Source organism: Podarcis filfolensis, assembly GCF_964270895.1.
Source record: "Podarcis filfolensis genome assembly, chromosome: 7".
In the NCBI taxonomy this organism is placed as follows: Eukaryota; Metazoa; Chordata; class Lepidosauria; order Squamata; family Lacertidae; genus Podarcis; species Podarcis filfolensis.
The window spans coordinates 63,469,238-63,710,045 of NC_139603.1; the positions used below are offsets into that span (position 1 = coordinate 63,469,238).

The 240,808-nt window shown below is 41.8% G+C and overlaps 5 protein-coding genes and 1 long non-coding RNA gene across 13 annotated transcripts; 3 read left to right on the forward strand and 3 right to left on the reverse strand.

The window, feature by feature from the left end:
• The first annotated feature begins 14,523 nt into the window (after nucleotides 1-14,523).
• On the forward strand, nucleotides 14,524-32,556 carry ATP6V0D2 (ATPase H+ transporting V0 subunit d2). Its single transcript, XM_083623397.1, has 8 exons — nucleotides 14,524-16,517; nucleotides 22,794-22,965; nucleotides 24,713-24,891; nucleotides 25,950-26,029; nucleotides 27,487-27,564; nucleotides 28,885-29,061; nucleotides 30,711-30,791; nucleotides 31,474-32,556. Exons 1-8 carry the CDS (start codon nucleotides 16,388-16,390, stop codon nucleotides 31,633-31,635), a joined length of 1,059 nt encoding a protein of 352 aa, XP_083479523.1. The 5' UTR covers nucleotides 14,524-16,387; the 3' UTR covers nucleotides 31,636-32,556.
• Nucleotides 32,557-45,257: 12,701 nt separating this feature from the next.
• On the reverse strand, nucleotides 45,258-51,274 carry LOC310766850. Of its 2 annotated transcripts, XR_014550457.1 has the most exons (3): nucleotides 51,138-51,274; nucleotides 47,588-47,615; nucleotides 45,258-45,914 (listed from the first exon to the last, which is right to left on the reverse strand). It is a non-coding gene; the product is annotated as an uncharacterized lncRNA (long non-coding RNA). The 2 variants fall into 2 exon arrangements; XR_014550458.1 differs by lacking the exon at nucleotides 45,258-45,914 and having other exon boundaries at nucleotides 46,941-47,615.
• WWP1 (WW domain containing E3 ubiquitin protein ligase 1) lies at nucleotides 51,204-96,676 on the forward strand. Of its 4 annotated transcripts, none has more exons than XM_083623244.1 (24): nucleotides 51,204-51,720; nucleotides 63,751-63,841; nucleotides 68,002-68,143; nucleotides 69,902-70,026; nucleotides 71,513-71,650; nucleotides 71,737-71,803; nucleotides 74,479-74,642; nucleotides 77,953-78,292; nucleotides 79,530-79,625; nucleotides 81,361-81,535; nucleotides 83,061-83,115; nucleotides 83,195-83,279; nucleotides 83,375-83,503; nucleotides 83,847-83,919; nucleotides 84,014-84,085; nucleotides 85,075-85,163; nucleotides 87,808-87,967; nucleotides 90,578-90,711; nucleotides 90,804-90,944; nucleotides 91,695-91,815; nucleotides 92,959-93,063; nucleotides 93,839-93,935; nucleotides 94,103-94,175; nucleotides 95,050-96,676. In XM_083623244.1, the coding sequence occupies exons 2-24, from the start codon at nucleotides 63,772-63,774 to the stop codon at nucleotides 95,147-95,149; spliced, it is 2,751 nt and encodes a 916-aa protein (XP_083479370.1). In that variant the 5' UTR covers nucleotides 51,204-51,720; nucleotides 63,751-63,771; the 3' UTR covers nucleotides 95,150-96,676. The 4 variants fall into 4 exon arrangements, with proteins under 4 accessions (XP_083479370.1, XP_083479372.1, XP_083479371.1 ...); XM_083623246.1 differs by having other exon boundaries at nucleotides 51,224-51,720; nucleotides 71,740-71,803; XM_083623245.1 differs by lacking the exon at nucleotides 51,204-51,720 and adding an exon at nucleotides 52,458-52,636.
• A 3,501-nt stretch (nucleotides 96,677-100,177) lies between these two features.
• RMDN1 (regulator of microtubule dynamics 1) lies at nucleotides 100,178-118,636 on the reverse strand (the record flags this gene model as incomplete). The annotated part of the gene is made up of 10 exons (XM_083623413.1): nucleotides 100,178-101,356; nucleotides 102,966-103,099; nucleotides 104,493-104,523; nucleotides 105,062-105,149; nucleotides 107,695-107,750; nucleotides 108,441-108,530; nucleotides 109,541-109,700; nucleotides 112,430-112,517; nucleotides 114,480-114,597; nucleotides 118,505-118,636. The coding sequence occupies 10 exons, from the start codon at nucleotides 118,634-118,636 to the stop codon at nucleotides 101,318-101,320; spliced, it is 936 nt and encodes a 311-aa protein (XP_083479539.1). The 3' UTR covers nucleotides 100,178-101,317.
• Nucleotides 118,637-118,717: 81 nt separating this feature from the next.
• CPNE3 (copine 3) lies at nucleotides 118,718-144,524 on the forward strand (the record flags this gene model as incomplete). 4 transcript variants are annotated; one of them, XM_083623342.1, is made up of 17 exons in its annotated part: nucleotides 118,723-118,883; nucleotides 119,173-119,266; nucleotides 122,883-123,022; nucleotides 123,201-123,380; nucleotides 125,063-125,137; nucleotides 126,190-126,261; nucleotides 128,072-128,155; nucleotides 128,452-128,541; nucleotides 131,291-131,389; nucleotides 133,046-133,132; nucleotides 135,539-135,598; nucleotides 136,551-136,684; nucleotides 137,747-137,801; nucleotides 137,902-137,953; nucleotides 138,900-139,033; nucleotides 139,718-139,954; nucleotides 141,838-144,524. In XM_083623342.1, the coding sequence occupies 15 exons, from the start codon at nucleotides 122,891-122,893 to the stop codon at nucleotides 141,958-141,960; spliced, it is 1,614 nt and encodes a 537-aa protein (XP_083479468.1). In that variant the 3' UTR covers nucleotides 141,961-144,524. The 4 variants fall into 4 exon arrangements, with proteins under 4 accessions (XP_083479466.1, XP_083479468.1, XP_083479467.1 ...); XM_083623341.1 differs by lacking the exon at nucleotides 118,723-118,883 and adding an exon at nucleotides 118,892-119,046; XM_083623340.1 differs by lacking the exon at nucleotides 119,173-119,266 and having other exon boundaries at nucleotides 118,718-118,883.
• A 532-nt stretch (nucleotides 144,525-145,056) lies between these two features.
• On the reverse strand, nucleotides 145,057-201,260 carry CNGB3 (cyclic nucleotide gated channel subunit beta 3; the record flags this gene model as incomplete). Its single annotated transcript, XM_083624256.1, has 18 exons — nucleotides 145,057-147,234; nucleotides 147,287-147,331; nucleotides 149,607-149,778; nucleotides 151,725-151,871; nucleotides 154,752-154,870; nucleotides 157,324-157,407; nucleotides 158,816-158,913; nucleotides 159,303-159,462; nucleotides 162,918-163,059; nucleotides 166,529-166,651; nucleotides 167,303-167,367; nucleotides 169,252-169,338; nucleotides 172,580-172,630; nucleotides 176,571-176,779; nucleotides 177,503-177,709; nucleotides 180,503-180,654; nucleotides 196,982-197,093; nucleotides 201,170-201,260. 18 exons carry the CDS (start codon nucleotides 201,258-201,260, stop codon nucleotides 146,785-146,787), a joined length of 2,514 nt encoding a protein of 837 aa, XP_083480382.1. The 3' UTR covers nucleotides 145,057-146,784.
• Nucleotides 201,261-240,808: the final 39,548 nt, after the last annotated feature.

A 240,808-nucleotide genomic window follows, 5' to 3' on the forward strand; every position in this document is an offset into this window, starting at 1 on the left:
AACCTCGGTGTGAAATTAATTGATAACCTCTCTCCCTCTTTAAAGATGTTTCTTAGGGCACATCCAAACCCTCCTGCAAAAAAATGGATTTACTGTGATTTAGAAATGTTGAGGAAATGTACTGGCAAGTGTAGGATTGGGTGTAATGACATGTACTCTTCCTGCCAACAAATCAGAAAGAATGTTCAACAAATACCCAACGTGGTCCAATCTTCCCTGCCAACAAATCTTGCAGAATGCTCAATAAACAGGTAATCTGGCAGTACTCTCATAGTTTAGCAGGAAAGGAAAATAAACCAAAGACTTGTGTGATCTACACAGAGCTAGGAAGTATTCATGGAAAATGGGAAGTGAGGGCATTGCCCACATACTCAGCTGTTTGCACATGCCTAAATCATCTTCAGTGAGTGAAGGTCGCTCATAGATCATAGATTGCATAAATAAAGAGCTGTGGGGTCAGTCTTGACATGTATTGAACCTTCAGATTATAGCCCCTGGAGGTCTGTAAAACGACCTCAAGCTCCTGCACCCTCATTTATTCTGCTCTGTTATGTGGTAATGCAATTGCACCTTGAAAGAATTCAATTTCGGGAGATGGAATGTGCACTTTTTAAGTGGCTTCTGACCTCCTTAATGGAGTCTACCTATGCTGAACAGGAGATGCTCTCAGAACGACTGCCAGCAGTGGGAGCTAAGGCTGATTGACATTCTGTTGCTTAATACCACCTGCCTCGCGCTCTTTTTAGTTCTGCATCAATGGTAGGCAATGCCTGCATTTGAAATGCCATATATTTAAATAAGTTATCATTCGCAAATAAATGCTGAGCAGGTAATTATGATCATTTTCATCTTTGAGAAAGATAGTAACCTTTGCAGCAGCAGCAGACATATTTAAGATTGAATCATAGAATCATAGAGTTGGAAGAGACCACAAGGGCCATCGAGTCCAACCCCCTGCCAAGCAGGAAACACCATCAGAGCACTCCTGACATATGGTTGTCAAGCCTCTGCTTAAAGACCTCCAAAGAAGGAGACTCCACCACACTCCTTGGCAGCAAATTCCACTGTCGAACAGCTCTTACTGTCAGGAAGTTCTTCCTAATGTTTAGGTGGAATCTTCTTTCTTGTAGTTTGGATCCATTGCTCCGTGTCCGCTTCTCTGGAGCAGCAGAAAACAACCTTTCTCCCTCCTCTATGTGACATCCTTTTATATATTTGAACATGGCTATCATATCACCCCTTAACCTCCTCTTCTCCAGGCTAAACATGCCCAGCTCCCTTAGCCGTTCCTCATAGGGCATCGTTTCCAGGCCTTTGACCATTTTGGTTGCCCTCCTCTGGACACGTTCCAGTTTGTCAGTGTCCTTCTTGAACTGTGGTGCCCAGAACTGGACACAGTATTCCAGGTGAGGTCTGACCAGAGCAGAATACAGTGGCACTATTACTTCCCTTGATCTAGATGCTATACTCCTATTGATGCAGCCCAGAATTGCATTGGCTTTTTTAGCTGCCGCGTCACACTGTTGGCTCATGTCAAGTTTGTGGTCAACCAAGACTCCTGGATCCTTTTCACATGTACTGCTCTCAAGCCAGGTGTCACCCATCTTGTATTTGTGCCTCTCATTTTTTTTGCCCAAGTGCAATACTTTACATTTCTCCCTGTTAAAATTCATCTTGTTTGTTTTGGCCTAGTTCTCTAATCTGTCAAGGTCATTTTGAAGTGTGATCCTGTCCTCTGGGGTGTTAGCCACCCCTCCCAGTTTGGTGTCATCTGCAAATTTGATCAGGATGCCCTTGAGTCCATCATCCAAGTCGTTGATAAAGATGTTGAATAAGACCGGGCCCAAGACAGAACCCTGTGGCACCCCACTAGTCACTCTTCTCCAGGATGAAGAGGAACCATTGATGAGCACCCTTTGGGTTCGGTCAGTCAGCCAGTTACAAATCCACTGAGTGGTAGCATAGTCAAGACCGCATTTTACCAGCTTCTTTACAAGAATATCATGGGGCACCTTGTCAAATGCCTTGCTGAGATCAAGGTAGGCTACATCCACTGCGTTCCCTTCATCTACCAGGCTTGTAATTCTGTCAAAAAACGAGATCAGGTTAGTCTGACATGACTTATTTTTCAGAAATCCATGCTGACTATTGGTGATCACAGCATTCCTTTCTAGGTGCTCACAGACTGTTTGCTTAATGATCTGCTCCAGAATCTTCCCTGGTATTGATGTCAGACTGACTGGGCGGTAATTATTTGGGTCCTCTCTTTTCCCCTTTTTGAAAATAGAGACAACATTTGCCCTCCTCCAGTCTGCCGGGACTTCACCTGTTCTTCAGGAATTCTCAAAGATGACTGCCAGTGGTTCTGAGATCACATCTGCCAGTTCTTTTAATACTCTTGGATGCAGTTCATCTGGCCCTGGAGACTTGAATACATCTAAACTAGCCAAGTATTCTTGTACTATCTCCTTAGTTATTCTGGGCTGTGTTTCCTCTGCTGAATCATTTGCTCCAAATTCTTCAGGTCCGGCATTGTTTTCTTTATCGGAGAAGACTGAGGCAAAGAAGGCATTGAGGAGTTCAGCCCTTTCTGTGTCCCCTGTTTGCATTTCACCATCTTCTCCTCTGAGTGACCCCACTGTTTCTTTGCTCTTCGTTTTGCTACGAACATACCCATAAAAGCCTTTTTTGTTGCTTTTAACCTCTCTAGCAAGCCTGAGTTCATTCTGTGCTTTAGCTTTTCTGACTTTGTGTCTACACGTGCTGGCTATTTGTTTGAATTCCTCTTTGGTGGTTTCCCCCCTTTTCCATTTTTTGTACACATCCTTTTTTAATCTTAGTTAAAAGTTCTTTAGATAGCCACCCTGGCTTCTTTAGGCACCTTCCATGTTTCCGTCTCATTGGTATTGCCTGAAGTTGTGCTTTTACTATCTCCCTCTTAACAAACTCCCAGCCATCATGAACTCCCTTTCCTTTTAGTATTACTGTCCATGGGATCTCACCCAGCACTTCCCTAAGTTTTATGAAGTCGGCTTTCTTAAAGTCAAGAAATTGAGTCCTAGTATGCTTGGCTGCTCCTTTCCGCTGTATAGTAAACTTCAGAAGAGCACGATCACTCGCGCCTAATGATCCTTCCACTTCTACCCCACTAACCAGGTCATCAACATTGGTTAGGACCAGATCTAAAATGGCTGTTCCTCTTGTTGCTTCTCCCACTTTCTGGACAATGAAGTTGTCTGCAAGGTCAGTGAGGAATCTGTTTGACCTTATGCTCTTGGCTGAGTTTGACATCCAACAAATATCCGGGTAATTGAAGTCCCCCATTACTACTATCTCCCTTCCTTTTGCATGCTTGGCCATCTGTTCCAGGAAGGCATCATCTATGTCCTCCGTTTGGCTTGGGGATCTATAGTAAACTCCCACAATGAGGTCACTGTTATTCTTCTCTCCCAAATGCTCTCACTTTGGCTTTGAGGTTCTAAATCTTGGATCTCTTCACAGGTATACACATCCCTGACATATAATGCCACTCCTCCTCCTTTCTTGTCTGGTCTGTTTCTCTGAAATAGATTGTATCCCTCCATTATTACATTCCAATCGTGGGATTGTGATGCCTATTATGTCATATTTCAGTGATGCCTATTATGTTTCAGTGATGCCTATTATGTCATATTTAGTTTGCTGTACCAAGAGCTCAAGCTCATCTTGTTTATTTCCCATGCTTTGCGCATTAGTGTACAGACATTGAAGTCCATTAATCATTCCCCCGTGTCTCTTATTTAAGGATTTTTTCCTCCCAACACTAGGTCTGCGTGCTGTTTGCTCCATTTGGTCTATGACATTTGGATGATCATCTTCATCAATTGATTGCTCCTTTGTTATTTTATGCTTCTTTATATATGCACTCCAGTTCAGAGGCTTTGGAGCTTGTAGAAAGGCTCTGCAATTCTACAATATATTATTGACACAATAATAGTGCATTGATTTTTCTTAATTAGTTTCCCATGATGCTTCGCTAGTGCTACTACATTGTTGCTTCCTGGAGGGGCTATAGCACAACAAAAATAGCACAAAACAACAACAACACCCAGCACCCTGGCCCTGACTGGTGGATGCTGTACTCAGACTTCCATCTTGGTTTTTGCCAAAGTCTTTAATGTGAAGGTCAGTATGATACATAAATCCGGCTTCAAAGCATTCAGATTCCAGGGGTCACAATGGTCTAAGTTCATGGCTAGGCATAAGCTAAGAACACATTGTCCCAACACTAGACTTGCCTCCAAAGCTCTCCTTTTGAATAGCGGGGGGGGGGGGGGGAGGGGAGAGGGACACAGCCATTTATAGAATCCTAGAACTGTAGAGTTAGAAGAGAACCCTGGGGTCATGTATCCCAACTCCCAGCAATGCAGGAATTTGCATGGTTGACGTCCCGAGCCACGGGATGGGGCAAGCAAGTGGGCATTCCTCCAGGTAGGCTGGGTCTGTTTGTGCCAACAGTTTTATAAACATCCATGGTGCTGTAAGCAAAGTCAGTGGGGCCAGCTCACTATCTGATCCAGGCCCATGCAGAGCTTGTCTGAAGTCCAGGACAGGAATCATGTTACAATAAAGTTATAAACTCAAACAAAAAAGCAGCCGGTCCCTAGAGGGGACCCCCCACCCCAGCTACCTTAGCCCTCCAAGGCCTGGGGAAAGTGAACCCATCTGCCCCCTCCCTTCTGCATGGGCCTGGTCTGATCTGTCCCCAGGCATTTCCCAGAGTTGGGCAGCTCTTTGCTAGTGGGAGGTGGTGCTGGAGACACATGCAGCTGCTATGGTGATGTATAATTTGGGGTATTATACAGTACTGAAAGCAGAAAAAATGAGCACAAAGCATCCTTAATACACAATAACGATGTCTGTAGGGGCCCTAAATTAGCAAAAGTAGCAAGAAGAACCATCAATCAATATTCTTCCTTTGGGATTAATCTGTCATCGAGTTTAATCACCCTCTAGCTATTAATTGAATATAATGTGATTGTGACCTTTCATTAACGAAATTCTGCAAAATGCTTTGTAAACTAATTTGCACATGAATCTGATTAAAGCAGAAGCGCTCTACGCATTTATCTAGGAACTTACTTCTGAGTAGACAATTGCAGTTAACCAATGCAATTGTAGCAATGCTATTAAAGCAAAGTGACATGGGCTGGGGAAAATCTTTATGTCTACATGCAGCATTTGATGTATATAATCATAATGTCTGTGTATACATTTGCATAGACTCTTAATTTGCATAGTTCCTTGGTATTCATTCCAAAGTGAACTGAAGCCAAAGCATTTGGTCATATTTATCCTGTATTCCACTTTCCTCCCTCTCACTCACCTTCTGTTGTCTTTCCCCCACCTCAAACTAAATTTAGACTGTAGATTCCTTGCGGTACAGACAGGAGGCCAGAGATGAAAGCATGGATTGCAGGAAAAGACCTGGTTGGGTTAGAGGGTTAGCCCTTTAAGACTGACTCCAGCTTCAAAGGCTCTCCAGCTACTGGCTCCAGCTACAAAGACTAACTCCATCTACGAAAGCTGTTTCCACTGCTCATGATGCCTAGAGACTCTCAGGGTGCGATATTGATTAGGAGTTGTTGCCGGTAGTCAAGAATTTATTTTGGAGCTGCATTATTTTTTGCCATTATCAGGATTATGTTCTTGTATTTTAAATGTTAGACTTTATCTTGAATTATCAGTGGATTGTTTTATAATATACAATATACTTTTGTTAGTTTATTGTTTATGGCTATTTAAATTTTGTTGTATCTTGCAACTGTTGGTGAATGATGTAAACTTTTCCTGTTGTGGGGCCACCTTGAGCATGATTTCCTATGCAAAGGCAGCATACAAATCAATAGTGATAACAATTCTCTGGCTCCATCCCATGTTTACAACAAACCTCTGCAGTAGAGAGCTTTGTACATCCATGGAGGTTCATTTTGCAAGTGGGAGTCCTGGGCGATCAGGGTTTCTACTTTCATAGCAGCCTCAACAAACACAGTGCACTTCCAGACTGATGCTATTTTTGAATGGGATTCAATCACACACCGACAATTTCAGATTGGGCAACTATAGTTGATTGGTAGGTCTTGTGAAACAAATCCACACTCCCCCCCAAAAAAAAATAATAATTGGGGCATCTTGTGATAGGGAAAGTAGCAGAAAAATGGGCTGCAAAGAGTGTGATAATACTTGCTTTGACATGACTTCATCTAACTTCCCTGCAAACAAACCGGGATGAATGTCAGTGTGGTGTAGTAGTTAGACTGCTAGGCTAGCACCTGGGAGACCAGGGTTCAAATCTCTACTCAGCTTTGGGCCAACTACTCACTCTCAGCTTTACCTACCTCACAGGGTTGTTGTGAGGATAAAATGAGGAGCTGGAGAGCTATGTGCACCATCTTGAGCTCCTTGTGGGAAAGGTGGAACATAAATGTAATAAATAAAATAAAATAGTCAATGATGTCTGATCTCCCTGCAAACAAACCAGAACAAATGTGCAGGTCATCTGGAAGTGTCCACTGCAGAAGAAGAAGAAGAAGAAGAAGAAGAAGAAGAAGAAGAAGAGTAGTAGTAGTAGTAGTTTGGATTTGATATCCCGCTTTACCACTACCCTAAGGAGTCTCAAAGCGGCTAACATTCTCCTTTCCCTTCCTCCCCCACAACAAACACTCTGTGAGGTGAGTGGGGCTGAGAGACTTCAGAGAAGATTGACTAGCCCAAGGTCACCCAGCAGCTGCATGTGGAGGAGCAGGGAATCGAACCTGGTTCACCAGATTATGAGTCCACCGCTCTTAACCACTACACCAAACTGCAGAAGTTTGCTGCAAACATGTGAAGGCTAAATGAGAATCCTCACTGTTGTGCTATCTATATTTCCTCTTCAGGCAATAGTGCCTTAAGTGGGCTAGAGTATTCTGTTATTTAAATTCACAGTTCATCTGCAACAGCAACACATACGAACCCATTTGCCACAAGCCCTGGCAAATAGCACTGGGAGCTGAGATCATTTGCCAACATACAGGAAAGCGCTCCAAAATGTGACCCAGTTTTACTTCAGCGGCAAGTCATTACAATTGGGGTTTTTAGAATGACAGCCACTGTTCTACTCGTGGGTGATTATTAATCACAAAGAAAGCCCGGTCCTTTCAATCAGTGGAAAATTAAAAGGCTGCTGACCTCCATGCTGTTCCCAAATCCTGCAAACGCAGCCTTTGCATTACTACCTGTTTAAAGGCACGTAGAATCTCAATTAGAGCTTGCATAGGATTGCGTTATGGATTGAATAATGAGAGAGCTGGATCAAACTTCTTCAATCAATGCCAAGCGAAGGAAAAGTGTTTTGTTTGTATTTTTTTTAAACTGCCAGATCATTAAAAAAAATGTTTTCCCTTATTAATAACACCACGCGTTGCCAACATACTTAACACTGTGAGTCTTGTTTCCAAAGCTGAATAGAATAAGATGCTTGAAACAGCAGTTCAGTAACATTCAGAATGGCAATGGAAAAACAAATTCTGGTGGCAAGATGGTTTTGTGTGTCTTTTGGGGTGAATTCTGCTGAACCTTCTTTTGATTGAGAGCCAGCTGGAGACGGTTGGTTTCCAGTTTGCGTTCAGAATATGCTTGCAGGGAACTGCTAGTGGGTGCCATTTATCACTAACAGTGACTGTAATATTGGATGCCATATGGCTCAACCTACTTTAGTAAGGCTTTTTGACAGTAGGGAAAATCACAGCCTATCAGGGTGGAGGTAGTTATCTGCTCTAGCAAATGGTGCACCACAAAGAGATTGTTTCTTGTTTCCTGAAGCTGGGCAGAAATCGCAATGAGTTTGTACTCAATTGTGTTAATAGTTTGACAAATTGGTTTGTTCTTTGCCTTACTAATATGCAATTGTGTTTCTGGTATTATTGTAATGTTTGTGAATGTTTAATGCTATTGTTCTTATGGTAAACTGCTTTGAACTCAGCATTGTTGCTGGAAAAGCGGAATACAAATATTAAATCAAAAGTAGGACCATAGACAGCTCACCGTGGAGCTGCACAAAGTCAGGCTGGGTATTGGGCACCCACATTTACTTCATCAATAAATTGGAACTAGCTTAGTGCATTCCACACAGCAGTGTATTGTGAAATCTGTGTTGCTTCTGCAAGCAAGATTTGTTCAATGTCCACTTGATGTCCTCATCAAGATACTGTCAAACTACCACCACCTACTTCATAAGAATATAAGAACAGTCTGAAGATGTATTTTTGGAGATCTTCGCAATACTGTTGTACCTTGGATCTCAAATGTCTTGGATCCTGAAGAAATCGGCTGCCGAATGATCGAAACCTGGAAGTGAGTGTTCCAGTTTTCGAACGATTTTTGGAAGCCGAACATCCAGCACAGCTTCTGTGGCTTCCGATTAGCTGCAGGACACTCTGATTGGAAGCCGTGCCTTGGTTTTCAAATGGTTCCGGAAGTCAAACGGACTCCTCGAACGCATTCTGTTCAAGAACCAAGGTACGACTGTATCTTTTTGCTTTAATAACCCGGAACCATTTCAGGTATCATCAGCAAACTTGGTGTGCCGCTAATCGCAGGCCTTAGTTGATGTAGGCAATAATCCAGTTAGGGCAATTTGAGAGAGACTGTTGGGGCTATAAACCTGGATTTAAGTATTCTAAATAAATAAGCAATCACTGACCTGAATGCTTCATCTAGCCAGTTCTCAATAGAACCCATACAATTAATCACCTCAACACTGAATTACTGATCAGTGTTTAAAGACCACCAGCTGAGTATTAAAACAGCAACAGCAAAAAAGAAGCAAACTCTCAGCATCTTCCCCCTGCTATTCAATTTGGATGAGATCTCTCCCTTCCTCCAAGAATTTAAGGTTTAGAGCCATAATCAGCCTAGACCCCCATTAGTAAGGCCCCAGCAAAATTCCCTTTTAAGCCTCCAACCAACCAGGGAGGCCAAGTCTTGTTGGTCTCCTCACCACTGCCACCCAACATGAATTTCTTCTTCATTGATGTCTGGTCTTTGTCCAGCCATGGCACCAGCAGAGTGAATGAGGAAGAATGACTCATGCCAAATTCATCTAGTTTTATTACTGTCAAACTTTTCAAAACCTCCAGTGAACCTAAAACACCATATTGTCTCTTAGCAGACAAGCAGAAAGCCGGCACATAAGAAATGTACTTCCCTGCAGCTTATTCTCCTAGCAATATCCTCTTCCTCTTAGCTTTCTCACCAAACACTGTGATTCTTGTCCAGTTTCTGGAACACAAAAGCCATATAATGTTTACATGGCATAGATCTGAGCAGAAAGGAATGATAGGTTTAATTTCACAGGTTGCGGAGCACTCGCAACATTCAGATGCAGAAAGCTGAAAACTGCTCATCTTGCTGGAGAGGCTGAGCAAATAAAACATACCAGTAAACCTAGCTGCTGTAGCCTGAAATTTTTTGTGTGTGTGTTTCATTTTTAAGATTCTCCTTAACCGCAAGATGTGTTTCCTGGACATTAACAGCAAAATTCAATTTTTGAACCATTCTTTTTCACCCTGCAGACAGACAAAAAATACCTTATCTCATGTGTATCAAATTGCTCTATAAATTGGATCTTCTGTAGTTTGCACGTTGCACAAGGTACAGAGAGACCTGACTGGCCCTATCATTAGGCAGAGTGAAGTAGCCCCTTCAGGCGGCAAATGCTGAAGAGCGGTAGACAGCAGGGAGGTGCTGAAGGACAGCACTCTGTGTACCATGCGGCCTACTCTGTCCCTGCTAAACTCACCTTAAGGTAGCCTGCTGCCCTCAGTTACAGTGGACCATGCCATCCCATCACCACTATTTGTTGGAAGCTTAGGTGCAACTCAGCTTGCTGAGAGGGGTTTGCATGGAGATTAGACAGATACGGTATGTGACCTCCAGATTCCCAGACTATCACTGTACCTTTATCACTGTGCCAACTTCTCTCTATCTCTTTGATGTTTTGACAGATACATCTTAGATTGCATCCTGCTTACAACTTTTTCCTCACACGTTCCCTGGACTTCAAGGCAAGAGGTTATCTTGGATCTATATCCTGAGAACAGAGGGAACATGGCTTCTTTGTTTCTCCAACTAGATACTTAGCAGGGACTGTCGAATTCTCTAGGTACTTCCTTTACTAAACATTAACTTTCTTATTTTAAACCAAGTCTCAGTCTGAATGCCTTTCAACTAAAGGTGTGCTCCAAGCAAGGATTCATTAACTAAAGTTAACTTCTCTGCTAACACTGCTGATGCCAAAAGCTGGTCTAGTTGGCTTCTGTACATAGAATGGGGAGGGAACGCTGTATATTATTATATTATTTACAAAAACTACAGATAGACAACCATTTTAAAAGAGGAATTCTCCCTTTTCTCTCATACATCTCACTAAGATAACGCCTAGTGCTGTAAATGTGCATGTCATTGAAAAATAAAATATGCTGATTGCTTCAGAAGTATTTGTTTTACCCATGTGCCAACGTAATCAACTGATCGATCACCTAAAGCTCCTGCAATTAATCAAGTAAGATTCTTTAAACAGGTGACAGTCCTATCTTTGATCATCACTATCTCATGCATTCAAGTCTACAAACTGGGGACCCACACACATGGATGAACTTGCCCTCCAGTTTCCCAAGGGCAAAGTAGAGACATTAACACTTCCTCGTTTTGCTGGAGTGTTGTGCAAATTAATTAGCTAACACCTTCCACAACACACACACATGCTCAGCATTTGAAGCAGGTAAAATGCCAGCTGAGTCTTACTGCATGTAGAGCCCTCAAGTTTCCAGACAGTAAGGAGGTGAAAGCTAACAGCACTATTTACAGGCATGCTGGTTTGTGCTGCCTCCACATCTGTCATCTTACCTTACGGTTCACAGCAAGAAATAATTCATTTTTTTCTGCTTGAGTTAACACATTACCATGTGCCAAGGTTACCTCAAAGGAGAGCTGGGAAGGCAAGTCGCAGCAAGTGGCAGTTATCTAGAGGTTCAGGACAAGAGAGAGATGCCTCCTTCAAAATGCTTTTGCATGAAGGTAATGTTTCACTGCCTTGAACATCTGCGTCTCGCTGTGACTCTATTTCTTACTGCTAGAGCACATACCCAAGAGCATGTCTTTTTTAAAAGGCATTTTTATTAAATTTTCCAAAGTACAGAAATGAGGGGGGGGGGGTGAGACAAAAATGAGATAGCCAAAGGTTAACCTGCAAAGCAAAACCACCCCTTATTTCTAAATTTGTCTGATCTGCCCACATGGTCATTTACAGTGGTACCTCAGGTTACATACGCTTCAGGTTACAGACTCTGCTAACCCAGAAATAGTGCTTCAGGTTAAGAACTTTGCTTCAGGATGAGAACAGAAATCGTGCTCCGGTGGCGGAGCAGCAGCAGCAATAGCAGTAGCAGCAGGCCCCATTAGCTAAAGTGGTGCTTCAGGTTAAGAACAGTTTCAGGTTAAGCACAGACCTCCGGAACGAATTAAGTACTTAACCCGAGGTACCACTGTATACTGTTAGCAAGGGGAGAGAAATTTAACTCAGTTTGCATTAGAGGTGAGCCTATCTAACCTACACATTGAGAAAAAATGTGCAAAATTAAACACAGCCACCCTTGGGAATTTGTGTCTCAGAGCAGTTGTCCAGCCCAGTAACGTTTGCAAAGATGCATTCACTAGGGTAAAATGTGCAATAATGCAGGGCCAGTCCTAAACATTTTGCTGCTTGAGGCAAAACAAATAATGGTACCCCCTGCCTCCTCCTCCTCCATCACCACCTGAAGTGACTGGAGGCAGCCTGGGGAAGGAAAAGGGGAACCTGGGGGGGGGGGAGCAGGTGGCAGCAGCAGTGGCCCTGCTCTTCTTAGGCAATGGCCACATGCAACTAGTGCAGGAGGCAATGAGCAGCATGCTCCTTGGGGGCCTAGATCTGCTGTCCCTCCCGGCTGTCCCCAGCCCGCCGCCTGAGACGACTGCCTCACCAAGGCTCATGGGCAGGTGGGCCCTGATAAAACGCAACATGGCAGGGAGAAATAACATGCAAAAATGCATGTTAGGGGAAGTTGTTTTTGCAAAAAAAACCTGTGTACGTTGGGTCAAACTGCATACAAAGGTATGTCCTTCCCTAGTTGGAAAACCAGTGGTTTTTATGTGGTATGGCTTTTCTTTAGCTCTGCCCTGTGCAGAAACAGCATCGGGATTCCTACATAGCAAACTGAATTTGAATAAAACAAAATGTATTGGGGGTTATTGGGTTTTACCGCTGAAGAGGATGAGATTTTGTCGTACGCTGCAGCATCTAGGCTCCGTGTCATGGCCTCCCAGCAGACTTGTGCTCCAAGGCCATTTTGGAAAGAGTCCCATCTGGGATGTCTGAGAGCCAAACTTGAGGTGACACCCATTCAAACTTTTCCACCCCAGTGAAAATGGCCAGTGTGAGCTCTGATCCAGACTGGAACTACAGCAGGAGGCAAAGGGTTAAAATTTCCTATCCATCATGATATGGATCTGGTTTAGGCTTCCCTGTGCTGGTTATTGGTTAACAAGCTGTGCAATGCCAGACATATCATCTAATTTAGCCCTAAGTAGAGTCTCCTTAATGGCTTGCAAACTTCTATATGTGCACAATTTCCTCCTGCAATATAAAGCTGCTAGACAGGTGAAAAAATTCAGCCCTAAACAATACAACAAATATAACATGAGATTTTGGGGACTGCAATCCTACTTACCTGGGAATTAGTCTCATTAAGTCAGGTGGGCTTGCTTCTGACTAAGCATATATAGTATTACACTGTCAGTATGCATTAGCAGTCCTTCTTAGAGTTTAAGATAAATTCTTCTTTCCGTTTCTACAATTGGATTTTAGATCCTGATAACATGAATCAAGATGGTATCATTGCAATACTGATTGGATTTTTTTTAAAATCAAAGAAGAAAGCACATTATTTCTTTAAGGACATTGCTTCCTTCCATTTCCTGTCAAGTAATTTAATATTTTCTCAGAAGATAAGCTTTGCCTATGGATACAAAGTCCCTTGTTAGATACCTCCACAATGCTATGGATGTAAGATTAAATCGCAGTAGTATTAATCAAGAATATTTTCTTGCATAGAATAGCATAATTGCTAGAGCTCCGGATTTCACAGCTGACAAAATATCTGATTAGAACTGCTTCACTGGCAATCCTCAGGTACAGCTTAACTAACCTATTTTAAAGTCTCTAAAAATACACTCAATTATCTTCTTCTGGAAGTGTTTGTTAAAATGACCTTCCTCGTGGGATATAAGCAAATTATTTGCTTGAGCTACTGCAATGCCTTTTGTGTCTCTCATCTTCAAAACATTTTATTTCAGAATTGTCCCACTTCTTTCAGAGGTACTTCCCACAATACTTTTCTCAGCAATACAAGACAGAAATAATATTGACTATAGTTTGTTAAGGGGTTGCTGGGAATTGTGACTCTGTGAAGGGTAAACTACACTACCCAGAATTCTTTGAGGTGGGAAATGTTCTTTCAGGACCTCCTCAGCCCTTGCAGCCCAGCTCAATGACAGAGATAATCCAAAGGAGCAATGTCCCCCATGTTTCAAAAGCCCAACTGGCTTCAGCAAGAAGTCAGACATTTAGTGTCTCCTGTCCCAAGCTGTGGAATGCTCTTCCATTTGAGTGACCTTCAGGTGTCTCTTGAAGACCTTTTTATATATACTGACAGGCCTACTCAGTTGTTGAATTTCCTTTCCTTTCCTTTTTGGATAAGCCGGTCATTTTTGTGATTATTTTGTAATTTTATGTTGTGCAGTGTCTTGATATGTTATTTGAATAGGTGGTATATAAATACTTTTATAAATAAGTCGCTTCACACTTTGCATCACAGGACCAATCCAGAACCAGTGTTGTGTAGCTTGGGCTTGCCGATCAGGTCGGTGGATCAAATCCGTGTGATGGGGTGAGCTCCCGTTGCTCTGTCCTAGCTCCTGCCAACCTAGCAGTTCGAAAGCACACCAGTGCAAGTAGATAAATAGGTACCACTGTGGCGGGAAGGTAAATGGCGTTTCTGTGTGCTCTGGTTTCTGTCACAGTGTTCTGTTGTGCCAGGAGCAGTTTAGTCATGCTGGCCACATGACCCAGAAAGCTGTCTGTGGACAAATGCCGGCTCCCTCAGCCTGAAAGTGAGATGAGTGCAGCAACCCCATAGTCACCTTTGACTAGACTTAACAGCCCAGGAGTCCTTTACCTTTTTACCTAGTGGTTAGAGTGCTGGACTAGGGCCTGGGACACCAGAGTTCAAAGCCCCACTCAGCCAGGAAGCTTGCTAGGTGGTCTTGGGCCAGTCACTCACTCTCTGTCCAACCTACCTCACAGGGTTGTTATGAGGATAAAATGGGAGCAAGAGGAACCCCGTCCACCATCTTGAGCTCCTTGTAGGAGAGGTGGGATATGTCTGTCATCCATAGAAATAAGTCACCCCTGCGTATTACCCACCATTACTTAAGGAATGGATGCGGTTTCAGTCATTATACGTAGAAAGACATACTTTCAAAACAGTACGACAGAAAGAACCCACTGTATTTTGGCGGACCTGGTTTGCACATCACAATACACCATAACTATGGCACAGAGGAAATATGTGGGTTCACAGAGAGGAGATTGCAGCTGCTTCACTCCGACGCAGTCATTTTGCTGTTGCGTCATGGTTAGCCAAGCCATGGTTTGGCTTAATGTCCTGGTTTTGTTTCTCTCCAGACTAATCAGGAGACCTAACCAGAATCTGGGATATGATTTACAGTTTATAGTTTGTCTGGGAGAGCTAAACCATGAGCCCTGGTTCAGTCGACGTGAGAAGCTATTGCTTAGCTCAGCATGTTGGAGCAGCAAAATGACTAGGGCTGAGCAAACTGGCTACATCCGGGGCTGCAGGCACAGTTGTGCTAAGCCATGGTTTGGCTTAGCATGGCATGTGAACCAGGTGCTAATGGAAGCTTAAATGCAGTAAGAACTTTAACGCAATTGTATGTAAAACCATAAAATGATGTCCCTGTTTTCATCGGAGAGATGTTGGAGGATATGGATTAGTGCCACAAAATGGAATTACTATTATTTGGCAAAATATACAATTCTAAATAAATATCCATAAGATGTATGGTTTCGGTGTTAAATGGCAAAAGATTTTTTCCACTTTCCTCCTATGATTCAAAGTCACATATATATTGAGAGGAGGGAAGTACTAGAGACTCAGAAACTCCTGGTTGCTGATTCTTTTGTCAGCTGCTCTGTAGCAATCTCAGCTTCCCCGGGCAAAAATCGCTATAATGAAATAAATGTCGCTTACCGGCTAGGAACAACGCAGCTTTAAAAATTATATTTTTGTTTCCTGTTGGTATAATATACTTGTAACTGGTGAAGCGCACAGGGAGGAACATATTTAGTCACAGGGTTAGGGAGACTCCTAGTGGCTAAATGTAACCATTTTCAGCCATGCAGAAAATAAAATGCCCCACTTGCCAGGTTGGTTAATGGTACAGCGGGGTTGGGATATGGCAGACGAAAATTAGATGTCAGATATGATTGGATCTTTTCTGTAAAAGTCAGTTAGTGGAAGAAGTGGTGCTTATGGGGCAGAGGGAATGTGGTTAACTGTTTCACTTGTGCAGTTTTTAAAACGATGTATTCCAAAGCTGCAATCTTTGAAAAATATTTGCCCACCAGAAGGGGAAAAGGCATGTCGGGGGGTGGGGGGTGGGGGTTCATCAGGAAAACAGAGCAGGGAGGAAAGTGTTAATCACCTCTTTTTTCTTCCCCACCCCCAAATTGTGGCCCTCCCAAAACTGCTTTATAGTTTATAGAAACTGGAGATCCAATCACTCTCCTTCAAACCAAAATAATACCTCTGATTTCAAATTCAGGCACAGTTGCTCTGAAATTGGCTGTTGCACTTTCAGAGCATACATCTCTTTGAAAGCGGTTTAAAAGGCGATGATTTAATGTTTTCGAGGAGCATGCATGCATTCTTCAATATTTTAAGAATATGTTGTCCAGTCCGGTCCAACTCACATTCTATTCTCCTCCTGCCCTTGCTCTTATGTTGTCCTTTACACCTAGAGTAGCTTTGTTACTAATAGGAAAGAGTTAGTTTGTGTCTGCCTGCTGAGCTTATGTTGTGTAAGCACTATGCAGAGTGCAGTGATGTTGTACTGGAAACAATGAAACAGGAAGGAGAAGCGAATTAAAGTCCAGCCAAGGCTAGTGACCACTTGCTATCTACTTCTGGACGCAGACACAAGACTCTGTACTTTTTTAAGCATAGAGAGGCATCAGACCCTCTTTTCCACTATGCCGGGCTATTCAGAGTTTTTCTTCAATGTGGATCATGGGTACCTCGAGGGCCTGGTCCGAGGCTTCAAATGTGGCATCTTGACGGCTTCTGACTATGTCAACTTAGCACAGTGCGAAACGCTGGAAGGTGAGTAGGAGTCAAACGAAATCTCAGTCTCGTGATATTTGAAAGTATCACAGTGGCCTCTGTAGCTCTGCTGGGAGGGGAATGGTATTTGATCAACTAACATTTGTTGAAATGTGTTTTTCTTTTTAAATGTTACTGAAACAAAACAAAAAATGGGATTGTCCTTCCAAAGGTCAACTGGAATTCATATTGGGATGAAGGCAGAAATCTTATATATACTGTACCTTAGGTCAACTGAAACGGCATTGAGTTTGTTGGGAATGTGTAACGCTAGCATATCAGTAAAGTATTAAAATACAGCTGCTGTTACCAATTGGACTATACAAATAAACCAATAATAATTTATACTTGTAGCCTAATTCATAGCCACGTTAAATCAGAACTGAAATAAACAAGACTACTAATAATTTATCTTAATGGCATTTTTGATGGATAGGTAGACGATTTTGTGCTGGAATCGTTCAGTGCCATCCTAGAAAACACTGAAGTCCCACACTAAACATATCTGCTGAGAAGTAAATCCCACTGTGTATCATGGACATCCCTGTCTGGTAAACACGTGTTTTGCATGCTTCCATAATTGGGCATTGCGTTCCATCGTGTCTTAACATTGCTACTTTTCAGTATTTTGCCTTCAGGAACAGAGAGAAACACATGTAGTGAGGAGTACCACTCATATTAAAAAGGGGATTCTAATGCATCAATTCTATAAAATGCTCTCCTCCCTTGGGCTGATCTTTGTCAGAAATTGCTCCTCAGCCCTGCCCAGATTTGGAGGATAAGCCCACCTGAGGCCACTTGAGTTTCCTTTGGCTCAGACCTCAAAGCAGCCCATATACAAGGAATTGGGAAAAGGGTGCTGGCAGGCTGCACAGTTCTGCCTTTAACTTTATTTCTTCTGGGCTCTTTTTTATATAAAGTTTCTTCTGCCTTGCTTTTCTGAGACTCTCCCTAAATTCTTCCCAATCTGTTTGCCTGCTCCTCACTTTGTTTCCCCTTAGCTTCCTTCCTGCTTTAGCTATGCCACCCATGTCCTGGGTGGCAGGACTACTTGCTCCCAGCCTCTTGCTATGCAACAGCTTCTCATTGAGAAATGTTTGAAACACGGGGTGGGTGTTGTTGACGCTCGTTGGTTTTTGTGGCTCTATGATCACTTCCCCCAGCCTGATGCACTGCAGATGTTCTCCTATCAGTCCCAACCAGTTTAGCAAGTGGCTGGGAATGGTGGGAATTGGTGTCTAACTGGAGCTCACTAGGTTGGGGGAGACTGTTATGTGCTGGGTTTGTATCATTTGGTCTCTCATCACATCGTAACATGATCATGAGTGTTACACCTAACACTTCCCAAAGCTATATTACGGTGCAGTTTAATATGTGACCTGGTCCTGGTAATGGCAGAGCAATCCAGTGGTGATTCAGACGAGCAAACCAGCTTTACAAATGTGGCCACCACTGCAGGAATTGCTAGTGAGCCAATGCAATCTGTGGAGGGCCATTTCTTCTTGTTACTAGTACCAGCCTCTGATGATGACGCAGGTATGGGGCAAGACAACCTTTCTCTACTGCAAATCCAGCAGTGAAGAGGGGGATAAGCTCTGACAAGAAGCTCATGAAGGCTAAGAGATAAATTAGGATGAAAGATACCAGCAACTAGGGATGGAGGGGAACGTCAATTCCGTTTGCATTTAAAAGCAAACCTACCTAATTTGCACTTTCTGGAACAATATGCCAGTGGTGTCCAAACTTTTTTCAAAGAGGGCCAGACTTGATGAAGTGAAGGGCCACGAGGACCAACTAAAGGGCCAACGACGGTTATTAACCTTTTTTTTTTAGGAAAAAAGAGTTGTTGAGCTTTTTTTAAGGGTTGAGTTTTTTTTTAGGATTTTACCCCAGGAAATAAACTGCCACAGGGGCTGGATTAAACCGACCAGCAGGCCGAATTAGGCCCCCCAAACGGCCTTTGGACATGCCTGCAATATGCTAACTAAAGCACAGCCAACCTTTGAAAATTGCACTTCTCTGAATTTTGCAATATCTTTTGCATATATTACCATAAAGCATTGCTTTCCAAACTGTGTGTCATGAAACGTTAGTGTGTTGGCTGCAGCATGTAGGTGTGTCACATGACTGCTCCCCACGCTCCTCCCGAGGCTGAAAAGGGGTTAATTTAACCTCTGGTTTGCTAGTAAAACTGAGTTACTGTGTTGCGAAATGATGCTTGTCTAAAAAGTTTGTCACCAACATGAACAGTGGGAAAGGTCTGTGGTAAAGTATGCATAGATTAGTGAAAATAACATACAGAAATGCATGATATAAGGTAACAGTTCCCCAACTTCTTTTCACCCACTATTCGCTATGAAAATTTCTGAGGGTCTTGGTGGACCATTTAACAATTTTCCTGTTGCCTGTTGTAGCAATTGTGATGCGCTCTGCTAAACGCCGTATGAATTTTAATTGAACTTTTATTGGTTCTTTTATTTCTTATATTGTGATTTATTGTATTACTGTTTGAATTCCATAGAATTCAAATTGTAAGTGTTCTTCACAGACCACCTGAATGAAACTCATGGACCATTGTTGGTCTGTGGACCTTAGTTTTGGAAACCCTGTATTAGGGGAAATTGCTCTGTAAAATGCATATATTAGGCAAAATTTCACACAAATACACTGGTGAATTTTCATGAGGACTTTAAAAAAATTGCAAATGAATGTTGAAATGTCTAGAACTAAACTTAACAGTGGAACAATGAAAAACGTAGAGAAACGAAAAACGACATATTTGGCTATCTTGACGCAAGGTCACTGACCTTGAGAGCCAAGCAGGCATTTTAACCTGAATCTCTCAGCAGTCCAAGTTTCTTTGCAAACTACAAATTACATTCCGTTTCTGGTGCAAACAAGCTCACACATACTGAAGTAAAATGAACATGTGTGGAGATCATTACAGATATTCGGTGTGCATTGATTTCTCTGCATTTGTGAGGACAAGTTATGGTGTGTGAATCACCTCCGAGTCATCTGTCCTCTGTGGCTACAGTTTCATCCATGCCCTTTTTCTGCATGGAAAAGAGTAATGAGACAGCAGAATGCTGGGTGCCTTGGGTTATTTGACTCCATCCCTTTGTTGCTTGCAAGGGTTTCATCCGCACAATGTTTTACCAACAGAGCCTTGTTTTTAAATTCTGCAGCACTTTGTTTAACATGCAACCCTTCATTAGCTTTTACTGGCAGGCTTCAGTCTAAGGCAGAAAAAACAGAAGCTGCACAGGTACATGCTGATGTGAACTTGTATAATTAGTTAAACCAAGTGCACAGAAGCTCCAAAAGCATTTAAATGATCCAAAGCTCAGAGTCTGTCCTTGTGTGCAACTTCTAAAGGGAGTTTGTTATGGAGAGATGCTTTGGTATCAGATACTCTGATCTATCTTTTCCTGTTTGCCAAATTTCCATTCCCAGATTTTGTACAGGGAAATCATTGTACATTCTGCAGTAGGGACTAGCAGACGATGACCCAGTTCACACAGTCAGTTGAAGTGGTTTTTTTCTTTTAAAAAAATAATAATCAAGTGACTAGTAAAATCACACACAATGAGTCACATTGCATCATCCTTCAGAATTCCTGATGGCAAAAAGGACTCAGTTTCATTGGTGGGTGGTGACTATTGACATTCTGCAACAGTGAAGCTCTTTGCTTTGCTTCCCCCCATAGAGGGGAGAACATAAATGGATCCGGATAGGGACACACCTGGTCTGGGGCTAAATTTGTTCTTTACTGAAACAGATAAAATACAAAGCTTACATGAGATTATAATAGTTGCTTCCATTGATGTGCATTGCATTTATGTCATGAGAGACCTTTATGTGTATTCACTTCTCCTGGTGAGTGCCAATAAAACCCAATATAATATACTTAAGACATATAATATACTTATTACATATATACTGTGGCATGTCACCCTAATCTCCAAGCAGTGTGAAATTCCAGGGGTTCCAGGTGCTTACCTAGGATTCCTGTTTCCTTTTGGAAATGAGGCACAGTGGAGACTGTAGTGTCTTTATGATATATGGCTTATTTACACATATATACAACCTAAGCATACAATGGAGCGGTTCACAGTATTAACACACCAAAAGGGTTTTGTTTCTCCAAAGGCCACCACCTTGGATTCAAGCCAGAATCAGCCATGGCCTTTTATCTGCCTTTCCAGCCTGCAGCTTCCTCCTCTATGTCACATCACAGCAAACTCTGTCCTCAAACTCCAGATGCGTCCTACTAGCTACCTGAGAGCTGGAGCAGGGATCCCACCCATTTGTCATCTGACACAGGGCACCCTTTCATTGGTTCTCTTAATATCTCATTACCTTTCCTTTCCTTTCCTTATTATTTTTATTTATTACATTTGTATACTGCCCTTCATCTGCAGATCTCAGGGTGGTTCACAACATAAAAACACAATAGAAAAGCACAAAATACATGATTAAGAACTGGAACAAAAAATAAACAAAGCAATAATCCCCATCCTAACAGCTAATCACCCCAGGTGATTACCACACCAGAAAGCTAGTGTGGCTTATATTTTATTAATTTCTGGGTCTGGGGTTTAAAAGGTCTGGCACCCACAAACTGATAATAATATTAAAACAAATTTTGGAATGGTTTTCTATTTTCAGCTTTTAATAATAGTAGTAGTAGTAGTAGTAGTAGTAGTAATAATAATAATAATAATAATAATAAATTTATTGTTTATACCCCGCCCATCTGGCTGGGTTTCCCCAGCCACTCTGGGCGGCTCCCAACAGAATATTAAAAACACGATAAAACATCAGTCATTAAAAATCTTCCCTAAACAGGGCTGCCTTCAGATGTTTTAAACGTGAGATAGTTGTTTATTTATTTGACATCTGATGGGAGGGCATTCCACAGGGCGGGCGCCACTACCGAGAAGGCCCTCTGCCTGGTTCCTTGTAACTTCACTTCTCTCAGTGAGGGAACCGCCAGAAGGCCCTCAGTGCTGGCCCTCAGTGTCCGGGTTGAACGATGGGGGTGGAGACGCTCCTTCAGGTATACTGGACCGAGGCTGTTTAGGGATTTAAAGGTCAGCACCAACACTTTGAATTGTGCTCAGAAACGTACTGGGAGCCAGTATGTTTTAGGTTTTCCCTTGCTATGCTTCATTATGGTTCTTTGTTTTTAAATTGTATTTCTATGTTGTGTAAGTTAATTTTGTTCACATTTATGTACCCAAACTGGGAACATTTTGATGAAGGGTGATAGTGGCGCAGCAATAAAACTGCTAGCACAGTTGCAAAGCTAAGCAGGTTCTGGTATGGTTTCAAACTGGATGAGGGACTGTGTGCTGAGATTCCTGCATTGCAAGCAGCTGGACTAGGTGACCCTTGCGGTCCCTTCCAGCTCTATGATTCTACATTTTAAATAGAGACATGATCAAGTTTTATCATTATTATAGAGGCTTTAGGGCAGTTTGCTCTCTGGTTTTTGTGTCTGGAAGCTGGACTAATATGCTGCATCAGAACTAGGTCTTCCTATGTGACTGTAATACCTGCTCGACCTGTACAATTGCAAACAAAAACAAGGACCCAGATGCACTTGGCCTCTGATGCTTTCACCTTGAAACAACCCTGTAAAAGTTGTTATGAGATTCCTACCGCTCAGAGAATGGAGAGTGAAAGAGTAGCCCAAAAAAAAAGAGAAAAGGAAGAGATTCCCATCACACAGCAATCTTGGACATCTATGTGCAATGTCTGAATCTGTACATAATAGGAAGAAGAAGAAGAGTTTGGATTTGATATTCCACTTTATCACTACCCGAAGGAGTCTCAAAGTGGCTAACAATTTCCTTTCCCTTCCTCCCCCACAACAAACACTCTGTGAGGTGAGTGGGGCTGAGAGACTTCAGAGAAGTGTGACTAGCTGCATGTGGAGGAGTGGGGAAGCAAACCCGGTTCACCAGATTACGAGTCCACTGCTCTTAACCACTACACCACACTGGAAGTCACACTCAGTGCAAACTGTGGTTTACAGGTCAGCTTCCAACCCTGATTTCAGATCCTGGCTTGTCAGCTCCACAGTGAGTATGGTTTGGGGTGGGTTCAGACCTTAAAGCAAACCATGGGATTGTGCTACATCTGAACCCAGCCACCGGGTGTAGAAAAGGAAACGAAAGAGAAGTATGAATTAAAAATGAAAAGCGATACTGTCTCTTTAACCTCCTTGGTTTCTTCGTAGAAAACAAATCTTTTCCAATTCTATTCCAGACCTGAAGTTACAATTGCAAACCACAGACTACGGAAACTTCTTAGCCAATGAAACAGGCTCTCTCACGGTTTCTATCATCGACGACAAACTAAAGGCCAAACTATTGGCAGAATTTCACTATTTCAGAAATCATGCCTTCGAGCCACTTTCCACATTCCTAAACTATATTACGTAAGTAAAATTAGTAATTTCATGATGTGAGCAACTAATAAACAATGACTAAAAGCCCATAAAGTCAGAGTATTGAAAGCCAGTGTGGTCTAGTGGTTAGAGTGTCAGACCAGGACCTGGGAGACCAGGATTTGAATTCGCACTCAGCCAGGAAGCTCACTGGGTGACTTTGGGCCAGTCACTGCCTCCCAGCCTGCCATACCTCACAGGGTTGTTAAGGGGATTAAATGAGGAGAGTTAGAACCATGTACACCACCTTGAATTTCTTGGAGAAATAGGTGGGATATAAATGTGGTAATAAATAAATTCTAGTCTCATGTATCTGTTTTTTAGCCCATTTTAATGGAATAGTTATGTACAAACTTACTGCCATATTTTCTGGATTTTATGGGTACCATGATGTATTGCAACCTGAATTAGTTTCCATTGGGAATAAACTTTGCAAGGTCACTTCGTTCAAGCCCCATTGAAATAAATGAGTGTTACACAGAAGCAATGTTTGGTGGATTGTTTTCTGAAGTGTGCATCTTATGCTAAGCAGAATGGCCTAGACTCTGCTCAGTAATGGCAGCTTAATCAGAAAACTTACAGTACAATCTGATTACTCAAGAGTAAGCTCCGTGCATCCCCAGTAATGCATTTAGGATGGACTTCAATAAGTAGATCCAAGGCCTACTTATGTAGTCATTGTATTCATTAGCAATGCTTCTTCTGGCCTGCAGTAAATTCTTATGGCAGATGCCCAGACGTTTATCTTTTAATTCATTTTGGCAGCATTGTAATATTAAATTTCCCAACTCCCTTTGAAGCAAGGTTTATTTTTTTACTTGGCAACCTAATTAACATTGATTTCTTAACATCAGGCTGTTTGGGTGGATTTTGTGATTGAATTCATTAAGTCTTCCTAGTTGTTTAAAAGTCTATGCAAGGAATGGTAGCCTGCGGCCATGGTGCGTGAGCTGTGATGCTGCCAGTGGACCACCCTCCCGGTCCTGTGATTTTCATGCAATAAAAGTCAAGAATCCCTCTAAATTTCCTCTGTCAAGTTTGGGCTGTGGTTGTGACTTTCTGATAGAAGTCAGTGCCATGTTTTCTTACATGTCCATCTCACCAGAGGCTTCCTGCCTGACATTATAGCAGCCTTCCATAACCCAGTGCCCTTCATATGTCCAAGACTACAACCCCCATCATTCCTGACCATTGTCCACGCTGGCTGGGATTTATGGGAGTTGTAGTCTGGAATGTGCCAGGTTCAGGAAGCCTGGGTTAAAGGAATGCATCGGGAGGCAGGATCAGGTGTGACTGATCTTCATGTGCTCATTCATAATAAGCTTTGATGAGACCCCACGTGTACAAATGTATGTGCATGGTTTATTTCCACACTATCAAACAGGACTCTACTTAAATTGGCAATCAGCCACAACACATTTGGAAAATAAACCCATTTCCTGATAAAAAGTGGCTCTGGGCATTAAATTCTAAGTTATTGATTTTTGCATTGGATTGCAGTGCAAGCCTGTGCAAGCCTGGTTAGATTAGGGACTGTCTAATGTAGCGTTCTGTTTACAAGAATTCCTTGTTGCCACATTGCCACAGCTGATAAAGAGTGATCGCACCTTTTCTGCAGAGCCCTGGCTATTTTAACCTTTATATTTGCAAAATGTGGCTTGGTGTTTGGCTTTTTTAGAGCACTTTTCTCCCCGAAGAAGAACATAGTATTTTGATGAATGTTGTTTTCTCTCACTAGGTACAGCTATATGATTGACAACGTGATCCTGCTCATTACTGGCACACTGCGTCAGCGGCCCTTGGAAGAGCTGGTTCCCAAGTGCCATCCGTTGGGCAATTTTGAGCAAATGGAAGCTGTCAGCATTGCTCCAAACCCTGCAGAGTTATTCAATGCTATTTTGGTGGACACACCCTTAGGTATGACTGTTCACAATTTTGTGTGTGTGTGTGTGTGGACCTTCAGATGAGATTGTTTTCTATCATGGCAGCACTTCCTCTCTGCATCTAATCTGCAGTACTTGTGGCCCATTAAAATGAGGACAGCCAGTTGTCTTAGGGAAAGACCACAGAAATGGCCAAATTTTTGCCCTGCATGAAGAAGGTCCCAAATTCAATTCCTGGCATCTCTAGGTAGGGCTGGAAATATCCCCAATCTGAAACCCTCCTCTGATCCTCTGAAGAGCTCAGAGGGGTTCTCAGGCTGCTTTGCACTTAGGCACTACTGACAGCTACTCTTAGCTTCGGAAGCTGAAGCTTTGCTGCTGGTCCTTCTCTGTCCCTAGAGGCTTGGGAGACCAGCAGCAAAGCTGGGCAGCAGAACGGGGGTGACGATCCTGGGGGGGGGGTGATGCCTGAGGCAGCTACCTCACCTTGCCTCTTGGGTGGGTTGGCTCTGCCCTGTAGGAAAGCTTTAGAGAGCTGTCAAAATAAGTAAAAATTCATTGCATGAATGCGACCAGGCACTCTCGGTGATTTTTCTCTCCAATATTCTTAAAAGAAATAAATCAGCATTTAGAATCAAAATTATAACAAAAAAAAACAAATAAATGTATCAGAGTGGGTGATATAATATATATATACCGAGTGTAGAATAGCCTTCCCATAGAGCATCTATTTATTTTTATTAGTTATTAAATTTGTTAGTCGCTTTATCTAGGCAACCCAAAGCAACACTGACTGCTAGGTCAGAGAGTAGACCAAAATTTATGCTAGCATTTCCTACCAGACACCTGGTGGAGATTTCGATTAGCAACCACATTATCTTCAAAGCAGAATCCTACTGCAAAGCTGTATTATATATACACCACATCAGGAATGTTGAAAACATTTACTTCCTCTCCTTCCTTCTATATTATTTTTTGTAGCACAGTAGAAAGTCAGTCACTGAGCATAAAAAAAATTGTTAAAACCGATAAGTGGGCTTCTTATGCTTCTCTACAGCTTGCCTTTATAATTTAAACCTGTCTGCTTTTCAGCTGATTTCTTTCAAGACTGCGTATCTGAAAACGATCTGGATGAAATGAACATTGAAATCATGCGCAACAAACTGTATAAGGTAAATGCTTTCAGCGCCAGCTGTGAAAAAGTAAAGCAAGGGGATAGGTACAATGTATAGCCATGAAAATAAACAGTCTTGAGAACTTTGGAGAATAGGTGGGATTTAAATAGTGTACTCTCAATAAATGGGGGGAAATTAACCCTGATATTGATGTAATGCTCACTGCACCCTCTGTCGTTCCCTGAAATGAATTTGCATGCTACAGGAAACGGCAAAAGCAAATTTGCAAGTGACAAGAGAGCCAACATCCAGTTCTTGGCACTTCCTATAAAATGCCAAGCCACCCTAATTTGAGAGCAGGATGTAACATATAGAATGTGTGGAATTTAGACAAGTTCAACTCTAAGGGTAATTCGGAGGGAGCAGGAAGAGCAAGTGTTTTCTGATTCCTGGAATGTGTGTTTCTCTGTCACGAATGAAACTTTCACATTTCCCCTTGTAATCAGATTTCCAAGCAGCCACTGTTTCTGGAGGGGTACCCATATTAGTCTCTTGCAGAAAAAACAAAACAAAACAAAACAAAGAGTCTTGTGGAACCTTAAAGACTTTTCACACTATTACGGCATAAGCTTCCATAAACTATTTTCCACTTCAACAGCTGCACGAAATGTTCTCTTGACTTACAGGTGTATATAAACAGACGGGTGCCTCGGGGGAATGGTAAACGTTGAGGTAGTGTATATTAGGCAGGATGGAGTTCAATGAAACCTGCTTTCTAGTAAATGTGCATGGGAATTCGCCTTTGTGCCATTACATGAACACTAACAACCTACTGTAGTAGTGTATGTGCAAATCAGCTAACTGCACTTATTTAGTAAAGGCTAAGGTCCTCTAAGGCTAAGGTTAAACCACAGAGCCTAGGACTTGCCGATCAGAAGGTCGGTGGTTCGAATCCCTGCGACGGGGTGAGTTCCCGTTGCTTGGTCCCTGCTCCTGCCAACCTAGCAGTTCGAAAACACGTCAAAGTGCAAGTAGGTAAATAGGTACCGCACCGGCGGGAAGGTTGGCCACATGACCTGGAAGCTGTATGCCAGCTCCCTCGGCCAATAAAGCGAGATGAGCGCCGCAACCCCAGAGTCAGCCACGGCTGGACCTAATGGTCAGGGGTCCCTTTACCTTTACCTTTAAGGTCCTCTAGGCTTTCCTACTGCAATGAACAGATATGACAATGTTCATATTTACTTGTGCATTCTAAATAAATAAAAACATTGCTTCTGCTAAACGTTATTGTTCCTCTCCTACCAAAGGGGGTTACTATTGCAGCAACACATCATCAGTAGGAGAAAACTAACCTGTCTCACACCCTTTAGTTTTTACATGTTTTGTACTTTCCATAATGGCTGGTTGAACATAATAAGTAAGGAAAATGGCTGACTGACTGCTCCAGTCATGACTGTCAGTAATTCAGAGAAGGTTTGAATATAATGTTACTTTTTTCCTGTCCCATTCTTTAGTCTTACCTCGAAGCGTTCTATACATTCTGCAAAAACCAAGGTGGCACTACGGCAGATATAATGTGCCCACTCTTAGAGGTAAGGAAAACATTATGGCTAGGAATGAATCAGTCATTCTTTAGCCCATGCTCCTTGTGCATGCATACATTTTTCAGTCAATTTGTCCTGTTGAGCCACATTGAGCTACATTTGTTTTCTTTCCAAAATTCACCTGCGAATGCTTCTATACCTTGTCATGTTACAAGGTGATTCAAGAGCTGCCTTTAAAGTTTTCCAGTCTGCCCCCTGCCGACAGGGAATAGCTGCTCTAAAAAACTACAAAGCCTGCCTGCCACCATAACCAATACACACATTTCTGATATTACAATATCAAAAAAACACACAAGCTATTAGTCTACAATATCTCGATAGTTAAAAATAAATGAATAGGGCAAAAGAAAAATATCAAAATACTAGATGATCCATTACGCATTTCACCAAAACGTACATGACCATGATTTTTCCATTTATGAATCACTTCCTATAAAACATCTGAAAGCAATTTAAAAGCATCATCAATGAAGACACATATAAGAACAATTATATCAATTTCATACTATTCATAACAATATTTCATTGTTCCTAGTTGATAACAACATTTCAAAACAGCTTGAAAGCAGAAAACGAAAAGCTCATATATTTCAGCAGTTCAAGAAATACTCAATGCAGATCATGGGAGAATCAGTCAGCAGGCTGTATGAATCCCACTGTTCACGTGGGCAGGTCCACGCCATACATTTAAAGTGCATTCAACGCACATTTAAACCAAAGCATCATGGGAACTGTAGTTTATTAAGGTGGTTGGAAACTACTTCTGTGATGGGAAAACTATAGTTCCCAGGATTCCTTAGGAGAGTCTAGTGCTTTAAGTGTGCATTGAATGTGCTTTAGACTTCAAACAGACCTACATGCATATATGGTATACTGTATACATCTGTTGACGACTGGGGCCTTTGTATACTATTATGATAATTTGGGGAGCAAATCTAACAAATAAAACCAGAAAGTAATATCGCAGCTTTGATGCTTTTGATCCTGCTTCAAACATCCTCCCAGCCATATTAAAAAATGGCTTCCCTTTCAATTAATTTGCTGCACATTAATTCTGGGCCAAAATACTGTAGTTTGTTCTCACTATATCTGCACCCTCATGGTTGTTTTATCCCCTTTTACATCAAATCATCCCTTGTGATTCCACAGTGTCCCACAAATTCCACAGACTTACGAGGAGAGCAATTTGGGGTAAGGAGGATGAGAGAAGGCTCCCATCACCAGCAAACCCCTCCTGCGCTCCATAGTAGATGACTACAAAATATTTTTTAAAGGCTGAAAGCTGTCGTTTGTTTTTGTCTTATGCAGTTTGAAGCAGACAGGCGTGCCTTCATCATCACCATTAATTCATTTGGCACTGAATTAAGTAAAGAAGACAGACAGAAGCTGTATCCAACGTGTGGGAAACTGTATCCAGAAGGCTTAGATATGCTTGCCAAAACAGAAGACTATGAGCAAGTGAAGGGCGTGGCAGACTACTATGCTGTATGTAAATACTAAATAGCTCCTAACAAAAGCTTACTGTGTCTGCAACATTCCATGGCATGTACCACCAAAGAAAGGGCATTAAGTACTTGTTCAGCCAGATTCTAAACAAAGTGAAGAGTGCTGATTCTCAGCGCCCCTCACAAAGGGAAATACATGGGGCAATTGCCGAGGGAGGAGACCATCGTCTCTGTCATAGACGCCAACTCCTAAGGGCCCAGGTCCCTTCGGGGGTCCCCCATGAAATACTTTAGGGGGCCAGACCCCCCAAAGTTGATGGGCATTGCTGCCTTTCATTATTTTCCATGTTTGGATGTCATTTCTCAACAAGCCCTGTAAACAAACTTGTAAAAGGGTTCCTGGATGGCAAGGAAGCTAGGATTGGGTGAAAAACTAGGTGCCTAGAAACTTAAGCTTGGGGAGAGATGGGTTCAAGCCCCTTTTTAGCTTTAAGGATTCAGAGTAGCCCTGGACCAGTCAACCCTGTAGATCTGTTTTGGGGATAAAAAGTGGGGCGAGGGGGGAATAAACCTTCACCAGCACTTGGTACCTTCATTACTAGGTTCTGGGGCAGGGCTTATCTGCCCCTCCCAATATTTTATTCAAGTTGGCATCCCTGGCGTCCATCTTGTCCAGTTCTGAATGGGTCTGAATGGGTCTTGATTGGTTGCGATGAAGTCTCATTGCCCCAGCAGATGGACTGTCCACTATTCACAGCATCGCTGGTGGCAGAGGTGAGTGGGGTCCAACCAGTTGCCAGGATTAGGGTGGCCTGGTGCGGGGGGAGGCTCCTGTACCTTAAATTGTGTAGGAAGTCAGTGCAGCTAATCATTAAAGGTGCAATAGTTCCCAGACCATGCTAGCCAGAGCCCATCTCTTAGATGAGGGTGTGTACCGCCAAAGAAACCTGGTGAAACCTTTATAGTTGGGTCCAATTGATTTATGAAGGTTAATTGCACAGTGTTTGAGAAGCTTTAGTGTAGTGTCAGTCACTCAAGAAAAATGAATCTGTGTGCTTTGGAAAACTCACTTTAATCAGGAGATTGGATTTTCTGTAATTTACTGCCTACACATTCTTTAAACTCATAGCCTAACATGATGCAATAAGGATGCAATGGCAGGCAATCCCATGCCAGGTTTCAACAAATACATTAAGTAGGGATGGTTTCTGTTTCACTGTGTGTGGGTGAATGGGAGGTGTGAACAGCCCTTGAAAAATTACAAGGCTGTGTCGCCTTGTGGTTATGATACCTAGGAAAAGTCTTCAGAACACAAATATCTCTATGTATATGAATCTGCCCTTTGGTAAGTCCATGAGGTTTAGCTGCACCACTCTGGCAGCAGCTGTCTAGGTTTTGAGGCAGGAATATTTTCCAGCCCCACCTGGAGCTGTCATGGCCTGAACCTGGGACCTTCTGCATGCAAAGGATGTGCTCTGTCACTGAACATTGACCCCTATAAAGTCACTTCCAGGCAGTGTATGAGTGAGGGGAGTAAGAAATACCCTTGGAACTCACTGGCCATACATTCTAGAGTTGTGCACCTAAGGAACCTATTTACAAAAAAAGGATTAATTTTAAATACACAGAAACATCACATGTAAGCGAAATAAAACCAGTGGTGGTTTTTGGTTTTTTTTGTACTTTCAGCAATACAGGGCTTGCTTTGAATGCGTAGGAAGTGGTACAGGAGGAGAAAAAACGTTAGAAGATGCTTTTTTTGAACATGAGGTAAGATGCTTTTTCTCTGGTTCAAACCTTTATCTTTGCTACATTTGTTTTTCTTCGACTTGCTCAGAGTCAACTGTGACAGAAAGTGGCGATGGACTTGCAGGAGGTGACATTGCTCACTCTGAATGAACAGCCAGTATCTTCCTAAAGCAGGAAGAGGGAATATGTAGCCCTCCAGATGCTGTTGGACACTCATCATCCCTGACCATTGACCATACTAGCTGGGGCTAATGGAAGTTGGAGTCCACTAAAATCTAGAGGGCCACAGGTTCCCCATCCCTGTCCTTCAGTATTATGAAGCCGCATAGTGCTAAAAATGACTACCACCTTTTGGAGAAGCGAATTCAAAAGAAAAAAATGCCCACAGAGCCATTCGTAAGTAATAGAGACATATGGTCAAATTCCATTCAAAGCAGCTCTGAATCTTCCAGCGCTGCAGCCATTAGAGAAACATTAATTTCCATGTCCTAACCTATTCCTTTAATGTTCCTGCGGCCTGTTAAATTGTCACAAAAACCCAAAGATAGCTGCACTTTGACCCAGCTCCTACTGAGAAGAGTACTTGTAAAAGAAAAGGTTTGTAAAACTCTTTAGAATGCTTGAGAATGAAAGATGTAACGTACAAATAACTGATTATTTCCCTCGCTAATAAAATATTTCTTTCTTGCACTCTTTTCTCCAGGTCAAAATGAATGTGCTGGCATTCAACAACCAGTTCCATTTTGGGGTCTTCTATGCCTATGTAAAGCTGAAGGAACAAGAAAGCAGAAACATTGTATGGATTGCTGAATGCATTTCCCAGAGACACAGAACAAAAATTAACAACTACATCCCTATTCTCTAAACTAGACTTTAGTGGTGTGTTTTAATGGTACATCTATTTCATCCACTGGGTTCTTTACTAAATTACTCATCATATTCCAAAAACGGGGGTTAAATTGCACATTATAGCTACCAATAACATTTTATAATTATGATTAGCCAACCAGGAATTTTATGTTTGGGGCACTTCCATTTCCTCCTGCCCTCCCCGATCTTTTCCAGAGGTTCTGTCAGTAGATCATCAGTAGACCCATGACTGCAGAGTTTTCTGCAGGAATAGTGGAAGGCTGTGCAGCAAATACACCTTTCTGACCCTTCTAGCCAGTGGATCTCAGGGTTACGATTGCTCTGGAAAATGTTAGATCTCCTTCCCTATCTGATCCCTTTAATTATCACTGCCCCCAGCTGGTGCTTTTTCTTTTTCTTTAAAAGCATGCACCTTAAATGCAAAGTTGCATTTCACTTCACTTCTGGTTGGGCCCCAAGAAATGTAAAATATAGAGAAAGAAAGGCATTACTTTAAAGCATTAGCATTTCATTAAAGAATACTTCTCGTGTATCACATGCATGGTTAGATTTAAATGGCAAGACTCCTATAATACCACTTAAGAATCATAAAGGCCAACAAGAAAATAAAGGAACAGAAGCAGCTCTACTACCTAGTAATTGCTTGTGATTAAAAACATGTTGCAAAGGCAGAAGAGGGAACTCTCTTGGGCTGTTTTGGTGGGACATAGGCCCGTTGTTGTTGGTTTTAAAAATGCAATAAATGGGTTAAATAAATTGTTTTCCAGAAATTTACTGCGAATATATAGCCGCCATTCAGCTTAGAGTCATCAAATAAAGTTTGCCATGAAATGTGATGATATATGATGAGATGTAAGAATGTTACAGAATTGCTTATCTTGCTGTCTTGCTGAAATAAAATCTATTTCCTGGTCTATGCATGTATACAATTTCTAGTTTGCTTTTGCTTTACCGGAAGGACAGAAGGAAGGGGAGCAAGGTGTCTGCTTTTAACACCTTCCATGCTATTTTGCTAAGCAAACGTGAAGGATTTTCTTTAATAACATTCTTCTCATAAGGAGTAAATGAATGAACTTGAGAAAAGCAACAAACAAAATTACCTGTATGAAAAACTCAAATCCATATTATCTGAATAAACCAGTGTTGCGCCTGCAAACATTTTGTAGTGCAGGGAACCTTAGGACCTCTAAAATTTGTAGATATTATTGGACTCCAACTTCTGTATGCCCTAGGAAGCATTACCTATGGTCAGGGATGAAGAGTGGTGTAGTCCAATGACACAAAGAAGGCCACATGTTATGGCGTCAAGGTAGTGCCATCAGTGTACATATATCAAAATTATGAGCCAGGATAGAACTCTTAGAAAGCAAATGAGATTTTGGAATGTTTGCAGGAGACTAAATCTGTTAGAATAACCTTGCCAGAACTGACCAATGTCTGTCTGGCTCATCATTCTATTTTGCTCACAGCAGCCAATCAAATGCTTCTGCAAGCTCACAAGCCATTCGTGAAGATGATGAGCCTCTCTTGTGTTTGCCCTCAGAATCTGGCATTCAAAGGTATATTGTCTTTGTATCTGGCAACAGCTTTTCCCATCCCAATGGACATGGTAATTAATTATCTGTAGCAGTTTACTGGTGAGCTGAAAAAGAACTTCACGGAGATCTTCAAGCACACACATGCACATACACGGTAACTGCCTCCTTGCGGCATTGTCTCACGCAGCTGTGATCTATGAATATTACAGTCATATGAGTGGAGATTATGACTTGGGCTGTTCTTTCACCCAGTTGACACGCTGCCAGGAAGAAACAAAGAAGGAAGTAATGTTGCTCACCACAAAAACAAGAGAGAAAACAGATTTTCTCAAATTTTGTTGGTACATGACATGTTTTGGACCGAAGATTTCCCCTCTCCCCTTAAGTTCTCAAGCAGACTTTTATTTTAGGCAAATCCCCTATCCACATTTGAATGACAAACATGTATTCCACTCATTACGAATGAGAATAAAATGGCTGTTATACCTTTGTTACTGGACCTACTTAGTGAAAACTCTTTGAGCTCTACAACACAAGGTGAATTTACCGTAATGAAAACTTTAAAAGGTAAAAACAAAACACTCCCAAATCTTGTTAATACTAGTCCTCAGTAGACTTCTTCACTCACGGTCGAAATGGAAACATGTTCCCAAGCCATCCTTGCAAACAGAAGAAAGCCAATTAAGAGGGAAAGACCCACGAAATCAAGCCTGAAATATTTTCGCACACACATCACAGCCACATGGAATTGTTCCACATAGGGCTGGTCCAAATGTTTCATGGTCTTAGGTCAGTGGTGTTCAAACTTTTTTCCAAAGAGGGCCAGACTTGATGAAGTGAAGGGCCGACCAAAGTTGTTGAGGTTTTTTTAAGGATTTTACCCCAGGAAATAAACTACCACAGAGGCCGGGTTGAACTGACCGGCGGGCCAGATCAGGGCCCTGAGATGGACTTTGGACATTCCTGTCTTAGGTGAAGGACAATGTGGTGCTTCCTCCCATTCCCTGTACAAAGCTGACCAAACTAGCAGCTGAAACCTACTGCAATGCTGACAGTGGGACAGCATCTTCCATTATGCCTGGAACCAGGAAGATAGCTTGAGGGAGGAGGAACAGACCCCATGGCACACACACAGCTCTGTCCTCTAACACCTTGACGCTCCCCCCTGCCCTCAACAACTGCTACCTGAGGCAGCTGCCTCCCTCCACACACCCTAATATTAGGGCTGGCTCTGATACCACACAGAAGTAACTGCCATGTGCTTTAGTATGCATAAAGGGAGCCAAAGCCTTAAGCAGGAAGAGGCTGCATTCCTCTACAATGTGTATTCTGATTTTTCACATTATGTAGATATGTGTGATTTTTCAGCCCAGTGAGACAATGATGTGCTCGTCTTAATCACCGCAGCAGTGGAGCTGCTGTATTAGAATCACAGAATTGTAGAGTTGGAAGGAACTTGAAGAGTCATTCCTGCAATGCAGGAATCTTAGCACAGAATCATAGAATTGTAAGTTGGGAAGGGCTGTAGCTCATTGGTGAAGCATCTGCCTTGCATGCAGAAACTCTTAACTTCGATCCCCAGCATCTGCAGGCAGGGCTGGGAGAGATTCCCTGCCTAAACCTTGGAGGGCTGTTGCCAGTCTGTGCAAGCAATATTGAGCTGGCTGTGTTCCACCTATATTCTGCTATTACCTACTCAATTTATAAACAGCCCACATCTGTGGATTGGGGTCAATTTTATCCATGTGGATATCTTGTATTTGATCTAGTCAAACATGTGCAAAAAAGAGAAAATACCGGATGACATGTATTAGGTATGTGTAAACCCCCCCCCCTTTAAGCTTGCACCTTTAAAATGACCTGTAAAAGACCCTAATGTAGCATACACCCATGAAAATAATTTGCTGTGCTTCCTTCTTGATTAATGTACATTAGTTGCTGACTAATCTTAAAACAAGGGACAAAAGAAAACATGAATCCAATAGATTTTTTAAAAATGTAGACAAGTTATGGCATTCTGCTATTCATGATTGCAGACACTCCATTCCGTTTCGCCTCCCTGTTATTTCTCCCCCACCCCACCCCTGGACAACAGATACTTCTGTGATTCCCCAAGGGCAGTTAGTCCCCATCTGGGGGTTCTCCTCTCTTTCCCAAAGTTTTTTGTACTTCTCCAAACTTGGGATTGCTCCCAGTGGCGAAGCTGCATGCTCTGGCACCGGGGGTGGAGAGCAGGCAGGGGCGTGGCTGGCGTGTGTCCCGGGGGCTGGGCACGTCACTCATGGGGGCGTGGCACCTGGCATGGTGCATGGGGGGGGGGTGCTGTCGGGAGTTCAGCCTACATTCGAGTAGGACCCTGGCAGAGATACATGCCCGACTGGCATGTTCTCTCCCTCCTGGTCTGTCGTTCGGGAGCTTCAAAAGCTTTTTTCAGCCCAAACATCACAGCGACCGATGCCAACAGACATCGGCACACTCAGGGATCCACAGAGTTTGCGCAGTTGTGTAACAGACCTCAGCAACTCAGCATTTTGGCTAATCTACTTTATTTACATATAAACACACACTGCAACATGGCCCCCTCTCTCTCGAGCATCAGACAGCAAAGAGAAAAAGGACAAAGGACAATAGTCCCACTTCACGGAACAAGTAACACAAAAACACAAACATCCTGCCTTCATCACTTCCCACTCTGTGGAATCAAAACATATACTGTCATGTGATAGGCAACAATCCTATGACTGCAATCACGGAGCAGGAATTCTAATGGTGCCGGTGATTGCCAGTGAATCCGCCAGTGATTGCCCCATGCCTGCTAATACCTCCCCCCCCCTGTGGTTGGATGGGGCCGATTTGGGTTTTGACTACATGAGCAATGGCACTCACAGCCCAAACATCAGAAATAGAAGGGAATGATGTCACCATATGCCACTGACAGAGGGGGGTGTTTTCCTAAACTCAGCTCAGCGCATGACTCATGATATGGGCAGGTGTGCCAGGCAGATCACTCTGTCTAGCATACCAGTATGTCATGAAGCTTTGAGCAGCTGGCCATGGAGCATAGTGTTTTTTTAGAATATCGGAGGCTGGTGCTATCAAGTTCTTCTCATGCAGCCTTCAAGTGCACTTATGGTGAGAAGAATCTGTAGCTAGGAAAACTGCTGCTGTTACGCAAGACTGTAAGTCAGGAGGTTGAACTTTATTGAGGAAAGCTGCTTGACAATCCCTGACAATCACCACAAAATACTTTTGCTATTTTTCTGGTCCTCTCCACTCCAAGTGAGCTCTCAATGTGATCACTTCAGTTAAGTAAATGCAATTTCAAAGAATCCCCTGCTGCAAAGAGAAGGAATCCAAACAATGTTAAGGCTCTGTACTTTGTGGATTTCTCTTACCACATAAATACAGAGAAATGACTAAACCAAGTTAGAGACAACTTTCCTTCCAGGCCTTTTTCTAAAACTGTAACACACTCCAGTTGCTGCAAATGGATAATACCCATATTTCTGTCTAGTAAAGTAGGTTAACCTTTGCACCTACTTGTTGGAGAACTCTGAAGTGCTCTTGATTATTTGTACAGTAGCTGAAAGATTATATGGCCCCTCTCAGATAATTTGTTTAAGCACAGCAACAGTGGCCCAATTGCTCCGTTGTGCCAAAGACAGGATCAAGATGTCTTCCGTCCCCCAGGGTACAGTTCTGTTGCAGGAATATTTTGTGCAACCTTTGCAATTGTGATTGAAGCATGGAATGTGGTTCCATGAGTGCCAAAAAAACACCTATGGATTATTGTAGAAGAAGGGGCTCTTTGACCTTCCTAATGATGTTGGACTCCAACCCCCATGCGCCCCAGTCAGTATGACCAAAAGTAAGGGATGATGCGACTTGTAGTCCAACGTCAATCACAAGTGATGGAGCTCACTTCACTCAGTGAAGGCTGATCCAACCGCAGTCCATCTGCCTTCTTGCTTACAACCAGTCCTGGCTGCCTGCTTCATTCTCCTTAATCTCAGTATCGCCACTGTAGAGCTCAACAGGGAGGAAGAGGATGGGAGACAATACCAGGACTGATTGGCTCTGCCTGTCAGAGGCTCTGGCTACTGCTGACATTCTGGCTTTCTGTCCTACCTGACCCAGTGGGCACCAGCCACCACTATCTCCACCCCATCATATGCTCATAGTTTCCCCCCTTTTATTATTATTCTATATTCTCTAGATACTTAATGCCTCAATGCAGTACCACCTTACAGCCTCTAGTCAGGGTCTCTTCTCAAACTTGTCACGTGCTGATTCTTCACACACACACTCCCAGTTGGAGGGAGGCATCTTTCCCCCAGCGCTGATGGTTATCTCATTCAAAAGCAGAACAACCATTTGCAACAGGTTCCTAATCATTACCTCCCATCAGCCAACTGTCTTTGGGCTGTTAACCAGCAATCTGCCTAACAAATGAACGGTCAGCCAGAAGCTGTTTTAACCAGCAACTTGCATGGCTTTAAAAGAGAGTTTAGACACATTGACTTCATTTGCTGTGTCAAATTACTTGGCTTGGGGGTGGTGACAGCACGAAACGAGGGATTTGAGGGGTTTGTGGCACAAAACAGCACTAAACTAGCACTAAACGTTAGCATCAGTTTGGGGAGGGATCCAGAATTTTGGGGTCACACGTTAATGAAGCTGAGTGAAAAGGGTTATCAGTGGTTACTAAGCGTGATGGTCCTCTACCTTCCCTATTTGGGACAGTGTGCCACCTCTGAGGTGGAGAGAGAACCCTGGCATTCAGTTCCTGCTTGTTGCTGACCACTCTGAAAACAAGAGGCTGGACTACATGGGCCTTTGGCCTGATCCAGCAGGGCTCTTCTTATGCTCTTACTTTCTTATAAGCCATAACAATATGATATGATTGTTTTACAAAACCACCTTCCAAGGTCCAAAGTGTTGGAACAATTATGCTATAACATTTGGCACTGACAAGGCATTTAGTACAGCTAACGCCCCTGACTTTAATAGCTTAATGTTTATAATTTTAAGACCGCACACTTTGACCATTATTTGCAAAGCTTATCTATTGATTTGCAGCATGTAACACAGCAATGAGCAATTAGTTCCCCATCACCGTGTATTCCTTTTAGTGCAAAACGCTAACTCCCCCACCCCTGCTTTATAGCCATGCTTGATAAACACACACATGTATGTTTTGACCCCAAGAGGAGGCATGGCAGAAAATTCATATTTGCTAGAGTCAGCCAGGCAAGAGGCTATTTTCAAGCCAGTGATGCAGTAAATACAGGCTATTTTCTGCATCAGTAGAAACTGCTGTACCCCCCAGTGAAGTGTATCGTTTCCAGAGAGAGCTCAGTCTCAAACACACCTGGAAGCCAGTGCTGCCCCCTAATCCTAAGCAAGGATGGGTTTTGTTTACTTAATAGTGAGAAAGACACTGGATGGTATTAGACTAGATCTGAAATCAATGGACTCAAGTTAATTGTGCGTATGGCTTTGGCAAATACAACCTACTCTGACATGTTCAGAGGCCCTTAAATATGTAGAGACAGCCACTCTAGATATTTCAGGAATCTGCTGAAAATAGATTATTGGTCTAAACCTGGCTCAAATTAAGCTCTTCCCAAGCAAGAATTAAAAGTCTGCATGTCTACATACAAAAGGTCTGAAAGTCAAAAGTGAGAGTGCCTGCTGGATGAGTGTTCCACAGAATAGGACTGGTGACACTACATGCCCTATTTCTAGAGGACACCAGTCAATTCTTTGTAACCCTGGGGACAACTAGTAATATTCCTCCCAGTGACCTCATGCTGGACCTCATCATTGTCCTTCCAGATAGCAATCTTACAGTTCCAATTCTTCTTAGTTTCATGATTCGCACTTGGAAAGAAATCTAAGGCCCCACAGTTGCCTAAACTGTACCAGCTCAGAGTTTCACTACTTCTTTTTCAAAGCTCATCACATCCAATTGATGCAATGGTCAAGTGAGGGTCAAGTAGTTGGCTAATACCTACAGCCTTCTATGGAACCAGAGATGGCTTGGACAGCCCAAAATATAAAGGAAACTGTTTGAATGTGGAATGCTGGTGGTTTAACCTTTAACCTTTGAATCTGTGGCTTTCACCAATATAGAGGGACAAATAACTAGCTAGCAGTTTGCACACTGGGTTAATAAATCACACTGTGCACAAGTTGTATGCTAGAGTATGCAGCCTGATCTATCCTGCTTCCCTTCTCCCCCATATAGCTTAGCTTTATGCCATAGCACAGCCCAATGTCATAACACATTGGCACTCCAGCAACAAACATGGTTTCAGGCTGGGTAGTGATTGTGGCCTGTGAGGGCAGAACATACCATGAACCTCAGTGTGGATGTAAAACCAATGCGATTTGTTGTTGTTATAGCTGCTGCCGCACTAGTGGTACATAGTTATCTCCCACTTGGACTACTGCAATGCGCTCTACACAGGGCTACCTTTGGGAGGAGACTTAGAAACAACTACAATTAATCCAGAAAGTGGCTGCTAGACTGGTGACTGGGAGCCACTGCCAGAACCACATAACACCAGTTCTAAAAGACCTACATTGGCTACCAGTACGTTTCCAAGCACAATTCAAAGTGTCAACTTTGCCATTTAAAGCCCTTAATGGCTTCAGCCCTGTATACCTGAAGGAGCATCTCCACCCCCGTTGTTCAGCCCAGACATTGAGATCTAGCTCTGAGGGCCTTCTGGCAGTTCCCCCATTGCGAGAAGTGAAGTTACAGGCAGAGGGCCTTCTCAGTAGTCACACCCACCCCGTGGAACCCCCTCCTGTCAGATGTCAAAGAGGTAAATAATTATACTACCTTCTGTAGACATCCGAAGGCAGGCTTAAATCTGGACGCTTTTAATGTGTGATGTTCTGTTGTGTTATTGTTGTTGTGTTTCCGTATATTATTTTGGGAAGCTGCCCAGAGTGGCTGGGCAACCCAGTCAGATGGGCGGGGTAAAAAAATAAAAGAATTATAAATTATTAGCCCAAAGCATCCAAAATGTACCATTGGTGAAGGCTAACACACACTGCACCTCATACTCTTTTAAATTTGGGAGTTGCTTTTAGGTTAATCTGTTTAGGACCCTGCTATAGGGCAGATGGGACGCGGCGCTGTGGGTTAAACCACAGAGCCTAGGACTTGCCGATCAGAAGGTGGGCGGTTCGAATCCCCGTGACGGGGTGAGCTCCCGTTGCTCGGTCCCGGCTCCTGCCAACCTAGCAGCTCAAAAGCATGTCAAAATGCAAGTAGATAAATAGGTACCGCTCCGGCGGGAAGGTTAACGGTGTTTCCGTGCGCTGCTCTGGTTTGCCAGAAGTGGCTTAGTCATGCTGGCCACATGACCCGGAAGCTGTACGCTGGCTCCCTCAGCCAATGAAGCGCCGCAACCCCAGAGTCGGCCACGACTGGACCTAATGGTCAGAGGTCCCTTTATCCTTATAGTCCAGATGCACTACAGGAAGAATTGACTTAATGCAACATTGTGATACTGCATGGGCAGAAATTGACCCCCCCCCCTGCAAAAAAGAAAGAATTGTACACAGTTTTGTATACACAGCTGCACACAGTACACTTTGTACACAGCATTGTTGAAGCAGCTGACCTCTTTCCCTTTTGGCACTGAAAGCCAAATCAATCAGTCCAGCCAGGTGCAGTCAGGGAGGAAAAAACCTGCTCATCATCAATAGATGCTGGCAACTGTTTTCAAGTTCCCCAAGCCTTGGGGGCAAAGTTTTGTTTTGGTATCATGAAATTAGATCTCTAAGTGATACCCACATTTAGCACATTCTTCAGGTGAGGCTGTCACTTCATCTCCATTTCAGAAAAGCAGGTCTGCTTTTTACCAACTACCAGCTATTTTTAGGCAAAGGAACCCACTTAAAATGTGCATGAATTTAAATGAATTTAGATGGGTAAATGAAAAAGTGGTGTTTGCTTATTAAATTTGTTCCCAGTTAGGCAGCTTAAATGACTTGGCATATCAGTGGATGTGAAATTTTTGAAATAAGGTGCACCATGCAGAAAAGAGTAAAAGCACAGCATAAAGTAGGCTAAAAAGAAAATAATTTGCATGTAACTGAAATCTGGTGGGTCATGAAGGTGCACTAGGCAAGTGAACCCCTGGGTTGAGTCATGAAGGGTACTGATTCTAGTATACTTAATAGTGAATTGTATGTCAAATCCCAATTAAATAGCATATTTCCAAAAATACTAGGCATGATCCTGACAAAAGAACAAAAGTATGTGCTTAGCTCTCCCATATTAAAATCAAGATGGCTTAAAAGGTACTTCTATGTTTTATGGATGTTTAAATTTTAATGTATTAATGGGATTGTTTTATTGTGTTTATTTTGGAGGTTTATCATTTGTGATGAAACTTTTTAGTGTTTTGTAAGCTGCTTATAAGCATAATTTTGCATTAATTAATAATAATAATAATAATTTGGAATACCGTATATAAAATTTATTGTTGTTGCTATGGTTGTGCTGTTGTTGGTTATCGCTTACCTTTATCTTGATCATGCCCCAAATGCTTTATTAGCAGAGCGCCATCAGCTGAAACTCTCTCTGTCCCCCTTTCTCTCCATTTCCTCCTCCTCCTCCTCCTCACCCCTAAAGTTTGTAGTAATATTCCAAAGACAAATACTGAAACATCTTTGGGAAAACTCTAAAACTGTATTTGGTGAAAAGGATTCATAGTTGTGAGCACATGCCTGGTTGAATGAAAGTGAGTTCAAGACACTGAGCCATTTTGTAACTTTTTGACCTTCCAGGTTTCTACCTTCCAAGCACGTATCTGTAGATAAGACTATAATGTTTCCTATATGAAAATTCTGGGGGTTGCATAAAGCAGGAAATGACTAGTCATTTTAGTATTCCACACTTCAGCATTTTCCTTCTCCTGTTTTTTGTTGATCTGCAGGCTCGGCACACTTCCTCTTTGGGTGTACTGTACTTTTTCGGTGTAATAAAACAAATGTAATCATCAGTGAAGACACCCTTCTTCGAAAAACATAACATGAAACCTAGCTTGTGGCAGTCCTCTTGTTCCCTAATTGTCTCCCATTTCAAATAACTACTGAAGTGAGTGGATTTTGCCAAAAATCAAAAGGAAAAAAAGATGCTGATGAAAGGCATTGCTCTTGCGAGACATAATTTGAATCAATGTATTTTTGATGCCATAGAAGAGGTAAAACCAGATCTTGACAATCTGTACAGTTACTGACAGCACAAGCCTATGCATGTCTACTTAGAAATGATCCCCACTGAGGTCAACAAGACCTATTCCCAGGTAAGTGTGTATAGGACTGCAGTCGACAAAGCAAAAACTTAAGCATCCTAACATTTTCTCAACTACATTTATGTAAGCTTTATTCTTTCAAATAAAGCAGATGTCAAGGAATGCTTGGGGATGTTAAAGCACATATCAGAATTTCACTAAGGTCCTGCCTGCAGGCTTCCCACAGGCATGTGGTAGGTCACTATGAGAAAAGGATGCTGGAATTGATGTGCCTTTGATCCAAGGAGCCTCTTTTTATGTCCTTAACATAAATTTCAATGGGGTTTGGGGTTTTCTTAGGTACGAGAAATTTATACCACTGTAACAATATTCCAGATATCTGTGAGTCTGTGTTTTCATTTCTTCTCCTTCTGCTGGCAGCACTTATCATTAGAAAGCTGAGAGGGAGAGGGTACTAGACTCTGCTTGAGCAACCTGTGACTTCTTTACCTGGAAGAAAATCCTAAGACCATGACATCCTACTTTCCAGAAGCAGTAAGGAAAAGCCTCTCTCAGTGCGCCTTTAAAGGCTACTGTGACATCAGCAGGCAACAAATCTCCTTTAGTTTATTCTGTTCTCTGTTTTGTATGCTTGAAAATTAGAAGTTCTCAGAGGCAAGCTGCGCCATGCAGCAGATTTGAAAACATTTGATTAGCACAGCTACTGCCTTGGACAAATTTGGTACAATCTATATGTTGTGGATGCAAGTTTACACTTCTCCCCTCCTGTGCATATTAAGAAAAGTCCTTTCTACCCCAATTCAACTTTAAATGTACATTCTACCACTTAATTGGCATCTTGCTAGCACTTAAAAAGACTACAGAGAAACAAGTACTGAATGAAAACAAGGGTTTTTGAGCAGGAACTCCTGGGCTACATCCACACTAAACATTTAAAGCACCTGGCTTCTCCCAAGGAATCCTGGGAACTGTAGTTTGTTAAGGGTGCTGGAAATTATTGCTCTGTGAGGGTTCCCAGGATTCTTTGGGGGAGGGAAGCTGTGAGCTTTAAATGTATGGTGCAGATGTGACTGTGTTGGTTCCTTTATTCCTTCTCCATATAGGTATTTCATCATAACAGCAGCAAAAGAGAGGGCACACAGAAGGGACATTTTATCATCTGGACCAAAGGAAAATTTGACCTGGGGCATCAGATTAATGTGTGGTTAGAAATTGCCAGCTGCAATTTGGCTGCTGCTAGTTGAAACTGTAGGTTAGACAGCGTAAAGTTCCTGACCCAAGCCTCCCAATCTTCATACAAACAGACATACAGTGACACAGATTCAAGCAGAGACAAGGAGTCCTGCTGCAGAAGAGCTTATTAGAGAACTGACACTCTTAGAACGAGCAACTGAAAGGTGCAGTTATAATGACAGCCTCAACAAATTGAGATGTACAGTTTCAAACTGTCCCTATTTATACACTTACAGAGAGCTGCTGCTCTATACAGCAGAACTCAGGGATGTCTTCAGAAGGATAGATAATGATATCTCCACCCTGCCAAGGGGACCATGTTAGAAAACTAGAACTGCATGTGCAAACCATGATAATCTCAAGGGGGGGGTTGTGTGTGTGGCCATGTGAGCCAGCATCTGCTGGAAAGATTCATCTTTTAAAGCCAACACACACAGTTGTGCTCCCCAACCCACCCATTGGCCAGCACATTTACTGAATCGTCTCTGGCCAGGGGTGGGGAACCTCTGTGATGCTGGTAGTGGAGTTCATTGAGGCTGGCCCTCTAAGGGTCACATGCCAGCTAGCCCTAGAAGCACCATTGATTCTGTGACACTGCCTGCCACAAGTAATTTAATCTATGGGTGATGACCCATAGATGAGACCCATAGATGACCCACTAGCTGAGACCTAGTAAAAGAATCCCAATAAGAGGGGTGGAGAAAAGAAAGGAGAAACACAGAGCAGGAGTAGAGACAAGATTCATCTACTACATAGCAGAGTTGTCACAATACTATAGAACAGATGTTATGAAGTCAGTAGCTTCCTATATGGAAACACTCATGGATAGAAATGTCTTGTAATAATAATAGCTTGATCAGGCCAACGTATGTCTTGAAGTTGGATAATGGCAAGTTAAAATCTGCAGCAGAGATGAAATTTTACAGAAAGTGAAAACTGAAAAGACAATGTTGAAAAGTAGCCGCAGAGGCCTACCAAAGTTTGGGGAACAATTATTTTGGGATCAAAACATGTCTATGGCACTGCTTCAAACATTTTCTTTTGCTATTAATTTACTATGTATATTTTACATGTTTGTATTAAAATTAAAACTATGAAACTTCTTAAGCATTCTATATGACAGCTAGATCACTCAAGTCTGTGAATGATACTGCTGATCATAATGTTCTATAAAAGAACATTACCACTGTAGCTACATTTGTCTATGATTTATTGCTTATTGTAGGCAGGGGTAATATGGCTGAATGCCCAGGGAGGCACTTGGCCATAAATCTAACCTTTTAAAAATCTTAAGACTGGGCTGAAAACTGAACATCCTCAGTAACATGATAGACCATTGAGAAATCAGTGCTTAGCTCATGGTGTAGCCAAAATTGAGCACTTTTGCATTTCACTGATTTCCACTGGGATAGTTAAGGATATGCATAACTGTTTTCCATTGAAATCAATGGACCTAAAAGTACTTAACTTTGTCATGTTGTACGTGCATAATACTTCAGTTGCACAAGACATTTTGCAATCTTCTGAACGGCACTTTCTCCATAATAGGTATTTCTAACATACAGTAAAGAGGAACTGATTTTGAGTTTTACTAGGCTCTGATCAGATGTAGGGAGTAGAGCAAGCTGACTGGACTTCCACTGCTTCTCTAAAGAGCTGCCAATTGCATTCATTTTGTTTCAACCACAAGTCGGACTAGACTTTAAAAACCACCATTGATCTATTTAGTATGGATTCTCCTTTCCCAGTTCCCAGTTTGTAATGTTAGAGCAAGGATGAATCTTTGTTTGATGCAATAAAAAATTGTAAATCATAGAATTGTAGAGTTGGAAGGGACTCTGTGGACCATCTAGTCCAATGTGACGAAAGTTACATATTCCAAATAATCAAGCAGCAGCTCTACGACCACGAAAGACAGCGCTTGTTACCTCATACTCCGAGATCCTATTCTCTGGAGGCCTTAGGTATTGCAAAACCCTACGGAACCTGTGCCAAATATCTAAAGGATCTACTACTCCCTTCCCATTGAAGAGCCTTTATGCTCACAATATTAAATGCCTTCCCCTCTGCAGTGACCAAAGGTAGATTCTCTCATACCCCATATCAAGCCCGTCTGTGTGCCTGCAACCAAGTAGTACCTGATTCAATGGACCACATTCTCTTAGACTGCTTTCTACACAGTAGACCTTGCCAACTGGTGCTGAGCAAAATGTTGGACCTCCGGCCTGTAACACCAAGAAGTCAAATGAGGTTTCTCCTGGCAGATCGGGGAAAAAATATCACTGTTTTAGTAGCTTCCTTTCTAGCCACAATTTTGCCCGAAAGGGTTTCCAACGAACCATCCTTTTGGGGGACAGGGCAAAGCAGAATATCTAAGTGCACACGATCACAGTGTGACCTGATGATCCTCGACAGCTTCACCCTTGTCCTTTTAATTATCCCAGTGACCTGAAATGTTTTATACTGTGATGCCAATTTGATTTGATTTTTATTTTAGTCCAACCCCCTGCAATGCAGCTGTTCCATATGGGATCAAACCTGCAACCTCAGCATTATCAGCACGATGCTCTAATCAACTGAGCTATCCAGGCTTTTTGTGATGCTGCCAGTTGCCCCATGCTGGCATTTGTGCCATTAGAGTACATTATCAAATCAGAATTACTTGAGGGCTTGCAAATGTTGGGATACTAGATAATAGGCTCGGAGGACTGACATTTACAGGAGCATATTCAGAGGCACATAGTCTCCTTTTTGTAAGGGGCAGGTTGCTGAAAGCATATTGCACCAGTGTTCCATTATTTGCCCTGACTCTGAATTAATCCCAGGTTCAAGTCTTCTATGTACATCTGAGAGACAGTGAATAGCTCAAAGTCACTTGGTATGCTTCATGGCTAAATAGTTGAATACTGTACTCTTACCAAAACCCCACAATGCCATAACACACAATTGTGCCAGGATCGGAGTTATATGATCTTCCGGTTATGTACCCTCTGAACAGCATTATTAATCATTATTGTTTGCATTGATGCCTCACCTTATGGGCAAAGCAGTTCACAAGGCAAAATTCTGTATACAAAACAACGTCGTGCTGGAGCTGTGTGGAAAGGGAGAGGCTAAATATTTGATTCAGGATAACTGAGCTCTCATTCTGTTCTGCTGTTCTGTTGTAGGATAAGCAAACAATGGCCAATTCAGGGTAGAGCGATGAGATAATTTTACTATGGCCAATAGAATCAAAAACATCTCTAAGAGGCATTTATTAAGGCATTTATTTTCTAGAAAATACTTTAGGACAAAACAGGATCTTATTTCTATGTAAATCTGATGCCGGGCAGAGAAAGACTGACAAGGTAAAGAGAACTGACAACAGTAATTCTGTAGCAGGAGAGGACTGGAAATACCAGGGCTGATCTACCTCTCTGTCATGTGAGAATCTTAAGTTTTTTATCCACTGATCTTTCTTCTTGTTCACCTTACAAAACTAGTTGAAGGTAACTATGCTGGTTTATGGGGGCAGGACTGGGGATCCAAAGGCAACACTAGCATAGCATGAGGACTAATTGGAAAACACCATGAAGAAGCAGGGGGACTGTACAGAGGACTGGCCTCTACGAAGGACTGCTTGGTCTAAGCCTGATTTAAAAATTAAGAACCAAGGGCAAGCAGGGGCTTTGAAGTTGCCCCTTAGCAGTCAGCAACAGGACAGCAGACTGAGCAGTTCTGGGCATCACTGGGTCAGTTTTTCCCATGATGGTGAGATGCATTTAAATTATAGAGATTCTTTCAAATTTTATATCTCTACATTGGCACAGGCACATTTTGTGCAAATTTGCTTCCTCTTTTTTGGTGTTGTGTAGGTGCCTATGATATAATGTAGTGAGAAAGCTGTTGAGCTCACCAGAATTCTCTTCTCCAGGCTGGGTCTTCTGCCAAAAGAAAAAAAAAAAAACTGGTGGTGGTTGGTTGTGGAAAGAATATTTGTGGGCATGTTGGAAAAGGCAAATCTGCAAATTGCAACAGTGTCAAGCCATAGCTATGGGTAGACATGTTGATCTAAGTTGCTTACAAAGCAGGTAAGTATTTATTGCTGTTTCCTAAACAAGAGACAGTAACCAGAAACTAGATCAGCATGGAAGAGCTGACTTGCTAAATGAAACCACAGCTCTTTGCATGTTAATTAAGGTAAACTTGGGAATATGGCAGTAATTTACTCTTATTTAGTCCTACCCCAGCATAGTAGGGCTGTATGTGCAGCTGATACAGATGTGCATCAGAATGGTCATCTAGTTCTATTGAACTAGACTGATGTGCCTGAGTATGCTCATCCCATAGGAGCATAATCACACATGCATCAAAATATTATTAGATATAGATCAGGACGACAATGTGCAAGGAAAACAGAACATTAATTTGAATACTGTTTAGCCTTTGGGACAGTGTATATGATCAATTTAAAATCATAAATGCATGCCGCTTATTGTGCTGCTATTGTGCTTGTTTTCTTTCTCCTTTTTAAAAATACCTGCTTGCTTTAATTATTTGCATTTTATCTTGTTGCTGTTTTAAAATTTGTTTGTATGCTGTTTGAAGATTAATTGGTCAAAAGGCTGAGTATGTGTATGACATGGCAAGGTGCTTTTCCATCATTTCTCTTTTCTCATTAATTGGAAAAATGTAGTCTAAACAGATGCATTTGTTAACATGCCTGACATAGTTTTGGTTGGTTTGCTTTAAGCATGGATCAGGTGATCCACGATTCTAAGAAAGGGAAAGGACCTTCATCTGCCTTATCAGATGACATGAACTGCAGTTATGCCATAATAAATGTGTTATATCTTTTAAGTGCCACAAGTCTCTTTGTTGTTTTTGCTGCAACAAAATAGCAGGCTGCCTCTCTGGAAATCTAGTTCAAGAAATATTTTAATCAGAGGCACCTTTTTAATTGATTCATCTAACTGATATAGCTTGCAGCCCTACTGGGGTGTAAACAGTGGGGTCAAAAGATCATGAAATGAAAAGAGTAAAAGATAAAGGTAAAGGACCCCTGACAGTTAAGTCCAGTCGCGAAAGACTGTAGTAGTGGCTTATCTGAAACTTGTAGGGTATTACTACTGCTATTCTTTTCTTTTGGGTATATGCATACATGCACATATGCCCCTGGCAGCTGAAGAGGCCACCATGCCTGTGATGAAGTGAAATCTAGTCCACAAAAATTATACTGCAAGACAATTGTTACCTTGTCTTACTTATTTGCTATATTTATATCCCGCCTTACTTACAAGGCAATGGCATATGCCATTCTCCCCTTCTCCATTTTATCTGCACAACTGTCCTGGAGTTAGGCTGACTGGCCCAAGCTCACCCATCCCTGGCCCAAATTCACCCCTGTGGGCTTCATGGCTGAGTGAGAATTTGAATTGGGCTCTTGGTTGTTTATACCTCAAACAGTTGCTTAATAACTACCTATTGCAAAAGCATTTCATGTTAATCCTTGTAAATGCTTAATCTGTTAAAAGAAAAGTGGTGCGGCAAAACCTTCCAAGCTTTTGAAGAGAGTACAGAATGTTATTCTCTCACACACTAAAGGATAGCTTGTCTTTAAAAAGTTCAAAATAGCCTTCCCTAAAAGTGATGTATTGAATGGACACTATTCTACTTTCAATATCTTGCTCGCTCATGTTCTTTTCAGTATTCGAATCCACTTGGATGAAAAACCTTTGCGGAGATATTAAATATGTTTTGATTTATGGCTTGGCATATAACCTTTCTAGAACCTTGAGGTCAATTTAAAAAGTAAGAATCCTGCATGAAGCATATTACATTTCCTTCCAGCATAATGAAAAGGTATACCCTGCTGAGATGATGGGTCCAATAGTATATGGAGTTTTAATTTGATCCTGCTAACTTGAAGTATTGCAAGCTAGGATATGCAATTGCTGCATGTCACACCGTCACTGGAATATGATTCTTGTGTGTGCCTTATGTAATTTCTTTTAACTTAAAAAAGTTGGGCTAAGGTTAACATATAAATTTCTGCCCTCTGAAAAATGTTAGTGAGGACAGGAAGTTTTTCCATGCAATTTTCTTATGCTTCATATATATATATATTTGTTGAAAACTACTTTTCAGAGAACTTAATATGCTATATTTTTCCTGTGTGTTGTTCAGAGTTCTGGAAATACACACAGGCCATGCTATCCAAATGCTTGTTATGCAAAAAATCACTTATCCAAACACAATGAATTAGTACCCCAACCTTGCTATACACACTCATATATCCAAACAGCCAGAGGTGCATGTAGTTCTGTAAACAAATAAGTGCTGGTGGTGCCATACTGGAGAGCTGTATGAGTCTAGGGTTGCCATACATTCGGAATTTTCTGGACATAGCCAGGAAATGTATCTGAATTTTAACCTTTTGAAATATGACAATCCTCTATGAGTCATACACCATGCCTGCTAAGCCAGACTGCTGCTCTCAGGTGTGATGGAAGTCACTGTCCCTTTGCCAGTGCTGAAGTAAGATCCAGCTGCCCTTCCAGCCAACTCCTGCTTCGGGCAGCAAATTGTCTTGGGGCAGGCCTTGTGCATGCCCCCAAGTTGGATGATGCCTTAGTATGTTTAACATTGCAGACTTGATATGCTATACAATTAAAATTGCTTTTGCCTTCCCTCAGCATCAAACAAGGAAACTAACCCTAGCCAAGTGGTCAGATAGGGGGAAACTCGGGTCAGATTGGTTTACAACTGGCTAGGTAACAATTCATGCTCCTTCTTTAGTTGCTTTACAGGGTAATGCTATGCATGTTTTCTTCAGAAGTGGGTCCCACTGTGTTCATTGGGGCTCACTCCCAGGTAAGTGAACATAGGCATGAACAAGGCCGGCCCACCCATGAGGGAAGGTGTGGCAACTGCCTCAGGTGGCAGACCCACAATCCTGCTGTATATATTTACAAGCCCCTTCTTCCTGATGCAGATCTTCACTTCTACCCCTTTTTCCTTAGTAGGGAGGAGGTGGCACCATTTTGTGGCTCGCCTCAGGTGCCGAAATGTCTTGGGCTGGCCTTGGGGTTGAAACCTTCGACCTTCCATCAGTTTTGCCTCATCGGCTGACAAGCCACAAACCTGCTCAGGTTACTCCATTCATGGCACAGAGAGGCTTGTTGAACAGGCTCACCTCTTCCTATCGAGCCCTAGAAGCTTATATATATATATATATATACACAAAAATGCATAAATATAGTAATATTTTGTTTTTATTTTTAAATAAAAACTCAGTCGTGTCCTCTTGAGCAACTCTAAAAACGCCCCCACTCGGCCAGCTTTTCCAGTTAATTCGGTATAATACTCCCCCTGCCACCCGTCTCGTTTTCTCTCCCACTTGGTTCAGCCCGGGCCAAACGGCGCGCCTCTTTGAAGACATTCTTCCTCAGTTCCCACCCCCTTACTTTTCTCAGCCAGTGGTTCAGCCCGGGACCTCCGCTCGCCGGCGGAGAGCGGTACTACTGTAAATCAAACTGCTGCTCTTTGCTCCAACAAGTTCCATCTCCTCAGCTCCTTTTGCGTAGTAGGGCTTGAAGCGCCATGTGTGCGCGTGCGCAGGGCGGCCAGGGCGGCCCCGCCCCGCCCCCCTTCTCCTTTCGCCGCTTCAGTCGCGTTTGGGTTGCCTCGCGCCGGATCCTCCTCCTCCTCCCCCTCCCTCCCTCCTTCCCTCTCCACCTCGACGGTTGGGGCGCGCGCCGCCAGTGGCAGGCGGGAGACGGGGCGCGCGCGCGCCATCTCTGCCTCTCTCTCTCTCTGTGTGTCTCTTTTTTTCTGTGAGCCAGGAGGAGGGGAGCCTCCAATGCCGCTGCTGTGAGATGGCATCATTTTGTTGCGCTGTGGCGGCAGGGGCGTTAGTGGCAGCGGCGTTTGGGAGCGGTGCCGAGGGCTGAGGCGGCGGCGGCGGCTGGCGTGGAGGGGGAAGGACAACCCTCCGCCACAGCGAGGCGGCGGCGGCGGCACCACAGCGCAGCTGGGCTCAGAGCCACGGTAAGGCAGGCACCGAAAAGCAGCCAGCTTGACTGGACTGACTGACAAATAAACAGGCTGCGCAGCCAACGCCAGCTCTTCTCGGTCGGTTCCTGGCGGTGGTGGCCTGACGGAGACTCCTGAGGGAGAGAAGCGTCGTGGGGGCCCTGCATTTCTCGCCCCCTTTGGGGGAGGGGGGTGCCTCGCTTTAGTGGGTGGGAGGAAAGGGTGCGAAACTGCGAGTCCCCCCCCGCACCCACTCACCCACCCCTTCTCTCTCTTTACGGGCCCTCCTGCTGGTTCGGGGGGTGGAGGGCGAAGGGTGCCCCGTGTCTTCTTGCTTTGCCTGCCTCCCCCTTCCAACCCCTTTGCCACTCTTGCCCTGGTGTCACCTTGTTTATTCATTTCGTGGATCTTTAACTGGCGGCAGGGGCGGGGTAAGGCAGGCCGTGGGAGATGGGCCAGCTTGAGCCTTGAACCCTGTTAGCAGCGCTGAGTGGATTGGCAGAGCCGTCAGCGCCCTGGGAAGCAGTCCCGCCCGGGCGGCCCCCTGCCTCTCGATCCAAAGGGGGAGGAGAATATTAGTTACATTTTGATTGCTGTTTACCTTCGTTCTTGGAAAGGGGGTAGAGGAAGAAGGAAGAGGCACTCTCACTTTGGGATGACCTACTGTGACTCTGCAGCCTGTCATTCTCTCTCTCCCCCGCCCCCCAGCTTCGTCCTATCACCCTCCCTCTTTTTGCCCAAAATACTGCACAACATTGCTTTTCTCTATTGCTGCAAAGGGAATGGAAGGCCTGCGACGGTTGATCATACCTTCCTACCAGAATACCGCGTATTCCACCACGTATCTGAAATAATATTGTTTGCAGCTGGATTCTGTTGTATGCTTGGTTGAAAGTTAAGTCGCACTGAATCTGATGTGACTTGCTTCCAAGTAAGTGGGCTTTTGATGTAGCCTTAACGAATGCTAATAATAAAAAAGATAGTGTTATGCAATAGGACGGTAATGGGACTCTTCAGAAACTCGATCAGAACAAGGAAGGTCCTGCATAATAGAGGCTTACAATACTTCAGTGTTGAGGTGATGTGACAGTGTCTGCTCTAAGTCTTATGCAGCTGAACTCTCCCAAAATGTTAACAACTCTACAAGTTATTACAATTAGTGCTCAAGTACTGTGTGTTTGTAAATCTACATGGCTGAATGTGCACTGTTGAGTATTTTATTATTAAGTTTCTAGTATGAATCAAATATATCATATTCTGTTTTTCTGTTGCGAAGCCAAGGGTTTCCAGGGTATTCATGAGATGCCAGCTATACTCAGACATGTTTTTAGTGCAGTTGCTACACTATGTGCCTTAGACCATGGCTTGAGACCGAAATACTGTACATGTTCAGATGTTGCTTTTTTGACATGCAGGTGTTCTACAGCAGTAGTTTTCATCAGATTCAGTACCCATCTTTAACCCCAACCTGCAATATGGAATCATTTTATTTGGACTTTCTAGGACATATTTAGACATCACACTAAACAAAGGTTTTCCTCAACACAAGAGCCACAGTGAACCTCAGGCTTGAGTGCGCCCCTATTTTCACCCACATGGCCAGGAGAATTTTGGAAGCTTTTATTTTAATTTCTTTTAACTATAACTTTACATTTTGTCTAAATGGTAGATCACAGTTTAACACCAACAGTGCTAAACAGTCAGTTTAAATAAGAATAATTATTTCCAGTTCAGGCAAAATAAGAAGTCATGTTTATAGGAAACAGGAAATAAGTTTCCATAGTCTTTCTATTCCATCTGTGTAGGAGGAGAAAATGGAAGAAGGGGAGTGGGAGCCCAAGGTTTGCTTCTTTTTGTGCATGTCTTTCTAAACCATGATTTAACACAGGATGAGAAACCTTTCTATTTCCTGCAACATTCCTTTGGAAATGCTAGAGACAAAAGCGTTCCAGATTGAGTGATCCAAAATAAAGACTGCCCTGCTTCAATTTTCACTAATGTTAAAATTTGCAGGCCTGTTCTGCCCAGATGTAAGCCTCATTGGATTTGATTGGTTGATCTCAAGTATATAGAGGTTTTTAAAACATACAACAAACTAATACAGCACTGATCTGAATACCTATTTCTCTCCAACTGTAGTATGCCCCCCACCCATGCATAAGTTTGGCAGAAGCTTACTATTTTTTCCTTAAGCAGCTGGGGGGAAAACTTAATCTCTCCAAACCATATAATCAGAAAGAAGAGGTGAGGGAGAACATCAATCATTTTTTTCTCAAGTAAAATACTCCCCTTCCACTTGCTCAGGAGCTACATGGAAAGATCAGGAAAATGCTTCTTTAAAAACCCAGGAAAATTAAGGAGTAAATAAAAAGGAAGCAACTCTGTTGGGATGGAAGAATAGAGTATTTGGGTCAGGGATTACATGTCTGGGTTCAGGACAGAAAATGCATGTGTGAATGACTTGTGCTAGAGAATGGGCATGGGGGGAGCACAATCTCCTTGGTTCTGGACCTCTCAGTGGTTTTTTATATCATTGACCATGGCTGTCTGTCTCAGATGTCACTTGAGGACACTGTTCCTGCATGGGGGTTACAGTTCAGAAGATGGTGCTGGAGGACTTATGTTCTACCTATTGTCCTTTGGCATTCTTCACGGTCCTTTTTTATTTCCCATACTTTTTAACATACATGAAACTACTAGTGAGGTCATGCAGCTCCATCTCTCTTTTCCACATTCTTATCCTAAGGAAACCCTGAACAGATACCTGGGGGCAGTGTTTGGGTAGATGAGGTTAAACAACAAGACAAAAGTGCTGTGAGTTGGGGAAAACTGCACATCCAGTTGGCATTGTATTCCCCCTAAGGGGCCAAGTGAACATTTTGGGAGTGCTCCTGGACTTGGTGCTATCTGTGGAGGCACATGTAACATTGGTGGCCCATGTGTTTTAACTAGTTTGAGCTGTTTTGTCTTATCCAGAGGAGGCAGATCTTGCCTCAGTGTCATTTGTGTTGGTTACATTCAGGTTGGATTACTTGAATGCACTCTGCATGGAGCTTCTCTTAAAGATGATACAGTAGTTTCAATTACTGCACCACGTATGTGGTAGCAAGAACACTTCTAGGAGTCAAGCGTTCTTATCTTATTACAGCGCCAGTTACACTACCTGCCTGTTCACCTCTGGGCCCAATTTAAGGTGATGGTGTTTAAAATAGTAAAGACTTTGGGTCTAGACTGTCAGAAGGACTGCCTACATTAATAAGTACCTGCTAGAAACCTGAGATTGACATCCGAGGCCCTTCTCTGTGGTCCACTGATAAAAATGGTCAGGTTGTTGAGTACAAACCCATATTTCTGAAATGCCGTCTCTGAGGGAATTCATATGGCTCCATTTCTGCTGATCTTCAGGGAAACCCAGGTTTTTTTTTTGTTGTAATTTGGTCAGCTTTTGGATGATTTTAGGATTTTATCTATTGCTGTTATTTTCGTGTTAATTGGTTTTACTGCTACTTTAAATTTTGGATTTTTAATGTATAGCATTGATTTGTTGGGAAAGTATACACACTAAAAGATAAAGTAGAAACATGCTGTAGCTGTCACAATGCCTTCTTCCACATAATGGAGTTCCTTTACATTTGGTCTCTTAATATCTGCTTTTTCTGTTAAAGCTAAGCCCTAAAAATAAATGGTGGTGGCATGATTACTTTTGGATTACAACACTTTTGGGTTACAACACAAGGAACTGAAGACCAATGTTCTGCAATAGGAAACTGGATCTGAATCCTTATGTCTTCTAACCCTGCTCCCCAGGCCTAATTCAATGGGTGGATGGGGCTGTCCTCTGCCAATCACCTGACTTCACAATGACATTGGGTGACATGACACTTTGAAAAGGCAGGTATGCTTCAGATGCCAGGTGTGCAGATGATTGATGGGGCTTTAAAACTCATTTTGGCCCATTACCTTTTTATCAGCTCACACCTGACATATAGGACATCACGTGACTGGCAGGTAAGCATGGCTTAGCCAAAATAGAGGTTTCTCTAGCCATGTTCTACAATGTGTGTAACTTATGTAATATTCCTTTTAGGCATGGTCTAGCCAAAGCTAAGCACCTAAGATTGCAGTATTATGCATACTTTGGAGTATTAAGCATAATTTGATTTACTTCCATAGCATGCATAGGAGCAGATTGTAAGTCACATTGATTTAAATAAAATAGATTTAAGTATGCTCAGACCAGTGGGATTTGTAGCCCCTTTCTTCACTTGAGTATCAGCATAAACTTGGTGCTTAAGATGATCCTCTAAATAAAGTGGTTAAAGTGTTAATCTTTGAGTTTCTGTTTAAAAAATGAAAATCAGCTGAGTGTGTACACAGGTTGGGGACAGTTAGAACAGGGCTAGGCAACCTCAGGCTCAGGCCAAACATTGCCTTCCAGACTTTTTGCAGGCCACAACCCCTCTCCCCACATCACACCTTTCACTGGTATTGCTTTACCATATTGCTTTATATTTGAGTGTTTCTGCCTTGCTGAAATGTGTCCTTTGCCTCTGATAATGACTCTTCCTTGCCTGGATAGAGAATAGAGAGGGGTATGTAAATGTGCATGGAAATAATCCTATCATACAAAGGTGAAATGTTCACTGCTCTTCTCACTTTTGCATGTGGCCCCCAGAAGGTTGCCCAGAAGGGAGTGAGGCCCTCTGCCTGGAAAAGGTACCATCCATCCCTGAGTTAGTGGTTGAGTTCTCATGTTATTGCTGTTTAGGTGTAATGGGGCAGTGGAAACTGTGAGTAAGATAATGTGGTGTGTCCTGTGAGTTCATCTTATAGCATGGTGGATAAAAATCAATGTTTGATATACTTGGGTTTAAAAAGTCATTTATTAAGAATTTATGTTAAAATAAATTTGTTAAAATGAAACCTTGCAAGTTAAACTCCACTATTCTTAACTAGTAGCCGCTGGTGGAGTGGGACAGTTTAGCTTACCTGGCTTTTCAGTGTGGAGGTTGCTTCTGAGAACCAACAGGAGGGATGAGGCAGTGGGCAACGTGAAGGTGAGGCAAATTAACTCTGCTGCTGCACCCACATCATACCCACCTTCCTGCTCCTTACTTTGTGTTAGGTAGTCAGGTAAGCAATGCCACTCCATTCCACCGCTTCTGCTCCTTAAATTTGAATTGGTTAGCTGCCTGATTCACATGTAATAATGGCTCTGTGGATGAGCCTCCAAAAGATCACGTGAAGTATAGGGCTCACATGCTCCACCTTCCTTCTCCTGTGGTACGGCTAGGAGGAAGACTTCTGCTCTGTTCAGTTGTGCTTTCAATGGCTTAGTGTTGCATATAAAACAGGGTTCATGGCTTAAAACACACAAGGATAGTTAAACAAGTCAATTTCATAACTCATAATTAGCTTGAATTTAACTCATGAATTTATTTGGTTATGTTTGGTTATTCAAAAATTCTGGAGAGTAATCTTGGTTTAAAAAAAATCACAGGATAACAGATCATTGTGATCCAAAGAAAATATTACTAGCCTATCTAAAGTAATATGTTGAGAAAGATGATTTAGATATACTGCTGACTGTGTTAGTAGCAAATGCCTTGGAATGGCTCAAAAAACAATTGTGATATTGCTTGGATGTAGTTCTGTACACACGTAGAGGGAAGGACCATTGAATTAAATTGGTGTTACTTTGTGTAAACATGCATAGGATTTAGCTGAGGAGAGTCCTATTTGGAACTGATCCTCCATCCTGGGATGAAGCTGAGAAAGCTGATGAAAATTTAAGTGGACAAGACATAGCACCAGTGCGACATGGTTATCTCTGGCTGAATATAAACTGTATAAAAAGGACAGGGAATGACATACTGGAGGTGGTGTCACTCTGGACATCAAAGAGGACATTAAGACTAGCAAGCTAGAAATCCCTGAAGGGGCAGGTCCTTCCACAGGACTCTTGTGGTTGGTGATACTGGGCCACTTAGTAATTTAGTACAAAACATATTATCACTCCCCTGATCAAAATTCTTCAGGATATCTTGAGATGAAGAATAAAATCAAGGAAGCATCCTAAGGATTCAGATGTTGTAGTGATGAGTGACATCAATTACCCATACATAGACTGGCTCTATATGTGTTCCAGTCATGACCAAGAGGTAAAATTTTTATATAGAGGCAGCCCACTGTTTGTGCAAATTCTAAATGTTCATGACTGCATATTGCACCGAATCCAGAAATATCATAAATACATTACTGAAACATCACTAAAATGGTGGGGTGTTTGCAGGCTTTTTCAGTGGGTTTCAGTTATACGTGATTTCACTGTTGCTCATGGTGCCTTGGAATGTAACCCCACATAAACAAGGGGCTGCCTGTACACTAAATCACTGTGCCCTAGAACAGTTGGTCATGCAATTGATCAGAGTGGTGGTGATCCTGGAATTAACCTTGAGTGGTGCCCAGGATCTAGTGTGAGATGTAAGTGTTGTTGAACCAATTGAGAGTGGTGACCATAGTGCTGTTTAATTGAATATACATGTACATGGCCAATTGCCAAGAAAAATCTAACACAGTCACATTTTACTTCAAAACAGGAAACTTCCCTAAAATGAAGGGATTGATAAAAAGGAAATTGAAAGCCAAATATACTAAAATGCTTGGGAGTTGTTAAAAAACACAACATTAGAAGTTCAACTGCAGTGTATACTGTAGCTCAGGAAACATACAAGAGGATAGTAGCGTGGTTAACGAGCAGAGTCAAAAGCCGTATTAGAGGCCAGAAGGCTTCCTTCAAAAATTTGAAGTCTTGTCCAAATGAAGAGAACAAAATGGAACACAATCTTTGGCAAAACAAATGCAATCAAGACAGTAAGGGATGCTAAAAAAGAATTTGAGCAGCACATTGCTAAAAACCTGAAGACCAACAACAAGAAGCTGTATACAGTAAATACTTTAGTAACTGAAGCATAGGGGAACTGTTGGGCCCTTGGATGAATAGGGAGTCAAAGGTGTACTAAAGAAGGATAAGGAGATTCTCGAGACGCTGAATTACTTCTTTGCAGCTGTCAGTGGAAGATAAAGGGTAGATCCTAGTGCAGGGGTCTTCAAACTAAGGTCTGCAGGCCAGATCCAGTCCACCAGCCTCCTAAACCCGGCCAGCCCGAGATGCATGAGTACTAGCAAGGAGAATGTCCAAAATATTACTGAAGGCACAGCCATGTTGATACTAAGCTTAGGCAGCGGTTGTGCATGCGGAAAGCGAGGAAAAGCTGTGAGGCAAAACAAGCACAGCGGGCAAAAGTGGAGCTGAGCCTTTGCGGTGGGAGGAGGCGGATAATATGGTGGCCTGGTTGGTCCTTTCGGCGCGTGCGCACTGCGGTGTTTGTGTATTCTAGCTGCGTGGTGTCGGCAGCATCAGCAGCTCTGAGGGAGGAGGGGAAGATGGCATCGTCCTCGCTGGAGCAGAAACTGTCCTGCTTGGAGGCCAAGCTGAAGCAGAAGAACAGGGAAGCCCAGATGTGCATCAACCTCAACTTGGAGATCTGTCTGACCTGGACTTGGCCTAGTAAGGGAGGCTTTGAGGGCAGAAACGGTGGTGGCGGTGGCGGCAGCAGAGGAGGCTCCCTGGAAGGCCCCCCCCCGCTTGGGTGACGGACATGGGCCTGCCTGGCACGAGATGCACCTGCCGGGTTCCCCCGCCCGGAGGGAGGATCGTGCGTGCTTGGAGAGACGGAAGCGAAGGCAGGGCTCCAGCTCCGCCCTGCCAGGCTGCTCCTGCTTTTCCTGGAGGCCGCCACCACCGCGTCTTCCCCTCCGAAGCACCTAAAGTTTCTTCTCCCCAGTAGAGCCGTGGGGACTTGGCTATGGTGGGGAGCCTTACTGCACGTGGCAAGGTGCCCTTGCCGTCCTCTGCTGGGCCATGTGGCCAGCGGTGCCCTCTCTTCTCCAGAGCCCACACGCCTTTGTCCAGCATGGTGGTCTGCCCACGTCTCCAGTCCTCGGCCACCGCCACCTAGGGCTGGCCACTCCTCTGGCTGCTTCTAGCTGCAGCTGCCGCTGCTGCCTTGTTGTAGCTGTGGGGCACTGCCTTTGGGTCACTTTCTGCGGGGTGGGGGAAATAAAGGTAAAGGTACCCCTGACCATCAGGTCCAGCCGTGACAGACTCTGGGGTTGCGCGCTCATCTCGCTCTATAGGCCGGGAGCCGGCGCATGTCCGCAGACAGCTTCCGGGTCACGTGGCCAGCGTGACTAAGCCGCTTCTGGCGAACCAGAGCAGCACACGGAAACGGCATTTACCTTCCCACTGAAGAGCGGTCCCTATTTATCTACTTGCACTTTGAGGTGCTTTCGAACTGCTAGGTTGACAGGAGCTGGGACCGAACAATGGGAGCTCACCCCGTCGCGGGGATTCAAACTGCTGACCTTTCCGATCGGCAAGTCCTAGGCTGCGTGGTTTAACCCACAGTGCCACCCGTGTCCCATGGTGGGGGAAATAGAAGCCTGCTTTGTCATCAGTTCTGGAGAGCTCGGGGTTTAATTTTATTATATTTCACGGCTCTTTCTCACTCTACCAACTTTTCCAGGGGAGTTGTCGCTTTTCTCTCTCTTCTCTCCGAGGTTTTGCTAAGAGCTTTCAGCCAGCAACTGGTGTCCTTGGACATCCCCGGGGCTTTACCCGCCGTCTCCTCTCTCCCCGACCTCAAACTTGCATGCCAGCCTCCTGGAGTTCAGGAGGCGCGTGTGTCACCACAGAAAGAATTGGGGAATGGGGATTTGTGTACAGGAGAAAGATTTGTCCCCTGTTCTCTCTCATTCTTTCTCAAGTTGTTGCTTGTGTGAGGCTGGGGGCGTGTGGTGACGGCCATGGGGGGAGAGCTGGGGGGAACTCTCCAGTGAACAAATCGCAAAAAGCTGTAGCCTTTTATTACAACCCCCAACACACACACTTTAATTGTAGTTGATTTGCAGGGAATCTGGGTTCCTGAGTTTTCCAAACACACTTTTCAAAAGAGTCCTGGATTCCAGACATCTCATTCTGTCTTTAAACAACTTCAGTTTCAGCGCAGTTGAAAAGTTTATGTTGTTTAAAATCATTCTTCATTTTAAACATTCTATTGTTTTTCCTGCTTTTTGTGCACTGCAAATAAAATCTGTGCAGTGTGCGTAGGAATTCGTTCATATTTTTTTCAAACTATAGTCCAGCCCCCAACAGTGTCTGAGGGACAGGGGACCTCTGTCCTAGTGCCTGAACTAACTCTTACAGGGAGGGAATATGACGAACTGAGGCTGATAGTGGTGACGAGAGATGACATTCTAGACAAAATAAAAAGTCGCATAAATCATTTTAAGATGCATTTAAATGTAAATCATTTAAAGCAAGCAGGAATCTTTTACCCAACATGGAGCTCGAACCCACAACCCTGAGATTAAGAGGCTCATGCTCTACTGACTGAGCTATTCCAGGGGTTCATCTGACAACCAAGAACATAAGAACTTGCTGGCTCATCTATTACAGCAACCTGTCCTCTTTCAGAAACATTACTGCTTCCAGCTGTGGAGTCAGAGTATCGCCATCATGGCTGGTAACCACTGATAGTCCTCTCCTCCATGAACTTGTCTTTTAAAACCATCACTGCCTCCTGTGGGAGTGAGTTCCATAGTTTAACTGTGCTCTATGTGAATAAGTAATTCCCTTTATGTGTTCTGTATCTTCCAACATTGAGCTTCATTGGATGTTCACAAATTCTAGTGACAATTCACACATTATGAGTGAGGGAGAAAAAACTAATTTCTTTTCAATTTCTCCATGCCATGCATAACTTAATGAACTTCTATCATGTCACCTCTTACTCACCTTTTCCAAAAACAAGAAGTCCCAAATGTTGCAACCTTTCTTCATAGGGGAGTTGTTCCACTCCCTTGATCATTTTGGTTGGTACTTTCCCCATCTCTACAATATTCTTTTTAGGTGTGGAAGCCAAAACTGTATACAGTATTACAGATGCAGCTGCACCATAGATTTGTATAACTGCATTATGATATCAGCAGTTTTATTTTCAATTCCTTTCCTAATGATCCCTAGCATGGAAATTGACCTTTTCACTGCTTCTGCACACTGTGTCTACCTCTTCATCAAACTGTCTACTGTGACCATAAGGTCTTGGTTCTGATCCGCCATGACCTGTCAGACCCCATGAGTATGTATGTGAGTATTATGATTTTTTGCTCCAAAATGCATGTGTTACATAAAGTGTTAAACTTGCAGTTCAGTCAGTTTGGAGATGTATTTTTGGAGCTCTTCGCAATCTCTTCTTTGCTTTAACAACCCTGAACAATTTAGAATCATTAGAAAACTTGTCCACCTTACTACTCAGTCCTAACTCTATATCATCATCATCATTACTTTTGATACCTTTTTCATGATCAAACTGAACATCTTCCCCATTTGCATTTATGAGTGCCAACTGTTTATCTTTCCTTGATTCACTGTGTTGCTCTATTATTTAGGTACCCATACATTTTAGATAGTCTTTAAATCATTAACTTACCATACTATTTACCTTAGTTTCTGTGTTTTGTAATTACATTTAGTTCTGTATTTATTTAAAGCATTCCTTGCCCACTCTTCATTGCCCAAAGCCTTTTTCTATAATTCTAGTAACTAGGCATAAGTGCCCCAAACATTGCTATTTGTCTGCTTTTAATTTCATTTAGGGACAGATGCATGTGGTTATAGAAAGATGGTAAATCCTCACTATTTTTAATTGGGATAGATTGTCAAGCATAGATTTAGCATAGTCTTTTTATAGAATATGGCCCAGCAACTGGAGAAGGTCAAGGGCAGAGAGCAGGCTAGTGAACAGTCTTGGGAAGCCACCAGGTGAATTTTGGAAAATATTGGGAGGGTGAAGTTGAAATAGGTCTGTTAAGCAACTGTGGTTAATTGCTCAGATATTCTAGTTAAAAACAAACAAACAAACCCTAAGGCTAATTTGGATGGAGGGGTGGGGTGATTTGTGAAGTGGTTGGTTATAGTTAGATAAACCAACTGCAATTGCAAGTGGTTGGGATGGGGTAACTGCAGTTTCTTGTCTGGCCTGGCCCCACAGGTTTGGTTTTGTTTTAAAATATCTTTGGTGGTAGACAGTGTAGAACTTTATAGGGCTCTCTAAAACTCATCATTCTTGATACTCAGTTATTAGAAAGATTTGTTCTCATGGTTATCACCAAAAATTAGATGTTTGGGAAAGCTAGTTTCACAAAATCCTGTTTGTGTCTGTGGTGATATATTTATAAATGATCTGCATGAAATTTTCTTTCAGAAATGGGGAAGACTTTGTGCAGAATGTATACATGTTACAATGTACCGATGTAGATATTTATACTTGGCCATATTTTGGAGCATCTCTTCTGATAAGCATGTGAACTGGTCATTTGTTTAATCATACCAGTTATATCACTGCGGTGTTTATACAGCATTGTTCTGTGGCATTTAGCACATACAGTTGTTCCTTATTCTTCTCATATCCTGTTATGTGTGTTTTCTGCAGTCCTCAACATACCAAATTTACCTGAATCGAACATAGTATCTGGAATCAAAAGTACTATGTGTAGAACCTAAGGGGCACTACAGGCCTGCTGAAAACTGTTCCTGAAAGTTTTATGTAGTGTGGGGTTGTGCAAGTGTTTGGCTCTTGTGTCTGTTTTCAATATTAGACTGTCAGATGCTCCTGGAAAATTTGGAAGCATGGCATGGGGGATATAGGAGGAACTCTTGAAAATGTGGTGAGATTTACTGTAAAACAAGGGTATATATTTGTATTAATAATTTGTGACATGGATATATGTGGGCAGGTGAGTTGATACACTTTTTGACAATTTGTTAATTTTTGGACAGATTTGAAAGACTGACTAAATTTAAAGTAAAATGTTTCTTTTTATTTAAAAAGAGTCTAGTATATATTAAAGTGGTCAGTGCCATTGAAACTGGTGGCTGGTGCATGTAGTCAAAGATTTCTTTCTTTCTTTCTTTTTTAATAGGCTGAAGTTGTAGCCTCTGACATGGCTGCAGCCTCTCCAAGATCTGGAAGCAGTAATAACTATCATGGAAGACTGCAAATGCAAGTAACTAGTAAGTAAAAATTTGCAAATCATAAACCTGATCCTTTAAATGCCGTCTTGTTAGCACAGACTTGTAATTTGCCATTATTCACCTTTGGTGAGCAGAAATTGCTTCAAGGTGACCAGTCAATGCTGATCCAGTCCTTCTAGTTTTCTCTGTCTCTTTAAATGGAAGGTATAATTTGTGTATGCACAGTGAAGTGTATTGCCATAGTTTTTCGTTGTGACTCTGTTCCTCTCCCACTGAGAGGGGTGGGTCAAGAAAATTGTATAGCTCCCTTTAGTGGTTCTGTTGTGTATACATACAGATTTTCAGTTTTGTAATCCTAAACAAGGATGTTGGTATTTTCCATTAATGGTCTTCTGGGTTCTAAGAACAGACTTCCTTGTTACACTTATGGATATTAGTACAGTAGTAATTAACAGTACAGTGGAGTGCTCCCATTCAGATTTCTTGCCATTCCATTTCTCTATCCTTTCTAGTTTTCTGTCTCATCCAAACCCCCAAATGATCAACCAGCATTACACGTCCACTGAGCCTGCTCAGTCCTGTTTTTGTGGGCCACTCCCTGTATTTTTTGCACTTCTGCAAGCCTTCAGGTTCTTCCAAGTCTGCTGATGCCTCCCTCTTGTTTGTGGATGGTGTCATTTTGACTACGTAGGAAGTGGCATACATTGAATAGGGTTAACCATTAGTATACATTTGATTGTTTAGCCACTGATTACAACGAACATATAGAACTATAAATCACAAACTTATTATACATTTGGAAAACCTAACAGAAACATGCAAAGTCATTTTATATTAATTACCTGCGTGGTCTAAAATAATTAAAAATTATCTTCCTTAGAAAGGACAGAATTGATTCCGTAAAAGCTTGATGAGTGTGCATTGCAGAAATGGCAGATGGAGCAATCTTTGTTTTTTTGTCAATCCATTTATGTTGTGGCTTACGGACACTGCTATTTTCCACTGAGCATGCTAGTTTTGAATTTTCAGTAAAATGGATCCCAACTGTTTCCCTCTTGCAAGAGAGCTTGTCTGTAAATTGTGGGGTGGATTGCCACTGCCATAAACACAAACATCTTGTGTATAGGAGTGAAGCAATTTTTCATCCAGCACTGTTGTCTGTTTATATTGAAATCATAAAATTACAGCAATAGTCCAATGTTTAATAGCTGGCTATTAGCTATACCTGTTACTGCTGAAGAAACTGCAGATATCTCATGAGTCTTACAATCTTCCTGGGAAACCAGGAAAGTATAGCTTGTTTGGATGGTTCAGTGGTCATCCTTTAAACCTGAGGTTACTGGAAGATAGATCTCTTAATTAATATAAGTGTAATAAGTGAACTCTGTATTACTTTTGTATATTACTTTGAGAGCTTATTTAGCTGAAAAATGGCAAATATTTGTATAGCATTTTAGAATAACTTCACATATACTATCTCAATAGACACAAATGCTTTAAGTTATCTTTTCGAGCCTCAAATCCAATAAGTAATTCTTGCAAAGCCTCAATAGTACTTTAAAACTCTGAAACAGTAACAGTCTGAGATGTCATTTTACCTGGCAATGTCAGCCTACATTTATTTAGCTCTTTGGTCTCCTGAGAAGCCAAGAACACAGCAACTTATGAAAGGCCCAGTTGGCTTGGGGCCAAATACCTTTCACTCCTTTGAGCCTTTGACTGGTAACTAACTCCATGTCATTGAAGTTCACAAATGATGTAACAAGGTATGCATGGATGGGCAGGAAATCTAGTTACATTTTTTTTCTAGTTTTAGAGATGTCCAACAATCCTTCTTCCTCCCTGCCAATTTCTGCTGAATGACCCTGCATTTGAAATCTTCCATTTTAAAAAGCAATCTAATTTGATACAGAACAGTGGCTGAGATTATAGTTGCTTTCAGGGTTCACCAGTAGTGTAATTCTGCTGTATTTAACTCCAATAGACTAGAACTACTGCTGTCCAGTAAACTGTTGTTATTTAGGAAATGTATATACTACTCTTCGTCAAAACGCTACAGTGCAGTTTGCAACATAATAAACAAGATAATGTAAATCCATAATATCCACACAATACAAAAATTAAAAATTATATAAATACAATTCATAATAATAAGAAATATATAATACATACTAAAATATAATAGATAATGAACAATACATATAAGTAGCAGTGTCAAGTTATACATTTGTGAAAAAGGGAAAATGAGAGGTGTGTTCCTAATAGTTTGTAATACCGTACTTTTCTAGTTTGTTTTCTTTAAAAATTATGCAAAAAAGTGGGGACCATCTTATACATGGATAGTGCATAGGGTGGACGTTTGATTGGTTGCTGCCATGGCTGTCAGTGACTGTTAGGCGTGTTATTGGTTGCTGCGACAATGGCTGGTGTTGATTGGCTGACACTGTGGCAGTTGGGTGGGCGATTGGCAGTTTGTTCCGGCGATGGGACAGATGTGAGGCAGATTTTGGGACGCGTGTGGATTTTCGGCAACCCCCCCTTCAACAAAGCTCAACAACCCTACGTAATCCCCCCCCCCAAAAAAAAGCACAACAACTCTGGGCAATCCTCCACAAAAAAGCTCAACAACCGTGCCATCTCCCACATACAATTCAACATGGTTTGGCACTATGAGAACAAGCCTAGAAGGAGCCTTGGATGTGTGTATTCCTTCCTTCCCTTATGTGCTCAAAATACTTAGTCACTTCCTGTTTTTTGGCAAACCAAAGTTTGTTTATATCAAAACTGGCAAACTGTAATTTGTGCTTGCTCTGCAAACCAGGATCACAGTCTGTGTTTTAATCCTGGTTTACATGGCAAGTACAAATAATAGTTTGTCAGTCACTCCCTAGTAACAAACTCTTCAGATAGAGAGTGGTGACAGAAAAGAAGCAATACAGGGCCACTGAGAAACAAGAGGGAGGTGAACTTTATTTCCTTAAGAACATGAGCATCTCATGTATAACTTAATTAGATCTTAGCTGGAGTTTACTTTGAAACGGAACAGCATAATCTATTGTTTAGTCTAGAAGTGTATTTAAGTTTATGATCAGTTTTGCCACAGTGATGCCCAGTTGATGGTGTCATGCTCAAAAATAGGTCTGGGGGAATCAAATACTACATGTTAATCACTGTTATGTTAGTACTGAAATGGCCCATGTGGGTATTGGATTCATAATAGTTTACTGACCCATAATTTTTAAAATGTCGAGTTATACAGTGCCTCTGAAGGATACAGTGGCCCTTTCCTGTTTGTTTGTATACATATCATCAGTGCCCCCCCCCGCCGGGATACACAGGGGTATGCATACCCCTAAACATTTTGTGAATCTTTGTACTTTTGTCCATTTACTGTATTTATTTCCCATGATTTGAACTATAAAATGGTGATTTTCTTGAGTCAAAATGAGAGTACGCCTAAACATTTTTTAAAGAAAAAAGCACTGCATATCATAGGTATATATATTGACATTCTAAATGAGTTATGCTGAATATTAAACCAAAGCTCCTGAGAGCCAGAAGTAGTATTCCCCTATAGCCATACACTTAAAACATCTGCACTTTTTGCTATTCCACACCATCCCCTCTTGCCCCTGGCAGTGTTTTTGCCCTAAGATGAAAGATGAAATGTGTTCTGCTTGATTTTTTTTTTAAACTGCCAGAAATAGGGTACTTGAACATTAGGTTGAAGGTCCTTCTCTCTGTGTGTCCCCTCTGAGGGAGGTGCAGAAGACGGTAGGCCTTCCTTTCCTGTTTATGGAATGCTGTCCCAGGAAGGCACACTTAGTACCATCCCTATCTGGATTTTTTTCCCTGGTGCCTAAAAAGTTCTGCTATCCTTCTGCCTTTTCTCTGAGACCAGAGGATGTTTGATTTGTTTAAGAACAATGGAAGAGTAGTGTGATACAGATACTTTTAGTGATATTCTTTCATATTTTTTTAGAGGTGGTATTTGTACTGTTGCAGTGACCTATTGGGGGTTGAGCTGTATGGCTATGCCTCTTCACTTGTCATTGAGTACACATTGAGTTGAACTGCTCCATTTTTCAACAGAAGCTGAGAAAGCAAACATTGTTTTTTCAATTGATTATTTAATAGATATGTTTGTCATTGTACAATATGAAATGTTTTCCAGTGGTTATAAGCAATGTTTTTGTTAGTTTCTAGTGCCAAACTGAAAAGAAAAAAGAACTGGTTTGGTGGAACTGCCATCTATACAGAACTAGTAGCTGATAGTGAAGTTAAGAAAACGTCTAAATCTAACAGTTCCTCAAATCCAAAATGGGATGAACAGTTGACTGTGTAAGTAGATCTTTCTTCATAACGTTTATTATTGTGAGCAACTTCCTTGCTGTGGGATAATGATTCGCTGAGATGCATTTATTATTTTACAAGATTTTTATGGAGGAAACTTGCATCTTACGCTTGGCACACTTGGCCAGGAAATAATTAATTAAATAGAAAGTGGGTGGGACAGGCCAAAAGAAGGGCCGGTGGGCAGCAACAACCCCTCTGTGCCTCCATTCTCTTCCTTTCCATGGGGCAGCTAGAAAAAGATTGAGGAAGGTGGATGGGATGTGAAGCTGCAGGGAGAGTGCATGAGTACAAGCTCCCATATCATGGGTTTTCCTCAATTTTGCTTTTGCACGCAATGGCCAGAAACATAATCTCCACGTAAGATGTAAGTTACCTGTACCTCTTAATAAAAATAAATCTAAGTGCTTTACTTTAGGTGCTATAATATGAAATACTGTTAAATAATATAAAATACTATATTATTCAGCACCAGCAGGTGTAGTGTTTGGGACTGCTCCAAGTCTCTTGCTCTTCTTGAAAGATCTGTGTACACACAAAAATATAAGATCCTTCATGCTGATAAGTATGTTTGTATCAGAACTGAAACATTAACAGGGGAAAGAACTGATGGATAAGGAGGGCTTCCATTTTTTGACACCCCTGCCCACCCAGTATGGAATAACTAGTTATGCAATGAATGATGTGGTCAGAGAACATTGGATATATTCCTCCAGTATATTCCTCCAGTTCACAGTGGCTACATAGAGATCCAAGAATAATCTATAGGTAACAAAATGTGTGGTTCCAGGAAAGATTAGGTGTAGCCCAAATCAGTACGAAATTGATGCTTTATGACATCAATGCCTAAGTATAAAAATCTACAGCTTGTTAAAGAACAACTTTATCTCCCTTCCCATTATGTTTCTAATTTCTTTTCTGTTTGTTTTATTGTATTCATTTTTATTTGAGTTTCAAATGTTTTTTGTAATTACTTTTATGTAAATGTATTTTAATACACTTAACAACAACAACAACTTTATTATTTAAACAACAACAAATTTATTATTTATACTACTACTACAGTGTTACTATTTATACCCTGCCTATCTGTCTGGTTTACCCAGGCACAATCAAAGCAGGCTCATTCAGGTTTTTTTCTGTCCTTTCCTTTCCGTAAATACAGGACTCAGTAGGCTTCTATCCATTTACTTGTAAAAAAGTAGGCTTGCTTTCAGGATTCTGGTCTGGGAAATAAGTGGTTTGACTGTTTCACAAGCACTTGGCCCTTCTAAATATTCTCTTCAAACTGGCAATTTTATTCACATGATTCCCTCTAGGTGCAAACTAAGCATAACTAGAAGCTGGGATGCTGCATGTCTCTGCCATCTGTGTTTTCTACTGTGGGATTCCAACCTGATGCAAGCTGTGCCAAAACAAAATGTGTAGCTGCTGTACTGTGTAATATCCTGACTCTTGCATATATCTGGAACTTAATTAGACTTGGGTGCCTAGGCTGGGGAGAGGTCTTCAGAGCAGTGTACTTGCATTTTTCAGTGGGCGACAGTGGGGAGGGGGGCGGGGGGAAGAGATTCAACATTGACAAATTTGACTGTTAAGAAACACAGCTGTTTAACTTAATAATGCAGATTTATGTCTAAGCTCTATTTAGGTCTAGCTGTTGTTTTGTATGTTGAATATGATGAAACTGATAGACTGCAGTGTGCCATGATGAAAAAGGAAACGAAACTTGTTTGTTGTTTATAGGAATGTGACTCCGCAGACCACTTTGGAATTTAAAGTTTGGAGCCATCATACTTTAAAAGCTGATGCTTTGTTAGGAAAAGCCACTGTAGATCTTAGACAAGCTTTGGAAATGCATGATAGAAGATGTAAGTTTCCAATTTATTTAAATTTCATTAGTTAACAAAATCTTTATACGAAAATCTGTCTTGGTTTTTGTAATATATATGTTTAACTGCAGATGATGTTCCAATTGTTACATATATTGTAGCTATATATACATAAACTGACCTTGCTGGTGACTGTAGGAATTTTATGATTGATAAAACATAACCCATAAAGCAAATTGGAATGTGTATGAGCAAATCTGTGAAGGTTCATTTTATTAGGCTGATGCGTCTTGCATGAGCAGGAGCCCCATGTTAACAAGGTGTCTCCAACTACATTTTCAGAGATTTCCCATTTATAGTACAACCAGTGCTTTTTTCTGGGGGGATGGAGGGGAACCCATACCCCTAAACATTTTGTGAATCTAAGTTTGGCCTCATTAAGGGGCAGTATTTCAATATGAGTAGGAAAATCAGACTGCCCCTAAACATTTTTTAAGAAAAAAAGCACTGAGTACAACCCCACATGAAGCATCCAATACTTTACAGAAAGGTTCTGCAACTCCAAGGAGAGACTTTGTGGGGGATCACAGAACTGCAGAAGTGGAGGAAGGGTTGGAAAACCCAATTACCCAAGTTGCCTTCTGTTTGTAGAACTTTTGAATCCAGCCTTTAACTGATTAGGCAGGTGTATATGTTTGTTTGTTGTAAGTGTACACACACACACACAAAAAAAAAAAAAACCTCAGGGTGGGTGGGTGCTTATAGCTACATATTGATTAGGTGTAGGCACAAATAGATCCACAACTGTTAAGGAATTGTGTGGCATAGTTTGTGATGAACTATTCAAGCCACAGTTGTATAGTCCCTGGAAATATGTCCCAGGTGATGTAGAATGGAAAGTCTGACTTCGTACGTTCTTCATGCCTATGGAAACCTCAACAGTGAACTCCTGCCATTTCTCCTTGGCTGGTGCACCATGAGCAAGGGAGAAATAAGGGCATGCTGGGCTGGATTGAGGGGGATATTTGATCTATAGTGTCCAAGGATGCCCCCCATACCTCTAGCACATCCCCACAACAGGAAGAAAACTATGTTAGCCTTGGAGTTGATGAAATGAGTTTCTCTCCTATAGGAACTAATGAGAGAGAAATTGAAAAAGGTAAAAAAAAAACCAAAACAAAAGCCAAGAACTTTAGAATTATTTAGATAAATTGCTCCTGCCACTGTCCAACTCCTGCTGTGGCTGGCAAGGCTTAGATATGACAGTACCCGGCCATGGATTCTCCCTTATGCTCTACAGTAGCATTCTCTGATAAGCATCTATATAATGTGGAAAACCATGCTGTAGCAGTGTAATCTTAATATTTGAATCAATCATTCCAAAGAATTAAAATGAAAAGTTAAGTATTAATGCAAGCCTACTTATATATATATATATATATATATATATATATATATATATATATATATATAACAATTATTTCTTCTAGTGACTGGTTCATTGAAATATTTTTTTTTCTTATAGTAGAAAGAGTCAAAGAACAGTTGAAACTCTCACTGGAAAACAAGAGTGGCTTGGTGCAAACAGGAGAACTAATAATTGTGCTTGATGGTTTGGTGCTTGAACAAGAATCTCTCACAAACCACAGTTCACTAGTAACCAGTAAGTTAAACTGGGGAAAATAAGATTAACCTTAATATCCCATGGTATAAGAAAGAAAATATCTAATTTTGTTTCTTATTGTTTAGTAGAAGTCCAGCAAAATGGTGATGCTTTACATGAAAACAGAGAAACATCTGCAAGAACCACTTCCAGGTCAGAGTTTTCTTTAAAGAAAACTATTTATGGTAACAGTATAATCACCTTACTAAAATGTCATAAAACTGAATTTGTATTGCAGAATATCAGGTTGCATTTCAGAGTTCAGCTGGGATGTTTTGCAGTAACAGTAAGAGAGGGAGTGCATTATTGAAAAATAAATCTGCTTTAGAATATGCATTTACTTCGGGGATGGGCATTTACTTTGACTCATTCTACTATGAGAAAGAGATTTTATTTACTTATTCATCTGCTTATTTTGAATGCATCCGATAATATGCTCTGTAGAGAAGGGAACTCCAACCTTTTTGGACCCATGGGCACATTTGGAGTTGGTTCCACTGTTGAACAGCTCTTACGGTCAGAAGGTTCTTCCTGATGTTTAGTCGGAATCTCTTTTCTTGTAACTTGAATCCATTCATTTGGGTCCTAGCCTCAGGAGCAGGAGAAAACAAGCTTGCTTCATCTTCCACACTACAGCCCTTTAGATATTTAAAGATGGCTATCATATATCTTCTTTCAGTCTCTCCTTATCTAGGCTAAACATACCAAACTCCCTCAACCATTTCCTACAAGGCTTGGTTTCTTACCCCTGATCATTTTGTTGTCCTCCTCTGCCCGCTTTCCAGCTTGTCAATATCCTTCTTAAATTGTGGTGCCCAGAGCTGAACACAATATTTCAGGTGTGGTCTAACCATAACAGAATAGTGGTACTATTACTTCCCTTGGTCGGGACACTAGACTTCTGTTGATGCAGCCTAGAATAGCATAAGCTTTTTTTGCTGCAGCATACACTGTTGACTCTACTAAGACCCCTAGATCCTTTTCACATGTACTGCTAGTAAGCCAGGTGTCCCCTATCTTATATTTGTGTCTTCCTGTATAAGTGTATTTGCCCTTGGCTAGTATTAAATCAGAACACAATGATTAAAGTGTCCATCTGTAAAGCATATCTCATCATTATTTCAACTTCCCTTATTTCTGTCCATAATTTTTTAATTTGGGGCGTGCCCAAAAGACATGCTGTATCCCAGTACTGGTTGCCTTGCATCTCCAGCATGAATTAATACATTGTGCTATAAATACAATTAGACAAAGTGGCCTATAAAAGTTTTCGGTAAGATTCTTGCTAATTGTCTGGGGAACATTTTACCATACCCCTTTTCACCAATTTAAGAGGATTTCCTATCCCAATCTCTCTGATAAGAATAGGTTGTGAAATCCATATTTCAGGATTCATATAACTAACTTAGTTTTGTGGTGTTCCTTCTTAGCCACAATATTTCAACTTCCATCAACTCCGAGATGTCCAGGTTTTTTAAACTAAAGTCTAAGTAGTGTTTCTAAACTGTAAATATTGAAAAAACTACAGTCAGTTTTGTTGCATTTCATTAATTGTCTCAAACCACTCATCTTGGCATTAAGTGGTGTGTATATATAAAAAATAAAAATGTAATATCACAGAAGGCAAACATTTCTCTCTGCTAGCCAACCCACTCCTGCTTTCTCTGCATGATTTACTGTGGGATGTATGTTTATGCACACCCAGCAGGAAAGTAATCAAGTATCAGATTCTTGCAGCCACCTGTTCTGGCTGCAGATCAGTTGGTGATTCTGCTGTGCTGTGAGCTACTTGTACATAAACACTTTTGCTGGCTAGAAATACTCTGTCCCTTTTCTGTGTTGGAGCTGTGGGAAGGAACATCACCCCCTGTGCATCCAGCTCAGAAATGCAGTGGGCTGATAAGGAGGAATAGACAGATTGGTTTCTGTGCTGACAAGGAAGTAAGAGGTTTGTCTTTCCTCTGCCAAACTATTCACTCACCAAGATGGAATTCCATGCAATTATTTGTATGGAATCCCCAGTCTCCAATGGCAACCAGGTGAGTAAATACAAGACTGAATTTGCCACTAAAATGACAGATACTGGAGCTTTCTCCATTAAGTCTAATCAGCTACTATCCAGCATTGTTATTGATAGTTAGCCGTTAAATTGAAGTTAATTACAGACAAGGCTACTTTGAATTCCCAGTTGATTAAAAACTTTATTTTCAAATAGCATTTGATAGTTTTATCAGTCAGTGATCTACATTAGGAAAACTAACTAAATTATAATGTCACTATGAGTGGGTGGAGAAGAGATGGAATCCATTTAATGACTGTCCAAATATCACTTGCAATCAATGCAACAGAATTGGCTGGCATCATATTGCACAATACTTTTATTTATATAGTGTATCTATGAACATGGTGTTTTGCAAACAATAGATATGAGAGGCTCTTATGTAAAGAGCTTGCGATCTGAAATAGAGATAGTGAAACAACCCTTTTAAGGGTTGAAGACAGGGTACATATGGAATAATATGTGATTATGTCCATTACTTTTGCTTTGGCTTAGTTAAAAAAAGAAATTGGGAGTGGGATAGTTTTCAGATGCTTCCTGGAAAAGGTGAGTTTTGTGGAGGAACTTGAAGGGAGGTGGTCAAATGAAGACCACCCGAGAGGCATGTGTGATGTTGTCTAGAATTATAAAATGAATACTGTTCTCATCCTAACTAAATTGATGCAAGTTTTATTCAGGTCCATTAATAATTTTTGTAGGTTTAGCACAAATATGTGTAACAAATATAAAAATACTTATTTTGACAATATTTCTGTGCTGTTTCCAACAGAATAGACAATCAAACGCCATCAAGCTCTGTAGTACAGAACTCATTCCCTATACATGCAGTTAATGGAGACAGTGGAGACAGCACACCATCTCCTCCTCATATTGCAAGCAGACCCAAAAATACACCAGCACCAAAACCACTTACAAGCCAGTCTGATGACGTTGGTAAGAATACAGCCTATTCGACAACTTGATTATTATCTTTTTTCAGGGAACTCCGTATTAATTATAGGAAGTAGTGTGCTAGCTAGTCTGGACTATGGCAGCATTTTCATGTATGAAGTCAGATGTTGTGCAGGTAAAAACTTCACTAAAAATAATAATTAGTCTTATAGCGTTCTCCCAACTGTTCTTTGGCATGCCAGGACTTGCATTCGGCACCTTTCAGATTTTGCATCAAATGTTTGCACTTGTGATTGGTTCCACTCATGAGCTCCCAGCCAGAGTAAATCTGTGCTGAAAGTGGGGTTTGTAGTCTCTGCAGATCAGTGGATTTGCACTGACTACGAGCGTCTTTCAGCAGGGAACTTCATTTTCAGTTTTCAGCAAAAAAATAAATTAAAAAAATCAGCACACTTTAGAGTGCACTCCTGAGTCTTTCCTTTGAGTTTGGGTCGCCTACCATCATGACATCAGTGGACTATGGTGGTTAAGGTAGCTAAGGATCTGTGCTGCTACCTCTAACTTACATGTATGTGGTGTTCCATTTCCCCCCTTCGTGCTGCTTCAAATACTGTTCTGAAGAATCTCCTGGCCATTTGAAGCAGCTTTTGGGAAGGAAGAGCTGTTGTGGAATGTGTGCTGAAAGTGAAAGAAGGATGTTTGATTTATTTCTTTACCTACTTTAAATTATTAATCATAAGCAATCTGTTTCTAAGAGAGAGTAAATTATAAAACAAGGCTGTTTGTGATCTCCAGCATTGCCTATCAGTTGACAGAAGGAAATTGGTCAGTGGAATGTGCAGGGAGGCAATTTTGATTGTCCCCCTGCATCACCCCCCAAAAAAACCCCTAAACTGCTTTGGAGGGTCCCTCAAGCTTATGAAACAGATGTAGAGGATGCACAGTATGTACAGGGAGGAAAAAGATTTACAGTTGAAAGCTTCCCTTCTGTCAGTGAACAGACACTCCTGAATACTACCCTGTTTATTTAAATTAAGACTTAAATAACCAAGAAAGGCCAACTTAAACTGCTTGCTTGGTACAAACATTCAGATCAAAACAATAATATTTGAAACATCATACATATGTTATCTTTTTTAATGAATAGAAAAACAGTTTTGCCTTTCTAAATTCAGAGAAAGCATTCAACAGTGTAGAATTGTCATACTGCTTTGAATTCTTTTGAAGGATTGAACCAAGAAAAAGCCCACAGAAGGGGGCTGGCCGAAACTGGATTGCCACCCGTCATTTTCCTGGCAGTGCCCTGAGCTGTTGCTTGGGTGGCTAAAAAAGAAAGTGGGTTGTGATCTCCAAGAAAACATGATTCATTATTAGAAATAGTCATCTTTTGCAATGGATAATTAAACATCTTCTTTGGCAAAGCGATAGCAGTGAAAAGGATATTAATGCCAATGCTAAATTTATTGGTTAAACCTTTACCTAGCAAGTGGTTTCTAAAAAAAGGCTCAATAACTTTGAGGGCAGGGGTCAGGAATTTTACTTTTTGAAATATGGGAACCCTAGTACAAGCTGAAAATAAAAAGGTCTTTCCATCTCAATTTTTAAAAATGTATGACCATGTTAATTGTACTATAAACTGGAGTTACCAGTGATTTCATCTAAAGAAGTGCCTATTGGCTATTATTATTAGTATTAGTATTACTTCAGTACTATGGGACACAGGTGGTGCTGTGGTTTAAACCGCTGGCAGATCATAAGGTCAGCAGTTCAAATCCTCGTGATGGGGTGAGCTCCCGTTGCTTTGTCGCAGCTCCTGCCAACCTAGCAGTTCAAAAGTGTAGCAGTGTGAGTAGATAGATAGGTACTGCTGCTGTGGGAAGGTAAACAGCATTTCCGTGCGCCAGAGTGGTTTAGTCATGCTGGCCACATGACCCGGAAAGCTGTTCACAGACAAACGCCAGCTCCCTCAGCCTGAAAATGGAGATGAGTGCCACAGCCCATAGTCAAATTTGACTGGACTTAACCATCCAAGGGCCCTTTACCTTTACCTTTACCTACTACTGGAACTGCAATCTTGTGTATACTTAGGTGCAATTCCCTTGCCCCTCCCATTCTCATAATACTAGAACTTGGAACTATAAATGGAGTAGAATGTTGGAAGAATCAGGACAAAGGAAAGTACTTATTCACACAGCACATAGTTAAACTGTAGAATTTGCTCTCATGAGAGGTAGTGAAGGCCAGCAGTTTGGATAGCTTTAAAAGAGGATTAAACAAATTCATGGTGGTTATGTTCTGCCTCTACTATTGAAGGCAATATGCCTCTGACTATAAGTTGCTGGGAACTGCAGGTGGGAAGCATACGGTTGTGCTCAGGTTCTGCTTGCAGACTTCCCATGGGTATCTGGTTGGCTACTTGAGATCAGGATGCAGCAGGCTCTTCTTATTTTCGTATGTAAAGAATAGCAGTGGCTATTTGCCAATTTGCCAATTTGCTACCACACTACGTGCATATTGAAACTGATGCATAAAGCATGGAACAAGAATACTCCCATCTCATCCCTTATACCACATTGACCACTATGCTTTGCAGGAGAGGGCATCCTGCATATACTATCTTGTCAGGCAGTCCATTTGGAACCTCCCATTATATATCAGACAGGTGCTGTCTATAGTGGGGGTTTTGTCACATGTTAAAGTCTTTTCTCTTTTAACAAGCCATTTAAGTGGAAACTTTTATCCCAGTTGAGGATATTGGAAATAGTTTTAGCATATGCAATTATTATTATTATTTTATTATTGTATTGTAGAAATGCTTTGAGATACAGTTGTACCTTGGTTCTCAAACAGAATCTGTTCTGGAAGTCCGTTCAACTTTCGAAAACCAAGGTGCGGCTTCTGATGGGCTGTAGGAGCTTCCTGCACTCAATTGGAAGCCGCGGAAGTCGCATCAAACGTTTGGCTTCCCAGAAAAGTTTGCAAACCACTCACTTCTGGGGTTGCGGCGTTTGGGAGCCAAAACGTTTGAGTCACAAGGCGTTCGAAAACCAAGGTACAACTGTAGTTAACAGGAAGCAATTCGTAAACGAACGAACTACGGTAAATAGTAAACTTCTACTACTTGGTTTCGAGTGAAGTAAAAACACTGTTTGTGGAGCCTGTGGAGGAAAGAAGAATCAGACTAATACATTTATGGGTCTCATCTTTTTTACACCAGGCATCTAAATGTTGCCTTTTTATTTTTATAATATTTTTATTGTTTTATTATGACATCAATTTTCCTTTATCTTTTAAAATTCAGGATGTAACTTTATGTTGTCAATACAATATGTTCTTTTTTTCTGCATCCCAGTTAATTGTGAGTCAACTATGATGGAGACTGATAATCATTCTGCCTCTGAAACTCTTATGGATTCTGGTGAGGCATCTTCTACATCTGTAGACTGTACTCCAGCTACTGTAGAACCTTCTTTAGCAACAGAAGTTACTAGCAACTCTGAAAGCAACACATCTACAACTGCTCCTAGTGCATCTGCTGGGCTTGATGCTGTTGCTCCCACAGATACTGCATCTTCTAGTACAAGAAGTAATGTAACTACGGAAGCAGCGAAACCAAGAGACTCTTCAACTGTGTCTGGGGAAACTGTAAGGCAACAGCCTGGTAGCAACAGCATAGAACCTTTGCCCCCAGGGTATGTGGGTTTTCTTTTCATTAATAATATAATGATGCTTAGACCAGAAAAGTTATCCTTAGATATAGAAATGTTATTAATTCCCTTAGTTGTCTATTGGACAGGTTCAGGTAATAAAGAGTCTGGTGAACCCTTAAAGACTAACCAATTTATTATGGCATAAACTTTAACGGATTGATGTCCATTTCATCATATTACATCATGAACACTGAAGTCAGAGGAAAATGAAATTTAGAAAGTACAGATAGCGTATTAGATATGTAACCAAGAGCAGTAATTCACAAAACAATTGTTGATAATACAGACATCCTGGTATTCATAAGCCACTTGAAACATGTAGTATTATTAAAATCCATCATCCCAGTTCAGTCCACAAGTGACTGCACTGATCCTCTTGATGTATTGTAAGTCAGTGGTTTTATGTTTTAAGTTCCTTTGTTCAAACCACTTTAAGGTTATTTACCAGGATGGTTAAAGAGTTGTCTCACTAGTTTTTAACTAGTTTTTAAGATTTATGCCCATTTATTGCTTTGCATAGGGTCTAGCATGTTTTTCCTTTGTAGAATGCAGAAGAGCATTGCTGACAAATAATGACACATATCAGGTTGGAAGATGAACAGGAGAACGAATGTTCTAGATAACCTTATTCAGTCTTGAAATAATGTTGCAGAGCAGACATATGGACAGAGTTGGCATCTGAGTCTGATACATAGTGGTCCTCGTTTTCCTGTTTCTTATTGAATTGGATGTAGATTAAGTTAGTTTATCTTAATTCCCATTAAAATCAATGTGTCTTAAGTCATGTCTAACTTGACCTAAGTTCAGCCAATTTTTATCTGGATCTAACCTATTGTATATAAAAAGCATGACCAAAAGATGGTCAGTGCTTGCAGATGAGTAGAGCAGTGATTGGGAACTGATTTTCGCCAGTGGGTTGCATCCTTAAAACCCCTGCCACTTGTGGGCATGGTTACAGCAAGCCCATTTGAAAGCCACTTGAACAAAGTAATTTGGATCCAGTCCTCCAAATTGACTTCAAAAGGCCTTGATGCAGATGAAAAATGCTCTTTTTGGAGAAAATGGTTTGAATTGAAGCTGCTTCCTGAAAATGAAGAAAGTGAGCCCCCTTAACTGCATTGGAGCGTTCCTGAAAGGAAAGATTCATTAAGTGAATCTTTCAGAAAGTGACAACACTATTTTCTGTTAATGGTGTTTTACCTCTTTTGTATTTTTATAGATGGGAACAGAGAAAGGATCCTCATGGTAGAACCTATTACGTTGATCACAACACAAGAACAACAACCTGGGAAAGACCGCAGCCTTTGCCACCAGGGTAATAGATAAGTTGTATGTTGACTTTGCTGTGCGTCATTTTACTTACTAAATACACAAATTGAAATATTTTATAGAGGATTGTGTTAGTTATGGAATTTTCTGTGCAATTCCTTAATAAAATAAATGCTTGTACAGTGGTACCTCTGGTTGTGAATGGGATCCGTTCCGGAGTCCCATTCGCAACATGAGCAGAACGCAACCCGCATCTGCGCATTCGCGGGTCGTGATTTGCCGCGTCTGCACATGCGTGTGACGTCATTTTGTGCGTCTGAGCATGCGCGAGCGGCGAAACCCAGAAGTAACCCTTTCCGGTACTTCCGGGTCACCGCGGGACGCAACCTGAAAAAAAGTATCTTGAAGCAAACGCAACACGAGGTATGACTGTATTTAATAATTTTCCTTAGAAGCAGAGATGCAAAAAAATTGCTCACGCATGTATCTTTATTTTTTAAAGACCCATAAATGTGGCTCCTAAGGTACATTAACTCAAAGACATTCACAGAAGACAAGTTCCCCTTTCTTGTTCTTTCTCCCTCGGTCATCTGTGCCCTCTGAAGGGTGAGGGACCCTCCTAAACAATTGGATGTGATGTAGGGCCTGCTGATACAGGGGTGGGGAAGTCACCCAAAATTACATGGAGGTCTACAGAAGGAAGAGGTGACGGGAGTTGTTTGAACATTATTAATTTAATACTTTAGGATCCAAACTATAGTAAATGAATTTTTCTGTAGTTTTCTTTGCATGTTGGTACTGTAATACTACTGTCCTCTAAAACTTTTGTATGCAAGTAACTGAATTTTGTCATCTGCTGGTAGTGATATCAGGAAGCTGGAGGAAAAGCTGAAATGGCAGGGCATACCTTGCTTTTTATCTATATGTTCTGTTCATTCTTTTATAGAAAAGTTCAGATTGCTCTGAATTACGCCATATTGCCAGATCTCTGTATTCAAATTAGTTAGGTTTTTTTGGGATGACTTTCAGTGAGTCTCACCAGCAGCTTGCTCCTAAGTGGAGGGATGAGTAGCCTCTGTATCCAAAGCTTCAAATGGCTCTCATTTAGAACCCATGTAACTATTGATATTATAGCTCTATCAGCGTGTTTCGTGCTTTACAAAAGGAGCATACAATCTACAATTTGCTAAGGAGGTTGGGATAAATAAGAAGAATATGCATTTCAATTACATGTTTTTACGCTTACAAATGGGGTGTCTGGCCTTAGTTTTCAAATGCTTTGATTACAAGATTGAGAACTGACTTTGCAGCAGATTTCTCACTTTAGAATTCTGTCATAGACCTTTATTTTGGGGTTTTTTTCTTTGCTTGTAACGCAAATTTAGTTTGTGCTTATTTTGGATTCTAATTCCTTCCTTTCTTGAGAGAAGAAAATTGCATATTTTTCCTGCGTGCCTGTTTCAGAACTTGCACTGATACCAGAAGAAGCAAAATTCAGTTGTGTTGCTACTGCAGGAGACAGTACAACTAAGATTTAGCATACACTATTCTGTCACTTAAACTGTTTCAAAAAATGACTTTGTGCCACCTAACACTGGCAGAAACTCTGAGGCAGGTATTTAAGTCTGTGTTTGCTTTCTGATCCCACACTTTATTTTATAATATTGTAATTAGAAAGAACATTTGAAAGGCTTAGATTTATAAGGCAAAATAACGAAGAAAATGTAGTAAATTATTTTTGCATTTTGACTGGAAAGAAAATAGCTTCCAATGTTTCTTAGGTGGGAAAGAAGGGTGGATGATCGTGGCAGAGTTTATTATGTGGACCATAATACAAGAACAACAACATGGCAACGACCTACGATGGAATCTGTCAGAAACTTTGAACAGTGGCAGTCCCAGCGAAATCAGCTGCAGGGAGCTATGCAACAGTTTAACCAACGATACCTCTATTCGGTAAATTTACAAGTTATGAAACACTTTGAGTTCTTGTTTTTCTCTTTGTCTTCCATGTTTGATACATGTTATATGTAGCTACATACTGAGACCATGTTATATATCATGGCTGGGTTCAGATGTATTACAAAGCTATGGTTTCTTGATTGGCTTGTTTGGACATTTGTCCATAGCTTCGTAAACCATCGAGTTCTGACTTACTATCTCCATTGTTTATAATTGTTATTCCAGATTCCCCTGGTTTAGGTATAATGAACAACTCTGGCTTAATGCTGGGGAACTCTGCACCAAAGCTGGTGTTCAAGGGGAAGGGTAAGATGAAGAAGCAGTGCACATTCATGATTCTTATAATAAACCATGCAGCTGTTGTCTTTCACTGAGTGGCCATGGACCAAAGTTTGTTTGGGGCTTGGCAAACCTGGATCTGAAACCACAGTTTGAAACCGATTTTGTAGCTGAAGTTTTCGGTAACGCTGGTTTGCTGTTATGTCTGAATTCAAAGGAGGAATTCCTAGGTGTAGGGTTTCCTAAAGACTTACAGTGCCTCCTTGTTAAGGCTTAGCTTTCAAGCTAGAGCTTTGTAACTTGTGTTGTTGTTTTTTCATTTGTGTCTTCAGAGGTAGCAAACTGGCTGGATCTAGTCATAAGTTAGTTTCACATACATTGTACTGAAATTAATGTGAAAAGTCAGCTTCATTTATTTGAACATGAACGAAGTGCAACTAAACTTAGTCTTGTCCCATTCCTTTTGCAAGTTGATTATGTTATGAATCTATCTGAAGAAGATGAATAACCAATAATAGAACTGTAGCCAGTGTGCCAACTTTTCACTGACGTTCACAGTGCAGAATCTCTGTGGTGATCACTGTGCTTTATGGACAATTCTGAACTGTTTTTATTTAAATCTGAATTTCACTAGACAACTCTGTTGCTTAGATTGTATTGATATTCCAAATTATTTAAACTAGGTGTCTGAGATGCATTTCTTCCCTATGTGCAGATAACCATGTGGGTTTAGAAGAGTATATATATTGTTCTATGGTGGGTACCCACAACAGTTTACAAAAAGTGGAAAAGCCAAGTGATCACCTTCTTGTACAAATGCAGTCCAGATTTAGTCTACTTGTGTTGACCTCGAACATGGGGAGTGTTCTACCTAGTTAGAAGCAAAGTTATCAACAGGCCAGCTGGAATAAAAAAGAGATGAATGACAGTAGACAAGGAGATGACACCTTCTTTCTATATCACCTTCTCTGTGAAGAAAGCTTGCAAAGTGAATAGTGCTACCTATCACACAGCACATGTTCAGCCTGTCTGTTGTGGAGAAAGAAAGAAAGAAAGCCACCTGGAAATCTGAAGCTGGAAATGGTAGGATAGAAAGGATGTACAAAAAATTAAAATAAATCATTTAAGTTTAGTTGTGAAGAGAAGCTTGTTAAATATAGAAATAGTGTTTTTATAGACATTTTTAAATTATTTTTTTAAAAAATATATTATTGTATGTTTTGTCTTATGTCTTCACTAGGCTTCAATGCTGACTGCGGAAAATGATCCACTTGGTCCTTTACCACCAGGCTGGGGTAAGAAATGTAAATAGCTTTGTGAAATAGACACCTATTTATAGTTAACTTTGCTTTAAATGGTACATTTCTATTACAGAAAGGAGAGTTGATTCAAATGATAGAGTGTATTTTGTAAATCACAACACAAAGACAACACAGTGGGAAGATCCACGGACTCAAGGGTATGTTCATGTGTGTTTTCTATTCATAGATCGAGGCTAAAGTAGGTGTAAAGTGATTGGGGTTTTAAAGAAATATATTATGTTTATATTTCCAGCTTACAAAATGAAGACCCCCTCCCTGAGGGCTGGGAAATCAGATACACCAGAGAAGGTGTAAGATACTTTGTTGATCATAATACACGAACAACTACCTTCAGTGATCCTCGTACTGGTAAATCCTCTGTGTAAGTGAGATGTTGATGGAGATTTAAAAGTATTTGCATTCATAGTACATAGGAGTAATAGTTTTACTGCTTAGGTAGTAGGCAGTGGATATCGTATGAATTTTGGTGGCGGCTAATTGATTCAATATGTACATGGGTTGTTTGAGGTGTACATGAGTTACACCTTATGAGGTGTGACTTTTTAAGCATTAGATGATATTTTAAAACTGACCTTGAAGCATGAAGCATGTATGCCGCAACCTTTTCACTATATCTGAAGGTAATCTACAAAACTGCTGAGGAGTTGAAAGTGTTGTAAAATCTTAATTTTCTGCTTAGTAAATTTAGCTATATTTCCTTACAGAAATAAAGGACCACAAATTGCTTATGAACGCAGCTTTAGGTGGAAGCTAGCTCATTTCCGCTACTTGTGTCAGGTAATGCTGATCAAATGATAGTTTAAACTTCAATTTGCATTTTGTATTTTTTAAATTTGCATATTTTATTTCATGATTTACTGTCTGTTTGTAGTCAAATGCTCTTCCAAGCCACGTGAAGATCAATGTATCCAGACAAACATTGTTTGAAGATTCCTTCCAACAGGTAAGACAATGTTTACATTATCAAACCTGGTAACTAAAGTAAAAATAGCTAGATTCTTTCCTAACAAATCTTCACTTACCTAGTGTCTAGTAGGAAATAATTTGTGTAATTAGTCTGTATAGGACTGAGTCAACATGTGGGAGGGCTTTTCATTTCAAGGAAAGGATGTTCTGGGGCTACATAAACTGAGGGAAAATATTTGCCTGTCTGTCATGTGGAGGTGGGAGGAAGGAATGATTTCCACATTGTCTAGGCAGTGTTATATTTTGAGAAAATGTGGAGCATTACTCAGTTACCTGAAAGGGATAAAAACAAACCCATCTTCATAACCAAGTGTGTGGAGCATTACCCGGTTACCTTGGTAATAAAGATGTTTCCTCCCACTTCACGAATGCAGTGCTGCCCCATTTTCCTTCAGAGATGATCCTATATAGCCATCATTGACTAATTCACCATTTCATGGACTGCATGATCCATAACTGGCTGGGACCATGTACAGTGGTACCTCGAGTTACAAACGCCTCAGGTTATAAACACTTCAAGTTACAAACTCCGCTAACCTGAAAGAGTTACCTTGAGTTGAGAACTTTGCCCCAGGATGAGGATGGAAATTGTGTGCCGGCGGTGCAGCGGCAGCAAGAGGCCCCATTAGCAAAAGCACACCTCTAGTTAAGAACAGTTTCAGGTTAAGAACGGACCTCCGGAATGAATTAAGTTCGTAACTAGAGGTACCACTGTAGAGAAGAAAGTGACATCTGAAAAACTGTAGAGAGGGAATGAAGTATCTGCATATTAAAAGAGGCAGAAAAAAGATACTTGGGAGAGTTAAACACCGCTTAAATTTTTAATGGATAAATTAGTTTAATTCTATATAAAACCACACCAAATTGTATCAAAATTCATGTGTAATATATTCTATGAAGTTGTTTACTATTTTGCCTTGTATTGTTCAACATTACTTTCATTTGCATTCACCAATTTGTATGCAGATCATGGCTTTAAAACCCTATGACTTGCGAAGACGATTGTACGTTATATTCAGAGGAGAAGAAGGATTGGATTATGGTGGCTTAGCTAGGTAAATTATTAAGAATTTCTCTTGAATTTTTTCTTGTATGTATTTATTGACTAGAAACCTACCTTGCTCCATAACTTTATGGGGTATCTGGAGGTGGGTTAATGAAGTTGCCTGCATGATACAAAACTAAACTAGAGACTGTGCTGGTAAGTAAAGGTAAAGGAACCCCTGACCATTAGGTCCAGTCGTGACCAACTTTGGGTTGCGGCGCTCATCTCGCTTTATTGGCCAAGGGAGCCGGCGTACAGCTTCCGGGTCATGTGGCCAGCAGGACTAAGCCACTTCTGGCGAACCAGAGCAGCGCACGGAAACACCGTTTACCTTCCCGCCGGAGTGGTACCTATTTATCTACTTGCACTTTGACGTGCTTTCGAACTGCTAGGTTGGCAGGAGCAGGGACCGAGCAACGGGAGCTCACCCAGTCACGGGGATTCGAACCGTCGACCTTCTGATCAGCAAGTCCTAGGCTCTGTGGTTTAACCCACAGCGCCACCCGCGCCCCTCTCTTCTATCTCATACATTCAATTAAAATCAATTTCCCCACTTCAAGAGTGTACTGCATGCTCACAGCAGAGATTCCCCTTTGCACACAAAAAATGCACAGACCTCATTTGGACACAACAATAAAACATGGCTTATTGTCATGGGAATGGGCCCAAAGGAGCCTTGGACTCTCACACTCTTCCTGTCAGCACAGCTGGGAGAAGCATGGAAGTGACTGATGCTGCTTCAGACTAATGGCAGTCACAGTTAACTAAAACAATTCAATTTCAAGCCATAATTTATGAATCTTATTTACCAAAGTTAAGATTAATCACAATTTAGGGTATAGTGCACAGATACAATCTACCGTATTTTTCGTCCCATAGGACGCTCCGTCCCATAGGACGCACCTAGTTTTTTGGGGGGGAAATAAAGGAAAAAATTTTCCCCTTATTTCCCCCCCAAAACCAGGTCGGGGAACAGCGGGATGGCGGCACTGCGCCTCCCCGCTGTCCCCCGAGCTTGTGGGGCTGGCCGATGTCTGCCCGAAGCGCGGGGTGCGCTGCTTCAGCGCGCCCCGCGCTCTGTGCAGCAGGCTGCTATCCGCAGTGCGGGGAGCCCTGCGGGAACTCCCGCAGGGCTCCCCAGGCTGCAGATGTCTGCCCAGCGCGAGGGGCGCTCTGCTTCAGGGCGCCCCTCGCGCCGGGTGGCAGGGTGCTATCCGCAGCGTGGGGAGCCCTGAGGAAACTCCCGCAGGGCTCCCCACGTTGCAGATGTCTGCCCAGTGCGCGGGGCGCTCTGCTTCAGGGCGCCCCGCGCGCCGGGCTGCAGGCTGCTATCCGCAGCGTGGGGAGCCCTGCGGGAACTCCCGCGGGCTCCCCAGGCTTGCTGATAGCTTCCTGAAGCCTGGAGAGCAAGAGGGGTCGGTGCGCACCGACCCCTCTCGCTCTCCAAGCTTCAGCGAAAGCCTGTATTCGCCCCATAGGACGCACACAGATTTCCCCTTCATTTTTGGAGGGGAAAAGGTGCGTCCTATAGGGCGAAAAATACGGTACTTGCAAGCTCCAACATATATATATATATAGAGACAGAGAGAGAGAGAGATGCTGAAAGTCTCGGAAGCTGCCCAATTGCCCAGTTAAGAGTCTTTTCCCATGGTATATGCCTCCTACCTTTGCAGAGGAAAAGCCCCTTGCTATTCCATAAAACTGCTCTGAATAAACCTAGTATGCATGCAGTTTTACTTCACTGCTGAGGACTGAGCTTCAAGAAAATATTTGCCACTGAGAAGATTTCAAAAAGGAGACTTGAACTCATTGTATTTCCTCTCATCCTAAACCTAGAAAGCCCTTTGCTGCCAAAGATTATGAGAGGAGAGACTTGTTTGGGGAAAGCTCAAAGTTGTTTTGGTCACAGAAAAAGGAATGCTGAACCATCTCAATTTCCCCAATCGTTTGCTCCCAGCATGTTCATTACATTTTAAATGTCAAGCCTCTCCACTTTCCCCTATGATTTTTTTCCAGACCACACTTAAAACCTCGATAAGCAAGCATATTCTCATAAGAAAACTGTTAAAGCGGGTGGCGCTGTGGGTTAAACCACAGAGGTCAGGGGTCCCTTTACCTTTACCTATGAGACAAAAAGTTGTTGAACTCAGAAATATATAAAGAATCAGAATTCGGAAATTCTGACAACAGCCAATGGATGATAACTCCAGATTATAAAGACTTCCTAGAAAAAAGGATAAAAACTGTTATTGGGTGATTTGCCATTTTCTATATGGGGGGGATCAGATTAAGGTTGCAAATATTGAAACGTTGGGCCACATTTCAGGGCTTTTCGCTTGTGTGTATTATATAATACTGCCAAATCAAATATTCATGTAATACTAGACAGTTGAATGCCAGGTTGGGAAAGAAATGTAAGAAGTACTTTGAAAGCTCTTCCTGCAGGCCTTCACCCAGCAATGGGAAACCACTTTTTTCAGTTTAAAGCCATATTGTCTGTTCAGCTGGGTGATTGCCTGCAGTAAATTGTTTCAAAGCATTCTTCATTACCTTTGACATAAGGCTGTATCTTATATATTTAATGTCAATTTTTATGAATGCTTGGAGACACCAGTGTTAGATTTTTGTGTTTTATTTATTGTAAATTTTTGTAGAGAATGGTTCTTCTTGCTTTCCCATGAAGTGCTGAACCCTATGTACTGTCTATTTGAATATGCTGGAAAAAGCAACTACTGCCTACAGATAAATCCAGCATCAACAATAAATCCAGATCATCTTTCATATTTCTGTTTCATTGGACGGTTTATTGCCATGGTGAGTTTGATCATTTTTTGTTTCAAGCTGTATGTTTTTCTTTCTGGAGTGTTTCGTATTTGAGTACACATGGCTGTCTGTCATACTTGGATTTCATTCACCAGCAATTCAATCAAGTATTTCTCTGAATGGTTATAACAAGCATGTGAAGAAGAGATTGGTACATTTTCTATCATTGTCCTAGACTCTAGGACCCAGAGGTTGAGTTCGTTTGTTTTTTAAAATATGTTTTGCTTATTTCAAAAAAGGTATATACCTCTTGATTGTAAAAAAAATCTCAGTGGTTTACAAAAATAAAAAAATTAAAATACTACCACTAAAAATGATTAACAACAGTTTAAAACGTTCAGAAAATTAAAATCCGCAATAAACTAAAAGCATAATTAAAACACCCATGAACATTCTAGGTATCAGGATCGACTTTTCTAAACAAAAATGTTTTTAGCGCCGAAAAAAAGCACAGTGAAGGTGCCTGCCTGATATCAACAGGCAGGGAGCTACAAAGTGTTGGTGCTGCCACACTAAAATATTGATTTCTTACAAATGTGGAATGGGTATTACGTGGCATGTGTAACAGTAGTTCCGCAGGTTGAAGCAGTCAAGTAAGCGTTTATGGCGTAAGGTGATCTCACAGCAAACTGGTTCCAGACCTTTGGAACAAAGGCTTTTTAGAGAAGTTAAAGAACCACATACATTGCTCTGGGCATGATTCATTATAATTTAATATTGATAAAGACCCAGCATTATACTAGATGCAGTGGTGCATTTGAATTTAAGAGGTACTCGCCAAAGTGAGTGAAGGGATAATGGAAAGACAAAGGAGATTCAATGAAAGTGAAAAGCAGTGCATATTGTATTTTTTTTGGCAGAAGAGACCAAATATTTTTACTGAGGCTTCTAAATTAAATTCTAAATTAATTGTAATTACCTAGCAATGAAATATTGGGGTCAGAACTGAAAATTTGCTGAAAATATCAGCCCAGTATGCCACATCAGCAAAACAGGAATTCATAGTGCATTCCTATTCCTGTCTCCTCAGATAAGTATATGTAGGATTGCAGCTTCAGTATAAGGAGGTTCAGTCATACCTTGGTTGACTAACGCCTTGTGATTCAAATGTTTTGGCTCCCGAACACCGCAAACCTGGAAGTGGGTGTTCCAGTTTGCGAACGTTCTTTGGAACCCAAACGCCCGGTGCGGCTTCCGATTGGCTGCAGGAGCTTCCTGCAGCCAATTGGAAGCTGCGCCTTGGTTTCTGAACGTTTTGGAAGTCGAGGTACCACTGTATAAGGGAAAGGCTGAAAATTAAAGAGTAAGTATGTTGCAGTTATGCAGCTCTGTAGTGCCCCCATATTAATAAAACCACTCTGAGTGCCTGATGTCAGAGTCACTCACAATTAACATGTGTTTAACTTAAGCAATCTCAAATTTATGCATTTGGAAGACTGGCCAGTTGAAATCACACAAATTAAATGCATGGAAGGCGGCGAGCTTAAAAGCTCTTTTTGTGCAGGGTTTTCCTGGCATGGAAATAACTTTTAAACTCTCCGCCTTGCTTACCAGGCTCTGGGAGGCTCTCATGAGATCTCAGATGGGTCCAGCAGAGCCTAGTAAGCAAGTCTGAAAGCTTAAAAGCTCTCTGTCGCCTTGTTGCAAGAAGTTGTTTTGACTATTTCAGCTTTACTTGCTATCCCCAGAACGTAACTCCCACATAAGATGCAAGTGATCTGTACAGAAAATGGAAATAAAGGAACCAGAGGGATTGAACAAGTTCCTTAAATGCTTAAGGAATTGGACATTTAGCTTAGGAACATGGGGCAAATCCCATAGAGTAGGGGCGAATAACCTGTGTTTAGCATCTATTGTCTTTGGCCATGTGAGGGCTTATGGGAATTATGAGTCCAACAATATCAAGAAGGCCAGAGTTTCCCTACTCCTACTACATTTTTACATACTTAGGAGTAATATGCAAATTTAAAAAAGCAAATTCATAATTGCACTATGGAAATGAGAAATCACACAATACTGTATAGAAAATGTGTTTTGTAGCATTCCTTTGTTCTAATCTACTTGAAAGATTTGACTAGGAAACAATGTTTGATAATTTCTCTGAAGCTTCTTGGGACAATCTGAAAGCCCCCTGGTGGCAACATGTTGAATCTGCATTATGTAATCTTTCTCTGCATTTGGCAGCTAATCACATTTATGTTCCTATGCACATTCTTATAACAGAACTCTTTCATTTTAAAAGTTATCACCGTATTTATTTTTCATCTCATTCATTCTCTTCAGGTTAGACACCTCAATGTACTGTATATCCTTAATTGGCCAAACTTTATACTATACTGAGCAGTAGACTCATCTAAATAATTCATGTAATGAGCATCTGGCTGCAAGACTTTGATGTGCTCTGCTAGTTTAGTCTGCATTTGAAGGGATATTACTCTGATAATGAGAATCATGTTATCTTCTGGTTTATTGATTTAGAGTGTTTATTTCATTGGTATTAGTTTCCCCTAAGATTACTATTTTCTATAAACAGTCACCACTTTTCAGAGTGATGCACCTGAAGCTGAAATACTGAATTGTTGTTACTTAAATCCTTAACAGGCATTGTTTCATGGCAAATTCATTGATACTGGGTTTTCCCTGCCATTCTACAAGCGCATGTTAAATAAGAAACTCACAATAAAGGATTTGGAATCTATTGATACTGAATTTTATAATTCCTTAATTTGGATAAGGTTTGTAAATCTTTTCAGAAGTTCACTATTTTTTCTGTCATATTAGTAAAGTGATTATATTTCATTTATCTTTGGTTAATTTTCCTCTTTAGGGACAACAACATTGAAGAGTGCAACTTAGAAATGTACTTCTGTGTTGACATGGAGCTTCTAGGAAAAGTTACCTCGCATGAGCTGAAATTAGGAGGCTCAAACTTACTTGTAACCGAAGAGAACAAAGAAGAATACATTGGGTATGGTGCGCATATATATATATATATATATCTTGTAACTTTTTCATCACTATCAATGCAGAAATTCACATTCTGTTAGCAGGGGGAAGCTCTTCCCTCCACAACCTTCTGGGCACGGGGGTGGGAGGGACGTCTGCAGGGTTGGAATACTCTGTCAAGCAGAATGGGATGAGGTGTGGGGCCCAGGAGAAATTGCCCAAAGTTTGACAGCAATATATCTGAGCAGAGCAAGTAAACAAATACATGCTACTATAAACAAATACATGCTACTATAAAAGTACACTAAAGATTTCGGCAGAGTTTTTCATAACTTTGTGCCAAGAATATACATACATATGTGTGTGCATAAACACATACCTGCATGTATACATAAATAAATGTGTTTCATTTGTGTGTGTGTGTATGTGTAGAGAGAGAGAGAGAGAGAGAGAGAGAGAGGAGGGGAGATCTTGTATTAGATAAGCTTGCTTTTGAGATGGCTTAATGTGCATTTTCTCACAGAGCTTTCATAGTGAGAGTCTAGCCCATAAACTTCCAATAATACATACAAAAATTTTGGATAGACATCCATCTAGGAGTAAAGTATTGGTAAGAGGATATATGAGACTGTTCTAGTTACAATGCTAAAATAAATAAATCTGGAGTTTCTGGAGCTTATACAAATGTGGAATTAGTGTAGCAGAGTATAATGTTTGCAGCTTGTTTTTAAATAAAGGATTCCACTTTTAGAACTCTAAACTTCTGTTTCAGCCTAATGGCAGAGTGGCGGTTTTCACGAGGAGTACAAGAACAAACCAAAGCTTTCCTTGATGGGTTTAATGAAGTTGTTCCCCTTCAGTGGCTGCAGTATTTTGACGAAAAAGAGTTGGAGGTAATTTTGATTCAAATTTATTTATTTATTAACAAGAAATTTGTGGTGCAGTGGTTTAACTGGGCAAGAATCTTTGATACTAACATAATAAGAGGAAAAATAGTACGAGCAAATTGTTATGTCAGTGTTTGACTAAGGCACAAATAAATAGGCAGGCCTCAAAGTGCTGTGAACATTAGAAAACGTTTAGCTTTCATATTCAGTATGTTCACATAATTAAAGAAGAAACATAATTAAAACAAAATAATAAAAAATAATTCAGATGAGGAAAACATAGAGAAATATATAGATTTAATTACAGGTATGTCAGGTATTAGGGACGCAGGTGACGCTGTGTTCTAAACCACAGAGCCTAGGGCTTCTGATCAAAAGGTCGGTGGTTTGAATCCCCTCGATGGGGTGAGCTCCCGTTGCTCGGGTCCCTGCTCCTGCCCACCTAGCAGTTCGAAAGCACGTCAAAGTACAAGTAGATAAATAGGTACCGCTCCGGCGGGAAGGTAAACGGCGTTTCCGTGTGCTGCTCTGGTTCGCCAGAAGTGGCTTAGTCATGCTGGCGGCTAGTAAAGCGAAATGAGTGCCGCAACCCCAGAGTCGTCCACAACTGGACCCAATGGTCAGGGGTACCTTTACCTTTACATCAGGTATTGCTCTTTGAAATGTACATATGGTTGTACATTCTCTTACATTTTGTGACACCAGTACATCTCAGAGTTGCTCCATTTTTCAGTAAGCAGGTTATACAGTTTCTGCCTTCCTTCACTCATATAATGTCCCTTATTGACCATATGGACTGTCTCCCTGATTCTTGCTATGGAATCTTCTAATGTGGGAGTAGCAAACACACACACATACACACACACACACACAGAGAGAGAGAGAGAGAGAGAGAGAGAGAGCGCATATTGCTGTGCAGCTAGCTCTTAACCAGTTCCTTAACAACTAATAAGACCAATTATTTTAATATATCCTTAAAAATATGATGCCTGTATTTGTTAGCGAATCATATTTTGTTGAAAGCTTCATCTCACTTTTCCAGAATCTTTATTTGGGGCAAGACAAGAAAATATCAAGCATGTCAGTATCTGCTGTTGTGCTTCAGGGTCTTAAGCTGCTACAGTGCTAAATCATGTGGTCTTTTTACAGGTCATGCTTTGTGGCATGCAAGAAGTTGATTTGGCAGACTGGCAAAGGAACACTGTTTATCGTCATTATACAAGAAACAGCAAGCAAATAATGTGGTTCTGGCAGGTATAATATATTCTTGTTGAAAAAGTCAGCAGATGTGAAATTATTACACGTTGGTACGGTTTTTATTTTAGAAATAAAGCCAAAGTTTCTTCCTGGGCTTCTGTGTAACTCCCTCCTGGAAATTAGTACAGTGGTACCTTGGTTTGCAACTGCTTTGGATTGCAACCATTTTGGATTAAAACCACGTGAAACCCGGAAGTGTGTGTCCCTTTTTTTGGATTACAACCCATTTTTGGGGGGAGGCCCCATTGGTGAAAGCGCGCCTTGGGTTACAACCTGTTTTGGTTTACAACTGGACCTCCGGAACGGATTATGGTTGTAAACCAAGGTACCACTATATATGGCCTTAGCATTACAACCTGGCTTAATTAGCTTTTAGCATTTTCTGGATCTAGGCAGTAGAAGTGTCTGGTACGCAGTTTTAACTCCCCAAGCCTTGATTATATTCTAACACTTATTGGATCCATGAATTTAGAGAGGTCTAGCACCCCTGAGCTCATAACACTAATTATATAAACACATATTTAATGTATTTATTCTTATTTGTTTTGGGGTGTTTCATGGGAAGCAGTTCAGAAATGAAATGAAATTAGGAAACCAGTTTTAAAATGTAATGCAAAGCTCTAAAACTATAGGAGTTTGCTTGGTTTAGGAAAGTTGGGATCAAAGGGAAATGTAATTTTTAATAGGAATTACTTCTGATAGACAAGCACAAAGCTAGCTCTTAACCAACTGACATTTCAAAGTAATAAAATAAACTTTAAATTTCTGTTAGTTTATAAAAGAAGCTGACAATGAAGTTCGCATGCGACTGATGCAGTTTGTCACTGGTACTTGCCGATTACCACTGGGCGGATTTGCTGAGCTCATGGGTAAGAAAACGTAATATACTGCAAAGTGTGTGTAATACACAGTAACATTCCCTGGTCCTTTTAACCTACATTTCCTCCCAATTATTGAAATATGGTATCATTAATATCTACCCTGCTGTTAACAAAAATATCATTTTAACCTTTAATTTTATTTTTTTATTACTCAGGAAGTAACGGTCCTCAGAAATTCTGCATTGAAAAAGTTGGCAAGGAAACCTGGCTACCAAGAAGTCACACATGGTGAGTTGTTGTAAAAGAGAGTTCCTTGTTATCTTACATTTTGTTCTATAATATGGTTCTTTAACATCAGCCATTCTTCGCAGGGGTTTCTTACCTTTTGGGGCTCAGGGACACATTGGGAATTTTCAAAGTGCTGTGGGCACCATCTTTTGCTTCTTTCCCCTATTCTACAGATCACACTCCCTACCCCAACAGATAGCAGTAAGCGAGTGTGCACACACACATTCTCTACTTTTCCATAGGGTCTCAGTGAAAATTGGACCCAGTAGAGTTAAAAAGAGTTGTCTTTCATTTGCATAATTTTCACATGCAAAAAACCTACCATCAGATTGAAATTTACATTGAGTAGATTGCATAATAAAAATCACAGATTATTATTATTATTAATTAGATTTTTATACAGCCCTTTATCAAAAGTTCTCAGGGCAGTTCACAAGATAAAAGCACAAATAAATAAATAGATCCAATGGTTATAAGCACCAACGCACAGATAACAAAGATAATAATAAAACCGCCAACATATGACAACAAATATGTAAATATTTGAGGATATTTGTATCCTCTCTTATGTTTCCCTTTTTGGCCAAGGACAGTCAACCAGATGTTTCCATCTTTTGTTCATTTCTTACACTGCAAAACTCAAGGGCAATATCAGCCTATGGACAATCAATCTGAATCTGTAAACTTGACTATGTATTTTAATCTAAGGAGACATATCAAAAATGGTCTGCAAACTGGCTATTTATTTTCAGCTTAACATGGGTATTTATGAAAAAATTACTTGCTTATAATCAAACAGCTGTGATTGATATGGTCCTGTGAAAGATGTTTTAAATGGGATGTAGCGTCTGATTCCCACCCTCTTCTCTCCTAGTTTTAATCGTTTGGATTTACCGCCTTATAAAAGCTATGAACAGCTAAAAGAGAAGCTGCTTTTTGCAATTGAAGAGACAGAAGGATTTGGACAAGAATAAAAAACAAGTTCAAGGCAAAGTGAAGTTTTGTTTTAGCAGGCTGGAGCAACAAAATTGCACAGTTAGTGGTATATAAGCTGTTTCTTCTGTACAGTGATTTTTCTGGAACTCTAAAAAATGTTCTCCGTTCTTCCACAAAGATATGCAAAACAGTTTTACCTTCTCTACTTTATTTATTTTCCCCTCAAAGACTGGCCAGAATAAAATTGAACATGAAAGACTTTATTTAAAAAAATGTGTATATAAATACACACTAATGAGCTCTAGTTTTATAGAGCTGTAAACTTATTAAACATCACAGCCATTCAGAAGAGTCAGGAGTATCTTTCTTGGTTTTGTTCAGAAAATGTGCAGACTGCTCTGTATTCTTCTCACTTATGCAACATCTCTAAGGGTTATTTCTATTGCATGGCTGTTTTAAAGGTGTTAAAAGGCTTAGGCCAAACACATCCTCACTATGTAGAAAAATGCTGCTGGCTTTTTGAAATGATAGAATGTGATATTCTGTCAGCTGAATTAAAAAATAATAATTGTAATAGCTGATAACCCAACTTCTGTGTAGCCGAGGTCATAAAGCCTTTATTACTTGCACAAGAGTAATGTACAATAAGATGAATGTGATTGTTAAGACATTGGTGCCACTGTTCTGACTTTTACTGTAGGAGCTGAACAGACTATTATAACTCATTGAGCAGCATTGAAAATTGTTTACATATTACCTTGGGTTATTTCCAAGAGAACAGTAGGTAATCTTCAAGGAAAAAATAAAAAGATTCCTACACATTCTGTCCCAGTCTGGTATCTTACAGGCTTTTAAAAAAAGATATTAGTGATATGTTTCAATTTCATTTGATAAACTAATTAATTTAGGAGGATATGAAAAAGTAATGTGAATTGTTCTCATTTTTTTAAATCTGGATCTAGAAAATCCAAATGGAAGTAATTACATATGCTTTGCACAACTGAACTAATTTTCTATTAGTCTTCAATACTCTCATCCCTTCAAGAAAAAAAATTCCAGATGTTCCTAATTAAGCAACTCTAAATTTTGTTTTTATATAGGCCAAGGCTTATTTGTCATAAGTGCACAATGTATATAAAAAAATTAAATTGTGTTTGCAGTATTGAGGGGCATTTGCTAAACTGCAAATATGTGTAATAAATTCTACAACTTACTGATGTGAATTATTAAATGCTACTTTTAGCAAATTGTGCTTCCTTATTAGAGTAACATTTTAAATTGCCATTTGTATCATGCTTTCAATATTCACTGTAAATTCCATTAAATTTAACTTATACAGTTTTGTACACACATGAAACAGATTTCCTAGAATTAACATTTCTGTAACATATCAAACTGCAAAAAAAAACTGTAAATGCAGTACGACTCTGCTATATTTGCTCTCATTTTCTCAATATAGCAGTTTAATTCTGCCAAAATCTTATTTTTCTACATATTGTTACACTTTATTATTCATGGATATTAACCTGTGAATGCTTGATAAAAGCACTGCATTGATTAACAGACCTCCTGTCTATCTTGTGTTAGTTACCCTACACACATATATGTATGATTACACCAAAATATCATCTTGATTTTTCTGCTCTGATTGGAACCTTAGTCTCTTAGGTTGCCCTACCACCATTCATATGAGCAACTTAAAAAAAAAAGTTGCTAAGATAATGCAGAAAACTAATGAAGTTTGACTTCTCCAAAGGGCAACCTCCCCCCCCCCCGCCAGTGAGAACTGCTCCTATTGCTAGAGGGAGGGGGAGGCTTTGCCTAAGGCTACTTAGTACAGTGGTACCTCGGGTTAAGTACTTAATTCATTTCGGAGGTCCGTTCTTAACCTGAAACTGTTCTTAACCTGAAATACCACTTTAGCTAATGGGGCCTCCTGCTGCTGCCGTGCCGCCGGAGCACGATTTCTGTTCTCATCCTGAAGCAAAGTTCTTAACCTGAAGCACTATTTCTGGGTTAGCGGAGTCTGTAACCTGAAGCGTATGTAACCCGAGGTACCACTGTAGAGATAAAATCCTCTCTCCCTGCTGCTTAATCTTAGGATTCAGCGCTTACACTTTTTAAACTGCTGGTCCGTTTTGATTTGGCTTATTTGAAGAAACACATTCACAAAGGCCCAGCTACAGCCCATATAAGGATGGGTCATAGCATTAGACGTTTGCCTGTTTCAGAAAAATGTAGTGAGGTCTAAGTCCTGTTCAAAGCAGTGGAATTTCTCCTGCTTTAGATAGGACTCGCATAGCATTGATTAGTCGTATTTCACTAAAACAGGGCAGGTATGCTTATTCTCAAGCTTTAAGGAAAATCTTTCAACAGCAATCAGTGTGAGGATTCACCCCCCAGCATAGGGAAGTAGTAATTTTCTTCTCGAGTCTCAGATGACAAGCAGATAACAATCTAGATTTGCCAGTTTTAAGATGACTGAACTTCATTTTCCTGTACCCATGGTGGGTCATGTATGTATGAACAGACTTCACTAATGTGTTGCAATGAGAGAATCAAAGTTGGTGGGGGTCTGTACATAATTTTGCCTAACCTGCTATTTGACAACAAACCTAGAGATAGACCATGTTCCTTTGAAAATGTTCAAAGGTTGGACACGAGCTCCCTCCAGTGTTTAAAGGTGGGATTGCAGCTGATTTGATCACATCCAACCAGGCCCTACTCCTGCCTTCATGCTGCTCAGCTTTGTGTTACTGTGTTATTCATTTGTCTTGGTTCTTGATATGTTCTTTATCAGCATATGGGGGGGATTTTTGCTAGTTTGCATGATTTTTGTGTATGCTGGGCAACTTGCTTTGTTTTCTAGTTAGATTCTCTCCAGTACTCTTTTTTCTAGACTGTTTCACCCTTTCACTTTTGTTTTTTAAGATCCTAGAGCCCATTTTTCCTTTAGATTTTTTTGGCATTCCCAATTGTCCAACCTCTGCTTTGAAGACCTCCAATGAGTGACAGCCCACCACCTGTAGAGATCCTTTGTTCCATTGTCCAACTGCTTGTACCTCCCAAGCGGTTTCTCCTAATCTAGTCCACAATAACTTATATGATTAGCTCTACACTTGTGGTTAGGTAGTAAAGCACAAGCTTTTGCCATCTTCCATGTGAGATGGCTTCAGGTATTTCAAGAGTACTATTATGTGCTATACCACCCTCTCCAGGCTAAACACACATTCCCTTCAGCTTCAAAGGACTTTTCCTCCATACTTTTTGTCCTTGCTGAAACCTGTTCCTATTTGTCTATAGCCTTCTTAAAATGTGGTGCCCAGAACTGAACATGCAAGACAAGGTCGGACTATTTTACTTCCTTGTTCAAATACATCCGGGAAGGGGAAACTGTGGCCTCTAGATGGTTTGATTCCAAATTTTGTCAGCCTCGGCGAGTATAGCCACAAGTAAGGGAGATGTTGTAGCTACTTACTTCAGGCACAGGACTACTTAGGAAGATTTAGGGGGGTGGGGTGGGGAAATTGTGATCAGGCCAGGCTTCCTTGTTACACATACAGCACTGATTTCTATGGCAGCAATCCTTGCCGTTTCCCTGCAACAATTAAAATAGGTAGAGCTGGCTTGACAGGTTTACAGAAAGGGTGAGCAGTTTACACTATCTCATGTGTCTTTTTGTAGATGAACGTGTTTCGATAATCTTAACACTGCAGGCAATGGAAGATCATACACTTGTAGAAAGGAAATTTGGCTAAAGTAAATACAGTGGTACCTCGGGTTAAGTACTTAATTCGTTCCGGAGGGCCGTACTTAACCTGAAACTGTTCTTAACCTGAAGCACCACTTTAGCTAATGGGGCCTCCTGCTCTCCCCGTGCCACTGGAGCACGATTTCTGTTCTCATCCTGAAGCAAAGTTCTTAACCTGAAGCACTATTTCTGGGTTAGCGGAGTGTGTAACCTAAAGCATATGTAACCAAGGTACCACTGTATACAAAGAGCTCTGGAGTCAGGGCAACCCTCAGCTATCCTCATGGTGGTTTACAATAGATGCACTGAAACCCAGAGACCTTAGTCCTTTGGCTCAGTGTTCCCAACCTATGAGTCAAAAGCATGGCCAGCAGCAGGGGGTGACCCATGACCTGACAAGGGACCACATTGCCCTGGGATGGATAATGTGCTGGCACCAGGCCACCACCACTAACTGGTCACCCTCCTCCCCACACAGACATGAGCAGCAAGATGACAAAGGGAGAAGTGATGGAGCAACAGGGTGGGGCAAGAGAAGAGAGACAGGCCCATACCTGCAGGTCTTGTCAGCCAGCTGCCCGCTGCTGGCAGTGACTTGCTTCGCCCTGCAAAGGGCCTTTCCTGCTTGTCAGTGAAGGAAGTTACAGTACTCCAAACTTTATAGAGTTGTTTCCCACCAGACACATGGGTTTCTCCCAATTGTTTGGCAAGTGGAATGGGGAGTTTAGTAATCAGCTGCTATTGCTACAAACGTTGATCACATCCTCCTTTACCTGCTCCTCCCCTTTTGCTTGCAACTGTTGGGTTAGCCAGTTACAGGCTTTTCAAGGTCCAAAAGTTACAGTAAGGAGGGAGCTATGTTAGTTTCAATGGACCCTGTTTGCAGCCAGCACCTTGCTTTGGGCAGCTCGAATTTCATGCTTTCAAGTCTGCAAGGGGAATCAGTATATCCCAGGCAGATTTCAGCATTTAATCTGGATGTTTTAACTGTCAGCAGCCACCAGACAATTTTGTAAATAGGGATCAATTGTACAACAGGCTGGCTTGCTTTAGTTGTGGTATTTCTACACCACCCCACTACCAGAGTTCTCTAGATGGCTAACTTGCCCATGGTGATTTCTGTCTTCAAGGGAGAGAAACAGACCCCCCAAAAAAAACTGAAAAGAGAAGGGACAATAAGGTGCCCCATACTGTGTTTAATGGCAAATGTTCCTTAAGCATTTGCTGCATCTTTAGAGCCTGTTGAAAGGCTCTGAAAGAGGTAAGGCAAGAGGTCTTTCTTATATAGGAAGCCACACCAGGAATACACAGATCACACTTTTAGGGAACCAGTTTATTTACTGCATTGATACAATGCCTTCCTGCCAAGGCACCTATGGTGTTTTACAATTTAATACTAAAATAACTGATAAAAAGTGAAGTTGGTGAAGGGGAAGGGAGAAATCCAACTGGAGCGGGATCTGGTGTTATCTCTGCCTGCTTCCCTCATTCTCTTGATTAAGGTACCTCCTCTTCTGACAACAAGGAAGCAGTAAGCTCATTCTGCCAAACACCAAAAGGTTCAACAAGTGTCCTGGAGTCTATCAAAATGAACCCCAAAGAGGTTCCCTACTTACTCCCCAAGGGTAAACAAATACCCTTAGAAATTGCCATGGGCATGTATTCCACATACATCACTCCAGGAGTTCCTAGTGTTGGACCCATGGGTGCAGTTTCACCCTTGAGGTCTTCCCCAGCACTCATGAAGCCTCTGTCCATCTTGCACCCTTGGTGATGAGGGTGGTTTCCTTTTTCCCCCTTCGAGAAGTAGAAAGAGCAGCAGGAAGAAGGTAGAAGCATGACATTCTTCTGCACTTCCTCCTTCAGTTCTGTGTGCTATTAAAGGCTCAAGTTAATTTTACTGGCTCTGATACCCATATCCATTGGAAAACATGTCTCTTTCCAGGGTAGTGAGGGATAGAAGTGATTGGGGGGCATCCATGGTACTCACTCAAAAGCCACAATATGTCCATGGGTCTTAAAAGACGGACAGGCCCAACATTATTCCTTCTATTAGGATTTTTTTAAGCTGGTGTTGGGGCTCTGAAAAACATAATGATAATTAGGCTGTTCTTTTCCCAAGATACTAGCTAGTGAGAGTTCAGCTCCAGCAAGTGAAGAACGGATTTAGAAGCAAAAGATAAACAATGCCTGTAAGAAAATTTTATAACTGCTTTGGATTGGAACAGCATATTTTATACATATCCCCTCCATCTCTCGCAATATATATTTCACACAATAGTCAAGACATTATAGAATTTCCTCTAGTTAAAGATGTGGCCATTTCCATAGCACTAGGCCTGTTTTATGTGTTTGATTAGTAAATAATAATAATAATTTGTACCCCACCCATCTGACAGGGTTGCCCCAGCCCAGTAAGTAGATCATAGCAACACACAAAATTTCAATGATCTTGTCACAGAGAATTTAGCAATTCCACAGCTTCTTTATGTACCTGAAATGAAAAAAGATGAAAAGTTCAATAGTGTCTTCCCACCAAGATGCAGCCATACCCACAATACTCTCTTGGTTAGGGATGGATTTCATCTGCCCTCTGGGAAGCAGCAAAGCAGGAAAAGGGAGTTGTGGGGCAAGTGTGTGATTAAATCACCTTTCTCAGTGAGGACATCAAAAGAGGGGGAAATGTCTCAGCAGAGGTATACTGAAAAGATTGCCAATGCATTTTCCAACTGCACTCATGCAATTCATGGGGTGCTGTTGCATTTTGAAGCTGGAGGCTTTGAAGGGGCACTTTGTCATTCAGTTGTGCACAGGCATTATTGGATTCTGCTGAAACAGGGATCTTTCTACCTTTTGTAAAGATAAAAAATTTCCCCCCACCATGCTGCAGACATCTTTTTTCACAAAGTCTCTGGAGAAAATGGAAGATAACATCTAAGAGGAGTTACTAAGAATTAAATATATGCAACCCTCTCTATGACAAATATTTTTTACATGGCCTTGATTGTGAAATCTGCCTGTCCAGCTTTCCACTGGTGTAATGCAGGCCTCAGCTCGAAAAAGGGACTCCATCCCTTCCTTTAGAGCCTAACGTTTTACATTAGTTGGAATTCTGCAGTTCTTGGCTCTGACTTTTATTTTTATAATTGAGCAAATGAATGCCAAATACATCTTGCTGAAGCCCTACAAGTGAAGACCTGCATTTTGTGTGTAAGTGGAAATTGAGTGCAAAAAATACTAACAGCTACATTAGTGATTAGTGAGAGCTCCAGATGACACAGTTGCCTTCACTTAGCCTGTGAATCTGTCCCCTCTGCAATGCTATTGTTCTTTTCTTTTTTGGGGAGCTACCCATTTTGGCTTAGTAAGCTTATGCAAAATACATTAGATCTGCCCACTTTCCTCCAATCACTATTACTCATCAAGGGCACTGGATTGAAGAGCCAGAGTAGTTGAGCAACTGTCATCTTTATTTCTCTGAACAGAAGGTCCTGCCTTAATTTGTAAGGGAACCACTGAGGTAAAGTAGACTGCACTGGCTGAGGAAAACCTGGGTTTAAATCTCCACTTCTCTATGAAACAGAGCAACCTAGGTCAGTAAACATTTCTTAGTGTAACCTCACAGAATTGGAAGAAATGGAAGAAATCTTAATCTGTTCTCTTCTGAGCTCCAGGGAGGAATGACTATATACCACTGTGATAAGAATCATAACTAGACTGTAAGATTTATGGCTTTCTAATCAATTCAAGCTCCCTCCCATGAAAAATGAAATTTCATCCTCATAGTTTTAAATTCAGCTTCTTGGCAGGAACACTTGGAAATTTACTTAAAACTATATGAACATTAGGTCGGTTTAAAAACACTGCTAATACTCCCCATATATACTCTGATGGATTGTTAGCACACTAAAAGGCAAACAATTTGATGACATGTTTATATAGCTTTTTCATTTTGAACACTTATTTCCAAGCACATTCTGAATATACTGCCCTTTGGGTATATATAATAGGAGGAGGTTCAGAGTATGCTGTAACTCACTCTGCAAAAATAGTTAATACAAGGAGTTTCTTTAGCCAATAGTGACAATGGCCACAATGCTTACCTGCTTATCCTCCTCTGTGTGTGACAGCCGTTCTTTTGCCTTTGATAACCACAAAAGGGCCATTTTTCTGTTGTTCAACTTCATGTATGTCTTTCCCAAGAAGAGCAAGTTCTTACTATAGAAATTTGGCTCAACTGCACAAAAGTGACAACAGAAAGATTTTTACTATATAATATCATAGTCAATAACATATTTGAGAACTCCACAGTGATTTCTGCGTATGCACTTCAGGCAACACTAACATGACCAGTAAGGTTTTTGCTTTGCTGCCTATTGCATATAAGCTGCACCTGTTAACCAAAATGTACTAAGAAATTTTGCACATGGTTGGACCAGATGATCCCCGGGGTCAACTTCCAACTCCAAAATTCTATGATTCTATTATTCTGGGAAAGGAAACACTTTCTTCCTGCTTTACGCCAGAAATAGTCAATTTCTACTTTCTCTCAAAACCAAAAGTAATAATTACTGACTTGTATTCAATGCAGTACTACGCAACAGCCCTGTGGGCACAAGGTTTTTCACTTGATCAATGGAACTTCCCCCAAATATGTTCTGGAGGGTTGGGGAACACCCAGAACAGATTTAGGGTGTATGGGAGGGGGTCAAAGTTGAGAAAGGGACAGGGCCTCCTATCTGTCCATCACCTGACATCATAGTGACATCAGGCAATGCAGCCCTTTGTAAACATCCATTCATGGGGCTTTCGGACACCCCTCCCACATTTCCATACTCCCACTTACCCCAATGTGGTGGGGGAGGGGAGTCATTTGGAAGACTTGAGTAAGGTATGATCCCACAACCCAACAGCTGATGGGCAAATGGAAGTGTGCCTCACTCAATCAAAGAAACAACCAGGAGCTTAAAGCTCCCAGTAGTTCTTTTGACACCAGGTGTTCGGCAGATTGGAGTGGCTTTCTGAAACTGGCTTATTAGGCCAAACAGGCAGGTCTGGAGGGTCCACAGATCCCTACCTCCTTCCATAAGGAATTAAAGATTAAAGAAAGTTATGTTTGTGTTTCCTCCCTGTACAAGCGGTGTATCTACTTACAGAAAAAGATGTATGGCACTTTACAGAGATGTTTTAACACAGAGTTAAAGGAGAGGCCATAATATTTTTAGCAGGCTTTTGCAAATGAGTCTTGGATATGGGGCTGATCCAAGTAATTCGTGTAGGATGTTTGCATGTTTATTGCTGTGAAATAGTACATGTTATCTTGTTTCCTGCACCATTTGGCAATGGCTAGGAAAACCTACCCCAAGTTTTCCATTTGAGAACTGATGGGATCCTATGATGTGGGAAAAGTGAAGAGAACACATATAACCTAGATCCTTGTTTCAGCTTCTAGAGAAGGTAAAATGAAGACCTCTATACAGGTTTAATGTCTCAAATATTTCTGAGGTTAATTATGAATAGTAGATCCTTTCACACTTCTTCCTGACAAGGTTCTACTTGTGCTTTGGTTTTCAATTTTAACAGTCCATGCACAAAGGACACCACGTATTCCACAGTGCTACGTAACGTACCATCTTCAGCCTTCTGGAAGTAATGTAAAGCCTGCAAAATATTGGTATTAAAGTTAGAGGATGTCCGAAAAATAACCTGAAATAATCAAAATCCCTCCAGCAGTGGGCTAAAATATTCCAGGGAATCGTCCACTGTGCAAGGTAATTGCTATGTTTACGAATCCATGGGTGTGCGCTTCAAGTGTCCCCCGCATTATACATTTTTAGAAGAATATATTTATTTACGAAGTACAGTTTTAACCAAATGTGAGGAACCTGTGGCCTCCGCGTGATGCTGGACTCTCGTTCCGACTGGCCCCAGCCAGCATAGCCAGCTGTCAGGGGTGAAGAGAACTGTAGTTCAACAACACATGGAGGACAGCAGATGCCCTGCCCCACCCTCCCAATTTGTTTTGTTAAACAGCTGTCATGAATATAGCTACATTTATTTTTCAAAATCTCAGGTTCTGTCAGTTTGCTCATGTTTACAGTTTAGATGAGTGCAACCTTCCACGCCCTTTTCATTCTATGCTTTAATTATAATACAGTAACCAAGAAAAATCCATGCATAGCCTGTTGGGGTACCATACCTCTTCATAGGTGGAGCTGGGTGGCGTTGAGAATAAAGCTGCAGCTATTTTGCTCTGATACCATGGCATGTCAGCAAACGTATAACACCTACAAGAAATGCAAAAGGACGTTGTATAGTTTACACCTTGACATTTTGTATGCATGTTTGGAGAATGTTTTCATTCACTTTTAGGTCAACGGAACTATATAACCAACAAAGAACATCACAACACATTGGTTGTCTCAATATCCTACAATAATAAAAGTTATAAATTATCTCAAATGTCTGTATTGGTTCACTTCAGTAAATCATTCCATAAGCTCAAATGACCAATAGTTCAAAATTTGACTACAACTCTGCCATAAAATAAGACCTTTGAATAAGACATTATTAGTCATGCAGGACAAAGGTGTAAGATACCATCTATGAAGAAGCTTTAATGAGGTTCCCCTCATTTTAGACAACACCAATTTTAAAGGTAGTTTTCCATAGAGCAATCCGTTGCTCATTAGCACACACATGATGTTCAGTTTCTATCAGATTTATACATTACCGAAACTATACTTTTATATGACAGTAGAACACAGAGACATCACCTTGCCAACAAAGGTTCGTATAGTTAAAGCTATGGTTTTCCCAGTAGTGATATATGGAAGTGAGAGCTGGACCATAAAGAAGGCTGATCGCCGAAGAATTGATGCTTTTGAATTATGGTGCTGGAGGAGACTCTTGAGAGTCCCATGGACTGCAAGAAGATCAAACGTATCCATTCTTAAGGAAATCAGCCCTGAGTGCTCACTGGAAGGACAGATCGTGAAGCTGAGGCTCCAATACTTTGGCCACCTCATGAGAAGAGAAGACTCCCTGGAGAAGACCCTGATGTTGGGAAAGATGGAGGGCACAAGGAGAAGGGGGCGACAGAGGACGAGATGGTTGGATAGTGTTTTCGAGGTTGCCGGCATGGGTTTGGCCAGGCTGCGGGAGGCAGTGGAGGACAGGGGTGCCTGGCGTGCTCTGGTCCATGGGGTCACGAAGAGTCGGACACGACTAAACGACTAAACAACAACAACAACAAAAGAACACAAACGATAGTATTTTCAAAAGCAATGAGAGTTCTCCATGTCTGAGCAATCACCTCTGGCTTCAACGCAAAGCCCATATTATGGTCTACCTGAAATCACATGAGGCCAAACACTACTAGGCTAACCCTCCAAGGTTGCATCCCAAACAGATTAATTCAGTGTAGCACACCAAGTGCCGCAAAAACAGAAAGAACATAGCAGTCAGCTGCAACCAACTCAGACAAATGAATGCTACCTCACCTATTCTACAAGTGAAATTTTAAAGTCCAGTGTCAGTAATCAGCCTGACTTAAGCGGAAATTCTTTCTCAAACCCCCAAAATAAAAAGAAGGACACAGGCATCTCTCCTCATAGGGCTAACAACTGCTTCAGGGGGATATTTAGAGCAGGAAAACAGTTCAGTAAAACACCTCCAGATTAAACAACTCATGTGCCTATTTTTCAATTAAAGGCAAAGAAGTCCAGGAGAGTCAGGCAGGTATCTCCATCATGTGCTGCAGGCATCCTTTCCAGGCCACAAGGAGGGTCTCCTCACAAGCTGAAGGCACAGAGGGGCTTTGTTGAGGCTCTTCAGGTCTCTCCCATTTCTGGGTTTCTGGCGCCACACGCATGTGCGGTCGCAAGTGATCTGAATGCACCTAACTGGGGGGGGGGGGGATGCCTGTAATTCTTGGTCTTCAAAATGTTTCTGGACACTCATGCCTTCTCAGCAAGCATCAGAAGAAAAAAGAATAGAGACAAAAGCTCCCAGTCTTGCCCCCCTTTCAAGGATTTGATCAAAATGGCCACATGGCCATATTAATGTCTTTCAGGGCAGCAATAGGCAGGGTTTGTTGAGGGCCTAACAGGGAAGTGTACGCTAATGAGTTTTCAATTTCTTATGCTAATGAACAGAAATATTGAGCCACTTCTAACCATTAAGCAGAGCAGGAAGGAGGTAATTCTCCTAAGAGGATGACCAGGAACTTGGGAAATCGCCAAAAGCAATTTAGGTCTCTCAATAGGATTAGGAAGTGCGGCAAAAAAAAAATGTGAGTGGGGAAAAACAGTTTTGTATGCAGTCTGACCAAAAAAATCAAAGCAATCAATGTAAGAAGCAGAACACAGCACGTTTCCTGAGACTCCAAAATGGGAATGTTGCTCTTTTGAAAGTGGAAACTGAGCTGTGTTTGAAATGGTGCCCAAAACATCTTGGAAAATGTTTCGGTTGCTGTTAATTTTCCCATAGCATTTATCTGTGTATTATTTTGAATACATTATTAAGCATTCTATTTTCATTCTAAACTATCTAGCTACAGAATTCCACAGGGGCGTAAATGGTAATGATGGGTGGAAATAGACTTCTGTTTCCATCTAGAATACTAATAATGCTTTGCAATGCCTTATTGCAAACTTGTCTATATCGGCACGGTTGCCAATACAAACTTGGTTCCTTGTAATAGGGCGTCTTATAATGCTGCTTATAAGCCAGTGCCAAGAGAATCAGGTGGAATTTGCAAAGTTTCTGTCCAAACAATTTGTATTTCATTAACGGCGGTGGCACAAGTATGATTTTGCTTAAAAATCTTACCAAATGCCCATAAGATGAAGTGATGTAGCGTCCTTTGGATTCAGTTCTATCGCTTTCTGTCAAGGAAAGGCAACAAATGAAAGCCTGTCAGGTATTTTTTTAACACTACCCCATAGCCTCTATTGCTCCCACAATCACCCTTCCAACCTGCAGCAATGCCTAGATGATATTCCTGAACCTTTTGCCTGTCTGAAGAAAACACTGCATTCTGTTGAAAGGAAATATCTTATTTGTTCAATAATATTTAGCCTATTACACCTTTGCGGTAGATCAATTATTAAATACATATATTATTAAGACTGCTTTGAGTTAGGCCTATTATTATTCCTCTACCAAACACTGCTCTTTAAAGGGGCACTATTCACATTTAAAGCTTAAATTTAAGTCCATTTGCTGTAGTAATCCTGAGGAATATATGGCCTCAAACACATTCACATCCTTCTCAAAAGAGCATTCCAGATGCTCAATCTCTTTCTCACACATTTATTTAAGCTTTAAAGGTCTCTGTTTATACTGAGACCACATGAAAGTTTAAGATGGCTTGTATGCCTGGTCCTTAAATTCACTTTTGTAAAATGTGTCGAACTAGTTCCCTGTGTTAGAGCAAATAACAATCTCTCCTTTGTGCTGTGTTTAAGCCTGGAAACATTTCTGATAAATAGTTGGAAGCTTGTGCTACTATCTGTCTATCTATATGCCAAACACTGAGCAAACAGACACAAGACAGGAAACTTAATTTTATATACCTGGAAGTGTTCTTTGATAACAAAAGCATTGGTAATTTTTTTCTTTATTCCTTCATAATCTCCCACATCACTGAGGCAGATTGCATACCACTAAATATAAAGAAGAGGTACATAATTGAACTGAGGAGTACTGAGATTTTAGTGATTTTTAACAGAAAATACGCAGTTGCTATTATTCTGCAAGTTAGGAAATACAAATTCTCTATCAGTTTTTTAAATAATATTTGAAAAGATTTAGTTCAATAATTCTGCCATGATTTAAATCACCAGTCACAGTTATTTTCAAGAGGATGAGTTTTCCCACTGTTACTGCTGTTGGGTTTCTAGACATTTAATCCTAACAAAGGTCAAATTAACCGAAATAGGCCCATTTCCATCACTTATAATTTTATTTATTTTGAAAAATCTACAGAAATTGTAACCATTCCCCTTACTATTACTATATGGCTGGGAGCAAATGCTTATTAAATTGTTCTGTCTTTTTACTATCAAGGAACAAGTGAGAGGGATCTCATCTGGGGAGGACTGGGACCTTGGAGAAAACCTCAATATACCTGAAGAGCCGTTAAGCAGCCAATTCACCCCACCACATAACTCTAGATCCAGACTTACACACACACAGAGACACACACACACACACACACACAGAGAGAGAGAGAGAGAGAGAGAGAGAGAGAGACCCCCTATGGGAGACACTGAACTGGCAAAGGAGCACTCGTCTAGCTGAAAACAAACCGAAGAACCAGAGGTCCATTCAGAAAGAGGGGTCTACTAAAGAGGAAGAGCCACCAGATGTCTCCTGTAGCCCAGATGATGACCAAGAACAATCAAATTGTCTGTTTCAGCAAAAACAACAAGAAAACACACACAAGCCTCTCAGTCTCTGCCTGGCCTTTGTGAGAAAAACAACTGCCTCTCCAGAGCTGCCCTATTTCCAGTTCTTATCTATGTTTTCTTGGAGTCTATCTGTCTACAGTAATAGCTATTGCATTTGATCCTGAGTGGATCCACTTCCGGTCAGGGGTTGCCTTTGCAGGATCTACACTGCCACACCCTCGCTTTAGTCTTGGAGCCCAGTAAATGGAGCGAGCCACACTTACCTTGTGCACGCTGAAACACGATTTCTCTTTCTCAAGTGCTTTTGTGGCGTAATCAAGGGCCTCATAGATCAGCTGTTTCTTTTTCTCTGCCGAAGTTTGACTAAGCTGAGCCACGTCCCGTGATGCTCGTGCCAGGCGCCACAACAGCTGTGCATTCTCACTAGTTATAAGGAAACACAACAGGATGCACTGATCATTACCAGGCCAGAGTTAATAACCAACGAGGAAACATAACTATAGTTAGATCAGGGATGCTGTGGGCTCATAAGCTATTTCCCCTCATGTGCAAATTACCCAGCCCTGAACCACCACTTTTACTTTCAGAGCTGGCCAAGGTGCAATTAATAATTTTCTCCACCAATAATGACACTAAGCACATTTAGTTCCGTATGCAACCACAGTTAGACTCGGTTTGTAAACTGCCATTTGAGTGACCCATGGTTACCAAAAGCAGCAATATGTAGATAGTCTGCATGGCACAATAAGCCTAGTGTTGGCTTAGAAAGGCTGAAAATCTACAAGTTCCTAGAAAGGAGCACCCAGCTGCTTTGCTCTTCCCTGGTCCTTTTTGCCATGCTGCTATAGTTTAGCTCTCACTAGGAGCAAGCTGCAGCCAAAAACAAACCTGGACTGCAGCTCATGGTTAGTGAGGAAAGGGCTGAACTATGAGCCTCAGTTTGGATGACTTGCAAGGCCAAATCCTGGCTTAGCAAAAAGGATCAAGGACAAACGAAGTGGCTGCTAGCTTCTCTCCAGGAGCCCACATGTGTGCATGGTCTTGTTAAGACAAGATTTGGCTTAGTGTGTCATGTGTACCAGGCCACTGATGTACTGCTGTACATCAATCAAACTGCTCATATAGTTTTGGACCATGAATAGCAGCAGAAGACAACCTATATGGGCAGTATTCTACTAACATGTCCCAACAGCATCAACATTTTTGCGTGTGCAACGTGGAGGGGAGGAGAGGGGAAGAATGCTCTGTTGCACTAGCAGAAATTCTTGCGCTGATGGAACAATTCCTTACCACTACATTGGATTCCACTCTATGATCCGAAATAAGGTTTTGATAACACTGCTTGAAGTAGAGTCTTTCAATTAAAACTATTAGAAAAGGGTTTGACGTCTTAAGAGACCAAGAGTTACTTTATTATGTAATTTCTGTTCTCCAATTAAAAAAAACAAAGCACAATGAGGAGGAGAATAACTTTTTCCTGGGATTTCTATCGCTATGCATAGCAGTGTCTCTCAAATCCTTTTCAAAGGAGCACAAAGTTCTTTGTATTTAGTGTACTCAATGATTTTGCAAAGCGAGATGAGCGCCGCAACCCCAGAGTCGGTCACAACTGGACCTAATGGTCAGGGGTCCCCTTTACCTTTACGTAATTGTAAATTAAAGTTGTATAGCAACACCTTCTTTTTCCTCTCTTTATTTTCTGAAACAAAGTCTGGAGGCCAAGGACAAGAATGAACTTTACACAAGTAATTTAACACACAACTTGGTGAGCATTTCTAAAAGCTATTAAAACAAGCAGCTTCATAATAGCAAATTTCTCCCTGAAAAGAACTGCAATACTTTCTCAAATGCTTTCATCTGCTGCGAAAGAGGCTTCCATATCTCTCCTTTTTTCTCACAGCACTTTAGAGTTTTGGTGGGGATTTTTTACCTTATTGTTACGAGGTTGCGCTTGGTGGGTTTTTCCTCTCTCATGAAACATTTCTCAGTTGATCTTCAACCTCTACAACTGCCTACACTTCCTGATATGAAAAAGCCCTGAGCTAAAATCAAAAGCATGGGAAATTAGGGAGGCTGGCTACCAAGCACATAAAAACACTGTGAATTGCTGATTTTGTCTTTAAGTGAAGTTCTACCTTAAATAAATAAAAAATAAACACCCCATACAGATTCTTTTAACAGTAAGAAAAGTCTTCAAAGTAAGCACAAAAAGCAACAATAAGCACCCCCTCTAGGTTTACAGGAAAGTTCAAATGAAGATGTGTGGTTTTCCCCCCAGGAAATGTGGACACCCAGGAAGACTGCAGAGAGCAACAACTGAAAGATGATTTGAGAAATGAAAGAAAGGACCACCTTGGCCACCTTGAAAGTAAGATAAATGCAACAAAAACCTTGCATCCCACAATATTATTTTTCTGAAATTTTCTCTCTCTTTTCGCGATTTTAATGCACTATATTTTCTCATTAATTGATAAAAGAATGGCTTGATACAGCACTACTTTTCTCAGCCCAGCCCTAAATACCACCTGCCATGGGGATGTTCTTGCCCTCTATTACAGAGTTGTTGGAAGAATAACTAAGAATTCGTGCAGCATTTCGAATACTTTTGACATGCTGACTGTTAAGTCTTATCACAATAGCACTAGCTTGGTATTCTTGTCTTCATATAGGAGATGAGACTGCATGTGTTGGGGAGTGGAGATTTCATGTTACGGAGGGGAAGTGGGAGAATTGAATTTCCTCCCGCCAGATGCAGTGATGGTCATCAATTTGGATGGCTTAATGAGATTATTAAGACAAGTTCACAGAAGACAAGGCTATCAATGGCTACTAGCCATGATTGCTGTGTTCTACCTCCACTGTCAGAGGCAATATGCCTCTGAATACCAGTTGTTAGGAATTACAAATGGAGAAAGTGCTGCTTGTAGATATCCATACACATCTGACTGGCTATTGCGAGAACAGGATGTTGGAGTATGAGTAGATTCTTAAACAAAATGATATCCATGGCTGCCCTAAATTTGACCAGTCAAGTATATCCTTTAAGAATTATCTCCCCTGTCCCATTATGTTCTGCCCCACAGAAATGGCTGTCCTCATAAAAAGTGGCAGGTGCGACCAGAGTACAGAGGGAGTCTGCTACAATCACTTACCTGTTTTTGTATTGTTCCAGCAACTGATATAGCTTTTCGGTTTCCCCACTCCCATATAGGTAGTCTGCTTGATCTAGGACTTCATTAACTTAAGGTTGGTTAAAACAGAAAAAAGTGTGACTATGCTATTCCATCTTGCATGTATAAATAGCTCTAAGAGAAGAACAATTCAGCTAAAGTTAAATAGCACTATGTCTATTTCCTGCACAGTGAATAATTATTACTAAGTGCCACACTAACTATGTTATGCAAATAATATTGGTTTCTTTCCAGTAACAAACTGACAGGAACAAGATTTGAATATCAACAGGGAGTTGCCTGTTTTATTTACTTGGTTTTTTTGGAGGGGAGAGGGAATTTGCCTATCTCTTTTTTGAATGGGTGTTCTTTTGGAATGCTACCTAGTTTTTTGTACTGCTTGTTTTGTATTATTTGTGTGGGTTTTATCTCTGTGTGTGTGTGTGTGTGTGTGTGTGTGTGTGTCTGCGTGCAAAGCGTGCCTACTTGTGTTACTAGTGTTTTGTTTGTTTTGGGTGTGTCTGTGGGTGTTTTGTCTGTTTGGGGCTTATTTCTAAGCAACACTAGTTTTTCTTCTTTGAAATTGTCATTTTAGGGTGCTCACAAGAGTATAGGACTTCTGCATCCTGCTAATCATTATTTGCTGGCACAAAAGCCAGGGGAGTTGGCAAGGACAAAAGCAACTGAGATATTGTTATTATTTAGTCCATTTGTTTGTCCCTTTTTATGGAAAAAATTCAACAAACAAATACAAATACAGTTCATGACAAATACGTTCATGAAACCAAAAAGATCCAGTAAAAGTACTGATTCAAAATAATCATCATAGAGTGTATGAAAGATCAAGAGGGAGTGAAGTGTACCAGAGAGGAAGCATGACAGATGTCTAAATATCATGGTGTTTAATGAAATAAACGGTATTCATAAATGTACAATAATATGGAGCAAATTGTATGTAAAGACAAATACAATATACACTGAGTTAGATCCAGAGAACATGAAGAAGGGGGCAGGTAAAAGTTGACTTTCCTACCCCTTCCCTGCTCATGGAAAGTGCCTCTGCCCTTCCCCCTCAATGCCCTGCAACATAGCCCAACCCATTGAGAAGAGGTCCCTAAGCTTTTTCAGGGGCTGCCAGGAGGAGGAGGGGTGTGAAAGTCAATTGCTGCCAGCAGCCTTCTGCAGGTCTGTCTCTGGATGATATTCATAGATTTTTCATTTTTAAAAAATAAAGCATTGCAAGTTATATCACTGTTATTACAGAACATCCTGTTATCTAAATATACAAAAAAGCAAGGACTACAGCAGTGGAGATAATTCTGCTAAACAAGACCTTCTGGCTGAGCTTACAGATCATCATCACCATCTTGCTAACTAAGGCTCCTTTTGCTGACTTCATTTAAGTCTGTAATTACCCGACTTCTTTGGACTGTTAAGTTTCTGAGAGCTTTCAAAGGGTCAAAAAGCACACTGCAACCATAGTGGCATAAATATCTGATAGCTTAATTTCCATTTTGCTAAATCAACTGATCATAGTTTTCATTATGTTTCACTTACAGCTTTGGAAAACACAATTACAAGACAGGAGTTTAGAAAAAGGATCCTCTGGTAACTAGTTTTACAACTGTCCATCACAATGCACAAGCAATGCTAAGCCAAACTATGGCTAAACATGAGCATGTAGGCATGTGTATACCCACAGTAAAAATTGGTACTTCACTACACTGCACACCAGGCTGCTGCTGCACTACCCAGAGCTAACCCATGGTCTGGTATAGCATCATGTTCGAAGCCATGTGATTTGTCTTGTTCCATGAGCTGTAGGCATGTTTTTTTCTTGGCTTATCACTTGCGGTTTGGTGGGGGAGGGGACGCAAGTCAGAAGCTCATGCTCAGACATAACATTAAGCCAAACAGGTCTTAGCTCTGGGTAGCATAGCAAACGCAGGACTCGGAAAGAAACACCTTCATATTTAGCAATGACTTGCTTTAGTGTTTTGTAAAAACCAGGCCTCTGAATTCCTCAGCTTACCTTTGACATCAGCATGAACCACACTAGAGTGAGAGATTAGTATGTACGCTTCGTAACCCAAGTAGGACAGTGCTGAGAATGCAACTCCTCTTCTGAAAAATGTGCACTGTTCCAGCACCTAACAAAAGAGAGACAAAGGCTACAATCCTAACCATATTTAACTGCAACTTGAAAAGAAACATCGCATCTACTCGAGTAAACACAAGTTAGACTGGGCTGTATGCATACAAACGAAGTCCTGCAAGTTCGGAAGGCACTCTCATTTTACAAAGCTTTCAATTATGCTTATTATCCAGTACAGTACTAAAAGATGGCTGTGAAGCTACTTCTGTGAGCCCAAGGATATATGTGCAGTGCAATCTTAGGCATGCTCACTCAGAAGTAAGTACCACTGTGGCTCATTCCCAGGGAAGTGTGAACAGAATTTCATGTTTAGGTTTTGTCTTGATGTAACAAAAAACTCCCCTTCGTGGATCACTGCCTTGCCGTGGCGAAGGGGCTTGAATAACTCAGAGAAGCTATGAGCTATGCCGTGCAGGGCCACCCAAGACGGACAGGTCATAGTGGAGAGTTTTGACCAAACGTGATCCATCTGGAGCAAGAACCGGCAAGCCACTCCAGTATCCCTGCCAAGAAAACTCCATGGACAAAGACAACAGGCATATAAAAGTTATGATGCTAGAAGATGAGCCCCTCAGGTCGGAAGGCGTCCAACATGCTACTGAGGAAGAGCGGAGGACAAGTACAAGTAGATTCAGAGCTGATGAAGCGGCTGGGCCAAAGCCGAAAGGACGCTCAGTTGCGGATATGCCTGGAAGCGAAAGGAAAGTCCAGTGCTGTAAAGAAAAATATTGCATAGGAACCTGGAATGTAAGAACCATGAACCTTGGTAAGTTGGATGTGGTCAAAAATGAGATGGCAAGAATAAATATTGACATCCTGGGCATCAGTGAACTAAAATGGACGGGAATGGGCGAATTCAGTTCGGATGACCATCACATCTACTACTGTGGGCAAGAATCCTGTAAAAGAAATGGAGTGGCCCTCATAGTCAACAAAAGAGTGGCAAAAGCTGTACTGGGATGCAATCTCAAAAATGATAGAATGATCTCGATACGAATACAAGGCAGACCTTTTAACATCACAGTAATCCAAGTTTATGCACCAACCACTGGTGCTGAAGAAACTGAAACTGACCAATTCTATGAAGACTTACAACACCTTATAGAAATGACACCAAAGAAGGATGTTCTTCTCATTATAGGGGATTGGAATGCTAAAGTAGGGAGTCAAGAGATAAAAGGAACAACCGGCAAGTTTGGCTTTGGAGTTCAAAACGAAGCAGGGCAAAGGCTAATAGAGTTCTGCCAAGACAACAAGCTGGTCATCACAAACACTCTTTTCCAACAACACAAGAGACGACTCTATACATGGTCATCACCAGATGGGCAGCATCGAAATCAGATTGATTATATTCTCTGCAGCCAAAGATGGAGAAGCTCTATACAGTCAGCAAAAACAAGACCTGGAACTGACTGTGGCTCAGATCATCAGCTTCTTATAGCAAAATTCAAGCTTAAACTGAAGAAAGTAGGAAAAACCACTGGGCCGGTAAGATACAATCTAAACCAAATCCCTTATGAATACACAGTGGAAGTGAGGAACAGGTTTAAGGATTTAGATTTGGTGGACAGAGTGCCTGAAGAACTATGGATGGAGGCTCATAACATTATACAAGAGGCAGCAACTAAAACCATCCCAATGAAAAGGAAATGCAAGAAAGCAAAGTGGCTGTCCAAAGAGGCCTTACAAATAGCAGGTGAGAGAAGGCAAGCAAAATGCGAGGGAGATAGTGAAAGATACAGGAAACTGAATGCAGATTTCCAAAGAATAGCAAGGAGAGACAAGAAGGCCTTCTTAAACGAGCAATGCAAAGAAATAGAGGAAAAGAATAGAATGGGAAAAACCAGAGATCTGTTCAAGAAAATTGGAGATATGAAAGGAACATTTTGTACAAAGATTTCCATAATAAAAGACAAAAGTGGAAAGGACCTAACAGAAGCAGAAGACATCAAGAAGAGGTGGCAAGAATACACAGAGGAACTATACCAGAAAGAAATGGATGTCTCGTACACCCCAGGTAGTGTGGTTGCTGACCTTGAGCCAGACATCCTGGAGAGTGAAGTCAAATGGGCCTTAGAAAGCATTGCTAATAACAAGGCCAGTGGAAGTGATGATATTCCAGCTGAACTATTTAAAATTTTAAAAGATGATGCTGTTAAGGTGCTACACTCAATATGCCAGCAAATTTGGAAAACTCAGCAGTGGCCAGAGGATTGGAGAAGATCAGTCTACATCCCAATCCCAAAGAAGGTAAGTGCCAAAGAATGCTCCAACTACCGCACAATTGCACTCATTTCACACGCTAGCAAGGTTATGCTTAAAATTCTACAAGGCAGGCTTAAGCAGTATGTGGACCGAGAACTCCCAGAAGTGAAAGCTGGATTTAGAAGAGGCAGAGGAACCAGGGACCAAATTGCAAACATGCACTGGATTATGGAGAAAGCTAGAGAGTTCCAGAAAGACATCTACTTCTGCTTCATACAGTGATGTATGGAAGTGAGAGCTGGACCATAAAGAAGGCTGATAGCCGAAGAATTGATGCTTTTGAGTTATGGTGCTGGAGGAGACTCTTGAGAGTCCCATGGACTGCAAGAAGATCAAACGTATCCATTCTTAAGGAAATCAGCCCTGAGTGCTCACTGGAAGGACAGATCGTGAAGCTGAGGCTCCAATACTTTGGCCACCTCATGAGAAGAGAAGACTCCCTGGAAAAGACCCGGATGTTGGGAAAGATGGAGGGCACAAGGAGAAGGGGACGACAGAGGACGAGATGGTTGGACAGTGTTGTCGAAGCTACAAACATGAGTCTGACCAAACTGTGGGAGGCAGTGGAAGACAGGAGTGCCTGGCGTGCTCTGGTCCATGGGGTCACGAAGAGTCGGACACGACTAAACGACAACAACAACAAACAAAAAACTATGATTCTTGGTACGTCTCAATCCAACCAGGCATTAATCATAATCAGAAACACGATCTGAAGTTGGGTTTTGTATCTTGGATTGTGCTGCTACTTGGTGTCCTTGTTTACTCCTAGCTTGTTGCGTCCCCACTATCACAGCCTACCTGGGTTACAGAGACATGAGGGATGATGCCCCCAAAATTAAACCACTTGGGTGTCTAAGAGACTCTTGTTGGCCCTTTCTCAGAACTCTCCCAGTTTTCTGTCTACCTGGCAACAGGCTCCTTTTCCTGCCCACCTGTTGGCTAACAAGCCCTCCCTCTCTAGTTCAGCCAGCTACCTCCACAACAGTATTGCAAGGAGGGAAAATTAAAAGCAGCATGAATAAGTTAACTCAAAATATAAATGAGTACTGTATGTTTAAAGCAAACCTGTGATTTTAGCAGCTAGGTGCAATAGGTTTAACAGATTTAACTGGGCAATCTGTCATACTGTGACCTGCCTGTATCCTTTTCATATTCAAAAGAACTGTTTTAATGTGAACACCTGTTCTTCAGCTTCTTCACCATTAAAGTGAACATTACGAACTCCATACGTCTCTAGTGCTCTTACCCGGAAGAAACCAAACTCAGCTTGCGCTGCTGCTGGAATCGGAGAATTGTAGAGTTGGAAGGGACCCAGAGGGTCAAGCTAATCCAACCCCGCGCAATGCAGGAATCTCAACTAAAGCACCCAGAGACTTCCCTAGCCGAGGAGAGCGCAACTATAGTTGTCACAGCCCACCCTCAAAGATATAGGGGGGGGAAGTTGAAAGGGAGGAAATAAGGCGCGGGGGAGGGGGTGTTAGAGAGTAAACCTTCACTCTAAAGCCGAGATTTCCACCGACCAGTTTGGGTTTTTTTTGCAAGGCCGCCGTCCCAGGACACACTTTAAAGGAGACATTGGGGGGAGGGGAGAAAGGGGAGAAAGCTAAGGATGAGCGCACGTCGGAGCGCAACCGCACCTCGCTTCCTCCTCCTCTTCGCCCCGAAGCGACTTGGCGCCGCCAGCCGAGTCTCGCCTTCGGAGCCCCCCAGAGGAGCCGCGTCCTCACCGCGCAGCCTCCTCGGCTCAAAAGCCGCGCTGCAGACGCCATAGCGGAAGCCTCTCCCTGTACTCCCCCCTACACCCACCCGCGCCTCCGCGCCGGAAGCGCTCTCTTTCCCAGGCCTTCGACATGCCGGAAGTTGCGCGTGGCCGCCTCCTAGAGCAGCCGGGTTTGCTCCAAAAACTGAGGTTTTCTTGGTTCCCCGCCCCCCTCGTGGCGGACCTTCAGCGAGTCGTCTACGGTTTTGGATTTCCCGCGCGCGAGGGGCGTCCTACGTCCGCGCCGACGTCACGAGGTAGCGTCGGCCTCTTCTCACGTGACTCTCGTGGTGCTGGGGGAGGGGCGGGGGTTAGAAGGATTGGTTTTATTTACTATTTCCCCCCTGGGTCCTCTGAGGTGCCCGACGCATGCGCACGGCCCGCTTCGCCCGCAGCTCCTTGGGTTACACAAGTTCTGAGGTGAGGCTGGCCGTTGGAGCAACCACCCCAGATTCAATTATCTGGGAAGGGCTTCGTCGGTCCTATTATTATTATTATTATTATTATTATTATTATTATTATTATTATTATTACGGTCCTTCCCAGGCGCTGCAGAGAAGAGGAGCCGCTGCTCAGGGAGGGGCTGCTGCGCCCTTTCGGACGTTTGTGGGAAGCGGCTGCGGAAGGAAGCCTCTCTGAGGTGTGTGTAAAGGAGCGAGCGAGGGAGCAGCCTGTGCTTGTGGGAATTGCGCCTCGGAGAGGAATGGTGGAAATGGGAACCCAGGTGGGGGAGGGGGGACTTGGGTCATGCCATTCATTTAAGATGTTTTCTAGCATTTGGATCCTGCCCGTTTGCTCCCCATCCCACCCCCACCCCCAGAAAAAAGGTCCTTTTTCTCGGGCTCAAAAGGTAGGAGAGAGGGAGGGAGGCGGGCGAAGTTTAATTGAAGCACAAGTTCTTAAACCGAACAGGTAACAGTGAAGCCTGGAAAGTTTCCAGAATATATAATGAAAGTCGGATCTCATCTAACTTATGTTTGCATTGCTCAGGGATACTACACACACACACACACACACACACACACGTGTTACTGTAGCTGAGACGATTTTCCAACTTAAATTAGCAGCGATCCCTAGGCTGATGTTTGTTTCGACCTGTGTTTATTTTCTTGGGGGTTACTGAAGGGTATGCAGTACCGGCACCTTTACACCCCCCCCCCAAGATGTTAAATGTGTGGCACTCACAGTAACAACTTAATGGTGAGTGCCTGCACCTTTTTTTATATATAAAAAGCACTGGCTTTGTCTCTTCTTAAGAAGCCAGAGGAATATCCTTGACTTGCTTTTTTAAAAATATATATAGATGTGTAATATATATAGATTGGTTAAAGTGTGAGGGTTTGTTTGAAGGTGGTATACCTGCCTTGAGTTCCATATCTAGAATGAAACTCCAAATTGAGGTCTGAAAGGTGTACCCTGTGGGGTAAACTTTGGCGGATGAACATTGGTTCTGCACTGGGTGTGGCTCCTATGGTAAGGATGGCAGTGGAGAACTGAAGGCTATGAGGTCTGTTTCATGTTTTCTTTGCAGAGATCACCATGTCTCTTTAGGTATTGTTGCTGGTGCTGCACTAGTCTTTCCTGCTGTATCGTGTATATTTAAAATAATAATATGAGTTATTCCCCATCCTGCACTCTTAGGTCCTAGAGTGGGTAACATTTAAAATACAGCATAAATTTTTTTTAAAAAAAAATTACAATCAAATATGCAAATTGTGAAGGACAGTTAAGTGTCAGACACGTTAGTTGTTGTTTAGTCATTTAGTCGTGTCCGACTCTTCGTGACCCCATGGACCAGAGCACACCAGGCACTCCTGTCTTCCACTGCTTCCCGCAGTTTGGTCAAACTCATGCTGGTAGCTTCAAGAACACTGTCCAACCATCTTGTCCTCTGTCGTCCCCTTCTCCTTGTGCCTTCAATCTTTCCCAACATCAGGGTCTTTTCCAGGTCAGATATGTTAAGCTGTGGCCAAATATCCTGTATTTTTATCTTGTGAACGACCCTGAGAGCTTCAGATGAAGGATGGTATTTACATTTAATTAATAATAATAATAAATAGAACTCCCCAAGTCTTTGGTAATATGTGCCTTCCCTTAATATGCTTTACATTTCTGCTATGAGAAACACATCAGTGTAGCTGTGGCAAACAATTGCCACACAAAGTGATAATTGTATATGATTATCATGTGTAATTCCCTACACATTTGGGGAGCATATGCCCAGGGAAGCCTGAGGATCAGTATAGCAAATCATTCACACCTTGAGCATATGACTGAGTTGAAATGGATGGGCGTGTAGTTATCGTGTGACAACTAGAGCATTGTGGGTGTGACAGTTGTCTATGAATTCAGACATAACAGCAAACCATAGCACAGGCTCTGTTTTCAGTGCCTAGTTTGTTGGCCCTCAAACAGTGGTTTGTAAGCTCTTTTCTCTTGTAGTTCCATTTTCTAGACAAAAGTGTGTGTGTTTACTGCATTTGTTTATTTAGGAAACAATTGCTTGTGCAGAAGTAATAATAGTGTTGTTTGGAGTACACTGTACCTTAGCATACACCAGGTCCTGTTTTCTGAGCATTCTTGAGACATCTAGTTGGCTTCAAAGGAATTCTGGTCAACTCAGCATGGTTGTGTTTATGCTCATATTGTAAATAAGGGTGCCATTAGCATCTGGAATGGACTGGAGTCCCAAGTTCTGATTCAGTTGTTCAGGCCTACTAGACTTCTTCTTGACTTTAGAAAATAAATTGTGTGGGTTTGCAGATAATTTAACACATAAGTCTTCCAAGATTTCCTAAAGTTCCATAAACTAGGATGTTGTTTTTTCTCACCAGATTGCAGATTTACTAAAATGAAATATTACAGAGCCTTTAGCAGGAGCAGTACATGTGTTCTTTCTTGTTTCATTATACAGGGAGAAAGAAAAGATCTGAGATAACAAGGTCCCTACTTTAAAACTTTTTAAAAAGCTCAACAAAAATTAAATTTTGAATGAAAGGCCATCTTTGATATGAAATGCAATTTTCTAAGATGTCAACCCCTCCTCTCTTTTACATTTAGCATAAGCTGTACTATTTATTTCCTATTTTGCTGAAAGCACATGCTCAACTTTAAATCCGCAGTAAAGGTAAGGGGCACGTTGACATTTGCTAGCAAGTCAGTGGAAACATCAAAGAATCTTGAGCACCTTAAGGACAAATGACTTTATTGTGGTATAAACTTTCATGGGCTGGAGCCTCCACCTTTGTGGTTGTTACTGGCACCAAGTCAATGCATATCTGTTTACCCAGGCATTTTAAATTGCTCTGACTACCTCCCTTGCTTTTATAGTTATTGTTGCCTCTCAGTTTTATGGTTAGTAACAAAGTGTGATGTTTTATAACATTGTTTTGGTTGTTGTTGTGGATTGCCTTGAAATCCATCAAGCTGAAGGGCTGTTTAAATTTTGTAAAAAAAAATAAAATCATTATCCTGGCAGTCAAAAAATGTTTGTCTCAACTTTAGTTCAGTCCTACCATGTCTAAAAGAGCTTGAATGCATGGTTTAGTGTGGCCCATTATAAAGTCTGAGAATCCTTGGAATGACAAACTGTTTAAAAAAGAGGCTTTTGGCCTACACCCATAAGTGTGATTCATCACATCACTCTTCTACAGTGTTGCTGTAAAGTACCAGAGTTCAGGTAACTTTATGTGTCTACAGTATAAGATAAGTGTCTTAAATATATTGATGCAATTGTATATACACTTACCTGGAAATGTCACATTGAAGTCAGTGGGACATACTTCTGAGTAGTACCTGCAGAGTGCACTGCTGTGGCATCAACTTTTGTAAACTAGAGCTCATTTCACTGAATGCATGATATTTTCTCCTTGGTTGGTAGGTGTATATGCAGATGTACAGCTGATTGGTAAACCTATTGAGCAAGTTATTATTTCTGCTGTGTGAGAGTGACTGCAATGCATCTTGCACATGAATGTTTTTTATCTTCATGGTAGTTTATCTGTGAATGATTAAGCTGCTGGTTAGGGATTTATGCTGCTTAGTTCTGCTATTGACTTGCCAGCAGAGAAACCTTTTTGTTTTCTGCTCTGGAAGGTGCATGTCTACCCAAGATACCCATAGTCATGATTTATTGAATGACTGTTGGGCCACAATCCTGCTTCAGTGGGCTGTGCTTAAATCTTTGTTGGATTTGGACTGTGAGCTGTTAAAATGACCCCAATGTTAAGTATACTTGTTGCTTGCTTCCCATCCAGTGAGGCAGATGGCAGCGCAATGTGTAACAAAGGTGGAGCTAACCATCTCTTGCAGCAACCTCCTGGATAAAGATGTCGGCTCCAAGTCAGACCCTTTGTGTGTGCTGCTTCAGCACACAAGTGGACAACAGTGGTATGAGGTATAGTATGTTGATACTTAATTAAATATTTCTAATAAAGTTTCTTTTCTGGCTATTAGCTCTTTGTTTTAATTTGGTCTTTAGAAACATCAAATTCTGGGATGTAAAAGTGAGTTTTATTTCTTTGAAACATCATGTGATGAACTCTCCCCATCACCACCCAATGTCTTATACGCAGGTTGATCGCACAGAAAGAATCAAGAACTGTTTGGACCCCAGGTTTTCCAAGAGATTCCTAATTGATTACTATTTTGAGCTGGTGCAGAAACTCAAATTTGGGATTTTTGACATTGACAATACAACTGTTGATCTGAGTGATGATGACTTCTTAGGAGAATTTGAATGCACACTGGGGCAGGTAGGTGTAAATAACTCATGGAATTCTCTCACTTTCTCTCACTTTCAGAGAGTTTTATTGGTTGCTTTATTTACAGTTCATTTGATTCTGTCCTGAGAAATGTCATTTGACCTGAAACATCATTCATGCTGGTATTGTTCCTTCACCCAGCAAAACCAAGAAAAGGTCAATAATAATAATAATAATAATAATAATAATAATAATAATAATTTATTATTTATACCCCGCCCATCTGGCTGGGCCTCCCCAGCCACTCTGGGCGGCTTCCATAAAAACCAAAAATACAGTAAAATATCACACGTTAAAAACTTCCCTGATGTTTTCTGAATGTCAGGTAGTCGTTTATCGCTTTGACGTCTGCTGGAAGGGCGTTCCACAGGGCGGGCGCCACTATCGAGAAGGCCCTCTGCCTGGTTCCCTGTAGCTTTGCTTCTCGCAATGAGGGAACCGCCAGAAGGCCCTCAGCGCTGGACCTCAGCGTCCGGGCAGAACGATGGGGGTGGAGACGCTCCTTCAGGTATACTGGACCGAGGCCATTTAGGGCTTTAAAGGTCAGCACCAACACTTTGAATTGTGCTCGGAAACGTACTGGGAGCCAATGTAGGTCTTTCAAGATCGGTGTTATATGGTCTCGGCGGCCGCCCCCAGTCACCAGTCTAGCTGCCGCATTCTGGATTAGTTGTAGTTTCCGAGTCACCTTCAAAGGTAGCCCCACGTAGAGTGCATTGCAGTAGTCAAAGCGGGAACAATAGCATGTTGCAGGTTCTCATTTTGTAAGTTCTGCTTTTCAATAAGAATTGACGTAGTAAATTGCCTTCCTTTTATAGGCAGTTTATCTAATGTTATGTTGAATGCTATTGTCACAAGAACTAATCTCTGTGGTTTATCATTCCTTGTTGCCTTATTCCTATGGATAAACTGATTCCCTGAACATTAAATCAGATTTGTGTAAACCAGTTTCCTATTGCAGGTAAATTGGGAAACCAGTCAGATTCTGGCTACTTAACCAAGATTAATCCTCCGTTTTCTAGTTACTATGTAACTGGTAAAACTGGTTTAAACAAACCATGATAGAAGTAACAAGAAGTAACAAAGGGGTGACTGTGTGAGCAATTTGGGCTGGAAGTATCTTAAGAGTCCATATGTATAAAATTATTACATACGCAAAAGCAGGAAACAATGTTTTGTTAAAAATAAACCCTGTTTCCTTATGCTCTGCCTTGATTGCTGAGATCTGTTGATGGGGCACCTTTGGTAGTTCCCTTCCATTCAGCTGGCCTTTACCAGGGGCTAAACCTTTAGCTTGACATGCCCTGCCCTGTGAATTCCTTCTTAACCCTTTTTAACCCTGAGACTCTTCACCAACCAGATCTTAATAATGTGTTTTGTGATTTTATTGAAATACTGTACTTTTAGTTTATACTATGTCTTTTGATATTTTATATGAACTTGTGGTTTATAAAAATTTGTAAAAATAAAAATTAATGCATGGGTTGATGCCAATTCTCAGTTAAATAAACCATAGCATATTACTCAAATAATTGCATCTGAACTGGCCTGTTGTGTTACTGTTTTTTCTAGTCATCTGCTAACAGCTTTGACTAAGTCACCATTTATAGAATTCTGTAGACAAGGTAAATTCTTAATCTGTTGAGTTTCTGGATATTTCTGTATTTTTACAGATTGTTTCTAGCAAAACGCTCACCCGGCCACTACTCTTGAAAAATGGCAGACCTGCAGGAAAAGGAAAAATAACGGTATGAAAACACAAATGGTTTTTTCCCCTTCTGGTATTTCTTTGTGGACAAAGATTTTGATGACCCAGGGAAACATAAATTTAGTCAAAACTAAATTTAAGCGCCTTAGGGACATGGGTGGCACTGTAGGTAAAACCTCAGTGTCTAGGACCTGCCGATCGCATGGTCGGCGGTTCGAATCCCCGCGGTGGGGTGAGCTCCCGTCGTTCGGTCCCGGCTCCTGCCCACCTAGCAGTTCGAAAGCACCCCCAAGTGCAAGTAGATAAATAGGTACCGCTTTATAGCGGGAAGGTAAACGGTGTTTCCGTGTGCTGCGCTGGTGCTGGCTCGCCAGAGCAGCTTCGTCACGCTGGCCACGTGACCCGGAAGTGTCTCCGGACAGCGCTGGCCCCCGGCCTCTTAAGTGAGATGGGCGCACAACCCTAGAGTCGGACATGACTGGCCCGTACGGGCAGGGGTACCTTTACCTTTACCTTTACCTTTAAATTTAAGCGTGCTGAAATTCTGTGGAAATTAATGAGATGCAGGTTGGGATCCTATGTACTTTCTAGGAAATAAGTGAATTAATTAAGACCTGTTTTAATTGTTTTAGGGTTTTTTTCTACATTTTTCATTTTAAATTTCATTACCAGAAGGCAGGGGCTAGTTTTAATTTAAAAACCAATTGCATGCCTAGTTCTGCATCTTTCAGATTTTGTATCTCAAATAGCAGCCTCACATGCCAGCTGGAGAAATTGAAAACTGACTGAAATTTTTAAAAGCAGGGTGTTCATGCATTATGAGTCTGTTGTGGCCAACCCTTTAATGTTCTAAAATGGAAGGAAGGAGCATCTTCTTATTACTATAAAACTGTATTCTTTTTTATAGCTGTGAACATGTTGTTACTGCTTTTGAAAATAATAAAAAAATAATAGAAATATAAATGTTACTTCAAATTTTACTACACTCCATTTGTCATACGTTTCATTCTACTGCCCATAGAAGAATTCTATTACATACTTTAGAATGCAGTATCTTATCATGGTGAATGTTGTCCTTGTGTGCTTACTTAGATTACTGCTGAAGAAGTAAAGGATAATCGGGTAGTCATGTTTGAAGTTGAAGCAAGGAAACTGGACAACAAGGTACTTCAAGGTTGCAATTCTATACACGTTTATCTGGGGTTAAATCATATTGAGCAATGGGCAAAATCCAACTTTGTCCTCCTACCAAATGGAATTGACTTGTTTGTGCAACAAGATTTGCTGTTTCTCTCCTTTTTCCTGCAACCCCTGAGCATCCCCCAAAACCTGCTCTGGATGGTTTCATGACCCTGGAGAGTAGATCGAGGGGCGGGGGCTGCAAGAGAAAGGAAAGGGATGTTGGATGTTGCCCGGTGGGATTAACTTGTAAACAGACAAACATAGGATTGTGCTCAAAGTGTGTGTTTCTTTAATTCACAGCTAAGGAAGAACTTTTTAGTTTTATGCTGGAACACATGAGAAATGTATGAAAATATTAAAAGATGACCTTTGGATTTCTGTTGAGTTGGATACATATGAACAGGGCAATTTTGTAGTGACACGGAATAACTTAAAAAGTTTAATCTGTTGAACAAATGAACCCAGTGTTTCCCTTATGTGCTCTGTTTTGTGAAAACCACTGCAGCTTAAACTGGCAAGCTATGTGGATGCAACTAGCTTTGTAGGCTTGGTTTTAGTTGGCTTGTGGAAACTGTAACCTGCTGGTTCACAAGTCAGGGCAAACTGTGGTTTCCATGCAAACAGAATTAAAATAGAGTGAGGAAGGGAAGAAGGAGCACACATACATGCTACATCATGATTCAGCTCTGCATGTGAACCAACCCAAAGAGGGGATTTCAGTTTGTGCTGTTGTGCTGTGGTATCTGGCTTGAACTTCATAAAAACTGAAATATACTTTAAGATTTGGGGATGAAGCATTTGCATTTTATGTGGTTCCCTTTGATATTTAAATAAACAACTTTGCATTTAGTCTGCTTTGTCATAAATTGCTGAGTTTTCTGATCTTTGGTAGTATGCTAGCAAGATGAAGCCACAAATTTCTAATCTGTGTGTTTCGTAGTTTTTTTACATCGAACAAATAGTTTGCAGCACTCGACACCTGAAAAAATGTAACCAAAGTATTTGTGCAGTTAATGTAGTTGATACACCATACACACTGCTTTGCTATATGTGGCTTCATTTTGCTCTTCCATGCTTATATTTTCTGACTTGTATTACTTAATGCTTTTACTTCTCTCCTTGTTGCCATTTCTGGTGATTATGGCTATTGTTGTTAGAGAAAGAGAGGGGTAGAGAGAGAGAGAACTTCTACAGAAATACTTAACCACTACCATTGTTCTGACTGGAGTTGCAGAGGCTTGCATTCACTGAATTTCCCAAGGAAGGATTAATAATCTGAATGCAACCATGCATGTATGTGCAGTGCTGGTGGAAAAGAGGAAGTGAACTGCATGTTTGTACTTGGCATATAGGTGGTGTCTGTTTTGAACAGGAAGTAATGTAGTGTAAAGTTTATTTAAAGGACTTTCACCCCATTATTTAGCTGAAAAAACTCCAAAGCAGCTTATGAATATCAGTAATAAAATAGTCCAGGCTCTCAGTTTTACAATCTAAAAGTCATGACACATGAGGAAAAAGGGAGAAAGAAAAAAGAAGTTGAGGCATGAGTTCTTAAAGTTACTGTTCTTATAATGACCAGCCAGGATGGCAGCAATTCAGTTAGCATAATGGAATGGTTTCTGTTAGGTGGCAGTTGAAGGCAGGGCCAGGGGCAGGTGCACTATCTATAAAACCAATGGAATTAGCCCTGCTTTTCTTCTTTCTGCTCTGCAGCCTGACGTTTGCAAAAAAACAACAACAACCCCATCCTCTAAAGACAATTTTGAAGCAATAGCCTATGTTTTAATTGCAGGATTTCTTTGGAAAATCTGACCCTTATTTGGAGTTCCACAAGCAGACTTCGGAAGGAAACTGGGTGATGGTGCACAGAACAGAAGTAAGGTGGTTCTTGTTCTTTTATGAAGTGGGCTGATTTGACTCATTGCCTATTTTAATACTCTTAGTTCTGTTTTTGTGAGGTACTACTGGTTTCTATAACTATAGCACTTTCAGAAAGAAATTTGAAAGCTACTGTATCAGGCAGCATCCTATCCTACTGTGATATGTATGGGAAGCTCCAAGGATAGGATTAGCGATAGTTGTTGGAACAGCGAAAGTTATAAAAAGATGGTTAATGCAAAAACCCCACAACCTCAATAATGTTTTAACCATTATTATTTTGTATTTATTTAGGTTATTAAAAATAACTTGAATCCCGTATGGAGGCCATTTAAAATCTCTCTCAACTCTTTGTGTTATGGAGATATGGATAAAACGATCAAGGTAATGTATAAAGGATGAGGAAGTAGAATGAGAATTTAAAACTAAATGTGAGCCTGGTTCACATGCCATATTAAGCCCAAACATTGTTTATTCTTGGCTACAGTCCATGGTTAGTGAGGAGACTGCTTAAACTTAAGTCCTGGTTCAGATAACATGCCAAGTCTAAGCTTGCCTTAGCTCAGTCGCAGCAAAAAAGTTTGGAGAGGAGCAGAGCAGCTATGAGTATTCTTGCTAAGTCAACATTTGGCTTAGCATGTCATGTGAACAGACTCAAAAACTAATTTTTAAAAATCTGTTCAGGGCCGGATTCATCTACCCAGTCCCTCTAGTGGAAGATAGCCCAAGGACTTCTGATAGAACAACAGGGCCTTCCCCACCCTCTCTTCTCTCCCTGTTCCTCTGGGCCTCTCCCAAATCTGCTCTGGAGGGTCAGGAAAAACCCCCAGAACAGGATGCAGGGAGAGGAGAGGGAAAACCATTCTGTCAGGCAAGCAGAAATACTTGCGCTGATAGAATGATTCCCTAAGTGCCATGTTGAATTTCACCCTCAATATTTACAATTACATTTTTGTGGGTTATATGGGCTACAAGTGAGCTGTCGGTATGATCCTTTTCTGAAAATGTAGAGGTTTGTTGGCAGTAGCAGAAATAGCAGCTACTGGGTGTTTGAATACCGTGATGTGGAGAGAATATACCTGAGCTGTTAAATGGGACTTCCTTCTTTTTTGTTTAAACACATTGCATACACTTAACATGCTTCTCTAAAGATCAAATATCTTACTGGACTACAGAATTCTATAGAATGGGTGTGGTGCCTGTAAAGTAAATTGTTTAACTAAGCTTTAAGAAGCATTCTTAAAGCTGTGTTTTACCCAGCATTCATAGCTTCATTAAATCTAGTGTTAGCGCTGTGCTTGTAACCCAAGAGTCGCCTAATAATACTTTAAGCTGTAGTTTGTCCTTGTTTGTTCCCTTTTGCCTTTATTATGATAATCTTTTCCTTTCTTTAACTTGCATTGATGAAGGGTGTTTTCTTCAGCTCATTAATGCTCATTTCATCATGACTTAGTAGCTGGCCCCACAGCAATCCTGTAGAGTCCCCAGATCTCAAGCCCTGCTGGTCTTGTAAAAGGTGTGCATGTCTGGAGTGTAGCTGATGCACTTAGCCCCCTGCCCCACCCCCACCCCACCCTCCACTTGCCATCCTGGGTGCATATCAAGGACATAGGAAGACTTTGGATCCCAAGCCACCTACAGAACTCCCTTTTAATTCACCTTATCTGCTGCCGTCAATCTTCTCCACGTCAGCTTGCAAACATAGGCTTTTGGTCTCTATGCCCATAGAGAGGGTGATCTGCAAAAGAAACTGGCCTCTTGGAGCTCACCCCCACCCCAGCCAAAGGATTGCCCCTTCATTGATATGTTCACCATCTATTCTCATAATGATAAAAACACTGCTAGTTTGTTTCTGTATGTTTCTGTATGTAATGATTATGTTTTGTATTCTAATTCTGTAGCAAAGTAAATTTCAACCCCTGCTGGTTCATTTGAGCTAAAATGCAGTTTTCTAATAAACTGTTTTAACTTTTTTGGTGCAAACGGAATACAGAAAAACCTCATATGCATGCAGGTCTGTGCCATTGTAATCAAAATCTGGCCTGCCATGTTACATCTTCCTGAGGAAATCGTAAAAGGTGAAATAGAGTCTTGCAACCTTATGGAAAACAGTTTAAAATGAAACTACTTTGCTGTAATGAATAAGGGAAAACATTTTATACTATAATGACTGATCAAACAATGCTTTAATACTTTATGCACACAGTGTCTTATGTAACTGGCTATTTCATTATAGTAAGTAAAATCATTTTTCAAGCTCTACCCATCACAAGTGCCTTTCTCTGTGTTATAATGGCTGTTTGTGTATTCAGTTATAATACACAAACAACTTGCTTTGATACCTCATTACATTTCCCCCTGAAGTGTGTGTGTTGGAGTGAGTTATTGAAGGCTTCTCTTACTAGGAGCAGGCATGTAGCCATTCATTAGTTCTGTTGTGGGTGGGAAATGTGAATATCTCACAAAAACAAGAGCAAGCTTGAGAAGGCTGTATCAACTGTTAGTATATTGGATTAAACATCAGCTTGTTAATAAGATGAAGTATAGCCATAGTAATGCAAAATTTGGCAATATTCTTAAGAGCTCATACTAAAAGATAAGTTTTTGGTCTTATTCCTTACCCTTGAATTCAGCTTTACTCTAATTCTGTGTGCTGTCATTACATGAAAATCTGTTTCCACAAATTCTCCTTGGTCATAGCAGTGTTTGCATGCTGTTTGCACTGATGGAGAGTGCATGTGCATGTGTGTTAACCTAATATGGTGATGCTCTTGCCATACTTGAGTAGGAGTGGCAATGGGCCCAAGGAGCATCAGTGTGAGGTATAATTAAAAGTAACTAGAATTGTTTAAAATAAATGGGAAATACACATTGTACACATAAGTGGCATTTGAAGTTGGAGCCATAAAACAATTATTACGCATGCTTCATATTTTCAGTGAAACTACAGTTTTGGCTCAGTAGGTCACTGTTGCTGGATTTTAGTCTTGCCTGCCTAATTACCTTGGGACTGATACTCAGAAGTGGCAAAAGCCTGAAGCACACGATTTCTTCTCTTTTGCTCTGTTAAACTACATGGTGTCAGTGCTGTAACCACAACATACTGGGTTAACAAAGACTGCTTCTTTTTTAGGTTGAGTGCTATGATTATGACAGTGATGGGTCCCATGATCTCATAGGGACCTTTCAGACCACACTATCAAAACTGAAGGAAGCGTCGCGACATTCACCAGTAAGTTCTTTTACTTCTCTCCCTACCTCACTGGTAGCCTTAGGCAATCCACTTTCTTTTCTATACAGGCCCTTCCTTATGCATGGCCTTCCTTCAGATCAGAGTATTCGATGGATTACAGCACAACATACAGCTTTAATAATAATACTATAAAATAGAACACAGATTCATACAACTTGTAAAAACAACAACACTAGATCTCAACTCCAATCTGTACCATCAGGTTTCACGGTCCCACCTGCTGCACGAGGTGGTGAGACCATGAACAAGGACTCTCTTCAGCTGATCTTAAGGTTTAGGGTGGCAGGTGTTAGGAAAGGTGTTCCATAAAGTTTCTGTGCTCCAGGTTTAGTGTTTCATTGTAGTTCCTTCAGAATCAGAGTGACATGATCCTATATGGTTGTATCTGATAACAGGCTGCAGTAGTTGCAGCTTCTGAACAACTTTTAAGGGAAACTGCAAATCCACATTGCAGGAGTCTATATGGGAGACTAATAGTGTACATAACCTGAGGTCAGGCTATCTTCTGCATTATTAATTACTGAGAGCACATGAAGTGCTTTGAGGATTTGGCAGATAGCCCTGTCCTGTACAAAATGAAGAATTATCTAAGGTTTCTACTACTAATACATATGCTCTGTGCTTATGTTTTTTTAAAAAACAAATGTGATGCTAAACTGCAGTTACCATTGTTTCTTATGATGAGCAAACTCTCCCAGGGTGTGTTGTCTTCTGACTAACTTTTTCTTGTGTTTCTGAAGAATTATAAGCCCGTAGATTTCTCTACGCTAACTTGTCTTGCTGACATACTGATTGGGTTTGGTATTTAGTAATATATGCACAGCTCCCTTCCCCTCTCTTTTAGCACAGCTTTAGGGAAGGAAACACAAGTTTTGGTTTGTTTTGAACTAACCACATAGTTGTTATTAATGTCTGAACCTGAACAGACTATAGATCAGCTATGTTTTGAAGTTGACTTGTTTTCCTAAAGCATAAAAAAGGTAAAGGTAAAGGACCCCTGACAGTTAAGTCCAGTCACAGACGACTCTGGGGCTGCAGCGCTCATTTCGCTTTACAGGCCGAGGGAGCCGGCATTTGTCCTCAAACAGTTTTTCCAGGTCCTATGGCCAGCATGACTAAGCTGCTTCTGGCTAAACCAGAGCAGCACACAGCAATGGCGTTCATCTTCCTGCCAGAGCAGTACCTATTTATCTACTTGCACTAGCATGCTTTCGAACTGCTAGGTTGGCAGGAGCTGGGACTGAGCAACGGGAGCTCACCCCATCGTGGGGGTACGAACCGTAGACCTTCTGATCGGCAAGCCCAAGAGGCTCTGTGGTTTACACCACAGTGCCACCTGCACCCCACTCCTAAAGCATACTTAAGAATAAACATGCACAGCATCAAACTGACTGGTAGACAAAAAGCTTCTGCTTACTTCCTTGCAGTTGTGCTAGAGAGAGTGTGGGGAGCTCACAAGCTATTTTTTCATAACACTAAGCCATTCCTTGCTGCAAATAGACCAAATCTAGAAGTGGCAGAATGTAATATTGCTAAAGGGTCCCAGACTACTTCGAGTTCTGTAAACTTTGAACTAATTATGCTTAGGATATCAGTCTTAATATGTGCAATTTTTGCCCTGCTGCTGTTTTGTAGGCTGAATTTGAATGCATCAATGAGAAGAAGAGGCAAAAGAAGAAAAGCTACAGAAATTCAGGCATCGTGAGCGTTAAACATTGTGAGGTCAGCATCAAATGTTTTCTCATTCAATTATTAAGTTTACAGCAGTAATAATCACATTTAACATTGTATCATCTCAGCAGAAAGGCATAGGCTGCAGTCTTGAGAAAATGAGGCATCTGTAGATATCCACTGGGATTTAGACAGCTAACTGTACTTAAAATATGTCTCTGGACTGTTCCATGAGTCAGGGCAAGGGTGTTAAACTTCTAAATACTAAATATAATAAACTAGTACTGCTTGCCAATGCTCTTTTTATTTTTAACAAATCTACAATCATAGAAGTACTTTAAATAGCCAAAAGTTGATGCATAGTACAGTGGACCCTCGGGTTACATTACCTTCGGGTAACGTAATCTTCGGGTTGCGAACGTGGCAACCCCGGAAGTGGGTTTGTCGCTCGCACATGAGCCGAAGCAGTCCTCCGGTTATTAAATCTTCAGGATACAGCCAGGCCTCCGGAACGGATCCTGTTAGTAACAGGAGGTACACTGTAGTACAAATAATAGGTCTTATTGATCCCTGCACAACATAGGAACAGATACTTTTATTGCATTGTGTTTTGTATTGTGAACAACTGTGGTATCATTTAGAGGAAGAGCTGTGTATATATTTTTTTTAATGAAACCACTTGAGATTTGTTTCTCAGCATGCTCATGCAAAAGCACACAGCCACTTCCTTTAGTGTGCTCAGCCCTGGGCCAGTATCATATGCCCACCTATTCCCTCCCTCTTCACTCTGTCAAGAAATACAAGCTCTGAGTTCACTGTATGTGTGAGTATACACACTCTGTAATGCTAAAACAAGATTCTTTAAAAGCAAAACTAAGCTCTGCACAACTGGTCTTGGCCATGCAGTAGGAGAAGATGAGAGTGGGGAGTTTGTTTTCTCAGTGCTTAATTCAGACGCATTGAAGTTCATCTGCACAGCACTGAATCATGATCTAGAAGTATATGGAAACACAACCTGACTGGGCAGGTGGACAGACCATTATAGTGGTGCCTCGCAAGACGAAATTAATTCGTTCCGCAAGTTTTTTCTTCTTGCGAGTTTTTCGTCTTGCGAAGCACGGTTTCCCATAGGAATGCATTGAAAATCAATTAATGCGTTCCTATGGAGACCGCTTGCCAGGCTGGCGGTGCGGAGAAGGGCTTTTCTCCCCACCGCAAGCCTTCAGGACAGGTACGGGAACAGAGGGTAAGGCGCGCAGCGCTTCTCCTCTGTTCCCGGGGCTTGCGGTGGGAGGAGGGTTTTTCCTCCCCACCGCCAACATTCAGAACAGCATTCTGAATGTTGGCGGTGTGGAGGAAAGCCCTCCTCCCACCGCAAGCCTTCAGGACAGGTCCGGGAACAGAGGGGAAGGCGCGCAGCGCTTCTCCTCTGTTCCCAGGGCTTGCGGTGGGAGGAGGGTTTTTCCTCCCCACCGCCAACATTCAGAACAGCATTCTGAATGTTGGCGGTGGGAAGGAAAACCCTCCTCCCACCGCAAGTCTTCAGGACAGCCATCCGAAGGCTGGTGCGGGGAGAAGGTCTCTCCGCCCCACTGCCAGCCTTCGGAGGAGCCTTCCGAAGGCTGGCGGCGGGAGGAGGTCTCTCCGCCCCACCGGCAGCCTTTGGAGGAGGTCCGAGGACAGTGGGGAAGACGCGCTGCGCTTCCCCGCTGTCCTGGAGATTTCCCTATGGGCTTTCGTCTTGCGAAGGAAGCCCATAGGGAAATTCGTCTTGCGAAGCGCATCGAAAAACGGAAAACCCTTTCGTCTAGCGGGTTTTTCGTCTTGCGAGGCGTTCGTCTTGCGGGGCACCACTGTATGTCCTGTGTTGTCAGGATTTTTTCATGCATGGTGCTGCATCTGCAGCGGACTTCTATTGAACTGTGGTTGTCTGCCTCAATCATCTAGCTTGTATATTAAGTCCATCTCTTCATTAACATTATTGCCACTTCTGCCATCATTGCAAAACTTTTTTTCTCTCTCTCTCCTCTGCCCCCCTACGCCAAGTTGAAAACCCATGCTGATGGCTAAAGGGCTCAGCATTGACTGTAGAGGTGGCACTGTGTTCTGAAACCAAACCAATTACTGTATTTTTTGCTCTATAAGACTCACTTTTTCCCTCCTAAAAAGTAAGGGAAAATATGTGTGCGTCTTATGGAGCAAATGCAGGCTGCGCAGCTATCCCAGAAGCCAGAACAGCAAGAGGGATTGCTACTTTCACTGCGCAGCGATCCCTCTTGCTGTTCTGGCTTCTGAGATTCAGAATATTTTTTTTCTTGTTTTCCTCCTCCAAAAACTAGGTGCGTCTTGTGGTCTGGTGTGTCTTATAGAGTGAAAAATACAGTAATTGCCTTATCCTAATAGGTCTATGTTCCTGAGTGTATCACTGAGTGCTTTGATGATTGATTTTTTTTGCAGATTATAATGGAGTGTACTTTCCTTGACTACATCATGGGAGGGTGCCAGCTGAATTTTACTGTAAGTAAGCTGTAGCTCAGCTCTTTTAAGAGAAGAAAGGGGACCAAATCTACTTGAGAATAATCGTATGGGGTTGTCACACCAGAACCAAAGACTGGACTATAATAAAGATCCTAACCAGAACTAGCTGCGATTTGAACCATTGGCCTGAAAGCTACTAAGCACTGTGGGTGAGGAAGCATATAGAACGTGCATGGTGTGGAATATGTTCGTGCTTCCCTCCTAATGGGGGAGGGAAGTTGAGGTATAGGAGGCTTGCAGTCAAGGAGGATCTGTACTTTAGAAAAGTAAAAAAAGAATACCTGATTTGTGTGAAAACTGTTGGTTAGGATCAGGAGTTGCTGTAAATTCCCACAGGAGCTAGAGCAGGAGTGGGCAACTCTAGATCCTTATTTAATATGGCTTTTTAAATTCTGCCATCCTTTAAAAAGCTCAGGACACAGCATACACAGCTCTCATCCCCCCATTCCTATTTTATCATTGGAACAACTTCGTGAGAAAGGTTAGCCTGATTTTCTAGGAAGGTGCTCCCAGTAGTTTTTAGGTTTAGAAGAGTGGCTGGAGGGAAGACTTATTCAGTCAAATGAGTATTTGAGATTTGTGCCACAATAATCATGTTTCACTCAGCTTGGTCCATTCTATGCTTGTTTTGTTTGTTCAACAGCAAAACTAAAACTAAGTAAATTGCATGCTTCCTCAGCCTTGATGTCTCTTAGGTTCTTGCTGCCCAACCCAGTTTTTAAAGTCGTTGTTGTTAAGATTATGAATATTATTCTGACCTTCACCCTGAGGTCCCAGGGCAGGTTACAACAGTTTAAAATACAGCATTAAATGCAATTTAAAACAACTTAGGATCAGGAAAAATAGGGCGGGTCCTAAAAATACAGCAGTGCTAGTACAATTCTGAGCAGAAAGTAATATTCACATCAGTGATGTCTGTACCTTTCGACAGGTTGGCATTGACTTTACTGGCTCGAATGGAGATCCTCGCTCTCCAGATTCCCTTCATTACATCAGCCCTAATGGCGTGAATGAATACCTGACTGCCATTTGGTCTGTTGGGATGGTCATTCAGGACTACGATACGTAAGTTTCTCTGCTAGTCTTGTTCTCAATATGCTTTTGTATATTAAAATTAAAGCACACACATTTAGAATTGTGACATAACTCAGAACTTGTGAGATATTATATATGTGTGTGTGTGTGTGTGTGTGTGTGTGTGTATATATATGTATATATATGTGTGTGTGTATATATATATGTGTGTGTGTGTGTGTGTGTATATCAGCCCCCCCCCAAAAAAAATCTGCTCATTTTTCTCCCCAACTTGTCTAATCCAGAAAGCTGGAGTTCTGGTTTCTTTTTGTCCTGACCTTGTTGAGCAATGTAGATGTGTTAGAACAGAATGTGCCTCATAGGTATATTCTCTTGGTGAAGGGAAGTGCAAATTTTGTCTAGGCTTAGCAGTTCAGTTCTAGCGTCTAATGAATTAGTATAACAGTAGAGTAATTATGTGGACAATATATGAAGATTGTACAGTGGTACAATATATGAAGATTGTACAGTGGTACCTCGGGTTACATACACTTCAGGTTACATACGCTTCAGGTTACAGACTCCGTTAACCCAGAAATAGTACCTCAGGTTAAGAACTTTGCTTCAGGATGAGAACAGAAATTGTGCTCCAGCGGCGCGGTGGCAGCGGGAGGCCCCATTAGCTAAAGTGGTGCTTCAGGTTAAGAACAGTTTCAGGTTAAGAACAGACCTCCAGAACGAATTGAGTACTTAACCCGAGGTACCACTGTACTACAGATCCTGCTCTGAATGGATTGTGTTTTATTTTGCAGATAGTTGATGGTACTGTTTCGTTGCGTTTTACAAATCACCAGTGTAGCTGGCTGATTTAATTGGTTTTGTCTTTCAGCTCACCTAGAAAGCCTTTCCAGAGGGTCAGGGGATCCCTCCTGGAAAAAGGGGGTCTGCTGGGGAGAGATGGGGATGGGAAATTTTCCCTGAGGGAACTTTGTGTTCATGAAAGTGGCTTTAGCATTTAATAGCTGTGCAAGCAAGAGATTTATGCTTTTATTTTGTGAAAGAATGTAGAACAGTGACTTGTTTATAATGGTTTGCTCTAAATTGCTTTTATAGAGATAAGATGTTCCCAGCTTTTGGGTTTGGAGCTCAGATTCCTCCCTCTTACCAGGTAAGGTGAAACAATTTTGTAAAAAAACAACAACCAAATAAACCTGCCCAATTAGAAATGGACCTATAAAATAATTGGAACATCCTCCATATATTTACAGGTGTCACATGAGTTTCCATTAAACTTTAACCCATCAAACCCATTCTGCAGTGGTAAGTTTGAAAAATTTTAAGTTACGGATGTTAAAGAAAGTCCTGGCATTTCTAGGTTTATTGTAGGTCATAGCAAGGTGACAATAGCTCAGTTTGTAGCTTTTTGAACTAGCACCATTATTTTTTAAATTTGCTATATTTATAAACGGCTGTCAGGGGGCACACAATCATTAAATGCTAAAATACAATATTCTAAAATGACAATATCACAAGTAACAACTTGTGGCCTAAAAATTCCAAGCAGAGAGAATAAAATCAGGTAACTAAAAAGTTACACAGCACATAAGCAGTGGTTCATTAACATTGTATAATTGAAAGAAATGTCAGCTGGAAGAAATAAATCTGATCAAAGCTGTCAGGTCTTAACCCAAAATGAAGATAGGGGAAGGTATTATTTATTAAAATTGTCACATAAATGAGAGGCCTGGGTAGGTTACAATTTCTTCCCAAGTTTTCCTTCTGTCTAATTAGTACTTGTGGAAGAAAGAATTGAAATGAGAGTGTGTTTACTACCCACTGCAAGAACTTGAAGTTAATAGTACAGTAATTCTGTTCTCTCTGTGCCGCTATGTTTGAGGCCATACTTACTAATCTGAAAGGAACCTCCTCTAAGAGAGGTACTGGCAGTTTAGCCTCAAAGACCCCCAAGTCTTAATTACTGTCCTGTAAACCTGAGCATCCCACCCCCCACCCCCCACCCCATCACCACACTATTGGAATCTTAAGTTTTATACGCTATTCTGCTAGCTAGGCCAATTACCCTTATATGCCTGAGATAAGCAGCAGTATGGGGCTGTGAATCTGACAAATCCTTCCATAAGGACACCCTTTTATTTATGTATCTGTATATGCTTACTGAAGCTTCAGTACGCTAGAGTGTCATTAAAGCTGTGGAAGAGATGCTAATATTGAAATGTAGTGAAGAATGTTTACTTAACTTCCCCAGGAATCCAAGGCATTGTGGATGCATACCGGGCCTGTCTTCCTCAAGTAAGATTGTATGGGCCCACCAACTTTTCTCCAATAATAAATCATGTGGCTAGGTTTGCTGCTGCAGCTACACAGCAAAAAACAGCTTCTGTAAGTCCTTTGTAATTTTTAAATGAGCATGCTCTTACTCATCATTTATTGGAGGGCAATCCAACCCCGCTCCCTGGACATTGATGGTGGGAGAGATACCATGTAGGTGTCTATCTGCTCAGAGAGAGGAGCACTACTAATGTGGAGGTGGGGAGGGCAGCAAGCAGCAAGCCCAGAAAAGGGGTGTTTGGGAGTGGTGCACCAGTGGCTTTGGAGCTAGTGGGTTCAAGTCCTGAGGATTCCCTGAGGGGCCGGACCCTCCATGCAGGGAGGGGAGGCTATATTGCTGAGCCTGATGCCAGGTGTGGTGTTGGCAGGAAGAATCTACTTTTGCACTCCTGGGTGAGAAGTAGGGTTGGTGAAAAGCACAAAACTTGGCTATTTAACATGTGTGGACCCCTATGGAGGAAACTTAATTAAATGTTTTGTTGTGGAATAGAAGCTTCAACTTTAAGAGAGCTTCAGTTGTAGGCACTGGTGGAGTCAGATAATTATCTCCTGAGAGTTGATACACCCATAGAATTGGCCTTCCCCTGATGAAGATTTTGAGCCTTGAATGAATCTCATTCTGCACCAACCTTTTCCTTTGACAAAAGGCTGCCTCTATATCAGTGCCACCTGCGACTGTATTTCAGGAGTTTATTTCTGTTCTCAGTTTTAACAAGGTATCCAATTGTTCAACAGCAATATTTCGTGCTCCTGATCATCACTGATGGGGTGATAACAGACCTTGATGAGACCAGATCTGCCATTGTTAACGCAGCCAAGCTTCCCATGTCCATTATAATTGTTGGTGTCGGAGGAGCTGATTTCAGTGCCATGGAATTCCTTGACAGTGACAGTGGGGCTCTGAGGTCTCTTTCAGGAGAAGCTGCTATTAGAGACATCGTTCAATTTGTGCCATTTCGACAGTTCCAGAATGTAAGTACTGTTTCTAATGACACCCTTAATGCTTGTTAGATTATAGCAGAAGATTCAGCCAAAATCTTGAAGTTCTGATGTGAGATGCAATAGCTTTGGCATTTTTGGCTTACAAAGTTAACAAAAGATCTGTGTGACAGCAGTTCAAGAAGAGCTATGGAAATCTCCCAGAAAGCCAGTTGCTGCTGGTCTAAATACATGTGAATTATCTTATATACACACACAAACAAGTAGGGTCTGAAGCTTTTTGCATGATGAGATATGAGGAACGGGAAAGTAGAGGTTTTTTTAATGACAGTGCTCCAGTGAAAATTGTCTACCACTTATAAACCAGTACAGAGTTCTCTGCTTGAGCATCTTGGACTGTGAGTTGGTTGAGAGGAAAAGAAGACGCTTCATGAACCAGTGTGATGGCAGCTTTAGATGTTCCTTCTTAGGTGGGACTGTACTGAGAAATTTATCAATGACCATTTCCTCTGGCAGTGTGAAAGTGAAGAAACCTGAGGCCAGAGGGCCTCCTGGGATGTGCTGTGACCTGCAGCTGATGATTTGATTGAGATGTTTAGGAGACACCCAACTGCTGTATGTAGCCTGCATATGAACCAGATTGTTGCAGGACCGGCTGTGCAGCCTAACAAGCTTTGCATAAAGACTTGGGACTTTATGTATCCGTTGCCCCTCCTGTGAGCAAAATAATTGAAAAACAGAAACAGGATGAAAGATTGTAATTCTGGTCTCAGTGAATAATTGTTTGATCTAAACATGATACTCTTAGTAACTGTGGCTGAGAATCTACCCTATTACAGAAGAATTGAGTCATTTGGCTAGTGCATTTCATGGATAAAAGAATATTGTGTCCCAAAAGGAAGGATATTTTCCTTTTTTAAAATGTAAGAAAGGCTCCTATTACAGTCAAATGATATGGAAGGCAAAGCTCATCAGTTACCCCAGAGTGAAATAAAAGGCAGACATTTCCTCTTCCTATTCAGACACACAGTCTATTGTGTAAATATCATTTCACTTATAGCCATTTTATTTGTAGAATAAAATTGGAAAGCAAAAATGCCTTTGCTTTCCAGAGAGCCTTTTTCTGAAGACCTGTTTGTGTGTGAAATCTCATAATAGGTTTTCTGCACATTTTATGCTCCATTTCCACTCCCTGCTGAAAAGCTGAAATTAGGGCATCAGTGTTCCTTACTTTTCATTATTTGTTTAGGCAAACTGCCGTAGGGCAAGGGGGGGGGAATCCCTTACATTCTAATGCGCTGCCACTGTAGGTTGTACTTTAACTTGGTAGTTAATAGTTTGCCTTTATCACTCTGCATGTAACAGGATTCACTTACTATAAACAGGCTCTGTTTTTCGTAGTATCTCATGCTTGGAACTTGAAATGCCCTTGAAGGAGAAGTTCAGGTTAAGTACTGCTTCAGGGAAAGGTTAGGGCTATATAGACTGGAAGAAATTACAGTCATTAACCAACCTCAGCAGCTTAATTTTTATGGCATGTTAACTGCCCTGGCTAGTGGCAGTTTTTATGGGCATTACATAACGGTTATTCTCTCTGGATATTCTTATCTTAAGTTGATCTGGTAACTATCTTGTGGATTATCTAAATTACATTAAGCCACCCAGCTTTTATAGGTACGAGCCAGTCAAATGGCTTAGGGGTTTCATAGTAAATGTTAATGAAATAATAAAATCCAGTGTGTCGCCCCATACAGATTAATGGTGGGACCAAATGGGCAAGTAAACTTTCGGCTGACATTGTGTGGTGTGTGTTCAAGGAAATGCCTTTAAGTTGATCTTCCCAAATCAGCAGGGACTACAATGTGTGCTTTTTTTGCTTGACTTCCGATGTTCACTCTGTTTCTCCTTTGACTAAGGCTCCCAAAGAAGCGCTTGCTCAGAGTGTCCTGGCAGAGGTGCCTCAGCAAGTGGTGAACTACTTCAGCACTTTCAAGCTCCAGCCTCCAAACAACCCTGCAGCAAAGCAAGATGGGAGCTGAGCAGCTGACCCTGAGTATCCAGTTCCTTATGTGGGGAATGTCTTCACCACCTTCCTCTGCAGTGTCAACAGGCCAGGGTGGATGACAGGACCTTTTGATACAGCACATAAAATGCATAAACTGTTTCAGATACTCCTTTCTTTCTTTTTTTGTTCTGGGTCGCCAAAGATGCCATTTTGCTTTAACAGTCAATTGCAAGTGAAACTGAAAACTTTATTTAGACTTAACAAAACTCTCAAACTATGTACATCTTCAGGAAGAACATGCCAGTTTGCTTTTTTGCCATGCCATCACCCCTTTGGCTGCTTATAGTGCCCAGGACAAAACACAGTGTGCCTCCAGCTGCCGTTAGGTACAGGGCTTTAGTGTGCCTTTGAAAGCAGTGCGCTGTACCCATCTTGACTTCCTCCTTTAAGAGAGCCTTGGCTGCTTAAAGCTTGCATAAGCTTAATATAAAATGTTCAACCATTTGCAGAGAAGCATCAAGACCAGGGCAGAGTGTAAAGGTCTGTCTTCATTCTCCCCCCCCCCCACCCCAAATGACTAGTATGTTATCTTTCTTGGTCATTTATGAACATTTGTATCATTATGAAACAGTGAAAAGTGAGTATAGAGTGGTACCTTGAAATGAGCTATAGTAAGACTTTCAGATGTAAATCATGTTAGTTGTTTTTCAAATCAAGCATCTCATGTTTATGCAGTGTTGCCAGCAGTTGCAACGCAGAAGATATAAATTTAACAAAGATTTATTTGACTGTATATCATATAGTCATACCTTGGGTTACAGACGCTTCAGGTTGCGGGGATTTTTTTTGGATTATGGACCGCCGAAACCCGGAAGTTCCAGAATGGGTTACTTCCGGGTTTTGGCGGCCATGCATGTGCAGAAGCGCTGAATTGCAACCCGTGCTCTCGCAGACGTGCCAATGCGGGTTGCAAATGTGCATCCCGCACGGATCACGTTCGCAACCCGAGCGTCCACTGTATTATGAAGCTAGTTGACTTTTAGAGAATCTGACTAGAAAGTAATAGCATGTGACTTGTTGTGGACTAGGAAGCCCAGTATGTGCCAATGAGGAAGGACTCTTCCTTGATAGAGTATTTTTCTCAATTTTATAGCTGTCTATAGAGAGAGGTGTATATGCTACTGAACCTGTATTCTTTTTTCACTTTAATTTTTTACACTGTCTTGGTTTAGCTAGTTCTAGGATGCCCCTCATTTGTACTAGAGCACAGTTGGCCCAGAATGATTGAATTTGTGTTGTTGTTTTTCCCTTTTGCACAAGAACTAATTAGATTATTCTGTTCATTGTTCACTGTTGCTTTTGGGGAATCACTTACTTTTTTTATTAACTGCTACAGTAACATGGATTAGACTGAGGTGTCTGAAAATGATTGTTAATTGTGTAGTAAGAAAAAGTGTGGGTCAGATCCACATCCTATAAATGATTGTTCAGGGTCTAGATGCACATTATTCCTCTGAGGCTGGAACCATATGCCTTCAGTCTTCATGCTTTGCCTTGTGGTCATGTTAAAACTCAAGGGTGTCAGATTGATGTTTATTATGCTCAATCAAATGTATCTACTCTGTGGATAATCAAAAGTAGTGATGTATTTGGAATTATCAGCTGTTGCTCTGATTGAATGTTTTATTCCTATAGTGGATAGACTACATTGAACTGTCTCTTGTTCTCCGACCATTGATAACTTTTATTTTTTGTTATGTCGCCTTTTGCAAGTTTTTATATACATCATGGTTTCTCATTTACTGGATAGCAAAGCAAAACTGGATTCAGGGTTGTTTTGAAATTACTATTTAGTGGATTATAGCCAACCTTGTATTTGCCGTTTTTAAAGTCCAGAAGTTTTGAGGATCACAGAATTGAAATACAGTTATTTTTCTTTCTCTGTGTGAATCAAATGCCCATATAACTGCAGCAGTATTCTGTAGCAAAGTCTGAAAAAACCCCATCCCTGTCTACTTTCGTTAATGGTTCACACATCGCATTTCAAAGTGAATGAGAAAACAGCATCTTATATGGATGCCATTTCCCACATGCATTCCAGGCTATTCAGTGTCTGTTCTGTACTGTGTATTTCTCATCTCATAACAGGCCTTTAATAGGTACAGTGTGGCTTGAATCTGCCAAGTTTATACTGTAATGGACTTCTGGACCTAAATAGGGGTGGACCAGAACTCAGTATATATATTTAAAAAAATATTCCAAAAGCAGCATCCCCAGAAATATTAGCAGTATTTCCTTAATGTCAAAGCTTATTTTTATCTCCTCCATTTGTCTCTTCAGCATGAGTTATGCATTAGCACCACCTTGTGGTGGATGTTGATCATTAGCTGCTTTTGTAACAAAAGGAATCTACTTTTCCTTTATATTTTCAAAGCAAAATATAGCTTTATGAAGAAAGTATCTTACGGTGTACGGTATTTCTATGCACAACACTATTCCTTGTGTAATACAGTTTCTTGTATTTGAAGTTAGCTTCAGGTGTAACATTATCTTAATGCCATATAACACAGTATATTAAACTCCACTTATGCCCCTCAGTAGTTCTAATGTCTTTTGTCATCTTTTAAAGCTCTGAATGTGCATTTGCTGATTATTGTGGCTTTCACAGAAAATAGAAATAATGTCCTTGCTTTGTACTTGTATTCTAACTTTCCTTCTGAAACAGAACAAGAGCCTTCCCTCATTTCCCTTTCTCTCTGAAGCCTCCTGCCATCCCTTGAAAATCTGCTCCTGGGTGTTGGGGGACCCTTGCAATGGGGTAGAATATGACGCAAGAGGCTGTTGGGGCAGGATTGGGGAACTACTGTATTTTTTGCTCTATAAGACTCACTTTTTCCCTCCTAAAAAGTAAGGGGAAATGTGTGTGCGTCTTATGGAGCGAATGCAGGCTGCGTAGCTATCACAGAAGCCAGAACAGCAAGTGGGATTGCTGCTTTCACTGTGCAGCGATCCCTTTTGCTGTTCTGGCTTCTGAGATTCAGAATATTTTTTTTCTTGTTTTCCTCCTCCAAAAACTAGGTGCGTCTTGTGGTCTGGTGCGTCTTATAGAGCAAAAAATACGGTAGTTAGAAATCTACCATTCTTGAAGGAGGAGCAGCTTGGAATCCAAGCCTTTCAGGGATTTTTAAATACGTAAATTACAAATGTTTGTCTGTGAGATAACAAAGTACAAATCAGTGGTAGAGAAAACTGGAATGAAGAGAGGGAAACAAGCAGACAACTATGAAGTTTAGCAACAACATTTCATAATGAACAGTCCTGTGTTCCTGTAGATCAGCGATTTTCAAACTTGTGGTCTGGCACTAAACTGACAACAACTTTTTTTCTCCGAAAAAGATTTTGGGGTCTTTATGCTAACTTTGGTTTCTTCAGAATGAAAGAAGTGGGGTTGACATAGAAGCCCAATAGGGGGTGGGGCTGTCAGCGGCGGAGCAAGCTGATCAGGCGCCTGGGGTGGCGCATGTGCCCTGCACCCAGGGGTGGGGCCAGCTGGGGCAGGACACTCCGTGGGGCCTCCAAGGAGTCTGCCTGCATCCTCCCCTCAGTCGCCCTACAGCTGAGGGGGAGTCAGCAGGCAGACTGGGGCAGCGCGGAGCCTGCAGGTGCCCAAGCCACCACATCACTCCAAGTCACAACTTTCTTGTGCTAAGAGCAGGGTAAATATGCCTTAAACAAATAAATCTGCAGGGGAAAAAACTTTGGTCCTGGAGAGCCAGGTTCAGTCAGAACAGATAGAAGACATCTACTTTAATTTAAATCAGGATGAACATATGGAGTGGGTACCCAGATTTCTTTGTCTGGTTAATAGTCCAGTGTGGGAAGCCCACTCTATGGCTGTTCCTCAACCATGTTTTACTTTCTTTATGCAAAAATTTCATTAGGAGTAGCTGCAAGTTCAGTCGTCTTAAAAATGTTCTTCTTAGCCTAGTTCCAGAAATAATTACCCCCAAAAGGCATGGGTTACTTCTCTCTGGAGAACAGAACCACAGGGTCCTAATGATAAGAGGAGAGAAATCAAAATTTGCTAGTATGCTAATATCTCTGCAGCAACCTTTTCTGAATTTTTGCTCTGCCACAGATATTTTAATACTTTGGAGTAAATGTGAAGCACAAGGGTTAACTGATGTCCTCTTGCTGGGCTCCTTTCCCTAATCTGATGACATTAGAACAGAAAAAGGCTCATAAAGCAGCAGATTGGGTTTAAAACAGCTCAGTTAGGTAGGAGCTGACCTTTCTGCCAACAGTGGTTTATTAGCCGAGGAGAGGAAGAAATGGGGCTGTTACTCTGGAGGCTTGCTGCTCTAAATGAAATAGTGAAACAGGATGGAGGGCCATAAGGAAAGAACTCTACTGGGGAGAACCTATTATGAGCTCTCATACCCATCTTGTTGCTCTCCAAGGGCTGTGTAATACTCCACAAAAGCAGAGCTGCTTCTTAGGATGTAGGAGACCATTTCAATAGCAGCGAACCAGCCAGAGAGCTTTTTCCTCTACTGTCAAGCAAACCTGTTCCCCATCAAACGTATCTCAGCGGGGGTGGTGTGTAATTTGGCCTAAGATGGCAGTCCCAATGAAGAAAGGCCTTCCAAAAGGCCATTTTCTCCAGCTGAGGCGCAGAAGGGAGAGGCCCTATATTTTTTATACTAAGATAGGTGTGAGGAACCTGTATAGATGCAAACTTAGAGGGGGAGTACTAATTTCAGTAGAAACATTTATCTAAAAATAAGCAGATTTGGTCCTGTAAAATTGAATTGGGCACCCAGAACTGGGTACAATGCACAGCAAGAGGAACCACCAGTTATACTTGATCCCTCACTTTGACTTCAACAGTAAGAATATCTCCTTCTCCTGGGGTGCTGGAAGGAGTCATGCTAATGATAAGGGACTGGTTAGTGGTTCCTCTGAGCAAACTTGGTTTAGGAGGAGCCGGTGGTGTTGGCTGGCTGCTGGGAGCTGGTTCTTCCTTATGGGCAGATGGTTCCACTTGCATCTGTGGCTCTTTGGCCTCTGGAGACTGTGTTGGGTTTATTTCTGTAGGTTTGGCTTCAAGCTTGGCTTTTTCTTTTTTGTCTCTTTCTGCCTTTTGTTCCTTTTCTTTCTTTGCTTGTTCTTCCTTTTCTTTCTTTGCTTGTTCTTCCTTTTCTTTCTTTGCTTTTCCCTCCTTTCCTTTCCTTTCTTGTTCCTCCTTTTCTTTCCTTGCTTGTTCCTCCTTTTCTTTCCTTGCTTGTTCTTCCCTTTCTTTTTCCTCCTGAAACAAAAACAGTTAAATATTAACTTCTCTTTTCCTTTTCCGCCTTTTCTCGTTCTTCTTTTTCTTTCTTTGCTTGTTCTTCCTTTTCTTTTTCCTCCTGTAACAAAAACAATTAAATGTTGTTAAAGAAGGATGCTTGGCAGGAAATTGAGATCATACCTAAGACCTCTCTGCATAGTAGGTGAGTACAGTCCATCAAGCACAGCTAAAGGGATACCCACATTGATTTCAGAGTTGCTTGACATTGTCTTTGAAGCTCTATAAATGTTCTACTGAGATTAGTGGATTCTGCATCAGTCACATGATGCAGCGATGCAAGACAGGGCCTTCTTTGTGATGGCACCTCAACTGTTGAGATCTGTCCCTTCTGAAATGCAACATGTGCCTACCCTTTTTTCGTTTAGACACCAGCTTAGAACCTTGCACTTTTCACCTAGGCATTAGGAAGTGGTTAATGTTCAGCTGGAATTTGTAGTTTGCTTTTTCAGTGGACTTTTATTTTTTAAACTTTTATTTTTTTTACTGTTACTGCCTTGAGAGATCTTTTGATACTATATTGATATCTGAAATAAACTGAAATATTTTAAATAAACAAGAATGCTCAGAACTCTCCAGAGGTAAATTTCCTCCAAAAAATGCCTCCCATGTGAAAAAAGCAGGCATGATCATATACTGAAAAATATTTTCGAGTGCAATTGGAGGAGAAAGGTCACCAAATGGTAACTTGCCCAGCAAAAAATAGCCACGTGCCTTGGCTCCTGTGAGAATGCAGAGGTGTGGTCCTGGACCTTTTTTTGTGTGTGAGTGATATTATGCTTACATGTCTATATTTTAACTGATGTTATTTTTATTGGTTACTTCTTTACTTGTTGTCGTGCATTTTATTATTGTTTAGTTACAAGCTGTCTTAGGAAAAACTATCTTAAAGTTGGGTTATAAGTGATTAAACTAAACAAACTCTGGTTGAAGTCCTGTTGGACAGGCTCAGCTCAGACAATAAATCCACATTTCATGGTTTATGAAGCTAGAAATGAAAGCCAGCACCAAGCGCCTCTCCTTTGCTCCTCACCCCTTTATTTTCCTGTTTATGTCAGTGTCTGACATAACAGGTAACTCTGGCTTAGCCTTTGTGATGGGAGAGAAGGTTGTTGCCTCCACCAGCCCCTCCTCGATAAGGGTATCTTGCTAAAAGGATCTGGGGTTGTGGATCCTGTCCAAAGGCTGGTCGTGGGCTAGGGCCATGCCATGACCCATCGGGGACACTGCCCCCCCCCCCATTTGATGTATGTTGTAGAGCTCCCACTACTGGTGATTTACTCTTAGTGTGACTCCCTGCAGACAGGCAGGAGTCGGGATATACCGTAATTTTTGCTCTGTAAGACTCACTTTTTCCCTCCTAAAAAGTAAGGGGAAATGTGTGTGCGTCTTATGGAGCGAATGCAGGCTGCACAGCTATCCCAGAAGCCAGAACAGCAAGAGGGATTGCTGCTTTCACTGCACAGCGATCCCTCTTGCTGTTCTGGCTTCTGAGATTCAGAATATTTTTTTTCTTGTTTCCCTCCTCCAAAAACTAGGTACGTCTTGTGGTCTGGTGCGTCTTATAGAGTGAAAAATACGGTACTCTGGTTTCACCCAGTACCTAAACCCAACCCCTCACATCTGTAATCACAAGTTGTGACCTATTTTAGCCCATTAACCTAAAATATCCGTGTCCGTGTGTGTTTCTTATATAAGGGAACTACAGGGGTTTATTACGCAATTAATGTATAAAGTACAGCTTTCTTCTGTCTGCCCCAAATCTGCTGGCGATAAACTTCATTGTGTTGTTCCAAATGCCAGTAATTATGAGGAAGAAACAAGTTTGTCTCTAATCCACTTTCTTCATACTGCGAACAATCTTATGAAATTATTTATTTGTTTAAATTCAGCTAATCGGGAAGATCCTTGAGAATATGGCGGAAGGAAGGGGGATCTCTCCATCTGTGCTGATCACTGCTATCTGCTTCAGAAAGAAAATTGCTACATTAATGGGGGTGAACTGAAACACACCGTCATTGTTGTCTTCGTCAGGATGGGTTTATAAAACTTGCATCCCCTTTTGAAGACTCTGCTCAGCACATTTCCCACTGCTTATAAATCTGGTGGGAGGGTATGTGGGAGGGTATGTGCCTTCTCAGACATTTCCGAGTGCGATGGCATAGTAATGCCTGCCATCTCCTTATGCTTGGATGTTTAACGAGGATTAGATTCCTTGCTCCTGGTAGTTCCTCTAACTAACCTGACCTCCACCCCACCCTGAGTTGGTATTCTCCCTGTTTATCTCTTCCACATTCCAGGCTCCCCATTGAACTTGCAGCATTTGTGAGTACCTGTTCCTCCATCTGTCTCTTCAGCTGGATAACAGCCGCCATGCCGCCTCCTTTTCCACCCAGCAGCGCTTGGAACATCTTGGGCGGTTCTACTTTCTGTGTTAACAGGGTCAAGCCTTTGGCAGGTGCTGCTGGTCCTCCCACAGGTTTGCCTGCCTTCTTTATGAGTACTCTAGATCATAGGAAAAGGTAGAGGGGGCGGAGAGAGAGAGAGCATGTGACATAGTATTTGAACAGCCACCTCTCTATTTAGTAGTTTTGTAGTCCCTGTAATATTCCTGATCCTGGATTCCCAGCCAGGCAGCAAAAGACACACAGTTCGTCCATCAGCTTTTATTGGAGAGGGAAGCCTTGTGCGACGCCTGACCTCCAACTTCCAGTTCCATTATTTGTATTTCATTTGTTTCCTTCAAAGCGCTCCAGGCTTTGAATACAGTTCTCTCCTCCCACCCACCTCCTCCCATGTTCCATTCGGAATTCAATAATTCTGCCTTGTTTGTGTACCGATTTGCCTTCCCACCCAAGGCAATCGAGTTGCAACATATAAAAGCACAGACCCATGCACCAGGGGGACTTTCTTTTAAGTTTCAGTTCTAAGCAATAGCCATCTCACGCCAATCTGCATACGGGTGGCTGCTTAAAAATTCAAGGAAATCCAGCGATTCCTTGCAGAAACTGATTAGTCCACTCTGGAAATAATATGGAAAAGCTGAACTGATTTATTTTATATCGGCAAGATACATGAACAAAATTAATGCAGACTCCTAATTAGGTCTGATCTGTAATTGCCGCCTGGGCAAGGGCAAAAAATAGGTAAGAGTGATTGTCCTAGCCACCAGTAGGCATGTGAACATTAAAAGCCCTGCTGGATCAGGGTTTTTAGGGTTAGACTCTATTTAATCTAGCATCCCATTTCTCATAATAGCGAACCAAATGTTTCTAGGTAGCCAACAAGCAAGTGCATGAAGGCAACAGTTGTCTCTTCTTGTTGCTCCTCATGAGCTGGTACTCAAAGCATACAACTTTTAAACTTGGTGGTTGTATACAACCATTACGATGAATAGTCACTGGCTGGCTACCCATGATCTCCAATGAAACTGCATGGGCAAATATTCTTTTGAGAATATGTATGCATTTCTTACTGAAGGCTAGAACTCAAAAGAGTTATGTTAACTTTTGAAAGATAAACACTTAAGGTATTCTCAAGACGTCAATAGCAGAAAAATCTTACAACAGTAGTGTAATCTCTCCTGATTGTAAAGCTGCGTTTTAAAAGAACACATTCCTTTATACATCAGAAACATGGTCATCTAAGTAATGGAATTACATGGAATTAAAGAAAAAATCACAATAGACTATTGGCACACAATAACAACTCTATTGGCTTTTGCTTTTTTGGGTCTGTAGCTTCTGCAGATGCATTGTTAAAAAATGACCCAGTTAAAAAATGACTCCTGCCATTCACTCCTTCTATTATTTTTAAAATATTTGGTTTTTTCTTGCTGCACATGGTGCAGAGTACATTATTAGTGATACCTAAACCACAGAGACTAGGGCTTGCCGATCAGAAAGTCAGCGGTTCGAATCCCACGGCAGGGTGAGCTCCCATTGCTTGGTCCCTGCTCCTGCCATCCTAGCAGTTCAAAAGCACGTCAAAGTGCAAGTAGATAAATAAGTAAATGGTGTTTCCGTGCGCTGCTCTGGTTCGCCAGAAGCGGCTTAGTCATGCTGGCCACATGGCTCGGAAGCTGTACGCCGGCTGCCTCGGCCAATAAAGCGAGATGAGCGCCGTAACCCCAGAGTCATTCAAGATTGGACATAGTGGCCAGGGGTCCCTTTACCTTTAAACACCTGCCGCCTTTAGTTTGTCCATAAGCGCTACATATGTTTGTGGAAATTTGTGTTGTGGGCCTGTCCGCTGGGTCTTTTAAATAACTTGCAATGTCCCTGATCTTCTGGCATTATTAGCCCCAAGTTATCCTTCCTCCAACATTTGCAGCCATGTCCAGCAAGAACCATATGTCTAAGAAGCAAATGCTCTTCTACACAAACAGAGGGAAAGAGATGCCAGTTCTGCATTTTAAGGCAAATGGTCTATAGATTTGTGGAAAGACTCACTTTCCCTTCTTCCTCAGGAGCTTTTCAGAGTCAGGGTAGTGCACCAAGATTTCATTGAGGGTCTTCTTGTCAAGAATGAAGAGGTTGGCAAATCCATGCGCCACCACATTTGCAGTCCGCCGATTTCCCCCGCTTGCAGCTAAGAGGCTGAAAGGACAGAGAGAACATTTATAAAAATATTTACCACCATATCATTAATAACATAAAAGCAGCTTACCGTTTTATATATATATCATCAGAGACCATCAGCTAACTGTTATGGAAAGTATTTTCTTCATTGCCTGCATAATGCTAATGGCATAGAAAAGTTTTCAGCAGGCATTTAAATGTTGAAACAGAAGGTACCTGCTGAGTATTGACAGAACATTCCACCAGACTGTGCTGCTCACACAAAAGACTGTTTTGTGCTTCTGTCAAATGAGCCTTGCCTCGCTAACTCCTGGAGATGGTCTTGGTGATTGAGCTAGGATAGGAAGGATTTTAGTGGCCTCTAAGGTACCCTTGGGACGCGGGTGGCGCTGTGGGTTAAACCACAGAGCCTAGGACTTGCCAATCAGAAGGTTCGAATCCCTGCAGTTCGAAAGCACATCAAAGTGCAAGTAGATAAATAGGTACCGCTCCAGCGGGAAGGTAAATGGCTGCTCTGGTTCGCCAGAAGTGGCTTAGTCATGCTGGCCACATAACCCAGAAGCTGTATGCCAGCTCCCTCAGCCAATAAAGCGAGATGAGCGCCACAACCCCAGAGTCGGTCACAACTGGTCCCAATGGTCAGGGGTCCCTTTACCTTTACCTTTAAGGTACCCTTGGACCTACATTGTTCAGGGCTTTGCAGATGCATACAAGAACCTTGAACTGGGGAACCAGTGCAGATGTTTCAACAATGCCATCACATGCTCTCAGCCCGATGCCCCCACCAGCAGTCTGGCCATTGCAGTCCGAAACTACCTGGAGCTTCCAAGCCAAGCCCAAGGGCAGCCCCAAATAGAGCACATTGCAGTAGCCTAGCTTTGAGTTTACTGATGCATAGACTACAGTGGGCAGGCTATCCCTGTCCTGGAATGGCTATAGCTAGTGTAGCAGACAAACATAGAAGCAGAACACCTGTATAGGGCTTATCTCCGTACGTAAGTACGATGTTTTCAGGTGTTTTCAGGTGGCTGAAATCAATGCCACTGCATGCGATAAATGTGGAGTCTAGTTCTGTTTCAGCTGCCATCCTGCTATTGTTAATCTTCTGCAGACAGCTCTAAACTGATTTTGGAAAACAGCAGCGGGCCAGGTTTAAATTTATCCACTGCTTACAGCACCCCTCGTGGCAGTGAAAATGTGTCAATTGCAATTTAACAAAACGCAAACGGCTCCTGCTAAATCTGCAAATAGGCAGCTCACAGGCACCTGATCTAAACTTTTCCAGAGACAGAGGGTTCAATCTCTCAGCCAACCTTTTTGGACTAGTGGGCATATTTTGAATTTTGAGAGAGTGGTGGCGGTATCCGTCGCAAAATGACCACCATGGATGTGGTATGACATAATCCCAAATTAGAGAGACAACCACTCCTGGCAACCTTCTTGCTTACCATGGGAAGTCAGCTATGACCTGCTGGTCCTGATAATGGAGACACTTTCTCAAATGCACATTGGTGTTGCTTCTGTCTAATAACAGTTTGTGATAACACATGGGTATCTCATTATTTTATTTACTTGTTGCATTCACACCCCACCTTTCCTCCAAGTTGCTCACGGTGACACACATGGTTTCTCTTCCTCCCCATTTTATCCTCACTACAACCCTGTGAGGTAGGTTGGGCTGAGAGCAAGTGACTGGCTTGAGGTCACCCAGTGAGGTTCAGGACTGAGTGGGGATTTGAATCCTGGTCTCGGAGGTCTTGGTCCAACACTGACTACTAGACCACACTGGCTCTCCAGAGTAGTTTGCGGATAGAAGAGACATTATTAGGATAATTTATTATGGTGATATACATTTGGTCAACCCTATGGAACAGCATATGGAGCTCCCGTTGCTCTGTCCCTGCTCCTGCCAACCTAGCAGTTTGAAACCACGTCAAAGTGCAAGTAGATAAATAGGTACCACTCCGGCGGGAAGGTAAACGGTGTTTCCGTGTGCTGCTCTGGTTCGCCAGAAGCGGCTTAGTCATGCTGGCCACATGACCAGCTGTATGCCGGCTCCCTCGGCCAATAAAGTGAGATGAGCGCCGCAGCCCCAGAGTCAGCCACGACTGGACCTAATGGTCAGGGGTCCCTTTACCTTTACCTTTACGGAACAGCAAAAATGTTCCTCTTCAACCAGGCCTTTCAGATATGCTTGGAGGAGGGGAGTTTATTCGTTTGTGGTGTTTTCTTTTTTGTACTTGTTTTTATTATTATTTTGTTTTTATCTTTTTTTACCGTATTTTTCACCCTATAGGACGCACTTTTTCCCCTCCAAAAATGAAGGGGAAATGTGTGTGCGCTGTATGGGGCGAATGCAGGCTTTCGCTGAAGCCTGGAGAGCGAGAGGGGTCGGTGCGTAGCGACCCCTCTCGCTCTCCAGGCTTCAGGAAGCTATCTGCAAGCCTGGGGAGCCCCGCGGGCTCTCCAGGCTTGCAGATAGCAGCCTGCATCCCAATTGGTGCAGATATCGGGCAGCCCCACAAGTTCGGGGGACAGCAGGGAGGCGAAGCGCCGCCATCCCGCTATTCCCCGACCTGGTTTGGAGGCTGGCGGTGGGGAGAAGCAAGCTTGCTTCTCCCCATCGCCAGCCCAACAAGCTCCGGGGACAGCAGGGCAAGCCGCTGCCCCACGGAGGCTAGAGAGGCTGTCCCTGAAGGCATGGGGATGGCTTGCTTGAGGATGGCTGCGCAAACCTGGGGGGGGAATAAAATTTTTTTCCTTGATTTCCCCCCCAAAAAACTAGGTGCGTCCTATGGGCCGGTGCGTCCCATAGGGCGAAAATTACGGTATATGTGGTGAACCGCCCTGAGATCTATAGATGAAGGGTGATATACAAATTTAATAAACAAACATTACCTGATCTCTCCAAATACAGCTCCTGCTCTCAAGGTGACCAGGACCTTGGTGCCATCAGGACCTCCCAGCACTTGAACCTCTCCTTGTTTGATGATGTACATTTCTCTACCAATTTCTCCCTAGGTATAAAACACGCAGAAGAAAATATTCTCAGTCCATGGTAGCTCAGTGGTGATAATGACACACAACTGCAGAAGGAATATTCTTTAAAGAGTCATGACTTATTTCTGCAGCTGGTGAATTTGCCACAAACTGAATCTCCGCTTTGTAACACTGGCATGATGAAGCAGCTTCTTCAACTGTGCAGTAAAATCACTATGCCCTGTTTTGAAAGGTTTTCCCATTGTAGATACAGTAATGATGAATAATTAGACATCTCCTCCTCCCTCCAAGGAGGTCAGGGTGGCCAAGATGGGAGTTGCTCCATTTTATCCTCCCAGTGACTTTGCCAGGATGAGTTAGGCTGAGAGAGAGAGATACTATTCTAGGTAGGCTTGCACTCCTCATGATGGAACAAGTTCACTGTTTGGGCTCCTACGTGTCACCAGAATCTCATGTAGCTTTGGTGGCTAGGCGTGCTTATGCCCAGCTTAGGCTGATTCGCCAGCTATAGGTATTTCTGGACCAGGGTAGCCTGGCCTCGGTTGCATATGCTCTGGTGGCCTCCTACAATGGAGTGAAATGACCTAGAAGACGGCTTGGAGGTTACAGCTAGTGTAGAAGGCAGCTGCTAGGCTGATAAGACTGGGAGTCCCGAAAGCACTGCATTGGCTGCCAATTAAGGTTAGTACTATCATACAAAGCCCTAAGTGCCTAAAAGAATGAATTCCCCAGTATCAGCCACTTCAGACCCTGTGATTGGCCGGTGGCGGCACAGTGCTGCCACAGGGGGCTGCCTGGTTGACTCTGACCTGTGACAGGGCCTTCTCAGTGGTGTTCCCTCTTTGTGGAAGGCCCTCCCTAGTGACGTGTTTCTGTTTTCCCTCGTGACTGACATATCATCTGGACATGGAACTGAGAGGGGGAAATTCCTCCTCGTCCTTTGACTCAGGTAGCAAAATGCCTTGGGCCGGTCCATGGATATGGAATGATTTTAACCTTCACAGAGTTGAAAAAACTATCCATAGATGTGACTCTAGTTAAAAGTATCTCTCTCTATCTCACCTTGCCTCTCCCATTCTCCAAGACAAGCATAGCAACAGCAGCCCAAACAAATGAAACACTGCACATTCCAAAGCAAATCAGCATTTTAATTATTTTTCCTAATGATCATTTGCATAATTTCAAAGAGGAAATCAAGAATAATCAACCAACCAAAGCATCTGCTGTTTCTTGCATATTTACCAGCTCATTTGTGAGCTGATTAGCATCCAAATGAAGCCAATTATACCTGGACAAACAGGACTGAAATGTCTGCGCTTATGATATATGTACTCCAATCAATGTAATCTAGTATACTATAAAAGAAAAGGTAGCATAAAAGTGGGGTGTATCCATCATTTATATAGTCAGTGCGGTCCAGGGTTTCGAGCATTTTTTTTGTAAATAATAGATCTGGATTTGAACAAAACCTCAGCCATACATAGGTAAAGATTTAAATCGCTTGTCAACTTCAGGGCCAAAGTAGATGTGACATTAAATGCATGTAAGAATTTAACGTGCTTGATTTATGTCTCTTCCAACTCTATGATTCTATGATTCTATGATTTCCTTTAAATAGTAGCTACGGTATGTGTGTGAGAGAGAGATCAGGGAGGCAATCAAGACTGAGAATGCAGTATGGGGGGGGGCTTTAACCCTTTCCCACCATGCTGTGATCTTGAAAAAAAGTTATTCTCGCAAAAGTTACTATTTGCTCCAGGATGGAAGCTCCTGTAGGTACCAATGGATGCTTCATTTAAATGCCAGACAACATCTTCCAGATGCGGCAGGGGAGTGGAATTTTCATCAGCACCTTCGTGCAGGAGGAAAAGGCTAAGCTGAAGTCTTAGGCTTATGCTGAAGTCCTAATCCTGATTTCTGGGTTCTCCCCAAAAGACACAGCATTAGTTTGGCCCACACTTAGAAAACTGCTATACTTTATCGTCTAGTCATTACAGCAAGCATTGCTTTATCGAGACTGATCATTATTGGCAAAGTGCAAAACATTTAAATGTATGTGTCTCAGATTCTTTTTTCAGATGGCAAATCACAGAATTGTACAGTTCTGTCTCAGGCATCTCTCTTTACACTTATATCTAGTTTTGTTTCTGCAACATTTCAGTTAAATAATGAAGTCTAATAATGTATGCCAATAGATAACTCATATTTAAATTCCAGTTGCTCTTATTCTATTTAAAAAAGAAAGAAACCCACACACATATATATAAGTAATAAAATCCATATTGTCTGGGCCAAGTTTGAAATTTGAGAGTACATTATTATTATTTCAAATTGCACTCTAATTAGTTTTCATGCAATGTAATTTGCCCAAGATTAATTTTGTTCAAATTTTATTCTTGACCCATAGCTGAACTCCTTTTTCTAATGCTCTCATTATTCTTGCATTTGTAATATAAATTGTCAAGATCACCTTTTTGCAGACAAAGTCACCAGGTAAATACACAATGGATTTCAGTCTCAGCAGCATGTCACAGATCATTTGGTTATCACATCCCTGTTAAAAAATGGGGGGGGGGGGCACGAGAATAACCAGAATCAGAATTATATTGTATGTGAAATGCATATAGGTAATGTTACACAGAACTGGCAGAAGCTCAAAATACAAAAGAAGAAAAAGAAGATTAAATCTAATCTTTACTTGTGGATCATAGAAGTTCATTCTAAGATTAGCTAGGTTGCAGGGAGCATGCATATGCTCACCCATTTAATGGTTTAGTTGCAACAAAGAATTCTTGTGCAATTAAAAGTTTGGGGATTGTGGCCCCAAGGTTTGTTAACACCAACCATTCATGACTCCATGTGATAAATGTTTTTTTAATTATTGTTCTTTTCCTACATTTTTAGTGATTCTTGTTTTTATCTGTAAGCTGCCTTGAATCCCATCAGGGGGAAAGACAGGGTATAAATAAAAATATAATAATGCAATGCAATACAGTACAATACAATACAATGACACTCGCTCCAGCCATTTAGAATCTGGTTTAGAATCTGAAGCCACCCTTGTGAATCTGTAAGTGACTGTAAGTGCAACCCCATTAATCACACAGCAACAACAGTCTGCTGTGCCACTGTTGGGATGGCTAGGATGCAGCAATGACCCAGAATTCTTGCTGTCAATTGGAAGCATTGGGTAATTGTCTCCTTTAAGCCAGCAACTTGTATAAGCATCCTTCATGGCTTTGTCAAAGCTTATGAACCTGTGTGGCTCCTGGTGGCTGGTTCAGTCCCACTGTGAGCCACTAGTAACTACATTTCTTTCCCGTGTGCTTCTGCCTTCACAGGGCCACCATGTTGAAGATTCATTCCCTGTGCTTGCAGTCATGGGATTGTTGTCTATCACATGACGGTGTATGTTTTCATTCCACAGAGTGGGAAGTGACGGAGACAGGATGTCTGTGTTACTGTGTTCCATGAAGTCCTTTGTTCTTTCTCTTTGCTGTCTGATGAGAAAGAGTCAGAATGCTCCGAGTGTTTTATATGTAAATAAACATAGATTAGCCAAATGCTGAGCTACTGAGCTCTGTTACGCAAACTGCACAGACTCTGCGGATCCCTGAGTGTGCCAATGTCTGTTGGCATCGGTCTCTGTGATGTTCGGGCAGAAGAAAGCTTTTGAAGCTCCCGAATGAACGACCAGGCGGGAGAGAACATGCCAGTCGGGTATGTGTCTCTGCCAGGGTCCTACTCGAGAGTAGAACGGCTCCTGACACACCGTACTTGGTCCTAGTTGGGGATCATCGGCATTAAAGCAAGTGTGTAGCTTTGATTTTATCTGTTGTACTTAAATTCAAAATTGCTTACTGGAACAGTTTTGCTTGTTTGTTTGGCAATCAGGATTACTGCAAGCAAGCAAACATCTTTCCAATCCTGGATGTTAGATTACATGAAAAGAAGCCACTTACTTTGAACAAGTCAACTTTACTGACAATGGCAAAGTTCACATCGATTGCAATGGCTAGCTGCATCTTCCCTGGCATCTGCTCCAGTAATTCAGATTCATCTGCAAGGCAGGATTACAGAACAGGTGAGGGGGAGAAACTTTTTTAAAAAACAAACAAAAATTGTGCTACATTGGATCTCTACCGACCAAAAACAACTACAAAACTAAAATGATTAGAAGGGAAGGGCTGTCAGGAATACTTGATAAAAGCTTGCAAAAGTATTATCCAAATTTAGGCAGCCTTTCTGATCAGTTGCAATTTAGGATATGGATTTATTAAAAGAATATGTTTTTATAAAGCACAAAATTATTTGATGAAATCAAGTACAGTAGTTAATAACCACTGCTGATTCCCAGTTCATTGTCAAAGGAACTAAATTATATTGATATTCCCAAGGAAAGTGGGGAGGATGGGCTGTAAGTGTCTTTTGAATTATTCTGAATTTTACCCAGCATTCCTTGTGAATCCCACGTATACTCATACCAAGTTCGAACACGATTCTGAACAATTCTTGGGATTGTGTTGACGTTCATGTAAGATACAGTGTTATCCATACAGGCACGGTAGTAGTTCTGCCCTGCTGTCGCTGCGCCAATGACATCTCGCATCTGCAAATATCAACCAGTATCGTTAGAAGGCTATGATAACAGTCTGTTGACATTTTAGTCACTTTTAGATGACATCTCCTGCATCTATATTGTTTTGTTTTTATTTGTTGGCTGAGGTTGGCTGTTAATGTTATTGACCTTTCATGAGCTGCTTTGTCGATGTGATAGTGGTAAGGAAGGATGCACAGTTTTATATACTTATGCTATACTATGCAGCTGTTCATCGATTTTCTTACCCCAAAAGCCCAGTTTTGTAAAGAAGTGTTTGATTTGTTGCCCAAGGAGCGTCTCCACCCCCATCGTTCAGCCCGGACACTGAGATCCAGCGCCGAGGGCCTTCTGGCGGTTCCCTCATTGTGAGAAGTGAGGTTACAGGGAACCAGGCAGAGGGCCTTCTCGGTAGTGGCGCCCGCCCTGTGGAACGCCCTCCCATCAGATGTCAAAGAAATAAGCAGCTATTTTATTTTTAAAAGACATCTGAAGGCAGCCCTGTTTAGGGAAGTTTTTAATATTTAATGCTGTATTGTTTTTAACACTCGATTGGGAGCTGTCCAGATTGGCAGGGGAAACTCAGCCAGATGGGTGGGGTATAAATAAATTATTATTATTATTATTTAGTCATTATTAAAAAACATTGCAGTCTTCCTCTGTGGTGGATTACGAGTGTGCACTCTGTTGTGAAAAGGGCATATGCCAACATCTAAACTAAATATTTTTATGAGAAAAAGTATAACAGAGTAGAAGCACCGTGATGTCAAGGACTGGCTGGATGACGAAGAGTGGTGGGCGCCGCCAGCCCAAGAACCCCTCAGGGACAACACAGAGGAAGAGGAGTTTGGATTTGATATCCCGCTTTATCACTACCCGAAGGAGTCTCAAAGCGGCTAACAATATCCTTTTCCCTTCCTCCCCCACAACAAACACTCTGTGAGGTGAGTGAGGCTGAGAGACTTCAGAGAAGCGTGACTGGCCCAAGGTCACCTGGCAGCTGCATGTGGAGGAGCGGAGACACAAACCCGGTTCACCAGATTACGAGTCTACCGCTCTTAACCACTACACCACACTTGGACCCAGAACAGTGGTGGTGGGACACAGGGGTGCAGTTTGCAGAAGGGACGAACTGGGAGGTGATAGGTTTGAGTGAACATGGGGGGCAGAAGAAGGAAGCCATTCCAGGACAGGACTGGGTGCTGAGAATCTCAGTGTGAGCGCAGACTCTGACAGAGAAGAGGCAGAAGCTGCTTCTACTACTCAGCAACTGGATAGTCCTGTTCCTACTGGCTCGCCTCCTCCACTGACACCCAGAACATGAAGAGTCCTGCACACTGCTGAGCAACAGGCCAGACAGGCCCAGAGAGGAAACTCTCCCTGTTGCTGCAGTCTACAGATGTTTGGGAGGAGTCAAGACTAAGGGGACTAGAGAGGGAAGGATGGGCCAGACGCCACTTTCCAGCAATGTCTTCAACTAGGGGATACTAGCCCAGATGTGTTTTCACTTTTGTGAATAAATGCTAACTGCATTTCGTGTCTTATGTCCTTTTCCTGACCTGTGGATGACCTGCATTCTCCTGTCAGCCCCTGGACACCTAAGATTCATTGACTTTATTCTGGAATGATACTACTATAAAGAAGCACAGGAGGATTGGGCTGAAATTGTATTTGCCTGATTACACAAGACCAGTTAGTAAGCTCTCCAAATAAACAAGAGCCTCCAGAATCATACCTGTGTGTTTGCAGTCCGCCGTGAAACATAAGACTAGCTGCCAAGCACAGAGTGAAATTGGCAGTGATATTAACAGAGTCTAAAACTGTAAGCCCATTTCCACTTACCTGAATTCTATGGGATTTACTTCAGAGTAGACATATATAGGATTACATTGCAAATGGAGTTCGTGCACCGTTCAAAATGCTCACAAGCTGTTTCCTGACTCCCAATAGCAATCACCTCAGCAACTAAGCTAATTTGTAGAAAGATCCATTTGATAAACAACAAATTAGCCTTTGTAGAGGACAAACCAGGCCTCACTGTTGTTGTTTTTTTATTACTCCAGGATAATATTTACTCCCCTTTTTCCCAATAAAGAGACTGGGAGCTGGGTGGGAGTGATTTTCTAAAATGTTGATTTTAAAATAACATGATTCAAAAAGGCCAAGACAATTTTGGCCCCCAACAAGATAATAAGCAGTAAAGGTGAGGACAATGAGGAAATCAAGAGTTTCATAAATTTGTTATGGGTCATCTAAGTCAATAACAGCATCAAAACCATCTTCAACAATACAATTTCATTTCTTTTGGCACCATGAAACTCATATCAGATATTACTATGAGAAGAATGGTGTCAACCCTTTCTAAATGGTTTGGTCACATTACAGAGCATCAGTGTTTTCTGGAAGTTAAACAGGATTTTCTCCCTGGTATAACTATATGGAAGACCACCATAGAATGTGTGTTGGATGGTGAATGAATGAATCTTTATTTGTGTCAGCCATCGGTCTTAGCAAGAAAACAACAATATGATATACAAAAAATAAAAAAGTGAATTGTATAAAATACATTTTAGGTTTTGAATCAATAGTCAAATAGTGGATCTTATTCTAATTGCCCCAGCTAAAAGCCTTGCAACCTTTGCTGTCTCCTGGTCATCTTGATCTGCCAAGAGAAAGGACACTGTGGCAGGGGCTGGGCGACCCGGAATGGACAATAAAAGAGGGATGATAACCTCATTCCTCAAGTCTTTATAAAGAGTGCAAGCCAAAAGGGCATGTTGGATGGTGTGTTCCGAGATGATCTTGGAGCTTCCGGTGCACATACTTTCCACCTTTGCTTCAGCAATGTCAGAAGTTCCAGGTTATACAGAGGAGCCAGTGATGCAATAGCTTCCCATGCCAGGGAGTGTGTACATGGTTCTCTTCCTCCACATTTCATCCTCACAACAACAGTGAGGTAGGTTTGACTAACAGACCATGACTAGCCCAAGGCCAGTCAGTGAGTTTCATGGCTCAGCCAGGTCCTAGCCCAACACACATTCCAGTGCGCCATACCTGCTTGAGACCATGGAGAACAATTTCTAGTGGGCATCAGTCCTGGGCTAGATGGATCAATGGTCCCATTTGACTCTATATATGGGAACCTCATAACAATTCCCAAGGAGTGATTCCCTCAGAAAAACAAGGGCATATAAATACTGCTTCCATGAGTATCTTATTTTATTATATTTGAACATCAACATTCAGAGCAGACCATAGAATTTTGCCATTTATGGTTCTAGAAGTTTATCTATTCAACAGACATCACTGAGGGGGAGATCTATACAGGTGAATATCTAGACAGCTTTGTACCTGTCTCTCTCTAGTAAAAACTCATATTTTGATGTGAAGACTAAATGTTAATTACACAGATCGCTGGAAACATCTTAAACTTAAGGGTCAGTTTAACCATTAATGCCTTTGCTTACCTGACCAATCAAGCTGGAAAATACGAAGACCCCTGAGAAGAAATTCAGAAGTTGAAAGATGATTTCAAACATGGTTACTGGTTCTGGAAGCCCACCGATAGTGATTAAAGTGCGAACTGCCCAGTAGTAACATCTTAGATACCTGTAGATAGAATACAATTTTTGATATCATTATTCTTCTACATAGGTTTCCAATGCAGAAATACTATTCTGTATTATTCTGAATTTCAGAATCAGGAAAAATGTCCTCCCTCCACCTCCTCACTGCAACTAGTCCTGATAATTAATGAACTAATAAAAAGTATTACTTTATGGTTTTATTTAGAACAAGGATGGGAATCCTGTGGTCTTCCAGATGGCCTTGGTCCAGTATGCCTGAAGGAATGTCTCCATGCACATCGTTCAGCCCGGACACTGAGGTCCAGAGGCAAGGGCCTTCTGGTGGTTCCCTCATTGCAAGAAGCGAAGTTACAGGGAACCAGGCAGAGTGCCTTCTCAGTAGTGGCACCCACTCTGTGGAACGCCCTCCCATCAGATGTCAAGGAAATCTGACTTTTAGAAGACAGCTGAAGGCAGCCCTGTTTAGGGAAGCTTTTAATGTTTGACGGACTATTGTATTTTAATATTTTGTTGGAAGCTGCCCAGAGTGGCTGGGGAAACCCAGCCGGATGGGCGGGGTATAAATAATAAATTATTTATCATCATCATCATCATCATCATCATTAGGTTGCTGAATCCCAACTCCTATTCATTGCAGCTAGCATGGACAATGATAAGGAATGATGGGAGTTGTAGTTCAACAACTTCTAGAGGGCCACAGGTTCCCCACAAGGGTGTGTGTGTGTGTGTGTGTGTGTGTGTGCCACTAAACATGTCATTATTAAGTACAGGTGGTGTCTGTAGAGACACAGTCTTCATAGTTGTGTTGGCTTCATTTAAGTCAGGGGTCAGCAAACTTTTCCAACGGGGGGGGGGGGCAACAGGCCCTCAGACCTTGTGGAGGGCTGGACTATATTTTGGAGGGAAAAAATGAATGAATTCCTATGCCCCACAAATAACCCAGAGATGCATTTTATATAAAATTTAGATTTAGAAGGCGATTGGGCTGGATCCGGCCCCCAGGGGCAAACAGTGAGTCATGTAAAATCAGTGCTTGCTTTACCCCCACCCAATTGTAGTGTCTTTTGAAATCAGGCCATGCAGCACACCTGCAAGGTTATTTCTGTACAAGCCGAGTGAGCGCATTGCCTGTCATTTCATGACTCTATAATAATGGAAAGTATGTTGGACCCTCTGGCGGTCATATCTTCAGATTTCCTCACTTGAAATGTGTCAGACATATAAAGCTGTTCCTGAACACATCAGGGGAGATTATTGATCACTCTATTGAATTCCAAAGGAAATAATTCTCATTCTAAAAAGTTCATTCTTGAGACAGCAGCAGATTGGCTACGTGGTTCTCATTTTAACAGTCAGAAAATGTGTGGTGTTTGGTCTGTCTGCTCAGTAACACTTCAATCTGGCAACACCAGGTGTTTCAATGCATTGTTGCTAGGGTGACAACCACAAGGCTGTTGTCTACTAGTAGGGATGGGATAAAATTTTTATTCAGTTCACATTTAAATGCAAACCTACCTACTTCACACATTCCAAAACAATACAATAACCAAAGCACAGCCATCCATCAAAAGCTACACTTCTACGATTTTTTTCAGTACAGTTACTCCAAAAAGGTAACGTATACAAAAATGCATAGGATAAAATGTACATACAAATGCATATATTAGTGAAAATAACATTCAAAAATGCATTTTGTTACGGGAAATTGCTTTGCAAAAATGTCAATAGTAGGAAAATTACACGTAAAAATGTCTGTATGAGGAGAAATTGGTGCTAAAATGCTGATGAATTTTCATGCATACCTTGCTTTCGCTTTGTTTTTAAATCACAAATTGATGTGGAAATGTGGACAACTGATATGCAGAGAACTGCAACAATGAGAAACTGATATAAACCAAAATTGACGGAGTCACCCATCCCTATACTAGGCTCCTGGACAGGCTGCTTCAGGTCAAGCAAACCCTCTAGTATAATCAATTAATCTTTGTTATTATAACCCTACTAAGTTACAGTCAGACAAATACGATTTGCAATTTACAGGGCAATAGAAGACTACTGACAGCACACCAAAGGGCTAGGATATATGTGTGAGTTCTTGCACATTTACAATCATACTTAGAATGGACTGCTGAGTGCTAGTATGGTTGGTAAGGATATTTAATCAGCCAGTCCCTAGCAATAACACACTGATGTAATTTTCCAGTATAAACAACAAAGCATTTCAGCCCTTGGTGGAAGACTTGGCAAGTTGTAACCCAGGGACTGGCAGTATACCTTTAAAGCTCAGTTGTGTGGAATATTCAAGAGCCATGGATTCTCCTGTTTGTCTCCCTGGTCCCTTTGGCCACCACTCCTTGCTTGCTGTGTGAGACACTTGAACAACGTATCAGGTGATCTACCCTTTATAGCAAGTGGCAGGCAAGAGGATCAATGAGGAACCCAATAGCTGCAAATAGTGAGCTTCCTGTTTGATTGGGAAATTTAAATGAGTGATACAGCCTCTCTATGGTTGGCATCCCGTGCTAACAGGAGTGATGACTTTCAGTTAATCTAACACAAAGCATAATATAGAACCAGATATGTCTGAGGGACAACGGTGTTCTGTATCAGATTATTTTAATGCTCAGGTACTTTGAACACAATAGAGTCCTGTGTCCTGCTCCATCCTCCTCCTGCCCTGGCTCCTGCCTTGTAGGTGGCACCAAACCCCATAAATCACTGACCCCCTCTCCTGGGTCACTCTCCTCGCCCCTGCCTCCACCACAAACTCTAAAGAGCCCTGCCAGTCCCTAACATGCCAGAGACTGAGTTTAGCCCCAGGTTTTAAATCTAGGTACTCAGCCGATTCTTTTGCCATTTAGCCCCCCCCCCCCGGATTACCTGGATTCATATTTTCCTCCTACATTAACTGCATGCATTGCATGTCTTATAATATATACTGCCTGCTGTTGCCTCCCCATATTTTTCCTTTGTTGAATTAATAGTTATTGACTTGGCACCTCTTCCCCAGCTGCACTGCGCAGTGTCAGCTCCCACTGGAGAGTTTCTCTCTTTGCAACATGTTTACATGTATCCTTTGCCATATGAAAGGAAATGACAGAACATGACCCTGTGAAGACTCTTAAGGGAGCAAAATGTTCTGTTGCATAGTAATTGTACTCCATTGAACTTTCCACGTAGCTGTTTTTTACGTATGTAATGCTTCTTCTTCTCACACCTAATCGGTAAGTTTAATTTACGACCCTTGTGCTTTCTAAATGTTTAATTAAGTTAGTGATTAGAGCTGACTCATAAACCCGTAAAAACCCCAAACGGTAAACTAATCACTCACTACACCTGCCTTCCATATAATTAGCATTGTTCATTACTTCCAATCGGCAGCAATGCTGCTAAAAAGTTAGCAGGGCAAGCAAGTTCTGAAGGTTTTGCTTGCAAGCAAGATGGGAAGGTGGGCAGGCTGGGGAAACGTCACGCATTGCAAAGGAACTTACATGTTTCCTTTGCCGTCGTATACCCATTTAGTGCTGCCGAGTCCTTCGTAGGCTGAACCCCAGTAATACACACATGCATTAAGATGCAAGATAAACAACAGGTACCCAGTAGTTCGAACGACCCTGTAAAAAACATAAACAACAGTTGATGTCATTCCTGTGGGACATACATTCCTGTGCCTGTTTTCCCTTTGGAGACCTGGGTTTTGATCAATAGCAATACTAACACCTGCCGTGACTTACAAATATGGCCAGTATTGACAGAGTGGAAAAATCAGCTGGTGCTCAACTCTCTTCCCCTTCTGCAATTGCCAAATGAATCACTGCCATTAATAACAGGTACAGGGGCTCTGGTAAAGTATTCTTCCCATAGGACCCTGCGGCTTGCTAATTCAATCAGCTAGAAATATTTATAGAAAAGTACAACCGTGTTCATGAAAGAGTGTTTGCTAGTTGTTGCTCACAAATGCAGGCACCATTGCATCACACCAGGAACCTGTGCCTTGGACATTAACATTTTCTGTTCATTTAGATCCTAGCCTTTCTCTAAGGCTCCAAGCAGTTAACAACACAGGCTTGCCTCCAGCACCCTCACAGGACCCTGGTGAGTTATATGCCTGTGGAATATCCCCATTTTATGTCCCCATTTTACAGATGGTATCTGAGGCTGTACCAAAAAGTTGTGCCATCCAATGGCAGAGACTGAAAATGCTAAAATATGTCAACGCTCTACAAATATGCCAACACTGATACTGGAGCATATCTAGCACATACCTGTAAATGTATGCTTTTTCCATGATCGCCTCCAGTCGGTCATTGAATTCAAAGAACGTGAGATGCTGAATGCAAATTGAGAGGAAACGCAACTGTATATAATCTCACATGAATATAATCTCACATGGATTTTGCCACATACAACTGCCTGTTTCTGGCAATCTTAAAATTTTGGTTTAAAAATGATCATACTGCTAAACTACCAAGAACCAGAAACAACTTGACATTTTAAATATCACTTTTTCCAGGAGCTTGGCTATGGAGGATACTTTTCCATTTAGCGGATCAGTGGTCTTGATGAATTATGATGACAGTGATATTTTACCTAGTCAACCGAAGTTTCTTGCTCATAGATAGAGTACATTCTTTTGGTGCTCTCCATTTATTATTTCCTTTCTTCTATATGGCTGGCTTTTTGAAAGAGAGGTGGCAGTCTGGATAATTACCTTTCTAGATTTTACAAATGAAGCGGGTTTGTTTAGATCATTAATTTGAAATTAATTTAGATAAACTGACACGGGAGCCAGAAAAAAAGAGAGAAGGATGTGTTTCTAGAAATGGTACCCATTGGAAGGAAACAGTAATTGTCCTTCATCCAAGTTTTTCACATGCTCAAAGGTTGGGCTTTTTAAAGACAGCATTTTGTAACAATTTAGTGACTCTACATTTTACAGATGTGCAGGGCAATCTTATGCATGCTTGCTCAGAAGTTAGTCCTACTCTTTCCAGTGTGACTTACTCCTACACAAGGATTGCAAATTCAATGTGTGAACTACTAACTCCATCCAGTTATGCTCAGACTAGGGCAGAGGAAACTCAGGTTCAAAGCCCATTAGCTGTGAAACTCAGTGGGTGACCTTGAGTTGCTCACTATCTCCCAGCCTAATCAATGGTGCTGGGTTGCAGCAAGGAGAAAATATCTGGTGGTGGTGGTGGTGAGATGGGACATATATGCTCCTGCCTTAAGCTCCTTGGAAGAAAGGCAGGACAAAATGTGATTAATTTATGGAGTAGATGGAGAAGTCCAAAAATACACCTGGAATTGTATGAAGAACTATGCGTGCAAACAGATGCTGCAAGCCCACAGTTCCTGTAACTCTGCCTTCCCCAACCTGATACCTTCCAGATATTTGGGACTACAACTCCCATCATTCCTGACCATTAGTCACCTTGGGTCAGAGCTGATGGGAGTTGTAGTCCAAAATATCAGAGGGACACAAGGTTGGGGAGGGCTGCTTTAGCTAAAAAACTGAAACCAGGTGCGACTGTGTGTATGTCGCCTTCATCAGATAACGATAGTGATGGCTTTCTCTGTTGCTCTTCGATATAAATATTCTCAGGGTGACTCATACTATAAAAGCTGTAGAAAATAGTAAAATAACAGTACACAGACTAACAATCAACATTCTAAACAATATCAGGGAGAGTTGTATTCCCCTTCTTTATTTCCCAAGCAAGAGACTGGCACCATCACCAACAATCTGAAGGAGGGATGGATCCACCATTAGCCTCATATAAACCAACAGTACAAGGATCCATTTTGCAGTGTTTATAGATGGATTGAGTAGGTAAGCATCCACATCAGTCCCTCACACGAATCTTTCTTGCTATGTTAAATGAAAATGTCTTAAATTACTCATCTGGTGGTAAATTAATACGGAAAGGCAAGTTCTGTTATCAGTGTTTGTTCATATAATGCCTTCTGGGAACCTGGCTGACATCTGGAACCACATGTTTTTCAGCTCAAAAACCACTTATTTAGAATTGGAATGACCCAATAAACTTCAAAACAACCAATTTGTGTTGTGCAGCTGGAAGAAGTTTGATACCATCCTGTGCCGTGTATATTCGGAAATCTCCCCTGACCACTGTGGATGAGCAACAGTATGCATTTACAAGTAGGATTTCTGTCCCTGGACTGAGGGTAACAGTAGATAATCTCATCTTACCTTCACCACCTTGTTTGCTCTAAATATTGCATTAAATCCAAACACAACGTACAAGACATCAAACGGTATTACGGAGAACACATCAAGCTGTTGAAGAAAAAAGTTCAGTTACAATGTTAAATTAATTCTCATGTAGTTAAAAACTGTAATGGAGTGCTCAGGTCCTATCTTTCTAGTACATGGAACACATTTTCTATATGCAGAAAATTGTTGTTACCTTCTTCTTTTCTCTGAACCACTTTGAGCACTCCAGAAAATGCATGCAGTATATAAATAAACTGAGCCCAGATGATGGTATTGTAAAGCGGGATTAGCCAATGGATCCCTAGTTTCTTTTTTTAAAAAAATAATAATATTTATTAAAGATTTTTTAAAATTATAAAAAAGAAGAAGAAAAAAGAAAAAAAAGACAAAACAGAAAAATAGAAAGAAAAAATACATCCATCATTCTCAAGTTTTTAACTTTCATTACCTTCTTTCTTTGACCTCCTCCTCCTCCCCTTTCTTGTATCCTGGTTAATAATTATCACAGCAAATCCTATCCATAGTTCATAATATTTTGTCCTTACATTATCTTAATCTATTTTCATCTTGTCTTATAGCAAACCTTGAAACTTAAAACTTAAATCTTATTTTTACCGACTTCTCATAACCATACCATTAACCTAATTCTTTAAACATTTTTACTAGAACCAAGTAGTTCCATTTCAACATTTTTCTAGCATTCATCAATTATTTTAAAGCAGTCCTAATGATAAAAGAAAAACAAGTAAAACAATCCAATCTTCATCCAGCGTCCCTTCGTCCTGGTTCCGGATTTTGTCAGTCCTTTTTGTCCCATTTATCTAGCACATTAACCTGGTGTCCTTATATCCGAGGCCCTCAAGTCTCTTCCATGTCCCTTCCACGGCTCTTCTTCATATTTTCCTTCCACTCGTAGGAACTCCAGCTTAGTAATATTTTTGACCCTTTTCAACAGATCAGCCCCATTTCCACAGTCCAGACTAAACTCCATGTGATATTTAAACACCTGTTTCAGATTCCCTCCAAAATTAAAAGCCCCCACAGCTCCAAACATCTGACGGCCCATTACCAGACTCAGAAAGTCCAAACATCCCGGCATGGGAGGGTCATTCCAACCCCCCATTTCCAAACCAAACCTAACTTTATCTTTCCAAATCTGGTTTTTTCCAAATTCATTTATCAAATCCAGAGGCTCATGATCCTGTAGGGCCGCAGCTCCCTCCATTTCTGACACCCAGGATTCAGCAGTATCCTCTTCTCTCATCTGTGCTGTCATAGCACACTCCTGTTTTAGTTCCTGGGTAGGCTCCATGTAGTTTCCTACTGCCTGTTCAAAATTTCTGGTCGCATTAGTCATCAAGTCCGTCTTCTGGCTTAGCTGATCCAGTAGGGCATTTATTTTACAGAAAGCACCCAACAGAGCTTCTGAAGACATTGTCCTGCAAGGTCACAAGTCCTTTCCCACGATTGTAATCTGTAACAGCTGCAAGCTCCTGAAGTTGGTTACAATTTCACAGTCTCCCTCTAGGGGGACAACTTGTTTATTCTTTCTTTTAAGAACAATAGCAACAAAGTTTCTTTTTTAAAATATTCAGTCAATATTTGTTCCTTTGAAATGCGAAAGGAAACAATGGAGTCACTATGTTACTTTTCTTTTAACTATCTGTCAGAAACATTTGTCTCTGGTCAATGAGCTTCAAACGTCAGTCCTGATACTCCGCTCCAGGATCAGGACGGTGGAAAGTTACTTTACTTTAAACTCACTTCTGCAGGTTTAAACAATCCAAAAAGAGGTCCCCCTTCTTCTCCTGCTACCAAAGGGGGGTTCCACGATTTTAAATGATGAAAGCCAATCCTTTAAAGGTGAATTTCTATGCTCTAGTTACGTTGTCTTTGCTTTATTCTGACTACAAAGAAATGGAAGGCTGACTTCCTGTTTAGACCTTCCTGTTTTAGTACCAAATTGAAGTAAATTTTAAGTCCAATTCCTCTCTACTGGCCAATCCTTATTTAAAGTCCAATTGTTCGAGTTTTAAGTACTCACGGGTGATTCTTTAGATGCCAAATTGTCCCAGGAAAAAGGCAGCACTCTCCGGCAACGGCTATGCGGCTTTGCTCCACGGAAAAAGCAGTAGACTCACAGCACCGCGCCACTTCCCCCTCTTCACTTTGGAGCCCGTTTATGGGTTCCTTTGCGGGTTGGGGGGCGCTAAAGGTGCCCGCCGAGTCCCATGGTCACAGGCTGCATCCGCCTGTGATTTTTTAAAGGGTCCCCGCTTCGCCGTAGCGGAAAAGACCCGTTTCACGCGGAGCTGGTCCCTCCGGTTCAGAGGGAGTCCGCCATTGCCAATGGCGCCACCCCGGAAGTCCAATGGATCCCTAGTTTCTGACTGGATTCATCATCTAAGTTATTGGTAAGAGATTGAACAAGGTGCTAAAATGAAATGTCCATCTTTGGGAGATTTCAAGAAAAGCTCAGAACTGCATATGTAGTCAAAAGCCAAATAAGTGGTATTAAAATATTGACAAAGATCAAGCAAAATGTTTTCTGTGAAGTCAGTATATCCCATTTCAGGGCAAGAGTAGCAGACCACATTGTGTTCTTGCCCACCTCACATTTCTTTGGTCCTTAGCAGACAAATTTTGCCTTGAAATATTGTGAGTTTCAAATATCTAATCCAGATTTCAAGATGAGCATGGCTCATCTGAGCTAAGAAAGGATTCCTTCTCAACACCAAATCTCTTGAGGCTTCTTTCCACATTATAGTTTTCATTCACAAGAGCAGTCCCTTGTAATGAATGCAGTAACGTAGGAAGGACTTCAAGTGCTGCTCAAATACGATACATCGCCAACAGGCCCATCAGAAAGTAGGCAAACAATTAAGCAAATATGCCTTTCCAAGGGTGGCTGCAACAGGAGAATCAGGAGCTGAATCTCTGATGCTCCATCAAAGGCAAACCTCTTATTTCTTTCATGCAAGGGTGAGGGGCCTCGGACTACAGTTCCCCCCAGTCTTGGCTATTGGTCATGATCATTGGGGCTGGTGGATGTTTCAGTTCAGCAATGTCTGAAGGGCCAAAGGTTCACCACCCTTTGGGACGGGAATGTAAGTTTTTGATCAGGTATCATTTTCATTTTCAGTTTCAACATCTGAAATGTACATCACTACTGATTTTCTGCTTGATTTCCACCTTGAAGACTACCTTGGTAGGGAGAGGGAAGCTGTAGGATAGCCATATCCAAGTGGATATATAGTTTGAATAACTGCTTTGTTCCCTTAGCAAGCGTGCCTTATTTACTTACCCGAAATTTTAACGTGCTCCGGTAGTATTTCTTCATTTCTACTTTATCTGACTATAATTAGAAGCAGGAAAAACATGCAGTTAGGTAAAGCTCAGTACAAAAACAAAGAACCATTTCAGGATAGCATCTGACTAAATTAGACATGATTAGCTGAAGTCCATTAGCACTTGTGGACTGAGGTTTCAAAGCACAAACCTTTGTTTTAGGCAAGTTTTCATGCATACATCCAAATCCTTATCCTTGGCTACCCAGCTAATGTGAGTTGTCACTAAGCTTTATTGAAAGCAATGAGACTTCAGTTAGGCAAAGCCAACTCATTCAATTGATTTTGGATTTAGTTACAGCTAACTTTTAAAATTTAATGTATAGCCTCTGGAACTCAAGGCAGCATATATCAGAGTCTCAAACAATCTTTCACACAATCTTGTTTTGCTGAGCTTGAGCAAGGGGTCATACACACTGACACCAAACCCTGGGATATTAAGTTGGATCGGGATTTGTATGTTTGTAGGGAGATAACCTCTTTCCAAGACACAGTTTCTTTTTTAGTAACTTTGTTTGGGAATGGTTTAGAAAATCTGGAAATCTAAGCAAATATGTAGATTAACACTTGGTTATTTCTTTCAAATAAACAATATGCATTAGGAAACAAGACTGAGAAGAAGCCTATGCAGGTAGGTGGACATTTAGGGGTGATTAAAGCTTCATGATTCTGCATGGGGAAAATATCCAGTCTCTCTTTAAATATCATTTTTGAAAATATTTAAAGGTATAGAGGGAGGATAGAGGGATATAATGTTAGAATAAAAATCTCAGAGCAGTTGGATTAGGGGTATGGGTTCATAGGCTGTATGAACACACAAAGTGGGATGAATGTGCTCTCATTAGCATTAGAACTGTCAACATTAAGAATGATTAGATGTTTATTTTTAAATTACTGTCTGTGTGTAGGTGGGGCTTGATTGCACTTAGGAAATTGCCCTACATTGTGTCACACTATTGGCCTATCTAACCCACTATGGTCTACATTGATTGGCAGCAGCACTCCTGGGTTTCAGACAGGCTTTCTTCCCAACCCTACCTTGAGATTATTATTTATTATTTATTGACTTTATATACTGTTATGCCTATCGGTGTGGTTGCTCGAGAGCGATCAGGCAAGGTCCCTCACTGGTCTTTTCAAAGGCTTTATTATTGGTGCAAAACATTTACAATGCAGAATGCCTCTATTCCATGTCTTGCTCACTCACTAGCAGAATCTGAGAGTGGGCGGTCCTTAAACTTTCCCCAGCAGAGTAGTCTCTTGACCCCCAGCTGATGCCTCCCCTCTCTGTGCGAAAGCCTACTGCGCAGGGAAGGCTTGGGTAAAGGGGGACCTCCCTCCTCCCCGCTTTGCTCAGGCACGGTGTCTTGGCTCTTTCTTGCATCCTCTGAGCCCTACAGCTCTTCCCCACTAGAGGCGGGGCTTCCGGGGGGCACTAGGGGGAGCATTGGAAGATGGCTGACAATACCATCTCTCCGACCCACACGGGGTAATTAAGAGGCTGTTATGGGAGTAGGCAGCCTCCCTTGTTGCCCCAAGGAAATGGGGAACACTGCCCTTGCCTGCTGTGCCCATAAATCACCCCCTAATTTGAAAGAAGGGGGTGAGGGCCCTAGGCAGAATGCCCCCGTGTGGACCTCGGCTCTCCTGGACGCTGTCTCTGATCGCGCACTAGCTGCAGCAATTTGGAATAATTAATTACAAAAGAAGCAAATGCACATATTTCAAGTGAAGAAGGGGAGTGAAGTCTGCTAATTTAAGTGACCTCTGCGAAAGAAGACGACGGGTTGGAGAAACAGGAATATTTTACGATGAAGATACACCAAAGGCTGTGTATGTTGACAACGGGACTGAATGGGGGGGAACCTTTTTTACTTTCCTTCTATGTGATTTACAAGAACCCCTCCTCATTAGAATCGTCGGTTGAACTGACCCAAGCAGGATGATTAAGGTCTGTGTGGAGATAAACTTTAACCAAAAGTATGCTTTATGGAGATCGAGAAGCAATAAGAGCTTTTGGAATGGTGCAGCAATTAATTCGGAGTCGCCATCTTGCCAAAGGATTTATAGCCGGGAGGAAGAACGGACTTGTTTTCAGACTGCATTCCTGGTGAATCTCCTCAGAGGTTTTGAGAAAGGAGACAGATTGGTGAAGATTAATGACGCTAAGACTGTTTTGATGTATGGAAGTGATGTTATATGGAAAACGTCTGGATATGACTACTGGATAAAAAAAATAATATCCACGCAGGATTACAAAATGTTCTAACCAGCTTGTGGAGACTATCAGAGGTCACAAAGAGAAAGGAAAAATATATGAAAATAACAACAAGAGATGTGGAAAAACAATAAGAAAGGACTGGATAGTACTGTGAACATCATAAGGTTAGATTTGTGGACATTAAAACAGCAGTAAGAAGCAAGAAGTTGATTGGATCCCCTTCGGAACTTGAAATATGGGTACCCCCAACAAAAATTTAAAATTCGGCTGTGTAATTTGGAATTTATGTAATTTGGTTTGATTTGATGTGATTGGTCGGTTAATAAAAAAATATTCTTAAAAATAAAATAGAGGCGGGGCTTCCTTCCTCCGCTGAGGAAGTGCTGCTTCCCACGATTTTTGGAGGCTCTCTGTAATCCAGCTGCCCTTCCCCCTCTCGCCTCTGAGCTGATGGCAGTTCCCTGACATATACCACCCTGGGTCTCAGTGGGTTCACATAAAAAGATCACAGTATATAAAATTAAAATAAAAGCAATTACCCAATAATACCCCCCCCAAAGAGCCACATTTTAAAAGGGTATGGGATGTTGATCAGGGATTGAACCTGGGACCTTCTGCAGGCAAAGCAGGAGCTCTACCTCTAAGCTACAGCCTTTCCCATTGTGTTTAACCAGAACTGTGCACCTGAGCATTCTTCTGTACTTCATGTGAAGGAGGTTTCTTTATCCTTATTAGTGATGACAAAGACTTTGTGCTGGTCACCAGGCACCTGCCTTGCTCCACCTTCCATTCCTAGAAGCCACAGGCATTATGTTTATGTGCTGTTTAATGAACTGAATAGGGTGGAAGGTTATGAGTCATGGGGGTGGAGTGTGTGTGTGTGTGTGTGTGTGTGTGTGTGTATGAATTCTTCAGTGCTTAGTTTGTTTTTTAAATATTGGTTTATAGGTTATGAATGCTGTAGTACTTTGTGAAACCTCTAATGTGTCTTTTGTTGAAATTGTGCTGTTTAGCTTATTTTTTCTAGTTGCTTTGTTAATAGTGTTTTATTGATTGTATTTTGTTAATTATTCATTACAATTTATGTTGTATTTGTGATGTTCTATTATGTTATTTATTGTTTACAAGCCGCTTGGTGATTCATTTGAATGAAAAGCGGCATAGAAATGTAATAAATCAAATCAAAGGAAAGGAAAAATTTCTTCGGCATACAAAATGGATAAAAGTTAATCCCTCTATTTTCCTTAATTCTTATCATACATACCTTTATGGTAACTAGATATCTCCCTATTCAGCTAGCTGAACTACTTTTCCATAGTAAAAAGTGGAAAAGAAAGATGCATCAAGAAAGCAGGAAAGTTGCATTTTTAAAAGTAGTTCTCAAACTCTGTATCATATAGATTTGAAAATCATCTGCTGCAACATATATATCTTTTTTATTTTAAAAAATGCACACTATTAAAGACTCATGTGTTCTACTGAACAGATGGGGAACTCATGGGCCTCCAGACATTGTTGCTAACTCACCTGTCATATCTAGTATTACATATGGCCAGTTATTATAGGAATAGTCACATTAATTTAGACTAGAGAGGCCCATGCTCATGGCTGAGTGGGGAGTGGAACATAGGTCCCTCTGGTCAAAATCCAACATTACCTGCTACATTACGGGGTCTACTTATTGTGTGATTCTTCTGTGTCTTACCTCCCTGCCCACCTTTACTTACTATTATATCTCCACCTCTCACAAATTGTACTCGGGGTTGAAATATCAGCAGATCACAGACGTAGCAGATATCGCATAAGATGTCTACCACAATCCAGTATATCATGTTGCTTGGTGTCTGAAACGGGAATACTAATCGCAGTGGGATGAACCAGCAGTTCCAGTTATAAGCAACGGTAACCAAAAACAGCCATCCTATATAGCGACGATCTAGAAAAAACAAAAAACACACCCTTAAAATTACTCTTCCTGTTTTTGGCATGAGAATACATCGCCTTCAATATATAAATAAAACACCCAAGGATATATCAAGTTTAATTACAACTCAAAAACCCAACGACATCTTACGTGTTGGCTAAGCTGTGTACCAAGCATTGACTGAGCAGGCCACTTTCTTGTAGCTGGTCCTCAAATTAGTAGTGGGTCACAAGTTTCAGGTTAGCTAAAAGTGAGTCCAAGGCTGAAAAAATTGAGATGAACTGGGCTGGGCTTTTGAACTGAATTGGCAAGGCACATTCTTAATTTCACCAGTGAATACAATAAGTGACTAGTGCCAACCCACCTACTTGTCTGTGTAACAGAACAGTAGGACTTATGCAGGGTTGCCATACATCTGGAATTTCCCAGACATGCACAGGATTGAAGTGGAGAAATTTCCGGGCTGGGGTGAATATTGAAAAACTGGGAAAATGTCCAGGTTTTTGCCAACAGAACCAGGAAGTGTGTGTTTCAGTGTCACTCTTTGCCCATGCTTTTGGTCGATTTCCCCTCAAAAAAGCTCAACAACTTTCGTGTCAGGATTTTTTACTTCTGGAAATATGGCAACCCTAACTTATGTCAACAGAGGCCTTTATAATTAGTATGAACTACCAGTAATTATGTTGTATTTACAGCTGCCATCAGCTCTTTCCTGTAAGAAGGCATTCAGCTTACCTGTGTATGCATCTATACTTTCTGGTAGCTTCATTTTCCTCAAGTATTCTTTCATGGGCGGCCTCTTGAATTTGCAGCACAACATATCACAGTAATGCTCCTCTGGTTTTGCTTCTTCTGGTTTCTTCTCCTCTTCTTTTTTCTCCTCTTTTTTCTCCTCCTTTTTCTCTTCTTTTGGCGGAGGGGGTGGCGCCGTCTTTTTGGGTGCTAGAGAAGTTTCCAAAGATGCAGCATTGCACACAAGTTTCTCAAATGCACAAAGATATCTGAAGCTACAGAGAGTTATACGCTAGAATACCCTCCAACATTTCTCCGATGAAAATAGGGATGTCCCATTCCATGATGATAATTTTACTGTTTTATACACCACACATCTTACTAGGTTTCCCCAGTCACTCTGGGCAGCTTCCAACATATATAAAAACATAATAAAACATTAAACATTTAAAAAACCCTTTCCTATGCAGTCATACCTTGTGTTGCGTCTGCTTCATGTTGCATCTTTTCACGTTACGTCCTGCGGCAACCCAGAAGTACCGGAATGGGTTACTTCCGGGTTTCACCACTTGCGCATGCACAGAAACACTAAATCATGCTTTGCACATGCGCAGAAGCGCCAAATCATGCCGCGCGCCTGCGCAGACACAGCACTTCGAGTTGTGGGCATTTCACATTTCACATTACTGATGGGCGTCCGGAACAGATCCTATCTGTAACACGAGGTACCACTGTACAGAACTTCCCTTCAGATGGCTTGGGGGGTGAGGGAGTTGGATAACTCCACACCCTCCAATATTGCACCAATGGAAATAGGAACATCCTAAGGAAAAGTGGGACATTTTGGGATCAAATCAGAAACTGGAACAGCTTCTTTAAATCAGGGACATCCCTGGAAAATAGGGACACTTGGCGGGTCTGCACTCTGTGAACAACTGTCAACAAAATCCACTCTGCCTCAGGAACATGTTTGGCAAGGTGAGGATTAAAACTAATATTGTTATTAGTGTTAATATTTCCCTACACCATGATGATACGAGTCCTAGGTATGAAAGTTGAAATGCATTTAAATGTATTTTTTTAATCATTTCCTTTCAGCAAGATGCATGATGACCATACATTAAGTCAGGGCTTCTTTTCAGCCAGAACTCACCAGAACTCAGTTCCGGCACCTCTCAGATGGGCGCCATTGCCATTGTAAGAGAACAAGGGAAGCGTTCATGGTGAGTTCTGGCACCTCTTTTCCTAGAAAAAAAATAGCACTGCATTCTGTACAGGGTTGCCAGTTTGAATAAGACATGAGGCTAGAAAGTAGGATTCCTTCTGGAATTCATTCAAATCAACGGCTTTGTGTTCGTTTATGGTAAGACCAGCTCTGGATATAAAAAGTTACAAAACTTTCGGCATCTGATTGTTAATCGGGATGTGAAGAGTATGCCAGACCTAATCACATGATTGGCCATTGTGTGCTGATTCAAAACATGTTGATGAAAATAAGCCAGCTCCCCCCGCCCCCGAACTGCCTCCCTGCCCAGGAAAAGCATCAAATGAATTGGGCATTAAACTCATCATGTGAATTGCAGGTCTCTAGACCTTAAGACCTTTGCCAAATGTGCAGAGGTCAAAAGGATGGAGTTGCTGGTGATGTTCATATTGGGGGTGGGGCCAGGCCAGCAAGGTAGACTCCCTCCTGCTCTATTAACTTAATAAACACAAGGTATCTTAATTTCTGCTGTAGGTGTGCCTGAATGCAAGAGAGACAGAAATCCAGTGAGGCAGCATGATGCATGGCTGCTGCTTACTAGGAGGTAGGGGGGAGGGGAAAGACAACGGGGAGATTCACACAGTGCAAGCGCACCAGTAGTACCATCTAGTACACCTGCTGGCGCATTTGCACTGCGCTAACCTTGCTGTTGCCCCACCACACGGTCTGCTACTGGCAAAATCTAGGAAAGAAAAGTGTGTGTAAGGGTTCTGTTGCAGGACCAAAAAGCTGAAATATTGATATTTCATTTCTCTGATTTCTACTTTTCTTGGCAAGCATAAGGAAATAGATAAGCTGCTGTTATCTCAATCACCCCAGTGCATTTGTCCAGTTTATTGCATTCAGCTTAAGAGCAGACAGCAGTCTCAATGAACTGCAGAATGTGCCAACTATACACTTCCTTCTGTCTATTGTGCATTGTAAGAAATACAGATTTCTTCTGACAGTTGTTAAATACAGTGGTTAATTGATTTCAGGTGAGATGCATATCCTGCTGTGGCTTAGTGTATTACAGTCAATGTCAGTATCTCTTAAAAATAAAATTGCAAGATAATGTTTATGCCCCAAATGTTGTGTAATTTACTCACTCAGCAATCTCCAGTTTTTGATTTCTTCCTGGAGTTGCAAAAACAGAGCAAGTGCCAAGCACTGGGTAGTCTTCAAAACATGGGTTTCTGGACTTAATGTTTGGTTTCCTGGTTCACACACTGTCTAGGGCTGACCCATACAGCTTAGGAAGCACAAACCAGTGTAATGATTTGAATGACAGTGCCAGTTTATTACATTCAAGAATAATTCAAGCACATGTAGGTGTGGTACAGGGCTTATCCACCTTTCCTTTTGCCCCATTGCTTTCCCATAGGGAAACACAATCTTTAACACTGAATTGGAACAAATGGCAACTGAATTTTCAGCGGATTGCTGTTTGTTCCACTTTAGCACTAAAGAGCAGGTTTTCCAGGGGAAAGTGACAGGCAAAGGAAAAACCACTCAGACCTGTGCCTAAAAAGTGTGGGTCAAGTGGAAAACCACTCAGACCTGTGCCTTCTAGGCAAAGGACAAGTGGAAGTGTTGGCGAGGCTGCAATTTGTTTCCATGAACTTAGAGAGATAAAATCTTTATTTGAATCAGCCACAAGCCATAGCAAAGGAACCAAACACAACTAAATACAGATATAGGTAGATGGTTGACTATACAAAATACGTTCTGAGAGTTTACAACTATACAAATGAACTTACTTGCTGTTGGACTGGGCTCAGGAGAGGAGATGACTGGGTCACTCAGTTTTTCTTTATACGTAGCGGTCCTTTCTCGCATCTGCTTGATGATTTCTTGAAGCTGAGTTTGAGCATATTCATTTATGGGGGTTCCTGGTCGCTTATTCTCTGTCCTGTTTATGTGGGAAGAGAGAGAAGGAGAACAGCGCTTTGAAAAGTAAAAACAGTTGAAGGCAAGTAATAATAAGACGGATGAACCTCACCCCTACTCAGTCTTGAGTAGTGGAACCATTGTCTTGACCCACCAGTGGTCTGGTGGGTCAGGCATGCACAACATCCACATATTGTGGCCTACCAGATGCTGGAAAATTCCAATCTTTGCAAGTTTGGGGCTAACATTAAATGTGATTGTCAGGGAACTGTCATCGGAAGAACCGGAGGTGCAAGGGCTCCCAGAGGTTGGGAGAGACTTATCAGCTGAGGAGGGAACCAGCAGGGGGAGAGAAAGAGCTCCAAGGGAAAGTGAGTCGGAGGGATGGCTCAGAGGCAATTCCAGCGAGAACAGTGGGGAGGTTTCAGGACCTCCTATAGGGACACCCACTCCTCGCCGGAAACTGTCACGCAGAGAGTCCAGAAGGCGTGTTTCCGTTAAGGAGCTTTTATGCTGGAAGAAATTCCGTAAACGCCCACTGTCGGATTCTGCCAGCGACTGACGGAGCCATGCTGATGGAGCTCCGTTACAGACAGGGGTTTGTGGACTTAGCAAAACCCTGAGGGACTAGAAATTTTACGCACAAGCAGCTCATCATCCCATCACAGTGATGGTGGGGGATATCATTCGCATGTTCATCCTGTTCACATGTAAGGCACAAATTGTGTGTTTAACATTCGTTTGGAAGCCACCCAGAGTGGCGGGGGGGGGGGGCTCAGCCAGATGGGTGGGGTATAAATAATAAATTATTATTATATTATTATTATTTCTCTGTGTGCCTTGCTTTTACAGTGGTACCTTGGGTTACGAACTTAATTCATTCCAGAGGTCTGTTCTTAACCACTTAACCACTTTAGCTAATGGGGCCTCCTGCTGCCGCCGCACCACCGGTGCGCAATTTCTGTTCTCATCCTGGGGCAAAGTTCGCAACCCGAGGTACTACTTCTGGGTTAGCGGAGTTTGTAACCTGAAGTGTTTATAACCCGAAGTGTTTGTAACCTGATGTGCCACTGTAATAATAAAAGGAGCCCCTTCTAACTATGATCAGACAGCCCCTCTCCTAAACTTTCACTGCCTTTCTCCTCCCTCACTCTGTAACTAAACATTCAAGAAGTGTACAAGTGTCAACATTGCTATTCTGGAAAAGCTCGCCTACCACTTGAAATTATTAAGTGGAAACACAGAACACTGAGGATTTTGCAGCTGTTTGGTGGACTCTTTATGACATATATGAACAATTGTTCCCATTTGAGCATTGTCTCTGCCAAATATGACTTTATATGGAACTATTCATGACATCTACATATGCTTTTAATGTACACATAACTTGCAAAGGCCAGTCTGGCTTTGGGTCTTCAAGCCAATCATATGGTGACCTCTTTCCACCCCTCTCCAGCTGCCCCATTTTCTCCCCCCTGCTTATTTATTCTTCTCACCCCTTCTTCACGTGTCAGTGGAAGAGCTGGTAGTGTGCCTTCAATGTTTTCATGTTGAGTGTTAAATGTTCATTTTGATTAATTTTTTTAAGCCAAACAAACAAGCACACCATCTTGTGTACCTGTGCGCACAATAAATGAACTGTATAAAACTACATGTGTAATCTATTTCACACAACTATTTCTACCTGTGTAGAGACAGTTTGTACATGTGCACAGTGCAATGTGTGAACGAGCGTTAAGTGAGATGGAAATGGAGGCAAGTACCTGGAGCAACTGAGAGGAGGCAAGGTAAAGGGATGAATTTGAATCCATGAATGTGCAGCACAGAATTAAGATTGGCGTAATGCACAACTTTAATCTGCAAAGATAGTCAACAACTTGTACAACAGTCTTAGGACTCAGGAAACAATACTATGGAATGGAGAGTTGATGTTTAGAGAGGGCCTCCCAGGGCATAGTTAGAAGAACCCTGGTGGTCTTTGCAGATAGAGAATCAGGACCTCTACTGTATTTATTTCAGATTTATAGCATATGACGAAAAATCTTGCCTCCCAACCTACCCCACAATTCACATTGACCTTTCTGTGTCCCCCACAACTGGCCTGATGCATAAAAGAGACAGGTTGGAGAGGAGGAAATGTGTATGCTTGCACACACCCCTCTTTCACAAATAAACACATATGCTTAGCTTTTCCCACAGCTGAGAGGTGCTGGTTTGATAGTTAAGTTCTGACACTGTCATGATTGTTAGGGGTGTGTCTTGGATGAGGAGAAACACAACCCTTCTGTAAAAAAACAACAACCCAATCCTTTCTCTGTGAAACTGACTTCATAGTCATATGGAATATTCAAATTGACTGGATATATTAGATTGTGCTCAGCCTGCACTGAAGCTGCACCTCTTCCTAACCCCCATTCTCTAATGATGTGAAAGGAATTCCACTGGGGCAACTGCAAAACAGGGCTGGGACTCAGCTGGGAAAGGCAGCCTGTGTTTAATTTAAATATTTGTAAAGCATGTTAATGTATTTTTAAGAGAAGACAGAAAATACACTTAATATGAAAATGGGTGGATCATAAACATATGATAGATTGGCTTTAGTCTGGATGAGTAACCAAATATTTAGAATAGAAAATCTCTAGGGTCCACAGAACTAAACTCAAAAGCAGGGGAAGAGTTTGAGTGATCAGCTGGGGGGGGAGTTATTTTGCCGTTTGAAATTCTTAGGAAAATATATACTTCCCTACCATAAATGTTGAAATAAAGATGACTATGTTCATTATTACATGAAAGCTATGGAAGGGCACTAAGCTTAGTCTTCTCTACCAGATTGTCCTTCCCAGAGCTTATGCAGATAATTGTTTACCTGGCTATTTCTCTATTTGCTTTTGTGGGTCTTGTCTGAAGGGGAAAGATGCCCATAATCAGTGTTTTTTTTCTGGGGGTATGCAGGGGGTAAGCATTCCCCTAAACATTTTGTGAATCCTTGTACTTTTGTCCATTTACTGTATTTATTTTCCCCGATTTGAACTATAAAATGGTGATTTTCTTGAGTCAAAATGAGAGTACCCCTAAACATTTTTTAAGAAAAAAAGCACTGCCCATAACGCCTACAGAATGCACATCTTCCCACACACAAATTTCCAGAAGGGGAAAACATCCAACCTTCCTCTCTCTCTCCTACATCTTCAGAAGATGCAGAATAGATCTTGAGCTCCTGCCACACTAACCACATAATCCAAACCCAAGATCTGCCTTGATGAGAGAGTTTGGAATTGGTGGATCTTGGGCTTCCATGTCTGGTTACACTTGCCCTCCCCCAGCTAAGTGGGTGCTCAGTCCAAAAAAGGGGCATTCTGGGGAGTAGCTGGGTAAGATGGGGTATTACAAACCCTTTTTAGCTTGTTCACGTGACCCAGCAGAACCCAGATGCCAAAAAGGGTGGTATATAAGTCAAATTCCTGCCGAACAGAGTTTGGAACAGGAGTAACTTCTGCTGGCTGTCCTGTTAGGTTTTTCAGTAGTCAGTGGGAAGCAGAATCAAAAAAGCGCAATATTGCACTGTAGCAATGCCCTTCCCTGTGCCAGGTTTCTTCTGTAATGTTTACTCACAAGCAAGTTCTTCCCATCAAAGGTCCTTGCAACATTACTTAAAAGCATCCTTATAGCTTTTGTCTCTTTTACTGGTTCCTGTACTGTGTGATTGGGGGATTATTGATGAGTCTCCCCTTAATTTCCCCTTAACTAATCAGCTTGGAAGAAAAGGGTTTAATTACTGTTTTCTTTTCTCATTATTTTCCTTGTCTTTCTTTTATATTGAAATAGCAGAACAACAAGCTGGCTTCTCTGCCCTTTGTGACTTGGATGAGTCTGTGTGTACTTCCTAGCACGGTCTTACCGATGGCCGAGTCATGCGATTTGTCTGAAGCTCCTGCTCCTAAAAGATGCACTTATTAATTATATGGTTTAATTAAACAATTATATAAGACTAATGACTTAATTAACAAAGTTTAAATGGGAAACATTAACCTTTTGTACACATTTCTAGCCTGATCCAAAGGCACTGAAGTTGGCAGCCTGAACATTGCCATTTTTAGTTGGATATGAACCCTATTAACATCTAATAGGACTTCCTTTAGCACTGCCAGCTGGGATGGTCCTGTTTGTTTGCTTTCAGGCCTGCTGCTGAGAAAACAAGGAGAAAAGCCATCCCTGCCTCTAAACGGGATCCTCATAACAGAGAGTCCTGGTTGTGCGCGGGACCCAAGAGCTCACTTGATAGGGTTAAAATGGGGGGGGGTAGGAGCAAGAAGTCCTGGCCATTCCCCTGGGATCACACTAGGCAATTTTAGCCAATAGCCAGTGGGTGGCGTGATCCCAGGGGCTTTAAAAACAGCAGTGTGATGCAAGGAGGGGCACTTGCTTCGCACTGTTGAACACCCGCCCACCCTCCCTAGTTTAGTTAGAGTTGCTTGGCCTTGCTTTGGTTTGGGTTGCCTGTTTTGGAACAGGGGCTGGGTAGGAATTTTTCCATTTGGCAGATTGGCTTTAGCCATTTGGTTTTCGCCTACCCCTTGGCAAATCGTCACAACTTGTAAGGTGGCGGTTAGGCATTGGCTCAGTTGGATTGTGGGGAGGGGAGGTGCGGCCATCACCTGCCCCTCCAGGAACTGGGTATTCCGTTAAAGGAATCTGGGGGTCCTGGATCTCGTCCGAAGTCTGCTTGAGGGGCTAGGGCCATGCCAGGACCACAGGAACCCTGGGGTGAGCTTAGTTTGGTCCTCATCGACCTAGCTCCCTCGTTTGGTTTACCCCATTTGACAATCACCCTGAGAGGTAGAGCCAGTTATAGTGGGGAGACTGTGCCTAAGCCAATACCGCTCATGTGATTGTATTTCAATAAAGTTGTGGCCAAAAATTTTGCCTAAAAACTTAAACTAATATAAGTGTCCGTGTGTATTTATTTGGGGGGTGGCTCTTGGGGCCTCGAGGCACAAACTATTTCTTCCCTTCAGCATTTCCCAAGTATTCTGTACATTATAGAAGTAACACCTAAAATGGTAAGCTCTCCCTTTTGAATCCACTCATTCCTAGACTTGCTCTGGAGACCAAATACCTGACCTCAGCCATGTACCAGAATTCTTTATTTCAAGAGCTGGCAATGCTGATTTTACTTCCAAATAAATGTGTGCCTTGCAATATGACATTCGGCAAATTTAAGTTTTGTTTTGAATTCGCACGTTTCTAAGCACCTTCATTTATTTGAATAATTTCTCTCTTGGTCCCTCGAATCACACTAATGGGCTCTGAAAACACAGCTGGGAACCCGCAGGCTTAGTGAGAGCAGCCCCTCCTGACTCACATTTTGAGAACTGCGAGTCTAAAATGGTGGGTCCACTTCCCCCTGCCTTTTCTCAAAGTGAAGGAATCGTATTCTTGTTTAGGCAGTATATCATGATGGATTTTCTGGCTGTTGTTCAAGTGTAAACAAACATAATATTTTCTGTTGTGATTGCTGATTTGTAATAAATTGAGGCTATCCAATATTGGATGCCAAAGGGCCTTCTTAATGAGTCATAGATCAGGATGAGTGTATCCCAATAACATACATTTGTGTAATATTTTTTCTCTAATCCATAATCCTTCCAAAAGAAATGTGAGATTTCTGGGCTCAACCAGTTTTAGCTTGGATGTGCAGTTCATAACATAAACTCTGTCACTATTTGGCAGAAAAGGTTTCTCAGTCTCGGCCAGGCCGGGGAAGGATGAGGATAATGTTATTCTATACATGTGTACAGTTACATCATCCCATGCTTATTGGGTTACTGACCTCTATTCTCGCACTTCTGTGTCTTTCCGTTGCCCATCCCTCCCTTCTTTTGTCATCTCCTAATCAGATGCATGTGTTAGCATCTTCTGGCACTAAGCAAAATGATGTGCACCTTGCGTGGGGAGCAGCTCATGAACAAAACTTGGAAATGCATGTTTACACTGCTGGGCCAGTTTCCAATGTTCTTGTATTAATTTACAAGGCTTTTGATGACTTAGGTCCAGGAACAGCTTAAGCACAGCCTGATCCCTTATATCTCTGCTTGATTACGGAGGTCTTTGGGGAAGTCCCTGTTAGTGATTATAAAGGAGGCTAAGCATTGTGCATCTTTCCTACACATGTTGTACTATATCCACTGAAGTAGACAATCCAAAAGCAGAAGTATTAGAAGTTTCTTTTAATTATGTAGTGGTGAATCCAGGTTTCTGCTACAAGACTTCAACTTTGAACAGTCTTAGTCTGCAGGCTGAACCAGAGTGTGAACAAACTTTTCAAAGTGGGAAGAGGGGAGTACTTTGGAGAACAAATTAATGGGTGCTAAATGGAGACACAGGATATAGAAACTGTATCAAATATGGCTGTGGGCAGTGTCTGCATGTAATACTATCTGGGGACACTGTGAATGCCACTTTGAGCTACATCATAGAACCAATGTGAGTACTCTCTGCATGCTTGTGGAATAAGACCAGAAATATTTGCACTAGGATGGATCCAGATGGTAGTGAGACAAAAGGTGTGTTCAGGAATTTGGCTGAATGCTCAAAGTGTGGGTGATGAACAGGGCACACATGCAAGCCCCAGCCCCAAGTTCTTCTTGTGTAGAGTCTCTGATCTTCCCTACATTACAAGGGAAAGCTATTCAGGGGGCTTCTACTTATGTTCACTGAAACATGGGTAGACTTCTCTGCACAACCAGGGACCCCACTTTATCAGATTCGTTGGTTGCACAGAGGGATGTGGCGTGCCGCCTGTGGGGGCATGGTGCCCAGCACAGGTGGGGGGAACCCACGATGGCACCCCACTGAGATCGTGCTGCCGGGGGTGGTGCACTCCCCCCGCACTCCTCTTCCTCCGCCACTGCCCCCACCCACACTTAGAGCATGTGTGTGACCATGCCTATAGTTTGTTTGAATACAGGCCCAGAAAGTGGTGGTAGCATGTTCATTTTTCCTTTCTCTCTCTCTCTTTTTGAAGCATCACAAAATTAATACGGTATCTTGAAACTTGTTTCATGCTCCAGCAGGTAGGCTGAATTTAGATGGATGTGACTTTCATTTTACCAGGCAATTCCTCTGAGCTATAATTAATGTAAGCACAGTGATTAATAGCATAATTAATTGCTGGTTTAGTAGCTCCGATTATGAGCCTAAACAACATCATAGATACTCTTGAGCGTAAGTAGATTGCAGGCATGCTAAAGCAGACTATACATCACCATTTAGGTCTTCACATTATTTCCAAGCCATTGTCTAAATCAATAGGAGTCTCCTAATAGAGGTCCGTACAACTCGTGACCGCCAAGATGAATGCAGCGCATCAGCCACGTATTATGGTTGTCTTGCTCCCCTCTTTTTGGCAAACAGGTTGGTGGGAAACCCAGAAGGTTTATGAAGTTGCTGGTGGGCTACATCCTTCAAGCTCTGATCACAGATCGTCCATTAACTCAAAGAGGTTAGAGACTGGGCTGGTGGTTGGATGAGTAAAGGTGCCAGACCAAGTCAGCAGTTTCACAGAATCAGGTGGAAGCCTATCAGCCCCTTGTGTCAGCTGATCCCTGCTATGCTAACAGTAGCATTACCACCTCTCATTCCTCTGTGGTGGTGATGCCACAGAGCAGCAGAGATGAGGTTAGACGGTCCCTCCACTAGCAAGCTGAACAACTAGAACAAGATGACTGGGTTCCACAGCTAGAGTTCCAGGTCTGAGCACCTGGTGCCTTGTGAAGAGAAGTACAGGCAGGATACGAGCATTATCCAAATATAGTATCAGGGAGTCATACATTCCTGAGACTTGGTCAGTTGCCCCAAACAGCGGTGCTTTAAATCTGAACAAACTGATTGTGGTATAAGGCAGCATCACAGCCCCTTTCATCAGATGCATATACCATTAATATCTACAGAGAAGCAAACCCTTTCTTCCACACTGTTTTCTTGATCAAAACTGTCATTAAGCCAATACTGCTATTTACTACATAGCACATAAGAAGTAATAGAACTGGACACGGGTGGCCATGAAACCAAGACACAGCTGATCAGGCATGGGAGCTTAATGTGACACCCCCCCCGGAAGCCTCTCTAGCAGGCCTTCAGGACTTTTCCAAAGCCACACCCTGCACTAGCTCTGCCTCATCCATACATGTTTTTGCATACCTGCCAAGTGCCCTGGGAAAACAGGACATCCCGTTTTTTCATGCGAGATTACGGAGGCCATTTTGGGTGCTGCGATCTTGCATGCTCTCACACTGCACTCTCCCCCCCTGAAAAAGTGCTCTTTGGGGAGCGAGAGTGAGGTGTGGGTCGTATGACTTCCTCGGGAGCATGTCCCAGAAGACACACGTCCCGTTTTGGGGTATGAAAAAGTCAGACGGTATGGTTTTTGCCAGACTAGGATGTGTTCTTCAACTCTGAGGCCTTTTGCGTGCCTGAGTGGAGTAAAGTGAAGGATGTATATGATTTGATTTAATCTTGTAGTAATTGCACAGAAATGCAGCACATCTGCTACCAGTTCCATTGTTTAGCTCTTTGACCTGCTTTTTGGAGGGCAGGGGGAAGAACCCATCTGTCTGCTTGCCTTTTGCAATTTATACCTACCTACTATCCACCCCCATTGTTCTGCTGAGGTCCAGCTCCGAGGGCCTTTTGGCAGTTCCCTCATTGTGAGAAGTGAGGTTACAGGGAACCAGGTAGAGGGCCTTCTCGGTGGTGGTGCCCACCTTGTGGAACACCCTCCCACCAGATGTCAAGGAAATAAACAACTATCTGACTTTTAGAAGACATCTGAAAGCAGCCTTGTTTAGGGAAGTTTTTAATGTTTGAACTTTTATCGTGTTTTTAATATTCTGTTGGGAGCTGCCCAGAGTGGCTTGGGAAATGCAGCCAGATGGACAAAATAAATTAAGTGTGATAGTCTTTAAGGTGCTACAAGACTATTGAATGGACTCTGTCAGCTTGTAGCCATAGTTCAAGTCCACTGAATACATGTATTCAGCCAGATATTTTGTTCTGCTACAGCTAAAGGTTTGTCATGGAAATTTCCTTCCTAGTTGTCTTAGTTAGGCTGTCACAACAGGTTGAGAATCCTTTAGTCTTCATTTTAGAGCTAAGGAATGAAAACAACCCCATGGCTACGCAATGCATACAGTTCTCCAACTCAGGTATCCAATTAAACTCTGAATAATATTTTATTTTAATTACTAGTTTTGTGACATGAACAAGGTATGAGAAAGTGTGAAGAACATATACCCAATCAATTAAACTTTTATTTAACAGAAATTCAGAGGAGCTATGTCACATGGTTTTTCTATTAATGGATGATTAACCTTGTTCAGTCTGAAACACCTTTAATGAGCCTTTCAGGAATAATTAGTAGAGCCAGCTTATTGCTTCACATGCTTGGAAGGTCCTAATAATTCAAAGAGAGATAACGGCAGCTTCCAGACAGAAAATCTTAAACCAAATTGTAGGGTTCTGGGCTGAAAAGAGTTGGTTGTTATTATAATTTCATCTGTGCCCTATGTATTTGAAAAATGTGATGACCTGATTTTTTTTTAAAAAGGGAAATAAAAAAAGCACCCAACAACCCTGGTTCCTGTAATATGAAAAACTGTGCAATACTGAAGGTTTAAAATTTTCAAGGCTGCCCCCAAATTCTCTCACCTCTTCACTTGGAAATTTGGCTTGCGTGGGTGGTATTAATTTTGGCTCAGATATACAGAAAATCTGTGTGGGGTTCAGAATCTGAAATCCTCTATCTTGTTAAGGGCGTAACTCCGTAAAGACAATTATTATTTTTTTCCATGAAGAAATGAACATTACCAAAAAATAAAAATGTCCACCGATTGTGGAATTTAAAAGCTCTTGGGCCAAAGGCTGTGTTAATAAGAGACAGTACACAGCTGAAAAAGAGAAGTAATGAGGCATGTAAAGTTTTTATGCCTGTTCCATTTATGCTATATAATTCCTCTGTGATTGAATAAGTCAGGACATATGGTCAGCCTGTGTAGGCTGTTCAACCCCTTCCTTGCTGAGGTAATAGCTGGCTATGCCATCGCTCTAGCTAATCCCGCAGGTGGATTTTTAAATTACCTCACTGATGTGGTGACTTTCTCCCTCTCCCATGCTTTGTATACTTTGAAACAGATTCAAAAGCTATCCCCTCCTTCTACTCTGATTTCAGCATGTTTCAATAGTGGACAGCAAAGGAGTAATAGCTCCCATCCCAAAATAACTGCCATTGTTCCTTATCTATGATGTATTTGCCTTCAGCATTGTTCGCTAAAGTAGTTAGACCACCAACTGGGCATGGTCTCCAATGACACTAGGGATGTCTATATCATCATCATCATCATCGTATTATTTATGCCCCACCCATCTGACTGGGAAGCACCTTCAGATGTCTTCTAAAGGTTGTATAGTTACTTATCTCCTTGGCTCAGGGTGGCATAACTCCATACTCTCCAATGAAAACAGGGACATCCTACCATACCCTCCAACATATCTCTAATAATAATAATAATAATAATAATAATAATAATAATAATAATAATTTATTTATACCCCGCCCATCTGGCTGGGCTTCCCCAGCCACTCTGGGCGGCTTCCAACAAAATATTAAAATACTGTAATACATCAAACATTAAAAGCTTTCCTAGACAATGGAAATAGGGATGTCCTTAGGAAAAGCAGGGCATTCTGGGATCAAATCAGAAACCGGGACAGCTTCTGTAAATCCGGAACTGTCCCTGGAAAAGGGGGACCCTTGGAGGGTGTGAGCTGGGTGCTGCTCGCCAACAGGCCATGTATTATGGTCTGAAGTTTGCCTGTGAGCTCCACACCTCTCACACATATATACACACAGGCAGGTCCTGGGGCTATGTATCATTGCTTCTCTGCTGTAAACTGCAAATGGAGTTGCCCACAAAGGGTGCTCCCAGATAGGGGTTAAGCAAGTCATTTAGATAGTGTAAATAGGTTGCTGCCAAGACGTTTTAGTTGCTCTGACTTAAAGGGATTTTTCCTGAAGTAGGTAAATCTGGATTCAGTGTGTTTGTGTGCGAGGGGCAGGGGGAGGCTGGCATTTTACATTTGCTGAAAAAAGTGTGCTGAACAGCCCATGAAATCCTGACATTTTAGAAAGATGGAAGAGCAGCAGCATGGCTGTCAACACAGGCAGAGATTGTAGCAACCCTCTGTTCTTCTAAAAAGAGAGAGGGAAAAGGTCAGACTTTCTGCAGCCTGAGAAAAGACAGAAGAAACACAGGGGAAATACAGGAGGACAATGGTTAGATGGCAGCGATGTATGGATGCCTCACAGAAAGGGAATGAAGGAAGCACAGTAATTCCACACAAAATGCCTGATGTGGGAGCGCCACTAGACAAGAAACAAAGGCCAGACTGAGCCTCACAGGTCTCTGTCTGACTTTTTTTTCTATATTCACTGTGCAAAATCTACATGTGTAGCAAAGACAAGGAACTTATTTTAATAGGCTATTTATGTGCTTCATTGCTGGGGTGGAGAGGGTTTTTCGCTCAGTAATGAGGACTCTGCTTTGCATGCAAACGGTCCCAAGTTCAACACCTTACATCTCCAGGTAGGGATAGGAATAGCCCCTGTCTGAAACCTTGAGAGCTGCTGCCAGTCAGTGTAGACAGCAGTGGGCTAAATGGGCCAATAGTCCGTCTCGATACAATGCAGCTTCCCGTGTTTCCATGTTCCTACCATCCACTTACACAGCTGATCCATTCTGAGTTTCCTGTATGCATCTATACATTTTGTGGGTGACCTCAAGACCCAGCCTCTCTCAGCCTCACAGGGTTATTGGGAGGGTAAAATGGGTTCTGGAGGACTCTGTGGGCCACCCTGAACTTCTCTGAGGAAGAACAGGATATAAATACAATAACAATAATAAGGTATAAAGATACTATAAAGGGGACATTCCAAATAAATATAGATGTCTGCAAACATCTTCTTCTGTTTTCCCAACAAGGGGATTTGGGTTTACAATATTATTTATTTACAATAAAGAACCAACCGCATTTCTGCTCCACAACACTTCTGTGGTCTACTTTCTGCTTGCATTAAAGAGAAAACAATACTTGTAAATCTGAGTTCTCTTGCCGTTTCCTTTCAGATATTTACAACATACAGATAAAGTAGCAGAAGACCCATTGCACAGATGGCCACAATCAATAAGTCTACACCAATTGTCGTTAAATGAGAATGTCAGCTCTGAGTTTTGTAGCTTAACATTGGAATCTATTGATGTTTGCTTGCTTGTATTGTATTTTTCTATTCCTTATGTGCTAGTATGAATTAATCTCAGGAAAAGTGAATGAATCATCAAATTAAATTATTAATAAGTGAAGGGTTTTTTCCCCTGAAGCCATGAAAACAAGCAAAATGACAGGGGTTTCCTTGCCCACCAATGATGGAATTCTACACCATGTTTACGTGCATTTCACTTATTTATTTATTTTCCAAAAGCTTATACATTTGTCAGTGAACATGCCCAATATAGGATTGTAATTCAGTCTACAGTTCAAGTTTATTTGTGTAACCTCAGAGTAATCTTGAAAACCGTTACAATAGAGATGGTTATATTTTTCTTGATCCCGTTATTAAGGATTCACATTCCTGTATATATAGATATGCTGATCTTACTTTTCCTACTCTGAAGAGATTCCATATATGACACCCTCATCTCATCACACACAGGATGCCAAGGACAAAATTATTACTGTCCTGCAAAGCTATTAATCGGAATAGCCACTGCACTGTTATTAAAGGAAGAAGCAGAGATGAGGAACAACATACTAATAGACAGGCGAGTCTCAAAGTGAATCCTGATTCAAATCATTAGGAAGCTGGCATTAAAGGATTTCTGCTGCTCAATCATCATTCAGTTATTCAGCATCATCAGCCATTCATATATGCCCACTGCTTTTAGACATGACAGTTAGATGTGGCCAGACAAACGGGGGCTATGCCTGTCTACCATTGCTAATATCAATCACAATGTATTTTGTATATTTAAACATGAGAAAGTACTGAGATGGAAAGCCCCCCAAAATGGGTAATTTCTCTTGCTAATGGACTGTGAGGAATATTCTGGGGTGAGCACCCTGTCTGTCAGAAGCTAAGTGAGTCACTTGACAGGATAACAAATTGGCTTCTCCATCCAGAGGTGATACACTAGAAAACGAAAAAAGAGCAAATCTCTCCATAATGGACCTTCTGGAAAGTGATGCATTATGAATGGCAAGCAGGGAACCAAAACACATTTGGGTAGCTGTTGGATTTGTGGCAGCAGGAGCAGCAGCAACAGCATCTGAGGCCTGGAGAGTGGACTTTTCAAATCACCCACCCATCCGCTCTCAAACTTCCATTCATTTGCCAGTGACTTAAAAAAAAACATTGTGTATTCTTGCTTACTGACAGTCACCTTGGAGGCCTGCTATCATGTCAGGCAAAGAGGTGGGATATAAACGAAGCAACTCCCTGGTCCAAACCCATCCTTTATAACTAAGCCTAGGTACATATAACTGGCATAGAGTACAACCAGGGCTCCCCCCCCAGCCAGAACTCATAGAACCATAGAGTTGGAAGGGACCCAAGGGTCATCTAGTCCAACCCCCTGCAATGCAGGAATCTCAGCTGAAGCAGACATGACAGATGACCATCCAACCTCTGCTTAAAAACCTCCAAGGAAGGAGAGTCCACCACCTCTCGTGGGAGTCTGTTCCACGGCCGAACAGCTCTTACTGTCAGAAAGTTTTTTTTTCCAAATTTTTAGTCGGAATCTCCTTTCTCATAACTTGAAGCCACTGGTTTGAGTCCTACCCTCCAGAGCAGGAGAAAACAAGCATGCTCCTTATTCCATGTGACAGCCTATGCTGGGCCAGGGGGTAACCCTTGAAACGCAGTCCAGGACCTGTCCAGAATCTGGAGTTCCTCTAGAAGTCAGTCCGACAGGGCTAAGGCAGGATATGAGGCAGGAAACCAGGCAAGGACAGGTACAGGATCTGGATCTGGCATACAGCAACGTTGCTCATGCAACCTGGGGCAGAGTCCGACAGCCTTTTATCTTTGTTGGGGTAATGGCCGGTCCTGATCCCCCGGCGACTCACCTCCCTGTTTCGCCCAAAGGCGAGCACTCCTCCTGCGAGTACTCAGGTCTCTCCTTCTCTCAGACCTTAGTGTCTGCAGCTCGGGAGACGTCGGTGGGTTATTAGACCCAGGGGCCACCTCAGTCTCCCCTGACCCAACCGGTAGTGGAGCAGCTGTAAGTGATGGCCCAGCTGAAGGCAACGACGTAATCCCTGCATCTGGAGCCAGGGCAGGCTCAGGCCCCTGACTCAGCCCAACTGGTGTTTGTTGCAGGGGAACCTGTGCAGACTGGGACCAAGCCCTAGACTTGGTTCAAATGATGCCTGAGGCAAAGGATCCAGTACAGACTGAGACTCCTCTGGTTCCGAGTCTGAGCTCGAGTCCCAAGCCATCAGACAGACTTTAAGATATTTGAAGGTGGCTATCATGTCTCCTCTTTTCCAGGCTAAACATACCCAGCTCCTTCAAGCACTCCTTGTAAGGCTTAGTTTCCAGACCCTTGATCATCTTGGTCACCCTTCTCTGCACACATTCCAGCTGCTCAACATCCTTCTTAAATTGTGGTTCCCATAATTTTAACACAGTATTCCAGAACTCAGTTCCGGCTCCTCTCAGGTGGACACCATTATAAGAGAATAACGGAGAACCCTGCTAGATCAGACTAAACATTCATCTATTCCATCATTCTGTTTTCACAGTGGCCACTCAGATGCCTATGGGAAACCCACAAGAAGGACCTGAGGAGAATAGCATTCTCCCTCCCCTTCCTCTCTTGGTTTCCCTTTTGTCTGTCTTAAGATTGCAAGTCACCTTGGGTTAGAAACCTGCCCCCTACATTCTTTGTAAAAACTGGATACAACCCCATAAATATTACAGAAAGGCACTTTTACTGGACAAATAAATCTGTTGTAGGTCAGGGATGGGGAACCTGTGGCTCACTGGATGTTGTTGGACTTTAACTCCCATCATTCTCACCATGACCAATGGGCAGGGATGATGGGAATAGTTGTCCCAAAACATCTGGAGGGCCACAGGTTCCCCATCCCTGCTGTAGATGGAAATGACTGTGCTTACTGCTTATGACATCTTCATTGCACTGCCCAAGATGAACCAATGAATCTGGTGAAAAACTAGTAGTGGGTTGTGTATTTTGTCTCTGTCTCTGTTTCTGTGACTGTACAGATATATTATAAAGTTCTCAACATAGAATGCCCACCGTGTGGTACAGGTTGATCACATGGCAAGACAAAGACCTAAGGGTAGTGCTGACCTTGCAAAGGTCCCCTAGTTTTTGCAAAGCAGAACGGGTCTCACTGCAGTCTGGCTCCAGCAATGCATTCACTGGGAAACAAGAGGAGCAAAAGCAGCAAGACCCTCATTTCTGCAAGAATTACCGTATTTTTCGCTCTATAACACGCACCTGACCATAACACGCACATAGTTTTTAGAGGAGGAAAACAAGGAAAAAAATATTCTAAACGAAACAGTGGATGTATGATTTTTGTGGTTCATGCTGTGGCCACAGACATGTGATCTGACGGTGAGTTTGGGGTAGCCCAATGCAAAAATCCTGAGGATCCATGTGGATCCGTGCTTTGTAACCACGTTTTAAATGGGGAGGGAAGGAAAAGCACTCAACGGACAAGGAACACGCATGGGGTGGGTGGAGAAGGATGCTGTTAATAATGCAGAAGAGGGGTATAAGAGGAGAAGGCTCCTCTCCTCTCCCGCTTTGCTCCTTTGCAAGCAGGCTCTCTGTCCCTCTCTCCTCCCCACTCATCAGCTCTTTCCCCGCTTTGCTGTTTCAAAGCAAGCCACGGAGGAGGGAAGGAAGGGGAACCATGGATCCTCTGCTCACGACTCCAGCAGATCCCCCTGCCATCCGTAGGCATTCGCTCCATAACATGCACAGATATTCTCCCTTACTTTCTAGGAGGAAAAAAGTGACTAAACCAACAGTGATCTTGTGACACTTCCTTTTTTAATGGCATTCTCCCACAAAAATAAGTATAGGGTTAAAATATATCCATTATCTCCAGAATGTTTAGCACCTGTTGTCATTTCTTCTGGAAATCAGTTCCAGTGAATCCTTGTTTGTGGAGCTGCATGACCTGATCCTCACATCTTTGCATATTGTTAGTGCCAGTGATTTATTATGAATGACAACTACCAGTTTCTTAGGACTGTTACTCACGTGGCTGTCTCTTCTTTCTCCTTGACCAGCTGTGCCTCTTCCTGTTGTGTTGCCTCAGCAGGCTTGTCAGCTGGAGGGGGATCAGGTTCTTTTTCTGGAGGCCCTGCTGCATCTAAAACCAGATGGTTGATGATAACCGTTAAGGCATTTATTACAGAAAGCTGATGTCAGAAAAGCTTATGGTGGTTGTTGGCACACAGGTTGAAGCAAGGCCAGAAATTGAGTACCAGGTAGGTGAAACAAAGTAGGCACTCCAAGAAGGGAGTGATAGGAAATATCATAGCTGGGACTGTACAGGTACTGAGAAATCAAAAGAGGTATATCAGAGAGGAGCTGGATGCTAGCAGACCTGTTCCAGGTCAGGCCCTTGGAACAAGACCGTCAGATTGGAAAGTGGCAGAGATCCAGTACAAAAAGGGGGAAGTAGCATTCCATTACCGATTGTGGTACACCTGATGGTATATTCTATCTCTGTTCCAGAAAGACAATTTATAGATGTAGTGAAGTACCTGCAATTTGCTCTTTGTGAAAGCACAATGAGTGTAGAGGTTTAGAGCTTATATCCTAGCATTTATTAGGCTAGGATTGAATTCTAATACAGTGGTACCTCTGGTTGCGGACGGGATCCGTTCCAGAGGTCCGGTCGAATCCCAAGGTTTCTGCAACCTGAGGACCACTTCTGTGCATGCACACGCGGTGAAACCCAGTAAAATACTTCCAGGTTTGCCGTGCACGCATCCCGAAGTTTATGTAACCAGAGGTTTACGTAAATGGAGGTTCGACTGTAGAGGGCAGTGCTTTGTTGGAAGGAACCCTCTATTTGAAAGACAATCAAATCCCAAGCCAGGTTTAAAGATAATGAGTGACCAGAAGGTGGAGAGCAAGCAAGATAGTGAGCAGGGGCCTAAAAGTTGGCTTCAGATTGAGCAGGCCACCTGATCACAATCTGTTAAGGGTGCTGGGAATGGCAGCTATGGGGGGAAACTTCAGTTCCTAGGATTCTTCAGAAGAAGTCATGTACTTCAAATGTGTGGTGCATAAGCAGCTATGGTCACTCAGTGAAGCTGATGACTGACTAGGAATTTGAACTTGGCTATATTTGGTCCTAATTAAACATTCTAGCTACTTCAATTACAGGCATAACTGGAAAACCAATAGGATGTGGCCTTTCAACTGCATCAACTCTTATTTTTATTAAAAACTTGGACTCATTCTGATGTATTTATTATTCACTTTATTTTTTTCCTAAGAAAATGAAATGGCATTTCTCCAGGAAACCTGGTGCTGGGCTAGTTCTGGAACTTTTGAATTTTCAAATAGTTTTAGTTTAAAAGATTGGAGAGATAAGATTGGAAATCGTGGGCTCAAAGAGCCTGGAGAAGTCGTCCCCCCCCCCCCCGCTTTTCAAATGAATGTTCATAGGAGATGGTGAAATTGAGAATATCACCCACAGGTATATCATGACTTAGTCATACTGACAGAGTGACGTTTATGAGATATGATTATTGTCACACTAATAATTGCTGTTGCATTTCATTGCTTTTCTTGGATTTGTGTTTCCACAAAAAGCATGTAGAGCAGCCTTAAACAAAACAGTTGTTAATATAGGTATGAAATGCAAATTTGAGGGTGTGTGTAAATGAGTCACAGAGAAAGTGTCCTTTAAGATGACATTTAGCTATCTTGAGATGATTAATTTCTATAATTAATTTTCATTTGTATTTTAACTTCAATCTTAAAAATATATATGGTATGAAACCATCGTCATTGTGATATCATTGTGATACTTTGCCTAAAGCAGACATAGTCTTAATAAGTGCCATGAGTTCGTCACTGTTAGTCAAAAAGCCTTGATGACCATTACTATTATTCACACCTAAAGAGTTTGGTTGCCAAGTCAAAATAGTTGTTTGAAACAAAAAACACTTTGGGGAAAAACTTAGTCCATGCTGCATGTCCATAAGTAACAAGTCAATATTAGTCCACAACCTTGAATTCCAGTGATTGAATGATATCTAAAGGAGTATATGACAGGCTTCTCAGCACTTCCCACAATTATTCGTAACGCAGCCTGAGAAACCCCTCCTCAAACTCAAGGAAACTGTCAGAACCACATAATCCAATGCACCCTTTGCTTGGAAGGAAGTCCCATTAAGTTCTTAATCATTTCTGGAAAAGTGGGTGGAGGATTACAGCTTAAGAGGCACTTGGATGCTAGTCAAGGTCACTATGGGTGTGCCAGTTTGGGTATAATATGCTTTGTTTGTGGCAAAGTTCTTAGAATAATTCCTGTGGTCTCCTAGGAAGGGTGTGTGGTACAGTGAGTAGTGTGCCAGATTTCAACGTGGAAAATGGTCCATGTATGAAGCTCCTCTTTGCCAAGTCTATTATGTCACAGCCTAGCCTGCTTCATAGGTGGGTTGTGAAGCAAAAAATGTTCCTTGGGTCCCTTGGAAAAAAGACAGGATATAACTGTAGCAATATTTTTTTAAAAAAAATAAAAATAAAAATAAATAAATCTAGAAGGTATAGTAATTTGTTCATGTATCTCAACATTACACATACTTCTGTTTAGGAATTCAAGCAATCTGAAACTACCAAACTTCTACATTTTACTAATCAGTTCTAATGTTAATTGCTGACATTAACGCTGATGAAATGTATTAAGGAATATTTTATTGTGTTCTTTCCTCTCACAGCAAATGAAGAAAATGGTGATTAAATCAGATTGAATTGTCTTTAGAAGATTCTTGAGTATTATGGAAACAATGGAGAGAATCAGTTAAGTGTATACAGTGCAAAGTATCAATATATTAGGTATGCACCTAGTGTTATTTGAAGCAGGGGGCATACCCTCCAACGTTTCTCCGATGAAAATAAGGACATCCCATTCCATAATGATAATTTTACTATTTATACCCCACATATGCTACTGGGTTGCCCAGTAAACATTTTTAAAAACTTCCCTATACAGGATGGCTCACTGGTCGGATAACTCCATATCCTCCAACATTTCTCCAATGAGAAAATGGACGTCCTAAGGAAAAGTGGGACATTCCAGGATCAAATCAGAAACTGGGATGGCTTCCCTAAATCAGGGATGTCCCTGGAAAATAGGGACACTTGGACGGCCTGAGGGAGGGGGAATCTGTCATCCTTGAAAAATCACACACATATTTCTAGTTGCTGCTTGTTAAATATAGTAATTGAATTCACTCAAATTGTAAATGCTACTATGCACTGCGATGTCTTTAAAGTTGATTGGTTGGTAACTGAATTATAGAGAGTGCTCTAGTAGTTCTCATGTGATTGGCTAACATTGGCCACCAGAGATGTATCTAGCGAAGGAGAGACTCCATTTTATGTGAAGCAAGATGACTGTGTTTTAGAATCCACTGTGAACACTGCTAAGTTGAATGGAGTTTTGGAGTGCTTCTTCTCTGCTTGAAAGAAAGAGAGCAAAGCTACAGGAGAAGGTAAAAGTGGAAATCTCTCATAGGAGCTGTAAGGCATGGCCTAACTGAGATACAGAAGGCTGAGCTCTGGAAAGAGAGGAAAATACAGTTGTTTGGAAATTAGAATAAAAGACTGTGAGCCCGTGCTTGGAGAAGCATGTGACTGTAAATATTATGTTCCTCATTTCTGGTTTATTAAGTCGGACTTCACAGCCATTGCTCTTATGGGAGAAGGAGGAGACAAGGAGCTACCTATTACTATGAGAATGATGTCTTCTACGCTTTCTGCTTTCCTTCGGTCTCTTTGGCTGTGTGTGGAGGATGATAGAATACAAATGCAGCTCTCATAGGTGCTGGAAGCAGGAGAGGATGCAGGATTCATCCTTTTCTCCTTCCATCTGCCGCTGTTTGGATTGTAATCTAATATTCCCTTTCATGGGTTAGAAAGACCAAAGAAGATTTATGGACAGCAGGGGAAATCACATATACATAAAGAGCAGAATTTCCATGTCAACAATTAGAAATGAGGATTAGCTTCCCACATTTTAGCCTTTCGAAGCTAAAGAAGATTTATCAAGAAGCAAGTTTATCAAATCAAGCCGAGCTCTGACTAATCTTTAATGACAATGTATATGTTTCTCTGAGACCAGAAGTCTGCATAGTGGCTGGTTGAAAGAATGGAGAGTAAGTGATGAGTGTCCAGGACAAGGTGGTGAGGAATTAAAGTTGATACTCAAAGGACTCTTTTCATTGACTGACATTGCTCTCTGAGCTGTAACGCTGAAATACTCGCTCTGCTGAGCATTCATTAGACTATCTGCCATCTCTAAAATCCTTCAACTTCCATATATTTTGAGACTTCTTTGCTTCAGTCCTCTCTCTCTCTCTCTCTCTCTCTCTCTCTCTCTCTCTCTCTCTCTCTCCTCTCTCTCTCTCACACACACACCAAACCAAGCTGGGTGGAACCCACTTTGCCACAGTCAAAGTCTCAGTAGTATCTTTGAATTTTACAACCACGTGGTAGCAATGTCAATTACATTGACTTTTCCCATGCTGTTTGTACCATGTGAAGCAGATTTCACAGTGGATTTTTTTTCTTCTTCCAGTAATATGTTGCAGGCTTTGTCTTGTTCTAGATGCTCACAGGTCTCTAAATGACCCTGTGCACATAGGGTTGCCATATGTCTTCTTTTTCCAGGACATGTCCTCTTTCTTTCATGGGTAGAGTCATCATAGAGACCCATAGTTAAAAGTAAAGGTAAAGGTAAAGGTAAAGGGACCCCTGACCATTAGGTCCAGTCGTGGCCGACTCTGGGGTTGCGGCGCTCATCTCGCTTTATTGGCCGAGGGAGCCGATGTACAGCTTCCAGGTCATGTGGCCAGCATGACTAAGCCACTTCTGGTGAACCAGAGCAGCACATGGACACGCCGTTTACCTTCCCACTGGAGCGGTACCTATTTATCTACTTGCACTTTGATGAGCTTTCGAACTGCTAGATTGGCAGGAGCAGGGACCGAGCAACGGGAGCTCACCCCATTGCGGGGATTCGAACCGCCGACCTTCGGATCAGCAAGTCCTAGGCTCTGTGGTTTAACCCACAGTGCCACCCGTGTCCCATATAGTTAAAAGTAGAAGCCCACAAATGTGTCCTCTTTTTTGCTCTTTAAAATATGGCAACCCTAATATTGCAGGGGCTTGGAACAGATGACCCTTGGTATCCCTTCCAACTCTACAATTCTATAGTTCTATGATATTTTGGTACATACTTGCACCTATAGGCTTCTGTGCAGACTGTGGTCTGGGCTCTCTTGTCTCCCTTAACCACCCAATCCGCACTGACGGCTTTTATGCTTGTTTGGTGTGTTCATGGTTATGGTGGTGGAACAAAAATGGCTGCCTGATAGTGGTCCGTATTGACTGTTCACAGTCCTGATCCAATATAGATGTATATAAGCTGGATCCAATTAATGTACAGCTGGACCAGATCAACTGTGAATTGCTACAAACAATTGTGAGCCAATTTTGAGGCATTTGTTTGGGGTGCCAAATATAGCACACAGTGCATCTGAAAAGCAAGTAAAACCACATACTGTATATATATTTCTTTTGTAAGCTCTTTGGAGCAGGATCCTGCCTTTTAATAATAATTAATAGCTCAACTGCACAAATCACCAGTGAAAATAAAAATGAACTGGTGAATTTGACCCTGACAAACACTTTAAAGACCTAAATGTAGGAGAACACAAGGAGAAAACTACAGCAATACAGGATTGTACCAGGTGTTCCTGAAGTAGGTGCCAGCAGCCAGGTAGTAATTTGCACTTGCCTTTAGATTCCCATCTGTTCCTATAAGCATTTCCCAATATGCCTTGAATCACAAACCAGGGGAGGCGGTAGTAGTGGGTAGTGGCAGCATATGCTTCTCATAGATCTCTGCCGCATTTTTAGAACACATGCAGATTGGTGTGTTTAAAATATTGGAACTCTACCACATAGGGATTGTTGCCAGCAATTCTCTTATTCTGGATATCCCAATTCTTGATCGTTTGCTTTCTGCTTAACTCTGAATTTCTATTTTCTGTTGAGCTGAGTAGGCTAGGTTCCTGCCATGAGGCTCATAACTCTCTGACAAGTAATTACGTAATTGGTAGAAACATAGGCTAAGTGCATCTAAATAATCAGTACAGACAAGTGCTAAGCGCCAGATTTCTATTCTCTTGACTGTTCGTTCCCCAAATTTCTCAACTGTCTTCTTTCCTGACAGCTGTCCTGGACTGAAATAAATGCTGGAATCAACAAGAGTTTTCAACTGACTGCACCAGTACGATTGCACACTCTATAAAACATTTACTGCTGTGTGTCTCAGACTTTATAAAATTATAATCTTCTGCTGAACTTATTAGCTCTTCTGTGTTACCACTTCCAACCTAGAACACATACAGGTATATTTACTTCATGGCTATTGCCTTGACCCATGGTTACGTTCACCACAAAGGGGAGATGATTACCCAATAGGGTGGAAATCAGCAGGCCTAGGGTCCCATAACAGCAGGTAAGGCAAGGCAGGGAGATTCAGAATAAAATACAGAGTCTTACAGACAACCCCTCCCAGGAAGGGAGACCAAAACGTTATTTGTTTAGTCATGGGTATGTTGATCTTTGATTTGTATGACTACTAAAAGAAACTTTGCCACGGCCACTGCGATATCATTGGACTTGTCATCCAGAAGATATTTGGTATAGTAGGCTTCAGATTGACCTGGCTGATTTGCCAATAGTGGTTTAATCAATAGTTCCCTAGCTTGAGCATATTGTCCTCAATTCAATAAAATATGCCTCATGCAGTCGATGTCCTGAGAGCACACACAGATCCTATTTTGATAAGGGATACCTCTCAGTCTGCTATTTAACACTTCTGATGGGAATACATTTAATCTGTCTTTGGTGAAAAGATGCCAATATGTTAGTACAGACAAATTTCTAAGATGCGCAGGTGTCTGAAAATCGAACCCATAGTGAATTCCTACTGCTAATGGGCCACAGATAACATGAGACTGAGATCGGAGATCACTATGTGATATGTCCCAGAGCCATTGCCTCAGAGATTCAAGGGTGGTATCATAGCCCAGATGGTACAGGAGAGAAGGTGGTATACCAATCCAAGTGGCTTTTCTAACCATAGTTTTCCTCCATGGGCTGGTAAACTCCTCATTGTTGCAGGACTGCAATACCCCAAGAATCACCTCTCTCCGTATGAACCAATCTAGACCCTGCGATCGTAATCAGAGGCCCTTCTTTGTGTGCTTCTCCACAAGAGGTCAAGAGGGTGGCAACACAGGCCTTTACTTGCCTGGTAAAGGTGCCAGGTGAAAACATTTCTCTGTAACCAGGTGTCTGGCAGATTAACATTCTATGGGCTTTTAAATTGTGTTTGTGGGAGGGGGTTACTGGTTTGTTTTCGTTTTATTATGTATTTTGGGTTCTAATTTGTACTTCTATATTGCGAACCGCCCTGTGATCTTCAGATGAAGGACAGTATACAAATTTTATTTACTACTTTTATTTACTACTACTACTACTGCTTTTCAGCACCAGACTGAATCCCCTAAGACAGTGATGGTGAAATTTCATTTCTTTCAAGTACTCAAGTCATGTATTTAATGGAAAAAATGAGATTGCTCATTAGTCCCTTTTGTGTACAAAATTGTGCTCTGTATATCAAATTGCCTATGCATCCCCACTGATTGTAAAGAGATAAGAAAACATATCAGAGAAAACATGCATTTCATAAGAACACTTTTCATAACTATTTCCTCCTCCTTTTTATAAAAGACACCTACAAAATTAAATCAGCTTTCAAAAAAGCAAAGGAAGCTTGCTTTTGGATATTTATCATTTTATTGGCAAGATGTGATGCAGTGCTTCTGAAGAGGGACACAGCATCCAGGATACATTATGCGATTGATCATCCATTGCCACAGTTAGTTAATTTCAGATTTTGTCTCATAATTGATTACTCATACAAGGAATAATTGATTGCTTATACAAGCATTTTATTTACAAGAGAACTGTAGCAAAATGAATGGCTCAAATAGTTTTATGAAAGTTTCCTGAGGGAAAAGGGACTAATACAATGCGTCTAGTGTCACATGTCACTAAAGCAATGAGCAACCATGCAGAGTTTCTTTTAAGTCATGGTACTATTGGGAATTCCAGTCCTGGATACTTTTGACTGCAGGTAGACAGCAAACATAAAATCATATAATAGCTTCAAGGCTGGCCTGCGTGTAATAAAAAGGAATGTTTGTTTGGAGTGCGGCTGCTTCCCAAAGCTCATATGCACTGTGTAAGGAGTCCAACATTTAAATGAATACCATTCAGTAATATTAAGATCTATTGGAATTCAGCTTTGGGTCTATTGCAGTTTTTTTTAAACCTATATTGGAGTGCACTGCTGCACTATTGGTTTCATAGGACCCCAGAGGGAATGAAACTTCTGCCACTAAATAATTGTTAAGGTCAAGTGTGAACTGAAATTTAATGGGTGTAATTATAAAGTATCCTTAGCAGGCAGTTAAATTGAATGAGGCTGTGCCTTGGGCCCCTGAAATTGGCCCAATAATTAGGCATTTTTGTAAGTCATCACTGGGCAGACTTCAAACTTTTAGAATCTACTGCTGCTACTATTGCTATTACTAGAACCCCAAAATTTATCAGCTGGAGCCTGGTGTTGAAAACTCACACTTAGAATTAGAGAATTTGTTTTGAATACCAGTACTGAATGGAGCTCACAGTCCTTCCACACAAAAATCCACTTCTGGTTACCCCCGAACTTCCTTCATTTCAGCAGCATAATCTAGGGTGGCAGGGGACTGCCATTTTGCTATTGTTAAACAAGTGGGAGTCAAAATTCCTTGGTGATATGCTGCAGATCACTCAGAAGTCTACCAGTAGATCTACCTTCTCTGTGTTCCTGATGTAAGGTATGTTGAAGCTTGAAGCAAGGACCTTAGTCTCAAGTGTGCTGTTTCATGTGGACTGCCACAGAGACGCCATAACACCACTTGCCCAAAGGGAGCTTATTTGCATCTCTAGAGTTACAGGGTATCTGCCTGTCCAAAGTTAATGGGGGGGGGGTTGATGAGCCTAGGTAAAGGTAAAGGTACCCCTGACCGTTAGGCTCAGTTGTGGATGACTCTGGGGTTGTGAGCTCATCTCGCTCTATAAGCCGAGGGAGCCAGCATTTATCCGCAGACAGCTTCCAGGTCATGTGGCCAGCATGACTAAGCCGCTTCTGGCGAACTAGAGCAGCGCACGGAAACGCTGTTTACCTTCCCACCGGAGCGGTACCTATTTATCTACTTGCACTTGACGTGCCTTTGAACTGCTAGGTGGGCAGGAGCTGGGACCGAACAACGGGCGGTCACCCTGTCGTGGGGATTCAAACCACCAATCTTCTGATCGGCAAGCCCTAGGCTCTGTGGTTTAGACCACAGCGCAACCCACGTCCCTCTTGATGAGCCTAGAAAGCTGCAAATTTGGACTTCCTCTCATCCAATGGTTAATGATTCTGCTTGATGGCTGGTTACTCTCTGATCCTTCCCTTGGGTTAACCACCTGTTCTTAGGCTGCCAACAAACCAGAATAGTAATAAAAAAGCCCAGTCTGTTCCTATAGCCTTAAAAGCAGTGCTCTACATAGGAACCAAAAGGTGAATCTATCAATGACTGCTAGCCATGATGGCTGTGTTCTGCCTCCACTGTTAGAAGTTGCTTGGAATTGCAGGTGTGCAGAGTGCTGTTGTGCTCAGGTTCTGCTTTCAGGCATCTCATAGGTATCCATTTGGCCACCATGAGAACATGATGTAGGACTAGATGGACCATTGGTCTGATCCAGCAGGGTTCTGAAGCTTTTCAAGGTATGGAGACAAGCATCAGCACAGACGATAAACTGCATGTAAAGCTGCTTAAAGGCACAAGCTAGTAAACCAAAGTTGGCAGCCATACTGACTTGACCCCATTTTCTCCTGAATGTTCTGCTTTCCTCCAGTGCCTGGCCTTTTCATGAACCCCATTGCAGGAAAGGGAGCAACTGTGTCCATGGTTCATTCTAGGACCCTGAACCAGGGTGGGGAATCCATCAAAAACAGCAGAGGTGGATTTAGAGCAGCATGACCAGTTCCGCCACACTGGGCACCAAGCCTAGGGGGTGCCACTGGTTGTTGCAGCTGCGATGTAGTGGCCTGAGCAGAATGGAAGGTGAGAGGTGTGGGTGGGTGGGGAAACAAATTTTGGTCTCACATAGGGTACCACTGAAATTTGAAAGACCAAAGTCTACCCCTGGAAATGGAGACAGGCTGCCATGGTGCTCAAAGTAATGCTGGGTAGTCCAGTCCATGTTTTATGTGTGTACTAGTTCAGGGTCTGGAGTACTTCCAGTCCAGGTCTTACACAGAGCTTTAAAGACCAGGCTTGGAGGTAGATTTCTGGTGGGCTTTTCTCATGCCTAATGATAAGGTTTGGATTTGTTCTAAATAAAGCATTTTGGGCACCATCCTTGGTGCACAACACTTTGAGCAAAAAGTATCCTGGAGCAGGCAGTAGCAATGCACCCAGAAAGGTTTTCATGCCACACATTGAATAAGGCAGTAAACAAGGAAGGAAGATAAAGTTTGTGTTATGCCCACCAAAAGCATTATCTTTTAGAAGCTGAATAAAAGCTGAAGTGGAACAACCCAGACACTGGTTTACAGCCTCATCTGGTGTTTGTGTGGATGAGGCCAGATCAATGACAGAATTGCATTTAATGTCAGCCAAATAGTTTTTGCAGGGCAACTTCCGAATGCTTATGAATGTAAAAAGGTAATGAATGACACCTTGCTCAATACATTATATAGTTTGTTTTAAATAGATGGATTAGATTAGATATTACTGACCTTGTTGCTTAGGGTCTGGCTCTGCATCGTTTTCTGTCTCTTTTTTCACAGCATCATTTGTGTTTTTACTTTCTTCTTTTTCCTTCTTAACTTCCTCCTTTAGGGAGAGCAGAAGAAATACTTAAAGTGGGTGTACAGTCTGCAACATGTTTCTTGCATTTAGGTACATAGATACATACTTTTGCTGTACCCTCGGTTACTAGAAAGTATGTAAAGATGCTGCTTCTAAGTTGTTAATTACTTCTTTGTTGTTTATTCAAGGATACACTGCTGAAGCACACTCAGAATTTCTGATTGTAGTGGCAACCTGTTCTGGTTCAAATAGAGGTGACTCACTTAAATGGCCTTGCAAGTTTTCCAGGAAATGAAAATGAAAATTATCGCTTGCACCATTTGCAGACCTTAATTTCTGGAAAGTGATACATCAGTGTTCAAGCGTGCCTGGAGATCACACCTTAGGACTTGAAAGCCCATCTTCTTACTCCCAGATGTGTTGGAGCCAGTCACTAAGAACCTAAGAAAAGCCTTCCTGGAACAGATCAAAGGTCCATCTACTGTGGCTTAACCTGGGTGGAAGGAGAGCTACCAAGGCCTGGAAGGCAGATTTAGGAATCAGATTTAAATATTCATAGAAGCCAGCTCTAGGGAAGGAGACGGAGCTCAGCAGCAGAGCGCACTCTTTTCCTGCAGAAGGTCTTAAATTTAATCTGTAGCATGTCCAGTTAAAAGGACAAGGTAGCTGGTGATGTGAAAGGCTTCTGCCTAATACCCTGGAGAGCCACTGCCAGTCAGAGGAATAGATAATCTGGGGCTGGAGGGACAAAAGGTCTGACCTGTGAAAAATGTAGCCTCTATCTTCCTAGAGAGTAATGGCTAAGTGAAATATGGAACTCAAGAAAGGACCCCAGAGTGCAATACTATCAGAGACTGCTATCTCGGTCCACAACTCTGGAATTTGAAACAGTGATAGACGAGGCTTCACTCCTATTGTTGGCATCCACCTGTCTCTAGAGACAATGGAGTATAATGCCTCTGGGGGTAAAGTCAAACTGCTGGATAAGCACTCTGTGATTCTTGACCACTGGACCCACACTGGCCTCATCTGCTTAATCTGCCAGAGTCAGTCTTCACATGCAAGGGAAGTCCCTAACTGACCAAGGGTTCGAGACCCATTGGCTGCCCTCTCCTGGTTTAACCGGTCAGTTGAAGCCCTTTCCTGGGATGTGGCCACTATAGCATGCTGACAGCTTCTAGGAGCCACAGGTGAGAGCTGAGTGCAAGATGGGGACCAAAGGTGGACAAACTCCCCCAGAAGGAGCACCTCATGTCCCCCACCAGAGTATTATCCCTCCCCTAACACCCCACACACCCCTGAAGTCTATTAAGTCATTTAAAATCATGCAATTGGACTTCCTGGAGGCGGCGCCTCCGACAATGGCGGATTCCCTCTAACTCAGAGGGAGACAGCTCTGCGGAAATCGGGTCCTACTGCTGCAGCGAAGCGGGGACCCTTTAAAAACCGCAGGCGGAAGAAGCCTGCGGACCTGGGACTCGGGCATCGTTTGCGCCCCCCCCGTTTGGCAAAGGAACCCTATAAAGGGCTCCGGAGGGAGACGGGGGTTGGTGTGGTGCTGAGAGTCAATCGCTATCTCTGCGGAGCGAAGCTGCACAGCTGTTGTCGGAGAGCGCTGTCCTTCTTCCTATGACAATTCGGATTCTAAACAACAACCCGTGAGTAGGACAATTGAAAATTTTGCATTAAAATACAGCCTGGAATTTGACCTGAAACGGGAAGGTGTAAAAAGGAAGTCCACCTCCCGTCCTTTGTATAAAGATCAAAGCGAAGATTTTACAAGCTAAAAGCCGGGAAAACAGATAGCCTGAAGGTTCCTGCACTTTTAACCATCAAAACCCCCCTTGACAGCAGGAGGAAAGGGGGGAAAATTTGACTTTTTAAGCCTGCAGAGAGAAAGTTAAGAAAATAAGTTTCCACTGTCCCTAACCTGGGGACGGAATGACAGGAAAGAAACGGTCGGTGATATTTACAATTTGAAAATAGAAAAATTGATATTTAGAACTGGAAAAGGGAAAAATAATTCCAAAGCCGCTTTCTGCCTGTTTGTTTTATATTGAAAGGAAATAAAGTATCTGGAAACCGAAAGGAATTTTTCCTTGTTGGATACAATTTAAGATGGATGCCAAAAAGTAACTACACCCCCTAGAGGAAACCAGCCAGTGTGTCTGTTTTTCAGTTATAAAGAGAACATTGTATCAGGGAAAACTAGACCGTGGGACCAGCTCCCTGACCTTGACAGAAATGAATAGAGAGGAAGTCTTATCTGCTCTGAACAAAATATATGATGGGCTGCGACAGCTGGAGGAGAAAATGATTTTGATGAATCAAAAGAGGGACAATACAGCAGCTAAAGTTAGTAAAGAGGCGCCAATGGAAAATGCAGCTACAGAAACTGTACAACAATCTTTGCAGGAGACAGATTCAATAGGGCAACTGCAAGGTCAGAGAAAGATGGATGGGATTGTGAATGTATTTCAAAAGACACAGAGGATGGAATTTGGAGGACACTGGCCAAACTTTGGAGTTAAGAAAATTGTTATCTTTGGTGGGACTGTGAAACGAGTGGAAGAATTTTTTCGGAACAATTACTTTTTGGATTACAAACTAAACACTGGGGAGTGCAACACCGGGGAATTGGACAATTGGAGAAAAGGAAAGGAAGAATGTTACTGTACGGAATCACCCGGTGATTGGACCCCCAAGGAGAAAGAGAAGGAAAGGCGAAAGAACTCAACAGGGACCAAGGATGTATGTAACTACAAACAGGAACAAGTAAACTCGCAGAAGGGGCTTGGAAATGATTTGAGAGCCTCGGACATTAGGACACCTGACTGATATGGATATAATGATATATGGACTGACATTGCTGTGAACCAGGAAAAGGGGCACTGGACTAACCTAGAATGAGAAATGTCTTGTGTAATTAACCTATATTTATGGAATTAGTTCAATACTAATGAAATATTAAAAGATGTTGGAAAGGATGTAATTGGCTTTAGCAAAATTTAGTCTAAATTTTGAAAGTTTAATGATTTGAGGACAAGATAAAATTAATGAAATTAATGAAATTATTGTAAAAAAGAAGTGGTTTGAGTAATAAGGTGAAATAAGAATTGGTAAGAACGGTTTGATTATAAATGAAAATATGAGGATATTATATGGGGATATATAATCAAGGGTAAGATAAGAGGTATGAATTTGCTGAACATATCGTTAATTGGAATACAAAGAGGGAGGTGGGAGGGAGTCAGGAAAATAAGTTAAAAAGGGAAAAATGGTGAGAAATTGAAAAGAGAGATTTTTTATTTTTTTGTTTTTTCTTCTTTTTTGTTTTTTTCTCTATGTTTTTTCTATGTTTTTTGGGTTGAATTTATTGTTTAAGATTTTGTAAAAATTTTTCTGTTTTGTTAAAATCCAATAAAATATCATTTAAAAAAAATAAAATAAAATCATGCAATTGACAAAATGTGGGGCGAGTGACTGAGGACACACCTGCTGGCACCACTCCCACCATTGCATCCCCACCAGCCTTGATTCCATCCATGGATTGAGATGGAAAGGGCTGAAGAGGAAGGGCCTACTGGACTTATGCAGGCTGCCGCCACACCCATGATTTTGGATCGTTCTTGAGTAGGGTTTTAAATCACAGGCGGAATGGTGACATTTTTCTTGGCATGGAGGTACAGCTATCGGAAAAGCTTCAGCTGGTTACTTTCTGTAACCATTATTATGTATTACATTTTTCCAAGATAAATAAATACATTTAAATAAATCCCTGCAGTTCAAAAATGAATACTTGCATGAAGAGCAACTCCAGTGCTTTCCCCATAGAGGTAAAAGGTAAAGGTAAAGGACCCCTGAACTGTTAAAGTCCAGTCAAAGGTGACTATGAGGTGCGGCACTCATCTCGCTTTTCAGGCTGAGGGAGCCAGCATTTGTCCACAGACAGCTTTCCGGGTCATGTGGCCAGCTTCTGGCACAACAAAAAACTGTGTCGAAAACCAGAGCACACATAAACGCCGTTTACCTTCCTGCCACAGCAGTACCTATTTATCTAATTGTACTGATGTGCTTTCAGACTGGCAGGAGTTGGGACAGAACAACGGGAGCTCACTCCATCATGGGGATTCAAATTGCCAACCTTCTGATCGGCAAGCCCAAGAGGCTCAGTGGTTTAGACCACAGTGCTACGCGCCCCATAGAAACAAATGAAGTGCCAGTACTCCTGTCTTGATAAAAGTAGGTACAAGCACAAGTTGGCTACCGATGGCAGCAAAACAGAAGGTGGCAGTACTCCAGGGAGTATTGTTACCAAAGGGCTTATCCATAATGACAGAAGAACACGACCACCCTTTTAGTCCCAGCTTTGCCATGAGGTCTTCTTGCAACAACTGTGTATTGGGTCTGCTTGTCTGCAAAGAAATTCAAACATGTGAGCACCTACTCATGTACAGGATGAGTAAGATGTGCTCTTTACACATGGTAACAAAGGATGGTAACAAAGACACTTTATTTAGGGCAAACAGAGCACACCTTAAGCATGAGAAACTTCCACCAGAAATTTCTCCCTTCAGTTGCCTCAGGGCCTAGTGTTTCAAGCTCCTAGACTCTGGTAAACCGGAACACCTAAAACACAGATGGATCCCCCTCACTCTACAGTGCTTGGGTGTATGAATTCTCTGCAGACAACGACATCCAACACACAGTTGTTGCAGAAAGAAAACTCAGTGATAGACTCAGGGCTAAAAGCCTTATAAATAACAGATGACAAGGGTTTGTATGCTTGCCTAACGTGAAAGACACAGGAGCAACACCAGTAAAAAGAAGAATAAGCTTGCAACCCCAAGAAAGGGCAACTTGGAGAGCAAAAGTAAGGCTGAATCTGAAAAATAAGGACAAATTTAATAGCTGAAAATTACCTGAATATCATCGGTTCTACTCATTCTGGATAAATGACAGTTGCAATTTGAAAGGCTGCAGCTACAAGTATAGTGTGAAATGTTTTGAGGTGGAGGAAAGATGAAGGGAGAGCTAAAACTAGGACACACCGAGGCGTATGAATAAAATCAGAAAAAATACCCTGCTAGCTAAACCTTCCCACACAAACTAGGTCTAGCTTACCCTGAGGTCTTGATTATACCGTATCTCCTATTTCAGGTGCAAAACAGATGTACTGCTATTTATTACATTATAATCCTGTGGGCCTAGGGTTTGGATAATCAGCTATAGTGCATCTGTCAAACCTCAAACAATATGTCTCTTTGTGTACCTCAGCTGGCTAGATGAGGCCCATGTTTGTGCAGCAAGTGGAAAAAGAGCACCGGGCCCCATTTCTTTGATTTCTAACGTAATTTTTACAGTGACTTTATCTTCCTTCATACATTATAAATGCCTTAACCATGTCGAAGGTGTGGGGTCTTGCTGAACATGCTTAATAAGCCTCTCCACAATCAGGAATCCTTCAAGATCAGTCCAACCGTCACCCAACAGACACATTGGCTCGCACCGCCTCATGCAAGGAGTGTTCACATGTTAAATTCAACAAGTGTACAGTCTGTGTAACCTGTGAACACAATAGCTGAGCTGTACCCTTGTACAGTTATTCATGTGTAATGTTCAATAAGGGCAGAATGTTTGTTTATACAGTAGTTAAGCTATTCAAATCCACAAGGACATATCATACACCCTAACGTGTACACAGGGCTGGCCCATCCATGAGGCTGACTGAGGCCACTCTAGGAATTGCACCCTTAAGAAGCTGTGGTTACCAGATTTCTTTGGGGGAAGCCATGCCTGTTTAAAGTGGTATGATAGTGTTTTAAATGTATAGTGTAGTAGCCCCACAGCTGTGGAGTACCCTCCCCCCAAACCTCCCTTCTTTATTATATTTCTGGTACTAGGAAAGTACAGGTGTGTGTTTGTTTGTTTAAATTTCTCCAAGCCTCTCAATGAAGTTATGATTTTATATCATTGGACTCAGTGGACTTTATTCATACATCTTCCATTTTAAATTGATTTGCTGCTGCAATGCTTCTTTTCCTCTCTCCTCTGTCTTTAAGGAATTTGTGATTTTTATAATGGTGTTGTGTGGATTGTACTGTGGGTTTTGTTTGTTTACATCATTGTAAGCTGCTCAGAGAATTTCACTTATAGGGCGGCTTATAAAATAAATAAATAAAAATGTACATGCCCCATCATGTATTTCACTCATCATGTAAGCATACTGGATACGGCTTATTTGTAAGAGGTAACCAAGATCCCTTCATAAGTCACAGGCTTTCACATATATTTACATTCTGCTCGTAAGCACATTTGTTTGGAAGTAAGTACCATTGTTTTCTGTGGAAATTACCCTACTCATAAAGTGCACTCAGGATCACAGTCTTAATTAAATCACTTCATCCAACAGAAGGAGAGTTCTCTTTGTTCACAAAGAAGCAATTAAGATGAATGGCTCAGAGCTAACTGCAAATAATTTGTTTGTGTGGGTTGTTGTTTTTTTTTAAAAAAATGTTTTTTACTTAGCCACATCCTGGTGATATGGTTAATCAAACTGCTTTATTGCTGCTTTGATCTGTAAAGTTGTGTGTTTATGCAGATTTACAGCAAACCCAAACAATTACTTACTGTCGTTGAGTTATTATTTAAAGGACATTAAGTGATTTGACATTAAGTTTGTCTTAAGTAACATCAGCTAGAATGATCCTTTTATACTAGTCCAATTATTAATTAATTTAATTTAAAACAATCGGAAAGAAGGCCTCCACATAATTTTTTAAAATGTAAACATAGAGATGCATCAAATTCTGCTGCCAGGATCAGGCCTAGTGAAGCCTTTTGTACTTCTGACAGAATCACACCAGTGTGGTGCTGCCAGTAATAGCCTCCATTCTTTCAGCACCACGTGGTTATGGTAATATCTGGATTTAGCATCTCACTTGGGTCACGAGTGGCAAAGACCCATGCGGCGACCGACAGCAAGCAAGGTGATGTTGTGCTGGTTTCAGTGGTTGCCTAGCAACATGGCTGACTCATGCAGAAAGCGGGTCCAGAAGTTATTGTAATCCCTTGAAAACCACCCAGGTAGAACCTTTTCTTTTAAGCAGCACTATAGTAATATTTGGAAGCATTCTAATAGTTGCATGCAATGCAGGAAGGGTTTTGCCAGGTGCTACGGTTACAGTGACAGCCATAATATTTTGAGAGAAGTCTCACCAGGCTGAATATTCTCCTTTATACATCTCTTAAGGGCATAAAGTTTTAACTTGGTAAGAATAGAGGCAAATTATGTCAGTTTACATAAAAGACAAAATGGAAGTTGCCCATACGATCTCCATTAAGCTCAGATAAAATACAAAAAAAATTTTTTCCTTCCAGTAGCACCTTAAAGACCAACTAAGTTAGTTCTTGGTATGAGTTTTCGTGTGCATGCACACTTCTTCAGATACACTGTGTATCTGAAGAAGTGTGCATGCACACGAAAGCTCATACCAAGAACTAACTTAGTTGGTCTTTAAGGTGCTACTGGAAGGAAAAAATTTTTTTTGTTTTGACTATGGCAGACCAACACGGCTACCTATCTGTAACCAGATAAAATACAGTAAGAGTCAGCTCAATTGAACTTTGTGAGTCTTACAGATAAATGAGACACAACATCCTTATGTGTTACACACACACACTTTACCCATATGTTTCTGTGTGGCTACAATTTGTATTTAGTTGCCTTATCAATAAATTAGAAGGATCTGACACAATCGTGGTGGCAGCCGTAAGGGCCAGAAATGGCTTGCTTCCTATTCCATGTAATGGGGGTGCTGAACCTTCTATGAGGCCCTCCTGAAGAAGGGGCACGTTAAAGGTTTGGGGATCCATGATCACTAGGGAGGAATAAGTTCAAATCCAGCTCCAAACATTGACCAAACAAGCCAAGAGTGGTTTATTGAGTTTCTATAGCAGATAAAGGACCAGGCACTCCCAGCTTCATCTGCCCTTGAATTACAATTGCTGCTTCCCAGTTGGTGTGTCTCAATAGCCTCTTCTCCGAGGCTCCAGTGTTTGGGGAGTGACAGGTCCAAGGGCTCTGAAGCTGGCCCTTTCTCAAGATGCCCTGGGGCTGAGCAGGCCTTTCCAAATCCTAGTCCAATGGGGTTGGGGAAAATTCTCTCAGGGCTACTTCTGCCTCCCTGAAAATAATGGAAGGGACTGTAGCCCAGAAAATATGGTCTGTCTGTGTTCTGAATTGAGGCTCCTTGAAAAGGAAAGCCACAGCAAAACCTTCTCTACCCAAGCAATTTGTGACAGATCCTCACAGTGCGCTTCTCTATTGCTTCTCCCCAGCATTCCCTCGGTTCATTGGGTTCTGTGATAGGAAGTAACCAGTTAAGGAAGAGAAATGGCTGGGGAGAAAAATGTGGGTTGGGGTTGGAAGATTCCAACATCTTCCTCTGCCTCACTCGTGCTGTGCTTTAAATCCCCCTCATCCCCGATTATAACTGGCATGACCCTGGTCAGATCATCATACCACCTCCATGTTTAGTTGTATCTTTACTTCAAAGTAAGGATTGCAGTTGCTTGCAACATTTGGGCTGAAGGCCACTATGGGGCCTTTTGTGGCTTTGAAATTGCTCGGAAAAATGTCACATGGCAAATCCTATAAAGTGACGTGAAGAAAAAAACACAAAATAAAAATCAGATCAAACCTTGGCTATCACTGAGCAGAAGCACCTATGTTTTAGTATAAATAAGCATTTTTTTAAAAGTTTGCTGTTCCGGCATTCAGTCAAGTCAATAATATTCAGAAACAGAGATCATTTCAGTAAATAGGATCAGTTATGAAGGCCTACCTGTGGAGGTGGTGGCTGAGGTGATGGTTTCGGAGGGTCTGGAACATCCTGTATGTTTTTCTCTGCTGGACTTGGAAGCACTTTGGTGAATTTTGCTTTCAGTGAACTAAACATTTTTTGCCCACAAAGTAGTTCTGAAACCTCTGGTCTCCTACAGCTAAGAGCTAAAGGCAGTTGGCTTGCTTTGCCATTACTATTCAAGCCAATTAGATGTTTAATCAGGGCTTAACTCTGCTTAATACATAGTAACCTCTTGCAAAGACAGGCTGTTCTTGTGATTGGTTTCCTTGCCATTTCTTCCTTTCTAGATTGCAGCATGAAATTACTGGTAATTTAATGCTTAAAATGTGCTTTGAGACGTCAGATTTCAAATATCAGCAAATGAATAGAATGACCAATTATTTTTTGTGTCTACTGGCTGGGGTATAACTACTGCAAATTTCCATGTCAGGCAAAGTCTCAGTCTTAAGAGGGCCTTAAGAGGCTACATGGGAAATGGAAAGGCTGATTGACCAATAAGCTGGCCTTCAGCTGGGTGCTCAAGATTTAATTCTTCCTTATTGTGATCCTGATATATTAATCTCAAAACAAGGGTGGGGGAGAAACATTCCCATTGCAGATTTATGGCTTCAGTATTTCAGATTAAAGAGGGGAAAATAAATACTTCAATGTGAACATGGTGAGGCATAACAAATAACCTACTGATAATCTAGATTTCTGCTTTCCCCCATGGAAAACTGCTCTTTGGCAGTCAATCAGAGCAAACGACAATTCGGGTTTGCTCCTGACTGATGTTTGTTCCGATGGGTTTTCCATGGGAAAGGAGTGGGGCAAAGGGAAAACTGCTAGGACCCATGCTTTCTAGGCATGGGACAATAATCCCTCCATTAATGCCCCCAACAGAGATGGCTCATCACCATTAAACCTTTTGGCACACAAGCCGGGCTTTAGCAGAGAGGCATGTCAAGAGTTTGCAGAGAATGGTGCTGATAACCCCAAAGGTGCAGGTTCATTCCCCACATGGGACAGCTCCATATTCCCGCATTGCGGGGGATTGGACTGGATGATCCTTAGGGATCCAACTCTACAATTATTTGACAAGTGGAAGTGTGGAGAAGCCCTTACCTGAATAGCACTGGTGCAGAGTAGAGCAGAAGCAGGGTTGAGGCTGCACAGATGCACTAGTGGACCAACTCCAGTGTTTTGCTGCATGTGCAGCCACATAGCGCTGAGGTTGCCAATGCCCCGCACCACCCCAGTGTCACCCAGGTGGGCTGCAGTGTGAGGAAGGTGACTCCTCAGTGCTTCCCCCAAACACTAGCCAAGCGGCGGAGAGACCTCTCTTTCCTGGTCAGAGAAAGCAGTGGTGGGTTAGACGGACAGGACTGATTGAGTATTATGGCAATTCTTTATAAAATTTCATCTCTCTCTATATTAGAGCTGCTATGGCTGGAAAAGAAATAACTGGATGAGTGAAAGAGTCTTTTAGATAAATACCCTTTCAGGGATATGGATTCCTTGTTTAGCAGGATATATTTCTTTTCTTTCTTTTTTCTTGTTTTCAGTATTGATTACTGTTCCTTCTTGCTTCCTTCAAAATAGCAGGGAATTCCCTCCATGAGCTGCACAGCCATTTCACATCAGTCTTATGGAACATATGGAACATTGCAATCCATAGTAGTTAGCAGCATTTTCATTAGATTAAATATATAATCTGATCTGCAGTGTTCTTCTTTCTGAATTCTCATGTCATAGGATCACAGGATAATTTTAGATTTTCCAACAATAAAGAAGAATAATTATAAGCAATGAAAACAGATTGTGCGTTTGTTTAAATTTCTGTTCTCTTGCTGAAACACGACAGGGAGTTGTTACATAAAGTTCATACAGAAGATCTAATTATGCTGCAAAATTCCTCATATCTTGTTTTCTAATATAGAAACTACATAAAATATAAATGTAATGTATTGTTTTTATGAAGAACTCATGTAATCACTTTACCTTGCAACATATTGTCTTGATTTTTATGTAATATTACCTCTGCAACATAACAGAATTCAACCACGTTGCAAAAGAGGCACCTCTCTGTGCAGAGTTTCAGTGGGCTTAAATGAAGTTCTTAAGAAACACCTCTCTGTTGCCACTGAAGTTCCAGCTTTCTTCCATTATAATACTTTGTGCTGTTTTTTTAATGTAGAATGCATAATGTAAAATTAAAATGCATGAAAAATAAACGTAATAGATATTAACGGGGAAATGCCTTCGGGAACTTGTTAATAACTGCTGACATCTGTGACTAATGAATGTTATATTGGTTTAGGCTATGACTAATGAAATAAATGTTTTGAAAAACCCTCTAAGTTACCATTTCATAAACAGTAATCAGGTCATGATGAACCTGATAGACTCATACAAATGGAACTTCTTACTCCCTCACCTCTTTGCTCATACTTTCCAGCCAATCTCTTTGTAGAGGTGATTAACCTGCCTCACTATTTGGTTGTCTTTTATGTACAATAGCTATTTAGTTATATTTCTCATCTAGTGAACACACTAAAAGCACTTCAGTTAATTGAACATCATGACCTGCTGTTAAGTAAGAAGATTAATGTTGCAGGAAGAAAGGCGGATGGTCTGTATCCAATTAGCTTCTTAGCAATGCTGGCTCTGACCAACATTTACTACTAGCTAAAAGCTCTTCAAGTCTGACAGGCACAGGAGGAGGCGAGTGATGGAATCCCCACTCCTTCCCACCAGATTCACCTCACACCCTCAGTCCCCAAACAGAGAACCTGGTCTGCCCCTGCATGCCCTGTTCACAACTATGAGCAACGGCCTTGGTGATGAAAGGGAATGTGGAAAAGTGGGGCTAAAGAGTTCTTCTTATCAATTCCCCATCTTTCTGTCCATTATTAAGACCATTTCCAAAGATGGAGCAAGTGATAGCATTAGGCTAAGCAAGGCTGCCACCTCAGGCAACAGATATGGGGAGTTGGAGAACAGCTGTGAGATGTTGAAGGACAGCACTTTGGATCCCTTTGCCTCCCAGAGTGGGCCGACAGTGTCTTGTTTCAAGTGCTGAAGTCAGTAGGGGTGGGAATGGGATATTCTGTTCAGTTCACATTTAAAGGCAAACCTACTGAAACTGAAGCACAGTCATCCTTTGAAATTTGCACTGCTCTGAATTCTGCCGCTCTGAATTCTGACTGCTAATTCATGCACTTGGTTCGTGAATGAACAACTATTTATCAGATAATAATAATAATAATAATAATAATAATAATAATAATAATATTTATTATTTATACCCTGCCCATCTGGCTGGGCTTCCCCAGCCACTCTGGGCAGCTTCCAACAAAATATTAAAATACAGTAATGATTCAACAGTAAAAGCTTCCCTAAACAGGGCTGCCTTCAGATGTCTTCTAAAAGTCTGGTAGTTGTTGTTCTCTTTGACATCTAGCGGGAGGGTGTTCCACAGGGCAGGTGCCACTGCCTGGTTCCCTGTAACTTGGCTTCTCTCAGTGAGGGAACCACAGAAGGCCCTCGGCGCTGGACCTCAGCATCTGGGCAGAACGATGGGGGTGGAGACGCTCTTTCAGATGTACCGGACCGAGGCTGTTAAGGGCTTTAAAGGTCAGCACAAACACTTTGAATTGTGCTCAGAAACATACTGGCTTATACAGTTATACCTCGGTTCCCCAATGGCTCTGTTTTGGAACGTTTCGGCTCCCGAACTCCGAAAACCTGGAAGCTAATGCTCCAGTTTTCTAATGTTTTTTGGAAGCCGAACGTCCAACGCGGCTTCCGCTTGAGTGCAGGAAGCTCTTGCAGCCAATTGGAAGCTGCGTCTCAGTTGTCGAACATTTCGGAGGCTGCACGGGATTACGTTTGACAACCGAGGTTTGACTGTACCATGTCAAAACATCAGTCCATCTAACTCAGTATTGTCAGCTGCCCCTGGTGGTGCAGTAATAAAACTGCTAGCGCAATAGCCTGGCTAAGCAGGCTCAAGCAAGGTTTCAAATTGGATGGAAGACAAGCAGTGGTTCTCCAGGATTCCAGGCAGGGGTCTCTCACAGCCCTAGCTGCAGATGTTGGGTCTAGCACTGAGCCACAGCCTTTCCCCAAGTTATTGATTTGATTATTTCATTTCAATACCACTTAATATATTTAAAATATCTCTAAGCGGTGTACAAAAAACTGAAGCAACAACAGAAAATTTAAAATATTACAAAAATACAGAGTTACATATGAAAATGTTACATAAATACAAAATTACTAATATATCAAAATCAGTATCAGTTCATTTTCCTTCTGACTGTCATGAACAGCAGGACAGCAGAGAGGAGGAAGAGGATTCTGGCCAGGACTGGGACACACCAGGGCAAGCTGGAAATGGGGAAGGAGAGGCTGGTGTAGGAAGTATTTACAGGGTGACAGAGGATGACAAGGGATTATTGCAGAGTCAGTGCACAGGGTTAGTGCACAGGAACCGGAGCAGCACAACCCATCACCAGAGCCAGAGGAACCGTCTTCACAAACACGGAAGGCTCTGAGGCATAAGGAGCAGCAGGCAGGGTGCTCTAGGACAGGCCTGTTTTGGGACTACAACTCCCATTACCCCTAGCTAACAGGACCAGTGGTCAGGGATGATGGGAGTTGTAGTCCCAAAACATCAGGAGGGCCGAGTTTGCCTATGCCTGCTCTAGGAGTCTGAGGCAGGCAAGGGCCCATAGCCCAGCTCACTAGCTGGTCAGCTGAGGCTCGCTAACTCTGGGAGAGAGTGTGTGATTCCTCAGCTGGAGTAGGCTTGGAGCAGGTGAGGGTCACATGCCTCATCAAGCCCAGATGCTGCAATCAACAGGCAAAGCATGAAATGGCAGCACAGCTGAGGTGTTGTGTCTGTTCAACCCAGGTTGATGGACCTCAGCTTGGATGCTCCAGGATCTCTGTGGGACTGTGCTTCAGTTTGAACATTGGACATGTGGATTGAGCATGGACTGGGGACTTGATATACTGACTTGCCACCAGGTAGGCCAGGGGTTCATGACACACCCTTCCTTTCAGCCCCCTTTCAGCCTCCGGGTTCTCACTCAGGGTCCAAACAAACTCTCAGTTCACCCACAAAGGTCTCACAATGAGAAGAGTTCCTGGAAACAGCAGACATCACCCTAGTCTCTCTCTCTAGACTTGCTTTTTATGGGCAGGCCCAAGGTGGCTGATACTTCCTCAAGCTTCCCACAGATGTGCCCCATTCAGCTGCACTCTCCACACCCAGTTCAAGGTGAAGCAGGTTTGTTAAGTTTCCCAGGGATCCAAAAGATGCTAAATTCCTTTGGATGTACATCCAAGTGATGTAATGAATTTGTTTTGAACTGCAAGTTGGGAGTATGTGCTGAAGCAGTCACACACTTATCAGCATGCAAGAGATACATAATGGATGTACTAGATTTACATAATCCACAATCACAACATGATTGTGTGGATTTTCCATTGACTCAGAAAAGAAAAAGGGTGGCACAGACTGATACAAAGTTTGAACCACTGCCCCAACACCACAATATACCGTAAGCTGAATATCATTAGCACAGCACTATGAGGATTAGATAGCTACTATATGTGTTCCCTAGTGACGCAGGTGGCACTGTGGTCTAAACCACTGAGCCTCTTGGGTTTGCTGATTGGGAGGTTGATGGAGGGAGCTCCCATTGGTCTGTCCTAGTTCCTGCCAACCTAGCAGTTTGAAAGCATGCCAGTGCAAGTAGATAAATAGGTACCGTTGTGGTGGGAAGATAAATGGTGTTTCCGTGAGCTCTGGTTTCCGTCATGGTGTTCCATTGTGCCAGAAGCAGTTTAGTTATGCTGGCCACATGACCCAGAAAGCTATCAGTGGACAAATGCCAGCTTCCTCGGCCTGAAAGCGAGATGAGCGTCGCAACCCCAAAGTCGCCTTTGACTGGACTTAACCGTCCAAGGGTCCTTTACCTTTATGTGTGTGTGTGTGTGTGTGTGTGTGTGTGTGTGTACCCTATCACATTTTAGTATGTGATTTTAGTATGCTGAATTTCTATACCTGATTGAGTATATGGCTTTGTAGAAGTGTAATCACTGCACTTTTGATTTTAAGAACAAACTGGCTTCTCTCCTCAGATACTTCGTGCCACATGGCTGGCTGGAGATGGAAAAGAAAGAAATAGGGAAGAGGGGGAATCTAGACTGTTAGGAAGCTGATTAAACACTGAATGTTCTAGATTTTCAGGATGTGTCGCTTTTCAGAACTGTTCTGATCACAGTATATATACTTTGCACATATTGGCCACTGTGAGGAGCTATTACTGGCCAGTGTTTTGGTTATAGTGCCCAGGATAACTGTAATCCAAATAAAAATAAAATACATGTTAACATCTGGCTTCTATTTGGAACTTTAGAGGTCTAATAAATGTTCATCCATTGTTGGATTGTTGCGTGCTGAGGTCCCCCAAAACACCCCTACCCCAATAACTCACACATCACTCATAAATTTTTGTTTAAGGTTTTTGGCATAGTTTTGGCCACAACTTTATTAAACATACAAATTGTGAGTGGTTGCTTAGGCATTGGTTATGACTAGCTGTCCCCCCCGCCTTGGGGGACAGCACTGACTCCCGGATTCCAGCGAGAGCCAGTGTGGAGGAACAAGATCAGGGATAACTGGAGCTGCGACACAGACCCTCAGCTTCTCCCCGCATGCTCCCAGGAGCTTACGCGGCCCGCACCCGATTCCAGGGGTTTGGACGAGAGGATGGTAAGCCCCTGAATTCCTTTAACAGAATTCCCATGCAGCAGCAGCATTGGAGGGGCAGGCACAGCCAATCCATACCCTTCCACCAACCAATTTAAACCAATGCCTAACCGCCTTGCTTAGGCATTGGTTATGACTAGCTGTCCCCCCCGCCTTGGGGGACAGCACTGACTCCCGGATTCCAGCGAGAGCCAGTGTGGAGGAACAAGATCAGGGATAACTGGAGCTGCGACACAGACCCTCAGCTTCTCCCCGCATGCTCCCAGGAGCTTACGCGGCCCGCACCCGATTCCAGGGGTTTGGACGAGAGGATGGTAAGCCCCTGAATTCCTTTAACAGAATTCCCATGCAGCAGCAGCATTGGAGGGGCAGGCACAGCCAATCCATACCCCTCCACCAACCAATTTAAACCAATGCCTAACCGCCAACCTTACAAGTTGTGACGATTTGCTACGCAGTAGGCAAAAACCAAATGGCACACACTAATCAGCCAAATGGAAAAATTCCTACCAGGCCCCCGCACCAAGGCGGACGACCCCATGATAGGCATAGCAAGGTCAAAGCACAAGCCCAAAAGGGAGGGCGGGCGGGTGATCCGGTTCCCACATTGAAAGAGAAAGCAGCTTGCTGTGAACCTTGTTTAAATAACCTGTTCCCACCCCCAAATTGGCAACATCCATTTTATCCCAGCAACTCAAACAGCCAATCCTTGCCAGGCCCCTCTATCTTATACTGCCTGGCAACTATGGGGTGTCTTGCTAGGCCCCATCCGCAACACGTGCTCTCCTTTAGTGAGAACACGCTTTCTGGAGACCAATGAACAAAAAGGGTTGCTGATAATCATGCTGCACCATACTCAATAACCTATAATTCTCATGTCTGTAGCACAATTACAGCCTTTACATGTCATTTATAAAGCTCTTAGAAATAGGACCTTACTATGAACTTCATCCAAATCCACTCAAAAGTGGGTTTATTTAGCTCTACGCTGTGCACTTAAGAGATGGATGCTTGAAAACAAACCTATGCTTCTGCAGGAATTTGTAAAGAGGCCGAATTTCAGCTGCAGCCTTTACATGTCATTAATCTGAACACTTCCTAGTGGCATTGATTTATGTTGTTAACCGTTCCAGCAGCATTGGGTAAGAATGAAACCTCTCTCATATGGGCAGCAGAAAATGGCTTCAAAAAAAAAACAAAAAACACCTGGAGCTGATGTAGTCAATGCTGTTGTAAAGTTGTAATCTTGCGTGGAGTTATGTGCTCAAATGTTCCACAGGAAGGTGGATGCATAAAAGTGCTTTAAGGGTTATAGCATTAAAGGTGGAAGAATGGGACCCATTGAGTTCTGCGAGAGAAAGCAAAGAGGTGGTGATGGGCTACAAAGTTCAAGTGTGACACTGGAGTCAGAGGGAACTGTCTGAAGGAACTGAGTCATATCTTTTGCTCCCTCTAGCTCAGCACCCCGAGTGGCTGTGGCTCTCAAAGGTCTCAGGTCCTTCCACCTGTGCGCATGGGATCCTTTCAATTGGCTGGATGCTGGTACCTTTGAATGCATAGCATGCACTCTGCTGTTGAGCAGGGATAGCTACAAGTGCATTGTGTTACTTTCTGGTACATACAGGCAACCCCTGTTTTAGGCGCGACCAATATGTGTGTAATTGCACAGGTGCGCATGGCGCTGTAACTGGAAGTGATCTGGAAATATCATAAACCCACCACTAAAAGAATGGGGCAGAGGGTGGGGTGGGGTGTTTGCAGGCTTTTGCGAGCTGTTTCAATTGCACACCATTTCACGGAAGTGCACGATGACCCAGAACGCAACCCCCACACAAACCAGGGGGTGCCTGTCATTAAAAAGCTGATGATCTCACTAGCATGGAGGGGAAGTCACATGTTGTAGCAGCAGCACAGTTGTGATGGCAGTAGCTGCCTTCCTTCAGTGACTCTGACACTGGCGTCCAGTGTCAGCCACTGCATGAGATATATACATGATAAACACAATCTTTTGGAATTCACTTCTATATGCAAAAGGGTGAGGACTTCTAAAAGTTTATTATCTCTGAAATCAGTGGTTGTTGAGAGGTTTGTGAAGCCAGGTTTGGCTCTCTGTGCTGGGAGGCCGGGTGGCAAATGAGAACTTGGCTTGATGTTGATATATAACCCTACTTACATACCTATTCAGCTGTATATTTTAATACACAGATTGTTGCAAAGGTGCTATGCTTTGTGCAGCCCTCTTTCCCACCCTTCTTCAGGAAACTGACCTTGTACAGGCTATTCTGAGCATCCTTGTGACCAGGGAAGAGGGCCTGGAATCAGTGGCAGAGCTTCATGCTCTGGCACCGGGGGGGGGGGCGGGCTGAGAGCAGGAGAAGGAGGGGCTGGCGCGCATCCCGGGGGTGTGGCGCACCACCCGTAGGGGTGTGGTGTGCCGCCCGTAGGGGGGGCATCTGCGATGGTATATATTTGCACAGTGTATATTTGCACAGTAATTGATTCAAAACATCACATTGCCCTATCCGTACAGAGAAGGGAAAACTGAATAATGTCTATTCATCTCATCATAGATTAAAAAAATGATTTACTTCCAGAACATTTTTTTCTTTCCACAATCTTCCAGGCTTCAAGCTGTTTCTGAAACAAAGCGAATTTTATCAATGTAGAGGAAAAGGTTTATTTAGTGTATAAAATCTCAGCTAGGATTGCAAAAGCTGGAAAGATGCCTTTGCCTTCTGGTGCAGGCTAGACTTGGCAGCAGCGCTGAGTGCTACATAATTGCCTTTGCTGCTTGTGATATTAAAAAACTTGCTTTTTTGTCCCATAAACTCGTTAATCAGGAACATTACTAAATTCCTGATCAAGCAGTTCATGAAAAAAATCAAGTTTTATCATAGAAAAGATGTGCATGCATACTCTTCTGCACAGTGGTTGTTCCAAGGTTGTAAAAAGCTGGAGATAAGCTATTTTCCTTTTGATGATTTTTTTTTGGGGGGGGGGTTAAATATGTAGCTGTAGTTTGTCACATACAACTATATGAATCTGATCTGTTGCATGTACATGGAGATTTGGAAGGGTGTGGGGTTGTGAACACACTGATGCTGAATCCCAGCAACTTTAAAATTTTCAGTTTATTTCTGTGGATGGCTATCACTGTGAAAGTCCCTATACTTATTGCAGAATGATGGTTCTTGAAAGCATGCAGCATGTTAAACATATTCTAGATGATCTTTCATAGTGATATAGTAACAAAACTAGTAGAATTGGGCCATTTGTTTTTGGAAATGCAGGCCTTTTTTCATTGTGGATTCAACACAAATACTGTATTCTCTTGAGGAGTTTTCTCTAGAGGTTCATTCTAATGTCAACAAAAGCAGGCAAAATTAGTTGCAGTGACTGGATCTCTGCACTGAAGTGCCCATCACTGAAAAATTACATCTGCAGGACACCAGGTTGAGTAGATACAACCAGGTTAGATAGCCAAATCCTGTGCCCTCATGTAAGGCAGCTTCCTAAGGGCTGCATTTGGCTTGACTGATCACAAGTGGTTCATAGGAAATACCATCCCTTGCCCAAGTTTTCTCTTCTTACAGAAAGCAGAGGAAGCCTGTGAAACCTTTCTCGTCACAGCTTGCATGCACCAGATTTTCACAGAAGCAAGGCATGGTGAATTGCCTCCTTCGCTCTCGTGGCTTATGGTACCTACCACATCAGTTTCCACTGGCTGTAAATAACAGTATCTATGCCTCTACTGAAGAATTGATGCTTTTGAATTATGGTGCTGGAGGAGACTCTTGAGAGTCCCATGGACTGCAAGAAGATCAAACGTATCCATTCTTAAGGAAATCAGCCCTGAGTGCTCACTGGAAGGACAGATCCTAAAGCTGAGGCTCCAATACTTTGGCCACCTCATGAGAAGAGAAGACTCCCTGGAACAGACCCTGATGTTGGGAAAGATGGAGGGCACAAGGAGAAGGGGACGACAGAGGACGAGATGGTTGGATAGTGTTCTCGAAGTTACCAGCATGAGTTTGACCAAACTGTGGGAGGCAGTGGAAGACAGAAGCCTGGCGTGTTCTGGTCCATGGGGTCACGAAGAGTCGGACACGACTAAACGACTAAACAACTACAATGCCTCTACTAGCTCTGACCATTTATGCCAGTTAACCCACAGAACCATACATTTCCTTCTCCTGCTTAGGAGTGCACTGTGCTGCTTTAGTGAGTGCTACCACTCCTTGGTCACATCAGATGTCAGCTTGACATAGACAGGTCAAGCTTAGCTAGTTTTGCACACAATAGATGTCTCTGCACCAGCGATGACTGTCAGTGCTTGAGTCTAGCTGGGTCTGACACATCTGCAGCTCAGTGCGGTTGCAGAGGATTCCTCTCCAGTCTTTCTCCTCAAGTGGTGCTTTAGGAGTTTTATGCTGGAACAAATGAAAATTAAGGCTGCAATCCTAAGCATGCCAACCTCAATGAGTAAACATACTACTGATTTGTCTGCAAGAGCTTTAAAGTATTCTCCACCTTTAACTTTTTTCTTTTTCTTTTTTCTTCGGCTTGGAAGAGAATGAACTAGTCACAACCACCAATTTTAATAAGCACTCTTTATATGATATATTTAATTTCCTTAAATAACACATGAAATACATTTTTTTGCAATGCAAAGTTCTGCTGCTCAGACTTAAGGAGATCTTTAGCTGGTGGTGGCAATCGGCATCTACTACATTCATTGACAAAATTTGGGCTGTATCCTGCAGTTGTTCTACTCAGTGTAGACCTATTGAAATTAATGGACATGACTAGCTTAGGCTCATTAATTTCAACAGGTCTACTATGACATACCCCACAATTGTCCTGATATAAGCAGGACATCCTGTTTTGGGGGGCTGTGCTCTTGCGCAAGTCACCTGACTCCCACAAGATCATGGCCCCAAAAGATAAGCACCCTGGTTTTACCCTAGGACATGTTGGAGGGAATGCTTTGAGGACAACTTAGAGGGTCTCAATGGTCTTTTTCATCCTCAAAGAGAAAAAATTATCATTTCTGTGCTGTTTTTGGAGAGAAGTGAGGCAACAGGTTCCACAGAAGATCCAGAATTTCTGTGATCTCTCTTCTCCATGTGGGATAACTCATTTCCACAGGCACTTTACAGGATAGGAAATTTTTTTGGTCTTATGGTCTTGCATCCAATCCAGTGGGTTTCTGTAAGCCCTTTAAGCCAGGAACACGGGGGCTTTGCTCCCTTGTAATAAGAGAATCTGCTGATAAACAGGGCAGGAGCCATCAGCCAGACAATATTTTAATTGTCAATAAAGAACTGTTTATTCTGCAACAGCTATGGCCAATCCACTGGAAGTCGTGTGTCGTTTGTTTGTCAGGGATATCTATCCAGTGTGCTTCTTCCAAAAAGGTTACATTTGCCTCAGAACTGGAGAGGAGAGGGCAACTCATTTTCCCTCTTCAACTTAAAAAAGAGATACTGTGCATCTTGTGTGGCTAAATTGGACAGGAATCTCTTTGTGAGATTTATATCTTCCCTTGAGAAACCTGTCAGAAGAAACATGATATTAAAATATATGGGTCACTGGCTCACTTGGATATGAATGTCACTATGTTATACCCCCACCATGGATCATGTGTCTTGCTTTTATTTGGGGGAAATTTATTATGTTTGCCCAAACCTTCACTAAAAGATATTGCATAGATATCGATGGGTTTTATTAGGTAAGTGAGGGAATATAATTAACTATATTTTTATCACCCTGCAGACCTACATGTGTGGGTTGAGGATAAGCCCACTGCTTGTGTTTAAAAGTGCAGCGCTGAGCATTTTAAGCCATTTAACTGAAAGCATGGGAATTAACCATTAGGCTGATCACCCTCTTTGTTACCCCATTTATCAACGAAAGAGGCTACAAACTGAAAAGTAAGTTTAAAACATGGAGTTTACTCACAGTCAAGCATTCATCCCTAGCAGCAGTAAAAAGAAATACAAGTTAAATATTTCTATTTACAGCAAAAAAAGCAAAAACAAAACACCCAGCTTCAGGCATGCTCCTGTTGCTGGAGCAAGTGGAAAGATGTCCATTTCTCTGGCTGGTTGAAGAGAGAGCCAGAAAAAAGTAACAGAAAATACTTCTTCCCTCCCAGGAGAAGAGGGGGAATAGCATCACAGAGTCTTCTCTACCAATTACTTTTCTATGATCTGAGCCTGTCTATCAGCAACACAACTCTATGCTTTTAACCCCTTCACATGCTGACTAGCAAGAATATGCATTGTTAGATGCATTGCTAGTCAGAAAGAAATGTTCAAGTCCTTCATCCACAAGATTTACTCATTTTGAGGAAACATATGACATAATTTCCTTTATTCTACTTTCAAGTGCATTGATTATGAAATCAAGTACATTGATTATGAAAGGTAAGCACAATATTCTAAGTTATCACCACCCCACTTCTATATGTATTCACAGAAATATCATGCATAGTATCATCATTTTTTACATCCTAAAACAATTTTCTAGAGATTTTACAATCCAGACCCTCCAGATGCAGATGCTTTTTGGTTGTTTTTTTTGTATTGTGTGAATATCAAAACATTAAATGTGTTCCATTAGCCTGCATTCCAGCCCCAAGGCTATGCAGCTCCTGGAGAGACAGCTTACTCCCACTCTGACTGGGACAAAAGGCAACAGCCACCACCCTTCCAAGATGGAGAATTTGCCATTCAATAGCCTCCCATGTGATCTCAAGTTAAACACCTCATCAGAGCTGGCAGAGGAGAATAACAGTTAATTATCAACCCATCTTGGAGCTCAGATAGCTTAATATAGCCCCATGGAAAATCCCTGTGTTAACGCCCTCAGCAACACACTTTCAGGCATTCTCCATTTTAGTGTCAAATAAACAATTATGGTTAACATTGTGTTGCATGAGAATTTAACAAACTCCATGATCTTGATTAACCATGCCTTTTTGCCATATTTTATTTATTTTCAGATATAACACAACTTATAACAGAACAACATTATTCCCAACCCACCCCTCCCTCCCTGAAGTACAGAGACAGTGTTAAACATGTTAATAGGTCACTTATCAAAAAACTCTGGGGGTGCTGTTTGCGTAAAATCTCACCTTTAAACTATAGAAATTAGGTTGCTCCTTACGTTTTTGTAATGGAAATATTCCTAAATGGAAGGCAAAACAATAAAAAATATTCTGAGAAACTTAGTTATATGTAACAAACATTTTCAGTAGTGTCAGCCTGATAATATGGGAATATTAAATTTTCAATTGAGTGACAAGGTGTGAGTACAGATAAGCAGGAGGTCTATAGACTTTGGAGAATTCGTGCAATTCATAAACAATTGGAGGGCTTCCTGAAACACAATATGCCTCCAGCCCATAAATTGCTTCCGAGACCTGATATTGTTGCCAGGTGCCTCCAGTGCAAAATCATATATATTTTTGCCTCTTAAGTTAATTAGCTTAGGGCTTATTTTGTCCTTTTCCCCAACCATTTATTCCTCTGCAGTGCATGCTCATTAACCTTTAGGGTAGGATTACTCCACAAGATAATCTTCATACGGACAGGGCTGAAACACGAACTGCAGTTGCTTTCCTGCTTTCTGCTAGATTTTCCTTGCAGACCAAATTGTAAGGCAGGGAATGGTGCGTGTTTTTTAAATAAGCAGTAGAGATGGTACAGAATTTTGAAATTGGGAGGGTTTGGAAACAAACTTGCCCAGCTCAGTCCAGGAAGAATTAAAACACTCAATCCCAAGATTCCCAGAGGCAATGAAGAGTTCCGAGTTTGCTTGCAAGCTTTCATTCCCCCCTCCCTAGTCTCACTGTTTTCAATACAGTTTACTCTCAGGTAAGTGTGTATAGGATTGCAAACATAGATACATGTTTTAATATGTTTCAGTTGCCAAGAATTCCATCACAAATTTTGAAGAAATGTGAAATATGTTGGATATAGGTAGATAAACTTTATTTGCATTAGCCAACGGCCATAGCAACATAAAACAAGCAATATATACAATTAAAAAGACAACAATGGGTCAGCATGACCAAGATTAGCATTCAGATAGTGGCCCTTAATCTCACTGCACCCTCGATAAACCTAGCAACCTTTGCTGTTGTCTGATCATTTTGATCTGATAAAAGAAAGAACAATGTGGCCGCAGATGGGCGGCCTGGGATGGTAAGTAAGAGTGGGGTGATGATCTCATTCCTCAGATCTTTATAAAGGGGACAGGACAGGAGAACATGAGCCACTGTTTCCAGATTGCCATCTGCACATGGGCAGAGTCGTTTCTCAGTTGGAATCTTTTGGTATCTGCCCTCAAGTATGGCAGAGGGCATCACATCCAATCTGGCCAGTGTGAAGGCACGTCTGTATTTTGGGACTTTTAATTTATACAAATATGGTGCCAGGGAATGAAATATGTTGGATAGGGAAGCTACAATCCACACATTAATAAATATGCAAATTATATAGTGATTTGCAAAGATCAAGCATCCCTATGTGTTACCTGGCCTTTTCTCCCCTGCATTTCAACTTTCTGCATTCCAAGCACCTGTTTCTTCCACTGAGAGGAGTACTGCAGGGAATTGCTGCTATGGTGATGCTTTGCCCCTCCTTGCAGCTGACATATTCCCAGCTTTAAATGCAGCTAGGTCATTCTTTTTCTTAATTCAGGTCAAAGAAGCACCAAGATAGATACAGGTAAGATATGGACTTTCCAAACCAGCAACGGGAGTGCACTGGATGCAGAGTAAATGGAAGTGTGTACAAGTCTTAAGGCATCAATGGAGAAAAAGTGGCCTCCAGATGTTTCTAGACTCCAACTCCCAGCAGCCACAGCAAGCACAGTGAATAGTTGTGGATGATGGGCATTGTAGTTAGGGAGGGGAGGATCTATCAATTGTGGTTCTCTCGGTTTTTCATTTTTCCAATCTTAAATGCAGTTCTCATTTTGCAGCTATTTGTGATTTTTTAAAAATATGAAAATTCAGTGTTTTGACTGATGTACACATGTCTTGCCAGCATTTTCCCTTAATATACAGCAATTTCGTATGTTATTTTCATGAATATTCTTCGTTTTTATGCATACTTTCCCCAATATACAGATTTTTGTAAACGTTTTAAGACCTATATTGCAAAATTCAGATGAATGTGAATTTTGAAGGCTAGGTGTGTTTCAGTTTGCATATTGTTTCTGAAAGTGTAGATTTGACAGTCTGGGATTTTAACACAAACTGAATTGATTTTTTTCTCTCCATCTCTAGTTGTAGTCCAGCAACATCTAGAAGACTACAGATTCCTCATTCTTGCTTACTTGCTTCACTCTGGGAATTCTCAAGTAAGTAAAGTTTAAACCCAGATAGGGAGTAGAGCATGCATACGAAGAGTATGTAATCAAGCAAAGAAAACAAATTACTTTAAGGACTGTTCTTATTTTGCAGAACAGGTTCATAATTACAGTCACAGGTAAAACTAAGGTTGTTTTCTCATTATATTTGTAAATCATTCCCACTCCCTCTTGTAGCACCTTCACTTCTCTTCAGATTGCTAAAGTTACAGAAGATTCGATCTGAAAGCAATTAAAATCAGCTTTTAAGATCTGAAGCACTGAAAGTATATGCTAATTTATTTGAAAATAGGCTGTAGCAGAATACTTGGAAAAGTTTAAATACTGTGTGTTGGTTATATTTATTTATTCATTTATTTATTATACATATCTTCCATTTTCCAGCTCCCATCCTCACATTGACCTGGTTGAGTTGGGCTAAACAATATTACACCATAATGTACCTCAAACTGGTTATTAAGTTGCTAATGACTTCCCTTAGGAATTATAGGTGAAAGCATAGCATATATTCCATTTATGTTGCTAGTATTCCAGTTCTTCAGCTGAAGCAATGCTGTCATTGCTGGTGAAGAAGAAGAGCAGCTTGGTGCATTAGTTGCCAGGATGCCTGAAGAACAAGGTTGGGGAACCTGCAGCCCTCTGTATTTTGTTGGACTACAACTCCCATCATCCCTGACCACTGGCTGTGGTGGCTGGGGCTGATGGGAGTTGGGATGCAACAAAATTTGAAGGGTCACCATTCCCTTACCCTTGCTTCAGAATATAGAAGGAGAAGCTGTTGCTGCTGCTGCACCTCCTGCTTCATCTTTTCCTGGGTACCATCACTCCTCTTCTCTTCCTTTCTCCCTTTCTGTTATAATGCACAACATATTACTTCAGCAAAAATGGTAGGAGGGTGAGTACTTGGGAAGGAACAAAATGGGAGTTGCAGTAATTTCCTTTCCCATTGCACCAGTGAGTCGAGTCAAGTCATTTTATTACAGTCAATGACCAGTATCAAGACAAAGACACCAATTACAAAAATTAAAAACTCAAGACAAAATAAGATGATGTGAAATCACATGTTCACAAAAAAGCAGTTCTAGATGGTCATCTATCTGTCAGAAAAGAAACTCTTCTGACCTAAGCATGTCCATCATTGCACCAGTGATATGAATGAGGAATGTACATTCTCTAGGAAGCAACGAGTCAGTCCTAAGCATTTCCTGCAGGAATCATTTAGCATGAGTTATGCAGTTAAATTAGAACAAACATCTGCACAGATAGACAGCCTTTGGGAGTGTGTCCTACAGTTGCTAGGCAACTTGTGAAATGTCTAGACAGGTTACTGGAGAATGGCTTGGAGTGGCTGTGAGAAGTAACAAAATGTGGTGTGGACCCAGCAGATCCCACCATCCTCAGAGACATGCTTGGTGAGGGCATGAGAGAGGACCTTCTTGGTGGATGCTCCCAGATTGTGGAACTCCCTACCCTGGGAGGCTAAACTGCCCTTTCCCCCCTTTACTTTCACTGGCAGGCAAATACTTTTTGTTGTTGTTGTTCAGGCAGGTCTTTGGCTACTAACTAGCTGCTACTAACTACCCTGCACTGTCTGAGGGTGTTGACCATTTCCTCTTTCTCTTTTTGTTGTTGTGCTTTTAAGTGGTTTTTAGTGTTCTCAACGGTGTCTTTGATAGGGTTATTTATTAGGGGGTGTGTGTGTGTGTGTGTGTATCAATTTTAGGTGTTGTTGTTGTTTAGTCGTGTCCGACTCTTCATGACCCCATGGACCAGAGCACACCAGGCACTCCTGTCTTCCACTGCCTCCCACAGTTTGGTCAAACTCATGCTGGTACCTTCGAGAACACTGTCCAACCATCTCGTCCTCTGTCGTCCCCTTCTCCTTTCCCAACATCAGGGTCTTTTCCACGGAGTCTTCTCTTCTCTTCTCATGAGGTAGCCAAAGTAGTGGAGCCTCAGCTTCACAATCTGTCCTTCCAGTGAGCACTCAGGGCTGATTTCCTTAAGAATGGATAGGTTTAATCTTCTTGCCTTCCATGGGACTCTCAAGAGTCTCCTCCAGCACCATAATTCAAAAGCATCAATTCTTCGGCGATCAGCCTTCTTTATGGTCCAGCTCTCACTTCCATACATACTGGGAAAACCATAGCTTTTAGGTAGATTTTAAGTAGAGCTGTTTTAATTCATGCTTTGAGCCGCCTTGGGTCCTGCACTAGGAGAAAGATGAGATATAAACAAAATAAAAAAATAACTAAGGAGGGGAGAAGACACAAATCTGGGCCTCTTCCCAAAATAATTTGGGAGAGCTTTCTCTACGAATATGTCAGTGTTTGAATAGATGCAGTGCTTTTTTTCTGGGGGTACGCAGGGGTACGCATACCCTTAAACATTTTGTGAATCTAAGTTTGGCCTCATTGAGGGGCAGTATTTCAATATGAGTAGGAAAATGAGAGTACCCCTAAACATATTTTTTAAGAAAAAAAGCACTGAATAAATGGATGATGACATGAAGTAGATAGTCCATAAGACAGTTAGGGTAGTGTTAGTCTGACAGTTGCATCCTTTTCTGGGCACCTTTCCAGAGGTCACATGCCAGAGGCAAAAGTGGGCAGGGCAGTGAATGTACATTTTACCTTTGAGCAACAGGCCACTTTCTACACACAGTCACAAATCCCTCTCTATCCTCTGAGAACATGCATTTACATCCGGGCTTTTTAGATCTCAGACTTCTGGGAACCAGCTTCTGTCTCTGGTGCTCACCTGTGCACTTTTCTCATCTGCCAATATTAGCAGAGCATCATAGGAGCATGCGCAGCCCCAAAGAACCTGCTGGTGACACAAATTTGCATAACATTTGCATGTGCCAATTTAAGGTGGAAGATGGGTCATTGGAGTATGACCAGCTGCCTTGTATACCATGTAAAACAACAACAACTTGAACAAGTTTTTGAAGATGGAGGGAAAGGGACAAGAGATCTAATGCCTGGTGTGAAAGACGTGGGATTTGGGGTGCCCCCCCAATACCCTGCCTGTCTTTGACCTGTTTGGGGGTACAGAGTGCATTCAGAGGCAGGGCACCCACTTTATAAATGGGAGAGTCATGGAAGTTGACATGCTCTCAAGTCATAAGCCACTAGGTGATGAGAATACATTGCACGTCTATCTTCCTAGAAAACATTTCCATTTCCCCCTTAAAATAAAGCTTGGGAAAGTGTTTCTTCATTCATTCACAGCCATCTCCATGCATCACTGTTTGCAGCTGTCTTCATTTGATAACATAAAAAAACACAGGGGCGGGGAGAAACCCAAGCAATAAATTTAGCTTTTCTTCTAGTCATGCATTCTATCAAAACTCACCATCTAACTGCTTTTGCTTTCCCATCATTTTTCATTGTCCACCTGTCCTTCGGTAAAGTGTCACAAACAGGAGAGGCAAACCACTAAACGTAAGTCTACCCAAGGGTCCTCCTATGCCTTATAGTGAACCCGATGTCTCCAGTAGTGAACCATTGACTTAGCCAACTTGGCTGAGCCTGGCCAGGATAACAGGGCTGCCTTCACCAATGTCCACCTGTAGGATTGCTGCTGTTCCTTAAAAGATAGAAGACGAGCAGAAACTAGAAGAGAGCTCAGTGAAACCTGCCACTGGCCAAAGTTCGTTGCTGGAATCCATATTGCTGTTTAAAGGGGAAAAGGAACACCAACAGAATTATCCTTAACCTTTGCTCTTTGGTAGAGATGGAAGGATCTGTCTATATTTATTTTCTCCAGTTCTTATTTTTCTAATCCTAAATCTAGTTCCCTGGATTTCTGCAGAAATGTGCAAAGGGTTTTGTTTTTTAAAAACACAATTCCTCACAAATATTCTTCAGCAATTTTGTGCAAATCTTTCCTTTAAAAAAATCATGCAGTTTTGACTAATTTACACAATTTAGCAAGTACTTTCCCCTAATATAATGTCTTTTGTATGTTATTTTCACTAATATATTCCTTTTTTTACCCACATTTCCCCCAAATATATGCACTTTTGCAGTCTTGGTGTGGCTGGAGATATTAACGGCAGTGGGGAGTAGGGCAGACTCAAATCTGATGCTCATCCCTGGTCCAGAAATATTGCCCCTGAACTGACCTTTTGTGAAAGCAAGGCTTCCTGTTTCTATGGCACACTTCCATTTCTTTCTACCTTACCTTTCAGTAGCAAGGCATGATCCTCAGTTGGTATCTAAACACCATTTTTATGCTCATCCTTAATTAAAGTTTTTGTTTTTGTTTTAACGAGGAAAGGGTAATATACACAGGATATAAACAGCTTGGACGGATGGAAATCTAAGGCAGTTTAAATTCCCACCAATGACTGTACAGTTCAGAATTCCACAGAGCATACATTCTGAGAGGAAAAATGAATGTGAACTTTAAGGCAGAGCAGAGAATCTGCTCATTTTTTAAGTGGCATTACTAATTAACTCAAACCCCTCAGTGTGAGGAAGTGTGGCAGATGCTAGGTGCTATCGGAGAAAGGATCTTCCGGGTGGGATTTTAGAGAAAAAGAGTTGCTACGTTTTAATGTTCCTCAGTGCACACCTCCAAATGTTCTCAAAAGCTTTGAAAAAAATTGTATTCAGGAAAATGTAAGGAGAGAAGAGAAATTGTGATCTTTATGCTTATAGCAACAAACTTCTCTCCCCTGCTTCTTTCTCTCTTTGAATTTTCACCCCCCCTCAAAGGAATGGGTAGAGAAACAAGATAGTAGAAGGGCAGGAATATTATCAACTACAACGTTCTTTTTAAAAAGGATGTGTAAAATACATTAGTGTCACAATTAATTACTTGCAAAAATTTATGACTGACTACAAATACTGTATTTTCTAAGCATACTAATAATGCAGAACCTTGGATTAGTTTTATAGGTAGACTTTCCAATATTTCTTAACACTTTTTCTTACATGAATTCATTCGTTAATACCTTAGCCAGGGACATGAAGCACTTCAATTTCTCTCTTTCCCTCCCATTTTCTCAGATTCTATAGCCCAGTTTTCCCCAGCCACGTGTTCTCCAGATGTTGATGGACTCCCATCATCCCCAGCCAGCATGGTCAATGGTAAATGATGATGGGAACTGGAGTCCAACAGCACCCAGAGTCCAGCAACGTCAGGTGGGCACCAGATTGGCTACTCCTGAAATATGGTAATGCCACAAACTATGGCATACATAAACATTTTTCAAGAACTTGAATGGTCACCTCATGGAGGTATTTAGAGAAGACATGTTTCCTCACCTCACAGTTGCCACATGATAAATTGGTTCTCTCAAAGTCCCTGTGTGCTGGTAATTCTTCCACCTCAGAAATAGTCACAAATGGTTTGTGTGGAAGGCAGTACTGACTGTTGACATAAAATGGCCTCTCTACCAAGCATTTTAGAGTGTTTTCTTTAGCACCCTGTAATTTTACAATATGTGTGCTGTTAAAACTTCAAGACTCCTGCTGTGACAAAGTGCTTAGAAGACCAGCCTCCTGATTTCATATCGGAACTAAACCTACCGAAATGAACTGTGATGATACACTAATTAAAGGGTAGAGTCTTCAAGAGAAAAAATAAAGGAGTTTCAGAGAGACAGTGAAGACAAATCATTTATATTTTCCCAGTAATGTAAGCAAATTACCAGATAAGAGACCAAAGACGGTCATTGTACACGCAGGTCCTGTAGGCATGAGGATTGAGTCGATGCTGTATTTCTACAGAACATGACTTTGTAAGATAGTATTAAAATGAACCGTACTCAGCAGTGATTTTGCTTTGTGCTGGCAGGAATGCTGCTACTGCCTTCTTGTTAAAAAGAAGAAAAGATAAGAAGAAAGACTCCCAGTTTACATGAAGAATAATGCAATAAAATGCATTGTTCAGCAACTTTACAACAACAAGCAATGTGGCAGGATTTGCCTAGTCTTCAGTTATGCCCATAATTCTTTGTGGTAATGGGTGTTTCACATTTGCATGGTGAGAAGTATTGACATCTAAGCTGCCTTTTCTTTACATATGTTATCTAGCATTATAATGGGGACGGCTTACAACTTCTACACTGTGCTCACTCGTTGCCTTTGAAAAGGGGGTCAGGTGAATGTGTATGCATGAATACTTTAGGGGTGGGATTGGTCACTTATACAGATTCTCTGGTTAGATGAAACAGAAGGGGATAAAGAAGCAGATTGAGCTTTCAGGTCCAGAGACTGGTGGCTAAGGGGCAATGGGATTGCTAGACCCTGATAGGCTTGCCTGTACCTTTTAAAAATTACATAGGTGAGTTACTAGCCACCCAGAGTGGCTGGGGCAACCCAATCAGATGGATAGGGTACAAATAATAAATGTTGTTGTTGTTGTTGTCATTCCAAACAATAAATTTTAACTTTATACTCATAAACAAGCAAGCAAACAAACAAATGGCTTGTTCCAAGGAATGAATACAGAAATCTTTAATATCTGCCTCCCATTTCCAGAGGCACTTCCAGACAGTCATTATTTTGTAGGTGGGATTCAATTGCAAACTAGCAAATGGAAGTCATACAATTAGAGTGGATTTGGTATTTTTACACAACAAACCTATTCCCCCCCCACAACCTCCCCACAGATGTTTTGCAGTAAGGAAAGTGACAGGGAAATGCACTGAAAAGTGTGGGATAAGCATTGCTTGATATCATGTAATCTCCCCATTAAAAAAATCAGAATAAACAACTGATTTTTGCATACCACACGTACCCCATTTCTTTTTTGGGAAACAAATCAGGATGAATAGTCAATAAACAGGTCGCCTAGGAATCTACAAAATTTGGGAGTTGCTTACATTTCTCTCAACTAGAAGGATAAAAATCTTACTTCATGCCTACTGGATATAAATGAAAATTGGCTGGGTCTGTAGTGAGATGCAGGGCTACATCAGCTCCATACTGGTTAAAGCTGATGAAACAAGAAATCTGGAAATTTTATGAGAATGACGGGATAGCCTCATCTGCATTTTGGTGAATATTTATGCCCTCTTTTTGATAACATCTGACCATTTTCTGAAGGTATCTGTCTGGGTGATTGCCCAGTGAGCACTACTGGAACATTTTCAAATAGTGCTATAATGTCAATCTCAGTCTTTTCCCAAGCCAAATTTGAAAGAAGCACAGCCTGTAATGATGGTATATGTATCATATCTGTCTTGTCACATAACTGGCAAGTGACAAATGATTTTATAGCCACTTCAGCTTGAGCAGCCATTCCCGGACACCAGTATAAATCTTGTAGGAGCAGTTATGTTCTGTTAGTCCCTTGCGTGCCAAGAACCAAATGCAGGAATTTTGTCTTCAGAGATATTTTAGCAAAAAGCAAAAGTGGCTTTCCTTCCATCACAAATCACTCTTTGAAGTATTTTCTCTTTATATTCCACAACAGAAGCTACCTGTAAGGGCCCATATGTTATAACGTGGAACACAAGGCAGAGTTAACATAATATAAACCCAAGCAACAAGGCTGCAACAAGGGCAATCTGTGAAATTCGTAATGAGAACACAGCTCATATATGCTTTCCTAGAAAGCAGTAGATTTCCAGAAAGGATGTCAGGGCAGGGTTCCAGAAGCTGGTAAACAGTTGGGATCAGGAACTTGAGGCTAATAGGCAACATCATGAAGTTGTATTAGAAGGGATTAAAAGGGGTTTGTGCAAGGCAAGTAGCAATCATAAATAATTGAGTCACCCGTCGTTCAGTCCCAGCGCCTGCCAACCTAGCAGTTCGAAAGCACCCCCGGGTGCAAGTAGATAAATAGGGACCGCTTACCAGCGGGAAGGTAAATGGCATTCCATGTGCTGCGC

What these genes read in the sequence shown, in the direction of transcription:
- ATP6V0D2 (XM_083623397.1), top strand. Translation starts at nt 16,388, where the DNA reads ATGCCGGGCTATTCAGAGTTTTTCTTCAATGTGGATCATGGGTACCTC. An exon ending in ACAGTGCGAAACGCTGGAAG is followed by an intron (nt 16,518 to 22,793) that starts GTGAGTAGGAGT and finishes ATTCTATTCCAG; the next exon opens with ACCTGAAGTTACAATTGCAA. An exon ending in ACATTCCTAAACTATATTAC is followed by an intron (nt 22,966 to 24,712) that starts GTAAGTAAAATT and finishes TTCTCTCACTAG; the next exon opens with GTACAGCTATATGATTGACA.
- WWP1 (XM_083623244.1), top strand. Translation starts at nt 63,772, where the DNA reads ATGGCTGCAGCCTCTCCAAGATCTGGAAGCAGTAATAACTATCATGGA. An exon ending in AAATAATGTGGTTCTGGCAG is followed by an intron (nt 93,064 to 93,838) that starts GTATAATATATT and finishes AATTTCTGTTAG; the next exon opens with TTTATAAAAGAAGCTGACAA. An exon ending in CTACCAAGAAGTCACACATG is followed by an intron (nt 94,176 to 95,049) that starts GTGAGTTGTTGT and finishes CTTCTCTCCTAG; the next exon opens with TTTTAATCGTTTGGATTTAC.